This window comes from Spermophilus citellus (assembly GCF_964194105.1).
Source record: "Spermophilus citellus genome assembly, chromosome: 2".
In the NCBI taxonomy this organism is placed as follows: Eukaryota; Metazoa; Chordata; class Mammalia; order Rodentia; family Sciuridae; genus Spermophilus; species Spermophilus citellus.
The window spans coordinates 10719779-11005806 of NC_138183.1; the positions used below are offsets into that span (position 1 = coordinate 10719779).

Consider the following 286028-nt stretch of genomic DNA (forward strand, 5'->3'; position numbering starts at 1 on the left):
AGAGCAGTGGAGGAGACCACGGGGCCACGAGGCCTTTGGGGGCAGGTTCCAGGTGGAGAAAGAACTGGAGCTGCCCTGTAAGATGGGGGTTGGGCTGACTCCAGGGAGGGGGGACATCACTGAAGCCTTCTCAGGTGAGGCGTGTCTGAGACGGGGCCTTGCAGTAGGAGTAGGAGTGTGATGGGTGAAAGGAAGCAAGCAGGGCTGGAGGATCCCCCACCGAAGGAACAGCCCCCCCCCCCCCCCGAGAGTTACGAGGAATCCTGAAGGGACCCTGTGGCCTAGGGGACTGGGCAGGGGCGAAGAGGCTGTGGCAGAGGACAGGGGCTGAGCCCTGCAGGGCCTTGAGCATCAGGCCAGGTCCCTTGGGTTGGGTTGTACCTGGAACTAACAGGTTCAAACTTGCATTTCACCAAAGCCCTTCAACAGCGGCAGGGGAAAGGATGGCAGGTGGGCAGCCCAGATCCCTGCAAGAGGTGAGATCTGGGGCTGGGGCGACTTGGATCCCCGAGTCTGAAACAGAGGGCTCCGACCAGAGCTGGGCACAAGGGAGCCAGAGAGGGACTGTCGCTTTTCTGGAGGCTCCCAGCTGGCATGCAGGGTGTCACCCTCCGCAGCACCTCCCTGGGCTGGGTAGCCTGAACTCTTGTGAGGCCTGTCCCCCCCCCACCCACCCCACCGCCGGCCCTCAGCGCCTCCTTCTCGCCTGCCTCTGCAGAAGGGTGCCATTTGGCGTCTAAATAGCTGTCTCGGGCGGGCTCAGAGGCAGGTAAGGAGGTTTAATTAAAATTAGTGCCTCTCTCCTGGCAATCGCAGTGTTTATGAAGATGGGCCCGGCGGGCATTGTTCTGCCGAGGACTTAATCGAAGCTTAATGGATTGACCTAACATTCGATTTCCTGATTTCCATTGAGGCGGTGGCAGCAGCATTCCCTTAAGCGTTTGCAATTTACCCACTGCTCCGAGCCAACAAAAGGCGGCCTGAATAGCAGCCCCACTCGAGGGGCCATTGTGTGCGGGGGCGCCTGCCTGAGTCACCGCTATTGGGACAACATTCTTTATGCCTCACTGGAATGAAAGGATTATTCAAATATTCAATTAAACCGTGAAAAGGGGGCTTTTCTGAGCTCCTGGGGGCCCCAGAGCTCGCAGAGCTAGCAGGCTGCTCTCTGAGGTGGGGGTGCCATCTCCCAGCCCCCTCCCGCCTCCCACCTCCAGGACTGCTGGGAGCTGAGCAGGACAGGGATAGGGACACAGGTCTGTCTCCAGCCTGGTCACTTCCACTCTGTCAGGCTCAGGGCCCTGGGCCAGATACACAGGAGAGGTCTGGTCTTGGAGCTCCATGAGCAGAGATCAGTTTGCCCCCATTTTGCAGATGACAAGAAACTGAGGTTCAGAGAGGGGAAGTGACTTGTCCAAGGTCACCCAGCTGGCTGTAGGGCTAGGCTTTGAACCCCTGACACATTAAGGAGACATCTGCAGACTTGTTTGTCTCCTGCTTGTGTCTAAGGTTAGAAGGGTGAGAGCTCATCATGGGACGTTGATTCTGTCAGGTACCTTAGAGTCTTCACCACAAACTTTTTAGAAGCTGGGGACTCTGGGGAGCTGGAGAGGTGGGTGACTCTCCAAGTCCTCGAGCCCAGAGCAGCCTCTTTGGGGGAAACCTGGGACCCCGGACAGCAGGGCTTGGATGGAGTCCTAGTTGGATGGAACATGAGGTATGTCCAGTTCCCCAGGACCCAGTGTCCAGGCGGACCCAGCCCTCGCAGCAGGAGGCTTGGGCGTCAGAATCAGAGACCTGGGTTTTGATGCAGGCTCTGGTCTTGGGGTGCCCTTCCCTGAGAATTACCCAGGTTGGCGCAAGGTGTCAGGGCGCAAGGTGTTGGCTGGGTGCCCAGGACACTGGATCCAGACTCTTGGACTGTAGCCATTAAGGACGGTGCCCCCTATCCCTTGTAGCTGACCTTATGGGGATACGAGGTCTCAGCCTCCTGAGAGCCAAGAGACCAGAGAACTGCTGCAAGGGGCTGTCCCTGAAACTTGTCCTTGTTCTGCACCCACCCCCTGCAGTCCGCCCCGGCTTGGTGTTGCCGAGAACAGTAAATCCCTGTAAAGCCCAGGCCCTGGTTCTCTCAGGCCCCTCCCACCCCATCCCCACTGCAGCATGCTAGCCTGACCTCCCAGCCCCAGCTCTTTCGTCTGCTTTCACTGCTGTGTGGCTTTGAGCTGATCCCTATCCTTCTCTGAAATCCCAACCTACTACTGTGAATTAGCAGAAGACTGTGTCAGACTTGCCCAGCTGTAGGGATGGTGGGAGTGAAGGCAGATGGGGACAGGACTGGGATTGAAAGAGGTTAGGACAGGGATGAAACTAATGCACCTGCTTCCAGGAGGCCAGCTAAGTGGAGTGAATTCTCATGACATTTGGATGGGCCTGGAGCAGCCAGGTTAGGGTGCAGGCTATTCTGTACAGTTGGGCAGGTCATTCACTGCACAAGGGCACAGAGGCGGGGTAGGACTGGAGGTCTGAAATCTAGCTCCATCTCTATGGACAAGGGCCGACTTCTTTCTAATTGACACAAAGGTGACTTGTGGGCCAACAGTGGTCCTGGGAATGGAGGGAGAAAAGAACCCTGGCTTGCTTAGTGAGGGAAGGTGAGGGACAGGGTAGGGATGGAGGATGGTGGCCTGTCAGATCCTGCCATATGACCCAGGCCCAGCTCAGGTTTCCCTAAATCCAACTTTGGACAACATAGGCCTTGGCAAGCGCACCGGGGGCGGCCCAGGATCAGGGTTGCCAGGAGCGTCCAGCTCTCCTGGCGCGGCAGGTGTTGAAGGGATTAGAGGGCCCAGGGCTGCACATGCCACCTGGCTGGCCGCCCCCACAGCAGCAGGGCTGGGGTGATGGGCGGGGAAGTGGATGGAGGGTCATTTTCTGAGCCACTGGAAGCCACATCTCAGGGGAGGCCAGGTTAGGATTTGAGGACTGGGGACTGATTCCGGGGATTCCTGGTGACCTTGAACCCCTGGACAGGGCAAATTCAGCTGGAAATGCTACCCAGGAGTGGAGGGGCCTGTGAGCCATGCGAGGGACCTGGGCACAAGACACCTTCCCAGGCCTTCCTCACCCCTCTGCAAGGTGGGCACGGCTCCTGCAGAGAGGAGGAAGGCGTTTTAAGGGAGGGTCACTGCTCCAACATGGTGGCTCGGTCTGAACCCTCGTCTGCCTCACACCAGAGACATATGCCTGTGACTCAGGTGGAGGGATACACCAGTGAACCTCCCTGCATGCTGTCCCTCTCGCTCCAAGGGAAACAGCCTTCATGTCCAGGGCAGATCATGTTGTTCGTCCCCGTTCTTGTGTATTGTGGAAGGACACCAGGGCCTCGTGCGGGCTGGGCAGGTGCTCTCCCGCGGCGCCACGTCCCCAGCACCATCTTTGACTGATGTAAACGGCCTCACCCTCTGGACCCCCTGGACCTTCCCCTCCATTCCTTGTTTTCCTCTCCACGCTCTTAAAGATCGGTCCCTGGGCTCTGGGTTCTGTGTGCCCATACTACTCGCCTGTGAGGCTGGCATGCGGCATCCCGGCCACCTCCTGGCCACCATAAATACTGCTGTGGTGAACATCATGTCCCCAAGGCCCCGAGGAGACCTTCCTTGGGCTGCTGAGCCTCTTTCGTGGTCACAGGGTAAACCCACAGCATGCTGTGGTTCTCTGGAAGGGGCTTCCAGTTTTCATGCCTCACAGCTGTGAGATGGGTCCTTCCACTCACAGTGCTCCTCTCTGGTCACGGTGGCAGTGAGGTGACAGTGGTGAGTGGCAGTGTGGTGATGCTGATGGCAATGGCAAAGGGATGAAGGTGACATGATGATGTTAACCATGGGATGGTGCCAGTTATGGTAAGGGTATCGACCCTGGCCATGATAAGGAGGTCACCCAGTGACCTCTGTGCCAGTGACTGTTCTCCTAGGCATTTCCCCCAAGTCAACTGCTCAAATTCTCAAAGTCTTGCAGGTTCCATTGTCACCCTCATTTTATAGATGAGGAAATGGAGTGGTTTAAATAACACGCCCAGGGATGCCCAGGAGCCATGGGTGAAGGTCTTGGTGATGATCGACATCCATCCTGACCATCAGGGCAATGACAGAGGCAGCGATGTTGGTGACAGTGACTGTGGCTTGTTGATGGTGGCATCAGTCACACTGGTGACAAACACAGGGATGTAGTTTGGGTGATTGATGAGGATGGTGGTGTTGGTCAGCCACGTTGATGCGCATGACTTGGTGGGTCACAGGGAAGGTGTGTTGGTGCCAGTGATGTGTCTGCGGGGACAGCCGGAGGGTGACTGCGCTCCTCCCTTTGCAGATGTGAAGTTCCTGAACAACCACAGCCTGGTGAAGGACGCTCAGGAGAAGGCCAACGCTGCCCTGCTTGACTACACCCTGTGCCACTACCCACACTGCGGGGACAAGTTCCAGCAGTTGCTGCTGTGCCTGGTGGAGGTGCGGGCCCTGAGCATGCAGGCCAAGGAGTACCTGTACCATAAGCACCTGGGCAACGAGATGCCCCGCAACAACCTGCTCATCGAGATGCTGCAGGCCAAGCAGACTTGAGCCTGGGCGGGCCGGGGCAGGCGGGCCAGGAGGGCATGGCTACCCGCTGCCTCCGCAGGGCTTATTTGGTTAGGCCAACCCAGGAGCCCCATCCCGTAGGCCCCTGACCCTAAGCTCTGGAGCTGTGTGTTTGGGGTGGTGGGTAAGGACGGGCAGGGCCTGGCTGAGATGGGGTGGCCCTCACCAGCCACTGGCACTTGCCTGCCACTCAGAGTGCCCCAAGGAGGCGGCTGCTACCCACCCCGCCCTCCCCCTGCTCCCAGCTTCTGTCCTGGAGTCTGAAGTGCTGGCTGTCCAGGGAGGAGGTTCGGGATTCCCTGGTGGGCCTCGATGTCCCTCGGGTCAGAGGTCATTCTTTCCCCCTCTGCCAGAATCAGAGGCAGGGGGAAAGGCGAGCAGGCATCAACAGGGATGGCAGGTGGGGGGTCTCCAAAGCTACCCCATAGAGGGGATGTAAGTCCTCTGATTTGTAAACTAGGGATAATGGAGTTTGCTAAGTTGGGTAGAGGCTGCAGGCCCTAGAGGACACTGGGAGACTGGTTGGGACAAAAGACCTCTCCCCTACCCCTCTACCCATCTGGCTTCTGCAGGGGAGTCTCTGACCCATTATTGGAAAAGGATTTTGTTACAGTTAACCTTCTGACCCTCTTCTGCCCACCCAGGAAGAGTTGGGTACAGTCAACAGACCAGTCCTGCCCACACCTGGCCAGCCCAGGCTGGTACTAACCTGCAAGGGTGTAGTTAAGAGGGTTTTTCTTTTTTCTTTTTTTTTTTTTTTCCTTCTTTGCTTCTCAATCTCTTAGACATTGCTTGAAAGGTGTGTGTGCTGGAAGGCAGGGGACAGATGTGGGGACTGAGCTAGGTATGGGATCAGCACCAAGTACTGCCCAGGCCTTCTCCCTAGACACTTTCCACCAAGACCCAGTGGTGCTGGGTTGTCCTGAGCCTCACCACAATACAGAGAAGAGCTGTTGCTTGCCCTCCAGCCCACTAGGTGGCTCGGGGTCTCTGTGGGTGGGAGTCTAGGTGAAGGTGGGAGGGCACCTGGGTCTTTGGATCAGGGCCAATGCCAGCGAGCCCCTTCCTTGTGGCCTTGGCCCACTGGGTTCCTCACTGCAGCCCTTGAAGCTGGGCCTCAGCTGCCTGGACTCCTACCTTGCCTCCCAAAGGATTCTCTCCAGGGCCAGGAGCTAGGGAGAGGCCTCAGCTGTCCTCTGTCCCAGGCTAGACACCCACTGTCTGTCCTGCTTTCGTGTTGCCGTTTGAGCTTGCGCTGAGCCTGCCCAGTCAGACAAGGCTGGATGTTTCCCCACCCGCTGCCTTCTGCTGTCCTGTCTCAGTCCCCATTCTGCCCCTGAAACGTGTGCCCCTGCCAAGGCCGGAGACCCACAGCCCCAAAACAAGAAGTGCCCTTACGACCCCGCCCCTGCCCGGCAGCCTTGGAATAAATTTTGCCATTAGTTTCCAGCCACCTTGGCCAGTTGCCATCTGGAGCAGGGCCTCCTGGGTGGGTTAGGGTGGTCTGAGGTTGGTGGTTCTCTGATGGGGATAGAGGTGACATGAAGATGACATTTGGTTCAAAACTCTAGGGAGGCAGGAAGGATTTCAGGAGTTGGGGTGAATGGATCTCATCTCATTCATGGGATTCCCAATGTACCCAGGAGGCCTGGAAGATTCTGTGGCCTTTTAGAGCCTTCGCCTCGGTTCTACCCTGCCATGCCAGCTCAGCCCCTATCTTGGGTAGAAGGGATCAGTCATTTAATGAGCACCTACTGTGTACTGTCCCTCATCTCACTGTCCTACAGGGTTTATACTTCAGGAGGGATAGGCACCTGCCAAGGGCCTTTTCACAGTCTGGGGATGCAGATCCCAACCTGGGTCCACTGGACTGCAGGCACTGGCCTCTTCCTCTTTCTCCCCATCTGTCACTTGGTGGCAGCAGTGAGCACAGCCGGCATCTGATGACACTTGCGGTGGCCCAGGCGCTGTGCCTGCCATTTTACCTACCCGTTCTGTTGTCCAATATGCTATTCAAAGCCACTTCCGTAGGTGGCAGCCCGAGATTTCAGATGAGGAAACTAAGGCATGGGGGAGCAAAGTGGTTTGCCCTAGTCACAATGGGCACGCTGTCCTGACCCTCCTCGACCAACTTGGTTAGTTCATCTGCAGAGCCACGCTTGGCCTAGCCAGTGCCTCTGTGCAAATTAGAAAAGGGCACTACTTCTAGGGCAAGGTAGTAAGGGCTTTTATGCCAAGATAAAGGGGTCCCTCTCCTTGGTGCCTGTAGAAGTGCAGCAGGCCCCCAGCTCCTGCCCCTGCAATTTGCAGTGTTGGAGGAGGAGACTGTCTTACTCAGATTGTAATCTGATGTGATGATTTGGCTCATGTAACTGAGCCAGATGAGATGAGGAAGTGATTGAGTCTGTTCCTGGGGGGATGGGAGAAGGGACAGGAAGGCTTTATAGCTGTCATTCAAATTGGGTTTTGAAGGATGCCTAGGAGTTCACTGGCTCGAAGGAAGTTGGGGGCAGTCCAGGGAGATGGAATAGCATGAGAGCAAAGGGATGAGGAGGTCAGCAGGTGTGTTTGACTGGAGAGTGAAGAGGGTTTGTGTGAGGGGGAAGAGTACGAAACAGGACAGGGCTGGAAAGGACTCCTTGGTCCCCGCCTTTGCAGTGCCCGCCTAGCCTTTGTGATTGGTTGAAGGGAGACAGGAGCCTTCTGAAAGAGAGGGGAAGGAGTCAGGGGACACCGAAAAACGCAGGCAGTCACGGGCCCCAGGTGCCCTGCCCAATTCAATTCCACTGCCTTGTTGCCCCGCCAGTCCCCACAGCAGCTCTGATTCTGGCTTGGGGAGGGTGGTGTTGGTAGCCTCTGCCTGGCAAGTCCCAGCCCTGGGCCCTCCTTGGCCCTAAGCCTGGTGTTAAGCCCTAACATAACCACCGCTCCTCCACCTTTCTACCCAAGAAGAGGCCCAGACTTGGAGAAGAGTCTTGCCCCTGGTGGCACAGTGGGTGGTGGCAGGGTCTGATTCCACAAAATGACTCCCACCATACCCGAGCAAGCCCCAGCCTCCTCAGGATGGCTGTGGTTGCCAGAGAGCTCTTCTGAGCAGACTGCCACTCACACCACCTGCAGCTGCCCGCTGCACTACATGACCAGAAGACCCCAGATCTGAATCATGGAGCATCCTCCTCTGTACAAGACAGGAGAGGCTGGTCTCAGGGCCGAGGTGAGGACCCGCAGCTGTGGGTGAGAAAAGGCTCCGCCCTGCCAGTGCAGGTGGTAATAAATGTTGACTGCATCCACCCTAGTGACAAGGCTGAGTGCCAAAGCCAAAGTGGAAGCTGTTCTCACTCCCTCACTCTTCCCAGGGCGCCTGGAATCTTCTCCTGCTCCCCAGACCAGGAGGACCCCCAGACAGGGACAGGAAGCATCTCAACAGTACTGTTTATTACCAGACACTGCAGGGCATGTCGGAACCTGGCGACAGGTGGACAGGGACAAATCTCAGGAAGAGGGGACAGTGGGTCATGCTGGGGTTAGCGGGAGCCCCAGGAGGGGTCCACACTCAAGCTGGGAGTAGCTGATCCAGGGCTGCTCTTCTGTCACTTGAGGCTGCCAGCTGTGCCTCTTATCCAGATTGGGGGTCCTGGGAGGGAGTCCCCAGGCCAGGTGAGCTGGGGAGGGGCTTGCAGGAAAGCCCCTGGACACTCTCTAGAAGCCTGGGAGGAAAGCGGCCCAGTGACCCAAAACCGCTAAGATGGGGAGGAGTCTGGGAAGGAAGGCTGGGGGAAGACCTCGGGTGGGAATCCAGGCTTGGGCCACCCTGGGCAGCCTCTTAATGGCCTCTGAGCCTCGATTTCTCACCCTGAGAACACCTGCGTTACCCCGGGCTCCATGGGCTTTCTGGAGGGGCGGGCGGCACCTCGAGGGACGCGCAGCTACAGCCTGCACTCCCCCGCACACTATCTGAGTGGGCTGCTGGCTGGGGTGAGGGGTAGAAGCGGGAGCGTCGGGGGACCAGGCCAAGGTTGGGGTCCGGAGGGTGGGGCCGAGGTGGAAGCCGCTCCGTTGCTACGAGCGGCCTTAGCAACACACATATTCAGCAGAGACAAAGGCGCTGTCACTTGAGCGCAGAGGCGCGCTGCGGCTCTTGTTCCCGCAGATGCGCTGAGCCCGCGGGTGCGGATGGGGGCGGGGCCCGTGGGGCCGAGGCCCCGCCCCTCGGATCGCCCTGCGCCAGCCCTGCTCCCCTTCGACCCGCCTGCAGGGGGCGCTTCCGGCCCGTTTTGCAGCTGGGGAAGCTGAGCCTCCAAGGGACTGAGCACAGCTGGAGAGTCACACAGACCTGGGTTCTCTTGTGCTGGGGCTCACACTCATATGACTATGGCAGGGCCTCAGTTCTCCCATCTGTATGGGTGGGCCTGCCCCCAGCTCTGCCTCTGACTCTAGCTAGGTGCTGCTCCTTTCTGTGCCTCAGTTTGCTCAACGTGCAATGGGAGGAACGCAGCATAGCCTCTTCCCAGGCCACTGGATTAAAATGAGAAGATGTCTGGGGTTTGGTATGGCACTGGGCCCCAGTAAGAGCTCCCAGAAAAAGGCTTCTCACCCCTTGCTGGAAATAGTGTGTACCAGGTGTGGTAGCCCATGCCTGTAATCCCAGGAACCTGGGAGCCTGAGGCAGAAGGATCACAAATTCGAGGCTGGCCTTATCAATTTAGAGAGGCCCTAAACAACTTAGTGAGATTCTGCCTCAAAATAAAAAAGTGCTGAGGATGGGGTGATGTGGCTCAGTGGTTAAGTGCCCCTAGGTTCAATCCCCAGTATTAAAAAAAAAAAAAAAAGTGTGAGGCTGGCCGTGTCCGCCTCAGTTTGTGAGACTGAAGACTTAGAGAGGCTGAGGGAGCTGTAGAGACAGCTTCCCTGGGGCCAGCCTGAGCTCCCTGGACCTGTCCTGGGATGTCCCCAGTCTTGCCAGGCTGTCTGCAGGCATGGAGGGAAGCACTGTCCCTCACTGGGTTTGGAAGGGCCCTCAGAGCAGGAGGCTGGGCAGCAGGACTGGGGACCAGGGAGAGGGGACAGAGGGCAGGCTTCTTGTTCACTGCCCCTGCAGGGAGGACCGGGTCTGGGAAGGTTTCCTCCAACCTCACCCTTAAGTGACCCTCTCCCCAAGAGCTCTGCCTTGTCCCTGCACAGTCCAGTGTCCTAAAGGAAGACTCTCAGACACTATCAGGGAATAGAGTGAGGTCAGGGCCCCTTAAATTGTGGAAGGTGGGTGTGGTTGCTTCTCCAATTACTTCTATCCTGATAAAGGGGGGTGAGGGGGTGTCCAGGCCCAAAGGGGGTAGGGGAACCCCCCAAGGTGGCCATACCTGAAGCCTTGAATGCTGTTAGCTCCACAGCCTGAGGAGAGGGGAACAGGGTGGCCTGGGTTCCTCCTCCCTTCCCCTGGGAAACCCCACCCCCCACCCCCAGAAACCTTGGTGACTCCTCCTCCCTCAACCCCAGTGGCCTTGACCTTCAGTTGTGCCACCCACAGGCTGCAGCTCTCTGCTGCTCCAGAGCCTTTCAGCCCAGCAACTGAGGGACAGGACCCCAGGAGAAGCCCCCACCCCACCGGACCCTACTCCCTGTGGCTTCCCCAACCCTGTCGGCCACACTTGCTGGTCCCCTGGGGCCAGGCCTGTCCCAGCCTCACCGGTCTCTCGGGTTCTGCAATAGAAGAGAAGGCTGTGGGGATTCTGGGGCCGTGGATCCCTAGTAGGGGGAAGAACATGGGATCAGGGTGCTTTCTGAGACTGGAGCAGGAAGCCCTCTCCCTGCTCCCCACACTGGGTGGGGTCCTCATTATCTAACAGTCCAGGAATCCACTCAAAGCTTTACCCAGGTTAGTGAGGAGGACACTGAAGCCTAAGGGGATGCAGGGGGCTTGCTGGGGGTTGGGACTGGACCGTAGACAGGACGTGAGGTCATTTAACCCATGCCCTGCCTCAGGGCCCCAAGCCCATCCACTCACCTGTCTGCAGGAATCCCCCAACACCCCCTGCATGGACACTCAGGTCACCCCAGCTAGTCCCACCCCTCCTCTGGCTGGGCCCCAGGAGTCATGTGTCTGGTGCTGGGGATGGGGCCCTAGGTTAGCTAGGTAGCTAGCTCCACCGCTGAGCCACACCCCAGCCCTTGACAAGCCAGTTTAAAGCCATTTCCTGCCCACGTTTGTTCGAGGACTGTCCAGGGCCTCTGTTTCCTGTCTTTCAAATGGGCTAATAGGATCGCCATGGTCACTGTTCTGCCACAGCACGGGGACCACAAGGTGCTGAGATCTGACCTCTGAGAGCCACGTGTCTTCTTGGTGGAGTCCGGGGCGCCTCCCGGGGACCTGGAGGCTGCTGGCTAGAGGGGCCCGAGCAAGTCCCACAGGAGATGGTGACAGCGCTGGGCCCGGCCTGACCCACAGCGAGCGCCGCTGCCTTCTTCTCGGTCATCCTCTGCAGGGCGCTCCGCACCTGCGGGGACGTGCAGAGGTCAGGCCCCAGACACTTGCGCCCCACATTGGGCCTGTAGGGGAGGGTTCTGAAGGTCCCACTGTGACCCACCTCCCTGCAGCCCTAGGACCCCGACTCACCTCCCCATTGTAGACAGCATAGACCAGGAAGATGTAGGGCCCCTGGGGACAGACCCGAAATCAAACCCTGAGACACCGCCAGCCCCACCCCAGCCTGGCCTCCTGCCTTGTGGTCCCCAGGTCACAGCAGAGACACACACAGACGTCAAGCCCTATCCCCACACCAGGGGGGGCTGTGTTCCAGTCACTGTCCCGAGGGCAGAGGCTGTGCCTAAGACAGAGGCTGGAGGTGGGGTGACAGGAGCAAGACACAGCCAGGAGACTGCACGAGCAAGAGCCTGGACTCAGAGCTGGGCCTGGCCCTGACCAATGGTCCCGCCCCCACAGCGATGGAGAGGGAGGATGCGGCCACTCTGGAGTCAGGAGTGTGCAATGCAGGGTGCCCCTGGGTATGGCCCCCACCGACCCCTAGCAGTGTCCCCTTTCTGTCCTCTCCCTCTCCACTCCTGCCTGGCAGGTGGTGGAGTCCCAAGGCCCAGGGGAGAGGACAAGGGGGCTAGCACCCCCACCCCTCCCTGCCTCAGCCCCCACTAACATGTCAGTTCCTATTCTGGATCTTGGCTGTCTTCCCCAAATTTGAGTTCCAAGGGAACAAGTAGAAGGCCCGCACGGGGCACAGGTGGGTGAGTGACTGGGGCAGGGCACCCTCCCCAGGAGCATGCCTGGGCCCCTCTGTGGTCATGCCTGAGCCCCCCAGTGGTTGAGAAGCCACACTCTGGAATCAGGCCCCAGGGCTGCTCCCGACCTGACAAACCAGGTGTCCCCTCTGGGTTCCTGAGTGTCAGAGCCCCAGTCCAGATGGGCCAGAGCCTAGAGGTACCTGGAAGGAATTGAGGCCCACAGCAACGTAGGCCCAGGCCGGGCTAAGATGCACCAGGATGCCGACCAGCCAAGTTAGGCCCAGGATGGGCAGAAGGACCAGTACCGGTTTCACTGTGGCCCTGTGGGACAGTGGGCAGGGCTGAGGGGGCTGGGGCACTCCCTTCAGGGAGGGTGGCACCTGAGAAGTGCCTGGAGAGGGGTGGGACATGCAGACAGGGACCACAGCACAGGTAGGACTTGGGGGTAGCTAGAACCTTCTGGACTCTGCTGCCCTTTACCAAATACCCAGAGGTGACATGAAGAACAGATGGTGACACTGGAGAGAGAGGGTCCCAGAACCAAACCTGGTTTGAACAAATGGGGGCAGGTACCCAGAAGGAGACCTGGGCAGGGGACAGGTGCACAGAGTCCAAAGGGCTTCCCCTTTCTCTCTCCAGGAAGACCTCGGGCTCTGGGCTTTTTGGGGTCTCCCTGACTTGGCTGCCTGCCCTTGGTGGAGAAAGGGGAGCGGAAGAAGGCAGGGGCCCCTGCCCAGCAGGGAGATGATGGGGTTCTCGACAGGGGGAGGGACCCAGAACCTCACCCTGAACTTCTGGGGGTTATCTGATTCTGGGGTCCCTCACCTTGTCCCTAGAAGGCTATCAGTGCCTTCTGCAGACAGGGAGCCCCAGGGCAGTGGCTGGTGTCCCACTGAGTCACTCTGGATCGATGGCCATCCTCACATGACATGCATGGGTGTGTGTGACACGTAAGCAAGGACACGTGTGCATACCTGCGGGCACTCCTCACACCCACACAGCCACACCCCCAGGGTGCACACACATGCTCACACCATTGGGCCTCGGGTGGCTCTGCTTGTCCCGCCACCTTCCCAAGCTGGGCCTCACCACATCTGTATCTTGACCTGCTGCCGCAGGCCAGGCTGCGGGCTCAGCATGCGGGCACGGCGGCGGGCGCTGGACACGGTGACCATCACCACGCGGAACAGGATGTAGGTGTTGGCCTGGAGACCTGGCGTCAGTGGGAGAAGGGGTCCTCTCATCCCGAACGCGGCCCGCCCTTCACACCCCCCTAGCTCACCATCAGCACGAGGAGCACTGGCCCCGCGAAGGCCCAGATGGTGTCTGCGTGCACATCAAGCCAGCAGTGTCTGGCGGCCACATAGTCATGGGGTCTCAGGGCCAGGGTGATGGCCACGATGACCACGGGCATGCCTAGGGAAACGAGGAGTGGGTCTTCTCTGCAGGGTACAGCTCTTACCCCCAAGCGGCAGCCACAGCCCTGGTAGCAACTGCCTGGGGACCTGGGGAGACTGGGGAGCAGGGCTAGGGGCTGGCACTGTTGGGGTGGCATTGGAGCCATGAGTATTTTGGGAGTGGGGAAGCTGAGATCGGGTTGAAGGCTTAGGTCTGGGAGTTGGTGCAGGTTGTGGATTGGGGGCAGGGCTGGAGGTGGAAGCTGAGGTTGTTGAGGTAGAGGATTAAGAGGAACAGGGGCTCTGGGGTTGTGGCTCAGTAGTAGAGCGCTTGTCTAGCATGAGTGAGGCGCTGGGTTCAATTCTCAGCACCACATAAAGGTCCGTATATATAAAAGAGGAACTGGGGTAGGGTAGAGAACTGAGAAAACTGAGCTCTTATCAGAGATCCTTACTGAGTGGTGCTGGGTGCTGAATGGTGTGGGGAGCTGGGTGCTGAGTGGTACTGGGTGCTGAGTGGTATTGGGTGCTGGGTGGTGGCAGGCACCAGGTGGAGATGGGCCTAGGTGGTACTGGGCATGAGGTGGTGTTGAGTGGCAACAGAGGCTGTGTGGGGGCACAGCTGGGAAGAACAGAGCAAGAGTGGAGAGTGGGGATCTCACCCCAGCCTATGACATAGTAGAGCCTCATCCTGGGACCTAGGCGCATGCTCACGGCTACCACCTTGTTCCATAGCAGCAGCCCCTCCACCAGCATCCAGGAGAATGCCACCAAAAAGAGAAAGTGCATGGCAGCTGTGACAGCCACACATGCCACCTGCGGGAGGGTGGAGTGTCCCCAGTGAGGTCAGCTCTGGCACAGCCCACCCTGGGTCCCATGCTCGTGCCTGGCATTACAACCCAAACAGGGGCCAGTGGGCGAGGGCCCCAGGCAGGCCTTGGGCTCCACCACCCAGGACCTTTCCTCTCTGGGCCAGCTCTTCCCCAGGGGAATGCAGCCAGCTGAAGATGTCAAGGGCGGGGGACAATCCAGAAAGGGCCCCAGTTGCTTTCCTGGGCCCTTGCAAGTCCATCTGCTGTCTGCCCACCTTGTTGTCCTTTGCCCACTCACTGGCCATGAGGAAGCCCTCAGCAGAGGCCAGGGAGAAGGTGAGGTTCTTGTGGACTGTGGTCCTCTCTGACTTGGGGACCCTGGACAGGCAGAGGAGTTGGTAACAAGGACAGCACAACAGTCCCCAAGCGCTCTCAGACCCCATCCTGCCAGGTCCCCTGCGGCTGGGCTCATGGAGCAGAGAAGGCGGCTCTGCCGGGGACCCAGCAGGCCCCAAGGGGAGACCTCCCACAAGGCCACTGGGAAGAGGAATGGACTGAGGCCGTGCAGGCCCATGAGGGTGAGGTGCCAGGAGCTGTCCTCACCCAGCTGCCAGGAAGAGCAAGAAGGTGGTAGCAAGGGCGCAGAGGGACACGCCACAGCCCGCAAACGAGAGGGTCCTCAGAAGTGACTCCTCCTCGGGGCCTCTCTGTGGAGAAGGACAGAAAGGACACTGTTGCCACCGGACCGAGAACAGACTCTCCCAGCACCAGCCTTCAAGGTCTAGGCTTGCACACAGTAGGCCCTTAATAAGTGAGCTTGTGCACACGCTCCTCTCCTGCTGGTTCTCCATCCTGGCCCCATACGCCCAGGTCCGCCAGCGTGGAGAGCGCTGAGCTAGAAGCATCTGACGTGCCCACGGGGAGGGGGGATTCCACAGGAGAGACAACTCGCCATGGGTACCGCGGGATGGTCACTAGGAATGGGCTGTGGCATAAGGAAAATTATGTCATTTTCAGGAAAATGGATGGAACTGGACACCATCATGTCACGTGAAGTAAGTCAGACTCAGACTTACTTGCAGGTTTTCTCTCCTGTGCGGAAGCTAGAGAGGTAAAGAAAGGTGGGGGCGGGTCCCGCGGAAATCTAAGGGACATCAGTAGAGGAAAGGGACCAAGGGGTGAGAGGGGGAGGGAAGGGGGAGAGCTGGAGTGACACTGGCCCTATTATGTTGTTATGTTGGTGTGTATGTTCAAATATGTAGCAACAACCCCCACCAGTATGTGCCCCTGTAATAAAAAAAGAAACAGGGCTGTGGATGGATTGTTTGCGACATGGAGAAATGTCCAAGCTGTGTTTTTATAGGAAAAAAAAAATGTGTTTGATGATGTCTTTCTAGGGTATTCCCAAAACTCCAAGTGACCCGGCCTCCCAGAGGCTCCAGCCCTGTCCAACTTGACCTCCTAGCAAGTGACCCTGGAGTCCTTTCCAGCTCCATGGAGCCCAGCCTCTCGGTCTCCTGGAGTTTGGTCTCCCCAACCTGTCCCGCTGGCATTCAGGGACTTGGGCCTCTCTTGGTGGAGGCTCCTCTTACTTCCGCCTCACCAAGGCCCCTGGCTTTGCCCTCTGGCTCTGCATCTCCAGCAGAGACACTCGACTGAACACCAGACCCAAACCCCTTCGAACCCACAGGCCACTCCCATCCATTACCCACCTGTTCCCTCTCAGGGCCAAGCCCCCCCATTCCCAGTGGTCCAGACTTTTTTTGTTTTTTGGTACTGGGGATTGAACTCAGGGGCACTCCACCACAGAGCCACATCCCAGACCTTATTTTATATTTTATTTAGAGACGGGTCTCACTGAGTTGCTTAGTGCCTCACTGTTGCTGAGGCTGGCTTTGAACTTGCGATCCCACTGCCTCAGCCTCCTGAGCCTCTGGGATTCCAGGTGTGCGCCACTGGGCCCGGGCCAGACTTTGGTCTTTGACCTGCCTTCCTCCCTCTGTCCAGTGGGGGTCCCCTCCTCCCTGTGCTTGGGACCTCTCCCCCTGCCCTTCTGCATCATTCCTGTTCATCCTTTAAGACCCCTGCCGCCCCTCCCCCCTGCACTCACCTGGATGTCGTACACCTGCAACAGGACAGCGAAGCTGGTGCTGTGGTTGCAGAAGCAGGCAGTGGAGTCCTGGTACAGGGAGAGCACGGAGCAGCCTGCGGTGGCCCAGGAACCCCCTGTGTGTGGGCTTGGGGGTGGGGAGGGAACAGAGGGCTGTTGAGACCCAGTGGACATGGGGGGCCTCAGGGAGCAGGCAGGGGAGAGCCTCCCAGAGCCTGGGGTCCATTGCTGCCCTGCCCTTAGCTGGCTGTGTGACTGTGACCTACCACTGCCCCCCCACCCCCGGGCCTTAACCGAAGGTGCTTAACCGTCTCAGGGATGGTAGGGGACAGGCTGAGACCAGGGATCACCCTAATGACCAAGCAGGTGTCACTGCTTCCACTCCCTCAGGTAAAGGTCCAGCAGGGGAGTTGATGCTAATCCCTGCAGCCTCCTCTCTTCTCAGTGACCTTGGGCCTGGCCCCCAAGTCTGACACCCATTTAACAGACAAGTCTCCTCGGCACCTCACAGGGTGAGTGTGGCCTCCCTCCCACACCTCCCACGACGGGGAGCTCACTACCCACTGGGAAACGCATTCTCCTGCCCCAGCTTGCCCTGGAGCTGGGTGGGGCCTGGAATCTCCCCACAAGGCAGTTTTTGGAGGCCCCGATTATACTTGGGTCCTGCCTCATTTGCAAGCAGAGTAGATGTCTTTTCCTTTCTCTCTCTCTTTTTTTTAAGACTGTATTTTAAAAATGTGGAAGTGGACACTCACCTGATGCTGAAGTTCCAGAAAGCACAGACGGGCTCCACCAGCTTCTGAGGGAAGGCCTGGACGGGACACAGGGATGGGCCGTGCATGAACCCGTGTGGGGCACAGGGCCCAAGTGTGTCAGGAGGGCGAGGCCAGAAGGATGGAGCGGGACAGCAGATGCTGAGGACTCTGTGTTTTGGGGACCAAGGGCTGTCCAGTGTGGAGAGGAACACTGGTGCAGGGCAGAAGGGAAGGCACGGCGGCCATCCTGGGGAGCAGGTCACACGGGTGACTCCTCTCTCCCAGGGTGCTCCGTGACTGTCAGATCAAGGGGTCTCTATTTATTGATGCAGAAAGACCTCCATGATTTGTTGTTCAGTTAAGAAAAAGTTGCAGAACATGATGCAGCTCGGTGTCATGAGGCCACCTTGGGACAGAATTAAGCTGTGCGTCCTGTGAAAACACACAGCCGATCTAACGGTGGTCAGATCTCGAACGCATTATAATGAACATGTTAGCTCTTGTGAAATTGAACAAGGACAACAATATAGTTATTTTTTTTTCTTTCTTTTTTGGCACTACTGGGGGTTGAACTCAAGGGTTTAACCCTTTTATTTTTTGAGACAGAGTCTTGTTAAGTTGCTGAGACTAGCCTTAAATTTGTGATCCTCCTGCCTCAGCCTCCCAAGTAGCCGGGATTCAGGCATGTGCCACCAGGCCTGGCAACAATATAGATTTTATAAGATGTCAATAAGCAGTAAAAAGCGATCAGGCAGCCTCTGGTATTAACCCTAGTCCAAGCAGTAAGGGCAGTCTGCTTGGGACTTGGGCTGTTTGTCCTGACTGGGAAAGGTAACAGCAATGTCACCTCACTTGGTGTTTTGCCAAGCACTTTCATGTCCTTTATTGTATTTGATTGTCACAGCAACCTAGGAGATAGGATAAGAATATGTCATTTCAGATGAGGAAACCAAGGCTCAGAGAGGGGGCTTGGTTTGCTCCAGATCATTCGGCATGGAGCTGAGACTGGGCCTCGGCTTGATCAATGGCCCTTTTCCCTCTTTGTGATGAAGGCTCCAGAGAACTTACTGTTTCCTGGGTTGACTTGACTAAAGTCTCGTCCTGTGTATCCATTCATAGTATTTTTCCCTGGACCAAGAACACAAATCAAGCCACCCTATACTTTCAAAAATGGGTTCTTATTGTATGACTGGTGGCATTTTCAAAAGGGGTGCAAACTGAAATATAAATGTAGCTGTGCACTCAAAAGTCACAAGACTTGGGCTGGGGTTGTGGCTCAGCCGTAGAGCACTCGCCTCGCACGTGCGAGACCCTGGGTTTGATCCTCAGCACCACATACAAAAATAAACAAGTGAAATAAAGGTGTTGTGTCCAACTACAACTAAAAAATAAATATTAAAAAAAAGGACAAGACTATCTGTGTCTCATGCCCCCACACCAGGAAGCAGTCACCAGAATCAAACTGACTATGAGAGAAGATGTGTGCAGGGTGGGGCAGGGCTCCTGGGCTTAGGGGAGGATCATGCTCACTCTGGACCATTCCCTGCAGAAGAGAGTGCTTGTGGGTTCTGAACCCACAACAGCCCAGGCCTCCCCATTCGAGGATTGAGCAGCAAGTGACAGGTCGGTGAAGTGCCACCTGTGACTGAGACAATGCAGAAAACAGCTGCAGAGAATGACAAACCAACCCACAACCACTGGCTGGCTCCGTTGAGAGAGCAAGGTCCTTGGTTTTGCAAAAGGAAAAAAATATTCATAGTGGACCTTTTCACTAAGATGGCGCCTGAGGTGGAGAAGGGCGCTCCTCCCCCTCGAAGGCAAAGACAGTCACACTCTGAAGGCCAAGAAGGCAGTGCCGCAAGGTATCCCCGGGCACAAAAGAAGAGGTGCACATCTTTTGGCAGCCAGAGACGCTGCCGCTCTGGCGAGAGCTGACATCCTCAGAAGAGCGCTCGCCAGAGGACCCAGCTTGACCACCATGCAGCCTCAAGCTGCCCTGACCACGGAGCCTTCTGCGAGGACGAGAGAAGACCACAGACACTGTGCGCACTGTGAATGTCAAGGCCAGCGAGCGCCAGATGGAGGTGAGGCTCTGTGACAAGGATGTGGCCAAGGTCAACATCCTGGTCAGGCCGGCCTGATAAGGTGTGTGTTCGACCAGCTCCTGATGATGACATGCTCTGGATGTCACCAACAAAATGGGGTCATCTAAACTGAGTCCAGCTGGCTGATTCTACATATATATTTTTTCACCTTTAAAAAGTAATTGTGTTGTGGGCTGGGGCTGGGGCTCAGTGGCAGAGCGCTTGCCTAGCATGTGTGAGGCACTGGGTTTGATCCTCAGCACCACATACAAATAAATAAAATAAAGGTCCATTGACAACTAAAAAAAAAATTAAAATAATAATAATAATTGTGTTGTATGCCCAGATAAAGATTAAAGGTAAATACACCAAAATGTTCATATTGGTTATATCTGAGTAATAGTGTTTAGTTAATAGTGTTTAGTCTTCTTTATCCTTTTCTACATTTCCCAAACTTGCCACAATGAGGATATTTTATTTTTAAGTCATATTAATAAAATACATAAATATAATCTCAAAAGTTAGTCCTTTGAAAATGGTTAGCAGGTATAGGAGGATAGTTGGGTAGGAGTATAGGTGGATAGGCATACTAGAAAATCTAATGTTTTATGTAGCATAGTAAGGTAACTATGATTGACAACAATCATGTTATAATAATCTACAGAACACATTATTCATTAACATAAACTCAAAAATCATTAACAAAATATTAGAAATTTAATCCAACAATTATTCAGAGGATAATACACCATAACCAGGGGGAGTTGATCCCAGGAATCCAAGATAGGCTTAACATTTGAAAATCAACTGATGAAATTTACTGTGTTAACATAATAAAAGAGAAAACCATAGGATCATGTCAAAGTGGGAAAAGCATTTGGCAAAATTCAGAACCATTCCTGATAAAAATTCTCAGCGAGCCAGAAAAGCAGAGAAATTAGTCCAATAAAGGGCATCTATAAAACCTCATAGCTAACATTACACTTACATGGTGAAAGACTGGATGCTATGCCTCTATGATGGGGAACAAGATAAGGATCCTGACCTCACTACTGTTATTAACACTGAACTAGAAGTTCTTGCCATTGCAATAGGACAAGAAAAGGAAAAATGACATAGATTGGAAAGGGGAAAACAAAACTATCTTTGCAGACAACAAGATCAATATAAAAAATTCCAAGGACTCTAGAAGATAGCTACCAGAAAGGCAAAGTGAATTCAGAAGGTTTCAGGGTACAATGTCATTGTGCCAATTGTATTCCTATATAAAGCAATTGTGTTCTATATACTATCGATAAAGGATTTAAAATTAAATTTTAGGGCTGGGGCTATAGCTCAGTGGCAGAGCACTTGCCTAGCATGCATGAGGCACTGGGTTTGATCCTCAGCACCATTGGGCAACTTAGCAAGATCTTGTCTCAAATAAAATAAAGGCATTCTTTCCATCTACAACTACAAAAAAAATGAAACTTTTAAAATTAAATTTTAATTTTAAAATTAATTTACAATTAAATTAAAATTAAATCAAGGAGGTGTAGCTTAGTAGTATAGCACCTGCCTAGCATATGCAAGGCTCCAGGCTTGATCCCAGCACTGAACAATGGACAAATGAATGAATGAATAAATAAAATAAAAATAAGAAAACAATTCACATGTAAAAATATGAAATACTTTGGGATATATTTAATAAGATATCTTCAAGAGCTGCATACTAGAAACTGTATATCAATGCTGAGGGAAATTTAACCTAAATAAATAGAGGGTTAAGCCCTGATCATGAATCAGAAGACTCATTACTAAGATGCCAGTTCTCTCAACTCAATAATATGGATTCAATGAAATCTCAGTCAAAAATCCCAAAAGATTTTTTCCATCAATAATGACAAACCAATTCTAATATTTTTTTGAAAGTGCAAACATCCTAGAATAGCCAAAGCAAATTTGAAAAAAAATAAAAAGTTGAAGGGCTTCTATTACCTGACTATAATTTATTCCACAGACGCATTAATCAGGACAGTATGGGATTAGTGCAGGGATAGACGTATGGTCAATGGAACAAAATAAGGAGCCCAGAAATAATCTACACATATCTGGACAATCTATTTTCAACAAAGATGTCAAGACAATCAATAGGGGATAGAATCTTTTCAACAAATAGTATTGGAACTGGATGTCCATAAGGGAGACAAACTTTGATCCTTAACTTGCTTAATAAACAGAAATTAACTGAAATAAAAGACCTGCATATAGAAGATACAATGATAAACTTCTTTAAAAATATCTTTATGACGTGAGGATTAGCAATGCTTTCTTAGAATACAAAAGCATGAAGCTGGGTGTGGTGGCACACTCCTATAATGCCAGTAGCTCTCGAGGCTGAGGCAGGAGGATCACAAGTTCAAAGCCAGCCTCAGCAAAAGCAAGGCACTAAGCAGCTCAGTGAGACTCTGTCTCTAAATAAAATACAAAATAGGGTTGGGGATGTGGCTCAGTAGTCAAGTGACTCTGAGTTCAATCCCTAGTACCAAAAAAAGGGGGGGGGACAAGCTGTATACTAGGAGAAATATTCACAAAACACATATCTGAAAAAGGATTTATATTCAGAATATATAAAGAAATCTTATAATTTGATAACAGAACAAAAGATTTGAACATACATTTAACAAAAGATATATGAATGCTCAACATGTCTATGAAAAGATGCTCAAAATCTTTGGTCTTCAAGGAATTGCAATTTTAAAACATAATGAGGTATCAATATATAACCAGGAAGAAGGCTGACAGGTTGGGTGCAGTAATCCTATCGACTCAGGAAGCTGAGGCAGGAGGATTGCAAGTTTGAGGCCAGACTGGGCAACTTAGTAAGATCTTGTCTCAAAATAAAAAGCAAAAAGGGTTGGGGGTATGACTCAACGGTAAAGCACCCCTGGGTTCAACCCCCAGTACCACAGAAAGAAGAAAGGAAGAAGGGGGAAAAAAAGATGTTGGCCAAGATGTGGAACAAATGGAACTTTCATGTTGCTGATGGGAACATCAATGGCACGAACACTGGGGACAACAGGTTGACGGTCTCTTAGCAGGTTAAGATGTGTTTATCATGCAACCCAGCAAGTTGGCTTTCTGGAATGTACCCAATAGAAAGAAATCTCATGTTCACAAAAAAGACCTGTATGTGAGTCCTTACAGCAGATTCACGGACAAGAGCTCAAATGGAAAAACAAATGCTAATATGCCAATGTGGTGGAATACTACTTAGCAGTAAAAAGGAACAAACCACGGATATGTGCAAAACATGGGTGCTTCTCAAAACACCCGTGAGCAAGAGAAGCCAGACCTCAATGCATACAGTGATTGCATTGTATGAAGCTCTAGCAAAGGCAGGCATGATCCATGGTCATAGAAAGCAGAGCAGTGACATCCTGGTATGGACAACTGACTGGCACAAGAGAGGCCCAAAGAAGCCTTTTGGGAAATTGGAAGTGTTGTGTACCTTGACTGGGGTAGTGGTACAGGGGAACACACAGAGATCAAGGCTTGTCAGATTGCATGCTCTATACCCTCCAGCCTCTGTATCCTCAGGTTCAACTGTGTATGGAAAATATTTTTTAATTGCATCTGTACTGAACATGACTTTTTTCTTGTCATTATTCCCTAAACTATACACTATAATAACAACCATTTATGTAGCAGTGACATTGTATTAGGTATTACAAATATCTAGAAGTGATTTAAAGTGTATGAAGGGATTTATGTAGGTTATTGCAACTATTATTTCAGCTTGAGATTCCTTGGATTAAAAAAAATTTTTTTTTTAGTTGTAGATGGCACAATACCTTTGCTTTATTTTTGTTTATTTTTAATGTGGTGCTGAGGATCAAAACCAGGGCCTCCCACGTGCCAGGCAAGCACTTTACCACTGAGCCACAACCCCAGCCCCCATTCTTGGATTTTGATACATCATCGAGGGGGTCATAGAACCAGTTCCTCATGGATGCTAAGGGATGACGGACACTTTAATCAAACTGATTGCTCAAAAGTCTTGGGAGGATATGCAAAAACAGTAAACTGTGGAATGTGTGCGTCCAGAATTACTGGTTGTAAGCAAGGGAGATGAAAGCTTTCTCTGAAATATTCTGATATTTCAAAAGGGAGAAGTAGATGTCTGGAAATTACATGTGATAAAATCAAAAGACAAGTTTTGGAGATCTTTATGCCACGTCGGCCAACCAGTCCTGTGGGCAGCTCCCTGGGGCTTTCTAAGCGGTGCACTACAGATTGACATAGGAGGTGGCTTGTTCTCTGTGGTGCTGGGGGTGGAACCCAGGGCCTCCTGCCTGGCAAGCAAGCACCCTACCACTGAGCTGCACCCCCAGAGGGGTCTGTTTTCATTCCCACGATGCACACTGCAGGGAAGACCCTGAACGTCACCCGTGCACACGCTTCAGTGGCTGACCAGCATGATTTGGTTCTTCAAGTTACACAGCTCTGGAATGAACCCCACCTGCCATTTAAGGCTGAGGCCAATCACATGGCCTCTCCCGAGGGCCACAGGAAGCAGCTGGAGGGTGAAATGAACGCTGCTTATCGGAGGCGGCCGGCAGGTAGAGAGCTCACCATCCTTGGCTTCCCTTCCCATTCCCTTGAGGACGGCGGGGACCGTTCCGGGGGAATGTTGTTTCTTGGGTGTGTCTAGACCTTGGTCGTCCAGTGAACAATATTGGGGGGTTGGGTGGAGAACTGGAGCAAGCATGCCTGGGGGCTTTTCCCCAGAAGGACTACCTGGGCCTGGTGCTGCAGGTGAAAGGTCACGGCCGTGCTGACCTCCCCGACAGCGTCCCACACCTCGGAGGAGAGGATGGCTGACCCCACCTGTGTGCTCAGGAACCTGTGGGAGAAAGGGAGCCTTTAGGGGTGGTGGTAGCAGGGAGAGGTCATACCCAGATGTGTGTCCAAACATCTGGGAAAGCCCTGTGCTGGGTCTTGGGGTGTTGGGTTCCAGTCTTCCCTGGGGACTCGCTGGTGAGCCCTGTTCCTTCTGTGTCTCAACACAGAAGACAGGACCTCAGATATGGGGTGAGCCATGTTGTACCAGTGTTCCCTCGGCAGGCCCAGAGGGTGGGGATAGGAAAGGGACCCTGGCCTGCCAAGATCTGCCCACCAGAAGGGGACTCTGGGTGGGATGGAGGACTGGTCTCCCCTGTGAAGAGAACACAGCCCTCTGGCAGCCTGCTGGGTGGGGCCCACTCACCTCTGCATCCTGTCGGCCTCCTCTGAGCTGTCAGAGGCCTGGGGTTTCAGGGCAGGCACCCCCAGGGTGTACTGGAAGACACTGGAGGTGAACCAGCTGTGGATCACGGTGACTCCAGAGAGGCCTGGCTGAGTGGGAAGGGGACCCAAGCCCCCGCCTGGTGACTGAGCAAGCACCGGCTGGCTCTGAGTGTAGTGCTCTCCCCACTTTACAGATAGGGAAACTGAGGCTCAAAGGGGTTAAATGACTTCCCTAAGATCACTTAGCTAACAAGTGACAGAGAATAGCCATAGCCATGCACCTAGCCTTGCAGCTCCAAATCCCTTTGTCCCTTGCCCTAATCTTTGCCCCTTTGTGGGACTAAGGGTGGGGGGCTTCCTTTACCATCCACCTCTGAGAAAAAATGTGTAGGGTCAGTGGAGGAGATTCATTTGACACTATGATGTGGTAGATGCTTTCACCGTCATAACAACCCACCAGGCAAGGACCACAGGTGTGGGGTGAGCCATGTTGCACCAGCCCCCACCCCACCCCCCGCCTCCTCCTCCTCCTCCTTTTTGGTACAGGGGATTGAACCCAGGGGTGCTTTACCACTGAGCTACATCCCCAGCCCTTTTTATTTTATATTTTGAGACAAAGTCTCACTGAGTTTCCCAGGCAGGCCTCCTGAGTCGCTGGGACTACAGGCATTGCGCCACCCCACCCAGCTAATAGGGTCACCACAGATAAGGTAACTCATTCGAAGTAGCATGGCTGACGATATCAGAACTGAGGTCTGGGGGACCCCCGCAGGACCCAGCCACCGCCCTTCTCACCCACCTTTCCCGAGGAGCCGCCTCACTTCACCTGCGGGAATGTGGATGTGGCCGGGCCCCTCTGGATGCCCACCAGGCATTGTGAATATGTAGCCCCCAGCGCTGGCCTCCCTCAGGTGTAGGCTCCGCACCTCCAGGCCTAGGATCAAATGGGGCTGGTGGCTGTCCCCATTGGAATGAGGTCTTTCTGACAAGCTGCCCTGCCACCATTCCATCTCAGAGAGGCTCGGCCATTTTTCCCAGGTAAATCGGATTTCTCCAAGTCCCTGAGAGAGGGTTGCTGAGAAGGGGGAGTTCCCTGGGAGACGGGACCTGAATACCAGTGAGCACCACAAGACACTGGGTACCTGAGGGACAAGTTGGTGCCTGAAGGTCCACTCTAGGTGTGCCCCCACTCAATTGACACTCAGACTGTGGACCTGGGCCTGAGGCAGAGATGGCTCAGAAACAGCCCTGACACTCAGGGGGTATCAGGCAGAGGGGACAATCTTATAATAACCACAAATGCAAGGAGAGACACGTTCAAGATGCTGGGGTAACTGAGGAGGGAGGAACCATCAAGAGGAACTCAAACTAGGAAAGGCTTCCTAGAGCACTTGATGCTCAAGCTGGGTTCTGAAGAACGCATAGGCGTTTTCTGGGAGAAAAGGCATTTTGGATGGAGGCTGCAGCTCGGGCCAAGGCAGGAAAACAGAACGCAGTGTCTGTCAGGGAGGAGAGCTCCCAGGGAGCAGGCAGAGGAGGGTCCTCTAAGCCCAGTGGGAGGGTGGGCAGCAGGCTCACCTGCATGATGGTGCTGGATGGACATTCGGGGCTGCTCAGAGGTCAGCACGGTACTCAGCAGGGGTGCCAGGCGCTGCATGCTCGCCACCAGGGCCATAGGTCCACCGACCACCTGGCAGGAAGCCACAACTCAATTCCTTCTCACATCCCACACCCTCTGCCACCAGCCCTGACCTGGGGTTACCAGGCTCAATGTTCTGAGAGACGGCCCTGCTCTTCTCAGAGAAGGGAGAGAGCAGGAGAGGGAGGCGGGCAAGTCACGTGTTCACCGGAAACTCCTCTTCACTGTCTGAGAAAGGCAGGAGTGAGGACCCCCATTTTCCAGCCTCCGTCTCTTCTCCATCTACCTCAGTGCCTCCAACCCCTAATCAAGGTGGGCTTGAATGCTTCCCCAAATGGGGGGCTCATTATAGGTCCAGGTGACTCATTCTATGGAGCCAGCCTCCTGTGTCATGCCATTTCCACCCTAACCCCACACCCTGGTCCTAATTCCATCCTCTGAGGCCACAGGGGGACCATATGTGCTCCTTTAGCCCCAGAGATTGGCAGGCAATGTCCATGAGCTCTGGCTTCCTCCCTTCTCTGGGTCAATCACTCCTAGGCCTGTGGCCATTTTTGCCAGGATGAGGTATCCATCCGCCTCTCCAACCAGATGGTATCTTTCCTGTTCTCCAGAGTGTTTGCTGTTTCGGCAGACAAGATGGTCGGACCACGCAGCACAGAGGACCTGCCACTTGTGGCGGTAAGCAGATTCTTGGATATGGGGAAGGCCCTTATTGACTAGTGGCTCTTAATGATTTTAAAATACAGACACTGTCGTTCAAGTGGAAGCTCAGCTTATAAAGTAGATGAAAAAGAGGAGCTTCTCCCAAGGGATGGGGAGATGGAGCCTAAAACTGGGTGCCCACTTGAGCCTAAGACTACACAACAACCTGCTAGCAAGGGCAGAAACAGAGCCCAGGCCCCTGGCCAGCCCTGCAGTCTCACCTCACTGAGGGACAGCCACGCTCCAGCCATCTGCTTCTCCAGGATCCGGCTGGCCACAGACACCACGCCCCTGCCCAGCTGTTCCCAGGGCCCTGTCAAGGGCTCTGGCTCCCCAGCCCCAAGGGCTGTCACCCTCTTCAGGAAGTGCAGGACAGCCAGCAGTGCAGCCGGCCCCAGTGGAGTGGTCTCCTCCACCAGGACTCTGTCCAGAAGGCCCAGGAACCTGGAGGCCTTGTCCAGGGTCAGGGCCTCAGGGGCTTCAGAGAGGGGGTCTGGGAGGAGCTGTGGTTAGAGAAGCCAGTTACTGCCTGTCTGGCTGTCACAAGGGATCCCCTAGGGGCCACACTTGGGCTTTTCCAGGGTCTTTTTGGAGGGTGCAGTTCTAACTTGTCATAAGCTTTCAGCTTTCAAGGCTATAAAATAGGGAGCGTGAGGAGCCTTAATTCTGAAGAACAGTGGGTGTCCCCTTGCAGGTGAGGCAGTTGAAGTGTGAGGTGACCCACAGTGCCCACAGGCTCTCCAACCTTCTTAGGAGAAGCTCACCACAATGGCCTTGGCCAAAGCATTGACTTTGCTGATAACATCCTGTCCTGGCCACAACCGGACATCCTGCAGCTGCTGATAGGTCTCTGCAAACAGGCAGATGCCAGGCTGGGCCCTGGGCAACTCCCCTGCCCAGAGGTGCCAGCTGCTCAATAACCCCACCCAGGATGGGAAGAGGAGATCCACAGCTGTGTGTCTGAAGCCTCATACACTGTGTGCCAGATAGGGAAACTGAGGCACGGAATGGCAAAAATCATTTGCCTAAGGTCGCACAACTGGGATTCACCCCCAGGTCTGTCTGATCCCGCTGCCCTGTAGTCTAGACTAAGAGGAGGCCCTGAAACTCAAAGAATCCCACACTCTTCTGGTCACTAGCTCCTCCTGTTCCCACTAGCTTCATGAAAGCCCAGGGGCATAGCTAGGGCGCACCTTTCTGGTAGCAGCAGAGGAAGAGCAGCGGCTGCAAGCAGAGCTGGGAGCCCTCGGTGGGGGGTTCTGGGTTCCACGTGGGGCACTCTTCTGAGGGCACTGGCCAGAGTAGGGGAGGTGTCAAAACCATATCCTAGCTTCCCATAATCTGTGACCCACCCACAGGTGCCGGCCTCGAAGATGCCTGCACACCTGACCTGGAATCAGGATGCACTGCTCTGGGGTTAGGAGACGCCAGGTGAACCCACACAATCAGGCTACTGGGACTCTGCGGATGTCCAAGGGTGCATAAGGGAGTGGCCAGAGTTGAGCCAGGGCGGGGTTGGCAGAGGGTGAGCTGGGTCACGCCATCAGAAGGGCAGGGGTCTCTGAGTTAGGGGGAGGGCCCAGAACCAGCCAGAGGGCGGGGGGTTGAGCCAGCAGAAAGGGCGGGGCCTGGCAGCCAGGGGCAGCGGTGCTCACCCGGACAGGGAAGGCGCGTCGGAACGGGCGGCCGCAGTGAGGGTGTGATGTCCAGGGAGCCAGGGTCCCAGACGAAGAGCAGGCCGTCCGGAGGCGGGTCGCAGGCGCGTGCGCGGTGCAGCTGCGCGGGGCTCAGCACCCGGGCCCACAGGTGGAAGTCGGTGAGGTTGCCGCTGAAGGCGTCGCGCGCCGAGAAGCCGCCGCCCGGGGAGTCCTGATCCTGGCCCAGCACCAGGATGCCACCGGGCGGCACCGGGTGGTCCGCGCCCAGTCCCCGCGCCGTGGCGCGCCGCCGCCCGTCAGCAAACAGCGCCCAGCGACCCCCGCACTGCTCCCACGTCGCGCACACGTGGTGCCAGCGGCCGTCGGCGCGAAAGGCTGCGAGAAAGGGAGCGTGGTGCCCGCGTACCACCAGCGCCGCCCGCACCGCGCCGCCCGGCTCGGCGAAGGCCCGCAGCTGCAGCGCGTTGGCCAGCGCGGGGGCGGCGAGGGAGAAGATCGTGGCCACTTCGGGCGAGCTGCTGTCCCACTGCAAATGCGCGCACGCCGTCAGCGCCTCCAGAGCTGGCAGGGGCGTCCGCAGCCGCGCCGCCCTGTCCGCCGTCTTCTCGCCGAACACCAGCGCCGCGGTGGTGCGCTCGCCTTGAGGGGGGGACATGAGGGCCGCGACCTCAATTTCCCAGCTGCCCACAGGGTCCTGCATCCCCCAGCTGCGGGGCCCTTCATGAGATCTGGGGTGCATCCCTGCCGCCGGAAGAAAGAAACAGGGCTTCTAACTCCCCAGCCTGGGTCAACCGCTACTTCAGTCCACAGCGAGGAAATATGGAGATGTTGCTCCAAGTTCATTTCACAAGTCACCGTGAGCTCCTCTCTCTCAATGTCACCAAAGCTCTCTTCCCTCCCCCGGGCCCTGGGTCCACACTCACTCCTCTGTGGGGGCCTCCGCAGGGAGATTTCTCTTTGGCCCAACCAGACTGGGTCACGAAGCCGCGAAGCAAGAACCCCATCTGGGGGCCCCATTGGCAGGTGGCCAAACCGCTGCTCACAAGACTCTTGGGCTTGCCACCAGCTCAGTCTCTGCTTTGGAAACTTGCACACCCCATCTGAAATCTCCACCACCTCATCAGGGGCCAGCGAAGCTGGAAGGGGAGAGGACAGAGGGTGCGAGAGAGCATAGAGAGCATTTTGTGGGCATCTCACACTCTGGGGGATGGGTAGGGTGAAGGACACTGGGGCAGGAGTCTTGCTGGCCTATCAGATGGGGCTTCCCTGGCCCCAGGCCATGCTCTATGACCTGTGTCCTTCCCCTGCAGTGGCTCTCCAAATCTGTACAACGGGAATGAGATGGTCAGGAGTGAAGCATTCCACCCAGTTCTTGGTACTGGGGTCTGAACTAAATACCCTCTCCTCCCTTCCTTGGAGTTCCAGGCCAGTGCCACTGGGATCACGGGCAGTTCCTGGGGGAGGGGCTTCAGGGAGTGATCTCTCTTACCAACCTGCCACCCAAGGGCGCCTTGTTTCACCTGGGGAGTTGGAACAGGTCCCAGAGAGACTCCTGATCTGAGAGAGAAGACAGGTGGGAGCTGGAACGGCCACCCCATTGCCTGTGTGCAATTATTGAATCCCTACTGTGTGCTTCAGGGGGAGCAGTGGAAGCTGCAGGCTGTGCTGTTGGTCTTGGGCAGGGCACTTCACTGCCCTGAGCCTTTCTCCCTTACCAGGCATAAACAAGCTGATTGAATGTGAGAGGCATGCCACCTAGTGTGTGTGTGTGTGTGTGTGTGTGTGTGTGTGTGTGTGTTTGGGGATTGCCTCACACATGCTAGGCAAGTGCTCTACCACTGAGCCACAACACCAGTCCTACTGGGTGCTTTTATTTTATTTCTGTGCCAGGGGCTTATCTTGTGAAACGTTTTTTAAAAAAATATTTATTTGTTTGGTATAGTTGGACACAATGCCTTTATTTTATTTATTTATTTTTATGTGGTGCTGAGGATCGAACCCAGGGCCTCGCACATGCTAGGTGAGCGCTGTACCGCTGAGCCACAACCCCAGCCCCTGTGTAACCTTTATAGTGACTTCATGGTGTGAAACCCTACAGCTTTGCGGTCCCTTTTGACCTCCTCCCCCAAACTCTCCTCCCCACAGAAGCTCAGATACCAGAAGACAGAAGAGGCAGTAACACCAGAGGGCCATTCTGATTCCAGTAGGAAAAGATGAGGGACAGTTGGGATCACAGACCTGGCCAATGTGGACTGAGAAAGGAAAACACACACAGATGAAATTAGCTTTGCACCCTGCCTTGCCACTCCCTGGCTCTTGCAGGTCAGGGTACCCTTTGTTTGGTTCCCAGACCCCACTGGGCTGGAAGCCAACCAGTGGGAATGGAGCCCACCCCTGTGGCCCATCCACTAGGGATGACATTTGCTTGCACACAAAGGGATGGTCTCCAGGAGTCCTCTCAGGAAGGAAGCTGGGAACAGTAGCCCTGGTGAGCTGGGGAGGGCAGCAGCCTTCCACTGGCCAGAAAGGAGTAGGATCAGCTCAGGGGTCCTGCAGGGGGACGCAGGGAGCTCAGAACCTGTGTTCCCTGGGGTTCCCAGTTTGACATTCAAGGCATCCCCTCACAGCCCCCTTTCACCTTGCTCCCCAAAGTGCATCCTTTCTCCAGACCTTTGTCCATCCCCCACCCCCTTCCCGGAATCTGGACTTGCCTCCCTCTATCTCAGCAGCAGCACCTTCAAGATCAGGGTTCAGTCACTTCAGCCACCAAAACTGGGGGCAGATCCGCCACAGCCCGCAGTGTACTAAGATGTGCACACCCTAATCATGGGGATTCGGGAGTCACTCCTGGCAAGTTGGGGGCTCTGCAGAGGGAGAAGAGCCTCCAGGGTCTCTGCCCCAGTCCTGGCCATGCACAAATGGGTCTCAGAAAACAGTCCTGCCAGCTGGCCTCATGCTTTCTGGGAGTCTGGAGCCACTACCAGGGACAATTCATACCCTTTCTTCTCTTCCAGAGAAAGTCTGTAACATGGAAATCAAACGCCCCCAGCGCAGAACTTGAGGGCCCCCCTTTTTCCGACTCTGAAAAGCACCAATTGATTGTCACTTTCCCTGCTTTTAAATTGCATCTGCGTCCTCCTGTCCCAGGCCACAGCGGCAAGGAGGGCGGGGATTGCAGGAGTCCGGTTGGTGCCTCATCTGGTCTGGGGCACGGTAAGGGGCTCAGTCGCAGGGGCTCAGGAGATGCCCACTCCCCGCTTCACGCTTCCTGGGTCCTGCCCCATCGGCGCCGCTGTCCTTGCTCACCACACACTGACCCCTGAGAGAGGTGCGAAATCTGGCCACCCTGCGCGTCCCCTCTCTGCGAAGGGCCATTGGGGAACCCTCCTAGGCCGGTGGCCTGGGGCAGGAGCCTCCCTCACCCGCTGATTCCTCCCAGTTCCCAGCCCCGTTTCTCACCCGCTTCGCTGGGCGCCAGGGCTCCTCAAGGTCTGGTCTGCGAGTGTGGCTCCCGCCTCGGCCCCGCCTGTCCCCCGCCCCCCCCCCCCCCCCCGTCCCCCAGCCAACTGGGCTGGGAGACCCCGCCCCTCGGCCCAGCCCGAGACCCGCCCTCCGGGGGTGGGGGGTGGGGAGACTCCTTAGCGATGGACACAGCCTGTCATCGGTACCTTCCCCAACACTCAAGTAAAGTCACCCGATTAGTAAGGGCCACTTTGTGAGACCTGGGTCCAAAATAAACTCGGGGCCATTGGCAGAGTCTTGCCTGGAATCCTGGTCTCCGGGTCTTCATCAGGCGGCTCAAAACCTAAGGCAGGGAGGAGAGAGGGCTTGGGGCAGCGGAGGGGGCACAGCCAGGACCGAGGGGGCAGAGGGAAGCCAGAGCTTGGGGGGATGCTGGGGCACCCTTGCTGGCCTCAGCAGCAGAGATGCCCAGCTGGGAAGGAACTCAAGTTGGGTGACCCCAGGGCTTATCAAAGTTTTGGGGTCCCATGGCCCCAGGTTCATATTGTCTCTGACTTGAGGCACTGCCACCTCACTTCTCTGAGCCTCAGTTTCCTCACCTGTCACGTGTGGATGATAAATGGAGCATAGCTCACGGATTCGCAGTGAGATGGAAATGACATCAACTTCACATGTCCAAAGCCCATTGTTTGTACCACGTGGTGCCAGGCACATAGTCCCTTCAGCATTCCATCAACTTGACATTAAAGTGTGTGTGTGTGTGTGTGTGTGTGTGTGTGTGTTATTGAAGGACCTCCAGGTTTTAAATTCGTTTACTTATATGCGGTGCTAAGAATTGAACCCAGTGTGTCTCACACGCAGGCAAGTGCGCTACCACTGAGCCACAACGGAGGCCCCCAAATATTTTTAGTGTAGTTTGCTGGCATCAGTTGTCATTTTCCCCTTTTTGGGGGTAAAATACAGAGGATATTAAATTTGCCATGTTCTGATGGTTTATTCTTAAAAGAAGGAAGGGACTCAAAGTGAGCTACGTGTTGGTGTTCAGTGTGCTAGTTTCTCAGCTGTTGCCCAGGATTGAGACTTTTCAAAGTGAAAATTAGGGGACGAGGGGCCCCTATTGGTGGCAGAGCTCTGAGATTTCCAGCTCTCTGGACCAGCAGAATGAATGCAGGACTTGGCTCTCCTGTTTGTGACCTGCCCACTTCACACGAAGTCCAAGTTTCCAGAACCAGTGTGAAGGGCAGATTTGGTCTGAGTGCCCCCTGAAGGTTCGTGTGTTGACGTTTAACATCCATTGTGAAGTCCTAAGAGTGGACATTCAGTCCAACCAGGTGTTTATGGTGGGGCCACCGGGAGGGGATTACGATTAGATAAGGTCATCAGGATGGAGCTCCGATTGCATCCTGGCGGCTTTATGAGAGAGAGACCAGAGGCTGTGGATGGGCACACTCATGCCCCACTCTCTCTCCACGCGATGCCCTAGGCCACCTTCGGAGTCTCCCAGCAAGAAGACCATTGCCAGGTGAGACTGTTTAGCTGTGGACCTCCAGGACTTGAGCCAAAATAAGCCATTTTCCTTTATAAAGTAGATTGCCTTGGGTCTTTCATCACAGTGATGCAAAACATACACCACACTTGCACCATCTCCAAGGCAGGGGTTCTTGAGAGTCCATTTTACAGATCTGCAAACTGAGCCCAGAGAGACAACGGGATCCGTGAAGGTCACACAGCAAGGATGGGATGTACTCTGGGTCTTTTTTACCCACTGCTCTTTTCCCTGGGGCTGGGGTAGGGTTTAAATTGACCTTGTCTGCTGATCTCCTTCGATGCCCTCTGATCGTGCCTGTTGGCTCCATCCCAAAGCTCTCCCTGGAGCCTAAGTAACAGGCTTGGCATTCCAGGCAGGATGCCTGTCCAGGCCCCCCAGCCCAGCTCCTTCCCTTCCACGGGGTCACATTTCACAGGCCTTCCTCCTGGAGATGGCCAAATGCACAAGGACCTCAATTTGAGGCCCCTCCCGGTCAGTCCTTCCCAGAGCCCACGCACTGTCCAGATGCCAGCCGGGGACCATCCATCGGCTTTATAGCAGGCAGCTCTGACAGGCCACTTGTCTCCCCAGACAGGAGCTGGAGGCTGTGGGGGACTGATAGCCACTGGGCACCTCCTGGTCTTTGTCTGGGAACAGGGTGGGAGTGGAGAGGACAGCCAGGCCCCAGGGGAGCCCCGAGGGTGAACTGAGGACACTGTGTCCTTATCCCGAGGCCCTGGCCCTGTCTAAGTCCCTTAGCCAAACCTCTCATAGTCCAGAGGACTCTGGGGAGAGGGAGCTGGCAGCTCTGACATTTCCCCCTGCGGGCCACCATGACTGCCATAGAATTGAGACTTGGCCGTCAACCAACGTTTATGTGACTTGGGTCAGTCTCACTCTGTTTCACTTCTTTTTTTGGTGGGGGCAAAAAAGGTGCCTGGAAGAAGAGACTCCTGTGTTGGGGTTACTGTCATCTTTCTCTATAGACACAGTGGAGTCCCTCCTCCTCCCCACATGCCTACCCTGGGCCCTGAGTACCTAGGATGGACCCTGAGTCAGTCCTGCCTTCCCTCTTGCCTGCTGCAATGCCTCTCCCATGCAGCAGTCCCAGAAAGTGCTCTCAAATTTGACCCTGTTCCTCCCCTGCTCAAAACCCTTCCATGGCTCCCTGGTGCCTCACGGAGAGGTTCCACCTTGCTCTCATGGTTAACACCATCCCCTTCTTCACTGGGCCCCTTCCCCTCTAGCCCGAGTGAAGATCCTCTGGCCTCACCTCTGGGCTGTTGCGTGTGCTCTCCCTCTGCTCAGGAAGTTGAGGGCTTCCAAGTCTTTCCCAGTTCTTTTCTACTCCTCCTTCAGGTCCCAGCTTAGATGCTTTCCCTGAACCCCTACAGTGAACTGGTTCAGGAATGCCAGAGAGTTGTCCTCCTGCCCCTGTAACCCCCTGCAGCACTCAGGCTGATCTTGAGAGGCCCTTTGTGTTTGTTGAGGGACTGAAGAAGATACAGAAGACCTAGGTGCACTCAGACAGATACCATGTGACTCTAGGTTTGATTATGTTTTGGGGAGCATGGGGGAAGTGGGAAAAGGACACTGTCTAATGGGCCTGGAAGATCTGACACTGCCCTGATGACTGTGGTCACCAGGAGGCCAGCCAACTATTTGGTGCCCACCTGGGGCCATACCACCTCAGTCAGTGAGAAGCAAAGTCCCTCTCTGTCATCTGTCACATCATTCCAAGCTGGAAGCTGGCCTTGAGTTGGGGGTCAGAATCCCTCCTCCATCTCCCATCCCAGGCCCCTCTCTGCCACCAACTGGTGCAAGGACCCAAATAAGACATGACTTTGCTCTTGGTTTCAGTTCATCTTTAACAGATCCAGCGTGGAGGCTGGTACACAACAAGTGCTCAATAAAACCTATTTGGGCTCGGGATGTGGCTCAAGTGGTAGCGCGCTTGCCTGGCATGCGTGAGGCACTGAGTTCGATCCTCAGCACCACATAAAAGAAAATAAAGATATTGTGTCCACCTAAAACTAAAAAATAAATATTAAAAAAATGCCTATTTGGGTTGAAGGAAACCAAGAACCAGAGCAGGAAAGTGAGGCCACTGGAGCCTTCTGAGCCTCGTTCTCCCGGCCCACCCCACCCAGCCCTTTTCGTCTTAAAGTGTCTCACCTCTGCGTGGGGGACTGGGGGCCTGTACCGTGGGTAAAAGGCTTCATTTAAGGGATGATGAAAATGTTCTGAAAGTGACTGTGGTGACTGACGATGGCACAACTGTGTGAATACACCCATGACCGTTGAATTGTGTGTTTCAATCGGATGGTGGGTGTGTGGACTATAGCTCGGTTGGTCTACTTTCTTTTTTTAAGGCAGAGCTATGGAAGAAAAAGCAATGGCCCTGGAGCCAGAGGATAGGCCTCTTAGTAGCCACGTGAACTTCTTGAGCCCAGTCCCTCAACCCTGTCATGGGATCCTATTCCCCACCCAGGAGCTTGTACAACCCAATGACAGTGGAGTGTGATACTTCTGGAGTTGATGCCAGGATCAGCACAGTCATGTCTATAAAAACGAGTCTCTTCGTGTGACTCTAGGTTTGATTATGTTTTGGGGAGCATGGGGAAGTGGGAAAAGGATGATGAACAAATACTTCACCAAAGAAATAAGTGAACATGTAAATTCATTACTAATGCAAATACAGAGTGAAATATCAATACAAAGTGGAAGGGCTGGGGATGTGGCTCAAGCGGTAGCGCGCTCCCCTGGCATGCGTGCGGCCCGGGTTCGATCCTCAGCACCACATACCAACAAAGATGTTGTGTCCGCCGAAAACTAAAAAATAAATATTAAAAAATCTCTCTCTCTCTCTCTCTCTCTCTCTCTCTCCCCCCCCCTCTTTAAAAAAAACAAAACAACAAAAAAAAAAAACAAAGTGGAAAATATGGGGGCTAAGGTGTAGCTCAATGCTAGGGCTTTTGCCTAGCATATGGAAAGTCCTGGGTTCTTTCTCTAGCACCAAAAAAAAAAAAAAAAAAAAAAAAAAGTGTGTGTGATGGTCCTCTTAAGTTTTTTTTTAAATTTTTTAATATTTATTTATTTATTTTTAGTTTTCGGCAGACACAACATCTTTGTTTGTATGTGGTGCTGAGGATCGAACCCGGGCTGCAGGCATGCCAGACGAGCATGCTACCGCTTGAGCCACATCCCCAGCCCCTCCTCTTAAGTTTTAATCAAAGGATTAAAACCAATGGTAATTTAAAGACATTCTTTTATGATACTAACTTGGAAAAAAAACCTTTTATAATCATAAAACTCTGTGCTGGCACTGTTGTGATAAAATCAATATACTCAGGCACTGTTAACAGTATAAAATAGCACATCTGTCTTGGAAATCAATAGGAAACATAATAAGAGCATAACAGTGGTTAAAATCTTTGAATGAAGTGATTCTTCCTGTGGTAGATGATTTGTACATGAAGACATTAATCATATTGCAATATAATCCTGAAAAATAGAAGCTATGTAAATGCACGAAGAATACACTGAGATACCAACCCATTAAAGAATAGAACTATAAAAACAACATAGAGATAAGGAAATTGCAAGGCAGTAGAAGAGAAAAGTAGGAAGCAGAAATTCTGTGTGGCATAATTGCAACTAGAGGCAACGTCATGTGGAGGGCAGCAGATACTGCTGGGGACTGGCTCAGCTTCTGTTCTCATGCCCTTCTCCTTTGTCTATGAAATGCTCCTTTTCTTAGCCTCCCTTGCAATAAGGGGTAGTCATTTCATCACTGAAAGCTTCCTGGGAGAATTTGGGGGAACATTTTTGCTTTCCTGACACAAGGAATTAGTATAGCCCATGCCCTTTTCCTATCTGCTTTCTGCCTTGAATAAAAACGCGATGCCTGGAGTTGCAGTAGCCTTCTTGTTACTAGGAAGCAGTAGCAGGTCAAAAGGCAGACTCAAGGATGGCAGAGCCCCCAGAGTGACAGACGGGGGTAGGAGGTGGGGTCCGTAACATTATGACGTTGCTTCCCTAACCTGGAGACCACCTACCGGTGATCTTTTTGGTCTTCAAGGAAAATAAGCCTGCAGGTATTTAAAGCACTGTTGGTACTTGCAGCCGAGAGCATGCCTAACTGGACAACGGACAAAGACTTAAAATCTCAGTGGACTGTGTCCAAAACCTGGAGTCGGACAAGCTGCAATTCCAATCTCATTTCCCCTACTCTATTACCATGCGGTTTTAGGTAAACCACCTCCCCTCAGTGCACCTCACTTCTCTTGGGGCTTTTAAGGGTACAACACGACAGATTTGAAGTCCTTTGTTGACGAGGTTAGTCTCATGGAATAAAAAGTCTGAAGAAAAAAAGAAAGAAGAAATAGCTACTGTGTTTGAGGAGAGGGTCGGTCATGAGTCTTCCCACCCCGCTCTTTTCGTCTCGAAGCTTCTTCAAGGCGGCTCCGAGCCTCCCTTCCAGGGCCCCACCTGGAGCGGACAGGTGCGGCCCGGGCTGCGGCCGGGTGGTGCGCGGGGCGGCGCTAGGTGGCGCTCGCGGCCCGCGGCGGCCGGGCGCTGGGCAGCTCACCTGGCCCTGGCAGGCGGCGGGGCGCCGGGGAGGGAGCTCCGCCGCCGCCGCTGTGACTTGCGGTAAAAATAATCAGGAAAGGACAGCTGCTTCCTTGTCAGCAACCAAGAGGGAAATAAAGCTCACGTCCCCTCCAGCGAAAACCTGCTCTCCGGGTCCCCTGGCTCCTGCCACCAACTGCTCGACGTCCGCGTGCCAATCCAATTTGAACGCCCGCGAGTCACCCGAGAGGCTTATTTTAACTTCATCAAGCGCAGAGCAAGCACGGGCTGGAGGGGGCGGGGGAGGGGCGGCTGCTGGCCCGGCTGGGTCCCGTGGACCATGCATGCCCCCCCCCCAATCCGCTTCGGCGATTGAACAAGTCGTTCATTTAATGGAGGTTTAGTAGGTCCCTACTGGGTAGCCCCTGAAATAGGGTCAGGTCCCCTCCTCTAGGTCTAGCAAAGTCCTTCCCAATATCCTCAGCCTCCTCTCCCGTCCTTCTTCCCCTGGGCTGCGCCAGGCTCGGCGACCCAGGCATGCCCCCCCCCCCCCCCCCCCCCCCGTCTATCCCTGCTGGGCGCCTCTGCCCGCTGCCTGTCCTGGTGGAGGGCCAGGAGCTCCTGGTCCTGCTGCAAGACCTGACTGGTCCCACCTACCACTCCCCATCCCCTCCAGGCGGGGGGACTCAGTCTCCCTGAGGACCCTGCACATCCCCCTGTTTTAGGTGAGCATCTCCCTTCCTCCCTTTTCACCCCCCCTCTTTTTTTTTTCTTGCTCCAAAGAACGCACTTTCCAGGACCCTGAGCTGGGTGCTCAGGACAGATGTCAATTCCAGCTGGTCCTCCTCGTCAAGCAACACCTGTGTGGACAGGGTCATCCTGACTCCAAGCCATTCCAGGACCGCTGGGCAGTCCAGAGAGGAAATTGCCAGAAATAGCCGCCGCATCCAAGCAAAGGCAGGGACGATCGCATCTGGTTTGTTTTTTTTTTTTTTTTTCTTTTTTTCTTTTTCTTTTTTTTTTAAAGAGAGAGAGAGAGAGAGGGAGAGAGAGAGAGAGAATTTTAATATTTATTTTTTTAGTTTTCGGCGGACACAACATCTTTGTATGTGGTGCTGAGGATCGAACCTGGGCTGCACGCATGCCAGGCGAGCGTTTCATCCAATGGGTTCAAGAGGTTTTTCTGACTTACATCCCAATGATAGCAGCCTTACTTTGTTTGTTTGCTTAATCATTTCTGTACTGTTTGAATTTTATGAGCAGGTACCACATTTACATGACATAGGTCCCATGAGATTATGATGGACCTGGGAAATTCCACTGCTCAGTGCCATGGCTGTCATCCTCTTAAATACATGAACACTTCCCACTGGGTTGCGATCGCTCTCAGCATCCAGTACAGTGTGGTGCTTGCAGGGCTATAGCCCAGGAGTGCCACAGAGCCCTGGGTGTGGGCTGCACCCCTCTGCTCTGTTGGCACAGGGACAAAATGGCCTACTGAGGCATCTCTCAGCGTGTGTTCTCCTTGTTAACTGACACACGCATTCTAATTTAATGATGCAAATAGCAATGCACTTTTAAATAATAGATGTGAAATAACATTTAGATAATACAAAAATGAGTTTGTTTTTTTCTTTGCTTGGCTTAGTCTCTAAGGGGGCGTTGGCCCTCTCTCCCTGGGAGACCTGTTTAGTCTGGCTGCACAGTTAGGAGAAAGCCAAGTGGCCCTGGCAGCCTGGAACTGGGTACAGAGGACACTGCTGTGTTCCTGGAGTGCTTGTTCTGCAAGGGAAAAGCAGGATCATGGGACATGGACCCCCAGGAAGGAGCAGGGTTGGGCCCCCACTCCATCTCATCAGGTGAACCCCACAGGGATGGGGTTCTGGGCTTGGTGGAGATTGTCTATTCTGAATGGTTGATAATTTGGAAAATCTGAAAGTTTGTTTCTTAGGCCATGTTGGAACATCCTGGCCCCCTGGGGAAGGGTGTCTCTGTGTCCCAGGGGTCAATACATGGCTAGGCTAATTCCCCAGCAGGCTGTGGTGGGAGTGTTGAAGTGGGTCTTTTAGAGAGTAAGTAGTTGGGATGAGAAGAGGGAGTTTTAGGTGCCTGGGTCTGCTCAGAGAAGGAAAGCAGCTCAGAGAGGGAAAGCAACTCGCCCAAGGCCACACAGCTGGAGTGGCTGGGGGGGGCTTTGGCCGCAGGTCTGATGTGTGGCATCTCCTGTGAGTAGCTGGCACTGCTGACTTGGGCCATGCTCCCAGGAGGTGACCTTGGAGCCCTCCGTAGCTTTGTCTTCTTGATCCACACACTGAGCTCCAGGTGCCCACACCTTCGAGGATGGCTGCAAGGCCCTTCCCTGACGCCTGAGACCCTGTGAAGTGGAAGGGGGAGCACCCAGCCTGAGTGGGGGACATCCAGGATTGGCCACGTGCCAGCCTCAGAGGGCTTCACTTCCTGGGTGTCCAGCCCACCTGCTTCTTCTGGGAAGCTCTCCTTGCCCACCGTCTGTGTGATTCCACTCCAGCTACTTCTCTTCATGAACAGAAGTAACGCACGGTTCGCCAGGAGTGGGCTGAGGGCTCTATTGACATACAACCTTTTCTCTTTAGTGTAGAAGAAGTCTGGTGGCAGCCACTCCAAGGTTCATGTGAACCACTGAGGCAGTTGGCCTCACCTCGTAGCCTAAAATGACTGCCACAGCTCTGGCCATTGCACTCATGTTTTGAACCACAGGAAAGAGAAAAGAGAGACCAGGTCCGCTCCTTTTAGGCATTCTTCCCAGAGGCACTACAGGACATTCTGTTTATATTTGACTGGTGGCAGGGGAGTTTGAGAAATGTCATGCATTAGTTGGGCATTGTGCTGTCCTCCCACCAAATAACAACCAACAAACAAAACCAGGTGTCTGCCTCTCCACAGGCTGCAAATCCATGTCCCTGTCATTTCCATACGTGGCGGGAGGAAATAAAACCAAATGGAGAGGAGGGAACTCGTCTGTGAGTTCAGACGGAGGCAGGGGGAAACAGGGGGGCAGAGGCAGAGCTGGCAGAGGGACAGGACCCCCTGGGGTGCCGAGCCAGCCCCCCCCTTCCAGGGGGCCTGGATCTTTCCCGTCTTGACTCTTTCTTCTGAGACAGGGATTCTGCTGCCTCCAGTGAGGAGGGTGAATGCCCACCCAGCCGGGCGTGGGCCTGAGCCACCTGCTCTTCCTCCTGTGGCGGGGGTTCAGCTCCCCGTCAGGCGTGGGTTCCTGGACGTGGAGTAGCTGAGGAGGGTGAGAAGGTCAGAGGGGGCAGGAGGTGGGGGAACTGGACGAGAGACAGCGCCTGCCACTTTGCTGATGGGCCCGGCGCGGGCACAGGCAGAGGGCGAGACCCACCGGAACGGGGCTGGTGCTTGGGGTGGGAGCCGGGCCGTGCCAGGTGCTGGCCGTGGGGACTCACACGGGGGGACCCAGCCAACCCCTTTCCTGCTCCTAGAGGCAGCAGCTGGGTTCCCGGGGGACCCCCTTCCACGGCTAGTCCATGGAGCTGGGAGGGCCCGACTCACCCCATCCAGGGGCGGTGGATTTGCTTTCTGGAACCACCATGGCATGTCACCACAGCACCTTGAAACCACGCAGATGGGTGACCTCACGGTGCTGTGGGTAGGGGACCCGGCATGGCTCCTCTGTGTCCCACCTTGGGAACTTGCTCACTGGAGTCAAGGTGTGGGCAGGTGCATGCCTCTGGGGGAACCACTCAGGCACTGGCCAGAGGCTGTCGCTGGGACTGTGGGACGAGGGTCCATCCCTTGCTGGCTCTCGGCCAGGGGCTGCTCAGTGTCCATCCTCCCCGTGCCTCTAAGGGACTGCCCCACAGCAAGGCAGCTCAAGCCATCCACCCCTCACTTTCCTCTGCCTGCTTCTCCCATCTCCCTTCTCTGCTTTTACAGGCTCTTGTGAGATGTATCAGGGCTACCTGGGTCATCCCGAGGGGTCTGATTTCAAGGTCAGCAGATTAGTAACCTGATTACATCTGCAGAGTGTCTAGTAGTACCCTCACTGCACAAATTAGCCAGGGTTAATAGGAAAACAGAACCTATAGAATGTGTGTGTAGATAGGTAGGTAGGTAGGTAGACACACAGAGATTTATTTTCAGAAGTTGGCTCACATAACAAGACTTGGTAAATCCAACATCTGCAGCAGGCCAGAAACCCAGGCAAGATTTGATGTTCAAATCCAAAGGTATGGGCTGGGGATGTGGCTCAAGCGGTAGCGCGCTCGCCTGGCATGCGTGCGGCCCGGGTTCGATCCTCAGCACCACATACAAACAAAGATGTTGTGTCCGCCAAGAACTAAAATCCAAAGGTAACAAGGCGGCAAAGTTCCTTCTTGCTCACGGATAGTCAGTCTGTTTTCTCTTAAGGCTCTCAACTGATTGGACGAGGCCCACCATGTTATGGAATTAATCTCTTGAACTCAAAGTCTACTGAGTTAAATGTTAAACATATTTTTTTAAAAAAACTCTCTCCATAGATGCACCTAGAATAATGTTTGACCAAATATGTGTACTTTGTGTCCCAACAAGTTGACACATATAATTAATCAGCACATGGTAGCACCTAGTTAGTATTTGGTTGAATATCCAACAGTGGAAATGCTGGGGTGGGGCACACTATTTATAATTCTGATTACCACAGGAGGGATATGACCCAGGATCATTCAGGGTCATCCACCCATATTTGGGGAACAGATTAATGACTCCTTCAGTACAGAAATGTTTTGGTCTTTCATTTGGGATGCTGCCCATTTATGTAGCTTTCCAACTTGTTCCACTGTTATCATTTTTGCAAAAGCTTTATGATTCCGGGGCTTTTTATCAGTTTTTTTTATGGATCAGTTTGACCTTGGCTTATTATTCTAGCAATCGGAATTATGTATCAAGAATCTAATTTGGGGTGATGCACGCCCGTAATCCCAGTGCTCAGGAGGCTGAGGCAGGAGGATAGCAAGTTCAAAGCCAGCCTCAGCAACTTAGCAAGGCCCTAAGCCACTTAACCAGACCCTGTCTCAAAGTTTAAAAAAGTAAAAATAAAAAGGCTGGGGATGTTTCTCAGTGGTTAAGCGCCCCTGGGTTCAATCACCAGGACCAAAAAAAAAAAAAAAAAAAAAGAATCTAAATTGGTGTAGTAATCGTTCTCTCCCAGACATTCCTACTGGTGGTCCCCTGCTTTTTTTTTTTTTTTAAAGGAGACAAACTCCCTCCGTCAAGGCCTTTTTTTTTTTTTAAAGAGAGAGTGAGAGAGGAGAGAGAGAGAATTTTTAATATTTATTTTTTAGTTCTCGGAGGACACAACATCTCTGTTTGTATGTGGTGCTGAGGATCGAACCCGGGCCGCACGCATGCCAGGCGAGCGCGCTACCGCTTGAGCCACATCCCCAGCCCCGTCCCCTGCTTTTTACAGTTTTATTTTTTCCGCATTATTTTTTCTACAAAGAACAATGACAGTTGTTACAGAAAGTGGCTCAGTAGAAAACAAATCCTGAAGGTGGGATTCTGAGATTGGGTCACTTATCAGTCAAATGGGTTGGGGCAAAAAAACCCCAAACAAACTTGGGCAGAGGTTGGAGGGCCGGGCAGGGGTCAGTGCCTCAGCGCCAGCACTTGAACACTGAGGTGCGCTGGCGATCAGGTGAACTCTGTGGCTGGCTTTTGTGAATGATCTTGGAAACTTCGAAGAAAGAGAATGGCCAGCGCAGGTCAGATAACCCGGGACGTCATGTGAAAACCAGAGCAGCTCCGCAGCAGTGTTGAGAGGGCACCGGGCTCTCTTTGGGGACTGGCAGTCAGGCCGGACGTGATTCTAAGGATGGTTTGGTTTCTCAGGAGATGGTGTGCGCAGCCTCAAAACAGGTGTCCTGGGCTAGCAGGGTCCTGACGGGGGGAGGACTGGCTCCCGGGGGCCTGGAATGCTGACATTTGTGTCGACGTGCCTGAAAACCTTCAGCCAACTGTCCCCTGAAACCTCTGGTCCCCATAGTGTGTAGCTGGAGGTGGCAAGAGCTCCTCACCTGGAGGAGACCCCTTTTCCTAAGACTTGCATGTGTGCCCACATCCGGGTGAGGTGGTGGCCAAGCCTCCAGGTCACATGGAATGTGTCTGCCGCTGGAGGAGCTGGGGTGGGACGGGCCATGGCAGCCCTGGTCTTCCTGGGTGAGGAGCCCTTGCCACCTCCAGCCAGGGTCTGGCTGAGCCACGCCCACTGAGCGAATGAACGAACAGATTAACTAATGTTCTGATGAATGAATGTCCACTTCATTGCTAGATGTGGTTGGTCCCCCAAAGATATTGACCTTGCAAAGACCTTACCCAGGTTAGATCCTTGCAAGCTTATCCTTCTCAGGACCTAACCTTGACTCCTGTGACAGTGTCCCATGGCTACTGTGACAAATTACCACAAACTGAAATCAAGGCCAGTTCCTCTCTCATGGTGCAGGGTCAGGAGTCCCAGCCGGGCTCCTGGCTCAGTGCAGGCGTTGACAGGGCAGGTGTCCTCTGGAGTCCCTGAGGGGAGAAAGGGTTCCAACTTCCTGTGGTCACCTGCACTCCTTGGCTTGTGTCCCCTTCCTCTGTCCCCAAAGCCACTTCTGTCAATCATCATGCCTCTGTTTCCTATTCTGGAGTCAAATCTCCTTCTACCTCCCTATGTGAGGACACTTGGTGACTGCGTTTAGTGGGGACCTGGATAATCTGGGCTAATTTCCCCATGTCAGGATCCTTGACTTAATCACACCTGCCAAGTCCCTTTGTCAGGAAAGTTAACATCTTCATAGGTTCTGAGGATCAGGACACTGACATCTTGGGGGACCATCATTCAGCTGAGCGCGTCCAGCAACGAGGGGGACATTCATCCACTGGTCCCCATAGTTTGTGGCTGGAGGTGACAAGAGCTCCTCCCCTGGGGGAGACCAGGGCTGCCGTGGCCTGTCCCACCCCAGCTCCTCCACGCCACCTCTTGGCTTGGCCACCACCTCATCTGCATGTGGGCACACACGGGTCACTCTGGGTCACTGCTCTCTTGGCCAGAAAAGAAAAATAAATACGGTCTACTCTGATCTGGCCACCCTCACAGAGCACCGAGGCCTGGGGATTCCTATCACCCTGATAGGCGTGAGGGGATCAGAGAGGCCAAAGTCTCACCCACGGTCACACAGAGTACGAGCGGCAGGTGGAACCGAGGTCTGGGGGACTCCAGATCCTGTGTCCTCCCCCTTCACGAAGCTACAGACAGGCCCAAGAATGAATGAAGTCTCTCCTCATCTCTGAGCCTTTCCCCCTCGGCCCCAGAAGTTAGCCCAGCTCCTCTGGACCAGCAGCTTCAGCGGGAGTCGGCTGGTGGCCCTAGGGATGGAAGGCGTTAGGCTTCCTGGGCTGACCTCCCCCCAACCTGCTGCCCTTGGCCACCTGTTCCCCCGACTGCTGTCACCTTTTAATAGATTTCTTGGGGAGTGAGCAATTTGTTCCCGGTGCTGGCTCGGTGTCGGGCAGGAAGTCCCTGCAGGCCTGGAGGGTCAGTGAGCAGCCACTCAAAGGCCACTGCTGGAGGAGGACGGTGGTCAGTGCCGGACACTTGACACAGTAGTGCCGCCAATTACCGCCTGCCTGGCTTCCTGCCGCGGACGTGCCCAGGGCCAGGGCTTTGAACCTTGTGGGGGGACCAGCTTCCAGTAAACAACCCAGGGCAGCCGGCAGATTGACAGCGCGACAAGGACACGGTGGCGGCTGGCGCTGCCTGCTGCTCCTGCTGCGGGTGGACAGGACAGCGGTCCCCGAGGTTGCCGCAGTCTGGCTCAGGGGGACCAACAGAGACTGAGCCTCACTTCTGGGTAGACAGGCTCTGGCCATGTCCCACAGGGTTTGTGGGCCATGGAAGGGATTTCTGTGGATAGGGAATGAGCCTGGGCTGGGTCCCTTCTCAGCCGCCAGCCTGGGAGGAGGGGTTTGGAGAGAAAAGCCTTGCAGGGATATCAGGGCCGGGCCTGTTGTTCTCTCCGGGGGAAGGTCTCAGGAGAACTGGGGGCCAGGTAGGGCCAGGTGCTGGGCTTCCCCCAACCCCATAGGAGGGGTGCCCTGTGTCCGGGAGGGTCAGCCTGTCGGGATACTAGGAGGTGGTGTCCTTGGAGGTCACTGACTGGACGGGCCGAGGGAGGTGGGAGGAAGGGTGGAGATCCCAAGTTGGTGGGTGGGGGAGGCTGGTACTTGTCAGCCAAGCTCATCCGACTGTGTTCTTCCAACATGGGCAGAAGCCAGGGGAGCAGAGGCGGAGAGCCTGGGACACACACTCGAAGCTCTCACGCCACGCCACACATGTCCCCAGCACACTCACGCCAGCAGTGCTGGGCCACACACTCACACACGGACTCCTCTGCACACTCCCTTTCAGCCATACTTCCTTCTTCTATGGTCAGGGCTGGCTCTCCACCACCCTGTCCTCAGAGAAGTGGCTCTCTTGGTCACTAAGGCCCAGCCACGTGCACGAAGGAAACGGGTGGGACATGAAGTGAAGGTGCCCATGGGTGAGATGCCAGCCTGGTGTCCCCTGGGGAGGGACAGCCCACCTAGCACCCTGCGCCTGGCTGTGCCCCGTCTCCTGCAAGACCCTGGGGTCCGGAGTTGGGGGGCCATTTCTTCTGTTCTGGTGGCCGGATGTGCCCAGCAACCGCTCCCCTCACCACGCAGGACTCTTATTTGCCAAAAAGCAAAGGAGAACTCGAATTGGTAGGCGGACAGTTGGGAGGGTCTCTCACTGGCCAAATCTGGGACAAATGGAGAGACAAAATAATTAAAAACCAGAGTGGATTGTAACATAGAATCAGAAAATCTTGTGTGAGCTTCCATTGGTTCAAAAGGAGGAGAAAATAGTGAATCTGGCTTGAACCACTCGTGCAACTTTCTGAAGGATTAAAAAATTTCAAAATAAAAAACCAGGGGGAAAATAGTATGTAGAGAATTTGTGCTTTTTATCCCCAGCATACGGGATTGAACTCTATCACTGAGCTACCCCAGAAAATAAAAATAAAATATTTATTTTGAAACAGGGTCTGACTAAATTGCCAAGGCTGGCCTTGAACTTGGGATCCTCTTGCCTCAGCCTCTGAAGTTGCTGGGATTACAAGTGTGCACCCCTGCACCCATCATTTCTCCTTTCTTTATGTCATTAAATATGCATTGAAAATACAATTAAAAAAATTTAGTTGTTGATGGACCTCTATTTTTATTTATTTGTATGCAGTGTTGAGAATCGAACCCAGTACCTCACGCATGTCAGGCAAGCATGCTACCACTGAGCCATAACCCCAGCCCCTGAAAACACAATTTTTAAAAATATTTTGTGTTAGTTGTAGTTGGACACAATACCTTTATTTTATTTTTATGTGGTGCTGAGGATGGAACCCAGTGCTCCGCATGTGCTAACCGAGTGCTCTACCACTGAGCCACAACCCCAGCCCCCAAAACACAATTTTTTAAAAAATATTTATTTTTTAGTTTTAGGTGGACACAATATCTTTATTTTACATTTATGTGGTGCTGAGGATCGAACCCAGTGACTCATGCATGCTAGGTGAGCATGCTACCACTGAGCCACAACCCCAGACCCCAAAATACAATTTTTAATGGTCTCATATATTCCCTTATAAATGATTGAGCCATTCCTCCATTGTTTTGATATTAGTTTCTAGATTTTCACTATAATATTGTTATTTATTATCTATACATTATCTATTCTAATAATAAATATACAATCTATTATCCAATACAATATCCAACATATAGCCCATTATAGAATCCAGTATAATTCATGATAAATAACACTATAGCGAACATCTTTGCATGCTACTCTTTGTCTGAGGACAGATTCTTTGAATGGGGACTTGGGGACCAAGTGTTTTGAGCTTTTCCAAGGATCTTGGACCATTCCATCCTGAAAGTGAGCAACTTTCCAGAAAGCCTGAAGTGCTTCCCATTCCTGTTAGCACATCTTGGCGCATCATCCTAATGCAGAGTACTACCAGCGCAATTAGCGTAATTAGACAAACAGTCTTTGCTAGATTTGAAGTTGGAAAGAATCTGAGAGGTGGTTCAGCCCCACTGCCACCTTCCTGTCCATCTTGCTGGCTGCTCTGTGCTGCTGGACTAGGCATCTCCCTGCATCTCCGGATGCTCCCCTCCTCTGGCTGAAGCCTCCTGCCGGCCCACTGCCCCTCTGCCTGCACCCACTCCACCTTTGCCTGCCTGAGCTATTTACCACCCAGCCCATATCGCTGCTCCCTCTCCTTCAGCAAGTGCTCCTGAGAGGGCTCCTCCACACCCAGGACCTGCACAACCTCCTGGCTGCTCTGGGAGAATCCCTTTTTCTCTGTCCCCACTCCAGGTTGGTCTTAAGGCACCCACGTGGACGGACCTTCATGCTGCCACCAAGGCAGATAACTGCCACTCATATCCAGCCTTCAGCCTGACCTGTCTTATCTGGTGTCCTGTGCCAGCTCTGATGTCCCGTACCCGTCTTGCTGTTCTTCCTGCCACCACCTGGCTCAGGCGCCTTCCCCTCCCCCCTGCTCTCTTTTTTCCAGCCCCTCCTGGCCCAGCGCTTCTCTCCCCTGCTGCACAGCTGGGGTCGCCTGGTCTCCAGCTCCCACCTGCGCTGGCCTTTGGTGCTGCCGCCTTGGCTCTGCCCCTGCTCCCAGCGGATCATCCCTTTGAAGTCGCCCCGCATGTGGCGCGTGTCCACTCAGCAGGTCCCACAGGGAACACCCTTCTCTGCTCCTGCGCCCAGCCCCCTTCACCTCCAGAGTCTGTTTACCATCTGCAATTTCCCTAGAACATTTGCTGACACTTTCCTCCCCTGAGGGGGCTGACTTCTTCTCCCTTGAAACTCTGAATTCCATTGAGCCCGTCTCGGAACCTTCGGATCTCGAACTTTCCTATTTATTTCTGTACCTGTCTCCCTCAGGGGCAGTCTTTCTGTGCCCGTACCGGGTGCAGCGTCCAACCCAGGACCGAAGTGTGGTGAAGGAGCATCTGAATGCACACAGGGCAGCGGGCCGACTGTGGAAGGGCAAGGCAGGGCGGAACCATGGAGAAGACAATGGAGCTGGACGAGCCTGGGAGGGGTGCGGGGGAGCTCAAGGTGGACGTGCAAGGTCCGCGGAGAAGGCGTCCCTGGAGACTGCGGGTCAGTGCCTGGTCCTTGGGTGGCACTGCTCAAAATCCCTGTGTCAAGAGGCCATCCCGTTCCCCAAGAGAGGTTGTGGTGCTTCTCTCCTTAAGCACCTGCTGTGGCTCCCCGGGGCCCCTGGGGTCTCTGCTTGGGACAGGCTCCCCTGGGCTCCCAGCTTGCCAGCCTTACCTCTCTGCCTTGCCTGGCCCGTAGCTGCCTGCTTTGCTGCAGCCTCGACATGCTCTGACTTGCAAGCTGTCCCCCTGTCTGGAAGGCTCTTCCCTGCTCTCCACGGCCTCAGTTTCACTTCCTCCAGGAAACTTCCCTGACTGGCAGGGAACAGTGTCTCCTGAATCTTCTCTATGGGGAGAATGAGCCGGATTTCTGTACTCCACCCTCCAGGGCCCAAGACGGTCTTGACTCTCCCTCACTGTGTGGCCGTCAGCCAGGCTCCGATCCTTCCGAGTTTCAGTTTCTTTTCTTTTCTTTTTTTTTTTTTTTTTTTTTTGTTGTTCCTTCTCCAGTGAATGGGTCCCACTGCCATTCCTTCTCTCCGGGGTCGGTAAGGGAACCAGACTCACAAGGCTTGGGTGAAGAGCAAGAACTCTGGGCTGGGTTCAGCTCCAGTTCCCTTGCTAAGCAGCTGTGTGACCTTGGATCAGGCACCTCCTCTCCCATGTGCAAGTGGGACATCTCATAGGGCGGTTGGGGGGACTCACGGGGTGGTGGCCTTGGGAGGTGTTTAAGACAGCACCTGGCACATCGGGAGGTTTCAATGAACAGCTGTAACCAGGATGGTTAAACCAAGGAGGGATGTGCTGTGGAAAGGGAGGGCAGCTCGCGACTTCACTGTGGCCAGCACAGGCCTGGTGAGGACAAGGGGAGCCCACTCCTGCTCAGCTTCCCCTGGGGCTGGCACAGTCAGGGCCCACCCAGCCCAGGCCCTGCCCATAGTGATTGGGCTTCTATGGGTCTCAGACGGGCCCCAGAGTCTGCTAAGTGCCCCAGCAGACTCTGGGGCAGATGCCACGTGTCCATGCTTCCTTTCCACTGGAGCTGTGTGTCTGCCGGCTGCGCAGCCAGGCTTGGCATCTGGGTCCTGGGCCAGGGGCCCTGGAACCTGGAGCAGCTGCACTAATTCATGCAAAGGAAGGCGCCCAGGTTCACTCTATTTATAGCTTATTTATGAAGAAGGAAAAACAAGGGCCCAGTTGCCATAGCAACCAGGAGCATCATGGGCTGCTTTCCCTGCAGTGGGAAGATGGCCAAGTCTGCCTGTGCAGGGCACCCTGGGATGTGTGTATCCTGACAGGGGCCAGGGCTGGGCCTCCAGGCGCCATCCCATCCTGGGTTCCTGCGCAGCCTGAAGACGGGTGGGTGGACGCTGCTGCTTGCCTGGCCCTTGGAAAATCTAGGGTGATGCTGGGACGGAGCGCCCCTGAATTCTCTGCGTGGAATGCACCCTCTGCTTTCCTGGACTTGGGCTAACTCTGCCCCCTGAGTGCCCACCTGCTACCTCAGGCCGACTGGGGAACTCTTCCCTGGCTGTGTCTCTGGCGGCACTTAGCCCATCGGCACAGTCCTCAGACCAACGCCTTTAAAGGCTGTGATCTGCCACGGAGCTAGCACGAAGCCTGGCACCAACAAGGGACTTAATAAACACTGAATGAATGAAAAAATGAGTGAGGTGTTTCTAGTTGATGAGGCAGATGTGGTGACGTAAGCACTGTAATGTTCTCTCATTTTACAAAAGAAGAGACTGAGGTTCAGAGAGGTAAAGAGACCAGCCTAAGGCCATACCGCCAGTCATTAACTGAGTTGGGGTGGAAGCCCTGGAGGATAAAACCTTGCTTTTGCTCTGGAAAAATCCCCGGTAATGTGGTTGAGCCTCTACTCGGCTATTTACCAGCTCTGTGACATTGAGCCAGTGATTTCACCTCTGCAGACTTCAGCGGCCTCATCTGTAAAGCTGGGCATGATACCTGGTCCTTAGGGACAACAGCTCCCTGCCAGCAGGCTCCGCGTCTGTCTCTTGCTTTTCATTTTTCCCAGTGTTGGGCATGTTCTAGACAGCCCGGCCGATCCTGAGGTCCTGTGTATGAGTGGTTAAGTTGGAGCTCATGTCGTTGGTTGATTGGTTAACTATGTTTTTTGGGAATTGAGGCCCAGAGAGCCTGATGAATCTCCTGAGGTCACAGCCACATCCAGAAGTGGTGGTCACTGGTCAGCTGGGCGTGGTGGAATGGCCACGGAATAAGAAACTGTGTCTAGACTGAGAGAAGGGCATTCTGGGCTGGGCTGCAGTCCCAGGGAGCTGCAGCCATGTTGGGACAAGGAGGCTGAGCAGGAGTCCTTGTGCGGAGACCTGAGGTGGCCCTGTAAGGTTACTGGGGCGGCAGACTGCCCTGGCCCAGGGCTGACTGGTTGGTTAGGCCTGGGGCTCAGTCACCTCCCAGTCCCAGGCTGCCTGGAGGCTCTTGGTCGCCCTCTGCTGGGCTCTGGCTGCCTCTGCTGGGCCACCTCCAGAGGCCGCCAGGGAGCGATGCCATTTCTCAGTTCTGTCTGGCAGGGGAATGATACCAAAGAAGCCCAGGTAAGAGGAGAGCCGCCTGCAGACACACCCCACTTCCCTGGCTTCTTTGGCTCCCGACAGACCCTACGGCAGGACACAGCTGTCCTGTCACTACCCTCGGCTTCTCTTTACTGCAGCCGAGGAAGACTCATTCTGATTCCTAAAAATGATGTCCACATGTTTTGGCTTAATTTTGTCTTTTCTGTGTCTGTCCCTCTGGACGTCTTGTCGCATAAGCTCACAATCTTGGACTCTCTAGGCTTCCGTTGCACCCCATCTCTACCCTGTGTGCCCCTCTGCCAGCCCCTGAGTTCTTCTGGGGACTTTCTCTCCTCCTCATGAAATGTATGAGTTGGCTATGGCTGTCACAACAAAACACCCCAAACGGGTGACTCAGATGATAGAAGTTCCCTGTCTCATGGTTCAGGTAGTTAGAAAAGCAAGGTGACAACAAAACCAAGTCCTTCTGAGGCTGTGAGGGAGAATCTGGCCCAAGCCTCTCATGCATGTTCTGAGGGTGTGATGGTGACCTTTGGTGGTCCTGTCCTGTCTATGTGCTTTACATTCCCCCTCAGCTCAAGTTAGTTGGATGAGAGTCCACTCTCCTAACCTTACTTGAACGTGATTACCTCTGTAAAGTCTTATTTCCAAATAATGACACATACTGAGGAGTAGGACTTCAAAATCTGAATTTAGTTTCCTTATTTCATAAAAAGACCCAGAGATGTAGCACAAGTGAATTCAACCATTGGCAAGTATTTCTTTTTTTTTTTTTAAAGTATGTATTTTTTGTAGTTGTAGTTGGACACAATAACTTTATTTTATTTTTTTATATGTGGTGCTGAGGATCGAACCCAGGGCCTTGAATGTGCAAGGTGAGCACTTTACCGCTGAGCCATAACCCCAGCCCCCCCCCTTGCAAGTATTTCTTGACTATATGCCTGTGATAGACACTGGTTTTAGGCACTTAGGGTGTCATTAATTCATTCATTTGCACATGGAATCACGTGTGACACATAATAGGTGCTCAATAAATATTTGCTGAGTGAATAAATTAATTCTTCTGTTAGAGGCAGACAGGTGTGAATGGTGGGAACATGAGGTTGAGATAATAATTCTATGAACGGGGCCCGCTGTGCTGATCCCCATATGCTTTCTTTTCTAATAAACAATTTCCCTGCAGCTCTGCCTGGCTTAAGTGGACAGGTCATGTCACATTCTTCAGCCAACTACCTGTTGTCTGCAGGAGAAATGCAGGCCTAAAATAATGTCCCTGAGAGGAACCCAAGTTATCCTGAAGGGGGAGTTTTTCTTTTTTTCTTTTTTACTTTTGAAAGCATTTTTTACTGGTGCATAATAATTATATATAATAGCGAGACTCATTGTGACATATTCATGATATAATTTGATCAATTTTACTCTCCAGGACCAGCCCTCACGCTCCCCTCTCCCTTGACGGTGTCCTCTTTCCCTTTTCCAAACCCTTCAACCAACTCATTCCTGTTACCCTAAGGGGCAGGTCTGAAATCTTTCTGACTTGATAGCAAGAATAGGAGTTTGAAGGCTGGGTGGTCTTTGCACTGCCTCAGTTCCCAGGAAGCACCCACCTTTATAACAACTTCACAGTCATTGAGGCTGTCACTGACTTACTATGAAAATTTGAGCAAGTTATCTCACCCAGTGAGCCTTAAATTCCATTAGCAAAATTATTTCAATTTCAGAGCTACCTCCTAGAGTTGTTGGCAGGAGGAAATTAATGTATTAACAATAACAGCTATTTCTGAGAAGCTGCTGTGTGTCAGGATAGATGGTTTCCATGTGTAATACAGCAACCTTTTAAAGATCAAGATAAAACTTACATAATGAAATTCACTATTTTAACTATTTTTTAAAAATATTTTTTTGGTTGTAGATGGACACAATACCTTTATTAATTTACCTTTATGTGGTGCTGAGAATCGAACCCAGGGCCTCTCACATGCTAGGTGAGTGCTCTACAACTGAGCCACAATCCCAGCCCTATTTTAACTATTAATTTTTTTTTTGTAATTGTAGATAGACAATATGCCTTTATTTAATTAATTTATTTTTTTGGTAGGTGGTGCTAAGGATTAAACCCAGTGCCTCACACATGCTAGGCAAGTGCTCTGCCACTGAGCCCCAGCCCCAGCCCCTATTTTAACTATTTTAAGACATGAGCTTCAGTGTTTTAGCATAGTCATATTTTACGCAACCTTTATCACTAACTCCAGGACATTTTCATCACCCCCTCAAATGCTATACCCATTAAACAGTCACTCCCCAGTCCCTCCTCCCCAGTCTTTAGCAATTTGCTTTCTGTTTCTATGAATTTGCCTATTAGGGACATTCCATATATATGTGTGTAAAATATGGAATATGTATGATTTTTACACACATATATATGAATATCACTGGAATTGTGCAATATGTGACCTTTTGTGCCAGATTTCTTTACCTTACATAATGTTTTCAAGGTTAAGCCTTGCCATAGTGTGAATCTGTGCTTCATTCCTTTCTATCCCTGAATAATATTCAGCTATATGGATAGGCCACATTTTGTTAATCCACTTTTATAGATATTTGGGTTCTTTTCATTATTTGTCTATTATGAATAACGTTGCTGTGCATATTCGTGTGCAAGCTCTCCGGAACATGCTCCTTCAGTTCCCTTGGGTGTATGCCTAGAGGTGAATACTTTCAGGGCAAGGCCAGATCCTTTTCTGGAACAGTTGCACCATTTTACATTCCTGCCAGCCACAAACGAGAGTTCTAATTTTTCCACATTCTCTCCAGCCTTGTGATCTTTTCTCTTCCTGAGCACAGCCTTCCGTCCTAGTGGGTGCAAAGCAGTGTCTCACTGTGATTTTGATTTGCGTTTCTTTGGTAACTCATGGTGTGGGGCATCTTTTCATGAGCCTATCCTGCTTTTGAGGAAGGCGTGTGGTTCGGTTGACAATGGAGAGAACAGATTCAGAGATCTGAGAGGACTTGCCCAATGGAAGGAGGTGGTGGAGCTGTGTGGAACTTGGGTGTCAACGTCTCAGAGCCCCATAAATGGTAGAAATAGGTCTGGTGTAAACCTGGTGGCAGGCGCTTTTACCACATTTTTTCCCCCTGCTCTGGGTGTGTTTATCCTCCGCGCCACTCGAGGCGCTGTACATACACAAACATCTCTGAGCCTCTCTAGGAATCAGGACTCTAAGATCAACCACTCGCCTTGCAGGTTGTCCCTCCCCTTCAGCCCTGGTTGCTGGCGGCGCCGGAAGTGATCGGCTGTTTTTATTTGCCCCGCCTCCGGCCCGGAAATACTTTCTTGGAAAGATGGCGGCTGTGTCGGTGTATGAGCCACCGGTTGGAGGGTTCTCTTTTGAGAACTGCCGCAGGTTCGACCGTGCCCCGGGTCGCGTTCTGGGCGGGAGTGGGAGTGCGGTGCCGGGGTCGGAGTTGGGCCACGGCCACATCGGGAACGTGCGAGCGAAGGGAGGATGACGGGGCCCGGGGCTCGTGACTCAGGGGAATCGGCCTGAGCGTGGGTTTCTCTCGTGGACGAGTCGGGCCTCTCATTTGCCCAGCGATGCGGGACACGGTATCTGTCTCCCTCAGTTTAGGCGAGTCGTCGGTCCTCTCTGAGACGCTTATCTGAAAAAAGGGGCGATAGTGCTGATGGTGGGAGGATTTATTGAACAGATAGGGGTGACAGCAGATTATAGTTTTCCTTTTCCCGAGTTCCCAGGACTTTAGTGTGGTCTCTCCCATTAACTTTCTTGTTTTCACTTGTGCTCTCAGGAATGCCATCTTGGAGGCGGACTTTGCGAAGAAGGGGTATCAGCTTCCAAAAGCCCGGAAAACTGGCACTACCATCGCGGGGGTGGTCTATAAGGTAAGCCCGGGCAGGCTAAGAGCCGCGGCGACGGACTGATAACAAGAACCAGGCCACTTGGACTCCTTTGTCTCTTTCAGCTGGGTCTGGAAGGGCAAATATTATAGAGAGCATCAGGAAAAAGTCTTTTAAAAATAGACTGCTTTTGCCAGGACGTTTTGTGTGCTTACAGGTGTATTCTTTCCTCACTTAGGATTTTGATTGGAGGATAATCTGCTCTTTCTTAAGTTACTTTAGGAAGCTGGATGGTGTCACGGAAGAGCACAAAATTTGGGGTTAGGTCTCACGTTTTTATTATGCTTCCACTTTGGGGCAGTTCATGTTACTTCTGGTGGCTATACCTTTTCCATTCATCAGACAAGGATACTTCTTGCCTTAAATTGTTGTAAAGATCAAAAGGGATGATGAATAATGTTTCAGATGAAAAGCGACATTTTTAAAAAACAAATTGGCAGAGGTGCCTATTTTAATGGAAAAATTTCTGGGACTTAACGGAGATTTTTCTCAGATTAGCTCTGTGATTTGTAAGGAATTCACTGAATCTTAATAGAAAATGGGAGTGTTAATTCTTAACACCTACTCAGGATTCAAGCTGTAATGTTTATTAAGAAGCCTTTTGTGGGGCAGGAGTTGTGGCTCAGTGGTACAGCGCTTGCCTGTCATGTGTCAGGCCCTGGGTTGGATTCTCAGCATCACATATAAATAAATAAATAAAGGAAAAGAATCCATTGGCAACTAAAAAAAGCAGTCTTTTGTTAATCCTGAGCATATAGAACAGTATTTTTTGGTGCATTTTTGGTGGTATGGGATTGTGGGAGCAGGATATGACTAACATTGTTTTCCCTAACTGGAAAGGAGAACTGTGGCTTATATGTGTAAAATTGTTTAAAACTTTTTTTTTTTTTTTTTTTAAATAGGATGGGATAGTTCTTGGAGCAGATACAAGAGCTACTGAAGGGATGGTTGTTGCTGACAAGAACTGTTCAAAAATTCACTTCATATCTCCTAATATTTAGTAAGTATTGATTAGTTTGAGTAGCTCTTAAATTTTCAAATGTCAGGGATACAATTGAACTTACTATCATTCTCCCCGAAACCTGTTGTTCAACTTGTATTTTCTATCTCCTTAAAAGGTTATTACCACCTACCTGTCACCTAAGTTATTTACAAGTCCTCTCTTTAGTCTTAAGTTAATTTGGTAGCCAGTTCTGCCTTCTGTATCTTGAATCCATTTTCTTCTATCCCTCCCTCTGTTAAGACTGACATTTGTGTTTTTTTCTCAACTGGAATATTGGAGTTGTCATTGTTACTCTTCTGCTCTACCAGACTTTGTAAAACACAAAGATCTGATTTTGTCCCTTTTCTTTAAAAAAAAAAAAAAAAAAAAACTTTTCAGAAGACTTTTCACATTTTCACTTTACTTGTAGGATAAAGTCAAAATTGTAGCATGACATTTAAGACTCTGTACAGTGTCATAAAAAGATTGATTACCTTTCAGCCTCTTTTGGCTGCCATTACCCCATGCTCCAGTTCCTCTTGTATTGTCCCTATTCCCTCGTACCCCTATTCCTGTTTCCCTTATTTCTAAGTTGTATCACCTCTGCATACCAGTCTCTTTGCTTAGAAATGCTCTCTTTTCTCTGCTTAGAGAGGGGTGTGTGTGTGTCTGTGTGTCTGTGTGTCTGTGTATGCCTATGGACCAAATCTAGGGCCTTGGACCTGCCAGGCCAGTACTCTTAATACCAAATACATCTTCCAAACCCCTTGTATAATGTTTTCATTCTTCCAAATCCAGTTCATAGAAAACCTTTTGTTAATGATCAGAACTAATCTCTCCTCTAGTTTCTCAGAGCATGTTATACTTATGTTACTATACTTTATTATGTGGTATATTACAATTTTTGTTTGTCTCATCCACTCAGTTTGGGAATTAAGAATCAAATTATATTTTCTATTTTAGGTACTGGGAATTGAACACAGGGTTACTCCACCACTGAGCTAATTCCTAGTTCTTTTTATTTTTCAGTTTGAGTCAGGGTCTCTTTAGATTTCTTGGAACCTTGCTAAGTTGCTGAGACTGGCCTTGAGTTTGTGATACTCCTGAAGCTCCCGCTTCAGCCTCCTGAGTCTCTGGGGTTATAGGTGTGTGCCACTACACTTAGCCTAAATTACATTTTCTTTGTTTCCAGTGCTTGGTATTATGACTGGTTTCTGGTAGTAAATACTTGGCAGATATTGAATTACAACACACCTTGCTTTTTTGTAGCACTGGATACATTTGTAGTATTACGAAAATTTGCACTCTGTTAGGTTCATAGAAACCAGTGATTTTGAAATGTTCACTGGGCTGTAGAAAACATATTTGAATATAATTGGATGTGTATTCTCATCTTTGGGTTTACTTAAGATTGATTAGAGTAATTGCATTGCAGATAGACTTAAATCCTCTCTGTATACTTGAACTCGGCTTCTAATTGAGACTCCTGGTAATTGAATGTCAGCTAAATTTCTCGTGGTATTTTTTAGTTGTTGTGGTGCTGGGACAGCAGCAGACACAGACATGACAACCCAGCTCATTTCTTCCAATTTGGAGCTCCACTCCCTCTCTACTGGCCGCCTTCCCAGAGTTGTAACGGCTAATCGGATGCTGAAGCAGATGCTTTTCAGGTAAGATTCCAGGACAGGGATTTCTTTAGCATCTTTTCTCATATGTTAGATACTTAGCCAAGGGAAACCTGGAAGCTAGAGAAAAAACATTCCGAAGTACACATTTTATTTCAGAAGTCAATTGTTATTAAATAAAAAGTCATTTTAATTTCAGAAGGCATTTGATAGTGAATTTAAATTTATGGGGTCTGATTCCCCCTCCCCAATAAATCACAGGCATCCAGGTGAGTAATTTCCTGAAGTAAAAGGATATTACAGGATGAAAGCAATGGTTCATGGTAGGAAAGTGAGAGCTGGGGGAACTTTTGAGTTTGTCCTACAAATCTCACCTCTCCACGTCCAACACACAGATGATTTTTTTCTTCTCCCTCTTTTAGGGGCTAAATAACAATGCAGTGAATAGTACTACTTGTAGTTGAGTGTAGTGAGTAAGTATGATAATATTGATATTATCTGTCTCTTTATCTGTCCCTTAATTCCATTTTAGGCTCTGTGTTAAAGTGCTTTATGCCTGTTCCCACTTTATCCTTTAACTGTGAGAGAGGGGCTATTAACTGTCTCCTGTTTATAAATGAGCAGACTGAGGCTTATAGACATGTAGTGAGTTGCCTGAACTTCACCCTATGCTGATGCCAACCTATGAGTAGTTTTGTTTTTTCTTCTTTAATAATCACATCATTACTTTATGTTTGTGTAGGTCTTGACAGTTTTCACATCTTAAGTCCATTTTTTCATTTGCTATATGTAAGAGAGGACTGCCTCTTTATTATATTATTTATTATAGCGGAAGTAGGCTGGGCATTTAGTTTTGAGTTGGAATACTGACTTCTTTTGGGACCTGCCTCACTTTCAGTAGTTTTCTTCTTCTTCTTCTTCTTTTTTTTTTTTTTTCCTTATATGTGGAATGGACATCATGATTCCTAGAGATTTTTGTGAGAATTAAAGGAAAGCATGAATAGAAAGATGATGAACTAGTAGGTCATAGGCCATGGTCTTTAGAGGAGTTCACTTAGGTCACATGGCATTTAAAAAAAACAGTGGCTAATAATTTATAAAGTTGGAAATTTGAATTAAAAATACACAAGTTTCTGGCTTGGAAAAGAATTCAGAAAGATGTTCTGGAACTGAGTGGTGAATATCACCTTAGATGTAGGAGTGCCCTGTCACAGTTCCTCCCTGGCTCAGTTCTCTCTGTTTCTTACATGGCTGTTGCCTTGAGGGTCCTCATCTACATGTCTTGCTCTGGCTTCTCAGTAGTGTATATGCAGCAAGGATATTAGTATAGTTTCCATTTTACAGATGAGAAAATTAAGACTTGGCGTCATGTGGGTAGGAAACCTATTCTACCTAATTCCTGCTCTGGCCGTGCTGAGCGTTTGTGTATATAATCATCATTATGATCCAGGAGAGTTGTTGCCAACCAGTTAAATTCTTAGCTGTATTGTGAGTGGAGCTTGTTGAAGCACACCTACTGAGTGCCAAAGACATTTGTGGATTTTAATTTTAAATACAAAAAGCTCCCTCTGGTGGCTAATGTGGTTCATTACATTTTAAACAATTTCAAACTTCTAAAGTTGCCATAAATAAATATTGTATTTCAAGATTCCTTGCAAGGTCATTTAATGTGTTTAGCAAAATAGTTTAGCAAGTATTTTAATTATTCTTACTGGAATATTTCAGGAATTCTGAAGTATTTTTTTTCAATGTTTTATCATTTTTAGGTTAATAACACTTTGTAAAAATTAAATTTTATCAAATAGTTTTGAGAGGAACATGTAAAAATTTAATCCAGGGTTGTTTAGTCTTTTATGCCCTGTTCTCATTTTTGGTGAGGTACATAGAGTGAATCAGAGTGTTGAAAGGGGGAGAAAGCTTAGAATTTTACTTTAGCACTTTGGTTCAAGTCCCTTCTACATCACTGCCAGCTATGTGACTTTGGCAGTTCACTCCATCTTTTCTAAACACAGTTTCTTTCTCAATAAAGTAAAGATACTAGTTTCTGGCTCTCTGACTTTTGAGGGGTAAAGGAATAAAGAAGCAAGGCTTATGATGGTGGGGGGGGGTTGCTGAAAATCTTTGAGATGTATTTTTTCATTCTATACTTATACTCTCATATTTACATATTAACAAGAATGGCATGCCATTGTGTGTGATGTTTTGTAACTTACTCTGTTCACTTAATTCTGTACTGTGCATCTTGTTCCTGTTAGTAGACAGCTTAGAATCAGGAGCTTTCCCCCTTGAACCCATGGAGGAGTTCTAGAGATCTAGAACCTCTTGAATTACAAAAAAACCTCTGTGATCTTGTTGGGGGAGGGTTCCAGAGTCTTAGTCAGTTTTTCAAAGGGGTCTGTGGAATTGTGTTTAAGAACCATGGATCAATATTATAATTTTTGATGCCTGTGGACCAGTTGCTCCCTGCCATCTGGCCTATGTTCCCTCTTCAGGCTTCCTCTAAGATTCTTTGCTAATATTGAATTTTTTATTTAAAAGTGGAAGATTCTTTTTGAAATAACAGTTTGGTAATCAAAATATGGGGGAAATACTGGACTTGACTAATCTGTTCACCAAATGCTTTTTGGTGTGTAGCCGTTTCTGTCTAAAACTATGACTTTTTGGTCTTTATGTTAATTTATTTGTATCAGTTTCAATGATTATATCATATGGCAAGTTCAGTGTGTGTGGGTTTTACTTTTATTTTCAAGGAGGTAAGGCTAACAGCAGAGAAGTTTAAATTCAGCATGTTTATCCAGCATAGCAACTCTAATGGCAGGTGAACTGAATACAGGGAAAATAATATATAGAAATGGTAAATAAACCAACTGTGTAAAGAGTCCAGAGGAACAGATAATGTGACCAAGTGGAATGAGGTGGGGAATGTATTTCTCTGTGTTCCTGAAGAGGCACGGCTTTGTCCTATGGTAGGAGCAGTGGTTTAAAGGCTTTCATGGAGTTATCATTCATGTTTCTAAATGATGAAATGCTTTCCTTTTATTCAATGTGAGCTTATATCTGTGATTTGAGTTCAGAGGCAAGGTATTTTTGACATGAGCCATTTTCCTGTTGTGTCTGTGATAAGGTTGGTTTTTAGAAGAGTTGGGTAGCTCTTCATTGTTAACTCTGAAGGGGGCTTATCTGCTAATCACAGAGAGGTGTGAAGGCGATAGTGCTTGTGATCTTTGGAGTAAGCTAAACTTACTCTCAAGACACTGAGCAAGTACTTAATGTCTCTGGGTTGATTTTTCTCTTAAGTGGGAATGATAGTACTTTTTGGGGCAGGGGTAATACTTGGGATTGAATCCAGGGATATTTTGCCACTGAATACATCCCCAGATTCTTTTTTTATATTTTAGAGACAGGGTCTCACTAAATTGGTAAGGCTGGCCTCAGACTTGGGATCCTCCCACGTCAGCCTCCTGAGTTTCTAGGATTACAGGTGTGGGCCACGAGCCTAGCAATAGTGTCCTTTTTAAAAAAAATTTATATATAACAGCGGAATGCATTACAGTTCTTAATTACACATATAGAGCACATTTTTCATATAATAGTGTCCTCTTTTAAAGGAGGCTGAGGCTGAGCTGAAATGAGGTATGTGGAGTACTTCACACAGTATACCGCATAGATGTCCCTCTAATGTTAGTTCCCTTCTCTTTTTTGTTCCCATAAAAGTAATAATCCCTTAATGAAACAATATAAGAAAAACTTTATTGTCTGATTTCTCATGCAGCGTTTGATTAAGTTACAGTGGTGCCATGCAGACTGATGTTTTTTTCCTTATGCATACTCTCATCACCAGGTATCAAGGTTACATTGGTGCAGCCCTAGTTTTAGGAGGTGTAGATGTCACTGGCCCTCATCTCTACAGCATCTATCCTCACGGGTCAACTGATAAGTTGCCTTATGTCACCATGGGTGAGTTTGATGTTTTATTTATGTTTCAGAATTCTCCTATTGCCAGGTTGGTCTCTTGAAGTGTGGTATGTTTCCTATTAAAGGAGGCAGTGAAATTCAGTGCTTTGATAAATATTTATTGAATGCTTACTATGGATTAAACTTGATGTATGCAGACAAAATTTAGAAAAATTCCTTTCTATGAGGAGTTTTTTTTTTTTAGAGGAAGCAGACAGTAAGCAACTATAAAATACATTTATAATGTTAGGAAGCAAAAATACTGGAGAAAAAAATGCTTTTTTCCCCTCCTTGTGTTTATTATACAGTGATATTTTACAGTAGTAATGTATTTTGGGGAAACTGGGTCAAGGGTATTTGGGAATTCTGTATTATTTCTTACATCTCTGTATAAATTTACAAAGATGAAAACAAAAAGTTAAAAGATACCTACAGCATAAGAGTACTTTGGAGTGGTGGGCAAGTGAGAGGGTGGAAGGTAGATTGCAGAGTTAAATAGGAAGGTTGGGGTAGGTCTCATGATGAAAGTGAGATTTGAGTGGAAGAGCCCTCTGGGCAGATGGAAAGGTAGAGTTGAGGCCTCACTTCTGAGCATGACTGGTATATGCAGAGAGTGGTTTTCTGTTTTTTAAAGCTGTGAGTGACTGTGGTCCCTCTTTACCATTTAGTGTCTGAGAAATCATGAGTGTTTGATTCCACCTTGAACCTTGATTCCCTCAGCTGTGAAATGTCAGTATTGCCTACATACCAGGTGCTTTTCATGACAAGGAGCTGTATATAGAACATCTGCGCCAGTGTCTGGCCTATAAATAGTAGTAAATCTTTTCAGATCAGCTTTTTATGTTTGTGTTTCAGCACTGCTAGATGAGAGAATTTTCTTTTAATGATCCCATTAAAAACAACAACAACAACAACAACAAACCAGTGATAAAATTATACTTAGAAGGATTAGGACTTTTCAGACTCTAATGTTTTTGTTAAATATCTGAGTTAGATGGTATAAGTCCCAAAATTTGAATAGTCATGCAGCTGGTATTTTTCCAACCGCTTATGTTGTCTGGTTGTCTTGACTGTAGCTAGAAGTCTGCTGCCTTGAATATTGGAAATTGCCAATTTGAGACTTTGCTCTCCCGTTGTGTTATTTAGCTTCTTACAAGGTTTTCTACAACAGATGTTCCCTGTTTGTTGGAGAGAATGATTTGCCCTCAGATACCATAGGGATGGAACTTTGTAATTATTTTAAAATGAAGATACTTAGAGTAATTTTAGAATTGCTTTATTCAAATGTAGTTTTTATTTCCATTAAAGTATTGCTTTTATGTCTCCCCATCTAGGACTTTTAAGTGGCGGTAAAGATAGAATAACCTTTTCTATTAAATAAATAGTTTCATTATTTTTTATTTGAAAAATTTCAAACTTGGCAGAAAAATAGCATACACAGAAAAGTTGACAGCATATAATGAATCATTTACCCAGATTCATCAGTTGTTAACATTTTACCTTACATACACAACATCATCATTGTCTTTATCATCATCATCATCATCATCATTATTACCATTATTTTTTGTGTTTGGAATCACTTGAGAGTAAATAGCTCCCCACCTCTAAATCTTTCAAGGAGTTCTCTTTCATTACCTGGATAAAATCATCAATTTCAGGAAATTTAACATTAGTACAAAGCAGTTTCATTTTTAAAATGGGAAAATTGAATTAGTTTCTTTTGTTTTTGAACTGTAATTTTTTGTAACACAAAGCTAAATTTAGGAAAAGTTGTTGACAGTGAGTAGTTGCACAGATGTGAGTCTGCTTATTTTACCTCTGAGACCTGCCTTTTGCTTTGTTCTCATTGCAGTGTTTTTTTTTTTTTTTTTTTTTTTACCTCCCCAAGTGTGGTTTGACTTCAGAATGATGGTGTACAGCTCTGGGTTTATGGAATACTTTCTTTTGGAAACACTCCTGCCAGGCATGGTGGTGCCTATAATTCCAGCAGCCTGGGAGGCTGAGATAGGGGGATTGCAAGTTTGAGGTTAGCCTGGGAAATTTAGTGATAGCCATTCTATTCTCAAAAGTAAAAAATATAGGGCTGGGATTGTGGTTCAGTGGTACAGTGCTCGCCTAGTGAGGGTGAGGCACTGGGTTCGATCTTCAGCATCACATAAAAATAAATAAATAAAAATAAAAGCATTGTGTCCACCTACAACTAAAAAAAAAATGTAAAAAATATAAAAAGGGCTAGGGGAATAGCTTTCCTGGGTTCAATCTCCATACTCTGCCCCCAGGTACCCCCAGAAACAAAGAAAAAAAAATGGAGCAAAAAAGAAACAAAAATTTGCTTTTGGGGGCTGGGGTTGTGGCTCCGTAATGGAGTGTTTGCCTAGCGTGCCTAGCACGTGTGAGGCACTGAGTTTGCTCCTCAGCTCCACATAAAAATAAATAATAAAGGTTATAAAAAAATTTAGAAAGCGTTTGCTTTGTAATTCTAAACTGGATTGAGAAAGAAACAACAGCAGTGTCTGATTTAATATGCAATCACATTGTTTCTTTGAGATCTTGCGTGTTCATTCACTCATCTGTGTATTGAGTGCCTTCTGTGTAAAGGCACTGTAGCAGACAGCGATAAATGGAGGGCCTTTGCCTGCAAGATATTCATCATCTAATAGGAGACAGTGGTAGATGCCAACTAGGATAGTAGATAAAAAGAACAAAGAGTGAGTGGGGCTGTGGGAGAAAGGGTCACTTCTAAACTATGGTCATTTAGGAAAAGCTTCACTTCCCTTGAGCTGAGTCTTGAAAAGGAGAATAAGGCTGGGCGTGGTGGCACACCCCTATAATCCCAGGGAGTTTTGGGGGCTGAGGCAACTTGATGAAACCCTGTCTTAAAAAGTAAAAAGGGGGCTGGGGATGTGGCTCAAGCAGTAGCGCACTCGCCTGGCATGCGCGGGGCACTGGGTTCGATCCTCAGCACCACATAAAAATAAAATAAAGATGTTGTGTCCACCAAAAACTAAAAAGTAAATATTAAAAAATTCTCTCTCTCTCTCTCTCTCTCTCTCTCTAAAAAAAAAAAAAAAAAAAAAACAAATAAAAAAATAAATAAAAAGGGCTGGATATGTAGGTCAGTGGTAGAGCACCCTTGGTTCCAAACTCTAGTTCTGCCAAAAAAAAAAAAAAATCCCTTTACTTTTATCAGGTATTTATTTAACATCATTTGTGCTGGGCACTGGGAAATGTGGTGGTCATCACAGTGCCACTTCAGCACCTGTAGCCTGGTGGGCAGATGGACATTAGATGAACACATCTTAATCTAAAAGAATGCACAGTGATAATTCCCCTAGAGAAGAATGATAGTCACGAATAATAGGAAGAAGCTGGGCACAGTGGCACATGCCTGTAATCCCAGTAGCTCAGGAAGCTGAGACAGGAGGATCAGGAGTTCAAAGCCAGCCTCAGCAATTTAGTGAGGCCCTAAAGCATCTTAGGAAGACCCTATCTTTAAATAAAATATACAAAAGGACTGGGGATGTGGCTCAATGGCTAAGCGCCCCTGGGTTCAATCCCCAATACCAAAACAACAACAACAAAAGAATAATAGGAAGTAATATGTGGATGATGGATGTTTGGTAAGTCCTTTCTGAGCAAGTGACACTTTAACATTTTCTAATGAAAGTAGTTTATGAACATAACAAAACACTCAAGAGGGACAAAGAAATGTTTGTTTCATGTTGTTCCTCCAAAGTCATCAATGTTAAGGTTCTTATTTTTCCTGGGAAATGTTTTATGATACACCTTCACACAACCCTTTCTCTATGATCTATCATCTATCTGCATGCATATTTGTCCCTTATGGAGTACACAGTTTCTCCCTTACAGTTAATTTGTTTTGAAAAGGGTTTATAGCAGTGTGTTTAGATATATGTCATTTCTGTAATAGTGATCATATAGAATCACTCTCTGGCTATACCATGGTTACTGACCCATTCTTCTAGTAATTAATATTTTGATGCTTTGGTTTTCTTAGCTTTGCAACAAAGTGCCTTCATGCACAAGTACATGCTTGATTTAGATAAATTTGTAGTTGTTTAATTTCTAGATTGGGATATGTTCATGTGCCAGTCAGAATTCTCTGTTATAAGCAGTAGAATCACCGGTGATTTAAGGAGAAGAAATTTTTTTTTTTTTCAAAGGCTAGCAGGTCTTGGTTCACAACAAAGCTGAGAGGGCAATAACTGGGTTTGGGGCTAAGAGTAGTGTAAAAAATCATGCTTCTGTATCAGCTTTGTCTGGTTAGGGCAGCTAGTACTGGATCTCAGTGGCCTCAGAGCAGGGGTGTCTTCTGTTTTCCCTCTTGCTGCCAGAGGGCTCCTTACAGGAAAGGGTGGGTACTTCTGATTGGTCCAGTTCAGCCTCCCATTCTTGTGTGGATGGAGTTCCCCAGAGAGGAAGTAGATACAGCTGTTGGGCAGTCCCAAAGAGTGACAGATGATAAACTGTACAGTGCTTTATGCTTTTTTGAGAGCTATTGCCAAATCCTAAAAGATAACTAGTTTACTCTTCCACTGAGAGAACACAAGGATGCCTTTCTGTTGCCGCCTTATCAACAATGGGTATTTTTGTCTCTGATAAAGTGAAACAATGGGAAGAAATAACATTTAAGCTAAGATCTGATGGATGAATAGGAATTAACTGCCCCACTCCTGCCCCCAAAGGAAAGGCTCTTTAGGCTCTGTATGATCTGTGTGACCAGGGAACAGATAGGCCAGGGTTTGCTGGAGGTAGATGGGGGAGGGTAGTATACAGAGGGAAGCAGAAGCAGCAGTGGGGAAGGATGAAGAGGAGCTGTGCTGTGAGTGTAGAGCAGAAGCAAAACTGAATACGGCCTTACATGGACCTGGTGCTGTAGGCTGAGCTGTTTGATTTTGTTTCTGGAGGTTTCCACCTAGAGTTTTCAAGCCAGGTAGTGGTAGGTTTAGATTTCCTTTTAGAGCAGTCTGATAGCTGTAGAGAGCATTGGCATGTGGGAAGCTGGGGGCAGGGAGATGCATCGTAGCCAGAGATGTTGAGGATGTGATGGGTCCAGAGGCCATAGGGATGGCCCCTGTCATTACAGAGACTTCCAGAAACCGGCCAGCTCTTAGGCTGGATCCTGGGTTTGTGGCATTAATTTTCCGTTTTCTTCCTCAGTGCCAGTCCCCTGCTGTCTCTTGGCTGCAGTGTTGCTGTAACTCCTCCACCTGGGCCACTTCTCTTTCCAGTTGATCCTAAAACCCCTTTTCCCGTTGCATTTCCTGTTAAACCTCCATTGTACCTCCCTGAATAGCTACCAAGATGACTTTTGTCAGAAATGACTGCTGCCTGGAGTGTCTCCCCTGTCACCCAAAGTCTAGCCCCAAAGCCCTTCCCTCCTGGTCATTTAGGCTTGTGTTGCAAGTCCCAATTCGAGCACTCCAGCCTCTGCCAAACTCTTTTTTACCTAGCCCTTGTCCCTCTTGCTCCTTTAACACTTAGCCATCTCTTTCTCCCAGAGTCCTGCAACTCAGTGAATATTTGATGGTGAATTAATTTTTTCATTCTCTAAACTTATTTGTGCCAAAGAACATCTGAAATTCAGCTGCTATTCATTGTTTGTTCACAGCACCCCTAGAGTTGGTTTAAATTGACTTCTGTTTATGTGGCCTCAGGTTAGCTGTAAGAGACTAGAACAAAGCATTGTTTGCAAGACATGTCCTTTTTTGGTCGTTGTTGAAGCTTAGTATTATTTTAAATGTGAAACATATTTATGCAGTGTCTCTGTGCCAAAGTCTGCTGGGTGCTGTCACATTATTTTCAGTTAAAATTCCATGCAAGGGATTCTGTTATTGCTGTTTTATTGATGAGAAACCTAAAGCTTCGAGATATTTAGCAAATTAGCCAATATCATTCAGCCTGCAGGTGGCAAAGCTGGGATTTGAACCCTTGTCTCTGTTAAGCAAGCCCTGGTTCAACATAGCAACTATGATTTTATTTTATTTAGTAGTAAGTTTTGTTTCTGAATACTAAAAATATTAATCCAAATTCTCAATGGGCATTTTGTCCATATTTTCAATTGCTTTATGTGTAGATTTTGTACTCTGCATGTTAAAAAACCATATTTATTGGGCCTTTCTTCCTAATGTGGCTTTGATTTTTGTGTTATTTTGTCATTTCCTTCCTCTTCCTCTTTCCTGCCCCTTCCTTTGTTTCTGAGGGCAGCTGGACATAGAGAACTCCAGAATTGCCAAAGTTTGATGGATTTTGCTTTAATTCATTTAATTTCATGAAGAACAGATAAAATAGGGCCCTCCTGAATTCTGTGCCTCCAAGAGTTTTTTTGTTATGAGAAATAAAAGCAAAACTGAAAAACTTTGTAATTAACCTTTTTTTTCTTTTTGAGTGATTTGACAGGAAGAGCTGGAAGCTACAAATTATTCCTAAGACAAGGGTATCTAAATTTTATCTACCATGGGCTCATATTGGCGACTAGCCAGGTGCCTGAGGGCTGCCTTCATTTACATGATTCCTGGCTGCCCACCCTGTCTTGCTCATCTTCAACCTGCAGGCGCAGCTCTATCTGCATTGAGTGCTGGGTCCAGGAGCCCACTCTCTGAGTACTGGACTTCCTGAGGGTTTCTTTGGGAGACAGATACATTGAACACATCATGGTGTGGCCCTGTCCTAAAGCCGTCTTTGTGGACAGAAGGGTGACCATAAGAATGGCAGCACTTATTTAGCTGTAGTACTGGCAGCTGTTGGGGGGGGGTGGTACTTCATTGATTTAATCTTTGCCAAATAGAGATGTGGCTGCTCTCATCCTTGCTTGAGGAAACTGAGGCTCCTGGAGATTTCTTGCCAAGTTCATGCAGCAAGGGAGTGCATAAGTGGGAATGGGAACCCTAGGATTTCTTTCACTTCTCTTTAAGAGAATAATTCAAGAGACTTTGGTTGATCGATTGTGATTGTTGAAAGCTGGGAGAGAATGACGTTATTAAGAAAGGGAGAGGGGCTTTAGTCATATTTTTTAATAGACAAAATGTGAGTTCTTTTAATTCTCAGATTAATTAGCTTATTCTTTGAACTTGGCAGCTTTTCTTTATTAGGCAAACTGAAGTAGTGTCAGAAGAAGCTTGGGGACCATCTTTTGCTATTAGTTTGGCAGTGTTCCTTGTAGCAGCATTGGCAAGGTATATAAAATTTTTATTTTTGCCTGCTTATCCACATAGAGAATTAATATGAATAAAATTTCAAGCATGACATTCCTGGAAATGAGGCCCTTGGACAATTTAGGAATACTAACTTGAGGAATAAACATTGGTATGCACCATTAGGGAAGACTTGGGGTCACTGCCAGGGCCATCCAGGTAAAATTCTATCTCCAGATAAACTGGATATACAATTTCCTAATTACTAGAACGCACAAACCAAGTCCCAGCTTACAGGGCCCCTGAGCAGTTAAAAAGATGCGGGACAGAAGAGGAAATATACCAGATGTCTCATGGCTTTGCCAAAAGAATCCTAGAATTAAGTTGGAACATCAATAGGGGGTTCGGACTTGCCGTTTTCCCTGCATTTTTACACTAGAGTGAGACCTTTGTGCAGATATTTTGATGTCTCCACATGATTTGATGTTGAAAGTTCTCCTGTGTTAGATAAAATTAGTACTCTCATGATGACACATTTCTTCCATTTTCATTTCCATTTCTTAGATCAGATGTGAATTTAGCAGCAGCTGTATTTAGTTCATGGACCTTCACAAGAGCCTCCTCAGAGGACATGTGTGTGGACTTTATAGCTGTGGTGTTGCTGGTAATTCTTCATTCCACAGTAGGGCCTCATGTAATTGACTGCTGAAGAGGCCCTGGAAGCATGTGTTGCTGTGGGTATTGCAGTGTGTCTACCTGCCAAGGGCTGTGGGAGGGAGGAGCCCAGCCGGTTTAGGAAACCTCATTCCATTGGAAGCTTTGCTCAGACAGCGGTGACTGACTGCTCAGAGTGGGCTTTTCCGGAGCTACCGGAGGTGTAATTTAGAACTCTATAAGAAGCCCTGGAGCTTGGAGCCTCAGATCTGCTTTTTTTTTTTTTTTTTTTCCCTATAAATGTTTATTTTTTAGTTACAGGTGGACACAATGTATTTACTTTATGTGGTGCTGAGGATCAAACCCAGTGCCCCATGCATGCTAGGCTAGTGCTCCAACCTCTGAGCCAAAAACCCACCCAGAGATCTGCTCTTTCTAAAATGAAGTTGGTGCAGTTTGTGGTGGCCTTTGTTTGTTTGGTTTCTTGGGAAGGCCATAGGTTCTTGGGGTGCTGTGATGCCATGGCATATGTGAACATACTGTACAAATCACTGCACTTGATGTGCAAGTGTTGGTCTTGGCATCGCTTTTTGAGGCACCATGGTTCAGTTGAAAGAGCTGGTTTTTGGAATCAATCTGGGTTCAGGTCTTCAGTCCAAAATCACATTAGGTACGTGCCTTGATTTCTTGTCCTGTAAAATTGTAGTTAGAGGAACTGGCAGGGGAAAGGTATGAGGATGTGTGAGATACTGTATAAGAAACAGCACATGCTAGAAGTTTGGTGCATGGTGTTTTAATATTTTTTAGTGCCACCATATTCTCTGTGTGCAGTTCGATGTACAAATATTTCTCTGGTACTTTGTCTTGCTTTGATCAATATAAATAAGGGGCATTTTAAAAGATTTAAAATGTACAATTCATAGGATTTTATATCTTAAAATTCATGCTGCTGTGGAGTGCCAGGAAGAAAACAACTGAGAACCAAAAGCCCATGAAAGTTTAATTATATCTCTTGCTTCCTGGTTGTTGCAAAGGTGGTACTAAGCCAATAGGTGGTGCCGTTATGTTAGGAAATGAGAAAACATTTAACAAATTCATCATATTGTTACAGGGAAGGTAATGTACTCAACGTTGCCAGTTTTCTTAATTTGTTCTAATCAGAGTGGACTTTGTTTTTGGTTTGGTATTTTAAAAAAAATTGAACACCTCTTATATATACATAAAATGGTAAAATATGGAATTAATGTGTAGTGCATTTCTCTCTTTTTTCCAGCTCAGATATTTTATCACGAAGTTTTATCTTTTCTGATTTGAATTCAGTCCTTATTTCACTCTTGCCAGGATTGTTTTTCAGAAGAGTTAAATGAAATGCTCAGTTTTAAGTTTGTTCTTTAGACCCCACTTTAGGGATAGTGTGGTGAACTAATTTTTCTTTACCTGCTCTTATCTCACAATTGGATCTGAACTGGCCTTGCTAAAGAAAAGCACCTTTCTACTTTGTGGTCTGGAACTTGCTTTCTTTTATTCTCTTATTGGTCAGAATGAGTGGAAAGTCACTTCATGCAACAGCAGGCTTTTCCCTGGGTAGTGCTTAGAATGATGTTTTAATCAGCTTTTTTTTTTTTTTTTTTTTTTGCTGTGGTGACCCAAAGACCTGACAAAAAACAATTTTAAAGGTGGAAAAGTTTATTTAGCTCATAGTTTCCGAGGTCTGAGTCTAAAGATGGCTGGCTCCATTGTTCTGGGCCCAAGGTGAGCAGAGAACATCATGGCAGAAGAGTGTAGTAGAGGAAAGCAGCTCAGTACATGGCCACCAGGAAGCAGAGATAAAGTACTGTGCTCATCAGGGGCAAAATATATACCCAAAGACATGCCCCCAATAACCTTCCTCCTTCAGCCACATCCTGGCTGTCTGTGGTTACCTCCCAGTTAATCTGTTATCTGGATGAACGAACTAATTAGGTTAAGGCTCTCATAACCCAATCATTTCACCTCTGAACTTTCTTGCATTGTCTCACACTTGAGCTTTTGGGGGACAACTCATATCTGAACCATAATAGATGGCTTTGCTATCATTCAGAACTGGGTTCAGATTCCCACTTTGCCATTATTGGCTGGGTGAGTTTGAGTGGGTTCCTTCATCTCTCTGAACTTAGCTTTTTCCCATTTCTGAAAAGGAGATAATACCATCTAGTCTACTGAGTAACATTAAAAAAAAAAAAAGTCTGTGCCTCCCTACTTTTTTTCAGTAAGTAGGATTTTCTTCTGTTTGCATATAAGCTCTGTGGGCAAGATATTCCTTAATTTAAGATTAAAACTAGGTATGCTTTATCAATGATTAAAATCTCTGATCTTTTTCTTCTCGAAGATCCTGAGAGACATAAAACTTGGAAAAGGCCTGCAGAGTAGACTGACCTACAATTTGGGAAGTTGTTTTGAAAAGCGAGCCAGAGTAAGGGATGCCTTGCGCTTGTGCTGCACGAGGGTGCAGGGTCTGCCCTGTGCCACAGCATGCTCAGTGGGAGCTCCTGTTACTGTGGGCCTGCCACTGTGGGAGACAGAGGAGGCACATCTGTAAGCCATTTTTTTCATCCTCCACGTTAGCCCATAAACATAGGGTTAGGTGGTGCTCTGTTTTAAGGGAGCAATTTCTCCCCATACCTATGGCATTTCAGTTAAATGCATTAATAAAATAAAACTTTCACATTTTAGGCCTGAATGCTGCTGATTTTTAGTCTTGTCTTAGGAGTGTTTATAAACTATCAGGTCCATGAGATGTTGCAATTGCAATTATAAGAAAAATTCCTGTTCCCTTCAAGTAGTGTTTTAAATTATTTACTTAGAAATTTAACTTCTCTTTGACTATATTACATTGCATTTAGACTAGGAACTGTACTTTTTGAGAAATTCGTTTTGGAGTGAAAAATGTTGGATGATTTTAAAATGTATTTTTAAGCGTATGAAATGGGAAAAAATTTTTTTAAAGTCATTGGGAATAAAAGGTAGACTCTGACATTGAAGTACATTTGCTGATGAAAAGGAAGCATTCTTTCCCCTCACGAGGGTTTAAATGTAATACTCAGTGCTTACTCAGGAGTGAAAACATCAAATTAAACTGTTTATGCTGACAAAGGACAAATCTGGATTTCAGCAAGCGATGCAAGATTGTCTGATTGCTTGGTTTGCCGCATACTCAGAAGCTTTTGGCCAAGGCTTATAATGAAATACATGCATACAATTAAACCATTTAGTCTGTGGCTCCATTTTACTGAGCCTTGAGAGGTGCTCCACTGCTCTCTAGTGGCTGAACACTGTCCCCCGGCACCAATGTTGTTTTATATTCATAAATCAGCTCTTCACATGTTGGCATTGTTGGTCCTCGGAGCAAGCACTAGTATCAGGAGATGAGGCCTTGTAGCAGGAATGGAGTGAAAAATGACCCCCATCCATGGGTCTGTGGAAAGCACCAAATTTTCCCCAGGAAGAGTGGCCAGTTGCCTAACAATGAGCAAGTGTGACTAAGCGCTCTGTCAGGGAGAGCTGACACTGATGGATTAGAAGTTCTGCGGGTGACTCCTTTATCGCTGCATATATCTTCTACCTTGGCAGGCCATGGTGGCAAACAGGTCCTTGGGTGCTTAAAATGGACTGCTCCTTAACAGAAGGAGCAGCCTTTTTTTTCCTGTAAAGTTCTGGTTAAATTGATTTGGGCAAAAGCAGTGGGAATCCATATCCTGCTGCTTCCTCTTGGAACTTTGTGACTTTGAGAGAAAAAATTTTGAAGACCTCTGTTGCCATTAAAGCTGCCAGCCTGGGGACTTGTCGAGAACAAGTGTATAAAATTGCTGCTGGAGGATGGGGAGCTTGTTTTAAAGTCATTACAATAACTAGCTTTTATTGAGCTCTTACTATGTCCTTGGCATTCTGCTTTGCTTGTTTCATCTTGTTCATTCCTCACAGCCGCCTCTTTAGGAAGGTGCACATGCTCGTCATCTCTTTTGTTTTTGTTTTTTGTTTTTTAAAAAGAGAGAGAGAGAGAGAGAGAGAGAATTTTAACATTTATTTTTTAATTTTCGGCAGACACAACATCTCTGTTTGTATGTGGTGCTGAGGATCGAACCCGGGCCGCATGCATGCCAGGCAAGCGCGCTACCGCTTGAGCCACATCCCCAGCCTATCGTCATCTCTTTTGTGTTGGGGAGGGAAACCAGGGCATCAGGGCACTGCACTGCATGGTTTTGGATCACTTTGTGCTTGAAGGGATGTTGCCTCCTGGTGCAGCATAGCCGACTTGTGCTTGGAGTCCCTGCCCAGGGAAGCAGGCAGGGAGCATCAGAGCTGTGCCCTCCTATGCAAATGTGTGATCCCAGAGCCTGCACCCTACTAGGCCCAGGGGAAGTCACTTCTGAATTGTGGCCCATCTGTATTGTCCTACACAGATTAGTTGAAAGTAGCTGAGCATCAGTTTCCTTTTCTATACAATAGGGCAGTACCCTAACACTTGAATTTAGGGTCAGAGACCCTTCGGAGTTTTCCTCTTCCTTAGTCTAAGAGTGAGCATAGATCTTATTTAAAAATGCAAATTTCTACCTTCCAGTTTTCAGATCCTTGTTTAAAGAGTTTGATTAGGCATCAGGTTTTAGGAAGTAACTTCAGTCTTTTAGTATTTCTTTAGCATGACTAATAACAGATGATGGAATTGCTAAAAATGATTTAGCATTTCAAGGAACTCTGATATGTAAAAATAACATTAAAAAAAATACAAAAAACACTGGCCAGTTCAGATTTGCCCTGACTTGAATTGTTCTTTCAGGAAAAAGTTAGGTTCGAATTGAACTACAAGTTGAGCACCCCAAATCTGAAATGTTTCCTAATCTGAATCTGGGTGCCAGCATGACTCCACAAGTGGAAATTTCCTCAGTTGACGCCCTGTGACAGATCTCATCAAAACTCAGGCCACTAAAAATATTGTATAAGATTACAATCAGGCTATGTGTCTCGGATGTATGTGAAATAAATGAATTTTTTGTTTAGAACTGGGTTCCATCCTTTGGATTATCTAATTATGAATAGGCAAATATTCCAAAATCCAAAACAATTCTGGCCTCATTCTTGCATGAAGGATACCTAGCGAGTACTAATGCTGATAAGATCAAAAGCATCTTCTGAGGCTTTGGATAAAAAAAGAGTAATTTTTTTTTCAGTGTGGCTATTTTAATATACAGTACTCTTAGAACAAGTACTGAGTGGCATTGCTAATCAGTGAATGGTGTGTATTTAATCATTTAGATCATTTAACTAAAATTTCAGTCTTGCTTGAACTTCTAAGCAAAACCACACAAATTAACTATATCCAGATGTGTGTTGATCATTCTCCTGAAATCTGAACAAAAAGGAAGCTTGAAGGCATGCTTTTTTGGGGTGGGAAGCTAAGAAAAGATAGCTGCTTCCCGGCTTACTTGCTAATCTTGACTTAAAGCATTTGGCTTTGCTATTTAAGAGCAAACATGGTAGAATGGAAAGAATACCACACACTCTAAATTCAGATAGATCTGGCTGTGAAATCCCAGCTTTGCTAACCATGTGATGTGGGTAGGTTCCTTACCTGAGCTTCAGTCTTCCCTGTTGTAAAGTGGGGCTGCTGTCACCTGCCATGTCTGAAGAGCAAGCAGAACTGGTAGGTGGAAGTGTGCTTTGAAATGCTCAGCACCGGGCGTGTCTGTTGCAGCTAGCTGCACTGACTGTACTGTTTGGCACTGTTTGCCAGAGTGCCATACTGGATAATTGGGGTCTAGCTCTTTGCCAATATGCGCACAGGTCTTTATTGCTAAGGTGACTTTTTTTTAAGTTGTAGATGGGCATTATGCCTTTATTTATTTATTTTTATGTGATGCTGAGGATTGAACCTAGTGCCTCACATGTGCTAGGTAGGCTCAGTACCACTGAGCTACAACCAAGACAGCCCCAAGGATGCTCTCCTAAGACCTCTGGTAAAGAGAGGCATGATGTATTTATTTGTATTGATTGATTGCTGTCCTACTTTGGGACTGTTGACTCATGCATGGATTGACCTTCAGGCACTGTATAGAAAATTTCAGGAATAAGTTGTTGCTATTAAAGATGTGACAAGTAACAAGGTGTTGGTATTTCGGGATCCCCCCCCCCCCAATCATTTAACACTGTTGGGTTGTCTCCCAGTTTATACCTTAAAAAATTGCAAGTATACATGCTCTTTGAAGGGAACACACACACACGCACGCACGCACACACATATGTACAAGCAACAATATGAAAGTAGCAACACTCAGAAATGAGCATATTTTGATTTGTTCTTCCAGGTTTGCATAGTATGTATTACATAAGCATACCTGTTAATATTGCATTGGAACATATTTTCTACCACTAAATACTATATCATGCATATCTTCGCATTGTCTATACCCCCAAACGTTTGTTATGTTTAATGATTTGTGTATGTAGTTTATTGTTAAAACTTTATATTTATCTCTAGGTTGGCTATTTTGGGGTGTGTGTGTGTGTGCGTGTGTGTGTGTTTGCTAATCTATAAACAATGGTCTTTTATATACGTGACTGGGTACTTGTCCGTTTATGTTTTTGGAATAACTGCCCAGCAGTAGCATTGCCAGCTTGGTGGGTGTATATAGCTTGTTAAATTCCAGTTGATGTTTCTCAGTTCCTGAGAGGAAAGCTCTATGCATTAGTGTTTTAGTGTGCCCATTTTATTACACCTTTGTCAGCACTGACTTAATCTTTGCTAATTTAAAAGGCAAAAGATGGTATTTTATTTCAATTTATATTTGATTACTAATGAACTATATTTCTAAATATGATTTTTGTGAATAGTTGTCTTTTCTTTTCTTTTTTTAAATATTTATTTATTTATTTATTTTTTAGTTTTCGGCAGACACAACATCTTTGTTTGTATGTGGTGCTGAGGATCGAACCTGGGCCGCACGCATGCGAGGCGAGTGCGCTACCACTTGAGCCACATCCCCAGCCCCAATAGTTGTCTTTTCTCTGTTGGAATATTGATGTTATATATCTGCAAGCTCTTTTTAGTTATTAATATTCTGCGTGTTGCTCGTATTTTCTGAGAGCTTATATTTTACTTACAGGAATTAGTGATTTGTTTTTAAGCCAATGACTTGTGATTCATAAGACCAGATATTACATTTTAAAAGCTTGACTAGAGATATGGCCCTTGAGGCTTGACTGCTTGGGCCCCTGCTCCTGTAGGTCAACAGATGGGGGTGACCCCCAGCATCATGTCAAAGGTCTGTGGGTGAGTCAGGCCCTGGGAGTCAGCAATGGAGCAGTCTCTTTCTGGGCCTCCACAGGGTGTCAGTTGTAGGAAGAGTCTTTTAATGAGCACCTGGCTGGAGCAGCTGAGGTCAGGCAGTGCCTGTCTGCGTGGTTGCTGCAGATCAGGGCATGCAGAGAATGGCTTCTTGGCCCTGCTGGTGCTGGAGGATTGAGTTGCATATTCCCCTGTTCTGATCTTCCCATAGCCTGGCCCCTGAGTGGGTTGGGAGTTAGGAGTGGTTGAGCAGGGTGCACGGTTGCATGGTGAACTTGGAGGAGAACAGTGTGGGTGGAGGTGGCAAGGCATGGAGTGACTAGTAGGTAGCCATCACAGTACATGGTGGTCTTTCTGAATGCTGGTTACTGAATTGCAACTTGTTTTTCTGTTTTAAGAAGCTTTGTTCTGGAAGCACCACTGGCTACTTGGTAACTGTGGATGGGCTGAAAAAGGCAGACATGTGGAGGTTGCCAAGGAGCACCTATACACAGACTCCTGATGAGACTGGGAGCTTCAGTAGTAGGACCACAGAACTCTTAAGAAGGGCAGCCCACTCCTGTGATAGTGCAGTGGTTTGGATCAGACTGGGACATAGAATAAATAGCACATGGTTTTGTGGCTTTAAATCCTTTTATCCCTTTTGAAAATTGAACCTGCTTTACATATACCTTTGTCTCTTACCAGCCAGGTATGGTAAATTAGGCAGTATGTGTTCTTTTGTATGTATCAAGGCATTTACAGCTCTCATCACTCCTTAGGGCCAGCTCAGAATGCCCGCTCCTTCATTTGGCTAGTGGGTATGGGGGGTCAGCTATGCCAGGATGGACAAGTGCAAGGATGAGAGGGATGAACACCCGTGGGGCAGAGTGGTGATCAAGGAAGGCTTCTGGGAGGAAGCGATGTCTCAGCTAGGGTTTGAAGGGTGACCGGGAGTTCCATGCACTGTTATGGGAGCAAAGGGACTCCACACATGAAGGCTTAGAACATCATAGGCATTTAGGAAATGAGTGTCCTGTGGCATTGGTGAGCATCAAGTGTGTGTGCATTGGAGGGGGGAGTAGGTTGAGAAAAGCAAGATCTGATCATGGAAGGTAGTGGGAATGCGCTTCTCAACTGTGTTATTGCATACAGAACTTTCTCTTTTTTTAAAAAAAAAATTAATACCTTTATTTCACTTATTTATTTTTATGTGGTGCTGAGGATCGAACCCAGGGTCTCACACATTTGAGGCCAGCGCTCTACTGCTGAGCCACAACCCCAGCCCCCACATACAGAACTTTCTGTTTGAGAGAGTGACATAGAGACAGGAATCCTTCCTCTATGCTTGTTAGTCCTATAGCCCTTGACAAGACTGTTATCACTTCAGTGGGCTGCTAGGGGGATGACTGAATGACAAATACATTGTGTGATGTGGCGTGTGCCTCACATAGGGCCCTAGTTGTTTCCCCCTAGGCTGCCTTCCCCTCTCTCCCGGGTGTGCATTCTGGAGTAATGGCATCCGGCTTCGGATCCTGGCAATGAAATAATGGATGACTTGGTATTACGAATAGTTTATGGGGAAAATGGGATGTAATATTTTAATGTTTTGTAGGTTGCATGTCAGTTGATTGATTGTATTTGGTCTGGGTATTGGACCAGTATCTAGGAAATGTGAATAAAATTATTAGAGAATTCTGGTCCCATTGTGTTTGCTGCCTCCTCCTCTTCGTTGTTCCTTTCCCCTTGCCTTCTGTATTGCATTGTCTTGGAATTACCTGAGCACTTGCATCTCATTCTCGCACTGCTTTGGGCATCACCGTGTTTGTGAGTTCCCAGCCCAGTTTTCTCCACAGCAGACGCACTTAGTTTCCCAGATGCCTGTTGATAGTGGCGGCCATCGCCTAGTACTTCTGTGTATTTCTAAAAAGGGGGCGCCAGAGTCCTCCTTTCCTAAAAAGCTAGGCACAGGAGCTCATTTGTAAGTGATTTAGAGATTATCTTGAATGTTGAGTATTCCTTTCTTTTCAGGTTTTTTTTTTTTTTTTTTTTGGAGGGGGTTCACTTTTAGGAAGTTTCTGCTTTCCTGAAAATTTCTCAATACTGTGTGTGTGTGTGTGTTTGGGGGTCAAGATGTAAACAGGGGAAGCCAGAATGCATTGTAGCAATAACCTGGTGTCCTTCCTGTGTTCACCTACTCTGTCAACTGTTAAAACTTGTCTTTGATACTGTGGAGTGGCTCCCTATAGACGTGCTTTGTTCCAAGAGTCTGGGGACTTCAGTATGTCATTTCCACTTCGAGAAGTTTTGTCTGAGGTGTTGTTTCTAAGCAGGATAAAAATGTTTCTGACAAAGGACAAATTATTCTGTTGAGATGGAAATATTTTTTCTTTATGAATGAAACTGAGCAAAGGAAAATATATATACCTAGGAAAAAGAACAGAATCAGGGTTTTTATTGTGGAAGTGACAAAAGAAAGGAGAAAACCTAGCCGGTTAAGTGTTAAGGAAAAATATCTTTAGATGAGCTTGGTTTTCTCCTTCACAGTAATTTCTTATAATTCTCCACAAAGTTGTTAGCAGATACCTGGCTTTGGATTTCTGGGCTCTGGTTCTTTCACCCTTTGGCCTCTGGGATAATCTTGGGCCTCCTAGGAAAAGGCAAGCCTGCTGTTGGCTACTGTGCAGGAATGAATATTTTGTATCTAAAAGTATTTTTTTCCCTTCTGAGATTTCCTTATTCTCAGTTTTCTTGTTCTTCCTGACAACTATTCTTTGCTTTGTTTTATTTTATTTTATTTTTTGAACTAGTGAGACTGAGACTGATTCTCATCTGTGCTTTAAAGCAGAAACTTAGGTTACTTTTTCCTCTCGACCTCTAAGTCTCAGAGTGACTGGTGACTTACCAAACATTGGTAGGATTTGATGCCAGTTCTTCATCTTCAAGGACATATTTACTTTGAAATTCACTGGTTAGGTTTGGGTACATTTTCTCTGTATATGTTCTGGTTCTAAGTTTAATTTTTTTCCCCTTTCCAAAGGGCTTCTAATGTCTCTTTAGATTAGAAGACCACTTTAGGTTTTTTTTTTTTTCTTAAGGAGAAAAAGATTTTGAGAGGGGAGAATGGGGTTTGCCTTTTGTACCCAAAGCCTAAATGAATAGTCATTGCTTGTAATGCTGGCCTCCGCTTGCCGCTTCCTACGGCTCGAGACGTGATGTATCCAGTGCTGGGGAGGTAATGATCCTCAACCGCAGCAATATTCCATAACAGGAGTATCTGTCATATTCATCGGGATTACCATGTTCATTGATTTGTGTCTGTAAATCTGCTGTTTCTACCCTTTAAATTTGATCTATAATTGGACCTCCTTAAATGGTTCAGATAAGGTAGTCTGTATTTTCTCAATGCAGTGTTGCTGTCAGCTTCTCCTTTTTCATTATACATTCAGCAGACTTGATAAAATCAGCAGGACACCTCATTTGAAACTGTTTAATCGCTGCCTCTTTCCTTTGCTAAACCATTGAGGTGGTCAAGCGATGTACACAAATCATTTTAAATAGAAAATATGGTTTTCTCTGTGACCCAGCTAAATAGATAGTGTTATGCAAAACAAGTTAAAAAGTAATAAATGCCAAAAAAATCTTCTAATTGGAGTAAAAAATTGTGGGCAACTCTATCCTCTCTCCAAAAGTAGAGTATCCTGAAATATTGCTGGGACCCTGTACAGACAAGATGATGATTTTCTAAAGACTCTCTGGTTTCTGAACAAAGCAAGTTTACATTTTCAAATAGTGCCGAGCTGCCTTTTGCATTCGTTCAAAGGGAATCCGTACTTATTTGAAATGCCTTTAAATCCTACTTTGGTAGGGATAAATTTGCTATCTGTTAATATCTATGCAGTGTAACCTTTCAGCCATTTGCTATTGTAATAGTAAATTTTTGTTTCTTTGTCTGTCATTTTGTCTACTCAGCTGTTACTCTTCAAAGTACAAACTAAAAATAATAGCTCCAAATAAATGCCACATAATAAAGTGTTTTACAGTTGTAGCTGGAATAACCTGGTGGCTGCAGCTTGCAGTCCTATTACTATTGCTGGTGCGGTAGTTTCTTCCCTGCGTGTCAAGGTGACTCTACCAGGGCCAGCTCATTAAAACAATGTATTCTTTCTAACTGCCTTGGTATTTAGCACTGTACCCAGCAGCCCGCCGGGCCACAATATGGAGCACAGCTTCACAGCATAGGATATCTGAAATTGTGTGGCATTTACTTTTTGAAGAAATACAAATTCTCCATAACCTCATTTTCATGCTTCAGCATTTTATTGTGAATAATTTACAATTAAATCCATCAGTAGTAGAAGTAGGCCCAGTTGCAGATTTATCCAAGTTAGTGGTAAGTGTGACTCCAGGTGTTTTGAAGAGCACTCTTTTTGACCCTGTCCATGTGGCCCTATAGGATTGATATTTACACTGTATTTGAATGTGATACTGGGCCTGTTTTGCTTTTTTTGCTGTCCTGAGGTAAACTCGATATGGAGCAGCTGGGAGTTGGCAAAGTACACTAAAAATGCATCTTTTTCTTACAGGTTCTGGCTCCTTGGCAGCAATGGCTGTGTTTGAAGATAAGTTTAGGCCAGATATGGAGGTATGTAAGTCCCTGCAGTTTTATTCTTTCAAATATTTTTCTGGTTGTGTTGAACATTTACAAATTGTCAGTTCCTCCAGAGCTTGTATAACCCTGTTGTTAGTTACAGTGCTCTTTGGCATGGATGGAAGGAATATTTGCTGAGGAGACTGGCTACTCAGGAAGACATCTTTTTGTAGCAGCCCTGTCATGCTGTCCCTTGGACTTAGGAGCCAGCACTGTTGAGCAGTTTGCTCTGGGCTTCGGGCTGTTTAGAACTCTTCTTGGCTGTAGATGCTGCTGCAGTGTGGAGTGTTTTCTTGTATACTAAGATTTCTGTGTCATGATGGCTCAAAGTGACAGATTTTTCTGTTCTTTCTAAGAATAGAGCAACTGTGTACATCTTTACATGTCATGCAGACCTGACCTGAAAATGGGCCATTTTCAAAATCCCTATAGATTGTTCAGCATCTGGCAGAAGAAATGAGACAAGATCATGTGTGTGCTGAGTCTTCTCAGGGTATAGTGGCTCTAGTGTCTAAAATATATTTATGAGATTCTTTTACTGTGTTTTCTTTGGTGGTGGGGAAGGAAGTATCTGTGAATGATATTCTATTTAAGTGTGCTTTAATGATAGATGTGCCTCTTCATTAAGCACCCCCCGCCCCATGGAAAATAGGTCCTCCAATAACAAATCCACAGATCTTCCTTTGCCTCTTTCAGAGGAGGGTTCAGTCTGCTTGGATGCTCAAGGTACCACATTGTACTACATTATTTCTCTACTGTGTATCATCTGTGCCACTAAACCAGCATGTAGGCACTTAAGTCCTGGCGGCAGCCTTCATCCTCTGCTTTTGGTTTTGGGATGGTTAATTTTTTATTAGTAAAAATAGGCAGTTTATGAGTGGTTTACCCCATTTCTTAATATATTCGTTTCTGTTATTTATGACTTCACAGTATTTTGGTTTGGGAACCAAAGGATTTGCTGAAATTACTCTATGCCTAGTCATCTTGGGGAAGATCACATATTAAGGATATTTTGTTCTTTCACCATCTCATCATCATTGGAGCTCTGAAGCTCTTTCTGCCTTTGGGTGTGGCTCAAGCCAGAGAAAGCAGGTAGTAGATGATGACCAGCCAGGGCAGGGAGTTTCTACCAGAAATCACTATGCCCTTGGTACATGAGGACTGCGCAAGTACGACACTCTGTCAGTGGGCTGGATGTCTGTCCTTTCCTAGACATCTGTAGGAAATTAAACATAAAAACTGAAAGCAATAGTGTCTTGCTGCAATTAATAATAAACAGGGCCAGGTATAAAACTATAAATAAAATTAGTTTCATTTCTCAGTGTTAAAATGTATTCCCATATCAGCATTATTTTCCATTTGGGATTCTTAAATATGTGAGGAAAAGTAATACATATCAGAGGTCACTTGGGAATAAAAGGTTTCCCAAGCTTCTGACTAGAGGCGAGGAGTTTTAATGTCAAGCCCTTCTTTAAACCACACTGATTAATCTTTTTAAATTCGCTTGAAAATTTTGTCTGTTTCCAGTAGATTGGGACCTCCATATGTTAAAGAAAAATAAGAATTGCAGGAGAAGTTGAAAATATGAGGTATAGGGCTGGGGATGTGGCTCAACTGGTAGCGCGCTCGCCTGGCATGTGTGCGGCCTGGGTTTGATCCTCAGTACCACATATCAACAAAGATGTTGTGTCCGCCAAAAACTAAAAAATAAATATTAAAAATAAAATTCTCTCTCTCTCTCTCTCTCTCTCTCTCTCTCTCTCTCTTTAAAAAAAAATATGAGGTATATTAAAAGGTACTTAACTCTGCTAAAGTAATTGTACACTAGTTAGAGTTTTGGTTTGAAATGGTCCAAATACCATGAATTTAATATTAATGTGATTTGGGGGAGGAAATGGATATGTCAGCATCCTCTCAGTGGAACTTCCAATGTTTCTTAAAGTAATTATATCTGTAACTCAACACTTAATGTTCTGTACTACCTATGAGGCCTTGAAACCTGATGAATCAGTTCCCATTTCAGATTGATTATGTAAATTTACAGTTTCTGTTGTAGTATGAGGCACATTGAAAATCAGTGAAGGTCACTATCAAGCATGAGATAGTACCTGCTTCTCCCATTTAAAAGGAGACAAAAGGCAAAGGAGAGTATAACAACTGTCAACTGTCAGTTCGGGACACTTTAAAGATATTTAAATTCATGTTAACAGGGGACCCCCCCCCCACTCCGGCCTGGACCCCTCCCCCCCAAGGGGAAAGCCAGGCTAACATTGCTGGCCAGACTGCTCTCTCATGGTGAGTGTGAGGTGAGGCTGTGTCAGTGGAAAGCTGAAGCTGCTAGTGAAGTTGGGAGGACATTGTGCCAGGGACTTCTTTGTTGTGAAAGAGAGCTTGACTGCAGTGTCATTTCTGCAGCATTTGCATAGAACACATAGAAAGAAGATGGGTTGGTTTTAAATTTCTAAACCTTTTGTTTTCCTTCTTTGGGTTACAGGAAGCCTCATAACTTTTCTTTTTTGCCTAAATAGAGACTGTAGGGTGGTGTGACCCTTTTAGCTTGTGAAAGGACTCTAGATATGTCACAATCAGAAAGAAACCCAGGAGAGCACGCAGCTCCCTCTCATGTCCCTCTTGGTTTGCTGGGACAGCAGCTCTGCCTAGGCAGAGAATGGTATTAACAGAGGCTACTTTTGGGCTGTTGTAATTTTACATTGTTTGTCCAACACTAAATTTTAGGGCCAGACTAAGCCAAGAAACTTTTATTGTTTAAAACAAATAATAAGAGGAAGCCCAAAGTCTTTTTTTTTTTTTTTTTAAATCTGCAAACCTATGTATTGGATAGTGCTGGGCTGGGACTAGCAGATCTATGGAATGAGAATGACTGTGGTATTTACGGAGTGAAGATTCTACCCTGCTCAAAAGCCTTTAGTGTTTCCTCATTGTCTGTAGCTGCTCTGTTCAATATGGTAGCCACTCTCTGCATGTGGCTGTTTAGTACTTGAAATTTGACTGGTCAGTTGGAGGAAGGTCTGTAGGTAGAAAAATACCACAAGATCTCAGAAATTTAGCATAAACACTTTTTAGTATCTGAATAATTTTTATATTGGGCTCGGGTGTAGCGCAACTAGGAGAGAGCTTGCCTAGCATGGATTTGAGCCTCAGCACCACACACAAAATTTATATTCATCACATGTTGAAGTGATCAGTTAAATAAAAACATGAATAAAGCTAATTCCCTTTTTTTTTTTAGTTGTAGATGGACACAATACCGTATTTATTTTTATGTGGTACTGAGGATGGAACCCAGTACCTCGCACATGCTAGGCAATGCTCTGCCATTGAGCTGCCACTTAGCTACAGCTGCAGCCCCTTTGCATGTCTTTGCTTAAAATGTGGCTACCAGAAAATTTATCTAGCAGGGCTAATCTAATTGTCTCTTGAACTTGTCATTGTCATACACCTCATTTTTTTTCTGCCATATTTTGGTGCCATCAGTACTTTAGCCTTGAGAATATTCTTTAAATGAACTTACTTTAAAAAAATAAATGGAGGTATAATTTATGTATTATAAAATTATAAAATGCACAGGGCTATGAATTTTGGCAATTGTAATCACAAGTAACTGTCATTCAAATCAAGACACTGAACATTTCCTTTACCTCCAAGTACCCTTCCTAGTCAGTCCCTTCCTGCTCTTTCTTATAGCCACTTCAGTTCTTCTTAAATTTATTTTATTATTAAAAAAAATTTTTTTTAGTTGTAGATGGACACAATACCTTTATTTATTTTTATGTGGTGCTGAGGATTGAACCCAGTGCCTCACACATTAGGCAAGTGCTTTACCACTGAGCCACAACCCCAGCCCCTTAAATTTATTTTTAAGTATAGTTTATGTCTATGAAATCCTGGGTGTGATACGCTGGTTATAGTTTTCTCCAAGACACATGAAAACAGGTGCATACTGACAATAGAAACAGGAATGTGTTCTGGTATCACCATCATGTGTAAGTACAGGGGGGATGAATATTAAGCTCCGGGGACTGTGGTTCTACCTCAAGACATTCCTGTCTGCTCCCTGTTCTTGAAACAGTGTATTCTTACTTGCTGCTGACTCCTTCTCACTGCTGGTATCTGCCAGCTAGGGGCTTCCTCATTTATATGTGTCCCTGTGCTCTATTGGACACACCCTGTTCCTTTGTTTGGTGGCTCTTTTTAGAGGCACCTTCCCTGCTTGCCAATGACAGCAGGAGTTTCTTGAGGGTAGGGGCCATGGAATCATCCCTGTTCTCGAGCTCCTGGTGTTCAGTATGTGCTTGCCGAGTTGAGACAGTATAACTGAGCTAAAGCAAAACTGTCTGGGAAATGGAGGGACTTCCTCCTTCCCATCTGGAAAGTGCTGTGAAATAACAGAGGAGGATAACTAATACTCTTAAATAGTGTACAGTATTGGGGCAGAGTCAGCAAAGCAGACACCCCATTAAGTGCATGAGTGAAAGAAGATGGAGCAGGGGGGCAGATGCGCATTGGGAGGGTACAGGCCAGAAAAGCTGGACTGGTAACAGCCCAGCCAGGATTCTTAAATGCCCAGCATGAACCTCTGCTATTTCAGGGCACCTTAGCCAAGGACTTGCTTCAAATGAAACCCTTGGTTCAAAGTTTCCTGCCGAATAACCAGTGAGTTCAAGGAGTATGAAAGGTCTTTAAAAATTCTCACCCATTTGTGACCCAAGTGCTGCCTTAAGTGGTCTTGTACTTTTCATTTTCTTGCTGTTAGCCTGGAAGTTCATGAACAGGGACTGTGATTATTCATTTGTTTCCTTACACCTAGCGTGATCACTGGTACCAAGCGGATATTCAGCCAGTATCTGTTGATGGGTAGATGAAGAAGGGCCAAAAGCAACCTTACCTTGGGGTTCTCACTGAATTCATCATTCTTTGAACGTTTAGTGCTCATAGTTCTCAGCTGTGTTGGAAATGAAGCCTCATGAACTTGTATTTCTTCTGGATGATAGGTCTCACACTTTATTTTATTAGTAAAAGGTGTTTATTCAGATATCATACCAATGTATCAGAATAGTGGATTTTGAAATATGTGAGTTGACCTGATTATGAGGGTCATTTGTTGGAGTAGTGTTTTATGATGATAAATTGCATGGAGCTGTTTGTTCTCCCAGCTTTTCTGTTGTTAAGGTTGGTGTAAAGTGAGTACCTGGTGCTGGTTTTACCCATAGGGTTGTGGGGCAAGAATGCTGGTGCCAACTGCCCTGAGGCCTTTTCAATCCATTTCCCAGATACCCTTGAGGAATTTGACTATGGTATCTGGATGTTAGTTTGGTGGTGGTTTGTATCTTGAAAGTTGCTGAAATAAAATACAGATTTATTTTAGAGTGGGGAGCAAATTAAGGAAATGAATCAGATAACTTAGTTTTCTTTGCATTTCATTTCTTTGTAAGAAGAAATGTTTTCATTTGGCCTAGTGAGAGATTTAAACTCCTGAAGATTACAATTCATTAAAATGGGTAGAAGATTAATATTTAGTCTGTCAAGATCAATACTGTCCCCTTTTTGCACTAATTGTCAGAATATCGTGTGAGGGCCGCCGAAGGGTAGTGGTGTGCGGCAGGACCCTCACATCACAGGGAGATGATTCAAAGGCAAACTGTCCTGCACCCTCTGGTATCGACTTGCAAATTAGCATCTGGAATCTAATTAAACAAGCTTAATGAAAGTAGCAGCTGAATGCTGCTGGAAAAGACAATCAGCTTCCCCCCTCTCTGATACATATTCTGTACTATTGAAGTTGGTCACCAAACACATCGTGTGAGCACAGTTAAAAAAAATTAGCATTTATTTGAAGAATAGAAACCGTTTTTCATTCTGTTATGCATTTGGCATGCTCTGGCGTCCCATGAGAGCCATGCCACAGCAGATAGTGCACAATATTTATAAATCCATGACAGGCAATAATAGCAACTTGAAAAATTCTTTTGCTAGAATCTCAAGTTGAGAGCTGCCAAAAGCTGAGAGGATCAGATCTGCAGTGGCAGCTGCTGTGCCCTACAGTTAGAATTCTAGACTTTGAAGATGCTCAACTTAAAGAAATGAAGACTGCAGGCTTAGCCAATTTTTGCAGGTTTCTAGAGCTCTGGCTCTCTGCCTTTTGAAGATGACTTGCTGAAGCTTCTCCTCTGCCTGAGGCATGCTAACACCAGCAGGATCTTTTTCCCCAGTCTTAGTGTGTCTTCAGTTTTAAGTAGCACATGCTTAGTCAGTGCCAACTGTGATGGTCCTTTCTCTGTGCAGCACTGGGGGGTGACTCTTACCCTATACCCTTCAGAGGGAAGCTAAGAAGATAGATGGTGACGTATACAAGTGCCACTTCAGCCATCTGATTTATGGAGTCGTATTTCATCACTCGGCCAGAGATGGCCTCTAGAGAAGCCCTTGTAGATTGCTAAAGATGTGAGCAGCTCTTGCCCTAAAGGCTTGTGGTTACCTCACAAACGTGATGCCAAACACCTGGCTACTGAGAGGAAACGGAATTAATCTGTCAATTGTAGGCAGCTATAGATCCACTTTAAATAATGAAAGACTTGATACCAATATGTTGTTCTGACAGCAGATTTTAGAAGTAACTGTGTGTGCTTTTCTTTAAGTCCAATAAAAGACACCAAAGTTGCAGATTCTTTTGTGCTTTGCAGGTGGATAGTAGTGTGAGAGAGCTGCATTATTTTGACTTCAAAAAAAAAAGGACTGTGTTTAGTTTGGCACATGGGATGGTTCCCGAGGAAAGCATAGAACATGAGTTCAATATAGTCAGATGGAAAGGGGCTAAGGGTTTAGGCCCTGGAGGATTGGGCTGTGAGCCTCTTTCCACTATATTCAATGTGTGACTTGGGCAAGTGGCAGGGAGGTCCTCTTCTGTGAGATGGGAGATTCAGTACCTGCAAGTTGCTTCGAGGAATAGGTGTGGGTGTAAAACACCTTCTTTGGTGGAGCACACAAAATTGGCTCTAAAATATGGCAGCTGCTTTTATTTTCTAGTTATTTAATAGTAGTATACAAAACGTCACATAGCAATGACTAACATGATTATTTGTGCTGGCATCAGGCTTGGTGATTGGTAGCACCTGCTTAACATATAACACAGACCATGAAAGTACTTGTCCTATTGTGAGAGGGAGGTATGGAAAGCACTATCATAGTAGTCAGTGTTTATATCTTGTCAGGCTCTGTTCTAAGAGCTTTTTCTCCATTATCTCATTTGCTTTTTAAAAATTCTTGTGAAGTCAGTACTTTGTTATCCCCATTTTAAAGAAAAGAAAACTGGGGTATAGGGAGGTCAAAAAACTTGCCTGAGGTTACTGAGCTGGTCAAGGGATGGAATTGGAATTTGGGAGTCCTCTGAGAAAATTTGACCACTAAAAGGCTTCTCTGACTTTTTACTAGGTCTGTGTATAAAATTCTTTGACAACAGAATGGGGAAGACATCTTAGTCCAGAATAGCAGAGGCGTGGGCAGCTTGGGCTTTTCCTTTTCTCTGACGAGGTCTTGGGAAAACCTGCCAAGTGTCATAGGAGGTATGGAAATATCTTGAGTGAGCTTGGTGATGTGAAGGATCCTAGGAACAGAAAGGTGCAAGGAAGTCGGAGGGGGGTGGGGGAGATTGGAAACCTAAACAGAGATACAGATTGGTAAACGTAAATAGGTCATTTGGCTATGGAAGATCCCTTTTCCCCCCGTCTGAATTCTAGGAACCCCCCCCATCTTTTACCTGTTCTCTGCCACAAATATTCCGTGAAAGCCCCCCACCCAGGGTTCACATATTATCTACAAGAGCCGTTTTTCTCTAGAAGCTGATGTACAGATTGGTATAGCCCTTTTCACATTTAGTAATGAGACCAAGAAGTCTTTAACTACTGGTGAGTGGCATTTGTCCACTTGAGGGAAATCATGAATAACTTGAAGAAAAATAAAGAAAAAAATAAGCGAGACTATCATATTTGAATAATGAGGTGCTCTTTTTTTCCCAACTGCCAAAACTTTTTAATCTTCGTCAACAATTGTTCTGTCCTCCGTCTTATTTAGGTTGCATCTGTGGACTCTGAGCTCAGGAGCCCTGACAAGCGGCATATGAATTCTGTATTCATTAGTGATCTTGATCCAAATGCCTCTGTCCCTGCCACGGGGGCTCAGGTGTGGAAGCTGCTGGCTAATCCCACCAGCTGACATTTGGAGGTTTAATGACTCCATAGGAAGGTGACCACTTGCTGGGAGGTTTGCTGGCGGAACCCACACAGCAGACAATGGAGATCAAGGAAGACGATCAGTGTTTAGCCGAAGCACCTTCCTGTGCAACTTGAACCCCGTTGGCATCAAACACAGAGTTTTAAGTAAATGCAAAAATTAAAAAAACGTGACCTTCGACAACTACTATAAACAGTGATTTTCCTCTGTCTGTTGATGATGCTTAAGACTCTTGTAGCACTGTAATATGTGTTAGCTTAATTAGCTGAATTTGTCTTACTTTTCCAGATTTTCAAATTTATGGTTATGTTTGTCTTGTAGTTACCTCGTCTTAGGTGTCTTGTATGTCTGGGGAAAATTGTATAGTTAGAAAATTCTTTTTAAAAATTTTATTAAATTTTTAAAAATTCTTTTAAAAAATTTTATTAAAAATGCCTTCAGGGAATTAGGCTAACATTTTTGTTTATTATGCTCACTTTCTTTTAAAAAATTACTATTAGAATGCAGGTTTATGATTGACTTGTGACTTGTCATTAGATGTTTTGACTGTTTTTAGGTTCTCTAGTCTAAGTTGGATGCCTTATTATTATTTGGTAACAGCTTCATTGATAAATAGTTCATGCCCATACAATTTACCTGTTTAAGTGTACAACTCAGTGATTTTTAGTATACTTAAACCACAATTTCATCAACTTCAAAAAACAAACTCCAAGCCTATTAGCTGCCACCCCCTGTTTCCCCCCCAACCCACCCAGCCCTAGGCAACAGCTAATCTACTTTTTCTCTTTATGGTCTTGTCTATCCTGAACACATATGTGCTTGAAGCCGTACATGTGATGATTTCTTTCATTTGTCACAATATTTTCATAATAATTAATTCATGTTGTAGCATATATTTTGATGATTGAATAGTATTCTACCATGTGGACATCAGATTTTATGTATCCACTCATTAGTTGATGGACATTGGATTGTTTCACCTTTTTGACTGTATTTATAATGCCATTACTGTGAACATTTACATAGAAGTTTTTGGTGGACGTATGTTGTGATTTCTCTTGGCAGTATACCTAGGAACTGGATTGCTGGGTAATAGGGTGACCTTTTGTGGAAGAGCCAGACCTTTCCATAGTGTCCCCCCACTACCAGTGTATGAGGCTCTGATATCTGCACATCCTTGCCCACATTTTGATTACAGTCATCCTGGTGACTGTGAACTGGTATCATGGTAGTTTTAATGGATCCCTTATTGCTTAAGAACTAGTGCAACAGTGGAAGTGTTTAGATAAATCAATTCAAACACAGGAAATGTTTCTTATGCACCCTGGATTTGCGTAGTAATTGGGTTGATTGTGCATATATTGAAAGGTCCCTTTTGGAGGCTCTATATGAGGTTGTTCCTGCCATTTTTTTTTTTTTTTTTTTTTTTTTTTGGTCATAATTCCTGGCTATTGGCTCTCCTTGATACCTGAAGCATTAGATGTAGTGAATTGTGTCTTTATTTTTGGACCCAAAGATGTGATTTTCCTCAATTGTTTTCTCTTTGGTTTTATTTAACATAAAACATTAGCTTTTTGAGAAATCAGAACCTTAAGATACAGTCCCCCAGAGCCCCCATGTGGAATTATTTTTAGTAGTGATTTCTAAAGACGTTAACCAGTTAATTTTAGAAATGAACAGATTTCTGTGGTTCAGTGGGTAGAGTTAGAAGATGATGAGAAAAACTGTCAGTGGTAAAGCCTTGCATCAGAATCAGATCCCCTAAGTTGTTCCTCTTTTAAAGTGAACTCATTCTCTTGAACTGGAATCCACTTGGCGGCTACTTTGGAGAGGCAGAGGAGGGGTAAGGTTACTCTGTTGGTTCTTGTTCTATTTGCATTTTGTGGGATTGTAGAGGGCAAAGTTTTCTTTGGTCTTTCACCTGATGATTCAAGACTGCCTCTGCTTTCTTCCATACAGTGATTGGATTTCAGAAGTGATTACTTCTCTTCCTTTGATTCTCTGAGATGTTAGTCTCCCTTGACTTAGAAGTGGCCACTTAAATGTTAGTCCTCTGGCCAAGGCCCTGTCTTCTTTATCTCTGTTTTTTCCAGAGCCCCAGTTAATGGTGGTGGATGGTTTTCATTTCCACTCTTGCTGTTATATTTTGCTATTGATAAAAGGTAAAGTTGAAAGTGGGATATTTCAGGGAATAGGTGAAGGAAATTTTGTGAAATGTGTCTTATTCTTTTGTCCTTAGTCTCAGGAAGTAAAAGGGTAAATGGTGGTGGTGGTGGGGCTGAGGAGGAAAGTATGGTTTACCAAAGTCTCCTTTTGAACCAGACCTCTGGAATTCTAGAGTCAGTAAACCTTGAGAAAGTGACCCTTTATAAATTTTTTGAACATATCTTTTCTGATTTTTCGAAGAATAATGAAAGGATAGTTGCAAATAATATACTGGCAAAGTTATTGATTTAAAAAAATTTTTTTTAGTTGTAGTCAGACACAAATATCTTTATTTTATTTGTTTTTATGTGGTGCTGAGGATTGAATCCAGTGCCTCACACATGCTAGATGAGCACTCTTACCACTGAGCCATAATCCCAGCCCAAGTTACTGATTTTTTAAAAAAAAAATTTCTGCTCAATTTATTTCTGTTCTAAACCTTTTCATGTCTTTTGTCCTGTTCTGTAAACACTGAATTTCATGTACTCATATAACCAACATGAGCTCCATCCATCCGCAGATACTTACCTGGTATCAGGTGAATGCAGTCTACTTCACTTGGTGCTGCAGTAGGGCTGTTATTATAAGAGGTCCTCCTGAAGTTTTCCAAAAAGATATTAGCAAAGCAAGTTGAAAAGAAAGAATATTTCCCTCTGTAGAAGATAGGTAATTATTTATGATGCATTTCTTTGGAGCCAGGTGTCCCATTAGAAATGTTTTTGCTTTACATATTTCTCCTGTGTGTAGGGCATACCATATAGGAGATATTTCATAAAGTGTGGTGCTTGTTGTGCCTGTGGTGAAAATCTACCAGGGAAAATGTTAACTTTTTGGTGACCAGGGACTGTTTAGTCAGAGTCTAGAGCTAGATTCAGGGATAGTGCTGAGTGGAATGTATGTTTTGTAACTTCCAAGTGTATAGTTGGAATTCAAAGGAAGATATTGGTAGTAAAATATTCAGCATCATGACATCAAGAAATGAACTTCTTTACTTTTTTTTCCCACCAAATCAAATTGCCTCTGCCAAGTTGGGTCTCAGTTACATAACTTAAGGCACTAAAAATGCTTTCTTTATCTGGTACTTTCTTTTTCTGGTACTTAAGGCACGATTTGGGATATCAGAGCTCCTTGGGAAAAGATACGAAAGAAAGTCTTTTATTATTCACTGATTTCCTTCCATTTTAGAAATCTATTTTATAAAAATTTTGAATCATAGCCATTTATTGAACAGTGGCTTTCAGGAAAAGAGGGGACCCCTATGAAATTTACTGTCAAAGTGAGTCTCTGTGCCACAAATCCAAGAGGTTATCTGTGGTTAGAGGCTTGCAAGCTTTTGAACAATGGATTTCCACTTGGCCTGCATATGGGTTGGAGAAATACAAGAAATGAAATATAGGACTGAGTGTTACTGGATGGTAGCTTAGAATCTTATAAGTTTTGTCTTGGCAGGTAATTTGGCATAAATTGTTAATGTAAATCTGGGTTAGTGGTGAAGACATTATTTTAGTAAAAAAGATAAACTGCTGATTAATTCAGCATAGAACTCAATTACAAATTGAAAGTGTCTCTGCGGGACTCCCGGGCCCTAAAGACAGCAGATGTTGAATTGATACTCCAGCATATTTCACAGTGGTATGAAATATTAACATGGTTTATTATACTTGTGTGGTGTGCGATATTGGAAAGGGGGAGGTGGTAGGCAGGTGGGTGTGCAAAGCAGCCTGACATTACATATCCACTAAAACACTGAAGTGTGATTGTGAATTTTAGGAAAGTTTTCTTTCTTTCTTTTCTTTTTTTCATTTAATGAAATGGCTCTGTGGAAAAATTAAGTTTAAAATAACATTTGGGTCTAAATATTTAAATGTAGTACGTGTAGGCTTACATTATACTTGCATGTTAAACATGAAAAATGGCAAATTTTATTAACGGTCATGTAAGCGTTTGATGGGACCACTAACCCCCAGAATAGGGGCCTGGAGGGCCCTACTGTTTCACCGAGTTGGTTGTCAGCTTTCATTGTCTGGAAAGTTTTAAATTGCTGCTGTACTGTTTTTATCTTCTGATCTAAAACATTGTAATTTTAAAAATGCCTCTATATTTCACACAGGCAGAGAAGTCTCATTTCTGTCCCCCCATATCCCCAAAAAGTGCTTCATAGTTTTCATATATCCCTATCAACTCAAGGGGGAAAAGCCAACAAATTTCTTATATCAAAAGATTTGAATAAACAGAACTGCAAATATTTGATGGGATTGACAATTCTTAAGAGGGATGCAACTAAAGTTGGCTTAGATAGGATATTTCAAAGCCATTGCTACTCAATGACAGTTTTTTTTTTTTTTTTTAATGAAAGCCTATATCAAGTGTAGTTTTTGCTAGCCGAAGTAAAGACAGTTCCAAAAATAGCCACATGATTCCAAATGTTATGGTATGACTATACACCCTGGATACCTTCTGCTCTTGTGAAGATTAAAAAAAAAATTTTTTTAAAAATCATGCCCCTTCTTACATACAGCTTGGCAGAGGCGGGCGGTGGCAGCGGATGGCAGGTTCCCAGAATAGTGTCTGTGTTGCTCATGAGTTGCCATTTGGCTTCTCTAAGCAGCCAATGGGTCATGGTCCTTCAGAGATGCGGAAGGTGTGCTTGTGTTCCAAGCACCTGTGTCATTGCAGAAGCTCTGTGCCTGCTCATGAGACGGGATTCCCTTTCTGAATGACATCTACAACCTAGTGGGTTGGACAGGCCCATAAACAGCTGCTAAAAGTGTGACATGAAAAATATGAGAATGTTCCATATGAGGAGGGCTATTAAAGTAAGACAGAAGCAGAATTGATGGACTCTGTCTGGGAGACTTATTTAAGAGGGTGTCAAAGAGCATGTGGTGGATTGGGGAGGTAGGCTAGCGTGTGAGGCCATGAGTTCAGTTCAGAAGAAGAAGAAGAAAAGAGCGACTCCTTATTTGGCCTTGGGGTTTGAGGACAGTAGGACAGGAAGCCTGAAGAGAAGAGGAGACCATTCTGGATGAGGAACATCATGCACAAAAGCATTTCAGTAGGGTAATCCTGGAAGTTTGGACAGCTGAACATATTTGGAAATAGGAAAACAAAACTCCAGACAGTATCTAAAGTTGTCTGGATGGTCATTTTTTGAGTCAGTGTGGCCTTTTAATTAGCATCCACTCTTCAGTGCGAGACACGGCCAGGGCTAGCAGCCCTGTCCCTGCGTGTGAATATTTAGTTTAGAAAGCTGCCACGTTCCATTAGAGGTGGTTGTGTTTCAGCAGTGGGTGCAGGAGCCGTGTAGACTTTTCAGATGTCCTTTGAGATTTACGTTGCAGTGTAATTGGGAGATGCTGGTACTTAGTGTGTTGTGCATGGCGGAATGTGAGATTACCTGCTGTAATGAGACCCCAGCAGCATACCTCAGGAAGGTAGTTAAAGTTTTAACCTTAACAAATAATGTTACTTGTGAGTTTCTGTGAGGTAATTTATACCACTCTCCCCTAACCCTGAAATTGTACAGAAATGAACAAAGATACGAGGTTGTGCTTAATAGATATTTTTAAATTCCACCACCTACTGGTACAGATTTAAAAAAATATTTGCAGTGAGCACTGTATCCATAGAATGCAGTCACATTTGTAGTTATTGTCACCCTGTCATGACATTGGAATATAGTTCCTCTAAATTCAGAACTGTGGCAATAACATACAATTAAAAGGTATAAGTACCTATTAACTTGATTTCTTGACAAATATATTGGCTCTTAACTCAGATGAATGGAGTTGAGATGATTGAATGGTAAAAACAGGCACAATGGGAAGTTCATGTGTGGGCTTTGAAGAGGTCTGAGTTTGAGGATTGATTTTTGCCTCTTGGGTAACCCCCGGTAGCCTCAGTTAATAAAATAGAAAATTCACTCCTAAAATGGGTTGAAGTCAGCCCTTCAGGGAATTGTTGGGAGGGCCATGTTTGTGGGTTAGCAGAAGTTTGCTCTCGAGCCCTCTGACTACTTCTTGCTCTGAAACTTTTGGAGAAAAAGTGCACTTGCTTTTTTCTTTGTTTTAGTTAAGATTTGCAGTTGACAAAATGGCCTGGAGGGAAAATTAAGTTAAATGGTATCTTTATTGATATATAAGGTAGTCAAAAACCAATTTCACTCATTCTGTTTGCAGAGAGCTTTTCTATATGTGTTTTAGGGAAAGGTGAACATTTGGAGGCAGTACTGATGCAGTGATTCTCACAGACTTTCCTTTGGAATTTGAGGAGTGTGAATTCTGAGTTAGAGAAGCATCAGGATGTTTTACCACATGCAATCAACCAGATGAACCATGGGATGTTAGAGCAGCATTGTTTAAGTCATGTTTGCAACTATGAAATAATTTTAGAGGTGAAGTGCTTTAAAAAGATAAACTTGAGTGATTGATCACGAATGTCTAATTAAGGACTAGACAAACTTCATTAGTATGTTTTTGACATTTTGTCTTTTGGCAGGTATTGAGCATGCTAGGCAAGCATTCTACCACTAAGCTACATCCCAGCCCTTTTTTGTATTTTTTATTTTGAGACAGGTGTCACTAAGTTGCCTAGGATGACATTGAACTTGTGATCCTCCTTCCTCAGCCCTGAGCAGCTTAAATTACAGTCAGGCGCCACCATACCTTCCTCTGTTTTCTTGGGTGAAAACAAACAAACATGGACTTTGGAGCTAGACCAGACTGTGTTGCATCTCAGACCTTCCGGTTGTTTGTCTTATGTCTTGGGTTAGTCTTTTCCACTCCCCTGGGTCTTAATCTCCTGGGTTGGTAGCGTCGGGTAAGGGTAGTAGCACTTGTAAGTGTTGTTTTAAAGAGCAAGTGGAGCTGGGCACCATGGCACACACCTGTTTATCCCAGTGATTTGAGAGGCTGAGACAGGAGGATCCCAAGTTCAGCAATTTAGTGAGGCTCTAAGCAACTTAATGAGACCCTGTCTCAAAATGTAAAGGACTGGGGATGTGGCTCAATGGTTAAGTGCCCCTGGGTTTAATCAATCCCTGGTCCCCCCCCCAAAAAAAAAATAAAAAAGTAAGTGAAGTAATGTGCTTTGTAGACAGCCTGAAGGCAGTAAATATAAGCTTTCTGACTCCTTTTAGAATATAATTTCTAGTGAAAACATGTTACTTCGTACACTTGTTAGTGTGACATGGCAGTAAATTCTTGTGTGAAAGATGTGCGTGGGTGTCAAATTGCATTTCACTTGATGTATAATGATTACCTTCCTCATCAATTTGAACTGGGAGTACTGAGAAACCATTGCTTGTTGCATTAGTAGTTGTGGAAGAGTGAGACTTTCGCCTTGTAACCTTGGTTGTGAATGTTAGAGAAGGGAATAGAGTTAGATCTGTCATGGATTTCTTGTGTACCAGGCACTGCACTAGCAGTTTCTCCTGTACATCTCCACATGGAGTACCTTGTGTAGTTCACATCTGCTGAGGATCAGGTGCTAATTAAAAGGTTAGGTGCTAGGTGCAAATAAGGAAATTGGGACCTTAAAAATGTTGACTGACTTTACCACTGACATCACACAGCTCGTAATCAAAAGAAGTGGATTTGTACCCGGATCTTTACATCTTTACTTCTTTGTCCCCACACCACACTCAATATACTTAGCATACTAATCAGCCCCAGACCCTTTCTTTTGCCCTATTTAAACCTGCCCCACATCCAAACTGAATTTGTCTAAAGATTGTCTGAGCTTTGGAGCCCAGGAAAAGGTGATCAGCCAGGAGCTTCATGGAAAGATCTCAGTTAGTAGCTCCTCATGATCTCCCCCACCCCCACCTTACTTACTCTGCCTTACTTAAGTCCATCTGCTTCTACTTCCTTACAACGTGACCTTGCAGAGGGCCAGACCCTCATGCTCATGTGTCTCCCATAGAGTTTCTCTCTGCATTCAGTAGTCTTGCCCCTATAGTTAACTAATCCCTTGCGCTCTTTCTGCCACTCTAGAGGCCAGACAGGTTTTATTTGGGAGTCCTGTTTTCGAAGAAGTGGTGTTGACAAATTGATCTCAGCCCCGGTATTTTTTTCTCCCCGGAATGGCCTCAGTAGACTTTTAGTGATTCTAATTTTATCTTGTCCCCTTTAGGTAACATCCTTGAATCTACTACAGAAGCTTACCATTATTTACAACATATATTAAGTTAATCGTTGTCTTTCTATTAGCCTGCCAGAAAAATAGTCATCTTTGTGTGTAGGCTGCATATGTTCAGAGGAGTGGTCAGTGCCCATGGCCAAGACTAGGAGCCCAGGTGGCACCTGCTCCTTCCCCTCTTGCATTCCCTCCTGCCTGATGGCTTCTCCCCTTTCACTTCTATGCTTATCCTTACTGCCCCACTATCCTTTATCACTGGGAATAGTCTTAATATTCTTTTGGCAATTCCTCCCCCACTGTTTCTAGTTGCAGTTTCTGAAAGCACAGTTCTAACTGTATCATTCCATAACCTAAAACTTTTCATGTCTTTTCAGTGGTTAGCATGAAAAGTTTTCACTCTGTGGCCTATAATTTGGCCCTGCTGGACTATCTGATCTTTGATTTGTCTGTCTTTCACCCCTATCTCAAGATTTGGCCCTGTCCTCATCACCTGCATTCCTTGAAACCTCTGAACACCTACCTGTAGCTCCTTTGTCAGGCCTGTCCTTTTTTTTTTTTTTTTTTTTTTTGATAATTCTGGCTTCTTTACAGTATGATTACCTATTTGCTTCTCCTGGGGCTCTATGCTCTTCCTGGGCAGGCGCTCACCTCGGACCTTCCCGGTATGCAGCATCTACAGAACAGATTCCTATCTGGGCATAGTGCATACTTGCTAAACTAAACTGACCCAGGCATTTCTGTTGGAGCTTTTGCATCATTTGGAATTTTGTTCATTTGTGGCCATCTTGAAACTTCCTAGAACTAGGGTATGCTGTACTTCTTTGGATCTCCTCCCCGTCCATTATAGGCCTTGTGAGGCTGTAGGAGCAGGATCGTGCAGACTCCCACACGCACACTGCGCTGGATGGCGGGTTCCAGTCTCTAGACCCTAGAAGCAGGATGGTGGGTAGGCTCTGTTTGAACAGCGCTTCTGTTGGCTGCAGACCCTGTGTTCAGCCTCTACTTCTAACAGGACTGAATTTCTGTCATCACTGTCCTGAGACATGCCTGGGGTTGACCCACAAAGCAGATTCACTTGATTGCTTCCTCCTGTATTCAGGTGATGGCCCTTTCAGTGTCTCTAGGAATTTATTACTACAGTCATCACTGGCTACATTGCTTTTTGAGAGAGAGATTATTAATGTCTTATTAGTATTGTTGAACATATTTCTCACTTTCTTTAAATTCAGTCTTTTCTTTTTTATTGTTTTTTTCTCTGGTTATGTTTGATTCAATGCAGCCTTGGAAATATATATTTGTATACACATATGCTGTGAACACTGATTTCTTTTCCTTGTGAAAAGCAATATGTTCTCATCTCTTTTGGTCCCTTTCCCTCTGGAAGCTTAGGTATTTTTCTTCCATTCACTGTCACAGATTCTAGCAAAACCTCTTGCTCGCCACCAGTTTTCCTAATGGTCGTGTAGGGAAACATAAGCTTTGGTGATGCCAGGTGCTAACTTGGCACAGATCCCTAAGTTTCCCACTTACACCCAGCTGTGTGCCTTTGAATGGATCAGCCAGCCTTTCTGCCAGCCTCTGTTTCCTGAACTGTACAAGCAGACAAGGGTTCAATAAGGAACAGAAGCATGAGGCTCAAAGCTGGGGTTGGTGTGGGTGCCCGGTGTTAGTTCTCTCACACCCTTGCCTTTTTCCTTCTGTCCTAGAATTTGCTAACAAATATGGCAGGAACATTACTATCTTTTTATTCTTTTTCATAGCCCTTGGGCAGAGTTATTATTTTCATTCTTACAAGGGGACAACCTGTGGCTCAGAGCTTAGAATTGTGTTAATGCATGACACAATTCTAATGTCAACCTCTCCTGGGCCATTGTAACACCTCTGTTCCTGTCTTGAGTTGCAGTCACACTCTTACTCCTTTGGTGATCTGGTGTAAGTCCAGTTACTACTAATGCCTTACCCTTAGATCACTTCTCTGCACACCACAGCAAGTGAGTGGGCAGTGCAAATGTGACCTTAAAGCCATGGTCACCAAGCACTGGCTATGCTCACCAATTCCCAAGTGTTTGCATAGGCAGCAATGTTTACCTGGACAGCTCAAGCCAGACCCAGAATTTGGACAACTTTGCTTTTGATACACTGCCCTGTCTGAAATAAATAAGTAAGCAAGTAAGTAAGTAAGTAAGTAAATAAATAAATTTGTCTTTTCCGCTGTGAAAGATGTCACCACACATGGGATATATCAGGTTTGTGCAGGAAGCCTACTGCTGGGGTTATGTTTTGCTATTTTAAATACTTTTTTTGAGCTCTTTAAATTTTTATTCAATCACTAGTCATTAATGACTCCTTTAGGCCACATCATTGACTTAGTCAGAACTTAACAGGACACTAGAAAACATTGTGTTAAAACTTCCTTCCACAGCCATCTTGAGTGGTCCCCACTTGGAACTGGCGCAATTTTGGAATTACCTCGTTTGGTATTATCTATCTCATAATTTTTCCAGTGTCTGCAGAAGGTATGAGGTGCCATCCCTTAGGTGCAGAAGTTTGGTGCTCTCTTTTTAGAGTCCAAACTTACATCCCACCCAAACTTTTAGCTGCTGTGATACAGATCATCAGAGCAATAGTTTCTGTTCTATTTATTTTTTGCTGTGCTGAGGATCAAGGCCAGGCAGGGCCTCATGTATGCTAGGCAAGTATTCTACCATTGAGCTACACCCCCAATTCAAAACAATAGAATTTTTTCCTATTTCAAATCAAAGTGATAAAAATAATGTAGTTTTTCCAAGATGAATTTAGACTGCTTTGATTTTTTTAAAAAAATCTTTTATTGGGCTGGGGATGTGGCTCAAACGGTAGCGCGCTCGCCTGGCGTGCGTGCGGCCCGGGTTCGATCCTCAGCACCACATACCAACAAAGATGTTGTGTCCGCCGAGAACTAAAAAATAAATATTAAAAAAAAATTCTCTCTCTCTTTAAAAAAAAATCTTTTATTTGTTTATTTTTATGTGGTGCTGAGGATTGAACCCAGTGCCTTGCACATGCGAGTAGGCGCTCTACCACTGAGCTACAGCCCCAACCCTCTGCTTCAATTCTTTTTTAAATTATTTTTTGACAAAAATTGTATAGATTTATACAGGTTGCTTTGAAATACATATACATTGTGGATGGTGAAATCAGGCTAATTAACACATGCATTACCCCATGAACATTTTTTTTGTGGCTGAAAACATTTAAAATCTCTCAGCAATTTTCAAGAATATAATACATTATTGCCTGTACTTAGCATGTTGTACAGTAGATTTCTTGAACCCTTTCCTCCTGACTGTATTTTTGTATTTGAGGGATATCTCCCCAGCCCTTCTGTGCTTTAGGTCTTCCTGAGTTAAATCCATGGTTGATAATATTAAGTAGCAAATAGTTTCAAATTAAATATGAACTCAGTAGCAGATGGGAAAATGGATGAATGCCATGTTAATTCAGCCTGAATTCAGCCAGATAGTGGCTCACATTCTTGTTCATGCTGGCTCCTTGGCTACATAAACAGCAAATAACCGGTTTTGTTTCTTTTTTAAATTCTTTAAAATTTTAGTGGAGTTTCCAGTGACTCATCATATACATGTATTTTCACATTCCAAAGCTGTGTCTAAAATAGAATGTTAGGTTTTCAGTCAAATACATATTTAATATGTAAAGCCTGTTCAGTATGCATAACCTAACAGTCAAATGTGGAGGGTTTATTTAAAGAGTGTTAATTTGATGCTGAACTGTCCATAGTGCCCATTGGCTAGCACACTTCCATTGTACTCTGGTGACATTCCCAATCTCAAAACCACTTTAGTGAGAAGAGGAATTCGATTGTAGCTGTAGACAAGAATAATGTGGAAAAGTTTCTTTGCAGTACTAGTTTGGATCTGCACCATAGCGGATGCCGAGGTAATCTATCAGTTTGTGAGTGTCTACAAAATGCAACTCTCTAGATAACAGGTTTAAAGTAAAGATTTAATACAGTCTCCATCTCCTATGATGTTGCAGTGACAGTTTAAAACTCATTCTCTAAATCTCAGCAGACTTTATAGCCAGCAGTGGGCCAATATAAAGTTTAATAGCATTACAACACATAAATCATCTTTTAAAGATGCTACTAGTAGCTCCAATATTAAATGCAGACAATCGCCTGTGGTATAAATAATTTATCAAACACCATTTCAGATTAGCCTTCCATGCTGAGTTATTTATTTTAGCCTCTTCTGTACGATTCCTAAGGCACTTTTTGAAAGATCCATTACTGGTCAGTTTAATGAACTTGGGGGTCTGTTTTGTCCCCTCAAGCACTCGGGTACAGCTGTGGTGACCATTACGTGGCCGACGTGGCCCTCTTTGTGCCTTTTACAAGTGCTGCCCATTTGTCATGTAGTGGTAAATGGAGCTGCACATTGGAGTCCAGGGACACATTGTGCGATGCAGTGATGGAGACAAACAGATAGCTCTATAAAGTGCTGCTTGTCACAGCTGACTTGTAGTACAGTACATCACTCTTATTGTAATCTCATTTAAGAAGCAGGGGTGGCCCCGGGGACTGATATTCCCAGTTAGTTGGTCTTTGTAGCCATAAAGCAGGAAGTGTTCCTTTTATATTCTCTGAACTTTTAGGGAGTGTGCTTTTTGCTTGGATTAATTATTGCAGGAACTTCTTGACAGCCCTGGATGAAGATCTGTTGGCAGGTTTGCTAGGACCTCCTCCTGGTTTGGGGCTGGGTGCAGGCATTCGCCACTAAAAGATAAACTATGTTTTTTTAGGAGCCCTCTGGCTTGCTTTATTAAATAAGTTCCCAGTTCTTAAGCAACAGCTGTATGCCAGAGACTTAATAGGTGCTTTCTCCACTTGATTTCTAATTTGCTGCAATCCTCTGAGGTAGGATTTATTATCATTCTGTTATTGAGGAGGAGACTGAACTCAGAGGTGAAGTGACTTGCTCAAGTCTGCATAGCAGTAAGTAGACTAGGGATGCAAACTCAGTCTATCTGCTTCCACATCTGCCAGGTGACCTTGAACCTGGGTCCCTCAAATACCATTCAGTTTTCAGGGTCATGATAGTCTTTTTGAGCATCTCAGTGTAAAAGGAAGCCATCCCTTCTCCTGGAGGGCTATTTGATGAGCAGCTGGGATAGGTCCTGTGGTCCAGCCACACACTGAATCTCCAAGTCCCTTGCGGCAAGCAGTGTAAACCCATGAGCAGCTGGCCAGGGGAGGGTGCTGGCCCTACCAGGAGACAGCATTGCACCTGGGCCTGGTCAGCTGGGATTCCAGGCTCTGCAAGGCCCTTGTCATGATCCCCCTGCAGCAGCTGTCCCCAGGCAGATGCTGCTCAGGACCCAGGTCACTCTGCATCTTCCCAGAAAAAGGAGGTGCCATTTCCCTAGGAACAGTGAATCCTAAAGGAAGAGACAGTGTTTTCTGCATTTACTGTGGACCAAAGGCAGATAAAAATGTGGTGTTTCCTCCACTTCTTGCCTTTAGTTTGTGGTTTGTCTTGATAGTTTTCTTAAATATTTGGTATCACGTGTTAAAGACAAAAGTTGTTTAATTGTAAAATTTTACTATAAAGAAAACACAGCATGAATATGCCTAGTAGTGTATTTGCATATGTGTCTAGAATTCTGTGTATGGAATACTGTAGTTAAAGACAGTATTCAACATATAAAGCGGTTCTTGGAACACAGTAGGTCTCTGGGAATATCTATTGAAGATCTTAGCTGTGTGTGGAATGGGCAGATAGAAAGAACTCTTGGTCATTTTTGACCCTTTTGTGTTTTAAAGGGTTTAGGTGGTGAGGCGGGGAATAGTGAAGTGAGCCCTTTAATCTTGATGTTGGCCTCTGATGTTAAATGGTAGAAATGTTATCCCAGTGAGGTTGAGAGTAGAGAAGACCCTTTGGGCTGGGGGCAGTTTGGGAAACACCTTGCAGTGGAATGAATGTCAGAGAAGCCTCTAGTTGGCTCACAGAGAAGTTGGCAGGCAGCAGCTTTCTTCTCTTATAGTTGACCAGATTCTGAGGACACTTGGGAGTGAAACAGTCCTGAGTCAAGGGACCGCTGCCTGGTGTCCCCAACTAGTCCCCAGCCCAAAGGTTACTTGTGAGCTGGTGTGTTCTTGGCATCTGTGGCCCTAGGGTCCTATGGACCTATTTCAGTACTTACTATTGACTAGCTGTGTGACCTTGGGCAAGCCAGTGGTTTCCTCTCAGCCAGTTTTCTGATTATACCATCCTCAGAAGATGATTGGGGGCAGGAGTAAACAGGGTAGTGATCACTCAGTGTTTGGTACATTGTAGTAGGTGCTCAGTAAATGTAAGGTTTGTTTGATAACATCTTTAGTCCTGTGGATATGGGGGGTGGGTGGAGAGTTAGGATCTTGTGGGGTTTTCTTATTTAAGGAACCATCTTCCCTAGGATTGGTGAAGAGGAAAGAGATTTAAAAGATTTTTTTCTCAATTAAAAAAAATATTTACATTTAATGGCACACATGATAGTTTTATGAGTAAATCAAACTATACATAGTACATTTCAAAATTTGGCAAATTTTAAGTTTAATTAGTTATCTACTTATATTACAGAATATTTGCAAAATAAAAGTAGAATCACCTGTACTCCCAGAGCACTGTCAGCAGTCTGGTTTCTGTGTGCTTGGTTGGATTCATTGGCATTAGATATGCATGTCTAATATTATGTGTTTATTTTGGTTTTCTCTAAATCTTCCCCCATCCTCCAAAAGGCAACCATTTGAGAAATTGAGACCTGCAGCCCTAGATGCTGCCAGCAGGATTGTGATGACCACTAGTGCTGTTGGCTGGTGCAAGTCCCCAGCTGCAGCGATGTGAGAAGACAAAGCAGAGGAAATGGGTAAATGTCGGAGAAGAGCAGGAAGAGGGAGAGGAGCTGAGAGGCCAGGATGAGCAGGTCATTTCCTGAGTGCATTGGGGCACACGCTTCTGAGGATGGTCACCAGTAAAACAGCCACGCAAGTTGAAATGAGGATGTGTTTAGTGAACTGGTGGCTGGGTTTTGCTGTCTGTGTGGCAGCAGCACCACCAGCAGCCATCTCCTTGGCTGAGGAGCAACTTTCCCCTCTGGTTTCTGGTCAAGTGTTTGAGAGACTATTGGCAATGTGGGAGAGTCCCTAGAGAATCCTGTTTAGAGTGCATTCCTACAGGACCATATGTGCCCCAGAGAGAAACTGTCTTCATTGACCCCACATGGATCCCACTCAGAAAGCTGGGAGATAAAGATACAAAATAACCCCCTAGTCCTGCTGCTGGCTTGGTGTAGATCAGATCCCCTTCCTGCGAAGCCTCTCTGTTTTTCTCTGTGTCTGTAGAGGGCGCTTATGTCACTGGTATCTGAGGCTGGCCAGAGGCTGGCAGAGGAGCAGGAGCCTCGGGTGGGCTCACATCTCCTTACAACTTAAAGCCAGTGAATCTTTTGAGGCTCTCAGGTTGGAGTTTGGGCAGGGAATCTGTTTCTTGAAGGTAGTTACTTGGGCAGCAGCTGCAGCACAGCACAGAGGCCTTTCTTTGGGACGTTGGTCCATTTATGTATATGTGGCCTAAAGGGCTTGGACTTGGGCTGCCTTTGGTTGCAGTGCCCTTTGCCGAGTGCCCTGTGTCCTCCCCGAGGCTTTCCCGAGCTGTCAGTGTTCCCGTGACTCCTACTCAGTCATCCTTCTGTCCTTATCACACTGTGCTCTGGTTACTTGAGTCTGATGTCCCTGCTGAACTCTTGGGTCCCTAGAGGGTAGGGACTTTGGTGCTTCATCCATCTCTACAGTCCTGGCACCTAGCACAGAACCTGGCATGTGATAGCCTTTTAAACTAAGAAAGGAATGGCTCCACCTGTTCACCAGTAGCTGTTGGGACTCATACTTGCTGCTTTGAGGTGGAGTAAAGGAGAGAGTGATTCAGAGCAGTGAGTCACTTCAGTGAACTTGCAGGATCATTAGTGGGAGGAGATAAAGTCTCTTGGGCAAGAAGTCCCACCCTTGGCTCTGCCAGCATTTTCCCAGAACTACTGTTGTGTTGGTGTTCGTCTACCCACACCCGACCCACCCCATGACACTGCCTTTCCATTACGTTACCTTTTATTAATAAAGTTTTATTGGGACAGAGTCATACCCATTTGTTTATGCATTGTCTATAGCTCTTTTATACTACCTGGTAGAGTTGAGCAGTTACGACAAAGACCTACTCTATGCCCACAAAACCTAAAATATTTGCTACCTGGTCCTTTACAGGAAGAGTTTACTGACCACTGTTTTGAATGATAAATACTGCAGCCCATAGTTCCCAGGTTGAGGTGATCATGTGATATGGAGTGGTAAGGTTGAGAAAAGGGGCTCATGCATAAAGAGTTTGAATATCTCAGGTTCCCACTTATCTGTTGGGAGGCCTTGGGCAAGTTACTGAGGTATGAGATCGTTTATATAAAACCTTGTTGAAAAAACACTGCATGAAAAAAAAAAAAGAAAAAGAAAAAACACTGCATGGGGCTGGGGTTGTGGCTCAGTGGTAGAGCGCTTGTCTAGCATGTGTGAGGCACTGGGTTCATTCTTCAGTACCACATAACAATCAATAAATAAAATAAAGGTATTGTGTCCATCTACAACTTAAAAAAAATACAAAACACTGCACAGCTCCCAGAAGATTCTGCACACAGCTTGTGAAAGTACTTTGTGGGCTTCAGAACAGGTGTGCAGCTTGTCTGGGGACGGTACACACTATGGTTTCCTCCCTTTTTCAGGAGGAGGAGGCCAAGAAGCTGGTGAGCGAGGCCATTGCAGCTGGCATCTTCAATGACTTGGGGTCTGGAAGCAACATCGATCTGTGTGTCATCAGCAAGAGCAAGCTGGACTTTCTTCGCCCCTATTCAGTGCCCAACAAGAAGGGGACCAGGTGAGTGAAAGAGAAGATATTCTTCCTATGCCTCTGGCCTCATGGACCTCTTGTTATCTCCATGGTATCTGGACCAGGTTTCTTTCCCATGTTGAGAAAAGCTGTTCCAACCAGCCTTCCATGGGTCTGTGAGTCTGCTTTATGACAGTGAGCTACTGCCAGATGTGGGACAGTGACTAAATCCATAAAGTGTTGGTGCGAGAGGTGGAATGGGCTCAGGAGAGAGCTCTTGGCTGCAAGTTGGGATGGAGAGGTTTCAGTCATCTTTGTCCTTTCTTGAGTGTCTTAAAGAATCCCCTGAACTCTGCATGGAGTTCTGTGAGATGTGTTTTTCAGGGCGCTCGGCTCACAGCTTTTTACTTAGACTGCTCCAAGATGCCTAAAAGCCTCTAAACCAGTAGCTGGGAGCTCTGAATGTTGGCCGTGGGAGTTAATGGTGTTTACTACGCCAGAGGGGAGTCGTACCACTGAGTTGGTGGCACATGCCATGCAGGTGCCTCATCTTGGTGGTGTGGGCCAGGCTCAGAGTAGTGAGTGAGGTTCTAGTGGATTTGCTGAACAGACCTGGCTGGTGTGTGTGCAGATGAGCAGCTTATTGGCCCTTCCTTGTGGGTCCAGCTGCTTGACCACCCTGTGGCTTCTGATCTCTTCCTGGAGCTGGGAAGCCAGAATGTGGCTCTTGGGCTCATTCCCGAGTGAGGCACAGCTGCACCTGTGACCTCTGCCACCTCTGGAATGCTTATGTTCAACTCCGCTGTGGATATTCACCTCCAAGATTCACTCACAAGGAAAGAACAGCCTTCAGAGCCAGCAGTGTGCACTCAACTCAGAGTTTAGTGTGAATTGGGGTAGACGCCCAGCTGCAGAGAGCCCTCTACAGGTGCTGGGGAATGCTGTGGCCGACTTGCTGTGGTGGCTTTGGGCATCATTTGACCTCCATTTGAAGTGGTGGAGCTAGACAGGGGATCACAAGGAGCCCACGAAATTCCCTGGGCCTTGAGCAGGAAGGGAGGCCACCCTTCAGGTACACAGTTGTGCTGGGAGCAGGCTTCACCCAGCTCCCTAAAGATGAGGATTGATAGTGTGGCTGGAGCTGGTTCATGGGGAGGAGGTGGGGGATGGGCAGAGAGGGGCTCCATCCATTTTAGACTGGAGAGTGTCCTGGGAGAGGATTCTGACAGCCACATTTGAGCCGCAGTATTTGTGAGCTGGGGGTGTAGCTCAGTTGTGGAGCATTTGCCTATCATGCAGGAGGCCCTGATTCCATCCCCAGCACTGCCAAAGAAAAAAGAGAAGAAGAGGAGAAAAGTAGTATTCTTGGTTGCCAAAGGAATCTGTGCTTAGCACAAGAATCTTTGTGCATAAGGGAGCGCAGCAGAGGCCTGTTTACCTGTAAAGGAGACTGAACACGGAGCAAAATCAAAGTGGCTAGGAGTGCTGGCTGGAAGACTAGCCAGGTGATATGCCAGTATTGGGCACAGGATAGGTGTGCCCCTACCCTCAACAGGCTGCTCCCTGCCAGTGCCCTGGGGCAGAGAGCACTGCATTCACAATATCTGCAACCTCACTGTCATCTTCTTGTCTGGTCATTGACGGTGGGGCACTACCCAGGTGAGGGGAATTCTCATAGTGGACAGCAGGTCAGGGCAGAGCTAGAGTCCTGGACAGGGTCCTGTGTCCAATGCCAGTGTAGACCTGGCCTCAAAGATTCCTGGTGCCCTGTGGTGCAATCTACTGTTGCCCAAGGCAGAGGCCCTCTTTGCACACTGCCAAAGCAGGCACCTGGGCTTGGGTGCAGGGGAAGAAGCTTTTGGGTTTCCCAAAGACATTGGGGTGTGGTACACATGAGTCAGGCACATAGGGGCTACTGGGACTCTGGCTCCAAAGCACGAGGCTGCCAAGGGCCAGCATGGTGGGAGTTGAATGACATCTTCAAACCTACAGAGGGAGGAACACATTATGAAGAGGTACAGCTACTCACACCCTTGATAAAGAACACCGTGGGGACAGGAAGGTTTTGCAGAAATAAAGGGAAGCCCTTCTTTCTGCTCCAGCTCCTGAATTTAATATACAACTGTCAGATGTCCACTTTTTCTGCTTTCTGCTCCCTTGAGCCCAAGTACCTGTTTGAGAGGCAGACTGTTCCAGGAGCACATGGTAATGGCCCAGCCAGCAGCCTTCCAGTAGTCCATGCCAGCAGTACTGCCCCAGCTAGGAACATCCCAGAGGACCAGTTGGGTTGGTGCTGCTGTTTGACACTGTCCTAACTGCCAGCCTCAGTGTGGAAGTCCACAGTTAACATGTGGCTTACAGGCTGCCCTATGCTCAGAGAGGCCCCTGTGGGTGCACTGCCAGGATGGCAGTATTGGTGGGTGCCTCCTAGTGCGACCCCGCCATGTACCTGCAGAGGCCAGTTAACTTTGCCTGAGTCTTGAGTGTGGGTTCTAAAATGATGAGCTCCGAGTCTGGCTGAGGACTATTTTTGTGCCATTGCAGTTTCAGGATAGTTTTAAAGAGTAGCAAGCAGGTGATAGTTAAGTAAGTTGCTCTTGTTGCTGGCAAGAGAAGGGCCATCTTGGCTTGATGAGAGGCTTCACTTCTGAGGGTTACTGACAGGTACTTTGGGGGAGGTTGGAGCCTGCGGTCACATAATCAAATGTTTTCTTGTATGTATGTATGGGGGGATAAGGTGATGGGGAAGGGGAGGTACGCACCCCCAGTATCCTGGGTGCTCGTTTTTGACCTAATGTGTCTACCAGGCATTCCCATTCTGGAGCACTAGAAAGCTGAGGGCAGGACTCAGGTCAGCCACTTTCTGCTCTCTTCAGCCTTCTGTCTGGCACCTGGAGGAGAATCCCAACTTTGTGTTTTTGTTTTTTCTCACTAGGTTTGGCCGGTACAGGTGTGAGAAAGGGACCACTGCGGTCCTCACTGAGAAAGTCACTACCCTGGAGATTGAGCTACTGGAGGAAACTGTCCAAACAATGGACACTTCCTGAATGGTGCTAGTGGGTGGCTGGGTATCACTCTGGAAATCGGGGGCACTGGAAACACCCCTGTGACACCTTCATTTGGTTCCTGTTTGCTGAATGAAGTGCAATTAAAAAAAAAAGTGAAAACCACAATGGGCAGCTGAGACCTGGGGACTCTGTGGTCATGGGGCCTATCAACCTTTCAGGCTCTTGATCCCTCGAGTACCAATCTGGGTTCAGGTGAGTGTCAACGGTGAGGGCCTTCTGAAAATAGCAGGCCTCCTCTGGCTGGAAGCCAGACTTGGTTACTTGGATTCTTCACGTGAACATTGCTAACTTACTCCTTGTGTTAACTTCCTCTTTGCTCAGGGCAGCCCCAGGGTATTTGGTTGTCCTAACAGGGTGATGAGTGCAGGGCAGCCACTGCCTAGTAACTGAGTAGGAAAGCAGTGTTGGGATGATGAGAGAGTGGGTTGTGGCATGGCTCCGGGGCAGGGCACCTGCCTGGCATGTGCAAGGCCCCAGGTTCCATCCCCAGCTCCGGGGCAGGGATGGGGGTGGGGGGTGTCTCCACGTTTGAGTTCTCAGGCCCCACTCAGTTCTAAGCACCGAGTAACGGCAGGCAGGGGATGGTGGCTTTACCATAGCTTCGTCAAACTGGGTGAGCTGCACTCTGACCAATTTCATGGAATCACAGAGGAATGTTTAAGGCTTAGCTGGATGTGATCACTTTACAAACCTTCAGACTGCTGAGTGGTGGAGGGTTCTCACGGAGTAGGAAGTGGATGGCATGCAGAACACAAGCTCATTGGTGTGCCAAGGCTGCTATGCCAAGGGCAGACACAGCAGGGACTCTGAGAGCCATAAACAGAATATTTGCAAATAATCTGTCTGGAATCAGAAAACTTTCAGTGGTCAGTGCTAGGCAGGAGACAGGGACTTTGACTTTCCTTTGGAGAGAACATTCCAGGGTGAGCCCACTGTGAGGCCAGCTGCCTTGTGAAACTGCGGGGAGTGGGCCAGGGAGAACAATGGGACTATTGAGGGCAGCAGCTTGGCTGATGATTATCAGAATTATTTGGGGGAGCTTAAAAACATTCCAGGATTACTTGGAATGTCTGGAGCCTAACAAGTTGTTTCTAAAGGCTCTGCAAAATGTCGTGCTGCTGACGTGTTTCATTTAGGACCTCTCAGTTCAAGAAGAAATGTGTGGAAACTTAAAACTGTGCCTGACTCCTCCTCTTCCCAGAAGCAACTCCCTTCCCTCATTTTATTCCCAACATGGAGAACAGAGCAGAGACCGCGTCTGGAGACAGTCTCGAGCCCAGCATTGTCACTCAGAGCTCTGCTCAGAGATGGAGCAGTGGCCAGCCTAGATCCTTTCCCTGGGGAAGCCTGGTCAGCAAGTTCACCCATGGAGCCAGGTGAAGGTGAGGAAGAACCTGACCCAAATATCAGCACTGCTGAGCTGTCACCAGGTGACAACAGCGTAGACAGAGAGTTAACTTGAATACAAAAACAAAATTCAAAGTATTTCCTCCAGAGCTTCAGTTTCCTTAAATTCACATTTATAAATTAGTCTTCACAGTTAATCCTGTTTGGGAACAAGAAATATGTGAACACGCTTCTGGTTTCCTACACATAATACAGTTGCACTTTAATTCTCAACTTGCATAGTCTATGCACTTGAGTTTTCAAAATGGTGAATGGCTCTCGCTATTGGATCATCTGCAGTATGCTAACTTGCCTCTTTTATTTCAAATTCTGCCAGCAAACCTGAAGGTAGATTAAATTATCCTTCCCATTTTACAGATGAGGAACTTAAGGCTCAGAAAAAGCTACGAAACTTGCCCAGGTAACACTAGGAAGTTGCAGAACCAGAATTTGGAAAGAACAGCTTTGGGCAGAGCCATTAGATTTTTCATGTAGCCCATGCTTCCTTCTCACAGAGGAAAATGCTTAACACTGATCATGCAAAGAACCATCAGCATCACAGGAGGTGACAGTGCCTGACACAGGGCAGGTGTTCAGGAGAAGGTGGCAAATCAGACCTCAAACCACACGCTCCTGGCCGTTTGCCTCGTGAAACTCGATGCTAGATATTGGGTTCTCCTCCCTGTTACTCAAGTTATAAAATGCAGATAAAAATATTAGCAAAATCTCTACTCTACTTACAAAATTATTTCCACTTATCCCTTTATACAACAGAGTAAATTAAGCACACAGCTTGATTGTTTGGAAAGATACTTAAGAACTAAACTTCACTTGCTAGTCTTTGCAAAGGCTCACCACACAAATCACACCTGTCCTGTCCGTGGAGACCTGGCCAGGCCTCTGGAGGAATTGCCCAAAGATTCACATTACAGTCCAGATACGAGGGGGCTTCAGTGGCTCACTCTACTGCTCTTGTTAACCCAGCCGAGATTGCCCGCAACAGTACAAAGAAGGGACTTTGGAATTTGCCCATTGCCCGGTGCTCTGCGTTCAGTGTCTGCCTTAAAGGCTGCCTTTGGGGGACCTGATGGACCCTCTCGTGTCAGCTGATCCAGGCTACCAGGTGGTCACTTCAGAGAAGAGTACTCAAGTAAGGCAGAGTGGTGTTGGCTTTTGACAAGGCGGTGCACATCTTCAGGTGCTGGACATCCAGATGTGCATCTGTTTGGCAGCCTGGTGCACATACCCAATGTCTGGTCTCTGGTCAGGGTCAGGATAGATACACATGCTGACCAGTTCTCGAAGCTGCGAGGGAGAGAATTTTTCCTGTTAATCTTGAGAAAGCAGCCTTATTGGGCACTTCTGTGTCCTGTGCCCACCTTTGGGCAAATCTGTGTGTGTGTGTGCGCATGTGTGTCTGCTGTCAGTCATGCAGAGGCCCAAACCAGAGGACGAAACTCAAGGAAAGGGCTTATTGATCATAATAAATGCATTAACATGCAGCAGGGCTGCAGTCTGCCCACCCCCTGGCCTCTTCATTGTGCTCATGAAAGACGGCGCTTTTAATTATACAGACACTGAAGGCTTTGCCCGCCTGGGGTGGGGGAGGGGTGCCTTAAGCCTCTGATCACCTCACATTTTGATAGCCTGAGTGCCAATTATTTTAATGGTAATTAAAATAATGACCTTAAAAAGCCTGCGTCTTAACTTGCATCTCTTAACTTGCATGGCTGGGCTCACTGCTATGTTTTCCATTTAAATATGTGCTGCTGGAGGGGCTGGCTGCCTGCTCTGCGGGGTCCTGAGCAGCAGCCAGGAGAGTGGGGGTCCTGGATAAGAGGGAGCCCAAGTGGGTTCAGTGGCCACACTCTGGGGAGGGCCAGAGGAATGTTCCAGGAGACCCAGGGGCTGCAACACACTATCTTGGCTAAGGGGGTCTGGGCTTTTGCAGACAGGGGCTGCTCTGCAGTGGGCATGTCCTAACTGACCTGTGTGTAGACCATTAGGGCACGCCTTTGACCTCCGCAGGGGGATTCCACTGTTGAAGAAACACTGCCAAGCTCCCGAACAAATGAACAACACTGGGGTTCTGAGGTGGCCTGTGCACAAGACTACTTTCCCCTCACAGTACTTGGGAAGGGAACTGCGCTAGCCTCGGATGGGTTAAATCCCCAAGAAAGCTAAAGCCAGAGTCTGAAGTCTGTGTGACCACACAGTTGGCAGTAAGTGCACATTTGGGATTTTAAGAAACAGAGAAAAGTAATCAAGTCATTTTCATTTGTAAGAGACAGTGTAACTTTAAAAACAGGCTATGCCAAGGGCTCTGGTGCTAAGCAGTAGTCCTGGATGTGCGTGTGGCCAAAAATGTCACAGGCAACCTCTGAAGGGGGTCCAGTGGATGGGGACAGAATGGCCAACATGGGCAAGTGTGATCCAGGTGCTCATGTCAGCCTTGCAGCTGGGGTGGAGACGACGGTGCCTGTTGGATTGGCAATGAAAGGCAGAAAAATAGGGATTGGCGCTGAGTTGCCCGGCTCTGCTGTTCGCTTCTGAATGGTACAGAAGGGAAAAGCCAGTGCACCTGTAAGCTTGGTAAGGAAATGCCACTAGCTTTCTTCCCTGCCTTCTTGCACACCAGAGCATGAAGGTTCTCTCCAAGGAGCTTGTGAACGCTGCCAGCAGAAGGCGCTGCACAGCCCCCACCCCCTGCCTGGTGCAAGCTGGCAGGAGCAACCAGGCTTGGGATCTGGGGCAACTTGCTTGGAGCACCGCTGGCCTGCCCTAGACCCTGGCCCTGGCATACATGAGTGTGCCTTCCAAGGCCTCACCTACTGGACTCTGGCTGCTGAGGACTTGCCGTTGAGAAACATGATGGCACTCTAGCTAGGTGTGGGGTCATCTGGGTTCTGATCCTGCCTCACAACTTACAAACTATGTCATCTAGGATGAGTTGTTTAACCCATATGGGTATTGGTAAGGTGGGTGAGGGAGGATTCAACCCAGTAAGTCAACATGAGGCAGTGGCCTCTGGGCCTGAGAAGGCCTCACACCTACCAGCATTGATCTTGAACAGCAATGACTCATGCCAGGTACTGAGCATTTACTGAGTCAGACCCAGTGCTGTATCCAGTGACCATGTTCTGCTTAGTGCTGGGATGGAACCCAGGGACTTTGTGCATGCCAAGCGTGCATTGTCCCACTGAGCTACACCTGGCCTCGAGTGGCTGCTGTTGGTGGTGGAGGAACACCAGGTGCCCAGACATGCATGACCTTAATCCTTACAGTGATCTTGATCAAAGACCCTAGTCTTATCCCCATTTTACAGATAGGAAACTGAAACTCCAGGAAGGTAAGTGATATACCCAGGGACAGTAAAGGGGGCCTGAGAACCCACGTCCACACCCTTAACTCCTGCTGTGCTGGGAAGCCGTCCTTAGTTTACCCATGAAAGACATGATTTTAGCCCTATCTACAAAATGATGACTGAGGAAGGTGATATTCATACGGCCAGTACTGGTGTGGCCCGAGCCCCTGTACCCAATGAAAAATGTGAAAATGAAAACCCGAGGCATGACTTAGGTCTGCTGTAATAAGCAGGAGACCAGTCAGTCCACCTGCTGTGGTTTCTTGTCACAGAAGCTAGTGACAACCAAGGATGGGTGAATGCAGGCGCTACCCTGCCACCTCCTGCCTCCTATCTGGTTCCCAGTGTCTGGTACCATGTGGCTCCTGGCCTTGGGACCTGGGACAGGTGGCCTCACATTCAGACGCCAAGTGGGAAGCCAAATAGTGTTGTGGCGGCTGTACCAGCCAGCTCCCGTGGCTTCCTGCTGCTGCGGGCAGGGTTGTGTGGCACTCTGGAAACCCCTTCAGTAAAGTTCACCTGGCCCCGGACCCCGCAGGCACCTCCCCAAGCTCTTCCCCTCACCCTATGAGGTGCCCCTGAACTCAGCCCTGCGCTGAGCTTTGGAAGTGTCCCTCCCGTGAGCTATATGGCCTTCTGGAGACCCACTGAGCCTGGCCACCTCACCTTCTCAGAGTAGTGCTCCCCCGGGAGTGGCGGGTAGTCACACTGCTCAATCTTCTGGCAGAGGGAGAAGAGATTCATTTTGTCTCCATAGAAGGGGCTCTGGAGAGCTGCCATCTGCAAGGGGAGGGGACAGTAGAGCAGTTTCAGCCTCAACGTCCAGGACTCTACGGAAAGGGGACCACCAAATTGAGGCAGGGGCTCTCTGGGCCTCACTGCAGAGACTGCCCAGCAGCACTTTGCCCTGGAACTGCTTGGACGTGGGACTGTATATAAACAAATGGGGACAAGGGTTCAGAGATGGGAGGGGGCAGCTGAATACTGAGGGGATGTCCCCCACTCCACTCAGGCCCCAGCTCCCAAGGATGACAGAAGGGAGAGGGTGCAGACGGGCTTGCCCCAGGCCATGGGCCTGGGCGGCAGGTTCTCCAGCCAGGCTCTCCGTCCTCTTCACCTGAAAGGCAGTTCCCACGCCCTGAGGGAGGCTGAGGCCAAGGCATGCTTTTAGGAAACTGCCTGCCTGAGGCCCTGCAATGGGGGGGGGGGTGTGAAAGCTCAGGCTGTGCTGTGCTGTGCTCCTCGCTAGCCCTCTGCGGAGCGTTCTTAGAAACCAGAAGCCCAGGTATCCCTGGGCCAGGGACCCTGTGCCTGGACCTGTGCCACGCTCGCCTGTCTGGCTAACTTTCCTCTGTGAGGTGGAAAGTGGCCCTTCCTGCAGGGCTGTGGTGAGGTGTAGCCAGCTGAGCTGTGTCACCCTCTGTGGAGACTGATGGTGTGAGCTCCACCTTGAAGGGAGGCCAGCAGCAAGGGCAGTGGGAGCAGACTGGATGGTGGCCCCAGCCAGTCCTCCTCCACTGAGGAAGCACTGGGCCTCCTCCACCTGTGGGGGGTGGGCACCCGGACTCTGCACCGTGCCACTCAGAACCAACGGGAGAGCCTTCAGCGAGGTGTGCGGAGCCATGGAGTGGCTCCGTGAGGTGGCAGCCAAGCAAGGCATCCCCTGGCCCCATCTGCTGATTAATCTATAATGGGATTCAAGTGCTTCTTGTCACTCCTGCTCACTGTTACCTACGCAAATGACAGCCCAGTGCCTCCTGCTAATGAAGTGCCGTCAAGTAATTGTGTCAGACTCGCTGCCCTGCCCTGGCTCCCTTTGAGGACCCTGGTTGTGAAGGCCACTCTGCTCTGGTTTACTGGTTGAGGGGTCCCTGGCTCTGGTATTGGGATGCCTAAGGTATCTTCACTGGACCTCATGTCCCAGAGAGTGGGCCAGAGAGCCCTAGCTTAGGGCAGGGAGGAGGCCAGGGTAGCCCAGGGAATGCCTCCACCCTCTGTTCACCCCTGTGACCAGTATGGTTCCCAGAGCAGGGCCTGCCTTCTTCAGAAAAACCTACGAGGGCTTCGGAGCCCAGACAGAGTCCCTGGGTTTGCAGATGGCCTGTGGGGAGGCAGCATTTTGAGGTTTCCTCAGGCCACGTATGGCAGTCTGCCCTGGAACAGCACCCGTGGCCCAGGTGCTTGCTCCTGACCAAACGTCTATACTCAGATGGGGGTACAGGGGCAGCATCCCGTCTCCTTCCACGCACAAATGGCTTCGGCCCCTCTGAGGAGGGCTGACCTCATGTGAACCATGAACCTACCCTGCAGGAAGGCTACAGAGGAACATTCTGGCACTCGGCAAGGGAGAGGGAGTCTGCCCACCTGACCAGGAGCTGGCCTTGCCCTGGAGTCTGAAAATGGCGTGACTAGGGCGGCACATCTCCAAAAAACGAGAGCCTCAGTGCCAAGGGTTAATTGGGCAGTTTGGAAAGGACATCTGTTGCCACAGCAGAGAGCAGCTGTGACTTCAGGGTGGTCACTGGGAGTGACCCAAGTGCCCTCCCAGCCATGGCTAGAGGCTCCAGATGGCTTGTCATGGAGACTTTCTGCTCGGGGTAGACAAGGTGCTTTCACTAATGGCCCCACTAATGCTGGCCCTGGTTTTTTATGCATCTGACCTGAAGGGGACCTGGTCACCCTTTAGACAAATCTGATTCGGTTTTCACAAACCTGGCTGCTTGGGACTCCAACATGACCCCGGAAAATTTAAGGGGGCAGTGAGCTCTCCCCTCCAGATGACTTTTCCATTCTTCCTGGCCCTTTCCCACAGCCTTTCAGAAACCCTTCTGAACAGGGCCAGCAGTGGGCTATGCCAGAGGGCCATCTTGGCCTTCCCCAAACAGGGACGTCTCCATTTCTAACTGCAGATTCCAGCAGAAGCAGCATCCCCACCTGCCCCCCTTCCAGCTGCTGGCCACTGGCCTTCCACCCAGATCAGGGTGACAGGCTGTGAAGGAATCTTTGGGGCTGCTGGCGACACTGGGATTAGAACGATTATTCGGGACGGCGAGATCTCCCATACCGGCGGCCACCCAGCCTCTGCTGTCGGAGCCGAGGAGGGATTGCTGTTCAGGGTGACACTGGTTGCCTTGCTAGAACTGCCAGGGCCATGGCTCTGGGCACTGCTCCTCTGCTCCTCGCATGCAGAACTTCCCGGCATCATTGAGATGACACACAGCCAAGGAGCAGGGGGCTGGTGAGCACTTGCCCCCGCTGGGAGGGCTCAGAGAAACTGGTACATGATCAGAGATGTCAGAGGAGAAGTGGGGATCTGCCTTCAGCAGAACAGTGACTGCATCTGACTCCTGCCTATCGGGCCCCAGACACCCACCTCATCACCCGGCCTCTCCCAGGCACGTCCAGGAGTGAAGGGTGACCCAGGGCGAACTAGCAGTCTAAGCCTTCATCCCTGAGGGAGGAGCATCCTGGCTCTTCTGCTGCTCAAGTCAGAATCTTAGAACGGCGTCCCATGTGGGCACAGCTGGGCATCCCTCAGCCCACTTTCTTGCTTCTCTCTGTCCCAGATGGGGCCTGGAGTCTGTTTGAGGGGTTCCAGCGGGAGTGCCTGGCACTGAGCACCAACGCCTTCAGCTCCGTGCTCAAATGTGGGCTTGTGTGGGAATACATGAATTCTGTAGAGCCTGGGGGACCCCTAAGTGAAGCACTGGGCCTGGTGTGGCCACACTCTGGCACCTCTGCCCAGGCTCCGGGCTGAGGATGCCCCTGCAGCCAGCCTTTGATTCCCGTGGTTTGCTCCTGTGCCCAGGGCGGTGTGGCCAGGCCATGGGGCATGACTCCTGAGGCCAATGCCGACTGCACTTGGCCCCAGCGTGTGCTTGGGGGCTCACCAGCTGGGGGCCAGCATCACATCTGCGGTGACTTCAGGAGGTGCATGGTAGTAGGTGGATGCCCAGGTGCGAAAGGGGATGCGGTGGGCTTGATAATAGCCCCAAAGACATACACGACCTAGTTCCCGGAATCAGCAAATGTCACTTTATGTGGCAAATGGGATTTTGCAAATGTGATTAAATTTAGGATCCTGAGGTGGGAAGGGACCTTGGACTGTCTGGGTGGGTCTCACTAATCACAGGTCCTAGTGATGACAGAGGGAGACCGGATGTGCTGACAGAAGCGAGGGCTCGGAGCACACTAAGGGGAGTGTTCCGGAGAGGGATACCCTTCCACTTTCTGTGGAAAAGGCAAAGAAACAGGTTCACCCCTAGACACCCCTGCCTGGCCAGAAGAATCAGCCTGCTGACACCTGCCCTTAGCTGGGGACAAGGACTGGGGCTTCCTGCCTGCAGCGCTGTAAGAGGGACATGCTGCTCGGGGCCATCAACCGATGTGATCTGTCACAGCCACCATGGAGAGCTAGTATGCGGCACTTCTGAGACTTCCAAAGCCACTCTGGGGGCCGGGGGACCGGGGGCAGTGCTGTCCTTGGCTGGGCATGCCTCAGCCCCCGGCCGTGCTGCCCCAGGCATGTGTGTCCAGCACCACGCCAGATCGCCAATCGGCATCTGCTGGGGGGGTGGGGGAGGCTTTGTCACAGCTCTTCAGGCTGGCACCTGGGAAGACCCTGCAGGCTGACCAGCGGAGGCTGCAACGTGACACTGGGACGTCTCCTTCCAATTACCGCAGCCCAGGCCCAGATGTGGCCCCTCCACGTCTGCTGGGAAAACATCCGCTTCTCCTTCCCTGCCGGGCTGCGGGAGTGGGGAGAGGGGTGCCCTGTCACCCTTGAGGGGCTGGCCACAACGGCCACATCTGCCATGCTGGCCCTCTTCCGTGGGGGGCCCAGGGCCGTGAGGTTTAGATGGGCGCCTGCCTCCCTGAGGATGCTCAGTCCCCGAGGGACTTGACTGACTGATCGCATCGGCTTCCTGCTGACGATCTGTCCCTCTGGCTGCAGGCCACGTGGCCCCACACACTGCCACAAATAAATCAAGTCGCCCAGGCGGGAGCCTGATGCCGGGGAGCCACCAGGGTGGAACGCTGCCCCTGTTGGACATGTGTTCAGGAGGCCGAGACGGCCGGAGCTGGCCTGCCTGACTGGGAATCCAATGAGGCTGGGGCTGCATCTGCCTCTGAGGAGCGGGACAAAGGCTTGTGGCAGGGAATGGCTGGCGTGTGGCAGAGGCCTTGGCCAAGCTGAGGATGCGCCCGCCCTCCTCCCAGAGTCCCTGGGGGATGCGGCGCTCTCCCCTGGCCAGCTTGGCCTGTATTTGTTTACATTAGAGACCCTCATGGCTTACGGGGGCAAGAAGCAGTTTCCAGAAATAAAACAGTAGGAAAAGAAAAGCCATCTGGACTAGGGTCAACATCCATGAGGACAGAGACAGGGGAAGCACACAGGGACTGAAGCTCAGCTGCACCAGGGCTTCCCACTGGCCAAAGCAAAAAGGGAAACAGGGCCTAAGCTACGGGAGCCTTGCCTCAGAGGTGGGCAGTGGACACTGATCACCCAGCTCGCGTGGGCTCAGCAGGCTGGTGGTCAGGCCGAGGGCACCTCTGAGTGGGCACCTCGCCCCCAGGGTGCATTCACTCCAGTGAGGCAGTAGTGACCCCAGCTTATCCACAGGGTGACGTCCCCAGCAGTGGGGGCTGACCTGTCCTGGCCCTTTGGCAGGCAACTGCTGGCTGGGACTTGGAACTCCTGACCACAGTCTAGGCTCCTGCTGGGCCCTGTGCCTCTCCCCCAAATGAGCACAGCTGTGAGTTGTGAGTGTGGGTATGTGTGGACACACCCAGAATATCTCACTGACCCTGCCTCCTGCACTGACTTGGGCTTTGGGAGGCCGGAAAAGCTGTCCCTACCCCTCAGGACCGGACACCTGGCTATGTGATGTCCATTTAGAGGTGGGTCTGAGTCCCCCTTGGGCCCCAGGCCAGGCAGGTTGGTGGCAGGGCTGCTACACTGAAGCCTAAACTGGGTGAGAGCTGGCTGTCACTGGCCCTTGGTGGCCAGAGTGTCACCTGAAAAGGTGACATGGAGCGATGGCTGGAAAGACCCTGAACTCACGACTCACCTCGGGGACAAGCACCAGCACCACGGAAGTACCTATGGCCTAGCAGCTCCCTGCTACTGTGACTGTGCCAGTACCGGGCCCCAGGACCAGCCTCTGTCCTGTGGTCCTTGCTGATGACAGCTCTGATTTTCATCTCTCCTCCTGTTGCTAAGGACATGGCTGCCCTCCAGACCCGCCCTGCACCTCTGTCCCTCCCCAGAGCCCACACCCCACCCTGCTCACCAGCTCTGGCTTCAGCCCATCCAGGAGCTGGGCTGTGGAGAGACAGGTCCCCGGGGAGCCATGCTCTGCACGCCCCAATCTGTGGCAGCCACTCAGGGGGCACCGCCTGGCCTCGGAGTGCCCAGCCACTGCTCATTAAAGACCCTTTTTGCATCTGACACCTGAGAGTCCAGGAGAGGGAACACGGCCTGCCCCACTGCTGACTGCCAGAGCCCGACTCGGCCACAGACCTGGGAGGTGGCTCTGGGGCTGCCTGCTCTGCTGAGTCCAGGAGAAGGGGCCACACCCGAGCCACATGGCCACCCCTAGCCGGACCTCAAAGATGTGTCCGCTGGGGCTGGGGGTGCAGCCCATGGTGGGGCCCTCGGCCAGCCTCCTGAGGCCCTGGGCTCCATCCAGCAGCACCCCCCACACACAGACACACACCCCCCCACATCACACGCAGTGATAAGGTGCAACATCTGTTCTTATGACTCACATGCCCCTGATTTCAAAAGACGGTAACATCTACGCCTTACAAAGAGAACAGTTGTGGCCTCAGTGTCCATGAGCGATGCAGGGAGAGGCAATCCCACTGCCAAGGGGACACAAGGGCTACCACCACCCAGGTGCTGCAGGGTGGGCAGCACGAACCGCAGGCTTATCCACAGGACTATGGGGGCAAGTAAGAGGTGACCCCTCTCAGGAAGCAAATGAAATGTCCCGTCCCTGCCACAGAGTATCCCCACCCACATCCCCTTTAAAGAGGTTCCTCAGCTGATCAGCTCTGCCGGACCCATGTTGGCTCCAGGGAAAGCAGAGGAATAGTCAAGGTTCCAACCAAAGCCCTCCGCCCCATCCATTTACCAGGGCTGTGACAGTTCAGGGTGGGGACACTGGCGTTCACAAGGTGGACAGACTACGAGAGCCGTCCAGCACTGGGTGGCCCGGGGCAGGTCAGGCAAGTTGGGCACCCCTCCGAGACGCCAGAGGGCCCAGACGTCCCTCTGCTGGGTCTGTCACGGCCCTGTGGGCAAGAGTGCGCGCTCCCCATGTGCCCAGTCAGTGGGCGGGGCTCGGCCCACCAAGACACAGAAATTGCCCTGTCCCTCGGTCCAGCCTGGCTCCAGGTCTGGAAATGGCCACCCAGTGGCTCTTCCTCAGCTGGGGGCGGGGTGCAGTCTTTGGTGAGACCCGCATTCCCAGGCCTGGAAGGACACGAACGCGCCTCTAGCACAGCGACTCATGCACGAGGCCTGATGCTCTCTGTCCCCGGCGCCCTGCATGGGCCCCATCCATCCTCACATAATGAACAACAAGCAAAGCCATCAGCATGCGGATGCAGTTACCAAGGAAACGGCAGGGGGCAGTGAGGGAGACTGAGTGGCCCACGTCACCTGCCTGTGTCCCTCTGTCTGCTTACAGTCCATCCCTCATCCCGGATCTGAGCAGCTCAGCAGGGCTGGCCCTGGCTGCTGCTGGCCACTGGGCCACACCACTAACCAAGCCAAGCGCAGCCCTAGCTTCCCACCTGAGCTCTGCCCTACCCGGGAGTCCCCCACGGACGTGCCCCCAAAGACCGCAGAGCTGCGGGAGAGGCTCACCTCGTACAGCAGACAGCCCAGGGACCAGATGTCCGACTTGAAGTTGTAGCCATTCTCGTGGATCCTCTCCGGCGACATGTAGTACGGCGTCCCAACTGAAACACAGCAAGGGGCAGATGCTGAGGGCCTGGGCCAGGACGGGCAGGAGCACTGGGGCTCGGGGAGGGGACAGAGCCGGCCCCAGCCTCTGGGCAGCCCCCTTTCTCTCTGGGCCTGTCTTTTCCTGTCAGGTGTGAGGATGAGCGGAGGGAGCTACCCATGCTGGAAAGGCATCAAAAGCACCTGCGAACTTCAAGGAGCTTCCCAGGACCCACCTGAGATCCAGGCTGGGGCTGGGCAGCCAGAGGGTCAGTGTTTCTGCCAGCCATGGGGGATGGGAAGCAAGCAACCAAAGGTCCTTTAACATGATCATCTGAATCCAGAAGAGTCTGGATGAGGCTTTGAATGGGAAAAGAATCACTGCTGACGGTGGCCCTTCCACACTCTCACTCACTTCCAACAGCCCGTGAGGAGGCAGCCCCATTTCAGAGATGGAGAAACTGAGGCTCAGACAGGGGAAGAGGCTCCCATAAATCAGCAGAAATGGGTGTGACCCCGGACCCACAGGCGCCCAAAACTGTACATAGCCACCATCTGTGGCTACACCTTGTCCAGACTTAGGGTTGGCTGAGCTTAAGCCGAAAAGGCACAAACCTCAAAAATATTTCATTAAAGTGAAGAACTTCAGTTCATCAAAAGACACCATTCGGAGGGTGAAAAGGGAAGCCACACTGAACACGGTGGCACACACCTGTCACCCCAGCATCTCAGAGGCTGAGGCAGGAGGATCCCAAGTTCAAGGCCAGTCTCAGCGATTTATTAAGGCCCTAAGCTAGCAAGGCTTTCTCAAAACAAACAAACAAACAAACAAAAGTGGGGGCACTTGGGATGTGGCTCGGTAGTAAAGTGCCACTGTATTTGATTTCTGGTAGCAAAAAAAGGCAAGCCCCAGCCTGAGGAAATCTCTTCAATCCATACACCCCGCCCCCCTGGACTGACACGAAGGATACATTTCATCTCATTCATTTGTCGCAGTGCTGGGCACAAGTGCCCTACCACTGAGCTGCACCCGCAGCGCCCCCTCCCCCCCCCGCAAATTTTTATTTATTTATAGACAGGGTCTCACTAAGATGCTTAGGGCCTTGCTGAGGCTGGTTTGAATGTGTGATCCTCCTGCCTCAGCCTCCTAAGCCACAGATTTCAGGCACGAGTCAGCTGCTTATCTTTTAAAACTTCTATAAACCAGTGAGTAGAAGAAAACAGCCCCGCCCCTCAGATGAGCAAAGGGGCATCTCAGAGAGAGAGGACCCGGATGGCCTGACGAGGCATCGGGTTTCTCAGTACTCATCAGGGAGACTCAAAATACAAGTAAAACAGGTTGCAACTACATACCCACCTGAGGGCTAGAGAGAAACCAAAGCCAAGAAAACCAAGCAGGTGACGCACAGAGTCACGGGACCTCCCGTGTTCCATGAGAATGACACGAAACAGAACAAAGATCTACTGACGCACAGGTTGCCGGGGCTGTCACCCAGACATCCCACTCCTAGGTGGGTGTCACCCGATGCTCTGTCTCTTAAAAGACACAATCAAGGATGTGCAGAGGGGATGTGCAATAGCCCAGCATGGAAACAAACATCAGTCACCAGAATGGATAAATTGATAAACCACATAAACTACAGCCTAATCATAGGTGGAATACTATATAGCATTAAAAAGAACAAAACTAGGTCCATTCATAAGCAAAATATTAAGTGAAAGAAACCAGGCCAAAAGAGCATGCACAGGGAAAGTGGCCCAGGAAGGGCACTAGGGGATTTACTGTATACATATCACACCTCAATTAAAAAGTAAAAAAAAGGTGGGGGCTGGGGTTGTGGCTCAGTGGCAGAGCACTTGCCTAGCATGTGTGAGGCACTGGGTTTGATTCTCAGCATCACATAATAATAAATAAAGGTCCACTGACAACTAAATATTAAAAAAAAAAGGCCAGGTGCGGTGGTGCACACCTGTAACCCAGATACACAAGAGGCTGGGGCAGGAGGATGGCAAGTTTGAGGCCTGTCTCAGCAACTTAGCAAGACCTTGTCTCAAAATAAAAAGTAAAATAAAAGGCTGGGGTGAAGTTCAGTGGGAAAGCACTTGTGGGTTCATTCTTCAGTACTGAAAAAAAGAAAAGTTTTGGATGATGAGGCTCAGCCACCAACAGGAGGGGACTCTCCTGGTGGTCCCCCTCTTCCCTCAGAAAAGGCCAACACTCAGGACATCCTGGAAGGGTGTGCTGACCTCCAGGCCCTGCCCTGTGGCCTCTGGAACACGCTTCAGAAGAGCTGAGCTGTGCAAGACGGGGACACTTCCTGAGAGGGCACGAGTCCCCACCCCTGAGGCAGCAAGCTGTGGCAGAGAGGCCGCCTAGGTCAGTCTGGTGGGGCCCAGGGATCTAGACTGTAATCAGCCCACATGGAGGATGACTGTTGCAGAGGCTTGAGGACCAGGTTTTGAAATGTGCTCCACCAGAGCATCGTCACTGTCCTGGAGATGCGTGCCCCACAGCAGGCTGCGGCGGTACGCAGAGGAAGGAGCTGGGGTCCAGCGTGGCCAAGGTGACACCGGGGTCCTGAGAGAACGGGGCCAGGCAGCAGCGGCCCAGTCTTCAGGGCATCTTGGATGGTGTGCCTATGGGGGACAGGCTCGTAGGGTCCATGGGGTACACAGCAGCAAAAGACATTTGGGGGCAAACACAGGGTGGGTTTTGTACCAACTCATGAAGTGAGCCCGGGGAGATCATTCCTTCTCTAAGTGGAAAAAAACTGTATTTTTAAAAATTATCCCCCCACATAAAAACCCCAACTATCCCTTAGTGACAGTGTTATTTGAAATAAAAGCACAGGGGCTGGGGCTGAGTGGCAGAGCGCTTGTGTAGCATGTGTGAGGTGCTGGGTTTGATCCTCAGCACCACATAAAAATAAGTGAATGAAATAAAATAGTTATTAAAAAAATAAAATAAAAGCACAGTGTAAAAGTAGAAAAAGTAGCAAACTCTTAATCTCAAAATCTACCGCAGTCCTTGACCTGGAAAAAGTGGACTGTCTGAGCCTGTTCTTGTCTTGGTTTTCTCGTCTTATCAGAAAAGGAGGAAAACTGGCTGCCCCATGAGCAGGGGGCGCAGGTGGCGCTGGGTGCCACTGCCCTAGGCTGTGGGCTCCCCAGGGACAGGGCCTTGTTTGCGGCCGTGACTAGCACCCTGCTCCAGTACAGCTGAGCGCGGGTGCCTGTGTGCGTCCCCGAGTCAGTGACCCACGCGGGGCTGTGCCAGGGTCTGTCCCCTTCCCTGTAGCTCAGGCACCCCTTCAATGCGTATGGCCACCATGGAGGGACGGTCTTTGTGAGCTCAGGGGTCTAAACCACGACTCCTGCTTTATGAGGCCACCAGGCTCCCTTCCATGGCTGTGCTCCCTGAGGAAGGGCAGCAGCCGGCCCTTCCAGACCTGATTTGGAGAACCGCCATCCTGTCTGCACACTGGACGGCTGCAACCGGGCTGAGGCTCTTCACAGGGAGAGCTGTCGGTCAGCAATGCACCTATGGGAGTCCACGGGGAAGGCAAAACGGGGACTCCTAGAAGCAAAACCACCTTCATTGGGGTCACAGCCAAGTGTGAAGGGGATGCCTGAGTCACCATGGCGGGACCACAGGATAACAGGCACACGGTGAGCACCTCGGGCTGATGCAAGTAGGTTCCAGCACCCGGGTGCTGTGGATGGTGCGTCTATGGGGGACAGGCATGTAGGGTCCATGGGGTACACAGCAGCCCTGAGGTGATGGGTGGAGGTGCTATCCCCTGGGAGGGCTGGGGTGTCCCCTCATGTCTGCTCTGTACCCTCAGGACCCCTGTGGAGGCCCCTCCTGGCTAGCCTGGCGGCTCCTCTCTGCTTCAGACTTCCCCCTGCTCACTTGACATCTGCCTGGGCCTTGACAGGAGGGATGCTGGGACCGGCCAGGATGACCTGCACAGTGGTTAGGCCTTGGCTGCTTCGCTCCCACTGTGGGAAAGTCACGAGTGCCTCAGGCAACTGGGGGCTTTATTCTAAGATGCCAGGACCACAGACCGCTGCCCACCCATCATTCTCCATCCGTCTGGTCCTCAATTTACTGTCTGCCAACAGTGGGTGCATCCATCTATCCCCTGGTCATCCATCCACCCCCTCCATCCAGTGGTGACGGAAGCTGCTGCTGAGTGGGGGCCCTGCTGCAGGGGACCCATCAGGAGGAAGAACAGCCTGTCTCCGGGGTGCCCAGGGGAGCCAGCTACATGTGTCAAGGCTGGACTGATGGGTGGCCACCTGGGAGGGCTTGTGACAACGTGGACCCCAGCGCTGTGGCGAGACCTCCGGGCGGACCCTGAGCACCTGCAGCTCTCACAAGTGCTGGGGGCTCCGAGGCAGGCTCCAGGGCCAGGGAAGGCTGAGGCTGGTGGCCCACCTGTGGCAACTTTCAGGTGCTCAGCAGACGGGGACAAAACCCAGTGGATTTAAGAAGCATTAATGGAGGCAGGTGGGGCCCATCCCGGGCAGGCGGGGTCCTCAGGTCCCTCCACCGAGGGGAGGGTCTGCTCCCCTGGGTATGAGCACCTTAAAGGGGGGCTCTGGGGTCCATCACTGAGCTGCTGTGGGGCCAGAAGGGCAGGGCAGCGCCTCTTCCGCTGCACCAGCCTGACCTGGAGCGAGTCACGTGCAGCCCACGTCCCGCCGACGGCACATCTGAGGCGATGGAGCAGGCGCTACTTGCTGAGTATCCAAGATGAAACAAGGAACTTCAAAGACACCCGAGCTCGTGGTGGGCCACTGGGGATGCGTCCCCAGATTCTGGGGAGGACTGGGAGAAGCTGGCAGGAGGAGGTGTCTCCACAGACAGGGACCCTGTCCCTGGGGACCTCTGTGGGTGGCACAGCCTGCTTCATGCGAGAGCCACCCTACAGTGACACACAGATGCCACTGAGCCCACCTGGCCTGGGCCTTGACCCATCTCCCAGTAACTATGCCCCCCCAGTGGGGGCCGGGTGGGGCCTGTGGGAGAGACCTAAGGAACCCCGGCCACCCGAGTCCCCACTAGGCCTCGCGATTTCAAACCAGCCCATATCAGAGGAGAGTACACGCAGGCCTCAAAGGGGCGGCTGATTAAAGGCGCTGCTTCCCGGGACGCACCTGTCAACACAAACCTCAGGTGTTTTGAAAGGCTCGCAGTGTTTGAAACGTGTTCATTAGTTGTGAAAAAGGCAGACTGCACGTGAGGGTGAGGCCTGGTGTCTGGGAGCTGCCCCTTCTCCAAACAGAGCCAGGGCCACTGCGTCCCTCCCCAGGCGGGGCCCTCCTGGGGCAGCAGGGGTGTGCACACCACGGGAACTTGGAGCCAGACCCGCAGTTCCACCCACTGCAGCCCCCGTTCCCCAGTGGAGATCCGAAAGGCTGGCCCTGCCTCAGTGTCCCCACGATAGACAGGGTGCCCCTCCTGCCACCTCACTTCCCACTCTGGGAAAGAAGTGGTGATGAGCCTCGTCCCAGGCTGCAGGTTTCCCTGAGCAGGGGCCACACCGACCTCGGGGGTCCATGCTGAGGGGGTGCCTTTGCCTCCAGGCTCAGACCCATCCCTCACTCCGTCCCCTGAAGCCCCCTCAGCTTCTCTGGCAGCAGCTCATCCAACATGGCCACACCTGGCCTCCCAGCCCTCGGCCCCAGAACCACCTGAAACTCAGGCTGGTGCACCACCTGCTGAGGAAGGTTTCTGGGTCAGAGGGACTGGCACGATTGTTCCCAGGTGTCCTGCGCTGTGGGCAGGAGGAGGCCAGTCTTGGAACCACACAGCTTCTGTCTCACCCCAGGGTCACAGGGGGCATCTGGCTGTGCAGACGGGCAGACCCCAGTCAGTGCAGGCAGGTCGCAGCATGGCTCAGTCTCACGGGGTCCCACGCATGGCAGCACTGGCCCGTGATAAGGAGAGGAGCCCCATCCTTCCCCGTGGGCTCAGGACAAGCCCCCAGGCCCCTGCAACGCTCTGGCTCCTTCCTTCCTGTGACATCAAGCCCTGGGAGCGCCCAGTGTCTCCTGCCCCAGAAGCACCTTAGGATCCTCTCAACCCTGTCTCTGGGCACCCGTGGCCCAACCCACCTCCCACCGCACTGTGGATGTGACCACAGGACTGCGGTGATCCCTGGTGGGGCCCCAGAGCCTCTCAGCCTCAGTTTCCTCATCCTTAAATAGCCTGGTTGTGATGATTTTCTTTCCTTTTTTTAAAGCAAAATGTTTTAAAAGTGGTTTTGAGCCTCTTCCTCCTCCTGACTTGCCCTTTTGAGTTCAGAGACTGGAACACTGAAGCCAAGGGTGGCTCTGGAGAGGCTGAGACAGCCCAGACCCTGGAGACCCTGGAGACCCTGGAGACCCTGGTGCAGCTGGAGTCCCTAGAGACCCTGGTGCAGCTGGAGTCCCTAGCCAGCATCCACTTGTGTGCACTAGGCTTTCAGGAGGGGTCTCCTGTTCTCTCACCAGGCCACCTGGGCCTGCCTATGTCTGTCCCCCTCTGTCAACATGGCGTCCTTAGATGAAGGAAAGAGTGCAGAATCACAGACCCCTGCACCAGCTCAGGGAAGCAAGAGGAACATGAGTCTTTTGTACCCAATGGGGGCTGCCCCCAGAGGGTCTATTCCCCAGCCTGAGAGGCCATGCAGTGCCCTACCCAGGCCCTGGGCACGAGCCGGCCACCCTTCCCACCCCCAGTGCCAGCCTGCGGCCGCCTATCCCTGCTACAAACGAGCAGGGCCCAGGAGCCACTCTGCAGCCCCTGGTTGTCTTGCAGCTGCTGCGTTGCTTGGAGCGAGACACTTGCTTGTAGCTTGTGAGCGGTGTATAGGCAAATCTTTCATTTTTCTTTCATTATGCCAGCGTGTACTGTCACTTAATTTTTATGTATGCAATCCTTCCTGACAAATATGATCTGCTGCCTGGTAATTCGTCTGACGCTCATTCTGTTCTGCGCTCTAATTATGGCTCCTATTCCTGACACTGAGGCAGCAGCTCTGCCACCGCTGGGTACCGCACCTGTCAGCCCGACCATGGCACTGACTAATACCCTTTCATGCCAGCCTCATGTTAGCAAATACAGCAGCAGCGAGGGGCCAGGGAGGCGGAGGAGATCAGATTTGCATAAGCCCAGGTCCTGGGTCAGCAGACCTGGGAGATGAGGTGGTGGCCAGGACAAAGCGGCCGCCACCACAGCATCCTCACACAGTAGGTACACATCAGACCTGGTGGATTCATAAATCGTGCCCACACACGGGACATGAAGGAGCCCCTGCCTCTGTGTCCTTCCTGAGTCTTGATACAATGCCCATTAGCTCCATCTCTTGCCCAAATGTGCGTCAGACTTAGCTCTCTGCAGAACCTTGCTGTGGAGACTTTGGGTCCTGTGCTTTGGCTCCATGCTGTCCCCTTCACAGAGCCTGGGGATGCAGAGTCCTGGGTTCTGGGTGCTTATCCAGCGAGCAGGGCCTGGCTGATCCCCCATGCAAGCCTCAGCTCAGTGGTGTGTCCCGCATGCTGGGTGCACAGCCCGAAGCGGGGATGGGCCTGTGAAAGCTCCTTCCACCCATCACATGTCCTGGTCTCTGCTCAGAGGCATCAGGAAGAGCCTGGCTCAGGGGGGCGGCCTTTTCCCAAGTTCCAATTCCTTCTCATTAATATAATAAGTGCACCAGTCCGAGTGGATCAAGATCACGCTGTCGGAAGAGACGGTATCTCTGCCTGTTCCTAATGATGCGATCCTAACCAGCTCTGACGAGTGCCGCCATCTCTTCTGCAGCGGGACACAGAAAGGCTCAGGCCTGACTGATGGGCCCAGGAGGCAGGGGCCTTCGCTCTTCTATGACAGTTTCCTAGCGTGCTCTGGCCCTTCTGAAGCTCTTAAGCCAGATGGGGAGACTGGCGGTGTGGCTCAGTGATAGAGCACCTGTCAACTAGGGCAGAGGCCGATTCCATCACGAAGAGAACAACCAACCCAGCTCGGCCAACAGCCCCAAACTGACAGGAACACCTTGTTTTTCACCAGAGAGGTATCTGAGAGGACCTGGAAAGACAGGGAGTCCTGGCAGTGGAGAGCCAGTGGCCGGGGTCCCTGGTGGAGACTCCAGGGTTGTCTTCCGTAGCCCCAGCCCTGGCCTTTGGGAGAAAGCATGGGTTCTGGCAGGAAAGGCCCTCATTCGAGTCCTGGCATGAAAATAAAGTCACTCCAGCTTCCTGGACTAGGGACCCCTCGTCCGTGGAAAGGAAGGGTGCCACAGAGCCCAAGCCTGTTGCAGAGATGAAGGCGCATCCTAATCTCCCTGGGGACGTCCTTGCAAATCCTTTCTTTTGGAGTCAAAGGAAAAGGCCAGGCCAGGTGCCCCCAGGATGGACAGGGAAACTCCCCCACCTGACTTCCAGAAGCGGCCTGTACATTTCTCCTAAGTGTGTGCCGACGTGGAGTCTCTAAGACTTCAGAATGAACAGTGACAGTTTCCATAGAAAAGCCTCTTCCCGAAAGCACCTGTCCTGTCACCAGATGCTACTGGCACACTCAGCTGGCCACAGGCACCCAGGTGTCAGGGGACGGGAGATGCCTGGGCCTGAGCCGTGCAGTGCGTGGAGTGCCCACTGCCGCTCCAGGGAGGCAGCCGCCTGTGCGCGGGTCCGGCTCCCTCCCGTCACCCAGGGTATGTTGGCCCGGGGCTGGGCAGCACAGGGGGTGCCGGGAACTGGCTCTGGGGAAGCAGGAGGCCCTGCCCATCCCACAGGCCTCTGCAGTGGCCCCGTTTCCATGCTCGACAGGGGCTGCGCCCCTCCCTGTTCTGTAAGTCAGCACCTCGCCACTGTCGTCACCCAAGCCTCAGGCCCGTCACACACAAGCATAGGGACTGACACACCCAGTCGAGTCTCTCCCTGCAGCAACTCCTGCATTCAGGGCCTCGCCTCCCTTTCCTGCGACCTCAGCCTGTGGCCTCCCAAGGACCCTGTCCCTGCCACACCAAGGCGCCCACTCAGCTCCACCGGGAGGCTGACCTTCTCCTTCTGCCCGCCCCACAGCTCTCATTCATTCTCCACAGCAGCCGCAAGGCCACCTCCTGGGTGACAGCTGGCTCCCCCCAGCTTCACAACTGCCTGTTCAAAACAACCCAAAAAACGGAAGCAATTCAAATGTGCAGGGAACGGAGTGTGGGTGGAACAGCAGGCATGGGGAGAGGAGGGAGAGCGGGCAAGGTCAAGGACCACTGACACCTCCCGCCCCCAGCCTAGACTCCGCTGTCCTTCCCTGGAGGCGGCAGGAGGCGCCCACGGCTCCTCGGGCCTATTACTCCTTTGGGGTCTGTTCTGAAAGAACGAGTCAGCTCTGGGCTTCCAGAGGCATTTTCCTGTACTAATCCACCAAACGCCCCCGGCCTCCTCCAGCCCCAGAGCTGGTGCAGCCAGGTTGCTAAAGACACGGCCCCCGGACTGCAGGGCAGATGGGCACCTCACCTAGGGAATGGGCCGCGGTGGTCTCGGAGCTGAAGAAGCGGCCCAGGCCGAGGTCACCGAGCTTCACGATGCCCGTGGCCGTGATGAACACGTTGGCAGGCTTGATGTCTACAGGGAAGGAGGAGAGTTGGTGTGTGACAGGTGGCCTGGGTGGCCAGGGGAGGGCCTTGCAGGTGATGGGCTCCCTGAGGGCAAGGCCAGCTCCTACTAGGACGTCAAAGCCCACATCAAAGTTCCCTTCTCTGGGCAGAGCTGGTGCCGCACTGGAACTGGCTACCTGTGCTGGTGTAGACTGGCCTGGAGACCATGTGCAGGTGGCCCTCCTTCCCTGAACTCAGGTCCCCTGCGGGCGGTTGCTGACACGGAGCAGATGTGTGTGCAGCTGCTGGACACATCTGCCTTGTGTGGGCAATGCCAAGGGGTCTGACTCCTCGTGGGGCTCCCAGGAGCAAGGGGAGCCCGGGGAAGCTGTGGGCGGGGCTCAGGTGCCTGGCACCCACCTCGGTGCATCACCCGGCGCGAGTGCATGTGCTCCACGGCGCTGCAGAGCTGCACGAAGTACTTCCACACCGTCCTCTCGGGAATCAGCCGCTTCTGCTTCTTGAAGTACTGTGGGGATGGACGGGCAGGCCCAGTGAGCAGGCTCCCAGGCAGACGGGCGGACCATGAGCCTGGACCAGGAGGGCCACCTCCACAACCGCCTGGGCTCAGGCTGGCACCGGGGGCGGCCTGGCCCAGCTCGAGCCGGGGGAAGGTCATCTCCAGGTGGCCTACAGCAGCCCTCGAAGGCCTGTGGACAAGCCCACGAGGAAGCAGGTCCACGTTCTCAACGGCCCCTCTGTCAGGAGAACCCCACTAAACACTCCAGAAAAAACAACCAAGCACCATCCCTCGGCTGCTCTGGGGCAGGCAGCAGCCTGGAGGGATGAGGCGGGACTCTTCTTGAGCAGTGGCCACATCAACATGCCAGGCTCCTGAATGCCAGGTCTGGGCTGCGGCCGGGGACCAAGGCTGCTGCTCCAGGTGCCTGAGTGGCGGTCTTCTCCTGGGCTTTCCCCTTCAGGGCAGCCATGTTTTTACCAAGCAGCCAGAGGCAACGCTGTGCCCATTTGTCGGGCAGTTGCTCTGGTGCAGAGAAGCCAGTAGCTGACCTAGGATCTCTGCCCCACCCAGGGAAGGGCTATGGGTGGAAGAGAGGACCAAAGCAGGGAGGACGGTGGCCTTTCATGAGGGCCTAGGTCACAGCGCAGCCCCAGATTTCCTGCCTAGAAAGCCCCAGGTCCCCGCCCACTCCAGGAAACTGAGCAGGCACTGAGCTCAGAGAGGTTGAGGAATGTGTCCAGAGCTAACCAGCTGCAGCACTGGAGCTGGGGCCTCCAGAAGGGGGACAGTCACAGCTGGAAGCTCCTGGCTTCAAAGCAAAGTCCCTTGAGGCTCTCTAGGAGGGGGACCTCGTGGGTGAACTGTCCCAGGTTTCCAGTAGAACCCCCCCAGGGCCACCCCAGGGCTCGGGGGTGGTTGGGCTGGGATATTTACACCGTGATGTTACTGAATCCTCATTACAGTGTTCACGCGGGGATGTGCACAGCCGAGTGGTGATTTTCTAAATGTCACATCCTCTCAATGTCACCTGACATTTAGTGGGAAGGCACGGAGTCTCTGGTGGGTTCTGGGACGGCAGCAGCATCTCTGAGCTTTGCTGTCCCTCGTAAATAATGCCTCCCCATGGCTATGGAGGCCCTCCTCGGCCCCTCAGGCTGCAGGACCCGGGGACAAAGACCTGCTGGCCAGCAACCTCTCGGGCTAGCTGGCCAGGCCCCTGTTCTCCAACCCAGAGTGAGCTGGAGAGGGCAGGGTGGGGAGGCGGCTCCCACCCTGCGCCCAGCACTGGGCTAGTAAGTTAGATGAGAAAACGCCAAGATCACCTGTGTGTGTCTCAGGTGTGACCAGGGGCCAGGTCTGCCCCACCCTGTCTCTCCCCCTGGTCGGGGGCTGCCCCAAACCAAGTTCTCAGGTGAGTCCCTTGCAGCTGTCAGAGGGAGGAGGGGTGGGCAGGGTAGGGGACGTGGGAAGAGAGATGGCCAGTGAAGGGGGAATCCCCAGAGACTTCCCCACCGGTGTCCTCACCCCGTCCTGCAGGGCTGGTGACTGATGTGAACCCTGAACAGGGTGGCCTCGGAGAGCCAAGAAGAGGCATGGGTGTGGAGTGCGGGGGCTGTCCATCCCTCCTCGCCCCTGCTCTCTTGCAGCCTGGAAGAGTGGTCACCTGCCTGCCGCTCCCACAGTGCCCTCTCCTAAACAGTCCCCGGGCTTGGGTGACACTGAGGCCCGGGAAGGGAGGGATCAGCATGGCGGCACCCCAACCCCTGCCTGCCCACAGCCCCTCTGCGTGGATTGAGGCCGCGAGGGGGCCGGGCCGCACGGTGAGACCTGGACTCGTTCTGCTAGTGCGTCCTGCCCTGGCCCTCCCACGGCCCTGCGTCCTGTTCTCACACAGGACGGACCACGTTTGCTCACTGCCGTGAGTCTTGGGCAGTCCTGCAGACCCCAGGGCATGGTCCTGAATCTTGAGCCTGGACCAGGAGGCCCTGCGCAACCCCACGGTCCCCACCTCATCTGGTGCCCTCAGAGGACCAAAGTGCACAGCTGTTTCTGCCTCTGCACTCCCCGTCCACCTGGGGTCCCGTGGGGGGTCCCCTCGTCCAGGAAGCCTTCCCTGACGTGCACAGGCTTTCCTGTCAGGGTTTGGGCTCCCTGAAAGCAGAGCCAGGGCAAGTGGCACCCGGCGTCGGCATGGGGCTGACCCACGGTGGGAGTCGAGCGTCCGTCCGGGAGAAGGGCAGGGGCAGAAGCGATGAGGTGGGGTGACATGCGGTAGAGCACATCTGCTCCCACCGGGGACCCAGCGGAGATTAACGTCCCTGCAAATACATTAACATGTCAAGGAAAATATAAAAGCCGGTGATAACAGCTCAAGTGACGCTGCTTCCCAGTGACGCCTATTCCTAGGGGCCGAATTTCAGAGGAGCTGAGTGCGAGCAGGGCTCAGCCCCGGTGCCTGCTGGGAAAGCAGAGGACCCACGTCTCCCGCCTTTCCAAGTGGGAAAGGGGTGGGGGGTGTGGGCTCAGGGAGGCAGCGATGGGATGGGCGCCCACGTCAGGCCTGAAGGGAAATGTCCAGGCCTGCAGGAAGAAGGGCCTTGGGGGGGAGACAGGGGCCAGCTGCGGGCAAAGGCTCCTGCACCCAGAGGCTGTGAGGCTAAACCTCTTTGAGCATGGGCTCGGGGTGCGTGAGCCAGTGAGGCACAGCTGTGGCTGATGGCCAGGGCCCTCTATCAGTGAAGCTGCAGTGTCCCTGATGCCAGGCTCCCAGGTGACTTGGGCAGTGGGGACAGGGGAGGCTCACCAGGGTGAGGTCTGGCCTGAGGCTGCCTGTGTCACGTGGCCAGTCCTCAGCCCCGAAGGCCCCAGGCATTAGCCACCACATAGAAATGAAGAGTGTCCCCCCAGCCCTGGAGGGATTGTCTTGGGGACAGTGTCCACTGAACAGTCCCAGGCCAGGAAAACAGACCGGGCCCGGCATGCCCTGGGCCCACTGCTGGCATCTCAGGCAAGCCTCTCAACCTCTCTGGGCTCAGATTTCCCCTCCTATAAAACAAGGCAATGGGACCCCCCCCAAGGCACTTTTCCGGAACCTGTGAGATGGGGTCTGATCTATGGGGTGCTGTCCCTGCTCTTTTTGTGAGGCAGAGTGACCCCCCGTGCCCTGGATAGGCTGGGGCAGTATGGGTGGACAGAGTAGCCCTCGCCAGCCACCCCCTGCCCAAGCATGGCCTCTGCCTTTATTGGTGCCTGCTGGGCTCTGTCGAGGGACATGGTTCTCAGCTGCCCACGGCGGCTGGGGGTGGAGCCTGCAGACCCCACTAGGCCAGGGCTGAGGCCAGGGCAGTGAGGACTGGGGGCCAAGAGGCTGCTGACCTGGGCCCCAGGTCTGGACAGCCCCCGAACGCGCTCCCTGGCACCCTGACCTTGATCATCTGCGAGAGGTCCCCGGCGTCGGCCAGCTCCAGCACGATGTTCAGCTCATTGTCCTCGATGAATGAGTCCAGATATTTGATGATGTTCGGATGGTTCAGTTGCTGCAGCAGGAGAGAGAGAGCAAGCGAGTTGACATCCCTGACGGACGGCCCAGCCCAACACCTGCCCTGCGGGCTCAGGAGGATGAGCACCCAGGACCTACTGGAGAGGGGGCGCCCAGGGAAAGGTCTGCACGTGGGAGTCGGCAGACCTGGGTGACGCTGGGAAAGCCGTTGGTGTCCAAGTCTCAGTTTCCTCACCTGTAAGATGGGCGTGTTTTGAGGAGGGCTGGGAAGGGGAGTGGGCTAAGAACCTGGAAGTCCCCACAGCACTGGTGGAGAGCTGAGAGGGCAGGTGGCAAGTGGCAGGGGGCACTCGTGAATATTTGTCCCCATCACCTGATTCCCTCAGTGCGCAGACCCAGCCTCCAGCTCCCAAGCCAGAGCCCGTGCTGGCTGAGGTGGTCGTGGGAGCCCACGCAGGACGCACCCCAGGGGCTGGAGCAGAGCGGAGCCCCTGGTGACCGAGTCCAGGAGGTGGGAGCAGCGGGACCCCAACCCCTCCATGATGTGCCCAGCCCTGTCCACACACCAGCCCAGCCAGAACCCCTGAGAGCAGCTTCTAAAAGGCCGACATCTCGGGAGAGGGACGTGCACCTATGCTGCAAGCCGACGGTCCCCAGAATCTAGACTGGGGGACCTGGGCCGACACAGCAGAGCCACGCTGTCTTTCAGTGCCACCGTCCAGCCCGCCAACAAGGACTCCTGCCTGGCCCAGAACACTCACCTTCAGGAGGCCGATCTCCTTGACGCAGTCCTGTCTGGCCTTGGCGTCCATCATCTCAAAGATCTTGACAGGAGGGAAAGAGCTGGTTAGACCCGAGCCCGGGAGTCACAGCCAGCATTCAGGTCCTAGCTCTCCCACCTCCTTGCCAAGGGACCCCTAAAAGCAAGAACTCCCTCTGACTGAGCACCCACAAGCCCGGTGCTGCACTCATGGTGTCACCCCTAATCCCAGGACCACTCCTGGGATGGAGTCACTGTACCCAACTCAGAGGAGGGGACTGAAGCCCCGGGACCAGCGAATTGCTGTGGCCACACACTGTGAGTGGCATGTGCTCAGAGCCTCTGTTTCTCCCTCTGCTTACGGGGCTAACGGCCCGGCCTGTGTGGTGTGGATCACTGTGTCCCCGAGTCCCCAGTCCCCCTTGAGCTCACTCAGCAGGGTCCTCCTGGCGCACACCGCAGCAGCCCCGAGGTGGCCTTCACCATGGCACCGGAGAGGCTGACAGCCCAGGCGAGCTCTGGGAAGGCCCCAAAACAGGCCCTCTCAGACACAGGAGCCGCTGCCCCCCAGCGTCCTGAGGCACACAAGGGTCACAGGTCTATAGGACACCATTAAGTCATCCCCCTGTCCCCCTCCTGGGACTGGTGGTCTGAGCTGCCTCTCCCTCCTGGACAGAGGCGGCCCAGGGTGCTCGCCTCGCTCTTTAAGGACCCATGAGCAAACGGTGGCACCCGGGAAGCTCCGCAGGATTCACTGTTGCTCACTGCCAGTGTGCACCGGGCCTGGCTTCGCCAGGGGACACCTTTCCTCCATTTGGAAGGGACGCAGAGGGCAGGAAGGATCCTTGGAGCCCAAAACCATGGAACAAGCTCAGGCACGGGGCCAGTCACGTGCAGGCCAGACCCCTGCTCCCCCGAACTGCCTGTGGCCTGGGAGCCACTTTGTCTGCACTATTTTCCTCAAGTGAAAAATGAAACAGTCACTCCACGCACAGGTGATGCAAGGTTCATGCATTCTGAACATGACTCAGTATACAGCAGGGACTCAATGCATGCTTATTTTTCTTGTCCTTTATGGTTCACAGTGAGCATCCCTCCATGAGCCCCCTGGCTCTCCCAGTGGCTGGGTGGCTGGACACTGACTTCTGTGTCCCCAGAGGGGCGGGGGGTGCCCCGGCCAGGGCGGCAGTGTCAAGGTGCACAGCCCACCCCCAGGGCTGCGGCTCACCTGCACTTTCTTCAGAGCCACCGTCTTCCTGTCCAGCAGGCAGGTGGCCTTATAGACCTCGCTGAACTGTCCTCGGCCTATCTTCTTCTCGATCTGGAAGTCTGCCAGTGAGCAGCGAAAAGACAGGGTGCTGGGGTGTCTCTGCAGGGGAACAGAAGGTGGGTGACCAGACAGGCTGGAGTGGAGGTTCTCTGGGTCCCCAGCGCCTCAACAGCACCTCCCAAAGGTGAAGGAGGCTCTGTTTGCCAACGCCACCATCAGAGCCTCCAAGGAGCCCCCAGGCGTGGGACTCTTCACCCTGATCCCCAGAGCTGTGCCCAACAGCCCGAGGCACGTGACACATGGAGCCCCCTGCCCCCACCACGGGTCAGCATCCTTCATATTGAAAACTGACCCCAGAAGCCTGGCTCTTTGGTCCTGGGGTCCTTAGCCACCCTGATCATCCTTGACTCTCTGATACGCAGGTCAGGCCCAGCGAGCAGGGCGTGTGTGAGGGGTGCAGGACACGGCTCTGGCTCACTCTGGTCCCACCAGCCCCAGACCCTGCAATCAGCACCAGAAACAGCAAGGCCCTCCCTGAGGGGAGCCACCCCCAGCTCACAGTCCCACTGAGCTTCAAGCCCACAGCCCTACATTCTGAGCTCCCCTGATGGTGACCCAAACCAGAGACTTCATGGTGACTGTAGGGCCAGCACTGAAACCTCTGATTGAGTTATAGCGCCTGCCCAAGGACAAAGCTGCCAGCAGAGGCCACTGTGGCCAGCTGCCCCTCCATGGTATGTGTGCAAATACCCCCCTGGGAAGGCAGAGGGGGCCCAATGCCAGGCCCAGGTGGGGAGGCAATGCCACACCCCTGATCAGCCCCACACCCCCAGGTGAGGTGGCCCCTGTATGTCCACACTTGACCTATGAGGAGCCCGGGGGGTGCAGAGGGACAGCCCTGCCCACGTCACACAGCTCTACACAGCCTTCCCTGGTGGTTTTAGACAGAGCCTTACTCTCTCCTCCAACAGTCCTGCTGTGGGGAAGGAGGTCACTGACACTGGGGACCACCTCCCCAGCTGAGTGGTGACATGGGACAAGGACTGGGTCTCAGTATCACCCAGAATAAAAATACTTAAAGTAACCAGTTTGGTGTGACCGACAGTGGGTATGGGCTTGGTGCATGGCTGTGGGGCCAGATGAGCTGGCCTCAGTCCTGGTCCAGCCGCCTGCTGGCAGGAGGCCTTGGGCGGCTGTCCAGCCCCTCTGGACCTTGACTTCCCTGCCTGCCAACGGAAACAGGAGAAGCATCCATTTGAGAAGATCTCGTGAGGTAGCCAGGCTCCGTGTTCCTCACCAGCCTGGCACCCAGAGGTGTTCAGTGGCCACTGTTATGGTCACTGACCAGCTAGCGCAGGGTGGCCGCAGCCCAAGCTCTGGGCGGCTCCTAGTCCTGCTCCAAGCCTTCTGCTCAGCTGCGCGGTGGGGCTGGTGCCAAGGAAGCTCCGCGGACACGCTCCTGTGAAAGATGAAAGCCCGCGGCTGCCCACAGTCACGCGCTCCTTTTCCCAGCAACATAAAAGCTGGATGACCTTGACTTTGAAGTCTTGGGGCGTAATTACCTCTCATGATGGGTGGTTTGGGGGACCTCCCTGCCTGGAGACCCATGCGGGAGGAAGATGATGATTCCACCCACCCCATGCGGAGGTCTGTCGGGGAGAAGCCTCAACAGGACCCTGAGCCTCGTCGGCACCCGTGTGCCACCTCAGAGGCCTGCCAGGCACCGCGCCCATATGCCATCACGCCGGCTACTCAGACCCTAGTTGCCACCGCACTGGCTCCTCAGATGGACCCTCTGGGGCCTCACTGCGGTTGCCACCTCAGGAAGCGGGCTTGGCCAGGAAGGGAAGCAGTGGCTGCTGCAGATCTGACCCTGGACTGAGGACCGTGCCTCCTGCTGACAGGGCAGACTCTCTACTCAGACACCCCAGCTTTTCCTCCAAGACCCTGCAACCAGCCAGGCCAGCTGCCGGCTGCCCAGTCACCTGAGCCCTTCCTATGCCTTGACCACAGGCTTCCCCAGCAGGGGCCTCTGTCTCAGTCCCCTCAGTGTCCCCTGTGCCTACACTGAGTGCTCTGAGGCATGTATGCTGGATGACACTGGGGAATATGCTCAGAACAGCAGGGCACAACAGCAGGACCCTGTGACCAGGCACTGTCACCTTCAGGACCACAGCTGGATCACACTCTCAGAAACAGCCACAGCAGCTCTTGGAACTTGGAAGACCCACACTTCTTGATGCGATGCCAACGCCAGGTGCACATGGGCGCCCGGTGGCAGTCCCTGCAGCTGCAGAGCTTCTCCGGCCCAACAGCCTGCAGGCGGGCGGGCGGGCGGCTGACCCGTTATAAACAAGGAGGGAGTCAGAGGCTGGGCTGCAGAGCTCGTCTGAGGAGCTGGGACCCACTCCTGTTTGACCAACAGCCAGCTGTGCTACTGGGCCACACGGGGTGGTCCCTCCTCTCTTGGCCTCAGTTTCCCCCAGGACCATGGGTTAGCAGTGATCTCCGAGGGCCCTTGCTCTGGGGGAAGGGTGGGCTTCTCACTGTGAGGAGTGGGCGCTGGCTGGGCTCCCCAGCACTCTGCCCAGGCCGAGAAGCCACTCTGCCCAGTTCCCAGCAGTCTGAAAGCTCCAAATGGAAGTGAGTAACTGCTGGCCTGGGGAGACCTGGCTGTATGTCTGCACATGTGACCAGATCTGCACCTCCCGTCACAACCCATGCGACCCAATTAGAGGAACACACTCATGGCACAGCCCGGGCAGGCCCACCGTGCACTCAGGGCACAGTCCAGCCAGCTCTGGGGGCCAATGCTGCCCACAGAGGGTTGGAATAGAGGCCTGTCCCCGGATGGCTTCTGCCCAGGTGTGGGGCATCTCAGGACACAGGGCTCCTAGGTGCAGCTGCCGAGGCCGGGGGAGCCCTGACTCTGATTTAACTCTAAGGAAAGAATGGGCGAGCTGTCCTCGTCCCCGAGGCCAGCCTCTCTCTGTTGTCCCCTCCCAGGCCTTTCTCCCCTCCTATGAAGCTCCCAGCAAGTCCCACCCCTGTCCTGGCACTCGAGTGACCCTGGACTAGTCATCCGTTCAGAGGGATGTGACAGCTGCCCCTGGGTTCTCGGAGGACTCTAGGCGATGAGGTGGCAGTGAGTCTGTGGGGCTCTCCCCACGGGGCAGACGGGGGCTGGTCCCAGGGCAGCTCCCACTGGGCACACGGAGCACCTCATCACCTTCAGAAAAAGGTCACCTGTTGCTTACTATCCCCTGTCCTGGCTCCTGTGGATAGAGAATGCCCCCCTAGAGACCGTCTCACAAACAAACAAAAACATCCCCTGCCCTGGCACATGCTGGCAGGGAGCAGCCACCACTGTGGCTCTGTCAGGTGAGTCCGACGCTGGCTCTGCCACCTCTGGGCTGAGGACAAGTGCTTCTGGGTCTCAGTTTCCTCATCTGTATAACTGAGAGTATATTACATCATTAGCAAGCGAAGTACGGGTGAAGGGCCTGGCGCCTAGAGAGAGTGGCATATGAACCTTTGTGACCATTGCTATTGTTCCTGCTTCTGTGGCTGTGTCTGTGGAGGGGCGAAGGCTTCCCAGGGGCTGGGGGTGAACTGAGTGGGGCTGTGTGGTCCCGTGGGCAGCTCTGTGGGTTCTTGGCTGTGGCTCTCATCTCCATCCTTGTCCTCACCCCATGGAGGGTCTGCTGACTTGGCTTGTAGCAACCTCAGGACTTGCAGGTGAGGGATGCAGCCTTGTGACTTCGTGGCCTCTTGCCCAGAACTGTTTGCCAAGCGGCCTTGCTAAACAGCTGCCCTGGGCCTCCCACCTGGGGCTGGGCTGCGGGCTACTTGTGGGACAACACCCTAGGAGGCCATTTCTGCCTCCCGTGTCCCTGCACCAGGGTGTCATGCCCCTCAAGTTCTCCTGCAAAGGTAGAAAAAATGGGGTCAAGGTGCCAGGAGGGGGACCCAGGGGTGCCAAGACTGCAGCATCTGGCAGTGGACCCAGGGAGGAGGCCTGAGCTGCACCTGAGGCGGGGGAGACGGAGAAGCCTCAGGGAGCCATGACCTTGGACAGCAGGAGGACCTGGCAGACAGGAGCCAGGGGGACACTGAGACCCCTAAGTCACCTCTAGTCCCAAAGGCACCTTCCCTAGAAATGCCACCAGCTTCCTCTGGCCGAGTGGGGCTTAAATGGAGACCGGAGGGTGGGGTGTCTCCAACCAGCACAGGCTGCCCCACTCCCGAGAGCTCTGAAAAGCTCTTCTTCAAATCACATCAAATTAGGCCACAAACACCCCCCACCCTTTTGCTAATTTGAGTTTAAAATGTTTGAACCACAATAAGCCTTAGCCATCGACAAATCCTTTAAAAAAAATAGGAGCATAAAATTACATGTTAAAAGAATAAAAATGCATTCGCCCAATTAATTTTCTGAAATCTCATTAAAAAATTTAGCCTGACTAAGTCAGACTTCTGACCTGAATTTTAATCATCTTTACACTGGATGGGCCTCTTTTCCTTGATATTTGCAATGCACCATTAATTTTAAGGCAACTGTTCCTATGATTTTAAAAAGCACCCTTCATCAGACTGACATTTCCTGTAAACGAATTTCACCTTTAAAGGCATCTGACACCGCGTCCAGGGGAACTTCTGACGGGCTGGGTCCATGTGTATACAGGGAATGTCTGAAACCCGCGCTGCCCAGGGAGGGGCCTGAATTACAGAGACCACATCCTTGGAGCCCTCGAGGCCAGCCCCGCTCAGCGCCTCGCCATCTGGCTAATTCAAAGCAGAGGCCGATCTTCACTCTCAGACCTGGTGGCCTGAAGACACCCTCTGGGGCCACAGAGACCAGGGCTGAATTCAGACTCTGTCACATTTCAGTTTCTTTCCCTACAAATGAAGCACTGAGTGGGACCTGCTTCTCTGAGTCGTCAGGAGGACTGAATGAGATGGGTGTCACCACCGTGTCCCAACCTGGGAGCTTGCACAGAGCCCCACAGGCCATCGGCTCATGGAAGCAGTGATGTCCACAGCACGGACTGCTAATGACAGACCTCTGGTCACCTAAAGTGACTGCGGTTGCTCCCCCAGGACGATCCTTATTAACCCACCTCAAAGAAACCTGAGCCCACACCCGTGGATGAAATCTGGAACCTGCTTCGAACACTGCCCAGCCCAGAGCTGAGGGGAGAAACCACAGAGCCACCCAGCACCCAACCAGAAGGCTGGCGCAGCCTGTCTCTGCTCTCCTTCCATCTGGTCACCAAGTGCAGCTGGCATTTCCCCATGGACATCTCTGGAATCCTCCCTCCCCAGGCTCAGCCCCTGCAGCCCCAGGCCTGGTCACCATGGATCTTCTAAGTCCCAGTGGGCTCCTCACTCATACAGACTCAATTTCACGTGGTGCAGCACAGATCTGAGATCTTCCACGAATGCCACCCGTTCTTCCAACTTATCTCAGCACAGGACTGTAAACGCCTTATCTAAGGCCATGCGCCTTTTCTGGAATATTCTCTTCTCCCTGTTCTGCCCCAAACTCTGATTATCCACTGGCAGATACAGCCGCCCCCTTCTCTGGGCTCCTCTGTGTCCGTCCATCCTTCCACCTCTGCACGCTGACTTTATTTATACGTAGGGACCCCGGTAGACCGAGAGTCTCCCGATGGCAGTCGTGACAGTGCTCCAGGCACCAGGAAGGCCCACGAGAGAAAGGAAACAAACACTTTGCTGAATCTACAACCGTTAGCAAACACTCTTGAATCTTAATGCCTGTTCATATTTGGCCATTAAATGTGATCCAAGCACCATGGTTTCTTTGGGAGGATTTTCTTGCAGATTTCAGTCTGTGGGGGCACACCTACCGACCACCCCCCCGACCCGGCAAAGTTCTGCACGTTCCCCGCTCCAAATAGAACTGAGCCTGGCCCGTCCCACACAGGTTTCCAAGGCTCCCAGGTGGAAGACACATTAGCAGGGACGTCTCCGGCAAGAACACCTCTGCCCTGCTTGGAAGCTCATGTGCTTCTCCGAGGGTCAGCCAACCCAGCGTTTCACTCCTGACGACATCTGCGCACACACAGGGCGTTTTCATCCCCTTCTCTGCTCCATGCATCCACCTGTTAGACGCTCCAAGGTGTCCGGCTTCCCCGTGTATGTGGCCTGCACCGACGCCTCGGCCACGTCCCACAAACACACTTTCATGTGCTAATGGCTCTCGAAGCTGGAAAGCTGCATGCAAAGGACAGCCACTAGCCCTGGGCCTTGAAGGTGAATCAAGACCACAGCTGGAGCGTTCACAGATTGTGGTCTTTCTGCACAGGTGGAACAAGAAGGCTCTAGTGAGCTCTCAAAAAAATAGGATCCATGACTTATATCCTGGCTAGTGTTCCCACACCGCATCTGTGCCACGCTGGACGTCAGTGCCATGCTGGACATCGGTGCCACACTGGATGTCTAGTCTCTTACCTCACTTAGTCTTTACAGCTGTCTCGTGAGAGAGGTAACATCATTGCACCCGCTTGACAGACGAGGAGACTGAGGCTCAGGAAGGACACTGACTCAACATCACCTGGCTGGGGAAGGACGGAGCTGGGAGTGGAAGGTAGCCCAGCCCACAAGTGAGCACATGGAGCCCGGTCCTTGCTCCGAGGCAGTTGTGGGGAGATAGTTTGCCTCCTGCCACGGGGGAAAGTGCCTCCGCTGTCCCATGTCCTCGGACAGGAGATTCGGCTGTGCTGTCTCCCAGACGGGGCTGAACACCAGTGCCTCATGAGGAAGTGGCAGGAAGAGCCGGACTGTCCCCAGTGCCTGCCCCAAGCCGGAGCCGGCATAGCATGCACGACCGTGCGCCTGACTCTGCAAACCCGGCCAGATGCTGGTGGGACTGGGGGCATCCTGGCAGACAGCCGCTGCCCAGCGCAGCCACCGCTGAGTGATCGTATCTAATTACACTTAACTATGTCATTACCCACTCCAGCATGTGCGAGGAGATGCCGAGGACACGGCCACCACCGCGGCCACCGCCTCCTCTCCTCGTGCGAGGAATAATTACAGGGCTCTCTCCTCTGCCAAATGAGGCTGTAATTAACCCTAATTGCTCGAAATGCAACTGGCTGATTCTGGGAGATTAATCAAGGGGGACTCAATTGTTAGTGAGTGACTTAGTATGACAAATCGCTACATCACCAAGCAGGCCCCAGCGCCCCCAGCCATCAGCACCAAGCCCTGGTGGACCCTGGACAGGCAGCGTCCCAAGGCTTCCCAGCTTCCAGGGAGCTCCCTCCCCAAATTCTACCTAGGAAATGGGCCCCTGCAGCCCAGTCAGTAGTGGGCATGGAGAGCACAATTTGTGCAGATGTCTATGGACCCTCAGCATGCATGTGTACACGTACACGCAGCGTCCCTAGCTCGTGCCACCTGCATGGGAATTTGCAGCAACACCCCTTCTCTTAGGCTAATGCAGCCCTGCACCATGGACCTTGGCTTGGTGAGAGGACAAGTGCAGGGGAAGGACTTCAGACCCGCCTGCCTGCTTGGCCAGGGAGCTTTGTACAGTGTGTAATCTGCAACGGTACGTGGTGACGCTGTAGCTCTCCAGTCAGAAGCTATGACAAGCTGCCGTGGCTCAGGAATGTGACCGCATCTGAGTCTCCCCTGATTAAGGTCTTAGAGCCTTGGGACAAATAGCTAACCCTGGACAAGATCCTGTCATCATGTCCAGGGGATGCCTCTGGTCTAGTTCCCAGTCAACCTGCCCAGACAAGCTTGCTGTGCCCTCTAGACCCAAGCCTGCCACTTCTTTGACACCCTGGTTTGGATCAGGTGCCTTGCTGGGTTTCTTCTGCTTGGCGTCTTTTCTCCTGTGAGGCTGTGTGTTCCTCCGACAAGCAGACCCAGGTCTATCACTCACAGCTGAGTCCTGGGGTGGCACTATCAGGCAACATGGGCCTCCTGTGATGGCCTCACTGGCAAAGTCCTCCTGTGCCAAGGGTGTCTGTCTGGGGGTGCGGGCCCAGGGACAGCCCCCTATAGGACCCCGGGATTTCTTAGACTCCTCAACGCGCTGCAGACAAGGAGAAGGGCTTACCTGTGGGTCGGGTGGGTGCGCGGGCCCCGGGGTGTGGCAGAGGTTGTTGGGACTCCCTCCGTGGGGCATGTGGCTGGGCTGTCCTGCCATCCTGCATGCCAGCCTCACGAGCACACGGGCTGAAACAGAAAACGGGGCCTGTTCACTTTCTCCTTGAGGCAGCGGCAGAAGGAAGGACTCCCCAGCCCTGTTGAAAGTTCGTGAGCTCAGGGGTGGCTGCAGTCGAGGGACAGCCTACGGTTGCCCTGCCCCACTCGGAAGTGGCAGGGCCAGGACTTCACACCCCGAGTGACACCATCTCCCTCCGTTGTGTTCTCCTGACCGGATTGCTAGGATTATCCCCATCAGAGAGGGAGAGACCCAGGTCCTCGGCAGGGAAAAGCCAACTGGTGGTCCCTGGGCCCGCAGGAGAGGTGCTACATTCAACCCTGCGACGCCAGGCTCCCCAGCCCTGTCCACAGCCTCTGGGGGAGCTGTTCTGTGGGGTCCCCCAGCACCACTCTTCCATAAGCAGGTACAGCAGGAAAGAGAACTGAACCAGACTTGGGCAGCAGCTTCAGGAAGGACCACACACCCACGTCCCTGCTGGGCCCTGCTGCACCAGGCCCCACACATTAGGAAGGTCAGTCCCCTGGGTTCTGCTCAGTGTCCTGCACAAACCTGTGGGCAGGGACAAGGGTCCCTGCAAAGAAGCAGCACTCAACCTCCAGGACTTGGCCTGCCCCAAGAATCCAGGATGCGTGTTGGTAGTAGCCATGGCAACCGCGGCAGCAGGGCCTGGTGGAGCACCATGCACACCCCGCCCTGAGCCACGGAGTCTTCCCAGGGCCACTCTGGTCCTGGTGTCAGAGGCAGCCTGTGGCCTCCCCACCAGACAAGCCCCTCTGGGGCAGGGACCAAACCCTGTACACATGGAAGCCACACGGCTGAGGGAAGGCAGCACCCAGTCCCGCGATCCTCCTGGGGAGCAAATGCCTTCATCCACCCTAGACCTTCATCACCCTCCACGTTTCTGTAGCACCCCGTGGGCCAGGGCCGGGCCTGGGCGACTGCAGAAGGCACCAGTACCACTCAGGCAGGTGAACCTGGCCACTGTGTCCAAGAGACTGGACGTCCCAATCTCTTGCTAGCCACATTCATCAGAGCCCCCACGGACTGGCTCAAGTTGTTGAAGCAGCTTTTCTGGCTTCCTGGAGAGCCAGAAGTCCCTAGGAATAGATGGCCCTGGGTGGCCCTTACAGAACACGTGACAGGGCAACAGGCAGGCCAGTCCCTGTCTCAGGCCAGTGGATTCTGTCTGAGACGGCAGCCTTGCTCCCAGTCCTGGTCCTCCCAGTCCTCCAGCCTTTCTCCCAGTCTGTGTGCCCTGAGGAGCACAGAGCACACAGCATCACCCCTGGGGCCTTTTGAAGAACAAGACCTAAGAGATCATTTGTATTTTCTATTACTGATAATGAAGTCACTGAGGCTGGTGACTTTACAAAGCAAAGAGGTTCATTTGGCTCCCAGTCCTGGAGGTTCCAGGGCATGTGCCAGCGTAAACTCGCTCTGGTGAGGCCCTCATGGTGGGCACCACTGCAGTGGCGCAATGCAGAGGAGGGCGATCACACCATCAGACAGGCAGCTGGAGCGCAATCCAGTGACCAGGCTGGGGTTCTGTAACAGCTTGATCCCTTGAGAACCAACTCGGGGTCGCACAAGAACTACCATCTTTTGCCTGGTCAGTACCCCAGCAGCCCCAGCAGCCCGTCCCCGGCCCAGTGGGTCAGCAGCCCTGCCATGTGTCTTGGTTAAGGAGCTCCATGCCCCAGTAATGAGGGACATGTTTTGGGCAGTGGGAAAGATGTCAGCATGGGGGGGGGGGCGTGTCTCAGTGTCCTGGAGAGCTGGTCACTGTGTCCCAGGCTGTGGCCCAGTCTCCCCTCCATCAACATGACACCTCTTGCTTGGCATATCAGAGAATGCCCACCAGCCCCTCAGTTTCCTAATGAGCTTGACTTTGGGGCTCCCGGTGCCCTCCACAACTCACACGCTGTCCCTTCCCACTGCTGGGTGGAGCTGCTCTCCAGCCACAGACACAGGTAAGCCCCAGGGAGCAGTCGTGACCCAGGAGGCACCGACTCAAAGCCATGCGCTCCTGGCTGAGGCTCCATGACACTCAGCAGCCCTGGACTGGCCATGCGACGTGGCTCGTCCTAACGCACAAAGGTACAGGCAGACCTCTCCTCCTCTGGGCTCACAGGAGCCTGGGCCCATGGTCACGTGGTAGGCACCTCAGTGGGGGGGGGGTGGCCTGCACTTCTGAGGCCCCTCCCCAGCCCTCTGCGTCCACACAGGCCTTGTCTCCCCTCCACCGCTGAGGCTTGGGGCCTGCCGTTCTCCCCACCAAGTCCTGAACGCAGATGGGACCCGGGGCCCTGGGCATCTCCCGCCATCTGGCTGAGCCCCGCGCTGGAGCATCCCCCGGGGGACGGGGGACGTGGTGCAGGAGCCAGGGTACAAAGAGCCCCAGGATAAATAGATAAACACGAGCATCTTCCTCGGCTGCTACTCAGGGGGAAAGCCGCCTGCAAGCCGGAAGGGGCGGGATGGAAAATGCGCATGAATTTGAAGATGAAACCGGAGACTCCTGCAGGCTCGGCAGCTGCTGCGGGCTGCACCCCAAGACCCCTCGGGGTGACTTGTTCACAGTCCTCTGCCCTCAGGGAGGCCTCAGGGAAAAGGCTGGAGAACCGTCTTCAGGAGGAGGTTCCATCTTTACCTCAGAAGGCTCCGGAATGGACTCCCAGGCTGCCCCCTCCAGGCCTGCCCACACCCTGGCTCCCGGCCCCTGCCCCAGGCTTCCAGCCCATCCCCAGATTCCCATCCTGCAGCCGTAGTCTGCTCAGCCTCACCTGGCGCCAGGTCCCCGCGGGGGCCAGACACCTCAGTAAGGACAAGGAGCACTGACACCTGCTGTGCTCTGACTGGCCGGGTCCTGCTTCCTGCACTTCACCCCCTTCCTTCACATAACCCCAAGACAGGACCTGTTGTCCCATCACACAGATGAGAACCGAGGCACGGGGAGGTCAACGGGTTTGCCCAGGTCGCACAGTCACAGGTATAGTGCCAGCTGGGACCTCTGAAGCCACCACCCTGCATTCCTCGTGGGCTCTGATGAGGCTCTCTCCACTTGGCTGGGGCCGTAAGGATGTGTAGGGGTCCCAGTAGAGACCACTGGTCCCTAGGGAGACCTTGCCTCAGGACCATACCCAGCTACTGCCCACACCACCTTTCCTACCAAATCCCAAAGGTTTAATAAATGACCGTCACCAAGAGCAGTTCTGCTCAGAAACCAACGGGACCGGCTATGCCGAGCTCCCAGGGAAGAGGAGAGGCCCTCGTTTAGGAAAGCAGCTCCCTCTCCACCGAGCCCCAGAAAGGGAGCCCCAGAGGGGAAGGAGGCACAGCAGGGAAAGGCAGAGGAGGGGGAGGGAGGGGGAATGAAGGTTCTCGGGTCCTTTCAGTGGGCTGGGTTTGCTGCGTCCATACTGGGGCTACTGCTAGACCCATTTTGCGGATGTGGAAACAGGATCAGAAGAGGAAGCTGGATGCCATTTGGATGACAAGCTGCAGAGGGGACTTTAGACTCACACCTCCCTGACCCCGCAGCCCCTCCTCATTCTGAAGACTCCCCTTGACTCTTGGGATTCACTGGGGACATTGGATTTGGGGGACTTGCTTTCTGGCTGCTCTACCTCAATGGAAATCTGAGCCCCCTACACAAGAAATTGCAACCAGAAACTGCCTCTCAGGGGTTCAGATGCAGGAAGACCATGACAAAGGGCACCTGGAAGGACGGGGCATGGGGGCCGAGGAAAAACCCCACGGAGCATGCGTGCAGGCGCTGGGAGTAACACAGGGAGCCGCCTGCCCCTGGGATCCCGCGGCTCCTGCCAAGTTGCAGAACAATGAGCCAGAGGCTGCCAAGCCCAGCTCAGGGGCCGAAAATCTGTGGAATTCCAGACCCAGAGCCACAGGCCACGCTGAACACCACCTCGCAGAGGGCCTGCCTCACCGAGAGCCAGGGCCATGCATTCCCATGGCTCTGGGAGGCACGGGCAGTGCCCAGCCCAGCCAAGGTCCAAATGCTGGCTCAGTCTCCTCACCTGGCCTAAGAGCAAGATGAACCTCTCGGGGCCACGGGGAGGATCGCACGGATCATCAGATTGTGTAAAGAGCTGGGCGCAACGAGGAGCAGTTTGTGCTTACCCTTATTGAACAATGGAGGAGCGGCTGCCTCCAAATGATGGTCACGGGAATGAAGGCTCAGAGATGGGCAGGGGCTTGCCCCAGGTCACACAGCTGGTGGGTGCCAGAGAGGGACTGCTGGACTCCAAACCACCTCTCTACACCCTGCCCTGCCCAATACGCACAGGGACCACGGCTGCCTTGGCAAAGCCCTCTGAATGTCCCCCACTGCCGTGCCCTGGACAAGGAGTTTTACTGATGGGAGTGGCCCTAGGGAACCACAGGGGCCTGGTTTAACTCCCTGGAAGGGCTAGGCTGGGATCCGAGGTTCTAAGTGGCCTTTCACACCAGGAGTGTCACCTGGCCCTTGCTTACCTTCTAGAAACTTCACCTATGGGGAAATTCCACCTTTGCCTCCTGCCATACTTCACGGAGGCCAGCAGCTCCCTGAGGCCTCTCTGAAAGAGGACGTGCCAGGAGGGCTGTAGCCAGGACTCTGCCTGGTGTGGCCTTGGAAGCCGGCCCTGAGGGCCCGTGTGTTGCCCTGAGGACGAAAGTTCACGGCAATCGTTCCCGAGGGGTGTCAGCCACCCGTCTCCTGCTCCAGGTGGGCGTGCACACAGGCATGGGCAGGGCTCCTGATGTCCCAGGCCAGTGTGGGTCCAGTGCCTTCTCGTTCCACCCACTGGGCAGGGACTGGAGGTGGACAGGTCCCTGGACTCCCAGCTGACAGGGGCTGGCCTCCATGCTGGTTTCCCTGAGAAAAGCTCCTTCTCGGTCCCTGCCAGGTGAGCAGCTTCCCATCTTGTGTCCCCTGGGTGGGAGGCTGTCCCCAGCTGCCATGCACATCTACAGTCCTCCTTCCTCCCCAGGGAACTACCCAACACCAGTGCCAGCATCTAAGGCTATGTCCACGGTCTGACTGGCTCTGGGAGGAGGCGTCTGAGAGCCCTAGAGAGGCCCCACAGGCTGGCACTGCCCATCACTGCCCCTGCTCAGCTGGAGACCTGAGGCCCAGCAAGGAGATGCGCTCAGCAGCTCAGGGCGCCTGGCTGTGGGTGGGGTCGAGGCTGCATCAGCTGGCATCCACGGGTGACCTGACTTCTTGCAGGAAACCTGACAGGTGCCATCACCCTATTTTGTAGACGAGAAAACTGTGGCTCTGAGAAATATGACTTGCCAACCACACACTGGCAAGGGCAGCCATCTGAACCTCCTGCTCAGGTCAGCGTGGCTTGGCAACTAGAGAAAGGAACTCAGCTGACCTTAGAGTCCCTGCACGAGGTAAGGGCAGTGAGGGACGCCCCACCCTCAGAGCCTGGCAGGTGTCAGGCCTGGACTAGGCGTGCATCAAGGGGTGGGCCTACCACGTTCACCTTGGAGACGTCCTGGGCAGAGGCCGCTACAATCCATCGTGCAGAGGAAGCAATCAAAGTTGAGAAGTTTAAAGGCCCGGCCCTGGGCCACGCAGCGGAGGGCAGGTGGAATGGACACCTGAGAACTAGTCGGTCTGGGTCAATCCGTTCTGCCTTGCAAGAGGGTGTGAATGAGGGAACGAGGGAGGGGACTCTGGCCAGGGGTGTGGCTCTGGCTGTGGTGGCCTGCCCTGCCCAGTGCCCCTTCTCCTCTAGTCTTAAAGTTTCCCGTTTATCATTGTCATGAAGCAGTCACATCCCAGGCCAGTGCCGTGGGGCCTATTGAGCTGGAGGGGACGAGCCACAGATGGTGTCTGGTTTCCAAGCTGGTCCCATGGCCCCCACCCTCCCTCTCTCCCAAAGCAACACACGGTGCTCAGATTCGGTGGCTCCATTACCAGCGGAAGCCGGGCTTCTCTAAGGCACAGACTTCACCAAAAGCCACTCCGTGGAGGCAGGGCTCAAGCTATGCAGAGGTCCCTGACGTCCACCTCCCAGCCAGCAGGGCCTCTCTAGGGTGCACCTGAAGGTCCGGAGCTGGCAGGCTGGGGCCTTGCAGTGCCTCGGCTGCACGGGCACAAGTCTCTATCCCCTCAAACCCTGTCCCCAGCACCCCGCCCCACCCTGCCCACCAGGCTCTGTTGTCTTCACACATCAAAATGACCCTCACTTTCTCTCTGGCCAGAGGCCTCTCTGCAGAGCTTCAGCCCCAGTCACCAACACCACAGACACTGCACATGCAAGTCACCGGAAGGGAGCCCACCCTTCCCTGGGTCCCCGTCTCAGCGAGCGGGCTGCCTCCCTGTGTGCCCAGAGACCCAGCAGGAATCCAGGCGCAGCCCAATGCTTGCCTTCCTTGTGGCCCACCCCAGGCTGGCCTTGACCCTCCTCAGTGGGCCCTACAGCCCCCCGCCTACTTCACCAGCTCCACTCTCCCTCCAGCCCGCCTCGGAAGGCTTTCCTAACACACGAGTCTCACCTGCTGCTCCACACCCAAAGTGCAAGGCTCAAGGACTGTGTGCCCGAGAGAGGCTTGTTAGTTGGTGCGAGCTGCCCACAGCGTTAGCCGGTCCTCCAGAGCCCTGACCCACAGCCACGATGAAACCTGCCAGCCAGTGACACACGCCCCGCCCCTCCAGGCTTCTCCATGCAGCAGGCTCCACCTGGAAGACCCTGCACAACCCCCATGGGCAAAGTCACCCTCATCCGTGAAGACCAGGCCTCTGGACCTTCTCGGGGGTGGCACTTCTTGTGGATCTTCTCCTGAGCATTGATGTCCCCATCCATAAAGAAGAGCAGCTGGACCTCTCAGGGTGGCTGGGAGGTAGCAGTGGACACACAAAGGACACTTGGTTGGCACCAGGTCCCCTCCTCTCTTCTCCATCTAACAATGTCCACATGAGCTTCTCCCTAATGTCAGGCTGCTAGGGACACAACTGTTTCCTTTGTCACCCAGTCTTGCCTCCAATGCTGGCCTTTCTGAGCTGGGGCTGATGGTACCTCTCCACCCTCAGTGCCTCACCCAGGTTGGCACACAACAGGGATCTAGTGAGAGTCGGTCGAGTCAATTCTGCCCAGAAGGTGGCGGGGCTCCCCTGAGCTCCGGAAATCCCCAGGAACCTCAAATCCTCATTGTCACAGATCAGACCAAAGTCCCCAAGCAACTCAAAACAAACTGCACCATATACCACAGGGTTCCCAGGACCTTTGTAAAAATGAGGCGGCTCCTGATCACATTTCACTTCCTCCTTCCTAGGTAATAAAACCAAATTCTGGAAGAAGAAGAATGTAGGGGCTGTAACCATCTCGCGTTTCAGTCGAAGAAAGAGGCTCCTGGTTTCTGTCTGGGGAGGCTGGGCCTGGGGCCCTTGAAGACCAAGCTGAAGTCCGCTGAGCACTTCCTTTGTACATGGCCCACCTGGGACGTCTGCAGCCTGCCCCCATTCTGCAGACCAGGAAGCAGGGACACCGGGATCAACTGACTTGTCAAACTCTGGGAGTGGGTCAAGAGCATAGCCTGCACTTGAACTCAGAACTGATTCTCCAGAGAAAGCTGGACTCTCACTGCTGGGCCCCTCAGGCCCCCTAGCAGGCCACCATCCCAGTGACCCTGCCTCCCAGGAAACAGACTGCTATTTCTTCAAGACGGAGGCAGGCTCTCTGTCCCCTGCCTTGGGTGAACTGTGTCCTGGCAAACCTCACTCCTCGTTCAGTGCCCAACTGTCCAGGTGGCCTTCCTGGACTCCCACTGCCGGTCAGCCCCAGCTCCACAGCCCTGTCCGCCTAATTGTGTCTTCACCTCCTCAACATGGAGAGTCCCTGAAGGCAGAATCTCCAAGGACTGCTCACCTCCACACCCCGCAGGAGTAGAGAGTGGACGGGGAGGTCCATGGCTGCCAGGCTAGGAGAAGCCTGGTGCCCCCTGGCCAGCTCATCCAGGCGCCGGTGGGAGTGGGCATTTCAGAGCAGAAAGGCCTTTCCTGCCATGTCCCACCTTAGAGCACACTTCCCCCGGGGGGTTGGAGGGCCTCGGTGTCTGTCACCAGCTTGTCCTGGGCCCCAGCAGGTCCCCATACAGGGCAAGTTCTTGGGCTCTGACCTTCTCTAATTTCCTCTCCTGCAGAAAGGGACCCAGGCAGCTGGACCCCCCCAGTGGGGGATGGCAGCTTCCCCCCCGCCACCTCCTCGGAGCTCTGCTGATGCCAGGGATCACTCAACGTGAAACCAGCTGGCAGCAACCACCCTGCCCCGGGGTGGTGGCAAAGGTCCTGCCAGGTTCCTGGCACTGCTGCCCTCGCTGGCTACCCACTGGGCAGGTGGTCAAGCAAGCAGTGGGCAGATGGCCCCGCAAGCCCAGGTCTCTGGGGCCTGGCTCCCTGCCACTTGCTGAGCACACCCTGGGACAGAGGCGACAGGAAAGGGGGCCAGCAGTTCCCCCATGGCCGGAGGTCAGCAGAGGCTGCATACCTTTCCAAGTGGCTCCTGAGCTCGGAGAGGTCTGCTGGTCTCAGGACTGAGGGCAGGCGTGCAGCACCAGGGCCCCGAGGATCTGAGCGGCCTCTGTGCCCAGGCCGGTGAAGGACGGGGCCCTGCTGTGTGGGGACTTCCCCTCCCCAAGACGCCAGTCCCCGTACTCCTCCAAAAGGAAACTCCCCCGCCACACGCCGCTCCAAAAATAGCTCCGGCTGCCATGGCAAAAGGAACTCGTCACCACCGCCACAGAGCCTGCTGCTCACCAGGGGCTGTGAGTTGATGGCAGTGGCCAGCGGACAGTCTTGGACGACAACCACAGTCCCCTCTGGGATCACCCAGCCCTGCTTCCCCACCAGAAAACTGCAGCAGGCGGGCAAGGGGTGGCCCAGGGCGAGGGCGGTGGGCAGGCAGAGGCAGCACCTGTCCTGAGACCAACGCTCCGACCACCCCCCCCTCCCCGTCCCTGCTGCTCAGGCAAAGGGATGCACCCTCCAGGCGGCTGCCCCACCACAGGGCACCTGCAGCTGATGCTGGAAGAAAGCCATTTCTGGGTTCTGGGGCGGACCTTGTGCCCGTCCCCACCTATCCCTATCAGGGTCAACAAGTGCTAAGGAGTGTACAGATTCTGGCTGTCCTTTTAAAAGCCAAGGCTTCCCATTCTTTCCTGTGTCTGCTGTCACGTGACAGAATGGCTTGGTAGGTGCCAGTCCTGGGTTCAAGTCCTGGCTTTGCCACATCCCCGGTGTGTGACACGGTGTCTTCAAAGGCAAACCGGGAACAAGGACAGATAGCATCTACTACGCAGGGATGCTGGAGAGTCATGTGGCATTCCAGGGTGGAAAGTGCTTAGCTGTGCGCCTGGCACCTAACCACCGCCAATGGAGGGGTCACTGATTCTCACGACGTCATGACGTGGGCCCTGTGCTTCACTCTCCAAAATGGGTCCAGGGACTGAGGATGCCAGTCCCACCTGCCCTTCCCTCCACATGCCCTTCCAGCTGCCTCCTCCGTGTAGGGCCTGCACTGACAACTGGGATCCAGGGGCACTGTGGACCAAGACAAAGCTCTTCCTCTTACTGGGTCGATAGGACAAAGCCCTGGACACCCACAAGCCAGAGAAGAGCACACAAGTGTCCCAGCAAGAGGACTAACACCTCCTGCTCCTGGCAGTGCCGGGTCACGGCCAGCTTGTCACCACGGGAGGAGTCTGGGATGGCCTAGAAGACAGGTGGGACGGGACTGAGGGGAAGGGAGCTCCTGGCAGAGGACACAGTGGGCTCAAGGGCACAGTGGCTACGCAGGCCAGCCTCAGCCCGCAGTCCCCACGAAGAGCTCTGGGTGGCCACGCCTGCCTCCGCCTTCAGAACAAGAGCCACCTCTACTGGCGCCAACCACCCCCGGAGCCCCATCTGCAGCTCCGCTGCCGCTGGGACTGACACAGGCATATGGCAGCTGAGCCCCAGTGGACACGCGGAGCCAGATCCTGGCACCGGGCTCGGCCACCTGCCAGCACACCTTCCCCACCAGCCGGGCCCAACTGTCAGGCATATGCCAGGTGCCGGCCCCTCCGGCGGCTGCAGCTGGACCTAGGCCAGCCATCCACCCATCTGCAGGGGCTGTACTCCCCGCCCAGACCCTGACCGTGCAGCTCTCCCCAGGAGAAGGTGGCCACAGACCTGTGGCCTCCACGGCCTGCTAGGTGGGGGTCACCAGCCTCCATTCATGGAGCGGCTGGGGCTTCTGGCAAATCAGAGCAAGAGCGTCCATCAGTGTCGTGTGGCTGAGTGCAGCTCTGTGTGTCTGGGTGACAGTGTCTCCTCCGTCCAGTCCTGTGTGTTATAGGATTGGTGCCTAATCACAACTTCTAGGGTCACCTCCAGTGTTGCTGCCCTGGCCAGAATCCTCACTGGACCCAGAGTTGGGCCTAGGACATATATGGCCACTATTAACTCCACAAGAACCGTTCTTCCTTTGCGCCATGGCATGGATGGCCTGGTGGCCTGGTGTTCACATGGCATGGACTCTTACGGGGCTGCATGGTCTCAGGAAAGTCACAGCCTGTCTCTGGGCCTCAGTTTCCTCACCTGCAACACGGTAGGTGGGGCTCCACAGTCCAACAGGGACCTTCCTGTGCTGATGTGTTTCCTAAGGCTGACAGGGGCTTGGGGACTCTCTGAGGTGCCCTGGAACTGAGCTCGGGGATCTGGTACCCAGTTGTGCTCATTTCTGGGAGGAAAACCAGGTCTTCTGGGTCTGGCATTGCTAGGAGGATTTGTTCTCTGGCCCTGGGACACTTTGAGTCCCCTGCCCTGCACCCCCTGCCCTCGCTCTCCCCATGCACAGCCAGGCACAGCCTCCCGGGAACACAGCCATGGAGGTGGCGTGTGCATGGAGGAGGGGGTCACACACAGAGTACACCTCGGTGCCAGATCCTTCATGTATACTGGCAGCTGTGTGCCACCCTGCAAGGTAGACACTGTACCCATTTGGCAGAAGAGGAAACAGAGGCTCCAAGCCATCCTGTGACTCGCTGGAGGTGAATCAACTGGAGGGAGGCAGAGCTGGGCGGGTGCGGGCTGTGTGCACCTGGACTCCCTCTGCAGGACAGACTGGGCTCCTGCCCTCAGAGACGGAACAAGTGGGTGGGGGACCAAATCAGAGTGCTCCATGGTGTTGCTGGAGGAAGCCAGGGACCTCCAGGGAGGCAGCATGCTAGATCCAGGTGAGGAGGTGGGCAGGACGCCCAGCACAGAATCTGGAGTCGGAGAGCCCAAGTTCAAACCCTGTGCTGCCTCTGTCTAACCACACAAGGTTGGTCTGTCCCAAGGTCACTTCTTTGCAGTTCCTTCCTCTGTGAGCAGGGGCCACAGTAGTGTCCACCTGGTGGGTTGTTGAAAGCCTGAAGACATGTGGGCAAAATGCCAGTCTAGGACCATCAGGGCCAAGTATGCACAAGAGCTCAGTAAACACGGCTCCTGCTGTCCTGTGGTCCCTGACCCACACCACAGCACCCAGCAACATGAGATCCTGCAGCAACCCAGCTGCGAGCCCACTGCTTACGGTGAGGCCTCTCTCTGCAGGGACAGCCAGGCTGTGGTCCGTGGGCTAGGCAGGGGGCATCCAAGGCCTGATGCTCGAGTCTTCACAGAGGACAGGGAAAGCCGCACTTTCTCCCAGAAGCCGGTACATGGTGGCAAAGCATTTTACAAAGTTACCAGGACCATGAACCTGCACTCCCCTCCCCCTACCATCTCAATAAAATAAATCTTGGCCAGAGGCTCACAAGAGGCCCTGTATATTTACATGACAACCGTGCCTCATGATCACAGGGCACGTGGTTCCGGCAGGCGGCATGTGGCAGGGATGACAGGGGTCCTAGGAGAGTCACTATTTTCCAGTGACTTTTATTGTCCATTATATCCCAGCATTTACAGGGCTCTGCTCTGGGCTGGGCAGGAGTGTCACACACGGTGGGGCTGGTGGAATATTCTAGCTGCGATGCTGCAGACCCTTCCTGGGGCTCACCTGGGTAGCCAGGTCTTTGTGTGATACTGAGACCCCAGGGATCTCCAGGCCCTCAGGCAGGGGAGGGCTGTGGGATCTAAAGCACAGACAGCCCCACCAAGCCACCGGTTTAGCTCCAGCCTGAAGTCCCAGCCCAGGGACACCCCCTTGGCTTCGCTGGGGCATAGGGAGCTGTGCAAAGGGGAGGGGACAGAGATGTGCTAAGCTGGTTACTACCGGCTCGTGGTGGCTGCTTGTTCAATTTTTCAGGAATTATGCGAGACAGTTAATATCACATTGGCTGCCCAAACTCGACCATGGGAGGAGTCTTTACACCATGGAAATTGACAAATGTTACAAATCAGGGGTTGGTACAATACCCCGCCCCTAAACATCCCATGGCACTTCCCAGGTGGGGGAACCCATTATGAACACTTCAAAGGACATGTGGGCTGAAGAGTCAGGAGTGACTCCTAGCTTCCTCAGCTACTTGTCACATGACCTTGAGTAAGTTATTCTCTTTTGAGCCTCTGTTTCCTTATTTGTGAGGTGGGCACACCTAAACTTCTGGGCCAAGTTCCCTAGGTGATGCTTGGCATACAGTAGGGGCTTAATAAATGATAACTGCTACTCATCTATCTACCCAAAACACAACTGAGTACCTGCTTTGTATAAGATACTGTCTATGTGACAGGGATACAAATATGCCCCAGGAGGTGATAGATGCCACCACATTCTTCTCATCTGGGCAGTTCTTGATGGTCTTCAGTGGGATTGGGGTCAATCTCTTATGGAACCTCATGGACACCTTGAAAGGTGGGCAGAGCCAGAACAGTGTCCATTCCTGAGATGAGGAAACGGGGCTATGGGGAGCCTGGCTTGCAGGAGGTCCCTGAAGAGGGTAGCAAGGTAGGGCTCAGCCCCAGGTCCCCATGCCTCCTGCTCTGGGCCCGTGGTAGCATCTGCCTATCAATTCCCGGGCCCAGCCAGGCAGCCCTCTCCAATGGCACCAGGCCACCCAGTGGGCAGGGGACTCCAAGTCTAGGATCCTGTTACAGTCTAGGCTCATGGCCTCCTTGTTCTAGATCTTTCCCCTTCTAGGCCCTGGGACCCTCCTCAAAAGACCTAGAGGGCTACACCCCAGGTGCTCTTGAGCCCCATGATTGTGGGACTGTCTCTAGGCTTCCTGGCCTGGCCAAGCGTCCCTCAATTCAGGGAGGACTTGGGCAGATCAACATCCACCGTGCCTCAGCTGGATCCCGGGCAAGCCAGGGCCTTGTGGCATGAAGGCAGAAGGGAGCGAGCCAGGCAGGGCTCTCAGACACCATGCTGGGATCCCCACCTCCTCCTGCCAGGCAGGGCCCACCCACCTCTTCCACAGATGAGGAACCTGAAGCTCAGAGGGGCACATCTCTCCCCCAATGGTAACCCCCAGAGCTGGGATTCCACCCTGGGCTGGCAGTTCCAGAGAGCAGGGCTGGGGTGCCCAGCAGAAGACAGGAAGCTAGCAAGTCCCCCAGTTTAGACCTGGAGGCCCACATACTGGATGCTCCCGGCCACCCAGCCTCAGCCCGAGTGGCTGATGAGCACTTCAGTGCATCAGGAGAAAAGTGCATGCAACCTGATGACTCATGTAACCTTTGACACGGGAGGCGGACGGAAGTGGGCAGCATTTCTGGTGGGTGTCACCTGTTTCCTAGAAGGACGCGTCACCAGCTTCTGTTTAGTCAGTACCTGCCCGACCCACCATCCACCACAATCTGCATCTGGCGTGGTGCTGCTCAGCTGGCCTTCCCTGCAGCAGTCACAGCCTGTCCACAGGGGACACCTCACTTAAGGCAACAGGCTGGGGAGCGGGTGCTGGCTCCGAGACACATGGCAGGGTCTTAAGTCTTCAAAACTCCTTTGCCAAGTGGTTAATTTTTCTGTTCGCAGGGACAAGGGAGGAGAGACCATCTAGAGCTTTGACAGAAAGAGAAAAGGAAGAAAAAGAAGTCACGGGTAAACGGAATTGCAGCCAGGCCCCGCCAGCTTGAGGAGGCAGTCTGGATTCCTGCGGGCTGAAGGGTCACGCGACTTCCTTTGCAAAAAGGCAAGGTTGAAACAGTCTGCCGGGGCGGGAGAGGGGGAGTGTCCACGAGACCAGGGATCATGAGTTTCAGCCCTGGCTGCCCTACTAACTAGCTGGGTGACCAGAAACCAGTCCTTGGCCCTCTCTGGGCCTACGTTAGTCCTATTTGTTTATTCTGCACCAAGCATTGTCCTTGGAATGACCTTCACCTCCTTAATTCCCACAGCCAGCCCGAGACACAGATAACAACTGTTCGCACTTTATGGAAGGGGAATCGGAGACGGGACGGTAGGTGGCCTGGTGCAGGTGGAGGAACTGGGTGCTTCAAGTCCAGAATCCCTGCTCCTAACCTCTGGGTGGCAGGTCCTCTAGCTGCAGCAGGCGCTGGCTGGTCCCTAACGTCCCTCCTGTCCTAACAGGCTTTGCACCTGTGGCTTGGAGGCCACGGGTTAGCCAGCAGGCCTGGTGTGGAGAGACTGAGCCGCTCCCTCAATCCCGCCTCGGCTCCCATCTGCCGTCTTCTCTGTGAATTCCGATGTCTTTGCTGGGCTCAGCAGCCTTCCTAAACCACAGGCCAGGAGCGCCTCAGGAGGCTCCCTGGGTCACAGAGGCCATCGACCTGGCTCTTTGAGCCCTGCTGAGAGCTGCAAGTCCAAGCAGGAACGGACAACCCCACTGTGATGTCCGTTTTGGAGTTTTACACTCAGGCCGGCCTCTGGGACTGCAGGAGGGAGACCGCCATTCAGGCATCCAAGAAAGAGAGAAAAAAAAAACATCTATTCATGGGCAGACAGAGCCCGCTCTGTGGAAGCGATGCTACCAACGTGACAGGCAGCCCAGCTGTGCAAGGGACTCCCGAGAAGCCTGACCTCGGAGCATCCACGTGGAAGGCTCAAAGGCTTGGGTGGTCACCAAGCTTTACAAACACGCCTGGAGGCGCCACCGTGCGATTCCAAGGAGAGTGCAGTTCTGACCCAAAACCTGGGCTTGTCTTCCAAAACAAAATTCTTCCGACAACAGACATTTTTTGGCTTAAACAGACGGCCGATCCGTTTTGCTCTAATCTCTAGAGTGAGGAATGCTCACGCTAAGAAGAATCAGCCATGAAATCACAGGCGCCTACCCCGGGGGGCACGCTGAGCCACATGTTTGGGTTCAGCGGCTCCCCCCCCCCCCGGGACGTGGGTGTTAACGTCTCCATAAGAAAACTGAGGCTCAGAGAGGCGCCAACCCACACAGCTGGGTCAGCTGGGTCAGCTGGGTGATGGCCGAGGAGGGGATTTAAGACCCAGTGCCAGGGCCTGGGAATGCAGCTCAGAGGTAGGTGGCTTGCCTAGCGCACGAGAGGCTGTGAGTTCAGTCCCCAGCACCACACGCGCGCGCAACACACGCACAAGCACGCACACAATCAGTGCCTGTCTGGAGTGCACAGCAGAAGTCCCAGCAGAATCTGCGCCATGGAGGTTGAGAGGACCTCTCACCTGACGCAGGAACGCAGGGAGAGCTTCATGGGGCAGTGGACGCTGTCTCCGGCCCAGATGGACTACTCTTCCCTCCACAGGCACCGGGAGAATCCCCTGGGAGCAGGTGGTGAAGGGGAGGGTCCAGCTACCACACCACCAGCTTGCGGGCAGCTGGAACCCACAGCGCAAATCGCTGGAATCCATTAGCTGTGAATCTGCGCTGAATGCCCAGAAAGTTCCGGAGCTTCCTTCACACCATCTCGGCAACATCAGATCATCACGAAACACTCTCTCCTGCAGGTGCTTCTAGCTTCCATTCCAGTCGTAGTGGAGACCCCGGCCCACTTATTTGGGGCCTCCTGTCTCACTGGGCACCTTGGAAGGGCCCCCATAGAAGCCGCCAGTCCATATCCTGTGTTTCTAAGACAAACCCAGGCATGCAGCAGAGCAGTGCCGTGCCCAGGGGCATTCAATCCACACACCCTGGGCGCCTACCTCGTGGCAGGCAGGGGACCAGTCTCTGTCCTCAATGGGCCCCTCTGTTTAGAGGTGGGAGTGTTATACACCAAGAACCACGACCCCTGTGACCGCCGCTTTGCACCCCCGGGTGTGGAAGTGCAGGGGAAGCTCTGTGCAGGCTGCCCGGGCTCTGGGAGCTTTTCCTCAGAACAGGAAGCAGCTACAAGTGGAGGGGCAGGGCGGCGCTCCAGGCAGACGGCAGAGCACGTGCAAAGGCCTGGACGCCAGGCGGGCCCAGCCGAGCTATGGGACAGAGGTCGGAAGGGCAGCAGTGGCACCAGGACAGCAGGAGGAGGGAGCAACGGGGCGTGGCAAACACCGGCACGTGGCTGGTATGGGGTGCAGAGTCAGGACTGAAAACGGCTCTCTGGACGCCCCCTCCTATGGTGCCAAGCCTAGGAATAATGTCAGTAGACCACGTGACATCTGTCCCCTGCCCAGTGTGACATGTACACACCCGACCTCCCCACCTGTGCCTGGTCATCTCCAGTGTCCACGTGTCCACAAGATGGGAGGAGGAAAGACCTAGAGAATCCCCTTCTCAGGAGGCCCTGTGATAGGACCTCAAAAGCTGAGCTCCAAGACATACTCTCTTATTTGGCAAGTACTTATTGAGCACCTACTGTATGTCAGTTCGCACGAAGCTAAGCACAATCTTCGCATGGGTTGTCACAACTCCTAAGTCACCTCACTGTCCTGAGTCCTTCTGATGTGGGCAGGGCTGGGATGTTACCAGTTCAGGGAGGGAGAGGAGGCTCTGAGGGGAGCAGGCTTGTGGGAGGCGTCGGGCTGCGCTCATCCGGAAATGTCTGGCCACACAGCCTTTGCCAAAGCAGATAAGGGTCGTTGGGGGAACGAAAGGGCCTGGATTCCCTCCTTCCTGCCCCACACGCTGACCTTTATCCACAAAGCGGGGGAGAGGGACCTCACTGGTGGGTACTGCTGGGAATGGTGGGGTCCTGCTGTCGTTGGGAGGGGCCGCTCACCAGGGCTGACGCTTGTGCTGAGCTTTGAGAAGCTCTTGGCCCTCAACTGTCCTAGCTGATGCCACCAAAGTATTACATGGATGGCCTGTGTTTAAAAACAAATGAACTGCTGAAGATGGCCTACTCACCTGCCTGTCCCACGCTCACCCCCAAGTCCAGGATGAGTGGGCTCTGCAGTGAGGAGCCCCTGTATCTGCTGAGCCTCAGGGTCTAGAAGGTGGAGGTGACATGGCCTGTACCTACAGCCCCTCACTGTGGGGTGGCTCTCTCGCTAGACTCCGCTCCTCATGTGCAACTGTCCCTCCACAGGACGGCCAGCAGACTCCCTGGACCCGCCGGCCTGCCCTCCCTCCTCCCTTATACCCCCTGAACTGGGTTGCACGGTGTCCCCCCAGAACTCATGTCTACCTGGAACCTGGAAATGTGACCTTATTTGAAGTATCCACAGTTCCTAATTTATGATGATTGTGGTTTTGTTTTTGTTTTTTGAGTTTATAATGATGTAGAAGGGTTGTGCCATCAGTAGAAATCATGCTATGAATTCCGATTTGCCAGGGCTGGCCGTAGGCGGTGCCATATCCTCACGGCGCTGGGAAGCAAGCCACAGTTCAGTCAGCTACATGATCCCAAGGGAGACGTGGGGCCCGTGTGTGGCATGGATAAGGACGCTCGGCCGGTTAGGTGTCATAAGCACACTTTTTAATGGTGGTATTTTCCATTTCCAACGGGCTTATCTGGATGTGCTACTGCGAGTCTGGGAATACGCCTAGGGTTTTACAGGTAAAACTGAGTTAAGTTGAGGTCCCGTGGGACTAGGGTAGGCCCTAACCCAATGACTAGTACCTTTACACGAAGAGGGACATTTGGACACCGGCACATACCAGGAGAACACCCGTGACGACAGAGGCCCAGCCTGCAGTGCTGCGTCCACACACAGGCTGGAACACCGAGTAGTGCTGGCATCCCCAGACTGTCCCCCAGAGCCTCCATACGGAACCAACCCCGTGACACCTGGATTCCCGACATCTGGCCTCAGATGGAGCCAATGGCTCTCCCCAGGCAACCGACACCCTGGGCACAGCCAGCACTGGTTCCCGTGACCACAACTTGTCCCGTTCGGAGGCACTGGAGCCTGCCTTAGACCGCGCTTGTGTTCTGTGTGCAGAGGAGGCCATCAGGGGTTCCCAGGCCTGGGGACTCCACAGGCTTATAAAGCTTCCCCCAAACTTTGAAGACAGACGTAAGGCTGCCAATTTTTTCTGGCATCTAAAATAAAATTTCCATCTATTATCGCCATCCTGCATGAGGAAGGATGCCTGACATCGGGCGCAGCCTCTGCCAGGCCTGGCCTTCTGTTTTCTCACTTCACCACGAGCAGCGGGGGTCTCACACAGCCCCTGGCGGCCGGGCTCCGGATTTGGGTGGGACCCAGGAAACTCGAGCCCTGTGCTTGGTGATTCTTCTATTTCCCGCTGAGGAGGAGGTGGCCTTCTCCTCTCTCAGTGAGCCCAAGAGGAGCCGCCCCTTAGAAAGCCAGTTGGTGTAGTCCAGCGCACCTGTGGCAGTTCCAGGTGAGGCCCTCTGGGGGGGACACACCCAGCATCATCAAATACCCAGCTCCTTCATTAAGGGGAAAAGAAAATGGAGACAAAAAGCAGAGCGGGAGGGGCTGGGATGTGGCTCAAGCGGTAGCGCGCTGCCTGGCATATATGTGGCCCGGGTTCGATCCTCAGCACCACACACCAACAAAGATGTTGTGTCCGCCGAGAACTAAAAAATAAATATTAAAAATTCTCTCTCTTTCAAAAAAAATTTAAAAAAAAAAAGCAGAGCGGGAGGGAGAAGCACTGGCCCTTCTCATAACCAAAAAAAAAAAAAAAAAAGGAAAAAATACCCCCAAATTGTGAAATTATGCAATGTGCAGACGTGACGGGCCGGTGACTCCAGCTCTCTCCAAAGCCACCTCATAAACCCTTGCTGGCTATGGAGTGAGAGGCCAGATGTCTTGACGCTCTGGGAGGAACTTTCATAACATTTGGCCCTAGTGGCCCGATGACCCAGTGGACAATGGTCACCCTTGTGTTTCACGACATCACTCCCACATCTGCCCCCAGTAACCAGGGAGATGTGCGGGAAGCAACATGACAAAGGCTCCCTCCCCAACTCAAGAGCACTCCTGTCGCTAGAGTCATGCGGCTCAGAGCTGGGACAGTGTCCCACAGGGAGGCAGCCTGTCTGAGACGATAAGGTCCCACGCCGTCGCCTTCCAGAGCCAGAGTCCATGTCCCCTCCCTCCCACTCTGCACACCCAGGCCGGGCAGGGTGGGCCCAGTTCTCGGGAAGCCAGGAAACACACTCTTTTCTGGGCTAAATGCCCAGATTCCTTGAGCAGTCACAGGACACACTTTTTCTGAGCTGATCCAAAGCCACAAGCCTGAGCTGGGAGTTTTTTCAGGCAGTGTGACCCGCAGGGACCAGACAGGCTCACCTGGAATCCCAGGCTCAACGCCGGTCAGGGAGAGCCGACCCAGGCCAGGCAGGGGCTCCGATCCTGACCTTGAGGGACTAAGGGATAGACCTGTCCTCTGTGGGCCGCGGTGTCCTTTTGAAAACAACAGCAGTTAACACGCTCTGCCACCATTTGTCAGGCACTTTGTGAGAGGCTCAGGATGCCAGGCACTGCCTGAGGGGCTGGGGACACCTGGGGAGGGACAGGGGAGATGAGGCAGAGAAGGCCCTGCCCTCCTGGGGCTTTGAGCCGCTGGGGTGTCGCTCAGAACAGCGAGTGCTGAGGGGAAACGAAGCCAAGAGGGATACAGAGGAGGGGCAGTGGCCTCACAGGTCACTGGGACAATTAAATGAGGTCATAGATTAGCACTCAGCAGAGAAGCAGGTTCCTCCTGATCCTCCATTTCACAGGCAGGACAGCCAGAGCCAGGAGGAGGAATGCTGAGGCTGCCCCCCAGGAAGAGGTCTGCTCTGGGTTCTCATTCTAGTTCCACGTTTTCCAGGGACCAGAGGGAGCCCCCTGCCCTGCTGGATCCCTGCTCATTTATTTGGCTAGAAAGCTATGCCTCTGACATCACACCTCAGGCTAGCCCACCCAAAGGGTCCAGCCTTCTAACACATAAAGGGCTTATTAGTTTCCCGACCCTCATGCAGCCACCCATTCTCCCAACAACAGGACTGGTCCAGCAAGTTTGTGTCCTCTCCAGGATCAGGTCAGAATTTAAATCTGGGACCCTCCACTTACTTTCTGGGAAACCTTGTCACCTCTCTGAGCCTCACTTCTGTGATCAGATAAAATGACATACTGCAAAGTGCCCAGGCTATGCCTGGCACTCAAGAGGCCCCCAGTAGGACTGATCCCTCCCCGGGGGATGCCCTGGATAAAGGACCAGCCCTGAAGGAGAGGGAGAGGGGACAGGGAGTGCGGATGCAGGCCTGGGACATGCCGGGTCCAGGGTGTCTAGTCATCTGAAGGAAAAGGCCGAGTGGAGGGCCCAGCGCTCCCAGGGGTTGAGGGTGTCAGATGAGGGAACAGCAGCTTCTCCACTGGGTGTCTTGGCTTCTCTGAACCTCAGTCTACCCTGGTATAAAATGGGGGTCTGGTGATGGCAAAGTCCAGACAGGTGAAGAGCTGACGTCATCCAGCCAGGATCTGTGACCGGATCCCTTCCCCTCGTTCATCCACTTGACCCCAGGGCAGGGTCAGGCAGCGCAGGCAGCTGCTGAGCCCCTGGCTGGTGGGCAGAACCACCCTCCTCTAGGATTACCCTGGGGTTAGCTGGCTCTGAGAGGGAGTGAGCAGGGGCTGCTGGGCTGGCCTCGGCTCACCTTCCTGAGAAACCTCGCTTCTGTGGAGTCTGCTGGACCGTTCTCAGGGCACTGCCCCACACCAATGTGACCCTGAGAATATCAACTGGAGCAACCCCAGCCCCAAGCCACGAGCAGACAGGGATTAACACTCAAAGCAGCTGGTTCTCACAGCATCACCTTGGACTTCTCTGGATCCACTCAGGTCACCAGGGAGCACAGCATGCTCCCCAGAGAGCACGTCGGACCTGGGGCTCCTGCAGGTTAGTGAGACAGCCCAGAAATGTGCTCCATGGCAGGCGACTGGAGCAGCCCGGCCTCGGCGGATGCACCCCCTTCACTCCAGCTTCTCCCATCCCCAGAAATCAAAGCAGCTTCTCTGATGGGGAAAAAAATGACTCGCAGAAATCCGGATTTAGGGAAAATAACACATACATGGCACTTCTTTCCTTCACTGCAAGCTTTACATATTTTATCATTTATTCTCACATTGTCCCCAGCAAGGGGGGAGGCGTCGGCCTTGTTTTTCACAGGAAAGCTGTCAGAGAGGCTGGGTGCGGGGCCTCCCACCCAGCACCTGGGGGCAGCTCCATCAGTAGAGCTGCGGCCGCAGACAGTGGAGAGGCTCACGATGCCCATGCTGGCATCCGTGCCTGGCGCCCAGGCCAGCCTCCTGGCCTCACCCGGTCCCACCACCCCCCTCGCCAAACCATTCTCCTCCTCACCACCGGGAGCACGTTCCCAAAGCCCCTACCTGACCCCATTTTCCCCCATCAACCTTTAAGTTCCAGGTAAAGTCACCACTCCTGGGCTTAGCACCTGTGGCCTCCTGGCCTCTCTGACCCCAACCCCAGGTGACATCTGTCACTGGCCACGTAGGCTCCACTGCTGCCCGTGTCTCATGCCCCTGCCAGTGCGGTGGCCTCGTGCTCTACCTGCATGCCAACTCCCACTGGCACTGGGAGGCACCAGCTCTGGGACTTCCGGGGAGACAGGTGTGGGTTCAGATCCTTGCTGAGCAAAAGTCGCATTAACCTCTCAGAGCTGTGAGTTCACTCAAAAAATTGAGCTGTTTAAATATGAGGACCAGCCGATGGCACCACAGAAACCCCGGGGGCTCTGACGAGGAAGGAGCAGCAACAGCAAGAGCAGAGGCTGTTTTAAGAGATGCTGGTTGGTGTGCATGCAGCAGCCGGGCGCTGCGGAGAGAACTGGCATTTGTGGAAGCGGTGCTGGGTGGAAGGCCACGCTCAGGCACTGTCCCTGCTTGACACGCTCTAGGGACACACAGGGGGCCTGCGGCTCCCATGAGGTGACTGAGGGTTCCACAGCAGTCCTTTCAAATGCCTGCAGGGAATCCATGTTGCTTTATGGGCTCGAATCCTTCCCCTCTGGCTCTGGCTGACCCCACGGCAGAAGCCTCAGACTCCTCTGACTCCCACCCCAAATCCAGGCAGCAAGAGTCGAGCAGCAGACCGCCCCCCAACCTACCCCACGGCCTCTCATCCCACCCCACCCATCACCCATCACCCATCAGGAAATCCTCCCCAGACTCTGGAGCATTTAAAATTAAAGCCACGGGGGGGGGGGGCATTCTTTCTAAGCCACAGCCCAACTCAGGGCTCTCCAGGTAGGAGCCCAGGGAGAGGCACTGGGGCCTTCCGGCTCCCCTCAGGCTGTCCCCGCTCCCCCTTGCCCCAGGCCAGCCCTCCATCCTGATATCTGCAGTGCCCAGCAGCCGCCCAGCTCCCAGAGCTCCAGCGCCCACCATCCACAGGCTCGAACCCAACTACCTGGGAGGATCAGCCGTAGCAGGCACAAAGGGCACGTGAGTCACAGGTTTCTGCTACCTGGGGCAGGTGCCATCTGTTGGGCTGGCCTGTTTACCCTCAAAGAGGCCTGAGGTTCGGATGCAATGTCTGAGCCCATCACTTGGCTGCCTGGTGGAAACAAGGCCCCAGGAACAAAAGGGGATGCCCTGTCCCTTTCTCTCATAGCTGTCACCCAAATCTGCCCAGGCCGGCACCAGGCGGGGCTTCAGGAACAGAGAAGAAAGTGGGCCAGCCCTGGAGGGGCTCCTGGCCCAGGGGACCGACTCGTCACTGGGACCCACGGGGTGGGGGCCGTGCAGAGGGAAGGAAGCACACGGGCTGTGGGAGCCTCCAGTGTCCCGCAGTCAAGGAGACCTGCTGAGGACGGTCCCTGCAGGACAGGAGAGCCCGGCTCGGCACAGCAGAGGATGGGCCTGGCAGGTGCTGGCAGCAGGTGGGGCAGCGAGGCAGCTGAAGCTGACATTTCTGAATGCCACCCCTTACCCACGAGTTCTGGGCTCCTTGATCGCCATCTCCTCAGCTGCCCCTCCCCAGGGGCCCATGAGTGAAGCATGACCTTTGCTTCAAAGGTGAGGACCGCAGATAGGACGACGTGGAAGGAAGGGCCCTGGCTTTAATATGGGGGCACCTGAATCTCATCTCTGGAAGGGACCTAGAGCCTTTGTCCTTCTGTCTGGTATTTGTGTGCCGGGCTCATGGTCTCCCCCTCCTACAGTCTATGGCGTGGTGAGGCCCACGGTCGACTAGTCATGAGAACCAAGCACGCTGGTTCCCCTGAGTCCACGCTGGGGTTAAGAATTGTATTAACTCAGGTCTGGCCCCATTCATGCCCCCCCCTCATTCTTGGGCACACAGCAGACATAGCTAATCAATCCCAGTCTCCAAAGCCTTCTCAACACCGCATCGCAGGGAGCCATGATCAACCTATCAGAGCTGGCATTGGAGATGACAATTATTGCCACCCCTGTAGCAAATGGGCATGCAGGATGCAGGTGGCCTGAGTAAAGCCAGCTCCCCATCACCTCCTCATTTTCTGGGTCCCAGACCCTGAAATTCTACCAGGTCTCTGGAGGGAACATCTGGCATCCGGCACTGCCGGAGTGGCCTCTTGTATAACAGCAGAGACCTGGGTGTCAGCTCATTTGCACATGGAACTGGGATGTGACAGGGCAGGTTGCTGACACGCAGCTGGACGGAAAGGCCCACAGAGAGCCCCTCCCTAAGGCATCCCCTAAAGAGGCACAATGGGGACAGATGTGAGTACCCCACAAAAGCTAGGTCCCCTCCTCCCGCTTCTCTGCACTCAGCAGGGCCGAGGTGCATAGGGAACAGGCCCTATTCAGAACCATCAGGCACGGACGCCAGCACATCCTGTCACAGGGTGGCCCGCCAGGGTGGTGAGCAGGTGGTGGGGCTGCAAGGGTCCCTCTCCTCCACTGCCTAAAAGCTTGAACACCCAAGGAACCCTTGGCCAGAGTTTTCTCGCGCAGGCTTACTTTTTTCTTTCCTTCCTCCTGTAAGCAAACTGCTTGGCGGCCAATCCTGCCTCTGTCCCCAAGGCAGTTCCAAAGGGCCCATCTTGTCCTGCAGAAGTGATGGCAGCAATTCCATTAATGGGAAGCAAGACAAATGGTAGCCTGTGCCCAAAGTGTGAGAGGCAGGACGGAGCGGGGCCCGGGGGAGGGGAGCGTTGCTGGAGCTCACCATCCTTTGGGGCCTTATTAGGTCTTGAAAGAGCCACCGCACTCGCTAAAACCTGCTTTTGCCAGCAGAAGCCTCATTTTACAAATATATAACAACAAAAAACTCATAAATGGGAAGAAAGCCCCGAAGATTACGCTCCCCTGCTGCGGGGAGGAGGCAGGCACACAGAGCTGGTCTTTAGCCTCCCGGCGCCCGCTTTAAATAAATGGGTCTAAACGCCAGCTCCGGCCGTTAGGGCTGTCTGCCACACTGGGATGGCAGTCTGGAAGCAGTCTTTCCACGAGACCCACCCCCTCGCCGTCAGTCCCTAGAAGGGCCAGACACGCACCCCTTCCCCAACACACACACCCAAGCACGGTCACTTCTTTAATCCACCCTGAGATCAGTGGCATGTGGAAGGCATTTTCGCCATGGAATGGGTGCCCATTACACAGCTATGCAAAGGGTTCACTCCACACATGCCCACAGTGAGGGGCCTGTCCATCTGATGGTGAGAGCCAGGGTTGGTGTGGGGAGTAGCCATGGTGGACAGAGACTGAGCAAGGGCTAGGGGAGTCTGGCCACTTGGAGCTGTGTGACCCCAGCAAGCTGAGGAACCTCTCTGGGCCTCTAACATAAGCCTCCCCATTCTGAGCTGAAAGCCGTTTTCTCAAAGACCCCTTAAAAAGCATTCAAGCTTCCTCGGGTCCTGAGGGGCGCTGGGACCTTACATGAAAGCCAGCAGGTTTAATCTCCAGCAATGGCCCCACAAGAGAAGAGATGGAGGGAGCTCTAGTCCTTCCTGCCCTGCCCTGCCCTGCTGTCCCATGCAGGTGCCCAACATGGCTTTCCCCTCTGGTGCGTCCCCCACGATCTGGCCAGTAACCCTGACTCATTCCTTGTTTATGAGCCAGAATGCGGCACAGTGAGGGCAGGAATTTTGTCCCCGTGGCTCGTTACTGGGTCCCTCAACAGTACATGGCTCTGTCAGATAAATGGATGGCTGAACAAGAAGGGAGGGGGGAATTCCAAGGGAGGGCAACCCTGGCCCGAGTGACCTCCGTGTGTCCCAGCACAGGGAGATGCTTATGAGCATCACAAGCACCACCAGGCCCCAGTCCTCACCCCACCCAGCGTCACGACCGTCAACACAACAGCAGCCACCGACTGCTGGAGTCTCCCCCAGAGGCGGGAACCCACTGACCCCCCCACTCCACAAATGAGAAAACGCGGCGGGAGGCGAGAAGCCCAGGGGACACGGTGAGCAAAAGGTAGAGAGGTGTGACCTGCGTCCAGGTTCATCTGACCCCGCCACCTGCCTCCTCCGTCTCTGGGAATGAGGATGGCCACAGAGCAGCTGGGTTTACAGGAGGAAAAACGAGGGCCATAGCCCAAGAAGGAGGGTGACCGCCCAGAGGCAGGAACAGGCAGGCAGTAGCACAGGGATCTGACTCCCGTCCTGCCCCAGCGCAGCAGCAGGGACAGGAGACCCAGCCCGGCAGGGACCACAGCTGTCCAGCCAAGGCTTTTGGGGCCAGCTGGGCCTTGCTTCAAACCTGGGTGCAAACTCTGTGGCTTACGGCTTTGAACCAGTGGCTTCCTTCTCTGAGCCTCACCTATTCTCATCTGAAAAATGGAGCTGGCCCAAGGCTGTCACGAGGATCAGAGGAGACAACACAGCCTGGCCAGGTCCCTGGTGCTCAGCAGGCACCACGCCCTCTCCCGAGCCTCCCGTGTTTGCTTATGGAACATCTACTCCTTGTGACCGCCCGCCCCAAGTTCAGGGCTGGGATCAGCGAGGGGGGCTGGTGGAATCCGAGCTTCCCTTGCCCCCTATCTCTAGGGCATCGCCTGCTGGGCAGCTGTCCAGAGAGTGGGTCAGCAATCTGGGTCATTTGGTTTCTGACCCTTGTCACTCAAAGGCAGGAAGTCCAAGGCGATGGATCTATCAGTAGGATACTATCTGGCAACAGTGTGACTGCTGGGTCCACAGCATGTTCTTATCATGAGAGGCCCAGCGTGAGGAGGGGGACGTGCTGGCTGAGTCGTGGTCACTGCTGGGCCAAGGTTGGACGGTGCTTAACAGCCTGACTTCCCCTCCCGATAAAATCTGGCCGCAACACATGCCCAGCATTGAAAATGGGACCTTGCTCTGTGCTCCTTCCCTTTGGGGCCAGCTTCACGAGTGTGTCCACAGCAGAGACACTGACCCTCCCTGGGGAAGGGAGCCTGAGCTTGGGGTGCCACGCTCTGTGCTCGCTGCCTGACGAGCTCCATGGGGTCTTTCAGTGTGTTCTTGAGTGACATCTGGTGGAACCAAGAAGCCCGTGCCAGGTCTGGAGCCTCACCCTCGTGTGGTCCCGCCCCCCCAGGTGGTGCTCAGCACACCTCTCCCAGCAACTGCCTCTTCCCCCACAGCAGGGACCCGGGTGCAGGTGTGGGAGGGTTGGGCGAGGGTGGGGTCCCGCATCCCCGCAGGGGCTTGTGCTTGCCCTGAGCTTCCACAGGCCCAAGAGAACCGGACCCTAAAACAAACTGCAGCACTGAGGAGGCGGAGGGTCCCCAAGGAAAAGAGGAGCGTGCTCCCAGCCCTTCCTGCCCCCTGCGCGGTGCTCTCGAGTTGTAACGGGCCCTGCGAAGGACGCAGCTGGTCCTGCCTGCCATTACGTGACCCTCTGGCTCCAGGGGACCTTCAGAACACCTCTGGGTTGCTGCAGAAGTGGAGGACGTCACTGGGTGTGAGACCGTCCCCGCCTTGGGATCTCGTTCCTTGCCTGTTCCGTGGCCCTCTGTGTGTCTGGCGGCCAGGCTGGTTCAGGTGCGGGGTTTGTGATGCTCGGCTGACCAAGGCCTCCACCTGGAGGAGCTCCCTGGACCCTGAGTGGTGACTAAAGGAGGCCGGCTTGGGACGGAGCGCCTGTTGCTTGTTCAGCAGGGGCACTGGGGTCGGCTGCGCAGCCGGAGCCCGCTGTGTCAAGCGGGGCCTCTCTTACCTAATTCACTGGGCCACCCCTCGATTCCTGCCAGGGCCCCGCAGGGAGAGAAGAAGGCTGAGCAAAACCAGAATGAAAACAAAGGTAGGAGGGTGAGAACCACCATTTCCTGAGCACCTACTGTGTGTAGGGCTCCGGTCCACAGTGGCTCTTCTATGCCCCATGCCATTGAGTGATGGCCCTCCTGGGTTAGGGTTCATTCCCGTGGCTTCTACTCCTGCCCCATGTTTTCCAGACACTGCCCCGTGATTTGGCAAGTCCACTTATGATGGGACAGAGGTGCTCCTGGCGGGGGTGGGGGCCTTTTGAATGCAACCCACTGGCCGCAGAGATGGACAGCACAGTGGCTGAGAGCTGAGGTCAACCTGGGCTTGATCCTGGGCCTCCCGAGAGTTGCAGGGTCTGGGGACCCAGCCTCAGTTTCCCATCTGTGACTTGGCATTACTTAAGAGTCCCACCCTGTCCAGGTGCCGTGGGGATTAAATGAAATGATATGCATATAGGGTGTGGTACACAGAAAGTGCTCAATAAATGCCAGTCATTACTTCTGCCCCAAAACATCCCATGAGAAACCCAGGCCCCGCGTGAAGCTTCCGTTCCAGCGTCTGCCTCGACTCTGCTCCCAGACGCCCCCCCCCCCCCGCCGCGTCAGGCCGCATCAGTCCATAAATATTTAAACAACATGTCACCAGATTATTATAACATATGATCTATAGCACTGATGTGCTGCAGTGCCGTGCATTCGGGCTTCATTTTCAGAATATCGAGACATAAAATATTTATGTATTTAGCCAACCACGAGATCTCACATTCTGTCTCAAAATGCTGGGTGGTGGCAAGACGCTGAACTGAGACGCAACGTGTGAAGGGGGTGCCTTGTGCTCACGTCGGTTCCTGGGGCATCTGGATGGGTTCTGGTTCATTCTGGGGACATTTATCACGTGGCCCATGAGCAAGAGTTGACCGGGTTTATCACAGCGAGCGGTGGGCTGGGACCCAAAGAACCATCCAACACCAGGACCCGCGTCATTTACACTGCTATGTCTTGATGGATCTGTGCATATTAGGTGCTCAGTAAAGGATCACCTAAACCAAGAGATCCCCCTGTGGCCACCACAGCCAGGTGGCTGCGGGCGGCAGGAGTTCAGCAACATCTGCATCCTGTTCTGCGCTATCCCCAGTGCCCAGCACCAGGCCACAAACAGGGGGGCCCGCTGCTGGATGAATGGCAACTGGAGGAATTGCCAGATAAAACTGTGACCAGATTTAAAAAAAAACTTAATTAACTAATAAATTAATGGGGGATAATGACTCCCTCTCTGCAGGTCCGAATTACACAGTGCAATTTCTCACTCCTCCTGAGGAAATATAGGCCCTCCAGTGCCCGTGGTGGGCAGGAAGAGCAATTTTTCTTCAAAATTAAATATCTCAATTGCTAACATTAGCGCATCATAGTGCCGTAGGCCCTGGGTCTTCAGCAGCTCACAATTTCAAAGATGCTGCCCCATATGCCACTGGGGCTTCCAGGAACTTCCCACGCACCAGGAGCATCATCCAATGGTCTCTCCTGTCCCCAAATGACACTAAAACAAATACTTTTACAGACCACTGCCCTGAGGGGAACAGCGAAAGTGGGGTCATCTTGTACAGGTGACCAACGTCGGAAGACTCGGGGTGTGCAAGGGAGAGCCGTTAGCTTGGAGGATAAGTATTTTCTTTGCAAGTTTCCCCAGGAAGAGACAGGAACCTCGTCTGATCCCCACATTTCCCACAGCGGCCATCAGCAGCTCCTTCCTAAACAGCACCAGGAACCTGGACCTGAGTGTCACCCCTGGCAGTGACCCCAGTGCCCAGCCCAGGTGGCACAGCACCCACTGCTCATCACCCTGACAGAAAACCACAGAATGTTTCCCATGTGCCATGCTGTCACCACCAGGCTGGCTCCACGAGCAGGCAGTCCCCACCCTCATCCCCAGCCTCTGCACAGACAAAAATGAGACAGTCCTCATTTCCACTTGGGCTGGCTGAGGAGGCTGGCATTTAAAACAAACACAAAGGCCACTAAAATTCCTGGAGGAGACAAAGGAAATGCACAGGCTCTGAGTCAGGCGCACGGAGCTCACCAAGGTCCCAGGGAACCGACTCCAGCGGCCAAGCCCTGGGGTGGGCTCCTCCACTCCCTTTCTGCTGCCGTCTGGGCACCCAGCCTGGTGACAGCCATGGCCACACCAGTAAAGGGGTTGCTTCTCCTTGAGATGCTGGAGTGGGACCAGGGAGCAGGTGCTCATCTTCTGATAATAACACCTTGCCCAGAGGTCTCCCATGGCGGCGTCCCCTTCCCCTTCCTAAGACCTCACAGAGACACCCTCTGGACGCCACAGCGTGCCCAACAAAAATGCAGCTTTTTGGGTTCAATCCCTAGCCCCGGAAAAAACAAAGCAGCTTGGACACACGGCCCCCAACCATTCCAGCCACCCAAGCCCTCCTGTATGTGGGAGGAGCTGCCTCTGCAAAGAAGGGGCACAGGAAGGAGACTCTGGCAGGTACCAGCCTTCTGGGCTCAGGTTCCTCCCTCAGGTTGAGGATTCCTTTTCTGAAATGCCTGGGACCACAGTGTTTCAGAGCTTGGAGTCATTTGGATTTTGGGATATTTGTACAGACTTTTCTAATCAGAAAATTCAAAATCAGAATTGTTCTAAAATCTGCAATTTCTGAGGGTCATGTCATCATGCTGGTGCTCAGAAACTTTCAGATAATTAACTGAGCTCCTGCTATGTGCCAGGCACAGTGCTAGGCAGAGAGGATACAACTGTGGCCACAGACCATGTCTTACCCCAGCGGAGCTTATGTTCTAGTCGGGGAGTCAGATAACGGATGTAATGCTCTGTGCCCCAAGCACAGGACCCAGTGCATGCCGTTCCTTCCAGCTGCCTGGGAGGCTCCGGGCCTGGCTGCCAGCTCACAGCACCTCCAGAAGGCAGCCTCTGTCCTCTGACTCTTCAGAGGGCCCCCTGAATGCTGTGGGTTTCCTCAAGGTAACAGACTCCGCTTCTCTGCATTCCTCCTCTATAAAATGAGCATATTGATAAGGTACCCGTGACACGGAACTGGTGGAAGGAAGAAGTGCATTCACTCATGTAAAAAAGTGAGGCCAGGACACGACATGCAGCAAGCCCCTGACACACAGGGGCCACCGGAAAGCCAAGCACGCAGGAGAAGTTCCTGGCTTTGCGCTGCCCAGGGTCTGCCAGCAGCCTAGACCCCAGCCCACAATAACCCACCCACTCACCCTGTGGTCTACCTGCCTTTCATCCTGCCCTCTCGTGGTCTATCCGACCTCACATCTCCCTGTGTAGACACCCCTCACTCCTACTTCCCCAGGCAGGAGCCCCAAGAAATACCCCCCGCAGGGCTGGAGTTGTGGCTCAGTGGTAGAGCACTCGCCTAACATGCACGAGGCACAGGATTCGATCCTCAGCACCACATAAATGTAAAATAAAGAGACTGTGTCCACCTAAAACTTAAAAACAAATATTTAACAAAAAAGAAAGAAAGAAAGAAAGACCTCCCGCAAAGCATTCACAAACCTCTGACTCAACTTCTGTCCCCAGCAGGTGGTGAGAGGCCAAGGGGTGGGGCAGTCAGAGGCCTCTGTGCCAATTCTGTGCAGTGCCTGACCCAGAAGGTGGGTGCATTTCCTTCCTTCCTTCCTTCCTTCCTTCCTTCCTTCCTTCCTTCCTCCCTCCCTCCCTCCCTCCCTTCCTTCCTTCCGTGTGTTTTACCAGGGATTGAACCCAGAGTCTTGCAGATGGCAGGTAAGTGCTCTACCATGGAGCTACAGCCCCAGCCACGGGTGCATTTCTTGAATGACTGAATGAATAGCTATGTACCTACTGACCAACATGGCACCGCTGGTTAAAAGAATAGATTTCACTCAGCCAAAGGGACAATGGATGCTCTATTTCACCCATATTCCAGGCCCAGGTACCACGATATCTTGGCCTGAAAGTTGGGAGTGATCTCATTCACTCCACAGAGCAGACATGGGCTGCATGTGAGAGCTTAGGCTGATCATGGTCTCACTCTGCACCTCGGTGTTCCCATCTGAAAAATGGGGAGCTTCTGGGCTTTTCTTTTTTTTAAGCATCAGATTTTTTCTTTTCACATAACATATAATTAACACCCACCTTCCCTCCCTCCCTCCCTCCCTTCCTTCCTGGGATTGAACCCAGGGGTGCTTAACCACTGAGCCACATCTCCAGCCTTTTTTATATTTTATTTACAGATAGGTCTCACCAAGTTGCTTAGGGCCTTGCTAAGTTGCTGAGGCTGACTTTGAACTTGTGATCCTCCTGACTCAGCCTCCTGAGCCACTGGGATTACAGGTGTACACCACTGCACCCGGCTGACTTTTTATTTTTTTGGCAGTACTGGGGAACTGGTCCCAGGGCCTCCCACATGCTGGGCAAGTATCCCCTGCTCCAAAATCAACAATGCTAAAGTGGCCTGTGGTACATTCACAATGCCACCTCTACCCAGTTCCAAGGCATTTTCATCACCCAAAAGGATACCCACACCTTTGAGCTCCTCATTCCCCCTCTTCCCGGGCCCTGGTGCCCACTGACCTGCTCCATGGGCTTCTCTATTCTGGGTATTTCCTAGGAGCACCTTCTCTTAAAACACCTCCTGGACAAAACCAATGTGAAACAGGGAGCAGGAAGGCAGGGGAGGCTGCCAGCCCACATGGAGCCCACGTCTCTTGTCCCTAGTGGACTTTCAGGGCAGGCTCTGATCCCAGGTCCCTTACTTTTCAGAATTCTAATCCTGAAGTCAACTTCTGAGGCAAATCACCCCAAATTATGCCTGAGAATCAAGGGCCTGGTGTTACCGGCCTATTTTCTGGACGAGGGAGTGGCAGGTGGCCAGCAAAGCCCTCAGGTGAGCTCACCTGTGGGGAGTGGGCTCCACAGCTTGTGGCCCTCCCCCCACCACTCAAGCGACCTGGGGTCTCAGGTGTAAGAAGCTGGGCAAATTCCCACAGAAGCCACCTCAGGAGAGGTGGCCACTTCCAGGGGACAAGGATCTCTCCCCTCCTTTAGGAAGAGCCAGTCTGGGGGAACCCAATGGTTCAGGAGGGCTCCAAGACACGGGGGCCTCCCTCAGGCCTCGCTGTGTGGACCTTCCCTGAGGCCCTGGGCAGGAAGAAGAGGGACAGACCTCTTGCTCACTTCTGTCCCCAGGCCCCACCCAGGCCTGTGACAGACGCTCCTGTCAGCACAGACCTCTGCTGCGGCTGGTGCTGTGTAAATAATTAACAACACATCTGCCTGGCTTCAGGACACAGCATGGCCGACACCGCTCCGGGGGCCTCAGGCGGCCCTCCAACGCCACACCAAAAACTTAGGGGACTTACTTTCCGCCCCTTGGTGGGCGGAGGTGGGAAGAAAGCAAATTCTCACTTCCAAACATTTCCCTGAGAACCACACTTGAATCTTGCCTCTTTCCAAACTGTCACTGCCTCATTCCCCTCTTTTTTTGGGGGGGTCACAATCACAGGAAAGTGCTTTGGAGGGGTCTGGACGGGGTCTCCGCACCCTCCTTCAGCCTGTTCAGGGCCTCCATGCAGACCAAAGGCATGTCATGAAAAGAGCCTGGACCTTCCTGCTGGGCCACCCTGGGCGGGTCCTTGTAATTAAATGCCTCCCACATCTTACCGGGAACTGGCACCAAGCACCCCTGCCGTGGGGATACTTCACCTGCATCGTTTGATATAGTCCTTCCCCAGAACCTCACGGGGTTAGGATGCTGGTCCTGTTTTCCAGATGGGGAAACTGAGGCTGGGGGCGGTGGATGACTTGCTCTTCAGAGGCAGGTCCGAGTGAGCACCTCCCCATCTGGGGCCTCAGTTTCCCTTCTGTAAGAGGTCACCATAGGGCAGGCACCCTTCCGACCCTGGAAGTCTACCACACATACACGCCGATGGTGTCCTGCACCTCTTCTCTGGGTGGCCACAAGCCTGAATTCCTGGCTGCAGCCTGGACTGGTCAGAGCTGAAGGTCACTGGTAGAGGAGCTGCCTCCCTCTGCAGGTCTCTTCCAGAAACCTCCATTTCAAAGGGTTTGAGGACAAAGAACAGAGAGGGCAGACACTGGAAAACGGGGTCATGAACAAATTCCCATCTGAGGGACTCCACATCTGAGGGTCACTCCCAATCGCCTCCACTACAACTGGGGACGAGGGACTTCCCCCAAAATGGTCTCTGTTCTCCAGGGTCAAGCCGATTTTGAAGTGTGAGGGTTAAACAATTTGGGGAACATGCAGGCGCTGCAGGCTCCCCATGGTCACCTCCCTCCCCCTCCCGTCAGGATTCCTTCACACTCTATGGAATTCCTACACAAAGCCCCTTTTTTCTTCCTATGAGGTCACCATCAAGCAGATGTCTAAGAGAAAGAAAGAACGGCTCCATGTGGCTCAGGGCCTCCAGGCCGTTGGAACTGAATGTATTTCAGACGCAGAGGCCCCACCTTCCATTCCCATCGCCGTCCTGTGTCAGCTGCAGAGCCCAGCTCCAGAGTGGCGGGTTTAGGGAGCACTGGGATCCTGCCCAGGAGATGCCAAGAAGCCTGACTGGAAGACCAGAGCCTTTGCCACCAGACCACACGAGAAGCCATCTGTGGAAAAATCCAGAACTAGAGGCAACAGAGCTGCCTGTGTGGGGGTCTGTTTTCACACAAGCAAGTCCTGTCAGAGGGACCGATGTCAAAATACTAGATCACACTCTGTAGTCAAGTTCCCAAAGTTAACATCACAGGAAATAACACTGCTAACTGATGTGCCCCAATGTCACCTCCGTCTGGACGTCAAATCTGAGCCTGAGGCCACTGGTTTAATTCAGGTTTGGTCAAAGGACAGAACCACATGTCTGTCACCCATTTCCAACAGCAATGGGTGAAGTTGCCGGCCTGTTTCTCTTTCAACTAACATTTTCCAGAGAGCTACCTTGCTGTTCCCCAGGAGTTGGAAATAAGAAGGCTGAGCAGGGAAAAGCCACCGAGACCCTCGACAGTCTGCCTCAGACCTGCAGCTAAGCCTGGCCATTCCCTGCCTGCTCTCTTCTAAGCCCTTCACACCACCCCAAGTGAACCCCTCATTTCACAAGTCCCCTTGCTCCCCAGGGCTCCGAGTCTCCAGGTGATGGCCTAGGAGGCTACCATGGCCTGTGCACTCCACTTCCTAGGAATGATGTCAGCAAAAAAGGAAAAAAAAGATAAAAATGTAGAAACGAGGCCTATTTTTACCTCCCCAAATCACAGGCCAGACGGGAGAGAAATCCATCAATGCCAGAAATGTGGCTGAGCCTTTGCACAAGATCTATTATTTCACACCTTAAATTAACGCATCCCGAAGCCATTTGCAAATGTTCATCAATTTGCAGAACATACTTGGAAGGGGGAGAGATGGCTTTCCCTTTCAACACCAAGGACACTCGCAGGGGCACAGTGCAGCCCTAACCAGGCCCGTCCTCACACACAGCATTCCTCTCAAGCACAGGCCAGCAGAAACCCCAATAGGAATGAAAATGAGAAGAAAAAGAGACGGGCCCAGGACTGAAATGACAAGTGACAAGAAGCCTTCCTAGAAATGATCATGTTGTCACACACACAGAACAAAGAGTGAAGCCCTGTGCAGGTAACTCTCTGTCCCCACGGGTCAGGATGCTGGGCTCTTCCTGGAGTAATGTCTGGCTTCGTCCCCAAAGAAGCCTGGAGGTGCCAACCTGCATCTAACCAGGGATGGATGATTCACCAGGGGCCTCCGCTCCACCTTCCAGCTCCCCTGCTTGGTCCAACCCGAGAAGAGGAAGGAAACACTGTTCTCTTTTTGACAATTGTTTTGACACTTCCCTAATGAAACCGATCCTTGGCACTTGGAAAGAAAAGTGTGAGCTGCAGCCCCTTCTCTTGGGAAGCTCTGATCCTGGTGTTGGTCACTCCAGAGGTGCAAGAGGGGACAAGGAAGGCCAGCAGCACCTTTGTGAAGACCTCTCCCAGAAGTCTGGAGCCCAGCAATCCCTGTGGGACCCTGGCCAATCTTAACCCAGTGACTTCGCAGCGTGCTGGAGTAGGACAGCACAGGGAAGGCAGCCACACGTGGTTTAAGGTTAAGAACTTCAACCCTGGAATCAGAGACATGGGATCAAATCTTGACTTGGCCATTTGCCAGTTTATAACCTGGACCAAGTTATTTAACCTGTCAAGTTTCTAAGTTCAGTGGGAAGACGATGAGCTCTGCTCAGACAAGCCTGGGTTCAAATCCAGGGTCTACTGCATATTAACATATGATCTTTGGCACATTATGTAATCTCCCTGTGCCCTGGTTCCCTCATTTGTGAAATGGGTATTATGATAATCCTCATCCCACAGTGCTGGCGACCGGATGGAGTACAATAAGACCCCTAAAGCTGTGAACACAGGCCTGGCATACGGTATAGCCTAAATAAATGGGGACCGTTAGTCGTAGTGTTACTTCAACAAAATTATACAAGTCAGTTCATGTCTCAGCACCTTAGTTTTTTCATCTGTAAAATGGAGAAAATAACCTCTATTTCAAAGTGAGAATTTATTGAGCAGATGTGTGTTCAAATCCTCAGTCCCAGTCTATGCACTGTGGCAGTCATATATCACACTCTGGGTACAACAGAAAGAGGAAGGACTGTGAAGTCAGGCAGGTAACCTAGGATTCTGTCGCCATCCCCTCTTCAGCTGTCCCAGGACACAGGCTTGACCTCTCCACACACCCATTTACTCATGAATAAAATCAAAAGCCATTTTCTGTAGCAGAAATGACCCCCAGAACTGTTCCCAGCGCTGGAGGTGCTCCATGAGTGAGTCTCCTCCCCCCCTCCCCCTCCCCTTTCCTGCTCAATTCCACCAGAAATGCCACCTGGTAAAGCCAGAAACTCCATTTCTGGAAACCTGAACAGCTCGGAATCCAGACCAACCTGGCCACTGCTTAAGTCGGAGACTTGATTTTGTGGAGAAAGAAATGACTTTTTAGTCATTTCCGAAGCAGACGGGACAGCAGAGGCTGACAAACCACAGGGACCATTTTAAATCCTGGGCCTTTTCTTCTGGGAAGTTAGGCAAGAACCTTCCCAAACGTTTGCCGTGGGGCTCTCTGCCAGGCAGTGACTCATTCCACGGCTCCCCACAGGCATATTTTATTTGGGGGTGGGGGATCCAGGGAGGGCCTGGCCTTGATGGGGGAGGCAGCATTTCCAGCAAACTCAGAAGGTAAGTTTTTGGTGGTTTTTTTTTTTTTTTTTTTTTCATTTTCTGGACAAAAAAAAAAAAAAGAAAAAGTATGTGGGTCTTTTTGTTTCCTTCCAGGTTTTGTTTGCTGAAAGAAGATGTCCAAAGTTCACTCCTAAGCTACAGTGTTGGGAGCAGGCTCTTCCAGCGGGCTCTGAGTCTCTTTCAATGAAATTCTTCTTCCATTAGTGACACAGTTTTTCACTGTACCTTCAAGGTCCGGTGGTCCAGGCTCCAAACTCCTAAGACTACATTTTCCCCTCAGAAAGGCAAGCTGAATTTTGAAAATGCAGGGCATCTAGGGAGCTCTCAAGTTTCTAAAGTTTGCTTTAAAGCAATTAAGACTTTCAGCTGTGAAGATTTGCAACAATTATAAAGTAGGAGTGAGCCAACAAGAACCTGTTGGTCAAAACGGGAAGGGCAGCCCTTGGAAGATGGTGTCCCCAACTTGCTGTGGCCAATTTTTTATTGTTCTTGGGGGCTCACACTTGGACCCAGGCTTGGCACAAATAAATCAGACCAATTTAATCTATTCAGCAGGACAGAAGAGAGAAGCCCTCAGATACATAGATAAGTGTCTCTCTAGAATCAGACCCCCAGGTCTGGGGAGAGGGTCAAAATGCCTCCTGTCTGGAGAGAGTCAAGAACAAGGCCAGAAACACAGAAGGCATTTAGAAAAATTGGACCCAAGTCCTCTGATGCCTGGACAAGGTGCCCTCATAATGCCCACCTTGCCGATGTAGCCTTGGAGGGTCCTGCCAAGGGCTGGCTCTAAGGTTTCCACAATGCCAGGCTCAGCAGGACTCTGCATGTCTGTCCTCTGGCCCTGGTTCACCAAACCAGGCCCCCGCACCCACCTGGTCAGGAGGCCTGGGCCTCTCCTTCGGCTTCCTGTCATGGAGGCCAGGGCAGGGCACATCACGCACACAGGCCTGGAGGGTGCAAGGCCAGGGGCTGCTCACCCTCTCACACTGCAAATGCAAATTACACACTCACATCCACACAGGCATATTTTGCTCTTAGAGGCTCACACGTGTGCACACAATCACTTGGGAACACGAAGACACGTGGGCACACAGCTCAGCCCCACACTTGGTCCAGCGCTGCGCACACTCCCTGGCCCACCGTGAACGCTCCACAAGTGGGTGGACGCGAGCCACGCCATCTACCGCTCTTCCACCCACACTCCCCAGCCCGACCCTCCGAAGCGCACCCCCGCGCGCGCACACCCCCCAAGGACACGCCACCCACTTTCGCTCCGCCGCCGACACACGCAGCCTCGCGCGTCCGCACGCACCGCGACCTCACGCGCGCACTCCCCTCGCCCGTGGCACCCCGGGCGCGCGCCCACGCGCCCACACCGGGCCCGGCTGTGCTCCCGGCCCGCGCCCGGCCCCCGCCCCTGCCCCGGCCGTGCGGCCCGGCCCCGGCCCCAGGCCACTCACCGGCGCGCGGTGGGCTCCGCTGCCGGCCGAGCACCGGCGCGCGGACAGTGGGCGACCGGCCAGAGCGGCGGGTCCCACACGAGTTGGCAGCGCCGCGGCCGCACACTCGTCCTCTAGGTTCCGCCGCCGCCGCCGCCTGCGCGCGCCCGCGCGCCCGCTCCCGCCCCTCCCCGCCGCGGGGCCGCGCCGCCCCCTGCGCTCGTGCGCGCTACCGCCACGCAGGCTCCGGGGGGCGCCCGGGCTGCGCCCTCTGACACCCGACCCTTTGCGCCAAGCGAGTGGCGCAGTGAGCGTTTGGTTCAGCCGAGGACCCCTCCCATTTCAAAGCTGGGGAGACTGAGGCCCAGCTAGGGGACTCGACACTCTGCTCTTTGCGGGCTCCACACTCTTGGGATGAGGGTCTGCAGTCAGCCAACTCGTGGACGCCTCTCGCGCGTCCTCGGGGTCCCCATCAGCTAACAATTGGCCCAGCAACAAGCAATTTTTTTTTTTTTTTTTCATGGGCTGAATGCAGGCATCAAAGCAGGCTTCAGGGTATCCGGATGTGGTAAAGGCCTTGCTCCCTGCCTCAAAGCACCAGGTGCCTTACCTGGAGCTCCTCCACTTCCGGTAGACCCCCAGGCCAAGAGAGTCAATGTGCAGAGGTTTCTGGAAGTAGTAAAAGACTGCAATAATCAATGTTTAACACCCCATCTAAGAAGCCGGTCCGTTTGGGGCCCACAGGCTGTTAAGTTCCCTGCTTCACTTTCTAAAGACACCCCCCCCCCCAGGGGGTGCTCCTGATTGGGACGGTTCCTCTTTCCACTCTTGCTGCTTCTGCACATTCAAAATTCTGCTCTCCCCTCCAGGAGGGCCAGGGGAACCAGGCACACTGGCCGCCTGCCAGCTGCCCAGAGTGGCCACAGAGAGGAGCTGGGCAGGGGGTGGATGCCCACTGAGTGAGTGTGCTTTAGCTGACTCTGATCTGTAATACCTTGGCCTCAACCTATCACATCACCCTGCTGCTACATACTTTGCCTGCCTTTGGTGTCCAGTCCCACAGCCATTCTATGAAGGAGGCATTATGCTACCCTGAGCCTATTTTACAGATTGTGTTAATGAGGCTTAGAAATGAAGCTTAGCAAAGCACATTCTTTGGCCCCAAATCACCACATGGTGAGTGGTTTATCTGGAAGGTGGCTGTAGATTGTCTAATTCCAGCACCTGCCTACCTGATCACTAGGCACCTAGGCCTCATGAAGAGCTTAGTTCTGGTTTGAGAAGGATTCAGCAGACATCCCAGAGGAGCCAGCCTAGTCCCAGCCCTTTTTGATGAAGAGGCGGCTGTCACAAACCAACAGGGAGAAAATGGATCGTTCTGCAAATTGTTTCGCTGTTTAGTTGGAGTCCATTTATACCCTTGCTTCACGTAATGTTCACCAAAGCAAACGTCAGATAGAATGAAAAGTTAAATATAAGAAATAAACATTGCTGGTGCATACCTGTCATTCCAGCTACTTGGGAGACTCAGGCAGGAGAATTGCAAGTTCAAGGCAGTATCAGCAACTTAGAGAACTTGCCTCAAAATAAAAAAGGGCTGGGGATACTGGTAACTCAATGGTAGAGCACTCCTGTTCACTCCACAGTGAAACAAAGAAAAGGAATAAACAATGCAAAAAGTAAATAACAGAAAGAGATGGACGTTCTGAGAAGTGTATGGCAGTGTTACTAGTGGATCCGTGACATTGGCTGTATCTGTGCCACCAGTGGTTCACTCATTCCCCCCTCTAGGCTCCAAGCACCATCCAGTCATTAGGATACTACAGCCAACAAACACAGCCCAGACTCCAGGGGCTTCAATCTAGTGGGAAGAAGACACTGGAAATATCTGGCATTTGGAGGAGGATAAGTTCAATGGAAAGAATCAAGCAGGACAGAAGGCAGAGAGCCCAGGTCTGCTTTTTCATACAGGGTATGAGGAAAAGGCCTCTCATGAGGGGACAATTGAGCAGTGGCCTAAATGAGGGAGTTCAGGCAAGCAACTAGAGGCCTGCTTGTTGATCAGGTCCCATGTTCAGAGAACCATCTGGTAAGCTGCAAAGCAAGAAACCCAAGACTCCTCTTAGGAAGAACTTTGGGAACAGTGGCAAACCATTGGAAAGAGAAGGACTGGGGTGCCCCATCTCGGCAGAGCACTCTACTGTTTGCAAAGCCCTTCCCTAGGCTCACCAAATCCCTACGGCAAGTACTTGTAATATCCTTATTTTCCAGTTAAGAAACTGGCTCAGCCAGGCATGATGGCGCATGCCTATCATGCGCCATCATGCCTATAATCCCACATGTCTGTAATCCCAGTGGCTCGGGAGGCTGAAGCAAGAGGATTGTGAGTTCAAAGCCACCCTCAGCAATTTAGCGAGGTCCTAAGCAACTCAGTGAGACCCTGTCTCTAAATGAAAAAATGTAAAAAAGGGGCTGGGCATCATGTGGCTCAGTAGTTAAGTGCCCCTGGGTTCAATCCTGGGTACCAGAGAAAGAGGGGGGGCGGGGGGAGAGAGAGAGAGAGAGAGAGAGAGAAAGAGAGAGAGAGAGAAAGAGAAAGAAAGAAACAGGCTCAGAGAAGTCAAGCAACGTGCCCCAGGACACAGGGCCAGTGGTAATCAGCAGAGGGAGATCTGGCTGCAGGCAACCTGACGTCTACTACTGAGCATTAGGGGTATAAAGAGGCCTCTCTCCCCTCCCCCTTGGACTATAATTCAGAATGGTGGGAGTGTTCCTTTAGACTTCCACAGTCAGGAAGGCACAGGACTTGAGGGGGAGGGCTGGGAGAAGTCATCCCCACCCCATTCTCCTGACCTTCCTCCTTCTTACCCCATACTTCCTTCTCTGTGGCCTGAGTCCTATGCAGATGGTCCCAGCCCCTGTGACATGCTGGGGGAGGGGGAGAATCAGGTTCAGTCTGCCAAGAGAACCTCAAATTCCCTGCAGTATCCCCACTGGCTGGGGCTGGGGGAAGGTGCAGGGCAACCTGAGCCCCACTCAACTTTTGTTTTTAACTCAAAAGCAGTTTTTAGTGAATCCCAAAATGAGTCACTGCAAAGAGGTGTTTTGCAAAATGACTCCCAGAATTAGAATCACCATCTCCCTGTGCACGGTGCCTGACACTCTCCTCCCACGGTGGCATCTGTGAATCTGGTCTGGAAGAAAGGCTGTCTCTGTTGAGCCCCAAGACTTTCAGGATCAGGCTTGTGTTGTTTCATTATTTCTCTGCTTCAGAGGGTGGTGGGGCTACAGCTTGCTGCATGCCTTCCCTGTGCCCGGTTCTGTGGGAGACATTTATGCTCACGGCATCTCTTGGTAGGAGTCATGATTGATGGAAACGCAAGAGGCAGGTGATGTGCATGAAGCCAGGGTTTGCATGGGATTCACCCAAAGCTACTGATGTTGCCAGGGGCAGGGGCAGCGCGTGAGAAAGAGAGTCATCAAGATCTGGAGTCAGACCATATTCCTGAGCAGGCCTTTGTCCCTAAAGTTTTCTTGCTAGCTTCCTGATGATGGGACTTTTGATAGAGTCCCAATTTTCCCAGGAGATCTCATTTGCTCTTGTCCAGATATGGCTATTCATAGCACCCCCTTTCACTCTGAAAACACTTTTGGTTTGGATGATCAACTTTAGGGTTACCCAGTTGTTTGCAAAGGCCACTGAATCAGAGGATTCATTTCTGACATTATATCAGTACAGAATGGGACCCTTGGTCATCTGGGCCTTTCTCCACATCCTGATGTCTATGTATCTGGCCAAGATGCACCAGGAGAGTTTGTACAATGGAGTCACATTTTCAAGAGCATCAAACCCCACTGGCTGGGGAAGCAGTCAGGACCCTCCTCTGCCAGCTCTACTGTCAATCCCAAAGGGGCTCTGGACTGGCATCTAGCTGGTGAAATGCAGGTGGGTCTTCAAGTGCTCTGTTGACCTTGGCTTTCAACCCAGAGCACTCTTGAACATTTGGGTAACAATTGGGATACAGAAAGCATCACCCCACCTACCTACCCCCTCAGCATATTGTTCACTTTATATTATTTATTTTGCAGCACTGGGAATTGAACCCAGGGGTGCTTTCCCACTGACGGATATCCCCAGCCCTTTTTATTTTTTATTTTGAGACATGGTCTTGCTAAGTTGCCTAGGCTGGCCTTGAACTTGGAATCCTCCTGCGTCAGCCTCCCTAGTAGCTGGAATTACAGGCAGGCCTGTGTCACTGTGCCTGTCTAGTTGTTTACTTTTTAAAGTGGCAAACTCAAAATTCAAACAGTAGAGAAGGGTACAGGGTTAAAAGTGCCTTTCCACCTCTGTCTCTTGGTTCTCGTCCTGGAAGGAACAGATATTGCCAAACATACTTAGTTCTCATCTAACAGGGGCTTACAGAGGCTGTCTTTGCTGAAAACACTGACTCTTAGGACTGCAGATGTTCCATGGGGAACTGTAAGCAGAATGAAGCTTGGCATCTCTGCCTTCATCTTGTGCCCCTGTTCTTTATTACCTTCAACTTTGGGTCATGTTCCCACTCATCTCTGCATGTAGGCATGTCAATCATTTAAGGAGGCTCATCTAAAAACTAGCAGTTCAAGGTTTGTTAACCCTTAATTTACCCGCTGATCTTATTCCTCTCGAAGACTGATGCGAGATTTGCAGCATCCTGATTCAGACACCTGGACAGTGCCTACAAGTCTCAAGTCCCCACCCCCTTCCAGAGTCACAGGTCCCAGAGTTAAACATCCTGAGCAACAAATGGAAATTGCTCCCCTCAAGTGGCAGAGAAACTTCTCTGGAGCTACTCACAGAACCAATTTTGACCACCATCTGACCAAGACTGCTTATTTATGCATTACCCTGCCCTGCCCCAGTTCTTCCTCAATTTGAACCTAAAGCCCTTGACAGCACCCAGAAGTTAGGGCTGAGACGCTGGATCTCACTTGCCTTCCCCATAGAGCCATACTGATTCACACTTGTTTTTCTGCTTTTCATTATTACCTTTTCTGTTCAGTGCTGGGGATGAATGGCTGGACCTGGTTTGCTGGGAGCCCATGAGTCAGGCCTCCAGCCTAGGACACTGATACACTCAGAGAGCATGCTTTGTGCAAGCAGTATGCATGCATGAATGTCCATGTGTATGGATGGGCACGGGTGTAAATTTTTAATATTTTATGTAAATGTTTGCCTGCAGTCCCTACTCCTGTATCCTTTGTATTCTCTTCACTTCTTGGAGACCATTTCCTATCACTTCCCTTTTTGACTGAACAGTTTTCCAAAATATTTGCATTTTAATCTACAAGTCCCTACTCTAGGTACTGGTCTAAGTTCTGGAGGAGAAAACAGAAGTCTCGGGCTGGGGATGTGGCTCAAGCGGTAGCGCGTTGGACTGGCATGCGTGCTGCCCGGGTTTGATCCTCAGCACCACATACAAACAAAGATGCTATGTCCGCCGAGAACTAAAAAATAAATATTAAAAATTCTCTCTCTCTCTCTCTCTCTCTCTCTCTCTCTCTCTCTCTCTCTCTCTCTCCTCTCTCACTCTCTCTTAAAAAAAAAAAAAAAAAAGAAGTCTCATCCATGGCCCCTGCCCTCAAGACTTATGAGCTGATTGGAGGACAAGAAAAACAAAACATTGGAAGAACAACAAGGAATAAACTGTCCACAGGACCCAAGTTCATTTTAAGATTTGGCTTTGACACTGATGTTCTTTTATTCTCAACTCCAGACACTGGTAGGGCTGTTGAAAGAACCTTGATATGGGCTGGGGTTGTGACTCAGTGGTAGAGCGCTCGCCGAGTGCGTGCGAGGCCCTGGGTTCGATCCTCAGCACCACATAAAAAACAAATAAAACAAAGGTATGTGTACAACTAAAACAAAATAAATATTTTTTTAAATGTCTTAAAAAAAAAAACCTCACTCAGTCTGTTTCTCCTTTGTGGCACAAGTTCCAGCAATCCACTCCTCCATTCTGGGCCTCAGTTTCCTCATCTATAAAATGGGAGTTGTCAGCCTTTTGCAAAGATTGCTGTGGTCACATGAGATTGTATTCCTAAAAATGCTTAAGGAAGAGTGGAATGCTGTCTGCTCCAGGGCGAGGAAATCTGGGGAGGCAAAGTGGAGACTCCAAGGAATGACACACTAATTGCAGGGTGTCATGGCCCTTCCTGCCTGCAGGGAAGCATGTCGTCAGCTTTACGTGCCTTGCTGATCCTGTGATAGTGCCGACTCTGCCTCCTTGCCTGGCTGGGAGGCCTCACACCCACAAGAAGGCAGAGAAGGCCCTTGGCGAGTACCATTCCAATCCTAGCTTTGTAGATGGGACTTGCTTGAGGCCATGCAGCCAGCAAGAGGCCGAAAGGTACCGGGTGCTGTCCTGGCACCCGGTACCTCCCTGTCCTTCCCCCCAACCCTCGCAATGTCAGCTAAAGAGTCAAATCTACCATCCACAATGAGGACCGAGCCTGTCTTGAACACCCTTGGCTGATCTCAACTGCACTTTGAGGAGCAATTGTCGCCCATTTTACTGGTGAAGAAGCCAAGTGCTCAGAGCTTGTTAACACTGACGTGACAAGGGAGTTGGCCGGATGCCACCCAGGTAGAGACACCTCCACTCTCCCCAGGAAGAGAATGGGTGTTTGTGGCTGCCAAGAGCCCACGTGTATGGCGAGGGGAGCTGGGGCATGTCACTTGCCCTCTGAAGGAGTTTCTTAGGCTCCCAGCACTGGGACTGGGGCTGCTTTGCTGTTGGGACACCTGTTGTCTCCTGATGTTGAGTTGTAGGAGATGGTGTGTCTTGGACCCCTCCTACCCCAAGGCAGGGAGTGGAGATGGTGCCACCTTGGCCTCCTGCATCTGCTTGGAAGCCCCAAGATTCATGGGGTGGCCGGGGTCCCTGCATACCCAGGATAGATATGCAGGTGATGCCTGTTCTCCAGTATAATTAATAATAGCACCCCCTCCACACTCAAAATGTTCTGGATCGGACAATAAATGACATGGCCACTCCTAATTTGATGTTGCCTGAGACAATAACTGGACAGATGAATGATCAAGCAAACAAATAGGTCACCATGTCTAAGCGCTGAGTTCTCACCAGGGAGCCTGCACGTTAGTTTGGTGATGTGGACGTCAGTGTCCTGATGAGAAAATGTACAGAGGACGAAATCAACACACGCGGAAGTTAACCAGTTTGCCTGAAATACATCTGATTGGGTCGGGAATCTGTCTTCCTACTTGATCTGAGATGCCTGAGGGAGTGGGGGAATGGAGGTGCTGAGTCAGCCAGGTCCCCATTAGTCAGCCCCCGCCCACCCCCAGGCATCCAGGTGAGTGAGGGGCCCCAATTGCCCCGTCCCAAACTCCTGGAGCACGTGGCTGAGGACTGTTTCCCCTCTGGGCCAGAGGCCTCCCTTGCTTGCCCAGAGAGCTGGCTTCTCTCGGAGCAGATAGAGGGAAGGGCCCCTGGATTTAAGGACAGTGACATCTTCTATCCATCAGTCCCAACTTGGGGCAAACTTCCTGAAGGAAGAGATGGGACTCTGGCTTGGGGATATCTCAGTTCTGTCTGTTTGCTGTGATTTTTTGGGGGCCTTGGGACATGCCAGGCCTGTCTTGGGGTTGGGATTGGAAGAGGAACCAGAGACTGACACGTGGTGGGAGTGGGAGGCAGAGGGCAGGGGCAGAGAATTAGAAAGGGTGTGTCCAGTTTCTTTGAGAAGGGGCTGGCAGGAGTCTGGGCTCTGCCACTCCCTTCTGCTTCCCCTAAATGAGTCCTCTATACCAGGAGTGGCAGCAGTGAGGCTGGACCCCTCAATAGGAAAGGAAATCCTGTCCCCCTACTGCAGTGATGTTCTTGGTTAGCAGTGGCCCTTGCTGTTTGGGGTGATTCCCCTGAAGCAGATGCACTGGTAGAGAGGGACACTGAACACAGGTAGGGAGTCTGAGGGCTCCAGAGCCCTGAAGAAGGAGACACATGTGGCTTGAGGCTGCATGCTCTGGCTCTGAGCCCAGTTGCTCAGGCAGACCCCTGGCAGAGGTGGCCATCGGTCCCCACACATCCCACCTGAAGCCCGGCGCCAACATCACAAGCCGAGCTCTGCAGTCAGCCTCCCACAACTGAGCTGGGGCTTGGGGGTCGGGGGTGGCAGACACCCAACCTTGGAGGCAATCAGATCAGGGTTCCAAGCCGGCCTTGACACCTACTAGCAGGCTGACCTTGAGCAAGTCATTTCAACTCTCAGAGCCTTGGTTTCCTCTGCAGGAATTGAAAGTGCCAGTGTCAATCTCACAGGTTCTGATTCAGCTTAAAGAGACTGCAGGGGGCGAAAGACATGGTCCCTCACCCATCATGGCTGACACCCCTAACACAGGAGACCGCTTAACAAGAGAAAAGGATAACGAGTTTGTTCCACAGTTTTAACATGACACAGGGACCTTCAGGTTGAAGACCCAAGATCCAGGCCCAAGGATCCATCTACGTTTCGGTTTGATGACATGCTGGTGGCCCTGTGGAAATGCGATTGAACAAAAAGCTCTGGTCCACAGTGGTAGGCTGGGTGGGGAGACCCAGCAAGGCCTGTCTGTGCAGCCCCCCTCCCTCCCTTCTGAAATGGCATTTTGTGATCAATAATCAGACAATGCAGGGCAGTGAATTTCTTAATGGTCTCCGGAGGTCAGAGTGATGTTTTAGAAATTCTGTCTGGCTTTGGGGGAAGGGGACTCTCGTTTCTATGGGCTGCCTTGGGAAAGGGGCATTCTACTTCCTGTGGCTTACTGTAGGGGGCTGGGGGAGGAGGACAGTAGGAATCAGGAGGGCAGAAGAAGACCTGAGAGGGACTTTGCTTTGGGGCTTCTACTTTAGGGTACTGCTGTTTTGTTTGTTTTTGTGGTGCTGGGGCAGAACTCAGGCCCTTCTACGTATTCAGCAAGCATTGTACCCCTGAGCTGCATCCCCAGGCCTTGGGATATTGTGGCTAAAAATAATACCTACTTTTAGGGAACTCACAGCCCAACACTAAATTTTTTTCATACATCATCTCATTTAATTATCCCTTTAAGCCTTTACTGATACCCAGAAAGCTAGATATTTGCCCCAGTTTCCCCACCTGATAAAGGCTTAGAGAGGTCAAGTGTCTTGCCCCAGGTCCCATAGCTAGGACATAGTGAAGCTGTAATTCACAATAGATATGTAGGTACATTCAGCTGGACCAGTCAGCTGTAGAGTCTCCTCTACAAAACAAGTCTGCAAATCATTTCCTGCTACTGGCAAACCCCATACTACAGGCCTTTATTTTAAAAGAATCCAAGCCAGATGTGGTGGTGCATGCTTGTAATTCCAGAGACCAGAGGTTGAGTGAGGCAGGAGGATTGCAAGTTCAAGGCCAGCCTCAGCAATGTAGTGAGACCCTGTCTCAAATATATAAAAAATAAATAAATAAAAAGGGCTAGGGATGTGGCTCAGTGGTAAGGTGCCCCTGGGCTGAATCCCTGGTACCATAAAAATAATAATAATGAAATAAAAATACAAATAAATAAAAAAAGAAATCCATCACTTGTAGGGTTTGCCAGTTTCTGTGGTGTCAATACTCCCACTACGACTGATTTCAGGCTACCAACAATTGCCTGCAATTCCCAAATGTTTAACAAGTGGCTTCCTCCCCCAGTGCTGTGAATGGCAGTCTGGCCCTTGAGCATGCTCGGCAAGTACTGTATTACCACCGAGCTACACCCCCCACCCCCCCACCCCCCGCCAACAAGCAGCTGTTATTTAATAATCAGCTCTTGCCAGGAAGTGCAAACCAGTGCTAGCACATCACTGCTTCCGTCTCCCTCCCCAGCCTCTATAAAGGGGTGTCCCTGGTCTCAGAGCCTTAGGATTCAATTTTTCAGCTGGGTATGACAGCTCACACTTGTAATCCCAGCAGCTTGGGAGGCTGAAGTGGGAAGATGGCAAGTTCAAAGCTAGTTCAGCAACTTAGCGAGGCCCTAAGCAACTCAGCAAGACCCTGTCTCAAAATAAAAAGTAAGGGCTGGAGGTGTGGCTCAGTGGTTAAGCACCCCTGGGTTCAATCCCTGGTACCAAATAAATATATAAATAAAATTAAAAGGACTGGGGTTGTCACTTAGTGGTAGAGCACTTGCCTAGCCTATGAAAGACCCTGGATTCTAATAAATAAATAAATAAATAAATAAATAAATAAATAAGATCCAATTTTCCTTTTGTTGGGGCTCAGAACACTATAAACAACATCCCAAAGTATAGTGCCCTGCATGTTGAGTATTTTGAATCAAAGGACCCTGGAATTTCTCCAAAGCAGCCGCACAACCAACCTGGCTCTGACCTTTCCCACCCTCCGGTATCTCCTTCTGCATTCTGCTGGAGGCAGCCAGAGAAACTAGAGTTCCTTTTCCCCAAGCCAGGTCATAGGATCCAGAACTTGTTTTCCCCAGAGCCTAAAACTGTCACCCTAACCTTCACCTGACCTTTCTGACCAGGAACTGGCCATAAGGACATTCTCTAACAGACTCTTGTCTGATAACAGGTCATGAGACCCTCATTCCAGAGGGTCCTGCCTCACACCCAGGAGGCAGGAATGCACACAGCCAGGTCAAGAAGTATCTGCACAGACAGGCCCTGCTGGTTTCCCACTCCGTATTTCCATGAGCTCAGTCCCTTTCTGTCCAATCACATTTCAACATGGCTGACCGTGTGTCACAAACCTAAGCAGAAAATACACATTTTCCCTGTGTCTTTGAAGCCTCTTGTTCCTGGTTAAACTATGCCTGAATAAATTTGTTCTACTTGTCTCTTGTTAACCTGCCTGTTGTTATGGGATGTCTGCTATGTCCCTTGTGGTGGGGAGGAAAGGGACCACGCTAGGGAGGAAGGAGGGTGGTCAGCCGGCACAGTGGCCCTCAGTGGGCCAGGCTCTGCGTGGCTGCGTCCCAACCCTGGATTCTGTTACTCATCATAGCGACACTCCTCGAAGGCACTGAATCCTCACTTAATAGATGGGGAAACTGAGGCTGGAAAAAGTGGTCTACTGGCCACGGTCACCCAGAAGGTCAATGGCAGTGACAGGACTCAAGCCCAGATCTGCTTGACCAGAGTCTTTCCACTAAAGCCTTCAGGTCTCAAAAAGGTGAGGTCTGACACAAGCAAGTTGTACCCGCTTCCTGGGCCTCAGTCTCACCCAGGGAGGGCCTCAGCAGGGGCCCCTCCAGGTGGACCATGGACTTGGAGGCCATGTGGTGTCCTGTGCAACCAACCTGGACTTGAACTCCAGCCCTTCCATTTCTTGGGCTAGTAACCTTACCCCTCCAATTGGTTTTGGTCCTGCTAGTAGTCTGCCCTGTAGTTTCAGAAGACTAAAGGGACATTGAAGGGACCCAGCGTGAAAGCCTTCACACCTGATGGACATGTGGAAAATCCCCTCACCGTTCTGCAAGGTCACCATCTCTTTCCTTTTCCAAGCTGTCATGGTTCTTTCTCGTCCAGCCCCATCTGCCTAAGCAGGTTTGGGGAGAAGCCAGTGCTCTTTGCCTCCTGGCCTGGAAGCCCAGCACAGCTGAAGGGGAGAGGAAGCCTGGGTTTCTGCTTTCAGCAAAGGCGGAAGCCAAGCCCCTCGCCCTGGCCCCTGGGCCCACCTCCTCTGGCCTGCACCGGTGGCTCAGGTTTCTGAAAGCCATGTTCCCAGAGGAGGCATTAGAGTGGAGGAATGCAAGCTCGCTGTGACATGTTGAAGGGGCCTTGTGAGAAGCAGTCTGGGGGGGAGCCCTGCCCCCCGCCAGCTGCGTTCTGGCCCAGCCACTGGAGAGGAGGAGAAAGGAAGCGGAAGGGAGAAGAGTCCCGCAGGCTCCAGAGGTCTTCCTGCACTTGGAGGTGGAGAATTCCTAGGTGGGGAGGGGTAGGAACAGGGCAGGCTTCGAGCAAGGACCTGCTGGGTTTGGGGTCTTGTTATGACCATGGAGCAGGGTCCCAGTACCAGGGAGCTTATTGGTGAAGATGGAAGGAGCTGGAAGTTCATTGAGCAGCTACCCCCTGCAGGCATTTTCAAAGTCTCTTTATTTGGGTGATCAGCTAGAAAGGTGCTGTCCTGTTCTCAATCCAAGACCAGTCTCAGCAGGAAGTCCCAAGTCAGGAAAAAGATGTAGCTACCAACGTGGGAGCAAAGGCCTGGGGCTACAGGACTAGCCTGTCCGTGCTGCTGCAAGGCAGAGCAGCTCTTTGAGAGCAGCTCTGTGGGCCCAGAGCGGGAAGCCAATCAGCGCGTGCTCTCTCCGAAGCTGGAGGTAACTGCTCAACTCTCCCCAACTGCGGCCCGCCTCCATTTCTCCATCTCCATCTCTGAATCTCTGTTCTTCACCAGGGGGTCATAAATTCCAACTTCCCAAGGACAGTCCTTTTTTATGGCTTTTTATTACCAATAGTGCCCCTTTCATGCTTAAAAGTGTCCTGGGAGAACAGTAAAGGATATGGTTCCCTCCTCACTTGCCATTGACCTTCAATGTCAGCAAAAAACCAGCAGCAAGATGGTTTGTGGCAACGGCCACCCATCGGAAGTGAGGGAGAAGCCCCCTGCTAACACTTGTACTGTCTTGTTCTCAGAGCCTCAGCGCCTTCTCCATTCCATCCAGGATGGACCTTGCCCATCAACTCCCCACTCCATAATGAGGACATGAAGGCCCAGCACTTAGCATTTGCTCCAAGTTCAACATCAAGTGTTTCCCAAAGTGGGATTCAAACCCGGCTCTGCCTGAATCTGAAGCCTCAGTTTCCACGATGCCAGGTCAGGATGCTGGCCGGAGAGGACCTGCCTAGGTCACCCTTCTTGTTTCCAGGAGAAAGCAGCAGCCTCCCTTGTACTACGGGTGGAGACCTCTAGGCCCAGAGAGGGCTTGTAACTGACTCCAGGTCACACAGTGTGTCAGCTGGGAGCAGAGTGGGCTAAACCAGGCACCTTGTTCTCAAGCTGACCTTGAGTTTTATTTATTTATTAAGACTCAGTGTTCCGAGGCCAGGGGAGTCTGGGTCACTAGTTTGTTCACTCTCCGTGGTGTTGGTCCCACCCTGCAGCTGAGCGTCTGCCTCAGTTGGCCTGCAATCTTGTCTGAGCCTCTCTTCCTGGACTACCCTTGCCATCCCTTTGCTAAGAGAATGGAGCCCAGGCCCACCCCGCCCCCAGTCACAGCTCCACCCCAAGTCAGTGTCGTGGGCCTGGGAGAGGAGAAGCAGACCCTGCAAACTTTGGGGCAGTGCCCGTGCATCTGGGTCACCAGTGTGGAATGCCACGTCAGAGTCGTCCCAACTGTGTCATCTAAACTCAGTGCCATTCAAGGGCCTCTCTGCTTTTCCTCCTGTCCCTGTCTCAGATGCATGCCGTGTTCCACTGTACCACTCCAGGTACCAGGGCTTGGGGAAGGGCACCCCAAAATGAAGGCCTCAGAAGCAGTGTCATTTTGATCTCCTGCCCCCCTGTCCTTCCGCCCCCATCTTCCCTGAGACAGGCTAAAGAAACTAGAATCTCTCTTCCCCAAGGCGGGTCCCAGAAACCAGAGCCTCTTCCCCTCAAAGCCAGATATAAAACCTAAAAATATCCCTGCAGCTTCCTCTGCCTAAGAGCCGGCCACAAGGCCTCTGACGTACCTTGTTTGATTGTAGGTCCTTTGACCGCCATTCCTAAAAGGGTCCTGCCTCATCCCAGGGAGGAAGAGATGCTATACCCCAGGGGCCACAAAGCGACTGCAGAGACTGGCCGCCGGGTCCCCACTCGACAGATTCCCCGAGCTCAGGCCCTTTGACCCATCCCATGTCTAGCTGCCGCCCCTGCTTCATTGATCCTAAGCAGAAAAATAGATCTTTGGGCCTTTGATCTGCAGGCTCCTGTGTCACATAAAACTATGATCTAATAAATTTGTTTTGCTTTTCTCTTGTTAACCTGTCTTCTGTTATAGGCCTTTAGCCACGAGGTTTTTGACAGGCAGGACAGGGATCGCCCCCTCGCCCACCCTACACAAACATGCCACACCTTCCCAATCACCAGGCTCCTGCACATGCTGAGCCCTGTCCTAGAGTGTCCTTCTTCCCACCGGTCACAAGAACTCTTACTCATCCATCAGGACCCAAATCAAATGCTCCTTCCAGAGCATCAATAATCAGCTGGGAGACACCGAGGGGTCCCGTGGACCTTTGGCAGCCAAGGTCCCTTCTGATTGGTCAGTGACTATGGCAAGCATTTGTAGACTCCTCCCCCACAGCCTCTCCCTCTGTGAAGTCCTCCCTGACCCCAGGCAAGGGCCTCCTTTCCTCTCCTGAGGTGTCTTGGCTGCACCCTATCCCATGGCTGCTCCGATCCCTTTGGTCTGCCTGTCTCACTGGACTGAGCTCCAAAGGCAGGGTCCAGGATTGGCCATCATGGGGTCTTTCCCCAGGGTCTAAGCCAGTGCCCAGGAGAGAGTTCTGGCAATCCGGACACGGGTTCTACTCCTTGGAAAGGGCTTCTAGAAGTTGGAGGAATTCAGGGAAACCTCATGACAGCCCCCATTCCCTGATGAGAGGTGCTTCCTATGGGCCACTTGTCTTGTGATCGCGTATCAGCTGGTCCCTTCCATATCATGAGTACCAACCACATGTTACAGATGGAGAGACCAAAGCACAGAGAGGCTAGGGAAGTCAGCCAACATCACACAGGAAATACGTGATGGTACTAGGACTTGAACCAGCTCTAATTCTAAAGCCGCTGCTCTTCCCATTTGTCTCTTTGAGTCTGAACTCCAAGGACTCTCCCAGGCCTGCAGACCCTGCTCAGGACTGGGATGGGAGGTGGGCAGTAGGGGGTGGACACAAATTCACTCTCCTGCCCAGGCCCCAGGAGGGCCGCACAGTATGGTCTGACCTTTTGCCCTGGATCCCCTTTTTCAGGCCTTCTAATGAGTCCTGGCCTTTGGCTGCCCTTGGCATAAATTCCAGACAGGGATGCTAGGAAGAGACGTGGGACTTTCCAGAATAAACCAAAAAGAGAAGACACAAATGTCGCTCCCGGGGAATCACATGAGTGCTAACTACTGAGCATGTCCTCTCTGACCCAGAGGCCACCCACGTGTCCCACTTGCAGTTGCTTGGGAGAGGACTTCAGGGTGCCAGCCCATGCCTTGAGCCACGAGATCTGGGTTCCAACCCTGGCCTGGTACTTCACTTGCCTGTGACCTTGACAGCCACTTTTCCTTTGTGACCCTTTTTCTGTAAGTGAAGGGATTGGTGGGGAAATTAAATGGTGTCCTAAGCATTGAACGCCTTGATGTCCCTTCCACAGATGGACTCGGAATCAGAGTCTAGACCATCCCTGTCACTCTGCAGAAAGTCCCTCCTCCCTCTCCCTGCCAGCCTCTGTAGCCTGCGAATTCCCCGGTTAAGATGGTGGGGTCTTCTCGCCTCGGCACCGGCTGGTTTGCCCTTCAGGCTCCGTGGGTGGGGGAAACACGCCTCTCGAGCTTTCTCCCTCCAGGCCCACGTGGGAGGTCTGGGCTTCTTTTAGATGAAATTATTGCCACAGAGAAAGTCCCTATGTCCTCCAAACCATAGAAACTCGAGTCCTGCCACCTCCATGCGGTTTGGACTCACATTTTGCAGAATTTGACTGAGCTGGAGACCCAAGACATGAAAATCCTGACTCACTAACACAAAAGTCACCTCTGAGGATTCGCTGCTGCCTCCTTGAAACAGCCAGTTCCCCCAGTATGTCATCAATGGGTCTCCTGTTCCAGAAGTTCAAACTCCACACAGGTCCATGACGCCTCTGGAGAGCCACCTAAGATCCACTGACTGGAAGCCCCACCATGTTACAAGCATTTCTTCTTCTTCTCTCTCTCGGTACAGGGGATTGAAACCAGGGCGATTAGCCGCATGCTTAGCCCTTTCTATTTTGTATTTTGAGGCAGGGTCTTATTAAGCTGCTGAGGCTGGCTTTGAACTTGTGATCCTCCTGTCTCAGCCTTCCAAGTCGCTGGGATTACAGGCCTGCACCAACACGGCTGGCCTGAGCAGGCATTTCAAGTAGCAGCCTCTATCCTGGACTTCAGAGATTCACACCCAGACTCACACCCAGGACCTCACTTGTGTCTGACAGGAGAAATGTGAACCCCAACTTTTCTATTTGAAAAACTGAGGCCCAGAGGTTGGAAGTGGCCTGCTTCAGCTCCCGCCTGCTGTGAGGCCAAGACTGAGCTCCCCGGGGCCCCTGTGCTCTCTCTAGTCTAAAGGTGAAGTTTACCACATTCCTCTAGCTCAGAAAGAGATCCCCCTGTGGTTTCTTTCTGGGCTCCCAGTGTGAAGTCCCAACTTCTAGAATGACGTCCTAGGTTCTCCTGCGCTGGCCTCTGCTGACCTCTCTAGCACCAGCACCAGCCGTCCCCTGTGTTCCAGCTTCATAGGACACCCCTCCAGGGCACCAAACGTGACCCAGAATTGTTGCCCATGTCAATTCCTCTGCCTGAAAGCTGCTAATGAGGACCAGCATGGTGGCGATGAGAGAATGAAAGTTATAAACGGGGTGAGGTTTCGCAGGGTGGGGGAGGTCAGAGCAGGCTGCAAGCCCCAGGGCAGCAGGTGAGCCACTGCAGGCGTGCCTTGGGGTTTGTACTTCGTCATGGTGAGGACAGCTCTTTCTGCTTCTTGAGCCACCTTCCTCCACCACACTCTTCTGCCAGGAGGTTCTGCCTCGCTTCAGGCCCCAGGGAATAGAGTCGGCCGTCTGTGAACTGAGACCTCTGAAACTGAGCGTCCCCCAATAAATTTTTCCTTCTCTAATTGTTCCGGTCAGATTTTTTGGGCACAGCAGTGAAAAAGCTGACTCAGATGGAGTTCAAACAGAAACTTGTACGTGAATATTCACAGCATAAATAGAAACAATTAAAATGTCCCAAAGTGGAAACAATTAAAATGTCCAACGAAAAATGAATGGACAAACAAACGTGGTATAGATTTCAAACAATGAAATGTTATTTGGTCATTGAAAAGGAATGAAGCAGTGAGATCCTACAAAATGAATGGACCTTGAATACATTATGCTACATGAGAAAAGGCAGACATAAAAGGCAGCCTCTATGTGGAGCTTATTTACGGAGTGAGGGATAGATGGAAATAAGATGGGGAATGTGGTAGATATTAACTACCCTCACTGACATTTCCGTCCTTTTCTTCTGAGCCCATAAGATCAAACTTCACTGTCACCTTGGAAGTTGGACATGGACACATGATTTGCTTTCACCAATAAAACCTGAGCCGATGCCACTTCCACAAGAAAACATCTAAGAGCTGATGTGCGTCCTCGTGCTCTTTTCCCTTAGTGCAGCTGGGTGCCTTTTGCTGAGATGATAGCATCATAAAACAGGGGAGCATCCCTCAGCCTGGATTCCTAAGAGACTACAACAAATATGGCCCTGTCTCATCAACCCTCACTGGATACAGAGAATGAGAGTGAAATACACCTTTGTTGTTTAAAACAATTGAGATTTTGGAGTTTGCTTGTTACCTCAGCATAACTTAGACTTTCCTGACTAATACAGGGATAATGGATTGTATTTGTAAGTTTTTTATTTTGTTTTGTTTACAGATCTAAATATTTATTTTTAACATGAGGGGTAGTATGTACGTGAATATTTGGCAAGTAACTTTTCATACCTTCTGACTATTTTAAATATTCAAAATTTTAAGGAAAAGGATTGTTATAGAGGAAGGAAGGGAAGAAGAAGAAGAGAAGAGGCAGCAACCGGGATGATGGGCTCCATTTTTTCTACCCCCAGAGTTATTTATCCATCTACCCATTGGGTTTGGGAAGAATGGTTTGGCTGTGTCTCCAGCCAGATCACCATCCTCTGCCATCTTCTCCCCTTGCATTTTTATACCACCTGCCACCTCCTGGTACGTCACACACTTATTTCTATGGTCATCATCCCTCTTTGATTTGGAAAGCCAACTCCTTGAGGGTGGGAACTTGGATTTAAAAACCCACTGCCTAGAGCAATGGCTGGCACACAGAACCACTCACACCTGTTTATTGAACATACGCAAAAGGTGGCTTCCGTCAGCCGTCTTTGCCAGCGTGGCCTGGGATCCATCTTCCCCTCACTCGCCGCCCCCCCAAATGAGCATCTAGTGGAGGTGGTGGAGATGTGAGCAGCTCTGCACTCCAAGGTCCAGACACACGTTCCAGAACCATGCCTCCGTGTCTGGCTGCCTGTTTGTGGATGGCTGAGGAGTGCAGGGATGTCTCTTCCATCCCCTGCCAGGCTGCAGTGAGGTTAAGAATGGCCACCATGGCATGGATGGATGGCACTCCCTGCTCCAGGCCTCCCCTGGGCCTCTGTGAGGGTCCTGGATCCCAGCTTTCTGCAGCAGAGGTGGGAACACATGGCGAGGACCCCTCAGCAGCTCTGCCCCACTTCTTGGCTGCAGAAATTCCCCGGCCACCTGGGCATGGAGACATTCCGGCTCCACCAGCCCACGCAGAAGCCTGAACTCAAGTAATTAGACATAATGACATATAGCAGGAGCTTCTAGAATCCCATGCTCTGATGACACACCACCTCCCGGCCCATCCAAGGGGCCAGCAAGGCCCTAATTAGATCTGGCGCCAGCAGGTGGGAGATGCGAGGGGTGAGGGGCAGGGAGATAACCCTGGAGTTTGTCAACCTGGCTCCAAGTCCAGCTTGGCTAGTCTTTGGCTATAAGTCCTTTCTCCAAACCTCCACTTTATCATCTATAAAATGGGGCTATGAACTGACGTCACCAAGGGCTGAGAGAAGGAACCGGAGTCCTTTCCTCCAGGGAGGTTGCCAGTGGAATCCACAGGGGCCTGGGTGACTGGCCTGCATGGCCCAGGCCAGGTCTGGGTCCTGAAGGGGCACCTGGATGGGGTACAGGGGAAGCCGTCAGACCTCCCAAGGCCAACATGGTAAAAGGTACTTCTCCAAAACTCACTAAAGGACCCTGCCCCATATTACCACCTTGACCAACCTTTCCAGAAGCTTATTTAAGAAATATTCTCTTTATTATGTTCCGTATACATTCTTCTAATAGACAAAGTCCCTTCCTGAGCAGCGTTTCAGGGATTATCCCATGTTTCTAAAGCAAAGGAGTATAAAGCATTTACTCTTCTTAAATGTTATCGTATGGGTATGTTCTGCATAGCATTGTAGGGAATTTTTCATTTTATTTATTTATTTTTTAAATCCCTGTATTATAATTTGGCCCTGACAAAAGCCCATGTGTTGAAGACTTGCTGTCCCCAGCTTGTCATATTGGGGGGTGGCAAAAACTTAAAGAGGTGGGGCTAAGGCTAGGGGTGTGGGTCAATAGCAGAGCATTTGTTCAGTATGTGCCAGGCCCTGGTTCCATCCCTGGCACTGGGAGAGAGAGAGCAAGAGAGAGAGAGAGAGAGAGAGAGAGAGAGAGAGAGAGAGAGAGAGAGAAAGGGAGGGGGGAAGACATACATGTGGGACCTAGTGGAGCTTTTAGGTCACTGGGGAGGCATGCTCTCAAAGGAAAGTGGGCCCTGGTGTCTCCTCCTCCTCCTCCTCTTCTTCTCTCTCTCTCTCTTGCACATCCAGGCCACAAGATGAGCTGCTTCCTCTTCCACATGCTCCTTCCATGATGTGCTGCCTCGCCTCAAGCCCAAAGCTATGGGGTCAACCCAAATTAACCTTTTCTCTTTATAAGTTGATTATCTCAGGTATTTGTTACAGATATGAAAGCTGACCACTACATCCCTACATCCCTGAAAAAGTAACGTCCTGTTTTATCAGCACTTTAGCATTTGGAGGTTTCTTTTGCAGATTTTCTTAAATAGTCAACAAATTTTCAAAATTTGCTGCTTAGCTCGAAATGCATTTCATGTGTGTGTGTTTCTAGGTGTCCATCCCCAAATTGTCTCAAATACTCCCCAAGAAGGTGAGTTTATCAGATAATCCTTCTGCTTCCTCCTGTTCTTGAAAATATACACCCAGGACCCTCCTTTAACACTATAAAGTTGTACTTCTTAGGATTTAAAAATCATTTCATTTTAAAATATTCAAATTACAGAAAATGTGCAAGAATAGTACAGACAGCTCCCTGCGCCCTCCATCCAGACTTGGCAGTGAAGTTTCACCTAGAGAGGGGGACCCAATCTGGCATCTCTTGTCTCCTTCCACCCAGAACAGTTCCCCTGTCTCGCTCTGAGTTCCACATCCTTGATGTTTGGAGGATAACGAGGCAGGGTTTTTTGATAGAACATTCTCTCATGGTTATGCCCAGACTCTGCCCCCTGGGCAGGACTGTCGGGGGTGATGGTGTACTCTTCTCAATGTACCTTACCCAAGGCACCCAGCATTGATTTCTCAACTCTGGGGATGTTAACTCTTAGGTCAACTTTCTCACTGTCAAGTCACTTTGCTACTTTTGTAAACAAATACCCCCTTCCTCCTTCCGTCCACACCCTGGGTTTTAGCAGTCCTCAAAGTTTCTTAGCTGAAATGATGATTATTCTAACAGTTGCCAAAGGGTAATTTTCCTTTTTTATTACTTGGCATTCTCTTCTGACCATTCATTTATGCACTTATTTGTTCAGTGGGTTACAATCCATTGCTATTTGTTATTTCTTTGATGTTCAAACCACACTTGGCCAGAGAAAGGCCCTTGCAGTGGGTCCCTGTGCTTCCCCGACATGTCCCCGTCATTCTCTACCTCCTGGCACAACTGGATGTGCCGGGCTCATCTGTGCTTTCCCTGCCCCAGCTGGAAATCAGCTGGTCCTCTGAAAGCCTGGTTCCATGTTAGGGGAGAAAGATGTTGTCACTGCTACCTTTGTGGTGAAAAAAGCTGGGACACACACACACACACACACACACGCACACACGCACACGCACATACACCTCAAACCACGCGTTCTCACCCATCGTCCTGATTCCAGTCCAAGACCACGAGCTTCCTCTGGCCATGTTCATGGCTCCCCTTTTCATCAGGGAGGAATCTGGCCCTTTCATCCATGATGGGTCCATGTCCTCTGTCCCCTGCACAGACCCATCTCTGAAACTTGGAGGTTGCTGGCCCACGCCAGTGTGACCCAACCTTGCCAAGGCCACCACCACCCAACTGGATGAACTGAGGCAGGAAGGGTGGAGGGGAGAAGGGAGGGACAGAGGGAAACAGGCAGCTGTGGCACGGTTTTTAATAACTTCTGAAGATTTCTGGAATTTTCAGGAATGATCGGTTTGGCTTACCCCCACCTTCCTGTTGCTGCCTCTAGAGGATCAGTCAGCCATGGCCCAGTCCTGACTTCCCTTCCACGGCCCTCAGACGCCTCACCACCTCATCTCAGACACATTGCTGGAATTTTTTTTTCGAGAGAGAGAGAAAGAGAGAATTTTTCAATATTTATTTTTAGTTCTCAGTGGACACAACATCTTTATTTTATTTTTCTATGGTGCTGAGGATCGAACCCAGTGCCCCGCGCATGCCAGGCGAGCGTGTTACCGCTTGAGCCACATCCCCAGCCCTGAAAAAATTTATTATTTCTTTTTAGTTATATATGATGTTAGGATTCTTTTTTTTTATAATTATAAAAGCATGGAATCTGTTTGCTCTAATTCAGTCCCCAGGACTCCCCCTCTCTCTCCCCCACTCCCTCCCTGTTCCCTTCTCTCTACTGATCTTTCTGCCGTTTATTTACAGGGTTTTTTGTTGTTGTTGTTAGTTAAAGATGGTGGATAGACAGGATGGGGAGCTGCACTGTGGGGTATTCATACGTGTACATGGGAAAGTTAGGTCAGATTCATTCCTCGGTTGTTCCCTTCGCCCGTCCCTTCTCCTTCCCCCTCGGTCCCCTTCACCTAGTCCACTGATCTTCTATTTTGATGGACCCCCCATTTTCCCTTTCTCTCGTTCTCTCTCTCTCTTCTCCTTCTTATTTTGGACTTGCTTCCTTAAATCAGAGAAAACACTTGAACTTTGGCTTCGAGTCCGGCTTAGTTCACTTAGCATGGTGATCTCCAGTTCCATCATGAGCCAGCGAACGCCGTAAGTTCATTCTTCTTTATGACCTGATACTCCACTGTGTACGTGGGCCACGTTTTCTTTATCCAGTCCACTGTTAACAGGCCCTGGGCCGGCTCACAGCTTGGCCATTGTGACTTGCTGCTATAAACATGGGTGTGGCTGCATCCCTATAGTGTGCTGCACTGTTGGAAATCTTACAAATTAGAAAATAAACAGCTTCAAGTCAGGATAGAGTTGGTGAGCTCCCTGGATTGGTGACATGGCAATATGATCTTTGGTGACTGGACACAGCCGTGGTGGGTCGGTGGGGGGCAGGGTGCTGCACTCTCACACTCCGAGATCCCTTCATTTTGCATGCAGAGTGGCCCTGCTCAGCCACACCCAGGCCTCTGTGCCACCTTTTGACAAAGGGTAGGGAAGGAAAATGGAGTTCTGCTGGACCCCAGCTGACCAGGTGACTCTGGGCAAGCCCACTGCCTTCCCTGGCCTTTGGTTTCCATGTGGGGAAGGACAGGTTGGGCTCTAAGTCCTGTGCTTCTCAGTCTCGGGCGTGTAGCACACGTGGCTGGGGACCTGTGGCCACCAGTCCCTTGGGGCGGGGGAGCTGCCTGCCGCCCTCACCCTCTCCCAGAGACACAGGTCGCTGGCTGAGCCTGGGCCTGCAGCCAAGCGGAAGCTGAAGACAATAAACCAGTCACCCAGGCAGGTTGGGCAACTTCCGCCCGGCGCCTGCAAACAGGACTTCGGCCCCAGGACTTTGAGTTCTGGACAGCATCCCCACCCCCCGGAATGCAGGCCACCCAGTTTAGGGGCTGGGGCTGGGGTAGGTGGGTAGTGTGCTCTCCTAGTTCCAAAGACCACGAGGTGGCTCTGAGTTCCACGAGGAGGCTCCCACCAAGAAGGGGTCTCACACATGGCTCTGGGGACAGTGCAGGAGCCTGGCCCAAGGGATCCCTCTGTGTGGGACAGTGTATACTGCATCTGCACATGGTGTGAGCTGTGGGGGCACCGTGCACATGGCCATGGTCACCCACGTGGGAGTGACAGTAGGGGGCAATCTGGGTTGTGCTCTGTGCTGAGGGAAGCACACAAGTCTGTGGGACTGTGATATGTGCCCTCCAGTGTGAGGACACTTGGGTCCACTGGCGAGTGTCTGTGTGTGTCAGCTATTTGAATTGGACACATGGCAGAGCCATGCATGTGACATTTTGCACACTGGTGTGATTCTACAGGGGCACAGATAAGCGTGCGGCTCTGTGTGTGTACTGATGAGTGCACATGTGGTTTCTGTGAAAACCCACATGTGCATATATGTGCGCAGTCGGGGGGGGGCATGTGTACCCCTGGGACACATGTGTGTTATGGCGTGTTTACCATGTGAGCCCCGGGTGCTGAGCACATGGTGTCTGTGGAGGTGATGGTTTGTGAACATGTGTGGCCTTTTTTGTACCTGTGAGTGCATATAATGTATGGATATTCATACAAATACTCCTGTGGGACACGTGTCCCTGGGGCTTTGGCTTAGCTTGTCACGTGTCACCTCCTTTGTTCCCCATAACATGCCAGTGGCTCTCATGCTTCCAGCAAGTCTCTGTTCTGAGCCTCTGTTTCCCCACCTGAACTGTGAAAGGCGAACGTGGACAGGAGGAGTTCTCAGGCTCTTCCCACCATCCCGGTGGCTTGAGAGCAGTGCCCCCAAAGAATGTTCAATGTGGGGAAAATGAGAACCCAGAAAACTTAGAATTTGTCTCGGTCCCTGGGCAAGTGACAGGAGACTTTGAGTGACAGACAGAGCCAGGTACCCAGCACCTGGGTCCCTCAGGAAGGCCCTGAGGGATTTGCTGGAGCCTTCCATCTGGCCTGGAGGCCGGGGACTGGCTGAAGTGACTTCTGCCCAGGGCTCTGGAAGGGTGGAAAGGAGTTCAGGGACCAGGGTGGGAGGACCCCTGAGAACAGCCTCCAAAAGGAGTCCCGGTGACACTGGTTTGGAAAAAGGAACACCCTCTACTCGTTGGGAGGAGTCTGTCCCTGGCTCCCTTCCTTCTTGAGGACCAGGGGACAAGGCTGCATTCCCTTTAGGGCTGGTTTGGGCTGGTCTTGGGGAAGGTTCTGAGGGAGAAAGGAGCTTGCTAAATGCTTGCTGGGGCTCTTTGGAGAGGGCAGGAGGGTCCTTCTTTTCCTTCATCCCTTTCTTCTCTCCTCTGCTCTCAGCTGCTCCTTCCGCCCTTCAGAAGGATAAGTAAAGAGGTGGCACAACAGCACGGTGGCACACTTGATCTGTGCCACAGGGACAGTCAGTGCCGGCCCCAGAAGGCTTTGTCTGCCTTGGGACGGGCCCACTGCAAAGAGCGTGAAGGAGCTGGTGCTTCCTCCAGCCAGCCTCAGGGCTCAGGGCCTCAGGGGCTGCTTCTGACCCTCCAGGATAAAGACTAGGGATGGAGAAAGGGGACACTCCAGGGCAGAAGGACAGCCTGGCCGCCCTCTCTGATCAGGGCCAGTCAGACGAACAGGAGCCACTCCCGGTATTTCAAACGGAGGAATTTAATCTAGGGTATTGGGTCTATGGCCACAGGAAGAGCTGAGAAGCCAACCAGCAAACTGTGAGGCAACTCAGTGCCCTCAGTGCCAGACATGGCCACCACTCTGGGACTGGAGGGACTAGAGGAAGAAGTGGGGAGACTGCCTGAAGGCAGCTGGGACCATGGTGGGGGAGCTGGAACCACACTCACTAAGATGGGGGAAGAGGTATCCTGACTTCTCTCCTCCTCTTCCCCTGCAATCTCCTGCCAGTGCTTCCCATTGGCCCAGCGTAGCAGGTAAAGGAGCCTGGGAAAAGTAGCTCTCGGCAATCCCACAGGCCAGCAAACAGGCAAGGCCACACATCCTGCCCTGGGGGCACCCCGCAGGGCCGGCAAACTTGTTGGGAAAAGCAAGAAATGTTTGGCAGCATCCCCAGGACCCGGTGCTCCCTGAGTGGGGCTTCCTATTGTCCCCCACCATCCAGCAAACTCAGGACAAGGTTCCCCCAGCTGCAGCTGAGGAAGCCAAGACCTTTAGGAAACTGTGTCGTCTCCAAGCCCCAGAGCTCGAGAATGGCAGAGCCAGGGCCCAAACATGGGAGGGTGTGGGACCTGGGGGCTGGGAGGAAGGTGGTAAGTCTGGGGTCAGGAGTTACATTTGGGGGCAAATGCTGTTACCAACCTGATATTCTGAGGAGAGAGGCCAGGGACCAGGGCGGGGCCAGTGGAGGAGAGAACCACTAATGGCTAAGTAGGGAGCATAGTAGCCAAGAGAAGGACTTTGGAGCCCAATGGCCTGGTTCAAGTCAGCTCTGTACCTGCTGATCCTATGAATCAATCTCTCTGTGCCTCGGTCTCCTCATCTGTGAAATGGGTGTAATAGCAGCAGTAGTATCTGTTTCTCAAAACTATTGTGAGAACTGAGGGGCTGTGTAAGGGCCTTGGGCGGTTCTGTGGAGTCCTTACTCTGAGCCAGAGATCTACAAGATCTACATGTTATCTTACGTAATTCTCTAAAACAAAGGATGTTGCCATTTTTATGCTCATTTTATGATTGAAGAGGCACATTTCCGGGGTGCCCCATCCCTGTGTTTCTTTTTCTCAGCTCTTCTAGTGTTGTGGATCAAGCCCGGTATTAAATTCCTTCTGCTTAAAACCTAGAACATTTCAGATCGACCTGCCTGAGAAGATCATCATTTATCGAGGGTCTCCTTGGACAAGACACTCCTGCATGCATGTTGCATATGGAAATGAATTTAATTTCATCATACCACAAAATGGGCTTAATTTAATTTAATTGTGTCATAAAGAAAAAAAAAAAGGTTCATTTAGTTCACAGTTTGGGAGGCCGAAAGTCCAAGCTCAGGTAGGCACGTCTGGTGAGGGCCTCATCTTGTGTCACAACATGGCGGGTGGCATTACATGGGAGTGTATGTGACAGCAGGAGCTCCCACGCCGAGCTGAGGTACCCGACCTGCTTTATAACAACCTGCTCTGGAGAAGAGCATAGCTCCCTCAGGACCCAGATGGCTGAAAGGCCTCAGTACCCCATGTGGGAAACGAAACCTCCATGTGAGTTTTGGTGGGGACCAACCACAGTCGGTCCACAGCATGAACCAGCCCGATGGGCCAGGTGGCATAGAGCAGGCCGAGGGAGGAGAGGGGAGGCAGCTTGCCTGGGACCCTGCAGCTAGTGAGGGGAAGAGCTGGGCTTCCCGGTCAGAGGCTCAAGTCCTGAGCGACCCCACTGACCACCTCCGGGGGCTGCTTCACCTGCCATTGGCCACCACTCAGGCGGTCAGCCTTCCTGACCTCACCTCCTGGCCCCATCTGTGTCCTCCTGCAGACTACATATAACTTCTGTCTCCTCGACGTCCCTTCAGAGACCCAAGGACAAGAGACAGTGTCTCCCGGCGTGTGCCCTCAGCTGAAGACCCCAGGGTCTGGGAGGAGAGAGGTGACTTGGGTCTCCCTGGAGGAGGCTGTGAAGGCTCCTTATTCTGGCATTTCTTCTCTTCCAGCCTTTGCCTCCCAACCCCGCCTGCCACTGGTGGCCCCAGTCCCTCCCAGAGGACCTCCTGTGACTCACCCCCACCAGCACCTCCACTTCCTTCTCTCAAGGCACTTGTGACCTACTGCAGCCGCCAAGAGGGGGCCTCTGTCAGGGCTTCCGAGGCCCTGAGGGGCCACATGGGCCTGCCAAGGGCACCCGAGGACCAGAGGGTAGCAGGAGGAGCTCTGGTCTCCTGGACAGACACTGTCCTGGGCTCTTGATCCACAGGCTCAGCCACGGTCAGTGCCTTGGCAGGCTGGCTCTGAGGGAGAGGGACCTAGAGTGTTAAAGCTGGAGTTGAACTTACTGGTGGCACGGAAGGGGACACCTTCTTCCATTCATCCCCCCATTTCAACAGTCTCTCTGGGCCAGGAAACCAAGGCTGGCTCACTCCCGTGAGGAGCTCAGAGCCCTGGTGTGGAGAGCAGGGTTGGGGCAAATCCATTAATAGAAAACCCAGCACAGCGACTGCAGGCCTTGGGGAGGGCGGGTGGGGTAGTGGCTCATCACGGGGCAGGGTTAGGGTTTGCCGAGCCTGAAGCTTTACATTCTGTGAGGCCCTTCTTTTGAAGTAGAATATAAAATTAGATTCAAAATGAGTACTAATTTAGAAGGAGAAAAGAGAACCCAAGGCAGAGCCGGGCACAGTGGCCCACCCCCGTAATCCCAGCAGCTCTGGAGGCTGAGGCAGGAGGTTCGCGAGTTCAAAGCCAGCCTCAGCAACAGGGAGGTTCTAAGCAGCTCAGTGAGACTCTGCCTCTAAATAAAATACAAAATAGGACTGGGGATGTGCTCAGTGGTCGAGGGCTCCTGAGTTCAATCCCTGATACCCAGAAAAAAGAAAAAGAAGGCCCCAGGCAGTATGGAAGCTTGGAGAGATTTCTGAGATCTCTTCACTCATTTTGCCAGATATGTTTACACAGAAATCCTCTCTCAGTACAACTGGGTTTTCCCTCTCCCTTGGAGCACTCTATGGCTCCCAGCTACCCCAGGCAAGAGCAAAGACTGAAAGTTTATCCCTGCTGGTGATGACAGTGCAGCCACCTCAGTGCATTGCACAATTCTGCGGGCTTCTTTCCTATCTTGGTTGAAGGGGACGATGCCTGCTAAGTGACCCAGCTGTGGAATCAGGTGTGGGTCACAATCCCTGCCTGGCCATTTTCTGACTGTGTGACCTTGGGGAAGTTGCTCATTGTCTCTGAGCTTTGGTTTACTCATTTGTAAAATGAAGCTATGACAGAACCGCAGCATTGTGGCCGAGATTCAGTGTGCTGGTCCCCACGGGGCGGTCCTGGACATGCTGCCACCGTGACGCACCTGAGAGACACCAGAGGTCACGACAAACCACTGTGCTGGGGCCTGAGGGGGCCTGATTCCGCCTGTGTGTGTGTGTGTGTGTGTTGTCTAGCAAGTGGTTAGGGAAAACCTCCCAGGACAGGTGACATTGGCGTAGGTCTCAGAGGAGAGAGCAGGGAAGGACGGACTATTCCAAGCAAATGGAAGGGGACACAGGAAGGCCACGCTGTGGCCAGGGCAGGACCTGGGCCACTGCCGCTCTGGACAGCTGTGTCAGGACTGGGCCTGAGCGTCCAGGCCTCCTGGGGCGGGCTTCAGGGTGGCATTCTGTCTGGCCCAGTGTCGTGTCTGGGTGGGGAGGAGTGCCCGGCTCCGTCTCAGAGACACCGGCAGCAGTTTTGGCCTCTCGCCCCTTTGCTCCCGCCCGTTTCCAGGGCTGCATTTCCTTCCCCTGCACAGACCACAGAGGCCTCTCAGAGAAGCCACTACTTATTTTAGCAGCGATCCCTGGACACCCCCAACCACAGCTGCCCCTGTCTCTGGGCTGGAGAGGACTGAGTCTTTCCCTGAGCCACAGCCCCAAGCACTCGTGGGGGAGGACAGGTCCCACCCCCAGGCTATCCCCTTGCACCCACTTCCTGGTAGCAGAGCAAGGAGGCCTGGTCTTGCTGCTGGGGACATGAGTTTGAGTCCAGCTCTGACACTAACTTACTGTGTGGTCCCCTGTGAGCCAGGGGATCCTTCCAGGCCCTTGTGTCCCCACCTGTGCTAGAGGACCTGACTCCAGGCAGGGTAGGGAGGTGGGGACAGATGCTCTGCCATCCTGCCCTGGTCTTTCATAGAGTCTTGGGGGCAAATTGACTTGGGAGCCTGAAGATTATACTTGGAAGATCCATTTTTTTTCCTTTCTTTGTTTGGTGTTGGGAATGGAACCCAGGGTCTCACACATGCTAAGCACATGTTCTACCTCTGAGCCACACACTCAGGAGGTCCATGTTTAAGTAAAAAGACTCAAAATACAACTTTACTTATGAAAGTGGATTTTGATTTGAAAGGGCCTGTGCCATCGAAGAGCTCAGAAACTTAACACTTCTTCTAGAGTCATGGCAAATCTGCACTTGGAGAATGTCCCCGATGTCCTCAGGAGATAGTGGGGAAACTGAGGCCCAGGGAGCAAATACCACAGGCCCAACAGATAGCTGTCAAGTGTCAGGCTAGGACTTGATCCCAGGTTAACCAAAAACTAATGCCTGCGCCTTCCTGCCTGCCCTCGACCGCCTCTGGCAGCCATACCTGGCTGGAGCATTAAGGAGGAGAGAAGAGAGGGAGAGGAAGACTCAGAGACAGAGAGCTGGTACAGAGGGGACGTGGGCACTGTGGATGGACAAACTGGCTTGTCCTCCTCTAGCTCTGTGGCCCTTCCCAAGCCTTGGTAGAAGGGGTGATATGGGGCTGCCCTGGGCAGCCCGCAGCAGCTGGAACTCCTTCCCCAGGCCTTCTGAGTTCTCCTGAACCATGTTGATATGAATGACTGACCCTGGTTGAGTGCTCAGCTGGTCCAGGCTTTGTCCCCAGCACAATGACATAAACATATGAACTTATCGACCCTGACCACACCATGATGAGGTGGGTATGAGAGCACTCCTGTCACAGATGGGGAGAATGGGGCTCTGACTCCACGCAGAGCTCCCTGTCGGGACCAGGGATGCAGCTGTGACCCAGACATGTCTTTGTTCTTGAGCCCAGGGCTGGCGGGGACAGAGGTGTCACCACTACATCTATTGCAACACTGGATGGCTGCCAGTAAGTGTCAGGCTTGGGGTCCAAGGGAAGTACCCAGGAAGGGAGGAAGGGATTCCTTTTGATTAGGAGGCTGGTGCGGAAGCTGTCATCTGAGCAGAGCCTGCTGGATTCCTGCAGGGCTCTCCAGCTTGGTGGCAGTGGGATTCCAGGCGGAGGGGACAGCATGTGCTCAGTCACGAAGACCCTGAGGTCTGTGGGGAAGGGAGAGGAGCCACAGGTTTGTGAATCTGGGGTGTGTGGCTGGCCAGACCAGTGCCCATGTCCATGTGTCTGTCCACTTCGTGTCCATCCGTGAGTCTGCACCTCCAACACTCACCTAGACCCATCGCTGGTGACTCATGGCCCCAACTGCTGAGGGCTGCCCCGTACAGAGGGCTTCGTCCCACCCTGCCCAGCCCCCCTCCCTGCCTGCTTTCTCGGGCACCACAGGGGCTTGCTCAGCACTTCAGGGCCACCCAGACAGGCCAGGCCTGAAAATGTCCCCAGGGCAGCCCTCACTCCACGAGGGATGGCGGGCGGGGAAGAAACACCCTGGCTTGCCCACGATGGGACAGCTCTAGGCATGTTCCACACTGCCACTTGGTGGGTCCACTCTCCGCTGAAGCCTGGTGTCCCCTGAGGAGCCTGCTCATTTGCTTTCTTCCTTTCCCGTCCCTTTCCTGCCTCCCTCCTGCTTCCTGAGGTCACCGCCTCCCAGATACACCATCCCCAGCTGCGGGCCACCTGACTTCCCCTCCAGCCTTTGTCCCAGCTGCAAAAGCTGGTGGTGCCCACTCTGCCGGATGCTGTGCTGGAACCCAGGGAGCAGAGGTGCCGTGCATGGGCCAGCCTGCCCTCCAGAGCACAGGCCTGGGCCCCCAGGGCTGGACAGACCTGGGTTCTTCTGTCATCGCCCTTCCTTCCCATCAGGTGAGCTGGGGCAGGAGCCACCTCACCCATGTGCTCTAGCATGAGAACCCAAGCATGGCGCGCATACCATACACAGAGGTCGTAATATATGTGTGTAGTTGGTGCATTTGTATCCATAAGCTGACACATGTGCATGCCCATCAAACTCAGGGACTCATTTTCCTTTTCTTTCTTTTTAAAATAGTATTGGAGTTGAACCTAGCACTGCTCTACCACTGAGCTACAGTCCCAGTCCTTTTAATTTTGAGACAGGGTCTCACTAATTTGCCCTGGCTGGCCTCAACCTTCCTCCTGCCTTAGCCTCCTGAGTATCTAGGATTACAATCATGTGCCACCACACCCAGCTAGGGGCTTGTTTATGCACACATGTACTATCTGGGCATCCATGAGCTTACATACTTGCACATGTGAACAGGCATCCACACATGTGTGTGTGTATTCCCAGATGGGCACATGTACGCACATCACATTTACTATCCCATGTGCCCCTGTGCCCAGGGGACTGGCATCCATATGCCCCCCCGTGCGTTGACACAAGTACAAATTAGCGACCAGTTTGAATCCTTTACTTAAAGAAAACTTGTGACTGTATTAAAAATGTAGGACACATCGGCCAAATAATTAAAGTGAGGAGCGCGGCAGTGGGACTTCCTGCCACTCTCTCGGGGCCGCCTGTGCCGGGCTGCACTCAGCGTGGCTTCGTCCTATATATTTGAGGAAGAGGCACTTTATTACAGTAATTTATCACCCCCATAAATGTGGCTCCTCGGTAACGCAGAATAATTTGGAAAGAAATATGTTTTAAAAATTAAAAATGCAGTCGGCATGCGCCCTGCCAGGTCTGCTGGGAGACATAGCCACCACTCTGGTAACTGCCCATGTAGCTCTAATACCTACAACTTCCATTATTTAAAGTGTGATTATATTTTTCCTGCTTGGAGCTTTGTCAGCTATAAATAAAAGATAAGGGTGAATTGTTGCGGGGCCTAGTAAGCACTTCCATTATTGGTACTTAAGGGGGCTTGGGGATGGAGGGAGTGGGCAGGGCTGGGGAAGGAAGGGGAGGCCATTTGGGGGTACTGCCTGGGCCTGGAGGTGAGCTGTTGGGGTGGTGGGCCTTGTCCTTTCAGGGCTGGCGTTTTCCTTTGGCTCCCGGGTGCCACGGCCCCGGGAACTTAGACTCTATTGCCCACATGCACCAGGGACCACAGTGCACACCACCAACAGAGGCAGCGGCCTACCTGTCTCCCACCAGGCCTGATCCCTTCCCAGGGTGGCCCAAGGGACTCCAGGATCATGGGGAGAAGGAGCCTATGAGAGAAAAGGGCTTGTCCGCTTAAGATGTTTGTTTTCCACAGTCGGGAGCTGTTCCCGAGTGAGTCCAGCGATGCAGCAGGGGGGTGGGAGGTTCACAGGGAGCGTATGTAGGTCGGGATGGGGGGCTCCTTATCGGGCAAAAGTAGGTCATTGACTTCAGAGTCGGAGGGTTATTCCAATTAGACAGAGAGCAACAGGGAAGGAAAGGAGCGTCCTTTGAGAATGATCAGATTGGAAAACAAATTTGTTCTTTTGCAAAAGGCAGTAAAGGATCAAAGCAGAGCTGAATGAAAACTAGAAAGTCTCATTGTCCCCAACTCTCACTCATGCACACTCCCTGAACCAGAAAGCTCGGAGTGGCGTCCTGGCTCTGCCGGTTCACAGACACGGGACCGGGGCCAAGCCCTTTCCCTTCCTTGAGCCTCAGTTTGCTCATCTGGAAGAAGCAAAACTATAGAGAGGAAAAAAGGTCATTGGCTGCCAGAGGTTGGTTGGGGGAGGGAGGGAGGCAGGAACCTGTGAGTGAGCAGGGGATTTTTAGGGCAGTGAATCTGTTTTGCATGACACCGTAAGATGGTGGAGGCATGTCATTGCACATTAGTCATAGTGAAGACATTATGCTCGCATCCATTAGTCATAATACATTATACATTTTTGTTATGCACAAAAAATATGACACAGTAGAACTATGTCAACTGTCGACTTTGGCTAATAATAATGTATTGATACTGGTTCATCAATTGTAATAAATGTAAGATGTTAATAATAGGGAAATGGTGAGTTTAAAGCCAGAAGGGACCAATATTGAGAAGAAGGCAACGCTAGTGGATTGGCAGATTCCCTGAGAATCTGAGATTACAGTAGTGGTGGGTCTTGAGCAAGGGGATGCAAGGATAGAAGGCAAGTGTTAGTATGGGGAGGGTCTCTATAGACTGTGGAACCGGGGCCAAACCAGGGTGGAGACTTAACCAAAGTCACATAGGGATTTGTGGCAGAGGAAGAGATTTCTAGTTCTTGGCCTTTTAAAATCATTTGCTCATGTATTCAATAAATGTCCACTGACTGCTAGGTACTCTGAATATCAAGACCACATGGGACTACTTCAGCCAAAGGAGTGTGTGAGTAGGAAGACAAATACCCCAGCTTCCTTGCCCCTTAAATAAGGCACCTCTAGGGCTGTCAGTTTCCTAGTGAGATTGGGCTTCAGTTGCATGGACTACAGTTTGGAGTGGGCATCTATTTTTTGATCCATACTTCATTGGTTTTCCTCTTTGCGTTGCTCCCCCAGTCCCCTATTGCTTTTTGCTGGGATCAACTTTAAAATAACTAACTGCTCACACTCAACCCTTGTCCTAGGGTTGGCTTCTGAGGAAACCTAACAGAAGATAGTTTGTGTGGCAGAGGGTCCTAGGAGGTCATGGGCTGGAGAGGTGGCAATCCCTGGGGTGCTGCATGGTCCCTCCCTTGCTAAACCTCTCTTGGAAAGATTTGAATGTGAAAGGAAAGCCACGGATGTATCCAGTGGCTCTAGCCTTTAAAAGAAAGGAGAGTAATGATAACTTTAAGGATTTTAGAGTTGTTTGACTGAGGTCAACGGCAATTAAAGCCCTAAAGAAAGAAAATAACAGGCTCAGGTCAGTCAACTATCAATTTAGGGCCTATTGTGAAAGCTAGAAGACTATCAGGCAGTGCTTAAATACACCCTTAATTCCTTAATCTGGAAGGCTGACCTCTGAAAATCAGACCCAAGATCTGATTGAAAGAGCAGTGGCCACACAGAGGAGGCTACATCCATAGCCCCAGGAAGACGTCTATCCTGGAGCCAAGAGGGAAAGTCTGGACCCCTGGGACGTGACTGGGAACCTCTGGGTAGATAGGCATGAAAAACCTGAACCTCACATTCCCCTCAAAGCCTGCTGGAAGTGCCCCCTTCCCTTTGCTAGAAGAGAGCGGTTTCCCCTTTGGTGGGGGATTATGCAAAGTCCTCAGGTGGATGCTATGAAGATGACATGAATTCTTCCCCCATTTCCCTTAACTGCTATTCAGACCAGTAGCTAGGGTCAGGTCTTAGCATGGTCTAGGGTTTCTTTGGCAGGAGGAAATGGATTAAGCAGGAGCTGGCTAAAGTGTATCAGTGGGAGCCAGGAGAACACCCTCAGAGCAGATGGTGAAGGTCTTACTTTAGGTCAAAGAGAAAAAAAAATAGATATGGATCACTGTCCTATGACCCCATGAGGAGCCTGGGGTCATCCTGTTACGAGGCTGCGATGGCTTCTTGGGCTTGGACGTAAAGTTGGCCTACAGTGAATAAGACAGATGACAAAAACGTTATGGCAAAGTTTTGAAAAAGGAATCAAAAATCTCAAGACAGGGGCCTGGGGATGTGGCTCGGTGGTAGAGCACTTGCCTGGCATATGTGAGGCACTGGGTTCGATTCTCAGCACCATAAATAGATTTTTATAAAAGTTCAAGATAGTAAATCGGAAATGATACCACTTCTTAAGGGAGTAGCAGAGTCAACTTCAAGGACTTAAAGCATGCAGGAGTGGTGATTCCTGTCATGACCCCATGTTGTTCCCCAAGACAGCCCTGGGAGAATGCTGGATCCTGGCAGGTGGTGGTAAGTCACCACAGACCTAAGTGGCAGCCCCAGTCACAGCTGCTAAGCTAGAGGTGGTCACCTAACAAAACAAGTTGTCATGGCCTCTGGCACTTGGTACATGGCTATTGATGGACAGAATGTTTTGTTTTCCAATGCCACCAGAAAGGAGGGTCAAAGGTTCATGTTGACCAGGCACAGGGTTATGTTAATTGTCCTGCTCTCTGACACAACATAATCAAAGGGTTCTCAGTTGAACCAGGTGGCTTTGTATAGTGGAACAATCGAACTAAACCCAGTCAGTGGGTCCCAGATTCCCTTCCCTTGTAGCTCTGGGATAGAGGGAGTCGCACACCTTTTCAGTGAAATGAGGACAGGGTGTCGCTTCATGCTTGGAAGGTGGGTGCGTGGTGTGGGGCACTCTTACGGCCCACATGTTGTCTCTTACGTGCTGATGTCACCCTTTGTCACAGGGCAGCAGCTACATCCACAGCTTTGTGGCCTCTTGTTGCTCTGTCCAAGCACCCATGTTCCAGGCACGACTCCCGGGGCTGGGGGACAGCAAGACAGGCCTAGCTCCCGCCATTGTGTGTGTGTGTTTGTTTGGAGTGCCTGAGGTGGAACCTGCACACCTGGGCCCCTGCTCTTCTTGTTGAGCTTATATTTTCTTGGAGGTTGGGGAGGAATTTGGAAACCGCGTCAGAGCCAAGTTCTTCAGAGCAGAGCCTGAGCTCTTCAGGTACAGGGTGAGTCCACGGTCAAGTTTAGAACGACCGGGTCTACCCTCGTCTATCCACTCTCTGTTTCCATCTTTATCCGTCATCTCTCTTCTGGGTTTGTATCTACAAAGATGAGAATCTGCAGGACACGCTGTGAACCCTGAGCTCCAGCTACTGCTGAAAAGTGGACCAGGGAAGGAGGTTTTCCTGTCACCTCACCGATAGAGGCAGAGAGGACCACAGGTGGGCCCAGGCCCAGCAGGTCAGCTGGTGGAGCCGAGCCCCTGTCCCCTGCCCTCCTTACATACTCACTTCTGCCCAAGCTCGGTCCTCACTCTCTCTCACCCCTGGGGCATTGCAAGGCCCCAGACTTTCCCCTGAAAACCCCAAGTGCCGTCACTGCCTTCTTCCTGACTCTGCGGTTGAGGGACAGAATTAGAACTTGCCTCGTGGTGGGAGGTGGTGGCAATGGCCAAAGAGAAGTGACTTTCAACTTCTAGGAATCAACTCTGGCAATCAGATAGGGCAAAGGCTGAGTCACTGGCAGGGGGCCCCCCTCCAGTTGGGTTTCAATCGGGTCAGATGGTGGCAGCAGGGGGGTGGCGGGGAGGCAGGATGCAGAATGCAGAGGCCTCCGGTTCTACTTCCTCTCTGGGAGGCCCAGGCCTTTCAAGACTGTTTCTATCCCGAGATGGGGAGGGCTTGGCCAGCAGATGTCAATCGGTCCAGCTGGGGTGGGCTAAATTTAAGTCCTAGAATGTCACAGCTGTGAGAATCCGAAATCTGCTTTTGTAGATGAGGAAACTGAGACCTAGAGGTCAAAAGACTTGCCCATGGCCACACAGCAAGTTAAAGTCACAGCTGGAACTCAAATCTAGACTTCTCCCAAAATCACCCAAATCTGCTCTTTCCGAAACACCCAGCCTAGGCACTGCCCTGGGGCCCACCCTGGGCTGGGATTGGGGGTTGGATGGGGGCACTGCTCTCCGTTTGGGAGAGCAAAATTACTTCATTTTTCTTAAAAATGGCTATAAAGGGTATTATTGTTGGATTAAAGGAGCAAAGGTTTGTAAAATTGCCGAGAACATAGTAGGTCCTCAATAAGTGAGAGTTCTGTTCCTCTATGCAGTGATTTTCTAATTTGGCAGATCCCGGGTGTTTGGGCCTGTCTTGGGGGCTCTGGGCAGGAGGCAGTGAGAGGGAAGCAGAGAAGTCAGCCCAGAGCGCCCCCAGCTCCGCCTCCCCCAGCACAACCCCCAAAGCACAGACCACCTGCTTCGTGTTCTCCAAGATGGTTCTTCCATGTAGTCCATCTGTCCCCCACTGCCTGCAGATGAGGACCAGGGAACTTGGGGACTTCAGGGAACTCAGATGTGTCTTGTACCAGTCCAGGGCCACATGACCTCACATGGGATTTGCAATCGCCCTGCAGGAAGAGGTTGTTATCACCATTTCACAGATGAGGAAGCTGAGGCTGAGGAGGGAAGTAATAGGCACAGAGAGGAAGGGACTGGGGCATAGTTCAGATAGGGCAGGGACAGGAGCTTGACTTCAGATCAGAACCCATCTGAGAGGGTCCAGCTGGACGTGCTGGTCATCTTTTGTGCTCCTTCTGTCCTTCACATCCCTTTTCTGAAACCTGCCTCTCCCCACGTGCAGCCTCCTGTGCCCTGCCGGCTCCCTTCCTCTCTGCCCCCAGGACAGCTGATCAGATCAGGTGGGGACACCAATTCAAGCTGGCCCATCAGATCCTCTCTCCTGGGACTTGGGCACTGAGCCTCAGAGATGCTAGGCAGCTTTCTTGGCTGGTTATTTGAAATGAGACAGAAAGCTGGGCCGGGCTAGCCACGTGTGGTTATGTCTCAGAGAAAGCCCCTCATAGACGGAAATGTAGCCATGGGAGAGGGGAGAAGAAGAGGGAGGCAGGGAGAGACAGGAACCCAGACAAGACGAGACAGAAGTACAACCACACAGGGAAGAGAGGGCCAGGGAGAGACCAGGAGGGAGGAGGTAGAAAAAAGGAAAAGAAAGATCCAGTTGGCTCCCTTCATCCATGGGTTCTGCATCTGCCGATTCAACCGACTGCAGGTTGAAACGATCTGGGGGCATAACCCGCTGTCTGTGCCGAACATGTCGTTATTCCCTAAACAACACCGTGTGGCTACTACTAACAGGTTTGTTTTGTACTAGAGGTGATTTAGAATGTCTGGAGGACAGGCCTAGGCTATATGCAAATACTCTGCCATCTTACTGAAGGGATTGAGCACCCTCAGATTTTGGTGTTCATGTGGGCACTGGATTCCATCCCAGAGATACTGAGAAGTGACTGTAGTGACAAGGAGCCTTCAGAGCCACCTCCAGTCCTCCTGATGACTTTTCAGGTCCCCACTGCTGCCTCCCTGAAATTCTACCTGTCCTCCCTTGAAGTCCTGGACCATCTGGCCACGAAACCGCCTTTGTGCTGGAGCCGGTTTGTGGAGGTTTCTCTTACTTGCAGTTAACAGCAACAACCAAACCTACAACAAGGCAAGGTGACTCCTGTGATCAGGAGCATTGAACCCAGCCGTGGCTGGGGGTCACCTGCACCCAGCCCCTAGAAAGGTGCCCCTTCTTATGCTGGGGGCACCGAGGTCCTGGTCCCCTGTGTGGGTGTGCTGGGACAAGTGGACAAGGCATCTGTGGGACCCAGCTTAATGGGCAAGGAAACACCGGATGAAGAAGCTGCGGGAGACATTGAGCCTCACAAAGGTGCTGAAGAGTGGGTGAACGAACATGTGGATAAACAAGTGCCTGAGTTCACTGTCACCAGTGGCTGGTCCCAGAGCCGCTTTGGTCAGCCCCAGGATACACACAAACCTCCCGTGGGGTGAAACTGCCCACAGGGCGACGGCCTTCGTCAACATTCTGCAGGTCCATTCAGTTTCTCTTTGTGCGGCCTCTTCACTTCAGAACACAGGAGCTCTTGTGAGCAAAAGGCCACCAATGTGCGTGCCACCCAAGCCCAGGGATTGGAATCTGAGCTCTGTTGACTGCTCACGAAGGAAAGCAGAGCACAGAAACAATTCGGGTCTGGTCAGAGCACCATCCCCTCCGCGTGTGATTAGCACATACTCTGTTTTTGCCTGGGGTGGGGTGAGAGTCAAGGAACTACTAATAATAGTTGCTTATTACATATAAATTTTAATTATTAATTATACTATAATAGTCATTGATCAAATCATTAATAAGCCTTCAAAAGAAAAAGTGAGGTCTCTGGGTCCCAGGGCAGTGTGGCCCAGGGCCCAGCAGGATGGAGAGGATAGGTGGGAGTGCCTGGTGGAGATAAAGAAGCCCAGGCTGCCTATTAGGCGGTAACAGTGCATGAGAAAGACGGTTCCAGGTTACAGCATGGCACAGAGAGCTGCAGATGTGTCCTGAGAGGTGGGCAGAGCCTTGAAACACCATCTCCTGGGCTGCTTCGGAACTAGATGGGTGAGGGAGCTGTGGTCGTCCCTTCTCCAGAGAGATAGGTAGGGCCCAAGGTTCATGCTATTGTCCCGTACCTGCTGTCCTCATCTGTTTTCTGTTGCTATAACGGAGCACTTGAGACTGGGTGATTTATAGAGAACAGGAGTTTTCCTGGCTCACAGCTGGAGGCTGGGAGCAGCTTTCTTGCTGCATCATGACTGGCAGAGGGCATCACATGGTGAGACAGCCAGGGTGCCAGCTCAGGTCTGTTCTTCTTATAAAGCCACTAGGCGAGGAGGCAGGGAGACCATTTACCAAGAGGCTAGTTAGGGGCGGGGATAGTCATCATGGGGAATGTTTTGCTACTTTTTGAACCCAAGCTTTCTCACTCTGTGGGGGCACCGCTCCTCAGGAATCCTGGTGGAGCAGAGGTCAGGATGAGCTACCCAATCTGCAGAACAAATCGTACAGACGGCAATTGTGACTCTGTGCAAACTGGAAATGCAGAACCCCTTGATCAGAAATGATGACGGATTGCAAGATGGTGACAAAAGAACGGGAAGGCCAATATGCAGCTGCCTGGGTCACATGTCCTTCTGAGAAGGGAACTCGGTTTCCCAGCACCACTTGCAGCTCAGAAAGCGCATGGATGATATTTAATAGTTGATATCTAAAACCGTGGAATTGGGGAGGACGCCTAAGGACAAAAGGCAACAGAAGAGAGTCCCCAACATGGAGCCTCGGTGTGAGAGAATTCAAAGGTCAACAGGGAAGAAGAATTGAGGAAAACATGGAGCCAGAACTGTGGAAATCAGGACTTCTCATGGAAGTCAGGAGAGGAAAGTGTTTTTCAAGATTGAGGAACTGCTGGGGACTCGGAGTACCTCTGCTGAGAGGCTGAGGGGCCAACCATAGGGAAGGGGTGGCAGTGGGGTGGCCAGCTCCCTGGGTCTGTGCTTCTGGTTTTCCAATGTTTTTATTAATGCGTAACAGTTATACATACGAATGGGCTTCGTTTTGATGTACTCATACCCCCGTGGCATGTAACTCGCTCCACTTCAGTCCCCGGTGCTTCCTCTTTCCCTCCCCGAGTCTCCTCCTGCGGCTCTCCTGGGCTTCCATCTATTTATTTCCGTGCTTTACAGATACACGTAAAGGCGAAGTTCTCCATGGCACGTTCACACACAAACACAACACACGTGGTCAGTTTCACTCCACCGTTTCTCCCTTTTTCCATCCCTCTGTCCCCACTCCTCAGTCCCTGTCCTCTGCTCCACTGAGCTTTTTTGGTGGGATTATTTCTTAGTTTTTTTTTTTTTTTTTTTAAAGAAAGAGTGAGAGAGAGGGAGAGAGAGAGAGAATTTTAATGTTTATTTCTTTTAGTATTTGGCGGACACAACATCTTTGTCTGTATGTGGTGCTGAGGATCGAACCCGGGCTGCACGCATGCCAGGCCAGCGCGCTACCGCTTGAGCCACATCCCCAGCCCCTATTTCTTAGTTTTAATGTGCACAAAATCACCTAAGGGTCTTACAGAACCGCAGGTCTGATTCCTCAGGTTCAGGGTGGAGCCTGAGATTGACATTTTCTAACAGGCTCCCAGGTTTTACTGAGGCTGCTGGTCCTCGGACCACACTTTGAGTAGCAGCCTCTAGAGCAGTGGTTTTCAGATCTGGCTGCATCGTAGAAACATCCAACAAGCTCAGCCAACATGGCCCACACCCCAGACTAATTAAATCAGAATCTCCAGCGGGTAGGGCCAAGGCCCTGGACATTTTTTAAGTTCTAAGGTGATGGAATGTGTAGCCAGGGTCAAGGAATAGTCTTATGGAGTTCATAGCATATATCAGCTTCATTTGTTACTGTAAATAGTTCTTCTTTTAAAATCTTTACATGCATATTATTATTATATATTTGTATTATGTGTTATTATTGTTATCATTATCATAATTTAGAACATAATTATTCTTAGAGTTTACTGCAATGCACTGAGCTAGGCACTTTACATTCATTATCATCGTTACCGGTATTGTTTTGTTTTGTTTCTGGTACCAGGGATTGAACCCAGGGCTGCTTAACCACTGAGCCACATCTCCATCCCTTTTAAATCTTTTATTTAGGGACAAGCTGTCACTGAGTTGCTTAGGACCTCCCTAAATTGCTGAAGCTGACCTTGAACTCACAATCCTCCTGCCTTGGCTTCCTGAGCTGCTGGGATTACAGGCGTGGACCACCGTGCCTGGCTGTGATTGCTATTTTTAAAGTAGGAAGAGCTACCAGAAGGGAGAAGGATGAATAGGTGGCGCACAGAGGATCTGCAGGGCCCTGAAACCATTCCCTATGACCCTGCAATGTTGGAAAAGGTCATTATACATGTGTCTAACCCTGTCGGATGCACACCAAGAATGAACCCTAAGGTACACTATGGACTTTGGGTGATAAATATGAATCAATGTAGGTTCATCAATTGTAACAAATGTACTGCTCTTTGGGGGAATGTGGACAATGGAGGAGGCTGGGCAGGGTGCAGGGAGGAGATGGGAAATCTCACTACCTTCTCATCAAGACTACGGTGAACCTAAAATTACCCGATAAAGATAGAACCGTTTTTTAAATATTTGTTTTAGTTGTCAATGGACCTTTATTTTACTTAGTTATATGAGATGCTGAGAATTGAACCCAGTGCCTCACACATGCTAGGCAAGTGCTCTACCACTGAGCCACAACCCCAGCCCTAGAAACTTTAAAAAAAAAAAGAAGAAGAAGAAGAAGAGCTGGGGTTGTGGCTCAGTGGTAGAGCGCTTGCCTAGCATGTGTGAGGCACTGGTTTCGATTCTCAGCACCACATATAAACAAATAAATTAATAAAGGTCCATCCAATAACTAATAAAATTTTTTTTAAAAAAAAGAAGAATATACAAATAGGAAAGGCTAATGTGTATGGAACGGAGGCTTGCCTGTACCAGATCCTAGTCTAGGTGGTTGGTATACATTATCTTATTTTACAAATGAAGAAATGGATTCAGAGAGATTAAGAAAGTTTTCCATGGTGCTGGGGATGTAGCTCAGAGGCACAGGGCTTGCCTAACATGTATGAAATCCTGGGTTCTATCCCCAGTGCCGTAAAATTTTTTAAAAAGAAGAAAAAACTTTCCTATGATCACACAGCTAATAGCTTCTTCCCACAGCTTGCAACCTTGGTTGTTTTAAAGCCTACATTCTCATCTACTGTTCTGTAGGATGGTGTCTCTCAAATGTCCCGAATGATAAATGTGGTCTGAGACACTTATTTAAAAAATAAATTCCCAGAATCATTGACTTGCGACCCTTTGAAGTGTGACTCAATCTCTATATTTTATCCTTCACTCCAGGTTATTATCTTCAGGAGAACTTGGAAAACACTTCTATACTAGCAAATGTCAGGATCATGGTACGTGGTTTTATCACTGACAATTACTCATTTCCTTCCCTGTAAGAGGATCATCCAGCCCTGCCCTTGCCCTGCCTCTTGGTGAGCAGGAGGATTGTTGTCTGCAGTGTGTGTGGAGAAGTGAGTGACAGGACCTCCACATGTCAAGCAAAGTTTCTCTCTGCCATGAGAATGACACATCCCAGAGAGAGACTATGATGGGCTCAGCCTAGGTTCAAGAACCAGAAGACACGAGGGGCAGAGCCTACCTTGTGATAAATAAAGTTTTGTTGTTGTAAGCCCTTGAGATATGGGGGGTTGTTTGTTACACAGCCCAACTGACTAATACAATGGTACTTATAATATTATATAAGAATAGTGACATCCCAAGTACTTTTCATATGTAAAGCACTCTCTGATTTTTAGCAAAAATAACCTTTAATCTAGGGACTATAATCTCTATTTTAGAGATGGGGAAACTGAAGCTCAGAGTGATAAAGTGATTTATCCAAAGTTAACCCTGCCAGGAGTAGGCAGAGCCACTGTCTGATTCCAAAGTTCTTCACCTCACAATCTCACAATGGAGCCTTTTGTCCCCTCCCCTGCCTGGTCTTTCTCACCTCTCCCCTCCATTTTCTGCTAGGATAAGTCTCAAGTACAACCTGTTGGCAGAAACAGACGTGCAATATTTAACTCACTTTAATTAAAATATATTTTAGTGGATTTTTTTTCTGCGACATAACTCATCTTGATGGTAACCCATTGGATTTTAATGGGAAACCTATTAGAGGAACATATTGTGATCTTTAATGAAGCTGGGCTGCTTGGAGAACCACCTACAGGTAATTAGAAGCCCTCCAGGCCCTTGGGGAATAGGGTGAAATGAACTTCGGTTTGTTTAAGACAATTAGTGCAGACAATGATCTGGGAACGAATTAAATGGTCCTTGATTAGGAGCAGCTGTGCAGGTGGCAGGAAAACGGGACACACAAGTGGGGTTTTTAAGAAAGAGCGATTATTAGTGCTTATCTGTTTATATTGGCAGCAGGCACTTCCTCCTGGCTGGCAGTTTGATCAGGTGGCCCCTCCCCGCCCCACCTCTCCCTGCTCTCCTCCCTCATTGATAACCGCTCCTTCTAGGCTGGCCAGGTGCCTCCTGGGCTCTGGCAGCAGATGGGCGCATTGGTACTGGCAGAGCAGGAACCTCTCCACCCACTGGTAGATGCTCCCATATCGACAGGCACTTCTCTACCGGGACCCGGAGCCTCTGCTTCCTCCAGGGTGCTGGTTAGAATGGGCACTTCTGTCACTACACACAGGCAGGTTTTCACAGTTGCTGCTGTGGGAGCCTCTGTCATTCTGAAGGGAGCCACTGCCCCAGGTCTAGGATGGGCTCATCGTCCTGAAATATGGGGCACATCCACACCAGGAGGAATTATCAATAGTCCCTGGGCCATGCCGGAGGCTTCTATACTGGAGAGATGAACATTTCTCCTTTGACCTGAGCCTTTAGGACTGGAAGGAAGGGCATCTAGAATGAGCCCTGATGGTAGTTGGCAAGAGGGTGACAAGAATAGAGCTCTCGCAGGTGCAGAGGCTTCTACTGATCAGAAGGCAAGCACCTTGGAGGCCGAGCTGGGAATGGCTGCAGGACACCTGTCAGCAGGCGTCAGGGAGGGAGCTCTGCACAGAGATGGGCACTTCTGCAATCCCATGAATAGGGACCCCTACGTTTTCTGGAATAAGCGCTTCAGTAGGTGATCATATCTACACTGGCAGGGGTTAAGCTCTACGGAGGCACCAAGCTTTTCCCCATCCTCTGGGGAGGATGAGTCTCCCACCTGGCCTCTGACACATCCTGTTTCTTCACTAGTAAAGCCAGAGTGGCTCTACTGACGTCTCCTCAGTTCCAGATCCCTCCCAGAGCCCATGGCGTGGGTGACCCTGCCCGGAGATAGAAGAGACTGCCATGCTGTGAGTGACATGGGGCTGGGAGAGACAGGGGATGACAAGGGGAATCAGGGCCACTGGTGACCTACCTGCCCAGGAACGGACGAGGCAGGGAAGGACCCTAGCTCAGCCCAGAGTCCAGAGGGGATTCCAAGCAAATGTTCTTGGTACCCAGAACCAGGGCAGCCAGGTGGCAGCCTGGATCCCCCAGCACCCCCCAAACCCAGAGTCTCTTCCCTAATCCCCTCTCAGCTCCAGCTCCTGGCAGGGGCTGCTGCGAGATTCCCCATGCAACCCTGACTCGGGGCTGTAGCTAAAACATTGGTCTGGCAGTTTTCCCTCTTTAAGTTGAAGTGTGATGTTGGCAGGCAGCGAGCCGTGGTGGCAGGCTGCCAGAGGGAGCATGTGTTGGAAATCCTTGCTCCACGTTGCAGCAATCTGGGGCTCCCCCACCCACAAACTGCTCCAGAGCCAGCCAGCCATGGGGACCAGAGCTTGGCACTGATGGGGAGCAGCCACCAAGATTAGGGGGATGATGAGGCAGAGGGGCTTGAGACCAAGGATGGAGAGACACATGAATAGAACCAGAATGGGGGAGGGGACATGGGAGACAGAGAAACAGACCCACAGGCAGGGACAGAGACAGAGAGACAGACACAGTCAGAGAGAAACAGAGACATGGAGAACCAAGGCCAGAGAGGTCCAAGGAAGACAGAAGGTGACAAAATTTAAAGAAGATAAGCACAGCTTGGCATGGTGGAGGGCACCTGTAGTCCCAACTACTCAGGAGGCTGAGGCAGGAAGATTGCTTGGTCCCAGGACCAAGGCTAGTCTGAGCAACATAGTGAGACCCCATCTCAGGGAGTGGGAGGAAGATAAATCCAATCCAGTCTCTAAATTCTGGTTATAACAGGAAAAAAAAAACATGTGCAGTCATATAAATGTATGCTATTGATAACAGTTGTAGAAAACAAGAGAGCCTTCAGTGGACCAAGAACTTTGTGGAATCCCTCAAAAACTGAAAAGCAGACAGACTGGACTCGACAGAGGAGTCCACACCTAATTAACAGGAGTGAAGATTCCTATGCACAATAAGGCTGGTCCCAGGAGTGCCCCAAGCTGGGTGTGGACAGGACCAAGGGACACCTGACCATCAGGAGCCTGGAACCATCATGAGAGGGAGCAGGGGAGAAGCCACACTTATACCATGAGACTGTTGGTCCTCCCTGCCCCAATCTCCCCACCATATGCAGCACTCATGCCAAGCAGCCCTAGAGCCAGAGTAGCGAGTGGGAGTATTTGAGTTTGAGAGGCCGGGATGTGCCCTGAGCTACCTAGTGGGCACTAGGAATAGGAAGACCACCTTCCACACACAGCACCATGGTACTTCACAGTGATTATCAGAAACAAGCCCTTGTGCTCCAAAGCATCCTTTAGAGACAGGCAGATAGGGATTCTCAAAGCAAAGCAGAAAACCAAGAATACCAAAGTAATATGGAAAAACCTGCACTGTAAAATAAAGGCATCAGACTAACAAACCTGGGGCTCAGGGGGGTGGACTCCAGAGAGCAAGCACAAACACAAGACTTTAAAGTAGTGTGATTGCCATCCTTGGGGACACTGGAGAAGATTTCATGCCCATAAATTGAGAATGAGCTGTTATTAAAATGAATCACTGAGAAATCTTGGAAATTTCAAATAATTGTTCAAAATTGAAACTCAGTAGGTCAGCTGAAGAGTAGAATGAATATAGCTAAGGAGAAAATTGGGAGAAAATCTAAAGATATGCAGCTTGTGTGCCTCTTCTAGGTGTGGTTGGTGAGACTCTCATGCTTGTGTAAGGAAATGTGTTTGAGAACTCACTGTGGAACTGTTAGTAATAGCAAAAATTTGGAAACAACTTACAATCCAACAGAGAATGGATAAATAAATCATTGAGCAAAAGATTTGAAAGGAAATTTTACAAAAGAAGATATTTGAATGTCAATATGCACACGCAAAGCTGCTCAGCTCTGCTAGTCATAATATAAATAAAACTAAAATAATTATAAAATACCACTGCACACTAAAGTTAAAAAGACTAGTGATCCAGTGTTGGCAAGGGTATGGAGCAACTGGAATGCTCAGATTGCTGGTGGGAACGTGAAATGCACAGACACTTTAGAAAACAGTATAAAACCATCTCATAAAGGTAAACATACTCTTGCCCTATAACACAGGCATTCTACTTCCAGGTATTTATGGAAGAGAAATTAAAACATGCCAACACAGAGATTGGTACACAAATATTCATAGCTGTGTTATTTAGGCCCCAAACAGGAGGCAACCCAAAAGCTCATCAAATGGCAAATGGAAACTGCATTATTGCACATTCATACTTAGGACCTACTACTCAACAATAAACAGCAATGAAAAATATGGATGCATCTGAAAAATATTACGCTAGGTGAAAGAAATCAGGCATAAAGCACTATGTACTGCATGACTCCATTGATAGAAAATTCTAGAAAAGGCAAAAATTACAGTGACAGAAAGCAGTTACTGTTCAGGGCCAGGGAAGGAAGAGGGGATTCACTGCAAAGGGAATAAGAAAACTCCTTTGGGTGACAGAATTGTTACATATTTTTAAAAATATTTTTTAGTTGTAGATGGACACAATATCTTTATTTTGTTTATTATTATTATTATTATTTTGAGAGAGAGAGAGAATTTTTAATATTTATTTTTTAGTTCTCGGCGGACACAACATCTTTGTTTGTATGTGGTGCTGAGGATCGAACCCAGGCCGCATGCATGCCAGGCGAGCACGCTACCACTTGAGCCACATCCCCAGCCCTATTTTTTTTATTATTTATTTTTATGTGGTGCTGAGGATCGAACCCAGGGCCTCACATATGCGAGGCAAGCGCTCTACCGCTGAGCCACAACCCCAGCCCCTGTTACCTATTTTGATCGTGATTGTGATTACACAATTCATACAATTACCAAAATTTTTCATGTGGTAGATAAAAGATAAGTGAATTCCATTGTATAAAAATTATATCTTAGGGCTGGGATTGTGGCTCAATGGCAGAGTGCTTGTCTAGCATGTGTGAGGCACTAGGTTTGATTCTCAGCACCACAAATCAATAAATAAAATGAAGGTCTATTGACAACTAAAACATATATAATTTAAAAATTATATATTAATAAAAAGGTAATTTAAAAACCATGTCCCAAATTCAAAATAGCTATTCTCCCTGAAGAGGGAGGGAGAGGTAGGCTGAGGAGATGGGAAAATGCAGACCTTCAGTTGCAATAGAAGTATTTTGTCTCTTAAAAACAAATATAGGGAATGAAATAACAGGGACATTCTTTACAGAACTATGAAAAAATAGTCCTAAAATTCATTTGGAAGAATAAAAGACCTGAATAACCAAAGCAATTCTAAGCCAAAAAAGCAATGCAGCAGGCATCACAATACCCAACTTCAAATTACCTTACAGAGCTATAGTAACAAAAATTGCATGGTACTGGCATAAAAACTGACACATAGACCAATGGTACAGAATAAAAGACACAGGGACAAACCCACACATCTATAGTTGTCTGATCCTTGACAAAGGGACCAAAAATATATTGAAGAAAAGACAGCCTTTTTAACAAATGATGCTGAGAAAGCTGGTTATCCATATATAGAATGAAACTAGACTCTTATCTCTCACCCTGAACAAAAAACAATTCAAATTTGTTCAAACATCTATAATTAGATCAGAAACTCTACAACTAACTCCTAGAAGAACATGCAGTGTCAACATATTGGTTCAGGCAAAAAGTTTCTCAATAGGACAACTAAATCTCAGGAAATAATTCCAAGAGTTAATAAATGACATCAAACAAAAGCTTCTGCACAGCAAAAGAAACAATTAAGAACGTGAACAATTAAGAATGTGAAGAGAGAACCTACAGAATGGGAGGAAACCTTTGCTAACTACTCTTCCAACAAAGGATTAAAATCCAGAACATATAAAGAACTCAAAAAGCTTAACACCAAAAAAACTCCCCAAATAACCCAATTATTAAATGGGCAAATGAACTAAACAGGCACTTCTCAAAAGAAGAAATACAAAAGGTCAACAAATATATGAAAAAATGTTCAACATCTTTAGCAATCAGGGAAATCCAAATCAAAGCTACACTGAGATTTCATCTCACTCCAGTTAGAAGGTCAGTCATTGTGAATACAAGCAACAATAAATGCTGGAGAGGATGTGGATAAAAAGGAACAGTTTTACATTGTTGGTGGGACTGTAAATCAGTACAACCACTTTGGAAATCAGTGTGGAGGCTCCTCAAAAGGCTGGACATGGACCCACCATATGACCCAACTATACCACCCTTCTGTATTATCCTGAGGAATTAAAGTCAGCATACTATAGTGATACAGGCTTATCCATCTTTATAACAGCACAATTCCCAATAGCCAGACTATGAAACCAGCCTAAGTGTCTATCAACAGATAAATGGATAAAGAAAATGTGGTATATATAGACAATGGAGTTTTATTCATCCATAAAGAAGAATGAAATATGTCATTTGCATATTGTTAAGTGAAGTAAGTCAAACTTTGAAAGTCAAAGATTGTATGTTTACTCTCACATATGAGAACTAGAGAGGAGTAAGAAACAGATAGGTGGATTACTCTCAGAGCAGAGGAAAGGGACCAGGGGGAGGGAGAAGGGGATGGAAAGGGGAGATACTGGGGAGTGATATTGACCAAATTATATTGTTGTATTGACATGTACAAATATGTAACAACAAATCCCACCATTGCATATAATCATAATGCACCAATAGAATATGGAAGAATAGAAGAAAGAAAGAAGGAAGGAAGGAGAAAGAAAGAAAGAAAGAAAGAAAGAAAGAAAGAAAGAAAGAAAGAAAGAAAGAAAGGGAGGGAGGAAAAATAAATATGGAGAAATGTTAAGATCTGACAAAATCTAGTGTTGTGTATCAGTGCATCTATTATTATTTATATTTTTGTATTATTGAATATTTCAAACTGTTTTTGAAAAAATGAATTAATGAGTTAAAAAATAAGCTGTGGGATATTCTCAGACTATTGTGCAAAATGACTGAGAGAAAAATAATTTTTTTTAAAGAGAGAGTGAGAGAGGGGGGAGAGAGAGAGAGAGAGAGAGAGAGAGAGAGAGAGAGAGAGAGAGAATTTTTAATATTTATTTTTTAGTTTTCAGCGGACACAACATCTTTGTTGGTATGTGGTGCTGAGGATCGAACCCGGGCCGCACGCATGCCAGGCGAGTGCACTACCGCTTGAGCCACATCCCCAGCCCAAAAAATAATTTTTAAAAAGTTAAAAGACAAAGACTAGGTACAGAAGTTTCAACATTTATCTAGTGCTTAATAGAAGCTCCTGGAGAAGAAAATGGAAAAAAGAGAACAATCAATCAGTCAATAAAAGAACATTTCTCCAAACTGGAGAAATGTGGAAGTCTTCAGGTTGAGAGGACAGATCAAGTACTAAGCAAAATAAATAAGTGGTGTCAGGAGGGTGATTCACTCCTCAAGACAGAGGTAAAATTTTGGAGAGCAAGATCTTAATAATAAAGGTTGGGGGAGAGGAGACTATTCTTAGAGAAAGAAGAACCTGGTTGGCAGATGACTTCTCTTTGACAATTCTGGAAGACAACAGAAAATGAGCTTCAAATTTCTATAGAAATTTATTATTTTTTAAAAAAATATTTTAATTTTTAGTTGTAGTTGGACACAATACCTTTATGTTATTTATTTATTTTTATGTGGGGCTGAGGATCGAACCCAGAGCCTTGCACATGCTAGGCGAGCGCTCTACCCCTGAGCCACAACCCCAGCCCCATATAAAAATTATTTTGATGCCAAGATTTTTCTTAATTTTTTTATTTGTTCTTTTTAGGTATATGTGACAGTAGAATGTATTTTGAAATCATACATGCATGGAGTATAACTTCCCATTCTTGTGGTTGTACACGATTCGGAGTTACACTCTTCTGGTATTCATGTGCGAACACAGGTTAGTTATGTCTGATTCATTCTACTGTCTTTCCCATTCCCATCTCCTCCTTCCTTTCATTTCTTTTTGTCTAATCCAAACTACTTCCCTTCTCCCCCAGCCCCCGCCCAACCCATTGTGTGTTAGTATCCACATATCAGAGAGAACATTTGGCCGAGGATAGAGTTACTGAGCAACTCTAGACATGTGGAAAGATACAGGTAAAAGTATGTGTTAAACATTTAAGAGGAGATTTCTGTTTCTGGGCTGGATGTAGTGGGCTACCACAGGCCAATGCTCTCATTACATTAACTAGGTAAAAAAGAGATACACTGCAAAATCATATTATCAAAAACATCACAGAGCTGTGGCAATGAGGACAAGATGAACCAAGGAAGGGAACATTTTTCCTAGGTGAGTTGATATCATCATTGTTCCTCTCCCAGTTCCAGGCCTGCACCAAGGATTTTGCTTGGCTCAGGTGAGAAGCTCTGCTGGGGAAAGAGAGGCCAGCAAAGCTGTTGGTAGTCTTGTGGTGCCAATGTCATGGAAACTAAAGGAGTTCCCAATCCATAGCCATTGTTTCCCACAGAACTTTCTGGGTTTTTGTTTTGTTTTGTTTTGTTTTGTTTTTTTTAAATTCTGGAGCTTTAATGAGGCTGAGAGTCTAAGCTTTCTGGAAGATGGAGTGAAATCTTCGATGATCTCACTATGCTTAGTCCTACAAAGGAGAGGGGACTGTAGCAAACACCAATGCTCTCCTCACTGGGAGGCTAAACAACTAAACTCAAATGGAAGAACTGAATGTCTCAATTATTTAGTGCTGAGAAGATTGAGTCTCCCATTCTCTCAAAGGCCCAGGAGATCTACACCCAAAGAAGAGGCATGAATCAGACATAGACTGTGACTTACTAAAAGTTGTATTGAAGAACTGGCTCAGGGTTGAGGGTGTAGTTCAGTGAACTTCTTGCCTAGCGTGAGTGAGGCCCTTGTTTGATCCCCAACATCAAATTAATTAATTAATTAATTGTCAATAATAAATTAGCCCATCCATTGTATCTAATTAACAGAGGAATAGGAAGATCTTCATCTAGATCTTCTATTTTCTTTATTGCATGATGTATGACAAAAATTTTAAATTGTTAGATATACATATAAACAGGAAAATGTAACCAATAATCAATAGAAAAAAAAATCCCACACAATAGAATCAATCCACAAATGTACCAGACACTGGAGTTATCATATGAGGAATTAAATTAATGGATTAATGTGTTAAATAAAATCATGAAAAAATATGGACAAAATGAGTGAAAAGATGGAGAACCCAACAGATATTTGAAAATTATAAACATAGTCAAATGAACATTCAAATGAACATTGTAACATTCATAAGACCCTGGGTTCAATGCTCAGAAGTTGGGGAACCCCCCAAAAAAGAAAGCTAAAATTAAAAACTCACTAAGTGACTTAATAACAGTTGAAATGCATCTGAACAGGGCACTGGAGTTGTGGCAGTGGTAGAGCACTTGCCTATCATATGTGAGGCACTGAGTTCAATTCTCAGTACCACATATTAATCAATCAGTCAATTAATTAATTAATTAAAGGTCCATCAACAACCAAAAAACAATTTTTAAAAAATGAAGCTAAACAGTTAGTGAAAAATAGGCCAGAAGGAAATATTCAGATAGGTTGGAAGCATGGAGAAGGGCAAAAGAATGGAAAACTCAGAAAAGAGGCAAAGAAAGACACATGGGATACAATGAAAGTAGAGTGGTTTTTCTCTATGGCAATGGTGCAATTGTCATTTCAGAAGGAAAGAAGAAAGAAAATGACATGGAAAAAGAATATTTGAAGAGATAAAGAGTGAAATTTTTTTTAAACCAAGGAAAAGAAGTAAACCCCAAATACAGGAAGTTTAGCAAACCCCATGAAGATTAAAAAATAAGGAAAACCACAAGTAAGGGCATTACACACAAACTGTTGAAAACAAAAGATAGAGATCATCTTAACAGAGGAAGACAGAGAGGAAAGACACATTGTCACCTCTTCAAAGAATGGCAGGAAGACTTACAGATGACTTTCAATGGGAAACCACAGCAGCCAGAAGACAGTGGAATGAAGTCTTTAAAGTGTAAAAAGAACATCTCTGGCATGCTAGACAGCTCTGCACACAAAAACACCCTTCAAAACCAAAGATGAAATAACAATGTTTCAAATAAACAAAGGCTGACAGATTCATTGTCAGTGTTTTTCACATTAAAGAAGGCATCCTTAGATCAGGAAAATGAGCCCAGATGGATGATTATAACTGCAGGAGAGAATGTAGAAAATAGATAAATATTTTTAAACACTTTAAAACATTAATGATACAAATGTATCATGGGATTTGTAAAATATGTAAAAGAAAAATACATGGAAACAACACCACAAAGATCAGAAAGGGATAAAGGGAGTTAAACTGCTGTTAGACATATACAAGTAGCTGGAATCCCAGAAGTAGAAGAGACAGAAGAAAGGAGTCAGAAGAAACATTTAAATAATTATGGCTGAGAATTCCCCAAAATTAATGAAAGATAACAGAAACAAATCACAGACCTGATAAGCTCAGAGAACATCAAGAAGGGTAGTTATTTTTTTAAAAAAGAGTGTTTCATCATATTCAAATGCCTTAAAATTAAAGATGAAGAGAGAATATTGAGTCTTTCAGGCAGTTAGAGATAAAAGTCACCTTCCATACAGGGGGACAAAGTCGAGGATTATAGCAGACTTCTCAGAAGAAACACAGAAGTGTTTAGAGTAATATCTTGAAAGTATCAAAAGAAAAAATGCTTGTCAACCCAGATTGATCTATCTAGTGAAAATATCTTTAAATTTTTTAAAGAAATTGAGAAAAGACACATTATAAGAAGTTTTGTTTAGTTTTTTTTTTTTTATGGTATTGGGGATCCAACCCAGGGTCTTACTCATGCTAGGCAAGTGCTCTACCACTGAGCCACACCCCAGCCCTGAAGAAGTGTTTTAAGATAGGAGAAATTACAGATGGCAACTTGCATCTACAGTGATAAATAAAGAGCAATAAAAATAACCTAAATTAAATATAAAATTCAATGTTCTGTGTGTCTACAAATATGCAAAAGTAAAGTATATGACAAAATAATACAAAGGATGGGAAAGAGGAATTAAAAGTCTACTATTATATAATCCCTATGCTTCACATGAAGCAGGCATATTACTTGAAAATAGACATATTGATTAAATATTAATTAATAATTAATTAATGATCCATCAACAACTAAAAAATAATTTTTAAAAATACAGCTGAACACGTAGTTAGTGAAAAATTGGGCAGAAGGAAATATTCAGATAGGTTGGAAGCATGGAGAAAGGCAAAAGAATGGAAAACTCAGAAAAGAGGCAAAGACATATGGAATACAATGAAAGCAGAGGCAACCACCAAAAGAGTTTTTTTTTCCTAAAGAAAATTTCAAGAGGTATGAACAATAAGCCAATAATGAAGACAAAATAGAATCATAAAGAATTAATCCAAAGGAATGAAGAGAAAACATTTTTTTTAAAAGCTAACAAAATGCTATTTTAAAATTTAACCATTTTAGTGTTTCCATTAAGGCAAACAGTCTAAATATGCAAAATAGAGGAAGACTGTCAGATGATATTAAAACAAATTGCAAGACCAACTGCAGTCTATCTATAAGAAATCCATTTTAAATATAAAAGCATAGCCAGGGTAGAAGTAAGAATGGGAAAAAATAGACCATTCAAACACTAATCAAAAAAAAAATGGAGTGGCAGTATTAATATGAAATAGATTTCAGAAAAGAAATATTTCCATAGAGAAGGACATTTCATATAGATAATGGAGTCAATTTATCAAAAAGATGTAACACATAACAACAGAAGTTCAAAAATACATGAAGCAGAATTTGGTAGAATTGGAAGGAGGAATAGACAAGTCCACTTATGCTTGCAGATTTCAACATAACAAAAATAAGAAGTAGACAAAAATCAGAAAGATTACAGACAACACTATCAACAAACTTATTTATTTTTAGTACTAAGGATGGAACCTAGGACTTCATACACGCTAAGCAAGATCTCCAGCATGGAGCTACATGCCCAAACCATACTAATTAGTTTTTTAAAAATATACTTCCCAGCAACAGAAGAATATATATTCTTTTCAAGTACACAAGAAACATTCATCAAGATAAATAATATTCTTGGGGAAAACATCTTAACAAATTAAAATAATTAAATTCATATGAAATATGTTATTATTAGATCATAATAGAATTGAACTAAACATCCATAACAGGCTGGAAAAAATACAGCAAAATACAAAAAAAGAAAGAAAAGATTAAAAACAGGAAACTAACTGGAATATCCCCAAAATGGTTGAAAATGAACTCATACATTTATAAGTGACACTTGCTTCAAACAGAAAGTCACAAGGAAAACTTTTAAATATTTCTAATTGAGGGTCTGGTGGTATAGGTCAGTATTAGAGAACATAGTTATCATGTGCAAAGCCTTGGGTTTCATCCCCAATCACCAAAAGAAAATAAATTGAATAGAAATTAAAATATAATACAAAATAAATATATAATATCAAAATTTGTTGAATATAGCTAAAGCAGTACTTGGAGGAAATGTTTAGCATCAAATGCTTATATCAGAAAATAAGATAATTTCAAATCAGTTATCTGTGCTCCCAACTTAATAAACTCAAAAAAGAGGGTCCAATTAAACACAATTAAGCAAATAAAAAGAAACAAAAAAGACATGAACAGCAATCGATGAAATTGAGAATAGAAAAGTGATCAGAAGAAACTAGAAGCAAGTCCTTGAAAAGATTATTAGCAACCCTCCATCTTTAGCTATAGTAGCTATGAAGAAAGGAGAGAAAACACAAGTTATAAATAGTAGGGATGAAAGATATGATTTCAGATGATTTCATATGTAGAAAGAACAGTGAGAGAATTTGACAAGCAACCCCATGTTCATAGTTTCAACCATGTAGATGAAATAGATAAATTCCTCGAAAGATACCAATGATCAAATCTCACTAAAAAAAAATAAAATAGATTTTTTAAAAAGGAGAAGAGGAAGAAGAAGAGGAGGAAAGGGAGGAAGAAGAAGAAGAAGGAAAAACTTGAGTATTCCTGAGATTGGTGAGAAAATTTGATTCATGACTTTAAAATGTACAACAAAATTGTAAGGATGGAGCCCAACTTTGAATCATTCAATCCCTCTCTGATTGGAATAAGATGAGTTGCCTCCAGGCAACTCTGTCTGGCCTTCTGCCTGACAGAAGCAAACGAACACCCTCTCTGGAGAAAGAGAGCATCATCCAGAGCCTCAAATTATCTCCATAGTTTTTTCATACACAACACCCAGCTCTCAATCAATGAAAACCAGGCGTGCAAAAGACACCATCTGATGGAAAACTAAGAGAATAAGAAAGCAAGTAAAATAGGTTCCATTTTTTTGCCAGTGACTGAGTAGTTTGAGTTCCTATCAAACCACTCCTACCTAAGGCAACAACTGCAGACTCCACAACATTCAACAGCCAACTGTCTGAAAGCACGGCTGAGCAGAAGCAAGCAGAAACTATAGACATTTGAAAAGGAGGCATTGGGTGATTTACGTGTTTCAACAGCTCTTGCTTAAAAGCTGAGCTGGTCAGCACTATGTGGAGTTACTGAAACTTAGAAAATTCAGTCTTAAGAATCAAAAGACTCAAAAGAAGCTAGAAATTAAGGGGGAACTCTTAGAAAGAAGAAAGCCATACAGGAGTCACCCTCGAATTCTGTGTAAAAATTGCTCAGATCTCCTGATGACCCCTGAAACACACATTCATTGGGAAGGCGCCAAGCAGCTCATCCAAGACTAAAAGAATTGATCTGAAGTTTTAGCGGCCATCCATCACAGTGAAGACAGGGTTGACAGTCCAGGTTCAGCCAAGGGAAATGCATGCTTTAGAATAATAATAATGATAATGATAGTAACCCAGTACTTTTAGGCAGAACATGCTGGAATCTACAGTGACTACAGATTATTATTTTTAATGTACAGGATACAATCCACAATTACTTCATAAATAAATAGGAAAACATGATACACATTCAGGAGAAAAGATGATCAATGGAGAATCACCTTAAAATGGCCCAGATATTGGAATTAACTAGTAGACAAGCATCTTAAAACAACTCTTATAACTATGTGGAAGAGCATAAAGGAAAATACATTCACAGTTGATGAAACATAGAAAATATTATAGTAAAAATAGATATTATGAAAAAGGACCAAATAGAAATTCTGCAACTAAAACCACAATATTTAACCACAAAATTGAAAAGATGTACTGAAGACTTACTAACTTACTGGGGATCAGGGAAGAGTTAGTGAATTTGAAGGTAAATCAATAGGAATTAGCCAGTTTGAAGAACAAGGACTCAGGTATCTGAGAGAGTATATCGAAGAAGTTAACACCTGTGTAACTCAAGTGCCAGAAAGAGACAGAGAGAAAGGAGCATAAAGTACATATGAAGAAATGGTTTAAAGTCTCGCTTTTCTTTGTCATGAACAGAAAAAGCACATCTTAAAAGGAGCAAAAACCTGACAAAAACCACATACAGGAACCACTGAATTCTCACTAGAAATTATGGATGCTGTATAACACTGGAGAAAATGCTCAAAGAAAAAAACATCAGCCTAGAATATTATACCTAGTGAAAAGATCCTTTAAGAACAAAAGTAGGGATGGGGATGTGGCTCAGTGGTAGAGCGCTTGCCTAGCACAGGTGAGGGCCTGGGTTCCATTCTCAGCACCAAATAAAAAATAAAGCTAGGAAAAAAAAGTTACCTCATTTTAAAAAAACGAACGAAAGTAAAATAAAGATGTGTTGGGGCTGGGGATGTGGCTCAAGTGGTAGCGCGCTCGCCTGGCATGCGTGCGGCCCGGGTTCGATCCTCAGCACCACATACCAACAAAGATGTTGTGTCCGCCGAGAACTAAAAAATAAATATTAAAAATTCTCTCTCTCTCTCTCTCTCTCTCTCTCTCTCTCTCTCTCTCTCTCCCTCTCTCACTCTCTCTTTAGAAAAAAAAATAAAGATGTGTTCATATTTTTTAAAAAGGAGAGGACTGAGACACAGCTCAGTGTATAAGTTTTGCTTAGCATCTGCAGGGTAAGGCCCTGAATTCAATCCCCAGCACCAAAAAAAAAAAAAAAAAAAAAAGATGGAGAATTCATCACAAACAGATTTGCACTATATAATATGTTAACGGAAATTCCCCAGCTGAAGAGAAATGATACCAGATAAAACATGGATTGTTAGGAAAAAATGAAGAAGAGCACCATAAATGTAAATATAAAAGACTATTTTCCCCTCTGATTTATCTAAAATACATATGACCATCTAAAGCAAAAATTATAATATTTCACATGAAGCTTATAAAAATGTAGATGTAATACTTATGACAACTGTTAGCAGAAATAATAGAAAGAAAGGGAATAAACCACCCCATATGGTTGCAAAGGAAATTAAATTAAGAAATGATACTTCAATCTGTATCATAACTCTAAAAAGATAATGGTGAGAAATATAGACCAAAATACAATACCTTAATCATGATACAATTCTAAAACAAGTTAAATCAACATAAAACATGATTTTAAAAAAAGCAGCCAGAGGAGACAAATGTACAACAAATTGTAAAATACTCAACCTAAATCTAATCATACCAGTAATTACATTAGAGCTAATGCATTGAGCCCTACAGTTAAAAGTTGGCTGTCCAAATGAATTTAAAAAAAAAAAAAAACAAAATCTACAATATACTATCTATAAATAGAGACCCACTTTATTTTTTTGAGAGAGAGAGAGAATTTTTTAATATTTATTTTTTAGTTCTCAGTGGACACAACATCTTTTTTTTTTAAAGAGGAGAGAGAGAGAGAGAGAGAGAGAGAGAGAGAGAGAGAGAATTTTTTAATATTTATTATTTTTTAGTTCTCGGCGGACACAACATCTTTGTTGGTATGTGGTGCTGAGGATCGAACCCCGGCCGCACGCATGCCAGGCGAGCGCGCTACCGCTTGAGCCACATCCCCAGCCCCTGGACACAACATCTTTATTTTTTATTTTTATGTGGTGCTGAGGATCGAACTCAGCGCCCCGGGGCATGCCAAGCAAGCGCGCTACCACTTGAGCCACATCCCCAGCCTGAGACCCACTTTAAATATAGATTGAAAGTAAGTAGAAGGTAAAAGTTATGCCATGACAAAGTGAATATAAAAATAGTGAGAAGCAGGAATGGTTACCTTTTTATCACTGCAGATCAAGATCAAAATTGAAAGATTTTCTTACCTGAATTCAAATAATCAAGATTAGGTGGTACTACCCTAAAGATCAAAATTTATTAATGCAATAAAATAGAGAGCTATTATTTAATTTTTTTTAAAAAAAGTTGTCAAAGGAATTTTTATTGATTTTTTAAAAAATAAATGACAGTGAAATGCATTACAATTCTTATTACACATGAACAGCACAACTTTTCATATCTGTTTGTATATAAAGTATGTTGACGGGGCTGGGGATGTGGCTCAAGCGGTAGCGCGCTCGCCTGGCATGCGTGCGGCCTGGGTTCGATTCTCAGCACCACATACCAACAAAGATGTTGTGTCCGCCGAGAACTAAAAAATAAATATTAAAAAAAAAAAAATTCTCTCTCTCTCTCTACTCTCTCACTCTCTCTTTAAAAAAAAAAAAAAAAGGGGGCTGGGGATGTGGCTCAAGCGGTAGCGCGCTCGCCTGGCATGCGTGCGGCCCGGGTTCGATCCTCAGCACCACATACCAACAAAGATGTTGTGTCCGCCGAGAACTAAAAAATAAATATTAAAAATTCTCTCACTCTCTCTCCTCTCTCACTCTCTCTTTAAAAAAAAAAAAAAAGTATGTTGACACCAATTCATATCTTCATACATGTACTTTGGATAATGATGTCCATCACATTCCACTATCCTTGCTAATCCCCTGCCCCCTCCCTTTCCATCCCATCCCTCTGCTCCATCTAGGATTCATCTATTCCTCCCATGCTCCCCCTCCCTACCCCACCATGAATCAGCCTCCTTATATCAGAGAAAACATTCGGCATTTGTTTTTTGGGATTGGCTTACTTCACTTAGCATTATCTTCTCCAATGCCATCCATTTACCTGCTAATGCCATGATTTTATTCTCTTTTATTGCTGAGTAATATTCCATTGTGTATATATGCCACATTTTTTTTATCCATTCATCCACTGAAGGGCATCTAGGTTGGCTCCACAGTTTAGCTATTGTGAATTGTGCTGCTATAAACATTGATGTGGCTGTGTCCCTGTAGTATGCTGTTTTCAAGTCTTTTGGGTATAGACTGAAGAGAGGGATAGCTGGGTCAAATGGTGGTTCCATTTCCAGATTTCCAATGAATCTCCATACTGCTTTCCATATTGTCTGTACCAATTTGCAGTCCCACCAGCAATGTATGAGTGTGCCTTTCTCCCCACATCCTCTCCAACACTTATTGTTGTTTATCTTCCTGATAGCTGCCATTCTGACTGGAGTGAGATGAAATCTTCATCATGTGGGATTAGGCCCCAAATTCCTTAATAAGACTCATATAGCGCAAGAATTAAAACCAAGAATCAATAAATGGGATGGAATCAAACTAAAAAGTTTCTTCTCGGCAAAAGAAACAATCTGTGAGGTGAACAGACAGCCTACATCCTAGGAGCAAATTTTTTACCCCTCACACGTCAGATAGAGCATTGATCTCTAGGATATACAAAGAACTCAAGAAGCTAAGCACCATAAAAACAAATAACCCAATCAACAAATCAGCCAAGGACCTGAACAGACACTTCCCACAAGAGGATATAGAATCAATCAACAAATATATGAAAAAAATGTTCATCATCTCTAGCAATTAGAGAAATGCAAATCAAAACCACTCTTAAGATTTCATCTCACTTGTCAAAGGAATTTAATGGAGGAAAGGTAAATGTTTCCAACAAACGGAAGTGGGGAAACTAGATATCTACATCAAAAATAACCTTGACATACTTGGGGGGAGGGGGAAGATGGCGGTGAAGGGAGTGCATCACTCCCGTGTACCGCGTCACTGTTCGGAAGAATGATGAGTTAGAACAGCTAAAAACTATCTTGTTAGGAATTTCTAGCAAAACTGGGGTGCTCCAAAACCTAGTGGAAGGATTTTCATTGCACGAGGATCAGCTACAGGGGCTCAAACACGAGCGATTTGTCCGCATGGAGGGTCACGCCGCTTATTCAGCAAATCACCCCGTGCCTAGAATCTGCGGCACGCGCTAGGAAGCAAGAGATAGCAACGCAAAGATACAGCGTTGTGGATTCTGTGGGCTCCTGCCAGCTGTGCAATCACGGTACACAGTGCTGAATTCTGGGTTTGAGACGGGGGAAGGAAGCGGTCCAGTTCGGTTCTCCACCGGTCAGACCACAGAGGAAGCCAGCGGCCACCATCTTGGAGAGTTGACGTCATCATCCCTGTTTTTGACTGATCGCAGCTCATTCAACCATAGAACAGGTAATTTCAGGCTGCCATTCGCCTGCGTCTCGCAGACAAATTACTCAGGCGCAGTGCTAAAGAACCCGCGGAAACTGCTTCTTGGGGCCTGCTCCTATCAGAACATACACGGAGCCCGGGGCGGCCGAATTCTGGCTCCCGGAACTGCTCTGGCCCAGGGCTAAGGAGCCCATGGAGGCTGCTTCTTGGCGCCTGCTCCTATCAGAGCATGCACGGAGCCCAGAGCGGCCGAGTTCTGGCTCCCAGAGCTGCTCTGACCCAGGGCTGAGGAACCCGCGGAGACTGCTTCTCGGTCTGGATCCTGCTGAGTGCTGTGGGGGCCAGAGGGGCAGAACAGAGCTGCAGCCCGCGTCCGGAACAGCCCCAGCGACCCACCGGCGTGGTATCACTTCACCCCAACTGCGGTGGGGGCTGAGCAGAGCTGCCGCCCAAGCCCGCAAGGTAGGCAGACCACCGGCTGATCGGCGGAAAGGGCCCAGCGGCCTGCCAGTGTGGTAGACATGTCACACCAATGGGAGTAGGGGCAGAGCAGGGCCGCCACCCACGCCCGGAGTGGGCCTAGTGACTGGCCGGCGTGGTATCGCTTCACCCCAACTGCAGTGGGGGCCGAGCAGAGCTGCCGCCCGAGCCCACAAGGTAGGCAGACCTGCGACCGACCAGCGGGACAGGCCCAGCGGCCTGCTGGCGTGGTAGACACGTCACACCAATTGGAGTAGGGGCAGAGCAGGGCCGCCACCCGTGCCCGGAACAGGCCTAGCGACCCACCGGCGTGGTATCACTTCACCCCAACTGCAGTAGGGGCCGAGCAGAGCCGCAATCCGCGCCCACAAGGTAGGCAGACCTGCGACCGACCAGCGGGACAGGCCCAGCGGCCTGCTGGCGTGGTAGACATGTCACACCAATTGGAGTAGGGGCAGAGCAGAGCCGCCGCCCACATCCGGAACAGACCCAACGACCCACGGGCGTGGTAGACACGTCACCCCAATTGGAGAAGGGGCAGAGCAGAGCCGCAATCCGCGCCCGCAAGGTAGGCAGACCTGCGACCGACCAGCACAACAGGCCCAGCGGTCCGCAGGCGTGGTAGACACGTCACACCAATTGGAGTAGGGGCAGAGGAGAGCCGCCGCCTGCGCCCGGGACAGGCCCAGAGGCCCGACGGTGTGGTAGTCATGTCACCCCAATTGGAGTAGGGGCAGAGCAGAGCCGCCTCCCGCGCCTGCAAGGTAGGCAGACCTGCGACCAACCAGCACAACAGGCCCAGCGGTCCGCGGGCGTGGTAGACACGTCACACCAACTGGAGGAGGAGCACAGCTGCTGCCCGCCCTGCAAGGGAGACTTTTCAACTATGCAAGAGTAATATAAATATCTAGGGGGAAAATTTCAAAAACACAACAGTTTCACCAAGCAGAAAGAAACGTGAGCAGTATGAAAAGACAAGGAAGAAAGGACCACAAGCAATGCAGGTCAACTCAACTTTAGAAGAGGTAATAGCTGCAGCAGATGGAATGTCAGATAAAGAATTCAGGATATACACGCTTCAGATGATCTGGAGTCTCAAGGAAGACATTAGACAGCAAAATCAGTCAATGAAAGATCACTTCGACAATGAATTACATAAACAAATCCAAGAAGCAAAAGATCAACTATACAGGGAGATAGAGGTAATAAAACACAAACAGAAATCCTAGAAATGCAGGAAGCAATGAACCAACTTAAAAACTCAATTGAGAATACTACCAGCAGAGTAGAACACTTAGAAGACAGAACATCAGACAATGAAGACAAAGTATTTCAACTTGAAAAGAACATAGACAGCTCAGCAAGACTGTTAAGGAACCATGAGCAGAACATTCAAGAAATATGGGACAACATAAAGAGACCAAACTTAAGAGTCATTGGGATACAGGAAGGCATGGAGGTCCATACCAAAGGAATAAACAATCTATTCAATGAAATAATATGAGAAAACTTCCCAGACTTGAAGAATGAGACAGAATCCCAAATCCTAGAAGCCTACAGGACGCCGAATGTGCAAAATCATAAGAGATCCACATCTAGACACATTATAATGAAGATGCCCAGCATACAGAATAAGGAGAGAATTTTAAAAGCTACAAGAGAAAGGAAGCAGATTACATTTAGGGGTAAACCAATCAGGATAACAGCTGATCTTTCAACACAGACTCTGAAAGCTAGAAGATCCTGGAATAACATATTTCAAACTCTGAAAGAAAATGGGTTCCAACCAAGAATCGTGTATCCAGCGAAATTAAGCTTCAGGATGGAAGATGAAATTAACACCTTCCACGATAAACAAAAGTTAAAAGAATTTGCAGCTAGAAAACCATCTCTTCAAAACATCCTTGGCAAAACATTTCAGGAAGAGTAAATGGAAAACAACAATGAAAACCAACAGTGGGAGGTAGGACAGTAAAGGGGGGAAAATAATCAAAGAGGAAAACAAACCATGTTTAGTAATATAAAAACAAATATGGCTGGAAGAACAAACCATATCTCAATAATAACCCTAAATGTTAATGGCTTAAACTCACCAATTAAGAGACACAGGCTAATAGAATGGATCACAAAACAAGATCCAACAATATGCTGCCTACAGGAGACACATTTGATAGGAAAAGATATACATAGACTGAAGGTGAAAGGTTGGGAAAAATCATATCACTCATATGGACTTTGGAAACAAGCAGGAGTGTCCATACTCATATCAAATAAAATAGATTTCAAGCCACAGTTAATCAAAAGGGATAAAGAGGGACACTACATACTGCTCAAGGGAACCATACACCAACAAGACATAACAATCATAAATATATATGCCCCAAACAATGGTGCAGCTATGTTCATCAAACAAACTCTTCTCAAGTTCAAGAGTCTAATAGACCACCATACAATAATCATGGGAGACTTCAACACACCTCTCTCACCACTGGACAGATCTTCCAAACAAAAGTTGAATAAGGAAACTATAGAACTCAATAACATAATTAATAACCTAGACTTAATTGACATATATAGAATATACCACCCAACATCAAGCAGTTACACTTTTTTCTCAGCAGCACATGGATCCTTCTCAAAAATAGATCATATATTATGTCACAGGGCAACTCTTAGACAATATAAAGGAGTAGAGATAATACCATGCATCTTATCTGATCATAATGGAATGAAACTGAAAATGAATGATAAAAGAAGGAAGGAAAAATCATGCATCACTTGGAGAATGAACAATAGGTTACTGAATGATCAATGGGTTATAGAAGACATCAAGGAGGAAGTTAAAAAATTCTTAGAGATAAATGAAAACACAGACACAACATATCGGAATCTATGGGACACATTGAAAGCAGTTCTAAGAGGAAAATTCATTGCTTGGAGTTCATTCCTTAGAAAAAGAAAAAACCAACAAATAAATGATCTCATACTTCATCTCAAAATCCTAGAAAAAGAAGAGCAAAACAACAGCAAAAGAAGTAGAAGGCAAGAAATAATTAAAATCAGAGCTGAAATTAATGAAATCGAAACAAAAGAAACAATTGAAAAAATTGACAAAACTAAAAGTTGGTTCTTTGAAAAAATAAATAAAATCGACAGACCCTTAGCCATGCTAACAAAGAGAAGAAGAGAGAGAACTCAAATTACTAGCATACGGGATGAAAAAGGCAACATCACAACAGACACTTCAGAAATACAGAAGATAATCAGAAATTATTTTGAATCCTTATACTCCAATAAAATAGAAGATAGTGAAGGCACTGATAAATTTCTTAAGTCATATGATCTGCCCAGATTGAGTCAGGAGGATATAGACAACCTAAACAGACCAATATTAATTGAAGAAATAGAAGAAACCATCAAAAGACTACCAACTAAGAAAAGCCCAGGACCGGATGGGTATACAGCAGAGTTTTACAAAACCTTTAAAGAGGAACTAATACCAATACTTTTCAAGCTATTTCAGGAAATAGAAAAAGAGGGAGAACTTCCAAATTCATTCTACGAGGCCAACATCACCCTGATTCCTAAACCAGACAAAGACACCTCAAAGAAAGAAAACTACAGACCAATATCTCTAATGAACCTAGATGCAAAAATCCTCAATAAAATTCTGGCGAATCGGATTCAAAAACATATCAAAAAAATTGTGCATCATGGTCAAGTAGGATTCATCCCTGGGATGCAAGGCTGGTTCAATATACGGAAATCAATAAATGTTATTCACCACATCAATAGACTTAAAATTAAGAACCATATGATCATCTCGATAGATGCAGAAAAAGCATTCAACAAATTACAGCATCCCTTTATGTTCAAAACTCTAGAAAAACTAGGGATAACAGGAACATACCTCAACATTGTAAAAGCTATCTATGCTAAGCCTCAGGCTAGCATCATTCTGAATGGAGAAAAACTGAAGGCATTCCCTCTAAAATCTGGAACAAGACAGGGATGCCCTCTATCACCACTTCTGTTCAACATAGTTCTCGAAACACTGGCCAGAGCAATTAGACGAAAGAAATTAAAGGCATAAAAATAGGAAAAGAAGAACTTAAATTATCACTATTTGCAGATGACATAATTCTATACCTAGAAGACCCAAAAGGGTCTACAAAGAAACTATTAGAGCTAATAAATGAATTTAGCAAAGTGGCAGGATATAAAATCAACACGCATAAATCAAAGGCATTCCTGTATATCAGCGACAAATCCTCTGAAATGGAAATGAGGAAAAACACTCCATTCACAATATCCTCAAAAAAAAAAAAAATACTTGGGAATCAACCTAACAAAAGAGGTGAAAGACTTATACAATGAAAACTACAGAACCCTAAAGAGAGAAATAGAAGAATATCTTAGAAGATGGAAAAATATACCCTGTTCATGGATAGGCAGAACTAACATCATCAAAATGGCGATATTACCAAAAGTTCTCTATAGGTTTAATGCAATGCCAATCAAAATCCCAACGGCATTTCTTATAGAAATAGATAAAGCAATCATGAAATTCATATGGAAAAACAAAAGACCCAGAATAGCAAAAACAATGCTAAGCAGGAAGTGTGAATCAGGCGGTATAGCAATACCAGACTTCAAACTATACTACAGAGTAATAGTAACAAAAACAGCATGGTACTGGTACCAAAACAGGCGGGTGGACCAATGGTACAGAATAGAGGACACAGAAACCAATCCACAAAACTACAACTATCTTATATTTGATAAAGGGGCTAAAAGCATGCAATGGAGGAAGGATAGCATCTTCAACAAATGGTGGTGGGAAAACTGGAAATCCATATGCATCAAAATGAAACTGAATCCCTTTCTCTCGCCATGCACAAAAGTTAACTCAAAATGGATCAAGGAGCTTGATATCAAATCAGAGACACAGCGTCTGATAGAAAAAAAGTTGGCTACAATCTACATACTGTGGGGTCGGGCCCCAAATTCCTCAATAGGACACCCATAGCACAAGAGTTAATAACTAGAATCAACAAATGGGACTTACTCAAACTAAAAAGTTTTTTTCTCAGCAAAAGAAACAATAAGAGAGGTAAATAGGGAGCCTACGTCCTGGGAACAAATCTTTACTCCTCACACTTCAGATAGAGCCCTAATATCCAGAGTATACAAAGAACTCAAAAAAATAGACAATAAGATAACAAATAACCCAATCAACAGATGGGCCAAGGACCTGAACAGACACTTCTCAGAGGAGGACATACTATCAATCAACAAGCACATGAAAAAATGCTCAGCATCTCTAGCAGTCAGAGAAATGCAAATCAAAACCACCCTAAGATACCATCTCACTCCAGTAAGACTGGCAGCCATTATGAAGTCAAACAACAACAAGTGCTGGCGAGGATGTGGGGAAAAGGGTACTCTTGTACATTGTTGGTGGGACTGCAAATTGGTGCAGCCAATTTGGAAAGCAGTATGGAGATATCTTGGAAAGCTGGGAATGGAACCACCATTTGACCCAGCTATTCCCCTTCTCGGTCTATTCCCTAAAGACTTAAAAAGAGCATGCTACAGGGACACTGCTACATCGATGTTCATAGCAGCACAATTCACAATAGAAAGACTGTGGAACCAACCTAGATGCCCTTCAATAGATGAATGGATAAAAAAAGTGGCATCTATACACAATGGAGTATTACTCTGCATTAAAAAATGACAAAATCATAGAATTTGGAGGGAAATGGATGGCATTAGAGCAGATTATGCTAAGTGAAGCCAGCCAATCCCTAAAAAAACAAGTGCCAAATGTCTTCTTTGATATAAGGAGAGTAACTAGGGACAAAGAGCATGAGAAGAAGATTAACATTAAACAGGGATAAGAGGTGGGAGGGAAAGCGAGAGGGAAGGGAAATTGCATGGAAATGGAAGGAGACCCTTATGGTTGTACAAAATTACATACAAGAGGAAGTGAGGGGAAAGGGAAAAATAATACAAGGGGGAAAAATGAATTACAGTAGAGGGGGTAGAGAGAGAAGAGGGGAGGGGAGGGGAGGGGAGGGGGGATAGTAGAGGATAGGAAAGGCAGCAGAATACAACAGACACTAATATGGCAATATGTAAATCAATGGAAGTGTAACTGATGTGATTCTGCAATCTGTATACGGGGTAAAAATGGGAGTTCATAACCCACTTGAATCAAACTGTGAAATATGATATATTAAGAACTATGTAATGTTTTGAACAACCAACAATAAAAAAAATAACCTTGACCCCTTTTTCAAATTATGCACAAGAATTAATTTGAGATAGATGGCAAGTCTAAACATCAAAGTTAAAACTATAAAGCTTCTAGAGGAAAATGTTCAGAGCAAAGTGAAATCCTCCTATATCATTGGTGGCAGACATCAAAATCACTTTGGAACGAAGGAGGCAAGAAAAAGATCAGCAGTTGCCAAGGACCGGGGTAGAGAGGGAGAATAGGTGGAGCACAGAGAATTTTTAGGGCAGTGAAAATACTGTGGATGAATTGTAACCGTGGATACATGTCATTATACATTTGTCTAAACTCAGAGAGTAGCACCCCTAGGACGAGCCCCATGGTTGACTATGGATTCTGGACGATGCAGCAGGGGTAGATTCATCTGTTGTAACAAAGGTACCACTGTGATGGAGGTGTCTGCGCTCAGGAGGCTACGCCTATGTGGGGGCAAAGGTGGATGAGCATCCTCCATACCGTCCTCTCAGTTTGCCCTTGAACCTAATATTGCTCTTTTAAAAAAATAAAATCACTTTGGAAATAGTTCTAGAAGTTTTGTATAAAGCTTAACACATGTCTATCTTCCTGATGACCCTGCAGTTTCACTCATGGGTATTCGAAATAAAAATGAAAATCCACAAAAATAAATGTAGAAGAATGTTTACATAACATTGATTCTGACGAGCTCAGAACTGAAAACTGCTCATGTGTCCATCAACGAGAGAATGAAAAAACTATTATATATTCATAAAATAAAGTATTTTTAGTAGTAAAAAGGAACAAACTACGAAGACATGAGTTTTTTTTTAATTGAGTGAAAAAGCCATTGTACAAAAAAAGTACATCCTGTGTGATTCCATTTATGTGAAATCCTGGAGGAAAACTAATTGGTGGTTAAAAGGAGTAGAATGATGGTTCTACTAAAAGGGAGGTAGAAATGGGATTGACTGGAAGGGGTATAGAGAACTCTCCAGGATGCTGGCAGTGTTTCCTAGGTGTGTGCTTTGATCCAAACCCATGGAAAGGTGCATTTAAGATTTCTCCATTTCTTTTCATTTATATGTTTCCTTTTTCAAAAGGAAAAACAGAACTATAAACTAGTATTAAACGCAAGCCTAGGGCTTCCTTTGAAGAACACAAAATAGAAGACAGTTTGATGGCTGGATATTAATACTGAAAAGGGAAGAATAACTGTCACTTTTTGAAGATGGGGGTAGAAAATCTAAAGGGAAAATAATGAAAAGTTGTTATAAACAAGAGAATTCAGTAAGGAGGACGGATGTAAGGACCAACATGCAAAAATGAATAGCCTTCCTTGCCATTAGACTAACCAAGGAGAAAATTTCCCAAGGAAAAATCCCACTCAAAATTGTATAAAAAACATAAAGTGTTCAGAAACTTAAGAAAAGTATAAGGCCTATATGAGGAAAAGTACTCTCTGTTACTAATATAAAGAACTTCTTTTAAAAGATATGGTAATATTTTCATAAATTCATGGCAAGAAACTGTTTTTAAAACTGAAAGGAAAAAATAGATATGGCAAAGCACAAATAAAATTTCTGCATTATGAAATGTAACACAAATAAAAGAAAGCCAATAGGAGAGATACGGGTAGCATATGTACCAGGTAAAAGATAACCAGTACATAACAAAGAACTAGAGACCTATCAGCAACAACTCAACAGAGGAGTGCGGGGAAGATGAAGAGCAATTAAAAAAAAGAAATTAAACAATAAATGAGATTTTTCTGAACTATAAAATAGTGCTATCCACTGATGGAAAGAATATGGAGAAAAAAGATCTATGAAGTTATAAAATACTTTGGATTTCAATGTGGCATTATCGGTTCACAGATAGATGAATGGAATGAGTTGGCAGAACAATTCCTTCTTCAGTCATCTGAGCTGCAGAATCATGCATTGCCCCAAGTGTATGCACTTTGATTTTCATCCATGGAGGAGTAATTAAATAAATCATAATATAACCTTAGCACAAAATGTTGGAGATCAGTTTAAAAGGTTGACAGAGAACTCTGTAGCCTGGCATTGGGAAATTCTTCTAGGTAGATTAAATCAAATCTATAAAAATGATATGATCACATTTAAATAAAAACAGAAATGCATATTGTGACAGAAAGGACTAGTTATTTAGCCAGTATCTTTCTTTTTCTTCATTACTAATAGAAGTAAAACATAGTTAGCTAAAAGACCATAGACCCCAGCCTCCCTTGTGGCTTGTGGTGGCTATATGTCTAAGTTCTAGCCGATAATATGTAAAAATGAGTTATTAGGACAGTCTCCTTGGGAGGTTCATCAAAAGGGAAACAACTGATGTGCTCTCTTTTTGTCATTGCATGTTTTCTCCTTCCTTCTGTCTTAAATAAAGATGTGATGGCTGGAACTGCGGCACTCATCAGGGACCAAGAAGGAGTAGAAGCCAACGCTAAGGATGGCAGAGCAGAAACTTCAGAGGAGTCTGGGTCCCTGATAACGGTGGAGCTGCCATGTTGCCTATGTTTAGACCACGTGTTATAGACAATGTCATACACATGGGAAAGGAGGATGTCAAGGCCAAGGCAGAAGTCCAAGGTCTCAATTGGTGGATTATAATCAGGGAGCCCAGAATACTAGAAAAAGTGAGGCAGACACATGGTCATCTGATGGAAGACAATGGAGGAGAGGTCCAGTAAGTGAAGCACAAATTCAAAGTTTCAGCAAGATACATGCCAGATGAATATAAATAACTAGGATTTGTGTGTGTGTGTGTGTGTGTGTGTGTGTGTGTGTGTGTGGTACTGGGGATTGAAGTCAGAGGTGTTCTAACAATGAGATACATCCCAACTCCTTATTTTTTATTTTCGACAGAGTCTCATTGAATTGCCCAGGCTGGACTCAAACTTGCACTCTTCCTGCCTCAGTCTACCAAGTCCCTGGGAGAATCAGGATTCTTGAAGGGATAGGTTGCTTTATCTGGTTAAGAATCAAGGTACCTTAAGGGATGGACAGGAAGTGACAAATAGCAAGCATCCATGGCTTTCTCCTTTTCTTCCTATGGCAGACATCATTAATCAATCTTGGAACAATTTCCTATCAAACTGTACAAGGTTTTATAGTTCTCCCCAATAGAGTACTTTGGGTAGCCACTACCCATCAATTTCCAATTAGCATAATAGATGAGATTATTTGACTCCCTAGGTATTTACAATTTTTCCCTGTGGATGTCACCTGCGGGAGCTCATGGCTTCCCAGGATAAAAGGCTTCTCTCTGCAGGAGAGCATCATGGAGCACAGCAACCTCAGAGCTCTCCTTGGTGCTGAAAATCAGTCCCTGCCACTTTCCACCCAGCTGCCATTGTTCACATGAACCAAATTTCCCATAATTACCAGAGAGATACACCTTGTAGATAAACAGAACCCAGACTCTCCTAAGGGATGAGAAAAGATAGGTTTGGTATGTGAGGAATTCTGAAAGAGATGTGTTAGTATTTGTTATGAGGTTGGCTTTAGCAAGACAAGAGCCTAGACGATGGACGTAGGAGCTGGTTTCAGAGAAGCTGTGGGTGAGCAACAGAACATTCTGCAAATCATGAGTGAACTTGGGAGGGAAACCCAAGGTTATCCGCCTATAGCACACCTTTAGGTTTGGGACAGTGTGAAGACAGAGTAGGTCACAGAGACAGAAAAAATCAATCAAATTTGGGTACTAATCACATGGTTCTGTAAATTGAATATTTGTGTTCCCCCATTCATATGTTGAGATTCTAACCCCAAATGTGATTGTATTAGAAAGTGGATGGAACCTTTGGTATATGATTAGATCTTGAGAGTAGAGCCCTCATGAATGGAATTAGTTTTCCATTGCTGTCACAAAATACTTGAGAAATTCAACTTAGAGGAGGAAAGATCACAGTTTGGATCACAGTTTCAGAAGTTTTGGCCCATGGTTGGCTGGATCCATTGCTCAGGCCCTGAGGGGAGACCGATCTCATAGTGGAAAGGTGTGGCAGAGGAAAGCCGCTCACCTCATGACAGCCAGCCAACAGAGAGGGAAAGATCAAGGAAGACACCAGCAATCTATGTTCTCTGACACATGAGCCTTTGGGGATATTTCAAATCCAAACTATAAAAGGGCCCTTATAAAAGAGACCCTGGAGGGCCCCTTCCTCCTTCTACCATGTAAGGAAACAGCAAGATGCAGCCCGGACCAGGAAGTAGGCCCTCACTCAAGGCTCAACCTGCTGGTGCCTTGATCTTGAACTTCCCAGCTCTGGAACTGTGAGAAACAAATTTCTGTTGGTTAAGCCACAGAGTTTTCAGGATTCTGTTAGAGTCTCCCAAACAGATAAAGACACATGGGCAGAACTTTTGTTGGTTAAATTCTAGGGTGTTGAGAGCCACAGCCGAAGGGGCCCCAGCAAACTTCCAGCTGCCAGCAAACTTCCAGCTGCCGGCTGACAATTGGCTCACAGCACCCCAGCAACATCTAGCTGATTGGCTCCTCTGCGGTGATGCTCATTGGGCTGTTTCCCTGCCCTTTCAGACCACGGAGCTGCTCATTGGGGGACTTCTTTGGCTCCACCCACACGACCCAGCCAATCGGCCTCAAGAGCAGGAGGATTGTGGGAGTGGGAGAGGCGTGTGTGTGTGTGTGTGTGTGTGTGTGTGTGTGAGGCTTGCGGGAAGCCGGTGGTGGCAGTTGGGCTCTGAGGGTTTTTCCTGAGGAGCTGTTTTGTTTGGCCTGTGTGGTTCTAAAAATAAAGTTCGTTTCTTTTGACAAGTGGCTCCTGAATCGTGCCCAGCCAACTTTTGCTGGTTCATGGATATTTATTTCTTTATAGATACTTTTTTAAATATTTTTTTAGTTGTCAAAGGACCTTTATTTATTTATATGCAATGCTGAGATTTGAACCCAGTGCCTCACACATGCTAGGCAAGCGCTCTAGCACTGAGCTACAGCCCCAGCCCCATAGATACTTTTTAATAGCATTTTTTTTTTGTTATTTTAAATGTAGCTTATGGTCATTGTGGGAACACGGGGGCAAACAAATGTGGAAATGAGAGCCCATGTTCCAAACACCGTCACTGATGCTGTGGGGGCGTATGTATTTCAGTCTTGTTTCCTTGAATATTGACATAATTGAGATGATACTGATGGGGCTCAGAAAATGACACCCCCAAAGTGGTTTGGCATATAAGTGCTTGGAACTGAAAAATATGAGGAGGGCTCAGAAGGAGCCTCAGGGGAGAGAAAAAAATTCTCTCTGACCCCCCTTAGTCCTCCTGTCTCCTGTCCCTCTTCCTTGCCCAAAATGAGTCACAGAAACCAGGATTCCTCTTCCCCAAGGTGGATCACTGAAAATAGGACCCCTGTCCCCCAGAGCATGTTGTAAAAACTGTGCCTGCTCCCCTCTACCTAAAATCTCTCATTCCAGAGGGTTCCTGCCCCATTCCCAGGAGGAAGGAATGCTCCAGAGAGGCCAAGAAGAATCTGCACAGAGGGGCCTCGGACTTTCCCGTCCGTCTGTAGAATTAGAGCCGCCCTGGGTGCGCTCACGCTGCCCTGGGGTTGTTCGTTCTCAGACCTGCACATGGAAACGGTTTCCCCAGGGTCTGAGCCTTCGTTTCTGAAGATCCCCATATCACATAAAACTTCCATCAAATAAACTGATGATACTTTTCTCTCGTTAACTTGTCTGGCGTCCTGGGACTGTTGGTCCGTGACTCTTATCATGATTGAGTGAAGAATCATAACTTTCTGTTATGATTCATGCTGATTTTCTTTTTTACTTAACATGATATTATTAGCATTTCCTAAGGTTAAAAATTCTATATAAGAATGATTTGTGGGGTGGGGATGTGGCTCAAGCGGTAGCGGGCTCACCTGGCATGCACAGGGCACTGGGTTCGATCCTCAGCACCACATAAAAACAAAGATGTTGTGTCCACCGAAAACTAAAAAAATAAATATTAAAAAATTCTCTCTCTCTCTCTCTCTCTCTCTCTCTCTCTTAAAAAAAGAGAATGATTTGTACTGGTTGCATGGTATAGCATTGAGTCTGAATGGACTCTAATCTATTAATCATTCTCTCGGTTTTGTTGTTGTTGTTGTTGTTGTTTTGTTTTTCTTTGATTCTTTATTTTTTAATGAAGATCACAGCCCTGGTATGTATTTGAACACACTTGTGTCAATATTTCTGCCCATTTTCTTAAGCTCCAAGAAATGGAATTATGGAGTTGAAGGATCTAAACCTTTAAAGCTTCTGATACATGTTGTCGACCACTGAGCCCCATCCCGAGCCCTATTTTGTATTTTATTTAGAGACAGGGTCTCACTGAGTTGCTTAGCCCCTCGCTTTTGCTGAGGCTGGCTTTGAACTTATGATCCTCCTTTCTCAGCCTCCCTAGCTACTGGGATGACAGGCGTGAGCCAAGGCAGCTGGCATCCTCCAGTCAGCTTTGAGAAAACTTGTGCCCATGTAACCTTTCCAGGTTCTTCATTCCAGGCTGATGCTATCAGGTAAGGTCTAGGCTATCCTTTGTATCAGAAAAAGGCAAGTGAACCCAAGATGAACAAGATGGACACTTATTTCTTTATAGTTAAACAATCCAAAGTTAAGAAGCACCAGGTGGAGGAGGCAGCTCTCCTAGAGCTGGAGTTCTTGTCGCTTCTTCTGCCATTTCCTATGGGATCATCTCTAACCCTATGGCCAAAGGGCCTCCATGCCCCCATCTGGTTTCATTCTGTAAGAAGGAGCAGGAAAAGGCGGGAAAGGACAGACAGTTTTGTTTGGATGAATGAACTGAAAGCAGCCCCTCCTGATCCGCTCTGCTCTGTGCTGTGCCGTGGGAGCTGAGCTCTGCAGCTTGCTTGCCCTAAGGCTTCTGGCTTAGCTCAGCCATTGGCTAAGAGGCCAGAGGGTGGAGGAAGAGATCCCTGTCCACTTCTCTGACTCTCTCTTTGCTGGGGATTGCCTGAGTCCCTTTATGGAAGGCGGCATCCCCTGTCTGATGACCCGCTCCACGTAGCTCTCTTGGGCTTGCTCTTGCTCCCTTCTCTGGCCCCCTGTTGCCAGCCTGCGTCATGGCTGGCTGCCTCTCCTTGACCCTGCCGGCTGTGCTCCTGACACCAACCCCTCAGAGTTTGGCTAGACTACAGGTTAAGAGCAAGGTCTTCCCCAAGACTGCCCTCGCTTCGGACCCTAGCTTCAGCACACCGGCACCTCTGTCCAGATGGCTACAAATATGGGTATTTCCACTACTTCCTCGGATTTTCATTATTCTAGAACAACTCATAGAACCCAGGATAGGATAGCATTTATATATAGATGGTTCACAAGAAGCTACAATAAAAATCAAAGAAGGATGTGTCAGGGCAAGGTCTGGGAGGGTCTCAAACACTAACATCCCATCCCATCAGAGTGTGGCAATATGCATAGTAATGCCACTTAGGGAAGTTCACCTAAGTTTCAGTGTCACATTTTTGATGGGGTTTCATTACATAGGCAAAATTGATTAGAGGATTGGCCGCATGGTTGAACTCAAACTTCAGCCCTAAAGGTAGGGCTCATATCATGCGTCTCAAAGCCCCAACTCTCTAACTGCATGGTTAGACTTTCTGGTAGGGTCAGGCTCTGTCCTTAGTCATCTTAGTAACAAAACTGTCTAGAGGTCATGAGTCACCTCCTTTGCATGACAATCTTACGAGGTCCAAGGGGCCCATCAGAACAACAAAGATTCTCCTATCACCCAGGAAATCCCCAGGATTTGAAGATTCCCTCCCAGAACAAAGGCCAGGCCATTCTTCATTCCATGCTGCCCAGACCTTTCTAGATTGTCCCTTTATTTAGTCCCCTCAACTTTCCTAATTTGAGGGTACTACCTCCTTCCTGCTGTGACCGCAATTAGCACAAGTGGAACTAAAACCAAACACATCACTTCTGACACTTCTGTAAATGAGTTGAATCCTACAGCCACGCCCACTGCAAGGAACCTGGGCAATAGTGATTACCCAATGTCCGTGTGCCTCCCCAAACCTACAACTGTGGTAGAAAGAAAGATTGTATTTGAGGGAATAAATAAGTTTTCTGTTTTGCTAGAGACTCACGTTTTTTAATCTTCGGTAGCTCGGTAGGTGAGCGATGGTGTTTGGTCATTTTGCTCTGCACTTAGGTGTTTGGCTAACTAGGAAGCGTTGACCTCCTTCCATTCCATACCGGCCATTGGTCTTCATTTAACTATGAATTTTTTTTTCCAGGATTTTGTCCATTTTTTCATTCATTTTCTAGAGTGATTTTGAGAAAATGATCTCTTTTTAAGATTAAAGATAACAACTCTTTTCTGTCAAAGCAATTTTAAAAAAGAAGTTTAAAAATGAATTGGACAAAAAAGTAAACATAAAATTCATTTTTAAAAAGACCAGCTTTGCTGGGGTCCTACTGAAGTCTCCTTTCCCCTGACCACTTCCTCCAGGTGGATTTATAGGCGACATTCCTTTGTCTCCGTCCTCTGGATTCAGGCTCCTGCCCGGTGATTTTATGTGCCATCATCGGGAACAGGTGAACTAAACATCCTGCTGTTCTCACGTCCGTGACAGGCCCTCTTTTCCAAGTTCAAATTCCCTGTTCCAGGGGGCAGGAGATGGGCCCCTAATTCACAGCCTGTTTCTCAGGAGGTTATCATGACTGTGGAGGTCCAGCAAACAATGACCCCTTTGTGGTGGCTCTGCCATCTGCCCACTTCTGGAGAGTTCTGGAGAACCAGTTACCAAGCTGTGACTTCCCAGAGTACGACCCTCCGTGTCTGAGTTTGCCTCCCCCCATCAGAACCTAAGACAGGGACTGAGGGCCCGGGAGTTTATCACCAGGTCATACCGGGAAACTGAGCAAAGGAGGAACGAGATGGAGAAGGAGTGAAGGCCAAAACACGGTGTTACTGGACCTGGCAGGTGGGATGCATCTTGCTGGGGACTCCCTCAGGAACTGTGTGGAACGGTAAGGAACTCGAAACTGTCTCTCACGACAGGAGACAGAGAGACGTTTGTTACCGGCTCCCTCCTGCACATCCCGTGGGTTGAAAGTTGACCACAGCAGGACTGTGATGACCCCTCCTGGATGTCGCAGCTGCCTTGGAAAACCCCGATCGCCACCCCAACCGCAGGTGGGTCAAGCGGATGTGATGAGTGCCACAAATAGACTGGCGACACCGCCTTGTCTCCGTATGTAAATACTTCAAGCACATCCTAAGAAGAGCACACGAGTTGTACATGGGGCCAAAGTACCCTGGAGCCTCAGAAGTCAGGGCGGTGGGGGGGGGGGGAGACGAGGAGCCAGTCTGCTCGTCTTGGGAAGGGGTCTCTGGATGGTGCAAAGCCCATCAAACTGATCTGGGAAGGACAAGGAGCCGGGAACAACTTGACCATTTGGTTTTATTTTTTTTTCTTTTTTTATTGGTTGTTCAAAACATTACAAAGATTGCAGAATCACATCAGTTTCACATCCACATTTTTACATAATGCCATATTACTGTCTGTTGTATTCTGCTACCTTTCCTATCCTCTACTATCCCCCCTCCCCACCCCTCCCATCTTCTCTCTCTACCCCATCTACTGTAATTCATTTCTCTCCTTGTTTTTTCCCCATTCCCCTCACAACCTCTTATATGTAATTTTGTATAACAATGAGGGTCTCCTTCCATTTCCATGCAATTTCCCTTTTCTCTCCCTTTCCCTCCCACCTCATGTCTCTGTTTAATGTTAATCTTTTCCTCCTGCTCTTCCTCCCTGCTCTGTTCTTAGTTGCTCTCATTATATCAAAGAAGACATTTGGCATTTGTTTTTTAGGGATTGGCTAGCTTCACTTAGCATAATCTGCTCTAATGCCATCCATTTCCCTGCAAATTCCATGATTTGTCATTTTTTAGTGCTATGTAGTACTCCATTGTGTATAAATGCCACATTTTTTAAATCTATTCATCTATTGAAGGGCATCTGGGTTGGTTCCACAGTCTAGCTATTGTGAATTGTGCTGCTATGAACATCCATGTGGCAGTAACCCTGTAGTATGCTCTTTTAAGGTCTTCAGGGAATAGTCCGAGAAGGGCAATAGCTGGGTCAAATGGTGGTTCCATTCCCAGCTTTCCCAGGAATCTCCATACTGCTTTACAAATTGGCCGCACCAATTTGCAGTCCCACCAGCAATGTACAAGAGTACCCTTTTCCCCACATCCTTGCCAGCTCTTGTTGTTGTTTGACTTCATAGTGGCTACCAATCTTACTGGAGTGAGATGGTATCTTAGGATGGTTTTGATTTGCATTTCTCTGACTGCTAGAGATGGTGAGCATTTTTTCATGTACTTGTTGATTGATTGTATGTCCTCCTCTGAGAAGTGTCTGTTCAGGTCCTTGGCCCATTTGTTGATTGGGTTATTTGTTTTCTTATTGTCTAATTTTTTGAGTTCTTTGTATACTCTGGATATTAGGGCTCTATCTGAAGTGTGAGGAGTAAAAAATTGTTCCCATGATGTAGGCTCCCTGTTTACCTCTCTTATTGTTTCTCTTGCTGAGAAAAAACTTTTTAGTTTAAGTAAGTCCCATTTGTTGATTCTTGTTGTTAACTCTTGGGCTATGGGTGTCCCATTAAGGGATTTGGAGCCCGACCCCACAATATGTAGATCAGAGCCAACCTTTTCTTCTATCAGACGCATAGTCTCTGATTTGATATCAAGGTCCTTGATCCATTTTGAGTTAACTTTTGTGCATGGCGAAAGAGGGGGATTCAGTTTCATTTTGTTGCATATGGATTTCCAGTTTTCCCAGCACCATTTGTTGAAGATGCTATCCTTCCTCCATTGCATGCTTTTAGCCCCTTTATCGAATATAAGATAGTTGTAACTTTGTGGATTAGTCTCTGTGTCCTCTATTCTGTACCATTAGTCCACCCGCCTGTTTTGGTACCAGTACCATGCTGTTTTTGTCACTATTGCTCTGTAGTACAGTTTGAAATCTGGTATCGCTACATCTCCTGATTCACACTTCCTGCTTAGAATTGCTTTTGCTATTCTGGGTCTTTTATTTTTCCATATGAATTTCATGATTGCTTTATCTATTTCTACAAGAAATGCCGTTGGGATTTTGATTGGCATTGCATTGAACCTATAGAGAACTTGACCATTTGTATGTTCGCCTGCAGCTAAGCCGAGTCCCCTGCTATGGGTCTGAAGGGCTGGGCAGTCTGACCTGCAGTGTGACCCCTGTGTTCCCAGCCCAGGGGTGTTGGGGGCGGGGAGGGTGGCAGTTCCATAAGAACAAGATGTGCCCAAGTGCACAAAGGTTCAGATAAGGCGTCTTGGCTTCGGGGTGTTTATTACAGCAATTTGAAAAGCTAAACTGGGCAGTTGAAAATCACAGTGCAAGCCATCACAGTGACTCCAGTTCATGGGAATTACAGAAGTCAGGGGACACAGAGACCTGCATGAGCAAGGCCTAGACAGGGAGAGGCTACAGGTCAAACAGCCAGCTCTTCTGCCCAGTGTGACAATGCCATCAGTGGTAAAGACAACTGCACCTGGACAGCCTGGAGCCCGGGTGCTTCCCCCCAGGCTTGCAGTCTGAACCCGAAGAGGCCTTTGGGATTAGATGATCCAGGTTCCACTCCCACAGGCCACCTGCAGGCTATGACCTTAAGAAATCCATCTGTTGGGAGTCTGAGGCAGGAGGATCACTAGTTCAAAGCCAACCTCAGCAACAGCGAGGTTGAGACCCTGTCTCTAAATAAAATACAAAATAGGGCTGGGGATGTGGCTCAGTGGTTGAGTGCCCTGAGTTCAATCCCTGTACCCAAAAACAAATCAAAAGAAATCCACCTGGTCTCTGAGTCTCAGTTTCTTCATTGGCACAGTGGGGTTGTAGAGGAGGGGAGAGGAGGTCAAGTGCTCACATGCTCAGCCAAGGTTAGCTGTCAGCCCCCTGCAGCCTGCCCTTCCTGCCCCCTTCCCCTCCCACCACACCCAACATGCAGGGTGCTCTTTCTTAAATGCCAACTTGATCCTTTAACTATTCCCTAACTAAAACCTTCCACATGCCACATGTGGTTTCTTTGTCCCCTGTTAAACTATAAGCTCTTTGAAGCAGACCATATGCAAATGAGTCACATCCAAATTAAGCTTGGAAATCCTGAGTGGCCCTATGCCCAGGTCCCAAGTCCTCCCTCGACTTCCTGTCTCCTTAGTGGGGGCAGAGAAGCACATGCCCCAAGAGGAAGGGTCAGCAGTGCCCCTCACTGGAGACTCCTTTTGGAGGCATCCACCTGGCTCAAAATGACCACTTCTCTCAGAACACCCAGATGTAGGCCCTCTACCCTGGACACAGGCAACTGGACCATGGGCAGTGGCCCAGATGGTCATGGGTCAGCACAGAATCACCTTCAAAAGACAATCATGAATTAGTCATTTTAATAGCATTTCGGTCTTACCCTGAATTTCAAGAACATTAAAAGGTCAGAACTCGGAATGGCATTTCCCCAGCTTCTCTCTGTCCCCGAAGCCCTCACTCCTGCCTCCGCCCAAGGACCCCCTTCCGCAGCTGTTCTCCTGCTCTCCTTAGCCCCTCCCTGTCGCCCTTCCTTCCTCTCGGCTCCCACCTGTCTGTGCCACCCTTAATTCATTGCTGCTCGAGACCTGGGGACCAGGTTGGCAAATGGTGGGGCTAGGGGAAGAACTGTGCATGACACTGGCACGTGAATAAATACCCTGCCCGACACGTACACAGGGGACCCGGTACATCAGCTCCCTGCACTTTCTTCTGACACACGTCTCACGCATGATTTGCATATCATTACCATATTTATCCTCGGGTCTTGCAGCAAGCACAACACCCACAGGAGCGCGCACACACGAGCCCACACACCTGCGCACACGTGTCCACACGAATGTAGAGTCTCCAGCAACACACGCTGCGGGCCCTGCTGGGAAGGCTTCATTAAAGACGGGAGAAAGGGGCCGGAGCCCACTGCTCCTTCCCCTGGGCAGCCCTCTACAGTCACCAACCTCCCTCCCGGAGCCTTAGTACCCTGTCCCTCGCCCCCTCCCGCGCACTCACCCTTCCTGAACTGAGCTCTGCCACCAGGCTCTGCTGGGACCTTGTTATTTTTACAGCTGCAGGGAGCAAACTCTTGGAGAGAAGGGAAGCTTTGCAGGAGGCTGGCCCTGATGCCCTGAGCCACTGCCAGCCCAGCTCCTCAGGGACAAAGTCCCTGCTCCACTGGGATGGTGACACTGGTCAGCCACAGCCAGCCCTGGGGTCTGCCAGAGGCACTGTCCCTGGCAGGCTGGTTCTGTGCTGCTGTCTGGGCTCTGCATGGGGAAGGGTTCCCAAACCAGCAGCCAGAGGAAGGCGACTGCATCCGTGGGATTCTCCCTGTCTAATTCCCCCTTTAGGGCAGGGAGCTCCAGAGCTCCATCTATTTGTGCAGATCAGAGGACTTGCCCCCCAGGGGCCTCCACAGGAGTCTGGGGGCGGAGGGAGAGGCTGGTTCTGTGGATCTTTGCAGGAGGAAAGGGGAGAGAGAGGCAGAGGGAGACTTGGGGGCGGGGGGGGGGGGGGGGGCAAAAGGACAGAAGTAGAATGTGTCTTTTCATGCGCAGAGTCTCCTGTTGGATGCAAGGCCAGGGCAGGTCACCCTCCAGAACCCCTTCCATCTTGAGACCTTGTTCCTACCCTGTGACACACCTACCCATCAGACATCCCTCCTTTCTCCTCCCCCATCCCCTCGCCGCCTCTCAGGCCCACGACCAGCTTCCGGAGCCCCTGGGCCTCTGTCAGCAGCTGTGGACAAGAATGAGCACTTCTGAGTCCTTGGCCATGCAAGGAACCTCCCCAGAAAGTCAGGGGCGCCTCTCCCAGCACAGGGCCAGGGAGCGTCCCCCAGGGCTCCCCAACAGACCATCCCCTCCCTGCTGCTGAGCAGGAATGTTGTGGATTTCGGTGCAAATAACTCATTATTTCGCTTTCCAACCAGAAAGCCCACATGTGGAGTTAATTCCCCATCCTGACAGAGGGCAAGCGCCAGCCAAAACTGGGAGGTTCGCTCAATACCCCCAGGCACCACTGTTCCATCACAGGGTTAATTAGTCCCCAAGAGCTTTGAGCCAAGGGAGGTGGCCTTAGCTGGGGAGTCCAGAATTTGAATCAGCGTCTGCCCACGACCGATCGACCATGGGAGCTTGGCGAGAAAGGGCTCTTCCCATCACCGGGCCTCAGTTTTCTCATCTGCAAAATGAGCAGGTGAGTTCATGTGAGCCCCAGGGACTTTTCCTGGCAGCTCAGAGTTTCCGTGGCATTCTGTGATGCTGACATTCGGTAGCAGCCTACCCCGTCTAGGATGACGTTCCAAGTAATTCCATGACATTTACAGCCATCTACAGCATTCTATGATGACACTGGAAGGGGGTCCCTGACATAAGATGACATTTACAACCATCTACAGCATTCTGTGACATCCTTTGACATTTACAAGAATTCACAAGGCCCTGTGATATTCTTTGACATTCCAGAGCATTTTACGACATTCCTTGACATTCAACCACGCTCTGTGGCATTCGAGGCACGGTATTCGGTGGCATTCTGTGACATTCTACACTTATACCACGTGGGTTTGTCTTTCTTCCAAGGTGCCTTCCTGGAATGGCTGGAGGAACCATATCCCCACCCAGGGACCCTGTGCCCTGAGTCCCCTCCTGCCAAGGTGCATAACCCCTGTAGTCAGAAGTCCTTGAGCTTGGGCTTCTAGAGACATCCGGCCACCCCAGGCCTGATCTTTGGGGTTGGGAGCTGGGAGGAACTCTCCAGCAACAGTGATTTCCTCAGGGTATTTTGCACTGAAGAAACATGTCCCCACCCCCACTGCCACTAAAACATTCAAATTAATGGCTTCTTCCTTCAAGATAAGGGGGTCTCCTTGGTCTAGCGTTACAGTTAAGCACACCAGATATTTGAACATTTTGACCAGTGGGAATGACAATTTCATGTGGTTCGACTTAATATGACAGAAAGAATGTGGGCTGAGAACCAAACGGTCCAGGGACAAACACCAGTGCTGTGATTTGTTAGCTGTGAAACTGGGACGGCGTCTCCAGGCCACACTTTCCTCGTCCACAAACACCCAGGGGTTGGCGGAGGACCTAGTGAGATAGTGGTGCCCAGACCCCGGGCAAACGTGAAGGCCTCAGAGGTCCTCCCTCCACTAGAACAACAGAAAAACCGAGTTCTTGAGGGAGATGGCATGGGCAGAAAATGAGGTTGGTCTTGGCAGGTCTTTGGACTTGACTCCTCCTTGTGGATCCTTGAGAAAATTATTTTGTTCTGTGGGCCTCGGTTTTACCATCCATAAAATGGGTTTGGAAAGAATCCAGTGAACTGGAGGGCTTTTCTGGGGCTTCTCTGGGTGGGGGAGGAGGAGGGTGACAACAGGGAATCTTGATGTTTGGCAGGTCTGGGACCATCATAGTCTGTAAGGCCAGGGTACTGGAAAGTGGGTTGAAATCACCAATGGAAGGCAGGTCAGATCTGATGAAGTGCTTCTTTCTAAATAGTGAGATGATGGACCTGGTTGTAACGCTGCTCCTCCATGGAGTTGAGGAGAACAGCCCCAGGGTTTCTGCCCAGCTGTGCTCTCTCCAGCCCTCCCGGCCCTGCCTGGCAGGAAGCACCCGCGCTGGTGTGGAAATCTTAAGACGCTGCGCCCCCTGGTGGCCAGACTCTGTCATTACATTCCAGGGCTCCCAACCTGGGAAGGTGCTTCTCACCTGCTCACCTGTGGCTGGGCCAGCAGGGACGACAGTGCGGAGCACAGCATGGAAAGAAGTTGACTCAAGTTGGGGCAAGCCTGAGAGGATAAAGGCTGAAAAGACCCTCCTTAACCTCTTGAACAAACACTTATTGAGCACCTACTATATGCCAGGCAGTGTGTTGGGCTCTTGAATCCAGTGCTGAACAAGACAGAGCTTTGCTCATCAAGAAGCTCACACAATCCAAGGCTCATGGGCTGGCTGAATACCTACTACGTGCCGGGTTTTCAACTCCTGGTACCCGTCACAACAACCCTGGGAGGTAAGAATTATCATCTCCATTTTGCAGGTGAGAAAACTGAGGCCACCGCTAGTGGTAAGGGGCAGAGCCTGGAGTAAGACCTAGATCTGGGTGACTCCAAAGCTGCCCATCACGTGGGGCCTGTGTAGTGGAAAGAGCCGGTGGCTTGGCCTCCTCTGGGAAGTGGAGCTGGGAGGTGCCTGGGTTAGACAGGTGGGGTGTCTGGAGGCCCCGCCCTGTGCCCAGTGGGATCTCCTTCCAAGGAGGGGGCTGCTCCCTGGGAAGGAGGCGGCCTGGGGTCCCGGCATTGTTCTCATTGTCTTGGCCCTCTCTTTGTCTCCAGAGCATCCGGGGCTTGCTCCTCCCCCAGCGGAGATGAGGGCCAGCTGCCTGGAGAGCGGCCTGCAGGACTGCTACCGCTCATTAGAGCCTCGCAGATGCCTCTCACGGGACTCCCCACCCCAGGGTCTGAGGGAGAGTTTGACACGAATCTAAAAATAGCTGCTGTTTTGTTCCTTTGTTGGAGGGGAGGGGCTGGCAGGGGGCTCGGCTCCCCTAATGACCTGCCCACAAAGAACAAAGCCTTTTCTCTCTTTCGCTGGGCTTGGGGGGTGGCGGCAGCAGGTCCAGCCTCCTTAGCCCTCTGAGAAGGAGCCAGACTGGGCTCCTGAGGGTGGTTCCTCCCGAATTGAGGTGCGAGGCAGCCCAGGGCCAGGCCTCTGGGCAGGGCAAGCTAGGCCCTAGGCTGGAGGGGCCGGCACACGGTGGACACTGAGGTCTGTGAGAAGCATAGGAGGAGGTCTGCCTGGGTGACATCGTCTGTGATGTCACATCACACGGCATAGCCAATGGGATGGCCGATGACCTGCATGTGGCAAGTCATAGGCAGATGACTCTGAAGGGCTATATGTGACCAAGCTTGGGGACACTGTGTGCAGGTGACTCTATGAATGACTGTATTGGTGACCCTGAGGAAATTGCAGGACTGTATGTGTGGTGCTGTGTGGTGGGACTGGGGGTGAACAGGGGACTGCGTGGCTGTGCAGATGACCCCCTGGGTGAATGTCAGCCGCTCCTCAAGAGATTCGCCAGAGGCAGGTGACATTGTGCATGCTGGGTTGCCAGGGGGTGTCAGGACTGACTATGCAGGTGATATTCAGTGTGACTCTGGGACTATATTGGTGACACTGGGAAGACAGGGTTAACCGTGCAGGGGCATTGAGACTGCGTGCAGGTGGTTAACTGCTGTGGTTTCCTGGCACTTCACTGGCCATGGGACCACATGCAGGTGACCATGACCAGTGAAGTGCCAGGAAACCACAGCAGTTCCCAGGCTCTTCAGGACCTGAGGAGGCTCCAATGGCCTCCCCCCGGGTGGCTCTGGTCCCCCTCTTACGGTCTCCTTGCCGTACCTTCCACTCACCTCCTGCTATGCCCTCTCGGGGCACCTCTGTCTGTGCGCCCTTGGGGGTCGGGAGGTGTTGCCTGCCCCACGTGAGGAGCAGGAGCTGGAGAAAAACGGGACCAGAGGCAGAAGCTCTGCGTGGGGCTGAGGCCTGTCCAGGGGCAGGAGACAGCGGGGAGCCGAGGCAGAAGTGGGCAGGGGCACCCCAGAGGCTATCGGGAAGGTCACACGCATGCCTGTCACCCCAGCCACTCAGGCTGCTGAGGCAGGGGGATTACGAGTTCAAAGCCAGCCTCAGCAACTTAGTGAGACCCTTTCACAAATCAAAAATATAAAGGGCTGGGGATGTGGCTCAGTGGTAGATGCCCCTGGGTTCGATCCCCAATAGGAAAGAAATTTAGCTCTTTTTTTTTTCTTCTTAGTTTTGTTTCTTACAGTGCTGGGGATGGGACCAGGGCTTATGCATGTTGGGCAAGGCGTTTACCTCTGAGCCACATCCCCAGCCCTCGGTCCATTTTTAAAAGGGAGGACACGTATGTTTGCACAACTCGTTTCTTTTTTTAAAAAAGAATTGAAGTAAATGTGATCAAATGGTTACTTGCTGTTAATCTAGGTGGTATGATTATGTATGACTCTTATGCCATCCTTTGATTTTTCTGAATTTTTAATCTCAAAATAATGAAACAAAAGCAATACATGCTCATGACAGTTAGCATTGCTGCGCCAACTCCGCACTGTGGGGTGCTGTGCCGAGAGGGCTTTCTGCAGATTGTCTCGTTAGTATTTAGCACAATTCTTGGAAGGGACACTGTTAACAGCCCCTATTTTGTGGGTAGGGAAACTGAGGCCCAGAGTGGGTATTAAACCGCCCTCTAGTTCACAGCTTATAAGCGATGAAGCCAAGATTTGAACCCAGACCTACAGACCCAAGGATTAGTCACAGACTCATATGATTCTTGTCCTCTCTCCCCACCTCCCAATCCTTTTAGGAAAAAAGAAGGTCAATAAATAGAGTTTTTAAAAATCTCCCAGAGTAGTCACTGATTTCAGTTGATCACAGAACCTCTCAGGTATTTTGGATCCTGCACTCGTAGCTGTGTGCGTCTCCCCCAGGGTCACATAACGCGGATTCACATCTCAAGTTGAAAATGCGGATTGAAGTGGTTTCTTTACTTTTCCTTCTTCTGGACCCACAACCACTGGGCAGCAGGTGACTGAACTCTTGGTCCTGTGTGGTCCAAAGTGTGTCCACACCACTCAGCCTGCTGTTCCTGCTTGTCCGGCCTCCCACTTCTTTCCCAGTGCTGGCAGCTGGATGTTAGGGAGGAGAGTGGCTCAGTGAGCTGATGGCGGTAGGGAGAGTTGGGCTCTCAGGATCACAGCAACCAGCAGCCTTGTGGCCTCTCTGTGGGCCATGTCCTACTCCCCTAGTTGTAGTGTGGCTGCTGGAACTTCCTGGCTATGCCCAGAGTTTCTCCCATCCTCCAACCAGCCCAGTGGCCAGCCGTCCCTGGCCAGCCTCTCTCTGCACCAGGTCACCCTCTCCCGCCAGGCTGGTTCTCACCTCAGCTTCCATACCATGTGGGAACTCAGGGCGGCTTAGAGCCCCCCTCTGCTGGAGGCCACTGTGGCTCAAGGGATGTCCAAGTATTAGTGATGGAGGATGCGTGATCAGTCAACCTAAAATGGAAGGACTTCGCACAGCAACGGTGGTTTCCTATGGCTCATGGTTTCTCTGAGTGGGGAATTTGGAAGTGGCTGGGCAATTCTGGTTGGAGTTGCTCCTGAGAGTTCAGTGGTATATCAGCAATGCTGCAATGATCTGGAGCTTCGCCTGGGGCTGGAGGATCCACTTCTGAGTTGGCTGATTCGCATTCTCTAACAAGTTAGCCCGGGTTGTTAGCTCCTCTCTGTATGGACCCCTCTGCAGGGCGACTTGAGCTTCCTTACAGCATGGCAGCTGGAATCCGGGAGTGAGCATCTCAAGAGAACCAGACAGAAGCTCTGTGGTCCTTAGGCCTTAGTCTTGAGGTCACACAACATCACTTCTACCCTATTCTATCAGCCACGAGGGTCAGCTCTGACTCAGTGTAGAAGATTGTCAAGAACTGCCTAGGCTGTGAGCTTTTGCCCTGCTTACCTCTAGCCAGTTCACCTGCCACAGCTTCTTGGATGCTGGAAGAAGACCTGAGGCTTTGGGGTCAGAAACAAAGGGAAGTCTGTGACTCACAGCAGGAGGCACAGTGTCAGCATTTTCCCTGCTCCCAAGCCTACCTTCTCACAGAGCATGGGCAGGAGCCCAGAGGTGACCCGCACCCCCAGTGGAGCGTGACGGGGAGCACCTGGTCTAGGGAGCCCACATCTTCTCTCATGGGCACGGAGCACACCAGCTGTCAGCTCCAGAGGGAGATACTGTGCTTATCTTTCAAAGCTGCTTGTGACAAACAGCCTTGAAAAGATAGCCCTGAACAAAGGGCTGTCACACCTTGCCCACAGTCCTGCCAAAATATGAGAGTTCTGTCTCAGTCTGTTTGAGCTGCCAAAGTCACGTCTCCAAAGCAAGTCCCACGGAGACTCGAGTCCCACCAGCATTACCCAGGCAGGGATGGTCTTGGACCCACTACCACAGCCCAGGCTTGTATTGTCCTTGGGTGATCTTTTGTGAGGCAAAAATGGGAAGTGGAGAGTGGAGCCCTCTGTTGTTTGGGTGACATCCCTTCTCTGACAACCTTCCTCCAAGCTGAACCCCAAAAGTGGAAGCTGGGACCATCGTGTCTGCCTTTCTTCCCCACTCCCACCTTCAGGGTGACCTCTTCCCACTCCCACCCTTCCTCCCCACTCTGACCGCAGGGTCAAACATCTAATTGATATATAAGAACTGCAGGAGCCGGGTAGGGTTGTGCGAGCCCCTGACCCCAGCAACATGGGAGGCTGAGGTGGGAGGATCCTGAGTTCAAGGTCAGCCTGGGCAGTATAACAAGACCCAATCTCTAAATAAAAGAGAACTGTAGGAAGTTGACTGTTTTCTGGCTGCCAAATTCTATTTTTGAGTGCTAGAAGTTGCTTCCCTTTATCTTTTCATTCCTTTTATAACATTACTAATCCCTCCAGGTAGATGGATGTTCCCTGACCTGTTGTTGCAAACATTGTGTATTACGAAAAGAAAAGTGTATTAGTAACTTTCAAAAAACCAAGCCCATTTACACAGTTTTTTCGAAAACACAAGTGGGATTATCTAATACTTATTGTTTTCAATTTTGTTTTTTATTTACGGTGTGTGTGTGTGTGTGTGTGTGTGTGTGTGTGTGTGTGATGCAGGGAATCAAACCCTGAGCCCTCTGTGTGCTAGGCTGGCACTCAACCACTGAGCTACATCCCTAGCACAATTTTGCGTTTTATACTAGAAAAGTTATGGATTCTATGTCAGCAATATGGCTCTTCTTTACCCTTTTTAATAGTGTAACAGTATTCCAGAACATAGATATACTGCAATTTACTCAGCCATATTTCCTCTGAATGACATTTAACTTGTTTCTAATATTTTTGCATTACAGATAATGCTTTAGGGAATAACCTCACAGACATATCTTTGCATGCATGAGCTGGTAAGTTTATAAGATATATTATTTTACAAGTGGAATTGCTGGGGTGTAGAATATGCATACTTTATGTTTTGATAGATATTACTAAATTGTCCCCTCTGGGTGATATTAATTTATATTCTACTCAATAGTATGTGAGTGCACTCATACCCTACACTCTCTTCATCATTGAATATTATGTTTTTAGTTCAATAAATCTGTTGAACAAACAGTGGTTTGCCACATTTTAATTTTCATGTTAGTTCAGAGCTTAAGCTTTATCTATTTACTAGCCATTTGTAACATTTGTTGTTGAAACAATTGACCATATATCTAGCCCATATTACTACTGGGATGCTGTTATTTTCTTATTTGTTTGTAGGAACTCTTTACATGTTATAGATACTACTTTTTGTCTACATAAATTATAGGTACTTATTTCCAGTGAATTTTTCTTTTAAATGTTTGATTTCTTTTGCTGCATAGAACATTTTGCTTTTATAAAATTGGAGCCATTGATCATTTTGGTGATAATTTCTGGATATCATATTTTTCTAGTATACACCCTTTATGGGGCAAAGATATTACTCTTTTAGTACAAGTGGGTTTTGCTGTCTGAAGATTATCTGATATTGCAGATGATTGGAGGTCCTGAGACTTCAGCCAGAGGAGCTCACCTCCTGCTATCCTGGCATCCCAGAGGGTAAAGATGGAGGCCACGAGGGCCCATCGAGTGATGTTTTTTGAACAAAACAAGCTGACTCTTGGGAGCAGGTCCCTTTGGAGAGGTAGAGCTTCTTAAGAGGCCCCAAGAGAGAGCCTGGGATAGTTGGCTGCCTGGGAGCCTGAGGAGGAGCTGCCTGTGCCTGCAACTCTCAGGCCTCTCCCTCTGTTCTGGCCACACGCATCCACCCCACCTCAAACATGCACACCGAGGCATCCAATACAGCTGCAAGGCCCACCTGGGAACATGCAGAAATGCACTAAAAATGCACGGATCCACACGTCCTCATGGCCACATCCTCACAAACAGTCACATATACATCATGGGGTTGTCCACATCAACAAATCACATGCATATACATGCACAGACACAGGAACACGCAGGCAGTTCCACTCAAGAGATGCAATGTGCAGGTGTGCACACCCCCACTGTCACGTTTCTTGGGATATAATTTACATTCAGTAAAACTCCCTTTGGAGTGTATAGTTCTATGGATTTTGACAACCAGGGAGTGTCATGTAATCCCAGCACAATGAAGATGAAGAACATTTCCATCCGCCTCAAAGTTTTCTCCTGCTTCTCGGCCACGAGGTCCAACAGTTCCAACATGGGTCAGGTCCCAGAGGGCGCCAGATGTTGGGAGGGATGAGTTGATTTCAGTTCCCATGGTTTTGCTGTCTTCTAACGTCACTCGTGTTGAGCATCACTTATCCAGAATGCTTGGGATGTGAGGTGTTTGGGATTGGAGAATTTTTCAGATTTGGGAATATTTGCATGCACATATGAGCTATCTTGGAGATGGGACCCAAAGCTGAACACAGAATTCTGATGTTTCAGATATCTCTCCTACTTGTTGCTGAAGGTCATTTTAGACAGTAGTTTCAGCATGTCTGTGTTCTGTCTGTGATGTCATATGAGGCCAGGTGTGAAATTTTCCACTTTGGGGGTGATGTTGGTACTCAGAAGGTGTCTGATATTTGAACCTTTCAGATTTCAGATTTCCTGATGTGGGGTGCTCATCCTGTGCAGACGACTCATGCACAGCGTGGCCTCTGGTGTCTGGCACCTCTCACTTACACAGTGTGTTTGAGATTCAACCACATGATGAGAGTTGATAATGCTTCCTTTTGTTACCACACAGTGTTCCCTTGAATGCATGTACCACAGTTTATCTACTCACCATTGAAGTTGTTTCAGATTTGACAAGTATGATTAAAACCACTGCAAATATTCACATGCTGTTGTTTGTGTGGACCCATGTTCATTTCTCTTGGTTAAATACCTGGGCGCGGGGTTGGAGGGCCATATGATAAGGGACTGTCAACTTCATAAGAAAATAGCAAGCTGGTTCCTAGGCAGTTCTACCTCATTTTGCTTTAATGTCACTCTCTTCTAATAATTCATTTTCATTGTATTTTACAAAAACATGGGTCCACAGTGGATTGGAAAGAAGAAAAAACCCCGTCCTAGTTAGTTAGGTGTAGAAGCTCTAGTCTGGGGAGAGTCAGTCAATGAAGAACAGAGGAAAGGCTTCTCTGCAGACAGCCAGCCACACATGCAAAGGTCCAGGGGCATGGAGAGGACTGAGAGAATGGACTAGAGAGGGCGCTGGTGAGCAGTGAGGCTCAGAATGGGATCAGGTACCAGAGGGCGCCAGATGTTGGGGGATGAGTTGAGGCTTTATCTGGAGGACCATTGAAGGGTCTTAAGCAGAAGGGAAAACACGATTTGATTTGCATCAAAGAAAGTTTCCCCGGCTGGGAGAGGCAGCCCTGTGGTGGCAGGGAGCTCCTGCGGGGGTCCAGGCCAAGGAGAGGAGTCCTGGGCTAAGGCCTCGGTAGTAATGGGCTAACAAGGGAAACCGGGCAGGATCTGGGGGGCCAGGTGTGGTGGGGAGTGAGGCTTAGAATGGAGTCAGGGGTCCCAGCTGCCCTGCCTGGGGCTGGGCGCCCCTTGGGCAGGCGGTGGGATGGGGAGGGCCTGTGGGGGTGGGAGTCGCTGAGGGGAGACCTCCCAGCTCTGCGGGGCCTGCTGCAGGGGCGCCTCCACCGCCCCATCTGGATCTGATTCAGCTGTCACTCAGTCAGACCAGGGCTCTGAAAGACCCCCAAAGAGCGGGGGATTTGTGCAGGCCTGGCCAGCCCATTGTCCCGCTGGGCTGGCTGGGAGTTGGTCTTTGCCAAAAGTAACAAAGAGCTCCGCAAAGGCTGGCTCTGGGCTGGGGGTGGGTGCGGGGGTGCTCCCCCCAGGCCGGCCGTACTTTGGGCCTCCCTCTCCCCCAGGTGTGGGCCTGCTGGCAGCTGGGCGCGCACGAACCCTAAGCTGTGTGCCTGGGCCGAGGCAAACGTGGGCACCGGGCCGCTGTGTGCTCTGGCCGCGTCTTCATCTGTGCGCGGCCTTAGACCTTCTCTGGGTGCCTCTCTGATCCCCTGCACCCTACTCCGTGCCCCATGGAGGCTGCGCCTGTGGATGGCAATGGTTGCTGTCCTCAGTCCCTCACGGCCTCAATTTCCTCTGGGCAACTCTTCCCAGCTCCTGCGACTGCTCACTCCCGTGATCCTTCAGGCCTAGAACCAGTAATGGCCCCTCTCCACCACTGCCAGCCCTGGGGTGCTTCATCATTGCCTATAGGCTCCCTTGGCCCCACCTCACCTTCTCAAAGGGGCCCCTGATGGGATTTTCCTCTTCTCCTTTGGGCATGTCAGCTGTTTCCTGCTGGGTGCTGGGGCGTGGGTGTGTGCCTTTGGTTTTCTGTTGTGGCAAGATAAATGAACACAGAATTTAACATTTTAATTCTAAGGGCAGGCCTGGGGGATGGATCATGAAACTGACTATAAGGGCCTAACAAATTGAGAGTAATTTTCTATTTATTGAATCTAATAATTTTTAAAATTTAATTCTTAGCATAAAGCACACATTCGCATCATTGTGTGATCACTGCTAGCCACTTGCAGAACTGTCCATCATCCCAGTTGGAAACTCTGTCCCCGTGACACACTAACTCTCCATTCCTCTGCTCCTGAGCCCTTGGAAGCCATTATTCTACTTTCCCTCTCTAGGAATTTGACTCTTCTAGATTCTGCAAATAAGTGGGATAAGACAGTGTTCACCCATTTGATTCGTGGTTGACTCTTCCACTTAGCATAGTGTTGTAGCATGTGACATGGTGCTGTTCTTCTTGAAGCTGAATGACATTCTGTTGTGTGCAGAGATGACATTGGTCAGCCATTCATCTTTCCACAGACACTTGGGTTGTTCCCACCCTGGGGCTACTATGTATAATGCTGCTCCGAATGCTGGTATACAAATAAGAGATCCATATTTTTAAAATTATTAGATTCAACAAACAGAAAATCACTCTCAATTTGTTAAGCACAGTCAATTTCATTATCCACCCCCCAGACCTGACTGTTAAATGGCACCTGTGGCCCTGGCCCTGGCTGACCAGTCTCTACCCTTCCCAAGCCCAGGGCCTGGACTCCCTCCCTTCCCAGTCACACTCCTCAGTCCCCTGAGCTGTGTCACCACCTGCTAGGTGGCCTGTTTGGAATCCAGAGCTCCTGAGGGCAGAACTAGCTCTGAGTCTCCTCCATCTACAGCACGGGGGTGGGGGGGGGGCAGGCCAGGCGAGGCGAGGGGCTTAGAGGAAATGCAGCCAAGTACATCTCCCTCGTCTGAGGGGTCGGTGGGGAAGAGCGGCTTGAAGCCACATGTCTCTGGCTCCCAGTCCACGCTCTTTGGTTGAGGTACATAGAGTAACAATTGCCCCCTGTCTTTGGCCTCTGGGTTAGTGGCAGCATTCAGGGGCTGCCCATCTCCAGTTGTCATTAGTTGTCACACACAGGATTCTTTGGGCTTGCAGAGACTCCACCCCATTCTAAGACTCACTTAGTCAACAAGTGCTATTTCTCACGCTGTGTTGGTTCCTGGGCTGAGGACCATAGATACGCAGATGGACTTTGGATGACGATGGATGTTAACTGGTGTGGTCACCTGGTCACACATGTGCAACCATATACATGTCACTTGGAGGGTTCAGAATGTGCAATCTGTGTTTCACACCACTCAAAGTTTGGTTTTCTATTTTAGAGAGAATAATTATCTCATTTCAAAGACCAGGGAACAGTGAAGGAGATTTTAAAGTGTCAGGAACTTAAATCTCATTCATGGTTATCTGAGCTTCCAGAGGATCATAGAACGTTGAAAAAGTGAAGAAAGATCAAATAAAGACACACACCCACAGATCCTTAGACTTTGAACACACAAGCCTATGCACTCAACCTTGGACTGGACCATAAACACATGCGGAGGTACACACATAAACCCAAAGACAACCACATACCCGTCACACACACAACAGATAATAATCGCCAATATTTATCACATGCTTCCTACGAACCAGGTACTTTACATGCAGTGTTTGTTTTGTCTCTGCAAAAAATCAATCAGGATAGACATGATTTTCATCCCCATTTTTCAGATGAAGAAAACAAGGCTCCAGACAGTGAAAACATGGGGCTGGGGATGTAGCTCAGCAGTACAGCACCCACCCAGCATGCACGAGGACCTGGGTTCCATCCCCAGCACCACAAAAGATAAAAATAAAAAAACTGCTCTCAGTCCACAGAGTTAGGAAAAAGCTGAGCTGGGATTTGAATCTCAGGTGAAAGTTCAAGGTCAGAGTGCATAATCATCAGACTGTTTGCTAACACATAATTGCATACATCACAGAAATGTGAATTTATATCCAACTCACATGTCCTGACACATCGATGCATACATATAGGCACATGCATGCACACAGATGTATACCTATGTGGCACACTTGTGCACAGAAACACAAAGATACACATGGGGCTGGGGTTGTGGCTCAGAGGTACAGCGCTCGCCTCGCATATCTGAGGCCCTGGGTTTCGATCCTCAGCACCACTTAAAAATAAATAAAGGCATATGTCCATCTACAACCAAAGAATAAATATTAAAAAAAAAGAAACACAAAAACACACGTCTACACATACCAGCACAGACTCAAGACACATGTGTTGGTGTCCCTCATCTGCGATTGCACACGTAGACATGCAGATCCGGGTCCTGGCACAGGCTCCTCCCAGCTCCCGCCCGCCCCACCCGCTCTTGGCAGGTAAAGGCGTGGGGGTTGGGCAGTATTGTGTTGAGCCCTGCCAGCTGGTGGCTCTGCTCCTCCAGGGACAGCCTGTCGCCTCCTGCTCCCACCCAGCAGGTAAGCAGAGCCACCCTTGGGATCAGCATCACAAAACACCACACCTGGGCTCCTCCCAGGAGAGGCTGAGCTCAGAAAACCTCCAGGTGGCTGCCACCCAGGTGCTCCCCAGCCCCAGCCCAGCCTCCTGCTGCTCCCAGCTCCCTCTGCGGACACAGCTGTGGATTATGGAAGCAGTGACCCCCACCTCACCTGCCTCAGCTTCAGTTCATCCTCCCAAGTCACCTGCACCCCGCTATGCAGGAAGCACAAAGCAGCATTACCTGCCTACAGAGCCTGGAGTCAACAGCTTCCCAAAGGGAGAGGTGTCTCCACTGTGCTTGTCACCTGGAGTTGAACAGGCATTAGCCAGGCAAGTCAGGATAGAGAAGAGCCATAGCCAGAGGGTAGCACATGCAGAGTTCCAGAAGCAAGAGGGAACCCCATTTCTGGGGACTTGCATTGATTCATCTTGACCAGAGGGGAACAGAAAGAGCTATGGAGTGATCAAAGCCCTTGGTTAGGGGGTGTACTGTGCCCTGTGAGGTGGCTTTCCTGGGCAGGGTAATCTAGAACCACCAGGGCCAGGGTGGTCACGAAATTCAGGCCTCCTTCCTATGGCCATCAGGTCATGGATGACAGCCACAGATGCTGTCTCAGACCCAGGCACTGGGCCATTGTCCTTTGGCTGCCAGGCAGCCCAGGGTTTGCTTACCCCCAAATCACTGGCCACGTCTGGCTCACAGGTGGCACTGCTGGACTTCACTATTTCCACTTCATAAGAGGGTCATTGAGCCCCGTGGATGTGATCTGTCCAGAGCCATCCGTGAGGAGCCCTTCTGGGAATGCCTGGAGAAAGCAGCCTGGCAGGATGGCCCAGGAGCTCAGAAGGCAGAAGAAATCAGAGATGGAGGGGCCTGGCACTCAAAGACCCCGAGTCAGGGTTCCCTTGGATGGGAGGGACCTCTGGTCTTTGGAGTGGCTTCTAAGGCACTCCTCTGCTTTGTTTCATAACAATCACAGCCCCTGAGTCCTCCAGGAGAGTCCAGGGCCCCCTCACACCCATATGAATGGCTCCAAATAAATCTAAGTATTCTAGAAAATGCCATTAATTTTAATGAGCCCCAAATAATTTTCCTGTGAGGTAGATTTCTAGTTACAACTGTGGTGATTCCAACCCTAGGGTACCCTGCTGATGGCCCCTTCTCACCAGTCCCTAGCTCAGGCCTTTCCTGAGTCTAGGTCCTTGGTCCTCAGAGGGTCAACAGACCCCTGCCCACGAGGGGTGGGTGCAGGATTAGGAATGATACATACTGGGGTTTGCATCCTGATTCGACTGTAGGAGCTCTCTGGCCTCAGATAAGTCCCCTCCCCTGTCAACCTCAGTCGACCAACAGGTGAGAATGGGACCACTGAAACCACCTTGAGGTGGTTCCTTAGAAGGTTGCCATGAAGACAAAATGAGAGGCATGTGGAGGTGGCCAGGCACCAGGCCTGGGCCTTAGCCACAGCTTTACAAGTGGATGGTGATTTTTATGTGGTTCTATATTTTCTGTGGGGAAGAATCTAGATTCCTCAGCTCAGATTTTTAAAAAATATTTATGTATTTATTTTTTGGTTGTAGATGGACACAATACCTTTACTTTATTTATTTATTTTTATGTTTGTGCTGCAGATCAAACCCAGGGCCCGGCACATGCTAGGCGAGCGCTCCACCACTGAGCCACAACCCCAGCCTCCCTCGGCTCAGATTTTGAGTATTTTCTAAACCAGGCCTTGGCCCACCTCCACAGCCTCATCACCCCCAGCAGGTGGTGGGCTTGGCAGCAGGGCTCAGGGTGGTGCAAGATGTGCATTAGGCAGTACCCATTGGGGGAGGAAGCTGAGGTGCTGATACCCCTAACCTGTGCTGGCCTGAAAGGGATGGGGGCCAGAGCAGGCAGGCGGAATCTCTCTGGATCCACTGTAGGTGGTCTGCACAATGTCACCTCCCCTTTATCAGTCCTGCAACCAAAGCCTTGACCACGGTTGGCAGACAGACTGTGGGTGGAGCACACAGGGCATTCCAAATCAGCCCCTTGCTAGACTTGGACCCGTGTCACTTGTGTTTGCTGACTGTCCTGGAGAGACCTAAGATGGATCCCCTATCCTGGTGAGAATGGGAAGGGGGAAGTTTTTGAAGATGTGTGGAGGCAACAGGAAAGAATGATTAACTCACTAACCAGATATTCCCAGGTCGGATTCCAGCTCTACTGTGGCGCTCATTTGGATGAGATGCCGTCTGTCACTGTTCCTCAGTCTCTGCATCTGTAGAACAAGGGAAAGCCTGCCTCTGGTGCAGACCCCTCAGGTATGTTAAGTGAGATGATATACGCGTGACTTTGGAAGGGTGCCTAGCATCTAACGGGCACGCTTGATCCCCGTGGTGATCCTAGCACTCAGGACAGCTCCCCAGTTCAGCTGCCTGGCTGCTGTCCGCGGTGCTGATAAAGATCCCACTCTCTCCGGTTCTCCCCCACCCCATCCCCACCCCGACCTCATCATTCTCAGAGGTTCCTGGGATGGGGCTGGTAAAGTGCTTTCACAGTTTCTCTTTGACACTTATCACCAGGCTGAAGGTGCAGTCGTTGGTGCCCACGTCAGTAGACAGGTTCTCTTTTTCCTTGCACAAGTCCACATTGAGTTCCCTTTGTGTGGGGCCCAAGAATCTCAGCTTGAAAAGTAGAATTGTAACTTTTTAAAAATAAAGGACAAAACACAACGGTGTTTCTGACCACTGATTGCTAACCAAGCTGTCTCCAGGCTAATAAGCCACTGTCCAGAAATCCAAATACTTTTAACACCTAAAAAATGACTGCCTCCTTCTTCCTTTCCATTTCTGAAAATGTGTAGGAAGAAGCTTCCAAATCTCTCAGTCCCTGTCACTCCAGGCAGGGACATGCCCAAAGCTGTGACAACTCTCAGCCCTCACCATTAAGCAGGACCTGACACACACATGGAAGAAAAAGAGCAGGGCACTTGGGGTCAATCAGACCTGGGTCCAAATCCCAGCTGTTACTCACCAGCTCTATGAAACTTCTTTGGACCTGAGCTCTCTCACCTGTTAAGTGAAGTTAATAATTTTGTCTCCTCCATCAGGTTATTGGGGTACCAAAGGAGACATTGCTCCTCATACATTCAGCCACATCTGGAAGGCCCAGCTTCTCGCCACTTCCAGGGCTGTTGTAACTCCCAGAGCACCAGGGTCCTCCTCTTTCTTTCTGTACTCAGCTCTTGCTCTCATCAATTCTGGTCTTGTTCAAGTCTACCTCCTCTGAACCTCACTCAGCCTTTGGGTAAGACAGACAGGCAATGTGGGTTGGAATCCTGACTCAGCACTCACTAGCCAGGGCGCTTGCAGCAAGTCATTTAACCTCTCTGGACTCCATTTGCTCACCTGTCAAATGATAATGGTAGTGGCCCCTTCCTCTGAGATTGGTGCAAGAAGCAAAGGAGAAATTGCAGCAGAGGTCTTAGCACAGGTGCATACAGTAAGTGCCCATCACCAGCTTACCATTATGGTTGCTCTCAGTTTCCTGGATTGTCTTCCTGCTATCCTTTTCTAGGAATGCTCTGCCTCCTTTTTGACAAGTGGGAGGATAGAGGGTCACACCCTAAGCTACTGTTCCCTCTTCTGAAGCAGAGTGCACACCTGTATTTGGAGCCCATCAGGTGTGCTCTCACCTACGGGGGTCCTACTCACGGAGCATGCCCTGTAGTGCCTGATCTCGGTCCTCTGGGAATCTTTATCTCTTGCATTGAGTTAGGATCCTCATTGGAATGTCCAGCCTTTGTGGTTGTCCTTGGAATGGGGTGTGTGTGTGTGTGTGTGTGTGTGTGTGTGTGTGCGCACGTGTATGAGATTTTGCGTATTATACCTGTGATGCAGAAATAGGTATGGAAGTGTGTGTGTAATAGGGGCGTCAAAACATGTGCAGATGAGGAAGGGTTGTACGTATAAGGTCTTGTGCATGTGTGCAGCTGCTGGACATGATGCCAGCTCTTTAGCCATCGGCAGGCTCAGAGGGTCCCTGGCAATTCACAAGGTTGCTGATTGCTGGCACCTGCCTCTCTGAGCAGCATCCCCAGCCTGTCATTTTGGGAATAATCATGCTTCAGTGACTCAAAATCCTGCTTGCTCATAATTTTTCATAACCTGGCTTAAACAGGGGAATGTGAAATAGTTGGCCAAGCACACCACTAGTACTGGAAGAATAATTTGCTTTTTTAAGAAAAAGTTTTCCAAGACTTTTTAAACTACTCAGTTTGAACCCCTTGTTTACAGTGAGTGCTTAATTACTAGTGATTCCTATCTGTTCATTAAAGTAACCCTCCAGAGGGACCATGTCTTGACAATACAGGGTTAGTCATTAATTCACATTATTTTGAAAGTAATAAAATTTTTGCAATGTCCCATAAGTCAGACTTATCACTAATTCACAAACATGCCCCATTAATCCAAATCAGGAAAGTTCTATTATTTAACAGCAATATATATTATACTCAAGGGAAATAATTGCCATGTCACATTCAGAATTCAATAATAGTAACATGGCATCATATACTCCTTTCATCACAACGAGGTGCTTTTCTTCTTCTTCTCCTTCTCCTTCTCCTTCTCCTTCTCCTTCTCCTTCTCCTTCTTCTTCTTCTATTTTATTTTCCTGTAGTTCTGGGGATGGAACTCAGGGCCTCACCCATGCTAGGCAAGCACTCTGCCACTGAGCCACACTACCAGTCCAGAGTGCAGGTTTTCAAAACATTGAATCACTCATTGTTTCATCGAGTTCCCAAGGTTAAGGCATCCATTTGTCACAGGGAAACATGCTCATGGTGGTGAAGTGAGTTGCAAAGCAGGCTCAGAAAGCCAGTTAGCAGAAGCATCCAGAATTCAATCCAAGGGGGCTGGAGATGTGGCTTGGTGGTTATTTGCCCAGCAAACTTGGGGCTCTGGGTTTCATCCCAGCACCACAAAAAAATAAAAACAAAACAATAATAATAATAAAAAAAACAGATTTAAGCACAAGGGGTCTCAGTGGCCTTGGTTTCTCAAAACACAGTGAGGTGCCCCCAGAAAAAGCCAGAAGGCACTGTCATGGTTGGTAGTGGGAGCAGGAAACATGTCATTGTTCTCAGCAGTTTGTCATCTCGTCCACCCCAGGGTGCTGCTTCAGGAGAGGGTGAGAAGCACAGGGGGCTTAGCAATCTTAGAAATCCCTCAACAACATGTTTCTTCTCCACCTCTGCATTCTTCTGCCTCTCCTCAGACACGTGCCAGGCCTGAGCTGGGGGCACCCAGGGAGATCCAGGCCCCCACGTGGGTCTGCAGGCTGCACTCAAGGACCTCGCCATCTAAGAAAGACAGATGGAGCCATGAAAACAATGATTCTAACCAGCTCAACCGTGGGACAGAGTGGGCCATGCAAGGGACTGTGGGAGCCCAGAGAAGGATGGTCAATGTAGCCCTAGAGGGAGGTGTCAGAAAAGGGCTGGGGGTGATATGGAGCAGGGTATGCCAGGCCAGGTGTTTGGGCTTCCAAAATTCATATCTTGGAAGTCTTCATCCCCAGCGCCTCAGGAGGCAACTATGTTTGGAGATGGGCCTTCAAAAAGGTAATTTAAATTAAAATGAGATTATTTGGATGAGGTTGGTCACCAATCAGACTGGTTCTTATAAGAGGAAATTTGAACACAAACACATACAGGGGGAGGTGATGTGAAGACACAGGCATGAGGTGGCCCTCTTCGTGAAGGAGAGAGGCCTGCGTAGGTCCTTCCCGCAGGGCGCTGGAAGGCGCCAACTCTATCAACACCTTGATCTTGGACTTCCAACTCTCAGAATGGTGTGAAGATAAGTAAGCCTCTGTTGTTTCAGCCACCCCATCTTTGGCCTTTGTCATGGCAACCCAAGTAAACTGACACACAAGGCTAGACCCTGACACATGGGGAGTGGCAGGTGCTCCCCTGACCGTGGGGTCCCCGTGACCAGGGCAGATTAGAGGGGCGAGACCTGAGAAGGATGCTGGGATCTGGAGGAGAGGGCTGCACGTGCCAGGCTGAAGATTTTACATTTTTCCTGAGTTTTTCCATGTGATACCATAAAAAAAAAAAATTCTAAGCAAGAAACAGACCTTAATTACTGGTACCCAAAAGAAGAGAAAATGCTAACAAAGACCACAACCAAATCTGAACAGTAGCCTCCGATGGCCTCTTGGAACATGGAACTAGCTCCAGAGGAGGCCCTGCAGCAGAGACAGCACAGGCAGCGCCGACAACAGTTCTGGGGTTGAATTGTAGCCTCCGATTTTATTCATACATTCACTGATTCACTCAGCTAACAAATATTTCCTGAGCACCTGCTCTGTGCCACATTCTAGCACTAGGAACACATCAGGCCCCGAGCAGGAGGCCGCTGTTTCCCCAGC

The 286028-nt window shown here is 50.0% G+C and overlaps 4 protein-coding genes across 5 annotated transcripts in view; 2 read left to right on the top strand and 2 right to left on the bottom strand.

Annotated features, from left to right (window-relative positions):
• The window catches only part of NR5A1 (nuclear receptor subfamily 5 group A member 1), a gene marked incomplete at its 3' end in the record, with an annotated part of 22693 nt that extends 18077 nt beyond the window's left edge, over nucleotides 1-4616 (top strand). Inside the window, exon 7 of the mRNA XM_081280589.1 lies at nucleotides 4369-4616. Within this exon, the coding sequence (XP_081136715.1) occupies nucleotides 4369-4616 (248 nt within the window). The remainder of the gene's footprint in view (nucleotides 1-4368) is intronic.
• Nucleotides 4617-9918: 5302 nt separating this feature from the next.
• On the bottom strand, nucleotides 9919-40567 carry ADGRD2 (adhesion G protein-coupled receptor D2; the record flags this gene model as incomplete). Its single annotated transcript, XM_081269630.1, has 24 exons — nucleotides 9919-9923; nucleotides 9992-10022; nucleotides 10318-10376; nucleotides 10948-11125; nucleotides 11245-11286; nucleotides 12065-12185; nucleotides 12954-13069; nucleotides 13147-13280; nucleotides 13924-14077; nucleotides 14349-14451; nucleotides 14677-14780; nucleotides 16184-16310; nucleotides 16939-16994; nucleotides 23802-23907; nucleotides 24271-24394; nucleotides 25090-25272; nucleotides 25869-25980; nucleotides 26856-27137; nucleotides 27399-27484; nucleotides 27828-27926; nucleotides 28290-28931; nucleotides 29216-29428; nucleotides 29786-29849; nucleotides 40532-40567. 24 exons carry the CDS (start codon nucleotides 40565-40567, stop codon nucleotides 9919-9921), a joined length of 3177 nt encoding a protein of 1058 aa, XP_081125756.1.
• A 14384-nt stretch (nucleotides 40568-54951) lies between these two features.
• PSMB7 (proteasome 20S subunit beta 7) lies at nucleotides 54952-110538 on the top strand. The gene is made up of 8 exons (XM_081312067.1): nucleotides 54952-55033; nucleotides 55437-55530; nucleotides 56448-56545; nucleotides 58057-58197; nucleotides 61994-62109; nucleotides 81801-81859; nucleotides 107252-107403; nucleotides 110291-110538. Exons 1-8 carry the CDS (start codon nucleotides 54972-54974, stop codon nucleotides 110400-110402), a joined length of 834 nt encoding a protein of 277 aa, XP_081168193.1. The 5' UTR covers nucleotides 54952-54971; the 3' UTR covers nucleotides 110403-110538.
• Nucleotides 110539-110967: 429 nt separating this feature from the next.
• NEK6 (NIMA related kinase 6) lies at nucleotides 110968-185261 on the bottom strand. Of its 2 annotated transcripts, none has more exons than XM_081274374.1 (10): nucleotides 155468-155619; nucleotides 146856-146974; nucleotides 138719-138859; nucleotides 137492-137554; nucleotides 136657-136767; nucleotides 133129-133237; nucleotides 132629-132736; nucleotides 123050-123144; nucleotides 115840-115953; nucleotides 110968-113114 (listed from the first exon to the last, which is right to left on the bottom strand). In XM_081274374.1, exons 2-10 carry the CDS (start codon nucleotides 146943-146945, stop codon nucleotides 113004-113006), a joined length of 942 nt encoding a protein of 313 aa, XP_081130500.1. In that variant the 5' UTR covers nucleotides 146946-146974; nucleotides 155468-155619; the 3' UTR covers nucleotides 110968-113003. The 2 variants fall into 2 exon arrangements, with proteins under 2 accessions (XP_081130500.1, XP_081130501.1); XM_081274375.1 differs by lacking the exon at nucleotides 155468-155619 and adding an exon at nucleotides 185097-185261 and having other exon boundaries at nucleotides 110969-113114.
• Nucleotides 185262-286028: the final 100767 nt, after the last annotated feature.

What these genes read in the sequence shown, in the direction of transcription:
- NEK6 (XM_081274374.1), bottom strand. Translation starts at nt 146,945, where the DNA reads ATGGCAGGACAGCCCAGCCACATGCCCCACGGAGGGAGTCCCAACAAC. An exon ending in AGGAGATCGGCCTCCTGAAG is followed by an intron (nt 136,768 to 137,491) that starts GTGAGTGTTCTG and finishes CTCCTGCTGCAG; the next exon opens with CAACTGAACCATCCGAACAT. An exon ending in TGGGCTGTCTGCTGTACGAG is followed by an intron (nt 115,954 to 123,049) that starts GTGAGCCTCTCC and finishes CTCCCCTTGCAG; the next exon opens with ATGGCAGCTCTCCAGAGCCC.
- PSMB7 (XM_081312067.1), top strand. Translation starts at nt 54,972, where the DNA reads ATGGCGGCTGTGTCGGTGTATGAGCCACCGGTTGGAGGGTTCTCTTTT. An exon ending in TCGCGGGGGTGGTCTATAAG is followed by an intron (nt 55,531 to 56,447) that starts GTAAGCCCGGGC and finishes TTTTTTAAATAG; the next exon opens with GATGGGATAGTTCTTGGAGC. An exon ending in AGTTTAGGCCAGATATGGAG is followed by an intron (nt 81,860 to 107,251) that starts GTATGTAAGTCC and finishes TCCCTTTTTCAG; the next exon opens with GAGGAGGAGGCCAAGAAGCT.